This window comes from Lampetra fluviatilis, chromosome 42 (assembly GCF_964198595.1).
Source record: "Lampetra fluviatilis chromosome 42, kcLamFluv1.1, whole genome shotgun sequence".
NCBI classification, from domain to species: Eukaryota; Metazoa; Chordata; class Hyperoartia; order Petromyzontiformes; family Petromyzontidae; genus Lampetra; species Lampetra fluviatilis.
This window is the reverse complement of record NC_136316.1, coordinates 2925346-3213703: the sequence shown is the minus strand read 5'-3', so window position 1 is coordinate 3213703 and position 288358 is coordinate 2925346. Positions and strand designations below refer to the sequence as shown.

The 288358-nt window shown below is 49.7% G+C and overlaps 9 protein-coding genes across 16 annotated transcripts; 4 read left to right on the top strand and 5 right to left on the bottom strand.

The window, feature by feature from the left end:
- Positions 1–7070: 7070 nt before the first annotated feature.
- LOC144946650 (putative solute carrier family 22 member 31) lies at positions 7071–25043 on the bottom strand. Its single transcript, XM_078875711.1, has 9 exons — positions 24131–25043; positions 20824–20927; positions 18002–18156; positions 13136–13304; positions 12439–12575; positions 11801–11909; positions 11100–11314; positions 9978–10089; positions 7071–8445 (listed from the first exon to the last, which is right to left on the bottom strand). The coding sequence occupies exons 1-9, from the start codon at positions 24731–24733 to the stop codon at positions 7965–7967; spliced, it is 2085 nt and encodes a 694-aa protein (XP_078731837.1). The 5' UTR covers positions 24734–25043; the 3' UTR covers positions 7071–7964.
- A 10227-nt stretch (positions 25044–35270) lies between these two features.
- LOC144946648 (uncharacterized) lies at positions 35271–45171 on the bottom strand. 2 transcript variants are annotated; one of them, XM_078875706.1, is made up of 6 exons: positions 44993–45171; positions 41447–43202; positions 40578–40824; positions 39305–39438; positions 38762–38885; positions 35271–36698 (listed from the first exon to the last, which is right to left on the bottom strand). In XM_078875706.1, exons 2-6 carry the CDS (start codon positions 43182–43184, stop codon positions 36395–36397), a joined length of 2547 nt encoding a protein of 848 aa, XP_078731832.1. In that variant the 5' UTR covers positions 43185–43202; positions 44993–45171; the 3' UTR covers positions 35271–36394. The 2 variants fall into 2 exon arrangements, with proteins under 2 accessions (XP_078731832.1, XP_078731833.1); XM_078875707.1 differs by having other exon boundaries at positions 44997–45171.
- A 120-nt stretch (positions 45172–45291) lies between these two features.
- RPP40 (ribonuclease P/MRP subunit p40) lies at positions 45292–56876 on the top strand. 2 transcript variants are annotated; one of them, XM_078875710.1, is made up of 9 exons: positions 45292–45484; positions 46185–46318; positions 48120–48264; positions 48858–48926; positions 49710–49805; positions 51761–51886; positions 52609–52807; positions 53541–53666; positions 56521–56876. In XM_078875710.1, the coding sequence occupies exons 2-9, from the start codon at positions 46202–46204 to the stop codon at positions 56717–56719; spliced, it is 1077 nt and encodes a 358-aa protein (XP_078731836.1). In that variant the 5' UTR covers positions 45292–45484; positions 46185–46201; the 3' UTR covers positions 56720–56876. The 2 variants fall into 2 exon arrangements, with proteins under 2 accessions (XP_078731836.1, XP_078731835.1); XM_078875709.1 differs by having other exon boundaries at positions 52606–52807.
- Positions 56877–70109: 13233 nt separating this feature from the next.
- On the bottom strand, positions 70110–79828 carry LOC144946647 (uncharacterized). Of its 3 annotated transcripts, XR_013639925.1 has the most exons (3): positions 79252–79828; positions 76038–76132; positions 70110–72227 (listed from the first exon to the last, which is right to left on the bottom strand). XR_013639925.1 is itself a non-coding variant. In XM_078875704.1 (2 exons), exon 1 carries the CDS (start codon positions 79688–79690, stop codon positions 79280–79282), a length of 411 nt encoding a protein of 136 aa, XP_078731830.1. In that variant the 5' UTR covers positions 79691–79828; the 3' UTR covers positions 70110–72227; positions 79252–79279. The 3 variants fall into 3 exon arrangements, 2 of the variants coding, with proteins under 2 accessions (XP_078731830.1, XP_078731831.1); XM_078875704.1 differs by lacking the exon at positions 76038–76132; XM_078875705.1 differs by lacking the exon at positions 76038–76132 and having other exon boundaries at positions 79271–79828.
- A 7283-nt stretch (positions 79829–87111) lies between these two features.
- On the top strand, positions 87112–114986 carry LOC144946646 (cytosolic non-specific dipeptidase-like). 2 transcript variants are annotated; one of them, XM_078875702.1, is made up of 12 exons: positions 87112–87320; positions 90757–90885; positions 93574–93717; positions 94759–94921; positions 98724–98812; positions 100682–100882; positions 102701–102785; positions 103963–104123; positions 105019–105183; positions 106942–107083; positions 108318–108465; positions 114713–114986. In XM_078875702.1, the coding sequence occupies exons 1-12, from the start codon at positions 87246–87248 to the stop codon at positions 114948–114950; spliced, it is 1740 nt and encodes a 579-aa protein (XP_078731828.1). In that variant the 5' UTR covers positions 87112–87245; the 3' UTR covers positions 114951–114986. The 2 variants fall into 2 exon arrangements, with proteins under 2 accessions (XP_078731828.1, XP_078731829.1); XM_078875703.1 differs by lacking the exon at positions 114713–114986 and adding an exon at positions 110276–112909 and having other exon boundaries at positions 87114–87320.
- Positions 114987–131903: 16917 nt separating this feature from the next.
- On the bottom strand, positions 131904–186842 carry LOC144946652 (junctophilin-2-like). Of its 2 annotated transcripts, XM_078875713.1 has the most exons (7): positions 185431–186842; positions 178456–178809; positions 174091–174628; positions 158339–158457; positions 148975–149711; positions 146303–146419; positions 131904–138794 (listed from the first exon to the last, which is right to left on the bottom strand). In XM_078875713.1, exons 1-7 carry the CDS (start codon positions 185807–185809, stop codon positions 138711–138713), a joined length of 2328 nt encoding a protein of 775 aa, XP_078731839.1. In that variant the 5' UTR covers positions 185810–186842; the 3' UTR covers positions 131904–138710. The 2 variants fall into 2 exon arrangements, with proteins under 2 accessions (XP_078731839.1, XP_078731840.1); XM_078875714.1 differs by lacking the exon at positions 146303–146419.
- A 12844-nt stretch (positions 186843–199686) lies between these two features.
- PEX2 (peroxisomal biogenesis factor 2) lies at positions 199687–208749 on the bottom strand. Of its 2 annotated transcripts, none has more exons than XM_078875701.1 (5): positions 208681–208749; positions 204634–204810; positions 203923–204053; positions 202829–203222; positions 199687–202422 (listed from the first exon to the last, which is right to left on the bottom strand). In XM_078875701.1, the coding sequence occupies exons 2-5, from the start codon at positions 204796–204798 to the stop codon at positions 202048–202050; spliced, it is 1065 nt and encodes a 354-aa protein (XP_078731827.1). In that variant the 5' UTR covers positions 204799–204810; positions 208681–208749; the 3' UTR covers positions 199687–202047. The 2 variants fall into 2 exon arrangements, with proteins under 2 accessions (XP_078731827.1, XP_078731826.1); XM_078875700.1 differs by lacking the exon at positions 208681–208749 and adding an exon at positions 206584–206663.
- LOC144946719 (uncharacterized) lies at positions 206772–222032 on the top strand. The gene is made up of 15 exons (XM_078875849.1): positions 206772–207339; positions 208716–208865; positions 210306–210389; positions 211227–211354; positions 212613–212730; positions 213615–213755; positions 214156–214239; positions 215485–215631; positions 216142–216288; positions 216600–216779; positions 217147–217230; positions 219414–219581; positions 219780–219863; positions 221139–221306; positions 221721–222032. The coding sequence occupies exons 1-15, from the start codon at positions 207088–207090 to the stop codon at positions 222030–222032; spliced, it is 2247 nt and encodes a 748-aa protein (XP_078731975.1). The 5' UTR covers positions 206772–207087.
- Positions 222033–222521: 489 nt separating this feature from the next.
- On the top strand, positions 222522–247265 carry LOC144946752 (uncharacterized). The gene is made up of 19 exons (XM_078875881.1): positions 222522–222736; positions 223419–223628; positions 224335–224457; positions 225219–225449; positions 225722–225947; positions 226815–227004; positions 227919–228060; positions 228845–229012; positions 230826–230951; positions 232599–232733; positions 235322–235489; positions 236429–236500; positions 237461–237547; positions 238346–238434; positions 240305–240379; positions 241968–242061; positions 243233–243294; positions 245407–245509; positions 247089–247265. The coding sequence occupies exons 2-19, from the start codon at positions 223437–223439 to the stop codon at positions 247263–247265; spliced, it is 2460 nt and encodes an 819-aa protein (XP_078732007.1). The 5' UTR covers positions 222522–222736; positions 223419–223436.
- The last annotated feature ends 41093 nt before the right edge of the window (positions 247266–288358 follow it).

Genomic DNA, 288358 nt, shown 5'->3' with positions numbered 1-288358 from the left:
GATTCTCACACGCGCGATTACATAAGTGCCTTGCGATGCCATTCATGGACATTGACTCTTCAGCTCACGAAAAACGTGCGTCGGATGGCATGTGCGGGAATCGATATTTTTGAGCTTGCACACACACCGTATGTATGCATGTAATGCACTCACGTGATCCCTGCAGCCACGAGTGGCCGGTTCAACAGGAATGTAAAAACTTAACTAAATAAATTATTCGGTTAAATCGTTACCCCTCTGACGGTGAGCGTACGAACAGGACCTAAATTAACGAATGAAATCATTGTTGCGTCTCCAACATTGACAAAAGATTTTGAAATCACACGGCATAATAACCCTAACCAACCGACACAATCACTATGGTCCCACCTCAAACCCCCCCCTCCTTCTCCGCACCTCCACCCCCATCTAAAACCACGGCTCACACGAACCATATTCTGCGGCCATTTGAAACGCTCCTCCTTCCGATATCAGGAAGCCATTGGAGCTAGGCCACTTTAAAATCATCGAGATTGACAAACCCATTTCCTTAGAACTGCTGTTTGTGTTTAGTTCGTTCTCCGTTCCCCCGCGCCTCCGATTAGCGTGGTTGGCTACGTACGGTGTGAAAGAAGTTCAAACAAACAAACAAACAAACCCTCCCCTCTTGTGGCTCCCTGACAAAATCAAGAACCTACGAGCGACACGTCGTGTATCTCCCGGTGCGAGATGAACGGGGCCATACCCTTTGGTTCTTTCGGTAAAGTCACGTGGGTATAAAATAAAATGAATTAAATCACGACGTTTCGGTCGCAACACAAGCGTCCGTCATCAGGTGGGAGACAACCACAGCAAGAAACAATTGCTAAAGTGGGCAAAAGGGGCTGCTGCAACAAGAGGCCATATAGGTAAGAGAGGGGGGAAGAGCCAGGGAGGAGAGATAGAGAGGGGGGTGTGGTGTAGGGGGAGTGGAGCGCTGCTAGAAGGGAAATCTGTCCGGTGAAAGCGTGTGTCGGCATAATTGTGATTTAAGTTATTTTATACCTACGTGACTTTACCGAAAGAACCAAAGAGTATGGATCGCTGCAGTCACGAAAACTTCAAATCGAGAATGAGACGGGGCTGTTGTGACTTTGAGATGCTTGGACTCGATGAGCACGTGGTCCCACTACCGGTGACGCTCACGTCTCCGTTGTTACAACGAACATGCGTGCAGCCGCTAACACTTGAGCCTCACAACAAGAAGCGCCTTGGGGGCCCGTCCATAAATGACGTCACGCGATTTTGGACGATTTTTGACCGCCCCCCCCCCCCTGTCGTCACACGGCATCACAAAAAGTCAGACCCCCCCCCCCCCTCAAATATGACGTCACAAAGCTCTGCCCCCCCCCCCCCAAAAATAAAACATGCTTCAAATCGCTTTAAACTATTGTCATTGTAGTGCGTATTTAATGTGGCGCTGCACTCTGATGTTGTAGGAGAAAACATTTATTACAAAGTCTATTTAATTAAGTAGAACGTGTTGTCTATATTCATTTAAAGTTGCGCATTTTGATGTGACGTCACATTTCTCAAACCCCCCCCCCCACCTCGTCACATCGTCACAAACGTCTGACCCCCCCCCCCCCCAGGTGCGTGACGTCATTTATGAACGGCCCCTTAGCGTCCCGACGAAGGTGTGCTCTTACAAAACGTAGTAATAACCCAACACGTGGTAGTGGCACGTGACCACCTGCTACACGAACACGTGGTAGTGGCACGTCTACAAATTATTGATCAGAAAAAATTCTGATGAATAATTGATCAGAACATATTCTGATAAATAATTTGTTGCATTGTAACGTTCTCCATTCTGGAGAGAGGCTGTCGAAAATCTAATTTTGTATATTTAGGGCACTGTGCGCATTTACATAAATGAACACACGTGTGTGCACGTGTGCGTAGACACATTCGCACGTCTTGAGTGTGCGTGTCAAAGACAAAGAACCCCCGTAGAGCCTTAACAGACTATTGGGGCAAGTGCTGTTAGCAAGCACCTATGAAGGATGGCACACCACACGAGGGGGTGGGTGGCCAACACCACGCCTCGCCGCCTTTGTCTCTTCAGTGGCGATTTTTTTTTTCACACACCGCAACAGGTACTCATTTGAGGTTGAGTCGACCTAGAGGAGGCCCAGGACCAATTTAAATAATCCTCACCGGTATTGTCCGTGAGCGGAAATCGAACTCGGGTTGCCCGGGTTCGTAGCGCAGCGCGCTAACCGCTGCGCCACCGCTCCCCGCACGTGTTCGCTGCGCACACTCGACTCGCACGTGCGGTGCGAAGGTGCGATGTTTTCCATTTTAAGGCTGTGAAATACGTTTCACACAATCGTCGCGACGGCGTGTCAGCCCCCGCCGGGCCGCTGTCGCTCTGCATCAACAAGGCATCACGACGTCGTCCCCGCGGGGAAATGCGGCTTGCTTCTCTTGCGAAGAAAATGTACGAGGAGGGCATTTGAACCCCCCCACCCCCCTCTTCCTCCTGGACAGCCTGGGCGATGTGTAGTGCTCAGCAAAGGCCAGTGACCCCCATCTCATGCTCGAGTTCGTGATCTGGATGTTACTGCACGTTCTCCGTGAAGCGTTTCAAGAACACGCTGGGTTTCCATTCACCCTTTCCCGTTCGCCGCCGAATCGTGGAATGCGCAAGCGGTTCAGGCGTTAATTTTGTTCAGAGAGGCGTAGAAGCGCCGTTGTTTCTAAAGACGTTGCTCACCGCAGAGAAGCACAGCGGCACGAGAGCCGGCGCCAAAAACCGTGCTGCACGAGCTCCTCGCACGGCCTTGTGGGAGCCTCGGCATACCGATGAAGTTGCTTTACATCGTCGAAACGGGAATGGGTTAAGAAGCAGGGAAAATAGGGAGGGGTGTCCACGCGGCTCAAGAGGTCAGAGCGCCGCTCCAGCCGTTACTAAGGAGATCCGGGAGTTCGAATCTCGCTCGCCACAACATCCCGTGGCCAGAGAGAAGGCTCGCAATGAGCGTGGCGAGTTTGACGGTCTCGGCACGGTCACCGTTGACTGCACGCCAAAACGAAAAGCCGCTAGCAGCCATGATTCGTTTGCTGCTGTGATGAAGCCCTCCTCTCCGCCGCCACCCCACCTCCAAAGCCACCTCCGTCTCTCGCGATCGTACAATAAGAATAAGAATAGTAAATCCTCCCAGCACCTAAACAAACAAACCAAAAATCCCATCGCGTTAATTTGATTCTGATATTATTTTTGGCTAAATTCCAGCTCTGACAAAGAAGTCAGGTTGACGTTTGCGCGATGATTGTTAGTTAGTGTCGGTGGCCGAGCGGGTGGGAAAATGCTGCCCCCCCTACCTCCTCCACATTTCAAATCAACATCGCGTGTTCAGAGAGTTTGGCTGCTGTAAATTTCCACTCCGTTGAGCTGTCATTTAGGTTTTTTTTTATACAACGCGGACTAAAGGTTTGAGTTATTGTGCCCCCCACCGTTACGGACGGACGGAGCTCAGGCATCAACGTTCTCAAGCTTACAAAGCGTTTAAAAGTCAGGTGGAAACCCAGTGTGTCTGTCCTTATTTGAGCACCACATTACCATGTTTGACCCCAGGGAGCAACCCGATTTTTTTGCTGGAATAGCCCGGCCAGACAAACCAAAACTGGCCCTGGAAACGAGGCTTCGTTCCACCCCATGTGTGTGCCCACTACGGGTTTTACAGTGCGCCAGCTCACGCGCTCAATTCCATAACGACTCGTCACAATTAACAACCGCAGCTTAATTAGGCACATGGAAATGAAACTAGCACTGCGACAATTAGCGTATCAGCATGACAAATAATTATCGTTACGCCCCTCGACGCAAAGAGCCGATATAAAAACATGCCCGTCACTTTCGCGACCCGCTAATTTACACTGATATGTAATGTATTGTTAAAGCAAGTCAGTACAGTTAAAATCAGTGATCGTGTAAATTGCAACTTAGACAACACTGAGCAGCATATGGTTAAGTAATCTGTTGCCTATCCTTCCAGTTAATAAGTTAAATGCGCTAACAAAGTGCTACGCAAAGCCACCGCAATAACACTGAAATTCATCGATAAAACATTTAAGGCTTCGCGACTTAAGCGTTAGGCTACGTCATCTCTGTTATGCACTCGCAAAAACACAGGCAACCCACGCGCGCGCAATGAGAGACTTGGCACGGGCAATAAACAAAAACGAAACGCGCGAACGATTCCAATCCGAGACGATATAACCGTGTGCTTCCCTTGCCCAGACGGGGAGGTTGGAGTGGCTAAGGTTTGAGTGGACGGGTCTGGCCACTTCGTGTGCAGTCCTCTGGGTGAGGGCCTCCCCCACGCCACGCCGCCTACCATGTGGCATTGCTTTAGACCATACTTCACCACAGCTGGTGAACGAGCATTGAAGGCGAGGGAGCATAGACGTGGGCGCACGCGAGTGCGGCACGACGGATTGTGCCACACCGCCCCCCTCTGTTGTCATCATTGATTTTTGGTTTTGGCCAACGTAACGGCCTGGCCAAATTTCTATCGTACGAACCTCCACCACCTGACGAAGCCCAGACAAATGAAACTGGCACACGCACAGGCGCCAAACAATGCGCCAATTATTATCAGCTTTCTCACCGGTGAGCTGAAGGGACAATTTTCACAGTCACCCAAAAAATATATATATTACGAATAATAATATTATTATCTACGTGTTGAGTCAATAGGAATGTGTGTTTATCAGAGAGGAATGAACGGTCCTAGCGTTACAATATTTAAACGCATCACTTGAGCATCACGGCTGTGTCTAGTCTGCAAAGTAAAACCCGGACCGTTCAGGCAAACGAGAGCACGTGTAATAATCTTAGGTTTTTTCGGTAAAGTCACGTAGGTAAAAAATAATAGAAATAAAATAATAAATGAAAATAAATCTATGAAATCACTTTTATTATTATTTTATTTCTATTATTTTTTACCTACGTGACTTTACCGAAAAAAACCTAAGATTATGAATCTTTGCAGTCACGAAAGCTTCAAATCTAGAAACACGTGTAACGACTTCACTGTGGCGTCGCACGCCTGTCAACCCCGCCACTTTCGGGGCAAGGTTTGGTGCATGACGCAGACATTTGTGAAAGTGTCTCTCTCAATCCTAGTATTGGTTAGTACTCGATTGAGGCTGCCTGGGAATAACACGTGTTGCCGGCTCGGGCCACAAGGTGGCCAGGATATAGATGAGCAGTGAGTGGCTTTGTGCCAGAGGTCGCAAACGGGTTTTGATTCCTTACCCGTACCCGTACCCGGCCGCACCAGGGTCGCAAACTGGTACCCGTACCCGGCCGTACCCGTACCCTACCCGTACCCGGCCGGGTACGGGTAGGGTACGGGTATCGGGTACCTGATTGCGACCTCTGGCATGAAGCCATGTTGCAGGCGCGGGTGGGTTGATTCTAGAAACTTGAATTGTGAGAAGAGACAAGACGTTGGGAAATGAGTGGCAAACAGTTACTCACCAGTGACTCACGGTCTACCCGTACCCGTACCCGGCCGCACCAGGGTCGCAAACGGGTACCCGTATCCATACCCGGCCGGGTACGGGTAGCCGGGTATCGGGTAGGGTACGGGTATCGGGTACCTGGTTGCGACCTCTGCTTTGTGCGCCCGTTTGTATCGGGACCTTTCGAGTGGTGTCCCCTCATATCTGTCGGGTTTTCTCCGAGCACTCTCGTTTCCTCACAAAAAAGGAATTGGCCAAACATCCAAATGCAGCACCCTCCTGAGAAATGATCTTGAGACTCGGTGAGGCTTCCCCCCGCCAAATTGCAATGTTTGACCAATAACATTGAAAAGTGGCTTCGCGTGGGATAACTTCAGAGTGCCCGGAGAAAACAAATACGCATGAGGGGAGTAACACATGACCAGTACCGTGTCCAATCTCCTAGCCAGTACACAGCTGCCCCATGCCGACATCAAGTCATGGTGGGTCACCCATTTAAGTAATAACCAGGCCACAAATGAACCGGGATGCCTTGCTGATCTCGTCAAGGGGCATAAACCATCATCACGCAAACTCTGGTCATCCTCGCAGCAGCGGCTTTTGGCTGGCCATCGAACAAAAACGGTCACCGCATCGCGCGCTTTCAGATGCGCTTCGGAGGCCGTCTGGAATGCTCTTCGTTCACGTATTAAATCTAGATTGAAAACTAATATCTTTAGAAATTATTTTAGTGTTTTAGTTTGTTGTTCTTCCCCCTGCACCTCCCATTATCACGGTTGGCTAAGTACGGTGGGAAAGAAGTTAAACATACGTTAACCTTCGATTTAAAGCTTTCGTGACTGCAGGGATTCATCTTCTTGGTTCTTTCGGTAAAGTCACCTAGAATGGAAATAATAAAATAATTAAAATTTAACATAATAAAATAATTCTCACGACGTTTCGGCCACAACGCAAGCAGCCGTCCTCAGGTGGAGAGCAGGTCTGTCTGAGGACGGCTGCTTGCGTTGTGGCCGAAACGTCGTGAGAATTATTTTATTATGTTTTATTTTTATTACTTTATTCTTTCCATTCTACGTGACTTTACCGAAAGAACCAAGAAGATACGTTAACCTCACTTAGCTTCCGGAAGGCCACACAGCATCCGGCGCATTCAGGGCGATTCGGCCGTGCACAAGCAGGCCACTCGGTGGCGGCAGCGAATGTGATGAGGCACCCGTTTGGAACTGGCTTGCGAGCAAATGACTTCGAGATAAGAGGGTGACGGCATGGAACAACCCGAGCCCTAAAGGAACTCCAAACAATGACATCGCCGGTGTTGCGTGCCCAGACACCACACGTCCGGGCACGCCGACATTCGTTCGAGCGGCGCGCGTCAAAACATTGCGAGCGCTAAAGTGCACCGGGCCCACCGCAGAGCGTCGTCCGAGATGCACCGCACAGCTACGAGCGATACACAGATCCACGTGGCGTACGCAAAGCAATTGGAACACCACGTTTGAATATATTTGAATCGGACATTTTTTTCCGTCATAATGTCTGACTTGACAAAATCAATGTATGTTCATTATTTATTTTCATATATATATAATCATTACGGTCTTAGCATGTTGTTATTATTACCCTTACATTGCCCCAAATATACATAGACGTGAGCAATGAGCAGTGAACAGTTGAAAGAGCGACGTTTTGAATTGATCGATAACGGCTGACATTTCTTCTATCCAACGAGCCCCGATAGATGTCCTTCTCTGGCTGGTCTCACACTCCCTCGCACTCCGGCCGTGTCTCTAACCAGCCAGCCTTCTCCCTCCACCCAACTCCACGTCACCCACACAGCCAGCGTCATACGTCACTCAGCTAGCTTCAAACAAATAATGGCTTGAACTCTGTATATAGGTTACGTACATGCGGTAGATATTGTTTAACCCGGAAAAACAATATTGGAAGAATAAAGTTTCATAGCGAATCCCGTGACAATTAGTATTATTTCATACTGTAACAAAGCGCTCATAATTTGTCTCTGGTAAAAAGGAAGTTACCAAGCTAGCAGAGCAGTTACCAGGCTGCCACGCTCGCAGACTTCCTGGCGAAACAGAACTTATTTTGTGTCGACTTGCAACCACTTTCATTTATTCCAACTCGAAACCACCATCGACTTGCAGTCCAATGTGAACAAACGCAGGACCACGCTTGAACGGTTCAAACTCGCCCACGCGTTACTACCTTGTAACAATGGCCAAGCGAGTTCACCATTAATAATCAAAAACAGCATTAGCCTTGCAGTTACGAGAAGAAGTCAACCTCTCGGCAAGAGACTGGCATCGCACATCACCCTCGCGACGCAATCAGTTTAACTCGACCGAACTCCCGCCGGCGCCATCGCCGGTTCTTTTCCTCCCATCGCAAATCCCACGCACGCCGCTTCGCCCCGCCGGTCGCACGATGACGACGACCCCGTTTTACCGTCGCGCTCAGAAGTCAATTCCCGCGGTGATGTCGCGCAGCTCGGACGAGTCGGACCGCGCCGACGCGTAGCTCCCGGCCTCCGACGCCTGGCTCAGCAGCGGCACCTTGTCCCGCTTGCGCCGCGACGCCGTGCGCAGGGACGGCACGGCGGGCGAGCAGCCGTCTCCGATGATGCCGCCGCCGCCGCCTCCGTTGGGAGCGGCTCGATCGACGCCGGTGCCGCCGCCAACGCCAACGCCGCCGCACGCGCCGGGCGCGGAGGAGAGCTGCAGGTGCTGGCGGTAAGTCTCGCCGTCGTCCAGGCTCTCGGGCAGCGGGTGCCCGCGGCTCTCGGGCAGGAACATGACGCTGAGCAGGGCGACGACGTCGAGCGCGGCGAGCACCACGTGGTGCAGGAAGGAGCCGCGCTCCGTCAGCAGCTCCTCCAGCGGCGCCGACACGCGGCCCAGCGACGCGCAGCCCGCCGCCAGGCCCAGGCCCGCGCCGCTGGAGCGTGCGCCCATCGGCAGACACACCACGCACACGCACAAACACGCACACACACACCCGCGCACACACGCAGGCACAGACACGCACACACACACGCACACACGCACAAACACGCACACACCCACGCACACACGCACGCACACACGCACGCACACGCACACACGCACGCGCACACACGCACACACGCACACACCCAGGCACACACGCACACACGCACGCACCCACGCACACACGCACACACCCACGCACACACGCACACGTACATACAAATGAACACATGAACAAATTCACGCACATACGCACGCACGCGAATTTGAAAACTGTACTGCAAATTACTTAATTGTAATAGACATAACAATCATGCTACTATGAAACTTGGCGAGATACTCCTAAAAAGAGTGTCATGAGTTTCACTGAGGTTTAAACAAGTGTAATAATTTACACCATTGGAACCTCGTTTGCATAGACCACAATATCTGGTCCAACACCATGTGAGACTAGGCTCTAAGGAAAGCTGTCTCGGGTGTGGACCAATCAACTTCAAGGACAGTGCATACATTATCAGAGTTATGTTTTTTTGTTTGCATTATGACTGCAGGTATTGTGGTCTATGCAAACATGACTCCTCGTAAAAAAAGGTGTCAGTTTTGTTGCCAGATAGAAGGGTAAAAAAACCAATTATCAAGTGTAGTAATAATAATACTTCACACACACATACATATATATTGACATGCACAGATACACAGACACACACACGGATAAATGTACACAAACATACCGACACACAAGCAAGGACATTTAATTAAATGTATTTACCTAGGAGAGTAAAGCGGAGTCTCATGATGGCTCCTTCATAGGAGGGTGCCGCTGCTTTTGGATGCATGGCCATGTTCACAAACGGGTCTGAATTGAGCTGAACTAGAATTTGGATGGGAAAACCAGGTGTCGTCGGCTGGGTCTGCGAGGTGGCAGTGTAGCAACAGACTCTTGAATCCGTTACCTCCTTGTGTGCAAGGGTTTCTTCCAACATACCAAACGCTCGTGAATGGAATTGGCTCAACATCCGAGGAGCCGCACAATTCAGGCCACGCTTTGCAAGCACGTTTACAATGTAAAGATTTTGGTTGTAAGCAAACTCTAAATTCCCGGTCGCTCTGAGGAGGTCAGTGCGCTTGCCTCCTGGCTTCAGAGACCTGATGAGTTCGGCCACATTCGGGGTGACATCGTCAAAATGTAGATCTGGTGGAGAACCACGTATGCCTGGTGAAGCATTTTATCTCAGTGATGCCAATTGCAAAAGTCACAGACTGAGTGGCCCCCAACCCTACTTGCTTGGCTTAAATGCCCTTCTTCCAAATTCCAAATTTCACCGTTCATATTATCAGCAAGGAGTCGCAGTGGAAGAACTTGGCGAGAGTGGCGAAACGGCGTTTAATTTTTTCCGCCACTATTCTCCCCCTCGGCTCCGCGCTCCCCAGCGTGACGGCTACGCCCGGCGGTGGCGGTGGCGGCGAGAGGCGCTCACGTACCGGACCACCGTGGGCGTCACCTCGGCCGCCACGAACACGCCGAGCCCGCCGGCAGCGTGTGACACCACCAGGCCCAGCAGCGTGAGCGCCAGCACCAGCTCCGGCACCAAGTCTGCGGGGAGCAACAGGGCCGGCGGTGGCGGCCGAGAACACGCGCGTCACACACGTGTGCACACACACACACAGAGACAAAGATTCCCCAGGTAGCCTTAACAGACTGTTGGAGGCAAGTGCTGTTTGCGAGCACCGATGAAGGCCCGGTAGGTGGCCAGCACAAATTCACGGCCGCCTTTGTCTCCCCAGTGGCGATGTTTACACATCACACTTGGTCCTCATTTGAGGCCGAGTCGACCTAGGGGAGGCCCTGGACCGGTTCAGATAATCGTCGCTGGTGTTGGCCATGAGCGGGAATCGAACCAGGGTCGCCAGGTTCATAGCGCAGCGAGTTAACTACTGCACCACCGTTCCCCACATATACACACAATACACACAAACATACAGGCATATACACAGACATAAATACATAAACATAAGTATATATACATACGTAAAATTGGGGAAAATTACAACAAATATATCACTTGTTAATGATGTTAACCATGGCCGGGAATCAAACATTTGCTATTTGCTATCGTAGTTCGGTGTGTGCGAACTGCACGGCACGTACACAGATACACACACGAGTAACATCAACAGGATTGGAGCAACTCAAGAGGGCATTCTGGGTCAACTGCACGTTTGTCACAAACACGTTCATCGTGGCAGCGCTTGCTTGAGCCAGGCTCTTTGTCAACACGCGAGTTTACACACGTACGTACGTGTGTGTGTTTACACACGTACGTACACGCGTTTACACACGTGCGCAAAAGCACACCCGTGAGTAAGCAGGTGACGGAGAGCGTGTGTTTGAACAGCAAATAGGTTCGCGACCCACATGTGCTGCCACGCATATGTGGGCTTTATCCGGCTAGAAATATACACGTACAGCCCCCTTTTTTTTTTACAAATCCACCGTTGGTCGAGGGCCTCACCCGCCCCCCGCGCCTGTGCCGCTCACTGGCGGGGGGGGACCAAAATTCACCCCGGCGGTGAGCGTGTGGATCGTAGCAGGCGCACACTCACACTGCGTGAGCGCCAGCAGCAGCAGGCTGGCCAGTCCCATGAGGATGACGCAGGCGAGCAGAGTGCCGCGCCGGCCCATGCGCTCGGCCGCCACGCACGTGAGGAGGCAGCCGACCGCGGCGGCGCCCGCCATCATGTAGTAGCGCGCGTAGAAGCTGTGGCCCGAGTCGCGCAGGTACTGCATGAAGCACAGGTGCAGCCCGCTGCCGATGAAGCTGCCGGGTCACGTGCAGAGTCGTGTTGGAGGGGGGAGAGGGGACAATCGGTGATTCGGCAGCCGGGTTTCTGAGCTTTTGTTAATTTATTGAAACGGTTTGCAGTGTTATAAATATAGGAGGTTGTAACAACACGCGTGCGTTGCATGTACAGACCACCAGCTCAAAAGAACTGAACGGGTGGCAATTTTGTCATTTAAATCTGTGCTTCTCAAGCTCTTTGATTTCACGGCACACTCGCGAGCTTGCTCGACCTTACGCTGCGCACCGAACCAAAGAATCACCGTGGGCCTGGGTGAGCGAGTGGGGACAAATTATAGCGACTGTTTGCCAAACTGCGCAAAGGGGCGGCCGGGTGTGGTGCTGGCCAACCACCCCCCGCGTGGTACGTGCCGCTAACAGCACTTGCCCCAACAGTCTGTTAAAGTTATACGGGGTATATTTGCCGTTGTTTACGTGGGTGAGCGTCTCGGTCACATGTCTCACGTGATAAAGCAGAGGATGAGCAGGTTCTTCCATATGTTGCGTGTGCTGAACAGCTCCAAGACGTTGTGCTTACGCGGTTTAGAAGCAAACTCCAGGGCGCACTCAATTTCTGTAAGACAGACAAAACACATCACACTTTTGTTCTTACGCTTGTTTGCCCAGGAGTGCCGCACTGAGTCTCAAGACTTTTTGAGGCTCCCGCCAAAGTTTTCGCAGCATGGGGCAATGTCTAACACTTAATTCTAGATTTGAAGCTTTCGTGACTGCAAGGATTCATACTCTTTAGTTTTTTCGGTAAAGTCACGTAGGTAAAAAATACGATAGTAAGAATTCGATACGTTCCATTCATTGGCTACCACATTCTGATAAGCTCCCCCCCTCTCCTCCCCCTTAACTTGTATTTAAGAACTTGCATCTTGGAATCCCTGCCTCACTTGATACAGCAAATCTGGCTGTGACGGTCCCACCTGATGACGGAGACTTGTGTTGCCTCCAAAACGTCGTGATTTTTTATTATTTTATTTTTATTAATTTTAATTTAATTTTTTACCTACGGGACTTTACCGAAAAAACTAGGAGTATAATGTCTAACGCCATGCCATGTGTTTTTCCTTAACGCCCCGCCCCCTCTGACTCACCCTGGAAAGCATCATTGCGCCGGGCCACATCCTCGTCCTCGGTAGCGCCGTTACGCTCGGCAATTGTCTCCATGGCAGCGCGAGCCTCCGCCACCTGGCGCGTGGCGAGGAGCCAGCGCGCGGACTCACCGAGCACGCTGCAGACACGCGCCACGCACGCACACACACATGGCAGCCTCCATATAAACACACGCACGTACACACGGCAGCCTCCATCTAAACCCCGGCAGCCTCCATCGAAACACACACGCACACGGGAGCTTCTGTCTAAACCCACACACGCATAGGCAGCCTCCACTTAAACCCTGGCAAGCCTTCATATAAACGCACTCCAACAGCCTGAGTTATTAGAGCATATTTTTCATTTAGATGTACGCAAGCATGTTGAACTTATTTTGCACTGTACGTAAGCAACCGTGCTAATCAGAGATGCGAGGTAAGGACAGCGTTAAAGAGCCTTTGGCCCATAGTTTTTGTCATGGCTCTGGCTAAGCCGAGCCACCACTCATGCATCTTTGGAAGCAATTGAGAGGCTCAAGCCGAAGTTAAGCATTGTTAGATGCCACGCCAGTGCCAAACCACACGGCAGAATACGGCATTTCATGTTAGGTGCGCAACTCTATCGGAATTCGCCTTGAATCCTAAACTCCAGCGTTCATCCACGCACGTGCAACATGCACGCACAACATGCACGCACCACGCCAGGCTGACGGAGAGCACGAGTGGTGTGGCCAGCACGGGTTGCAGCACGGCCCAGTCACGGCACAGCAGCGCCAGCCCCGGCAGCACCATCTCTCCGCCCACCAGGAACACCATGGCCATCATGCAGCGCATGAGCCGGCGCGGGGGGTCGCACATCTCGATCACTGCGGCACACACACGCGGCACGATCTGTTAAGAGCAAGCGGCACAAGAGGTACAATATCTGCCACCCTAGGGCCTAGATGGGACACATCGGGGTGTTTGGTTTTAATGAGAGCTCGCAACTAAACTTTGCAAACTGCACAAATAAAAAATACATGTTTTTTTAAACCTCACCATCTTTCTCACAGATGCTAAAATATAAATATATAAATGATCAGTTTTCGCCTTCTTGGTTCTTTCGGTAAAGTCACGTAGAAGGGAAATAATAAAATAATAGAAATAAAACATAATAAAATACAATTCTCACGACGTTTCGGCCACAACGCAAGCAGCCGTCCTCAGGTGAAGAACAGGTCTGTCGGAAAGACAGCGTCCGAATGACGGAAAGACAGCTTCCAAGATCTGACGAGGTCGGGTGCATTCCCGATTGATTTCGTCACGAGTTAACACGTACCGTATTGCTTATATCCTTACTATGGGCCCCAACACGAATTCTTACCATGTCGTCACAGGGCACGACACTACCTAGACATGATTGCTCTCTTAGGTTTAATCAAATCCTCATTCGCGCCGGTACCGCATTGCCCACGGTGAGCTATCTCTCAACCAGGCTTGGGAAATCAAGCCTGTCCCTTTCCAGCGGATCAAGTGACACACGTACACACGTGACTCGACACCGCACCTTATCCCAAAGGCTCCAATTACGCCGGGAAATTATCGCCTTTTCGCTGTTCATTATTACCATAAAGTGCTTTCCTTCAGCTGCTTCAAACAGGGCTTACAATCTGTGATTTCAAGACAGATCTTGTTAAATGCTGCCTGCAGGCAATGTGTGCATTTTTAAGTTATCCAATCATTCCCTTCAAAGCCCCCGAACACCCATGCAGCATTGCGCTATCAATTTTTTAGCACCATTTCAGGCTATCATCTTTATTTGATGCAATGATATACTGTATACCAGGGGTGGAACAATGCATCGATTGAGCACCTGATGGCGATTATCAAGCTCATCTTACGTGCATGAATAAGGTGCACAGGAATCAAACGGTCTTGCTATTTGCATATGCATGCCTGTCAACCCATACAGTTCACCCGTATTCTTGTACAGGGAAATTGAGTTTTCAGGTCCATACGGCGTTCAGCCGTTTCAATCAAGGCAAAACTAATTTCTTTGTCTATTTGTTTGTGTTTCTCCCTTGTGATTGGACTTTGTAGGATGGATGTTGAGATTTTCCAGGGAACGGGGTGACCAATAAGATCTGAATTGGTCTGTAATAAGGGAGGCACTGATAAGGGGTTCACAGCTATGTATATGTTATTATGCACCAGTGTAGCGGTGGCGCAGTCGTTAGCTTTGCTTTGAACTCGGCGACCCGGATTCGATACCTGGGAAATATCTGAAATGCTCCTGGGCAGCACCCCCCCCCCACTGCCACTTCACCAACGTAGTGAAGTATGGTCAAAATATCCCCATGACTAACACGGCATTGGGCGGCTTTCGACCGCCACTTAACGAACAAAGGGTAGTAAATTACTGTAATTATGTCGAATGTAATGACTGCAAATAACCACTGCAGCTACAGCAGGCACAACAATTCACTGCATTCTGACAAAAAAAAACCATTATTGATTCTGAAATCGAATCATGACCTTGATTGAGACAATTAATCCATTCGCTGGGAGTTAGGGGAGATGGGGAGGGAATAATGAATCGTTATACGCCCACTGTATGGACGTGATAATGAATGTGTAACAATTAATTTGGCAACACACTTATCGCTTTTACGCATTTCATCGCTCCATTATTGCGTCGTGGTTTTTGAAGCCGTGGTCTGTGCCCACGAAACATCAAATACAACGATCAGATTTTACACTCGGAGTTTAACTATTTCCCTTGCGGACTAGCGTACCCGCTGCAGCAAAAACATGGCGTATAAATGCAACCACTCCACCACAAAGAAAGACCGGTCCTGTCACACCACCAAACAATGGAACAACCCAACCTGGCAATGTCTCATTCTGTCTCATCGCGGAATCGTCAATTTCCATTCCATTACATTGGTCAACACACTTTTTCTGGCATAAGGTATTCCAACGGTTTTAAGGTAATTTTTGGGTGCTGATTCCAAATCTGGCATCAGTTTTTGTCTATCACATCAGGTTTTTTGAGATATCAAATATTGCATTTTCAATAAAAATTGCAGAACAAAAATATTAAATAAATGTGGATATCTACATAAAATGACATTATAAACACACTATCCTAAAAATACAGCACCATATTTTAACACTAAAGCAGTCACTGACTCGCAACAACTTGCAATCATAAGTGACAGAGTTAATTTCGGGTAAAATCAATGAAAATGGGGTATGCCGATAGCATAAAATGAGATGTGATAGAGCAAATCTGAGATCAGATTTAGAATCAGCACCCTGAAATTAGTCTAAAACGGCTGCAAAAGTCCAGGCCAGAATTTTTTTTTTTGTTGACCAGTGTCATTAATCACGCTGTCATCCGAATCGCAAAAAGAGCGCTATCAAAGCGTGCCGAGTATTTTTTTTCGTCTGTGGCAAAAAAAGCACTAATTATCAATTTGAATGCAAAAGAAAAACACGCACGAAAAAAATATCGCAACGGTAAGCCGTCGGCTACGGAGACAAAGGGAAATTGTGCATAATTTCCAACGCGGTGAAGCCAATTATGCGAACTAAAGAGTTTCTATTGCCTATCAAGGAAATGTTAAATGCCCGTGGGGAGCGTTGCGACGCTCAACGCGTTAGGCTGTACTCGTGAACAAGTCGGGACTGCGAGGAAGTACTAGCACGGTTATAATGAGCACCTGCGTTTCTTCCACATGGCCACTTGTGACGCCCTGCAGTGAGCGGTGGCTGTGTTAACCGGGCTGATGTTAACTGCCGTTAACTCTCGATAATCCGGGGTGACGGGAGGGTGTGGGGGAGGGAGGTAAGAATGGTAATGGAGACAAAACAAAACCAAGAATAATGAAAATTATAGTACCATTTGAACCTCCTTTGACAGTAGCAAAATCTGATAATTGTTTTTTTACCCTTTTATCTGGCAACAAAACTGACACTTTTTTTTACAAGGAGTCATGTTTGCATTGACCACAATACCTGCAGTCGGAATTCAAACAAAAAACACAACTCTGATAATGTATGCACTGTCCTTGAAATTGATTGGTCCACACCCGAGACAGCTTTCCTTAGAGCCTAAAAAAAAAGGTGGCAGTTTTGTTGCCAGATAAAAGGGTAAAAAAACAATTATCAAAATTATAGTAATTATGGTGTAAAAATGTATCACTCGTCTATGCAAAAACAGGGGATGATGCCGCAGAATGCGTCAGCTGTTTTCATAGCGTCTTCATCGGTTTACTTTCCGATTTGTCTGCCTTCACGCGGGCACTTAAGTCACTGACCGCAACGAGTCAGGAACAGCTATTAATAGAACTAGAGTTCGTGTAAAACGAATATGAGCACAGTAAATCTCCAACCCGGATAATCCACCCACGGATATTCAAGAGTTAACCGTTTGCCTCTGAAATTAAATACTCCCCCGGCAGCCTGCTATCCCCCAAAACCCCCCTCATGCTTACAAAAAAACAACAACTCCTTTCTATTTCATCCACAATATAATCGTGTGCACGTCTTGAACTTTCTGTGTATTGAGGTGCGATTGCATTTCGGCGCTGTAGACATTCTTCATTTCCTTTTTCTGCAATGTTATCCCAATCGTCCTATCATTTGTGGCCGGGTTGCTTCTGAAAAATAAGTGAATACCTCAGTGGGCTTTGCTTGGTAGGATGGGGATGGTTTCGTTCGAATTTGTACGCGTTTAGAAGATTTGTTTACCTTTCTTGTACTTTGCACTGCCGTCGTGTTTTTGTGCTGTTTGTTGTTGTCATGTTCTTACCCGCCCCGACTGGACATCTGTAAAAGAGCTTTATAGCTTATCGGATTCCTCCAGTATAAATACATATTCTGTTTCTATTTCGATTTAAAGGGATTCATCTTCTTGGTTCTTTCGGTAAAGTCACGTAGAAGGGAAATAATCAAATAATAAAAATAAAACATAATAAAATAATTCTCACGACGTTTCTACCACAACGCAAGCAGCCGTCCTCAGGTGACGAACAGGTCTGTCGGAAAGACAGCGTCTGAATGCATTCAGACGCTGTCTTTCCGAAACGTCGTGAGAATTATTTTATTATGTTTTATTTTTATTATTTCCCTTCTACGTGACTTTACCGAAAGAACCAAGAAGATATTCTGTTTCTGTTCCGCTGCCTTTGTTAAATGACGTTGCCGATCGTTTGTCAGCGCACGGACGCGATCGAGCGGGCGGGTTTGATGAGATCGTTGGACGAAGACGAGGAAAGTGAAAATTGCCCACGGCAGGTGGGTGATTGATTAGTCTTCGCTAGGTGTGTGGGAAAGTGCTGCCCCCTACTGTGTGGAACAAGGGTCGCTTGAAAGGCTCTCAATAATTAGCTCTGCGATATCCGCTTCTGTGGCATGTTCTATAACACGAAGGGTCGGTCGCACGACAGCGAGACAGCACACTTGGGATATAAACCGGGGGGAGGCAGTGGGGGGCAAAAGATCAAAAGAAACACTGCGATGCACAGCCTCAGTTCCCATTCTCCAAACCAACTGCCCGTTTGCACGCGACGGCGCTCACGGATGAGGTAGAGGGAGAGGAAGACGCCAGGGAGGAAGAGGCCTTGCCCCAGCCGCAGCACGGTGAACATGACGGGTCCGCTGGAGAGGCCCATCGCGAATCCCACCAGCGACGTCAGCACCAGCGAGATGAGCAGCACGCAGCGGCGGCCCAGCCTGAAGCCCACGCGACGAGCGTCAGTCAAGGGTGTGCTTGGGCAGGGATACATTTCTCACCGAACATTATCCACATTCCTGGCATGCACGTAGATATGTTGAACTTCTTTCGCGCCGTACGTAGTCAACCGTGCTAATCCCAGGGGGAGGGAATCGGAGGTGCCGGGGAAGGAGACTGGAGCGTGGGGCGCGAGACTAGTGCTAGCCACAGCCATCGCAGAATGTATACTGGTTGTGGTGTGCCGGTTAAGTAAATGTTTTGCACATCACCCGACCAGGACCTCAGGTTAGCACGTTTGGCTACGTACGATGCGAAAGAAGTTCACCATATATACATATACTAAAGTAAATGGTACAAACTGTACAAAAGCAGTGGGAAAAGAGAAACCAATACAAACCAGATGGTAAATATTGAGATAAAATGTTTTATTTAGTCTTGAAAGGAATCATGATTCCAAATGGTGACAATGAATCAAATCACTGTGTGCGTGGAAACGGCGGTCAGCAGTGAATCTTTACATTCCCATTGCCAAACGGTGTCCAACCAAGTTTATTTCATTAAACCTAGGAGCAGAGAAAGGATGAGAAATTCTTGCAATGTTAAGTCAATTCACCTCACCCCAGATTCCAGAGGGCTCCTTCTCAATGAGTCCCCCCCATTGTGCCCCCGTTGCTTGGCTGTTTTCGAAGTGCGTTAATTTATTTTGCCCCGTTAAAGCAGGCAAAGGGAGTTATGGCTCTTTAAGTCCGCTACAGCGTTACGTCACTCTAATCCCTCGGCCGAACGCACACGCGTGAATTGCACAGTCACACCCTAATCCCAGTTAGCTCGTTATGGTCCACTTCTTGAAGGGGTGGAATTTTACACGGGAAGCTATAAAAACACTCAACCGCTTCAACGGGACAACGGCCTGCTTGGTGTGTTTGCCAGGATGTACATGTGTACTCGTACAGCACTTCTTGTCAATCCACTCGTGAGATGAGGGCCTCTCAAAACCACGTGGGGTCGCGAGGGTTATATTACCATACTTCACCATGCTGGTCAGTTCAGGCTGGTAACGGCAGGGAGCATAGAAAGTAGAGTACAAAATAGACTTGTATGTTTCGATTTAAAGCTTTCGTGACTGCAGGGATTCATCTTCTTGGTTCTTTTGGTAAAGTCACGTAGAAGGGAAATAATAAAATAATAAAAATAAAACATTAAATAATTCTCACGACGTTTCGGCCACAACGCAAGCAGCCTTCCTCAGGTGAAGAACAGGTCTGTCGGAAAGAGACAGACCTGTTCTTTACCTGAGGACGGCTGCTTGCGTTGTGGCCGAAACGTCGTGAGAATTATTTTATTATGTTTTATTTTTATTATTTTATTATTTCCCTTCTACGTGACTTTACCGAAAGAACCAAGAAGACTTGTATGTATTGGCCTCCGCTGGCCGCCACGTAGCCCGACAAGATCACGACAACCTGGCGTGTATGGTGGTCACCCAATCCTCCACCATCAGCAAAAGTAAATCCACTACTGAATGAAGGCCTCTACAATCTGCCGCCATTTTCTTAGGAAGCCACTGGAGCTATACATTTTTAAATCTCGATTGAAAACTAATTTCTTTAGAACTGCTTTTTGTGTTTAGTTGGTTGTCCTCCCCCCCGCACCTCTGATTAACACGGTTGGCTCCGTACAGTGCAAAAGAAGAAGCTCAACATACATACATATACACAATCCATTGGTTGAACTGCTTCAGTGCAATGGTATACGCCAAAACATTCAATGAAAACTAACCCTACGGAAGTACATTTTAAATTGCAACATTGAGAAAATAACCCACTTCAACCGAGTATTATACAATTGATTGCTTCAGTCAATTCGGCTCCACTAAACCATAGCGTTTTCTTTGATGTAAGAAGAGGTCTTCCGAGCAGATGGGATGGTGGGATCACAGCCTCCTTTGAGGATTGCCTGCTCTTTGACGGGAGAGCCATCAAAACGGTAGCCGGGGGCTAACACACATGTCGCCCGTGACCAAATCAGCCGGAAAAGCACCCGACTTCGTCCGATGAGCCTGGCTACTGCTTGTATGGCCAGCCACCAACAATAGGTTGCTTCTATACACGATGGGAATATGTATGTGGTGGGCAAGCCGACGGCAGTGTCCATTATTTGGATACCAGAGCCAAGTCAAGACTGTTTTGCAAATTTGCAAATTGCATTTTGCTCCGATGGATTGACTGTTGGAAATATGCTAAATGCCCAGTCACCCCTCAGCCCTCATATTGACAATTAAATACTTCTCTAGACAAACGCATGTTCGAATGCATCATATAACCCATCTTGTACGGATGATTAGACCGAATTTGTTTTTAACTTAAAAATGTAGTTTTTTTCGTAGCCAATGCCATGGACCCATATATTTGTGTAGGGTTGGGCTCCGTAGTCGTTTTATGTCCAAATTCTTCAACCCTCTACCATTAACGCTCCACCACCTGTCAAGATTGTCATGTTAACAAAGACATTATTTATACGTGCCAAAGTATTGATCGACTTCTGACCAATAAATTCCCTCGACTGAATTTAACATCAACGTACGACGTTTCGCTGCAACTGCTTTGAGCTTCATCAGGTGCTTCGACCAGAAACTTGTTGTTGTTCACATCACCACCACCACTCGCCTGTCAGACAGCGCTCCCATGGCCACACAGCCGACGACATAGCCGACCATAAACGCGAGGCGTTCAGCCGGCACGAGCCACCACTTCTTGCACACCAGGTCCCACTGCAACGAGAATAACAAGACGGGGGGGAAGAGGAGGGTTGACAGCGGGAAGAGAGCAATATTTACGGCCGTAAATGCTGCACAGCAAAGGATAATTTAATCCTCGCACTACAAGACATCATCCCGGCATAATCCGTTGATGCCACCAAACCTCGCCGACGCTTTCTCACCTCCGCCAGATCCCGTAGCAGCTGCACATTAGGCGAGTGACCCTTCAAGACTTGCCCTAACAATACCACACCATTTGGTCTTAGCTCTTCCCTTTCGCCACTGGATATAAAGTGATCACTCCAATACTGTACCTGTCTCCGTAATGAGTCCTCCCTGCAAACACTGCACACGTCCTCACCCAACACAACCATTTTTCCCCCAAAAAATGCATGCATGCATACAGCGCACCTAAACCGCTTAGCCATATGGAATTCTATGCCCTAAGCCAGCTATAGCTTAGGCAAGCCTAAGGCACACTTAACAACTGATACTGTATTGCAGCTTTTGCGCCCAATCCCATCAGACTTTGGCAGCTAAGCAGAGTTGAGCCTCCATAGCGCATGCATGTGTGATCACCATGCACAACAGGTTGTTATAGGCTGTGAGGATACGTTGAGCTGAGGGCAATGCAGCCAAATAGATTGTTGTATTGTACTTCTACATTGCACTCCCTGCCTTTACCAACCCACTCACCGGTGCGATGAGGTCAAAAAAACCCCGGTGACCTGCATGGCATGGGAGGCCCTCATCCATCGGTAGATTGTCAAAAAAAAGCTTTATAAGTAGAGAAAGCCAAGCAGCCTGGGAGGTAAACAATATATTTTTACGAAGACCTGATTATTTATTACATTGCCACGTAACAGCGCACGATGAGATTGCTATACAATATATCTTTACGCGCACAACAGGACCCTGTCTTGAAGGTGGGGTGCTCTTATCAACTACGTCTGGTGACCAGGCAGGATTTGTTGAATGAGCCCGACTATGCTGATGAGACACATGAGATCAAAACTAAACCAACATTTGATTACAAATGCTGCTGGATAACCCAAGGCCAGAAGGCGACTGTGACTCAGCTGTTGAAACAATATTTATTTATGTTTAAGTGTTACATTTATTTGACTCATAATCCTCCACAACGTTTCATGAGTTTTGATACAATCTTGGGCTTATGTTCCGTCGAAATGCAACCTCATCTCTAGACAATGTACAGAGTAGGGAGGTAAACACTCGGGGCAGATGTGACGAAAAGTAATGATGATGATGCAGCCTGTGAAGAGATAATGCAATGACGCCTTGCCACATCGTAGCTGGATGAAAATTAATTTCGATGGCGACGATAGTGACAAAGTGAGCAGTGAAAATGTTTTCACTTGAGATAATTGAAGGTCAGTAGCCTAATTAGGTCAGTGCTGGCGTGTTAACTTAAAATAAATTTCAGCTCAATGTTACAGTAATAAGGTTATTTGTCAAGTGGCAGTTTCACTGCATTTTGTCAATCCTCTTATCAATTGGATGAAGATCTCACCACTCTGTGCCGGTCGTTGAGGCTGGTCGACCGTACATATTCCAACTGCTGGGTCAATTTGGGCTGGCGATGGGGCCACGGTGGCGAGATGTTAACTACATCGCCTGGTATACAGCAGGTAGTGAGACCTTCATCCAATTATCAATTGGATGAAGATCTCACTACTCTGTGTCGGTCGTTGAGGCTGGTCGACCGTACATATTCCAACTGCTGGGTCAATTTGGGCTGGCGATGGGGCCACGGTGGCGAGATGTTAACTACATCGCCTGGTATACAGCAGGTAGTGAGACCTTCATCCAATTATCAATTGGATGAAGATCTCACCACTCTGTGTCGGTCGTTAAGGGCTGGTCGACCGTACATATTCCAACTGCTGGGTCAATTTGGGCTGGCGATGGCGCCACGGTGGCGAGATGTTAACTACATCGCCTGGTATACAGCAGGTCGTGGGTTCAATCCGAAACCTGACATCTGTACGTCTGGAGTTTGCATGTTCTCCCTGTACTCGTGTGGATATTTCTCCGGGCCCTCCAATTTTTTTTTCTCTCCACATTTAGAATCAACATCATGCGTTTATGAGTATTTGGCTGCTATAAATGTCAGCATGATGACAAGCCACTTCGTTCAGCAATCAGTTTTGATGGCCAGGTCACTTTTGCTCCATATACAGCTTAGTGGGTCTGAGCTAGTCAAATTAAAATATAAATATAAACTCAGGTCACCGGTTTCACGGAGCAGTGAGCTTAACCACCAATCTACACTAACAGCGAACCTCCCTTTACCCCACTCACCATGCCAATTGTCCCCCGCACCCCGCACTCATCGTAACACACAAAACCCGCAGGGGTCACAAACTCATGGTGACCAAGCGGGGAGAGGGGGGCAGAGGAGTTGCGTGAAGGTGAAACCACACACATGCTCACGACAATGTAGATCGTGAAAAATGCATCACCCCCCCCCCGCCCCAGTCGAGTTACGATCAATGACAATTGACACCCCACTCGAGTCTCTTCACATCGTTAGCCGCACTGCAGAGAGATTGTTCCACGCACAAGTTCACTCCCTTCACTTCGGCCCCGAATTGGCCTGCAGATTTGCTGGTAGGGGGGTTATTAAATGGGAACAAGTGCTCCAGTGAGCCAGAATCAAGTCCGGACAATCATCCCAATGTGTGGGGGGGGGGGGTGTTCTTCCTCCAGGAGCTTCAATCATTGATTCCTCCCTCCACCCATAGATGGAATGGATGAGACAGTTTTATGTAATTATATCCATACCGCTATTGTGTTCAAGCACGACACAGCAGGTCAAAACTACCGGACACATTTCCTTTTGCAAAGTCTACATTTTGGCGTTGGCAAGTTTTCGCCCACCTTTTGATACACACATATTTTCCTTCCGCTTTTCTACAGCGTACGTCGATAACAGTAACAAAACATTTTAAAAAAATCCATTCATAATTGGACCATCTGCCACAGACAAGACTGAGCGAATGCATGTGAACACTTCCAACCTTAGTTGGAAAGCGTGCCCAGCCGCACAGACAAATGGCACCACCACCACCACCACCCATCCTCGCCCACCAACGGTGCCAACCTCAGCCGGCCCTCACCCCCATGGGCATCGGTCCGTGAGCAACAATCACGATCTCAGCACCAGTTGACCCCCCCCCCCCCCATGCACTTGCCTGGGTCACGATGGTTGTCCGTAGCCCCGGCTGGCTGGGGCTCACCCTGTACACCCACGCCGTGCACTCTTCCCCCGTGCCCACCTCGGTCCTGTTGACCCCAGCAGCCCCACCGACCGCACCGTAGCGAACACGCGCGCAGTGCGGACCACCACCACCGCCACCACCACCACCGTTCATCTGCTGCTGCTGCTGCTGCAGGTACTGCTGCTGCTGCTGCTGCAGGTACTGCTGACCACTACGGGCTTCCCGACGCATGAGCCAGAGCCACACTTGCGCGTCCGAAGCGTTCGCCGGCAAGGCCGTGGGGTCCGGCCGGCATCGGTAGCTGTCCAGCGGCGCGCTGTTGAAGGCGTCTGCGCAAAGCACGCAGCCCACGAAGATGTACGGCAACCAGGTGAGCACAGAGTGCAGCTTTTGGTGGCGTCCGAAGCCCCCGGCGGCTGGCATCAGGGCGCAGTCGAAGGACGAGGAGGAGGCCCCCCCCTCCGACACGGCCGCTAAGCCGGCGGCGTTGTCGGAGCTGTGCGTGGCCGGAAAGCGGCCGAGCGATGTGGTCTCGCGTCTCGGGCTGAGGCTCGGGGTGTCCGGCGTGCTGGCCATTGTGTGTCAGCTGATGGCGGGGATGATGATGATGGGGGTGGTGGTGATGATGGTGGTGGTGGTGGTTGTGTTGGTACCGATGCTGCTGACGGCTGACAGCGGCGGTAGTGGTGGTGGTGCTTGACAATTCCCTGCAGATGGCTGTGCACGTGGGGGGGGGGGGTGCTGAGGTTGCAGACTCCTCCTGCTGTTTGACAAACCCCCTCGGCCGCTGCTCAGTGGGTTCCGTTGGAAGTGATGACGGCGATGCTGCGAATCGTCAAACCCTTTGCTGCTCCTGCTGCTGCTCCTGCTGCTGCTCCTACTGCTCCTACTGTTGCTCCTACTGTTGCTCCTCCTGCTGCTCCTGCTGCTGCTACTACTGCTACTGCTCCTGCTGCTGCTGCTACTGCTCCTGTTGCTGCTCCTGCTGCTGCTGCTCCTGCTGCTGCTGCTCCTACTGCTGCTGCTCCTGTTGCTCCTGCTGCTGCTCCTGCTGCTGCTCCTACTGCTGCTGCTCCTGTTGCTCCTGCTGCTGCTCCTGCTGCTGCTGCTGCTCCTACTGCTGCTGCTACTGCTGCTCCTACTGCTGCTGCTACTGCTGCTCCTGCTGCTGCTCCTGCTACTGCTGCTCCTGCTGCTACTGCTGCTGCTGTAAGCACCGCATGTGACTTAATCGATACTTATGGTTCAGATATTTCTGGGATGGGGGGGGGTGTTCCTTCCCTGTCGCCCTCAATGATGCCACTTGCTGCTGCTGCTGCTGCCGCTGTTAGCGATGACGATCCTCTCTCTCTCTCGCCTCTGCTGCTGCTACTGCTGCTCTCGCTCTATCCCCCCCTCCTGTTGCAGTTCTAAATGCCGCCGTCTGGCGCCACGACTGCTGCTGCTGCTTCTACAACTACTTTAATGACGCCACCATCGCCTGTTCTAGCCGATGCTGCCACACTGCTGCATCTCGTGCTGTAAGCGTATCCCTGCCGGTGTAGTTGCCGACACTAATATCGCCAATATTGTTATCGATTGTGTAGCAATCGCCGATTCTGAAGTCGGCGATACTGCGGTTTCTGCTGCCGCAGCTCCTCCTGCTGCTACAGCTGCTGTCACTGCTGCATCCCTGCTGCAGCTCCCACTCACGGTGTCACCGACGTGACAAATCCTCTTCCTCCTGCTACTTCGACTGTTGCTGCTACTGTTGCACCGTACAGTTGCTATAGCTTCTACTGCTGCTGTACCACCCCCTACTGCTGCTGTACCACCCCCTACTGCTGCTGTACCACCCCCTACTGCTGCTGTACCACCCCCTACTGCTGCTGTACCACCCCCTACTGCTGCTGTACCACCCCCTACTGCTGCTGTACCACCCCCTACTGCTGCTGTACCACCCCCTACTGCTGCTGTACCACCCCCTACTGCTGCTGTACCACCCCCTACTGCTGCTGTACCACCCCCTACTGCTGCTGTACCACCCCCTACTGCTGCTGTACCACCCCCTACTGCTGCTGTACCACCCCCTACTGCTGCTGTACCACCCCCTACTGCTGCTGTACCACCCCCTACTGCTGCTGTACCACCCCCTACTGCTGCTGTACCACCCCCTACTGCTGCTGTACCATCCCCTACTGCTGCTGTACCACCCCCTACTGCTGCTGTACCACCCCCTACTGCTGCTGTACCACCCCCTACTGCTGCTGTACCACCCCCTACTGCTGCTGTACCACCCCCTACTGCTGCTGTACCACCCCCTACTGCTGCTGTACCACCCCCTACTGCTGCTGTACCACCCCCTACTGCTGCTGTACCACCCCCTACTGCTGCTGTACCACCCCCTACTGCTGCTGTACCACCCCCTACTGCTGCTGTACCACCCCCTACTGCTGCTGTACCACCCCCTACTGCTGCTGTACCACCCCCTACTGCTGCTGTACCACCCCCTACTGCTGCTGTACCACCCCCTACTGCTGCTGTACCACCCCCTACTGCTGCTGTACCACCCCCTACTGCTGCTGTACCACCCCCTACTACTGCTGTACCACCCCCTACTGCTGCATGCTATAACTCTCGCTGCTGTTTGCCGCCACTGCTTGCCAACCTCTAACCCTGCTGCGTGACAACCTCCACTCCTGCTGCTTGACAACCTCTACCCCTGCTGCTTCCTGCTGCTTGACAACCTCTACACCTGCTGCAGTGGAAGCCGGCGAAGACAGCGGCGCTTTGGTGGGGCGGCACAGCGTGCGCACACCACGGCCGCCCGTAATGTTTAACCCCCCCCCACCTCCTCCTCCACCACCACACTTCGTCTTCTTATCGCTTGCTGTGGTTATATAATTACTGCTGGGGTTATATAATTATTGCTGGGGTTTTTTTGTTAACCGCGATGCCGACGCTGTTTACACGCCTGCGGCGTCCTCCAACAACTCCCCCACCACCCGCGCCCCGCCAGTATGCGTGTGTCACTGTGTGTGTGTGCCACAGTGTGTGTGTGTTACAATGTGTGTGTGCCACAGTGTGTGTGTGCGCACACACGCACTGTCACAATGTGTGTGTGTCACAATGTGTGTGTGTTACAATGTGTGTGTGTCACAATGTGTGTGTGTGTGTCACAGTGTGTGTGTGTTACAATGTGTGTGTGTGCCAAACAACAGGGTGTGGCTCTTCTTCTGAACAAAAGAATGAAGGGGGCGTGGGAGCGTGGCGGTGAGGTGTGGGAAGCTGTAAGCCCCAGGATACTTTGGGCTCGCCTTCCCATCAACCAGAGGCGAGGAGTGGTGGTCGTGGTTACTTACGCCCCCACCGAAGACGAACATCCGTGGAGGGATGCAGGCAAAGCCGATGAGTCAGACGCTTTCTATGACCTACTGTCACAGGTGCTGGCTAAAGTGGCCACTCGGGACAGAGTCATCTTGTTGGGTGACTTCAATGCCCGAGTTGGTCATGATGCTGGCACCTGGTCTGGAGTGATTGGAAGGCATGGGCCAGATCAGCTCAATAACAACGGTAGGAGGCTGCTAGATTTCTGTGCAGCCCATGGGCTTGTAATTACCAACACGCTCTTCCGGCATCGGCGCATCCACACAACATCATGGATGCATGCCGGGTCCAAGCAAGAACATCTGCTGGACTACGTAGTGACGGACCAGCGGATGCGAGCCCATGTCCTTGACACCAGGACCTACCGTGGAGCTGATCTGCCCTCTGACCATCGACTAGTCATCTGTAAGATGCGCCTGCCATTCTTCCACTCCGGTGGTGGGTGTACACCCAGGATCCCATTCCAACCAAAAGTGGCCTGGTCTAAGTTAGCTGATGAAAGTTGCAAGCGAGAATTTCATCATCGCTTGCAGCTGGGGTTGGCATCGTCCCCCACTCCACCTGATGTCGAGGGTAAATGGGCGAGGTTTAAGACTGTGACTCATGCAGCTGCAATGGCTGCTTTGGGTACGCGGTCCAGACCTCCCCGGGAACCCTGGCTGACGGAGGAGGTGTTCAGGTTAATTGAGAAAAAGCGACAGGCCCACTCTCATCGCCTACAGCATCCCACGTCAGAGAATGAGGAGGTTTACCGCAGCCTTCGCTCGGAGGTTCGGAGAGCCGTAAGGCGCTGTAAGGATGGGTGGTGGTCGCGGGTTGCTGAGGAGATGGAGTCTGCCTCAGTGGCCCGCGATCACAAATCACTATTTAACTCCATCAAAAAAGTAACCTGCAGCGCCACACCTATTACCATCATTAGAGGAAAAAACGGTGATCCAATCTCCGACCCCCAGGAACAGGTTTGCAGATTTGCTGAGCATTTCTGTGAGGTCCTGGGGGAGGGAAAATCTCTCAGCCAGGAAAACATCATGGCACAAAGTGGGGATAACCCTGCTGAGGCTGCGGTGCCTCAAATATTGGAAGAGGTCACCCCCTGTGAGTGGCTGGCTGAGGTACCGGCTGTTGAGGAAGTACTGAGGGCGATCCGGAGTCTGAGACCAGGGAAGGCACCGGGCAGAGATGATCTCCCAGGCGAAATGCTGAGGGAGGGTGGCGTTTGTGCACAGACTGCCCTATATGACATCATAACAACAGTCTGGACCACTGGACGGGTTCCGCAGGACTGGAAGGATGCCCTGGTGGTCCCCCTCTTTAAGAAGGGGGACCGCACAGACTGTAACAACTACAGGGGCATCTCACTCCTCAGTGTGCCGGGTAAGGTCCTGGCAAGGATTATTCAACATCGCCTTGCTAGGCATGCTGAGGAGAGGCTTGCGGAGCCCCAATGTGGTTTCAGGAAAGGGCGGTCCTGCACAGATGCCATATTTTCTGTCCGTCTGCTACAGCAGAGGTGTAGGGAATTCCAAAAAGACCTACATCTCTGCTTTATTGACCTGGTCAAGGCCTATGATACCATCAGTAGGACTGGGCTCTGGGTTGTTCTTCGTGCTTTCGGAGTCCCTGACCCTCTGCTCACGATCATTAAGGACCTTCATGATGGTGAGCGGGCCCGGGTAAAACTACGTGGCCGGGAGTCGGAGCCTTTCCCTGTACACCTTGGGGTGCGACAGGGATGTCCTCTGGCTCCCACATTATTTAACATCTATTTCGACTGCGTAGTTCGTGAAGCCTTCAATAGCTGTACCGGGGGAATTACCATTTGGTACAGATATAATGGGAGGCTGATCGACGCCCGGGTGCGATCAAGGGATGGCTCCCTATTGGTCAACCACGTTATGTATGCCGATGATTTGGTAATAGCTGCTCATTCAGAAGAGGAGTTGGAGACGCTGCTGCTGAGGCTGGAGTGTGCCACTAAGAGGTGGGGCCTTACCATCAGCCCCACCAAAACTAAGCACCTGCCTGGGTATTTTGTACCATCGGGCACTCCGCCCCCACAACTCCCAATCGGTGATGGGGCAGTTGTGGAGAGAGTAGAGAGTTTCCCATACCTGGGCAGTGTGCTCATGACCAGCTCCAGTTTATCAGCAGAGGTCTCACTCCGAATCAGTCGAGCGGCAATATCTTTTCATCGGTTGCGTAACGCTGTGTGGAAGCTACCTGGTCTGTCGCTCCGCACGAAGCTTCAGGTCTTCTCGGCCACGGTCATTCCCTCCCTTCTCTACGCTTGCGAAACGTGGACCCCCCTAGTGGAGCATCTTCGCCGGTTGGAAACATTTAGGCTGGCCTGCCTACGATCCATCCTGGGTTTGACCAGGCTGGATTGTGTGAGGAGCTCACAAGTCCTTGAAAGATCTGGGCAAAGTCCCATCAGTGAGCTCCTCCGGCAGGCAAGGCTGCGTTGGCTGGGTCATGTAGCCCGCATGCCCAGCCACCGCATGCCTAAACAGCTTTTGTTCGGCCGGATCGAGGGGGCTAAACGGGCGCGGCACGGGCTAGAGAAGAGATGGAGTGATGTGGTACAGGAGGACGTGGAGCTGAGTGGACTTGCCGATGACTGGTACCAGCGGTGTCAAGATCGGCCTCAGTGGAGGAGGCTCGTGAAGGACGCTACTGGGCAGTTGGAGGCAGTCGCCCTCCAACAACAACGGAGGGCGGAGGAGCGACGCTCACAACAACGAGCGGAGCGCCGGGTGGCTAAAGCACAGCAAGTTGGCACAGTAGGGGGCACAGGTGGTGCATCAGCCAGTCATCTCGGTCATCTCGGTCAGTCGACCCGTGGCACCTGGGTCTGCCCCGTGACCTCCTGCCAGCGGGCGTTCGACACTTCACGTGGCCTCAAGGTGCACATGGCCTGGCACAAGCGTCGTGGTGACGTCACCGCCACTTAGTGGCGAATGGCGGTTGTTGTTGTTGTGTGTGCCAGTCTCGACAACGACTCGCTCGTCCCGGGTTTTAGAGACGCGCGAGGTCGTCGCGCCGCCATCTTAGGTGAGGGAAGGGGAGCGCCCACTACCACCACCACCCCCAATACCCCATCCCCCCACCACCCCCCCCATTACCCCCCACCACCCCTCATATCCCCCCCACCACATCCCCCCCCCCTCATATCCCCCCCACCACATCCCCCCCCCCCATATCCTCCCCACCACATCCCCCCCCCATATCCCCCCCCCCCATATCCCCCCCCCAATATCCACCACCGGCTTTGCGCGTTGTCGGATCTTCCCCTGGCTAAGATGGCCGCCGCTAATGCTGACGCGGCCCAGGCGACGCGCCCGAACCCGGTTATTCGGGAGCGCGCGCGATTGGCTGACGCGCGAGCACGTGGCGCGCTGCGGGCCGATGGTGGGAGCGATTAGATGTGGGGGGGGGAGGGGGGTCCTCCGATGCGGTCTGCGAAATGTCTTTGTGACGTCACGGCAAACCCACACACGTGCGGATTGACTCCGCGTGGCGTCAGCGAGACGGGTAAAGCGTCAAGTTCGTTCCGGTTCAAGCGGCTGAGAACTTAAGGAGGCCACGATACAAGAGTCTCGTCCGCGAGAGTGACGTGGTTTGTCACCAAAGTGGAAAAACAAGCAAATACAAAAGCACAGCATTGAAGCAAATAGAGTGAAAATAACTGCGTCGCATCGCGCTATTTTTGTTTTCGTTTTGCTGGCTGGTGCGTTAGCGATCAATTGCGTGGCGTTGACGTCATCCACGGATTTGTGCACGCATCACCCACCACTCCCCCGGCTGTATCTCGTGCAAATGCGTGCCCAGTGCAAGCGAAAAGTCCAAAAAAGTTCACGTCAATAATGTTAAATCGTCAATTACCAGTAGCGTAGGAAGTCGGCTCGGGCAGATTGTTTTTACACCAATCGTAGTACATGTACAAATTAAAGTTTAACGAAAACATTAAAATGTGCAAATTTGTACAGAGAAGAGCAGAGTGGATGTCAAACGCCCAGACGATGGCAGTGGCTCTGGAGACGAAATGCTAAAAGGTGCAGTCCATACATTTCTCTAACCACGGCTGATGGAAAGACCTCGACTGCAGGATACAGTGGTACCCCGGAGATCGAACTTAATTCGTTCCAGAAGGCCATTCGAACATCGATTTGTTCGAACACCGAATTCATTTTCCCCATAAGAATTAATGTATATGACATTAATTGATTCCAGACACAAGAAATCTCTCATTATAAAGCATTTTACACGAAGTTCACAGTAATTACAGGCATAAAATCATACAAAAAAAACAAGAAACAATAAATAAATGGAATAAATGAACATTGAACTTCACTTTACCTGAAGTAAGGAGAGTTGTTGGCTTGAGTGGAAGGTGATGAGGAGGATGAGGTGGTTGCTGGTGTTATTGTTTAGAAGGGGAGTCCCATTTGTCTGGGCAAGCGTCATGCACGCTGTCCATATGCGTCTCAGCCGTACAGGTTCTTTCAAGTCGCGATTGCCCCGTTCGACCTCCGAATTTTGTTCGGTTTCTGGGGCAAAAGATGTTCGGAAATATCGTTCGAACACCGATTTGTTCAAGTTCTGGTGCGTTCGATCTCCGAGGTTCTACTGTACTTTTGCCTTCTCTTCTACAATGGCCATACATCCGCTTTGGTTTTTTCGGTAAGTTCACGTAGGTAAAAAATAAAATAAATGAAAACTAAATTAAATCACGACGTTTCGGGCACAACACAAGCGTCCGTCGTGATTTTATTTAGTTTTCATTTATTTTATTTTTTACCTACGTGACTTTACCGAAAAAACCAGAGTATGAATCCTTGCAGTCACGAAAGCTTCAAATCTAGAATTAATGGCCACACATCTTTAAGCAAGTATTGCAAACGGAATGATCTTTCAGTCATATCCTGGAGGTTAAAAGCCATCCTCTGGTCAATTCCAGTACGTGATCATACTGTACCAGTATATGATATGCAACACTAACATGCAAACTGGATGCAAAGCAGAGATGGCAAAAAGGAATGGAAGGTCATTTGTTAAATCATTTATATTAAGTTCGCTTGCTTGCTTGCGTGCTTGCTTGCTTGCTTACTTACGACCGTGCAAATCTTTCGGTCGTTTTTTAACCCACATCCAGTGATCCAATCGAGCTGACATGTGCGTGACAATTAATTTTCGTGAAAAAAAAATTCCAAAATTTTACACTGTTTAGGGAAATTTTTGTAAATATTGAATTACCAATTGCTTAATGGTGGCAGACAATCATCTGACCCATAGGTGGCAGCCATCTCAAGCCAGAGGACGAGAGGACTCTAGCCGCCCCGATGCCACGCATATAAAAGATTTATAGTGAAAAACTTTGTTTTTACGGGTTAATTTTTATATCCCTATCTTGGTATCTGTTCACGTGCAGCCCTCTTTCGATTTAAAGCTTTCGTGACTGCAGGGATTCATCTTCTTGCATGCAGCCCTCTTGTTCATCCACTGTTGAATGGCGGCTTCCCTGTGCAGTGCGGGTTATTTACTTTCCGCTGGTTGCTGCGGTTTGGTGAAAGAAGGCAGCATAAGACGTTATGTATATCGTTTATTGTTACATTTTAAATCACAGTTCCTATGATTACTGTTGTTACATTGTTTTTATAGCTTTATCTTGGCGATTCGAAAACATGGTTAGTCTAAATTGTCTCGTGGTTGTTGTTGTTGTTGGCTTGCACCACTTTGTGATTTTTGTGCACACAGCGTTTTAATACTTTTTTTTATATTTGCTGGTTTATTCCAGGATGTTTCTGTTGCGCGTCGTCGCTTTGGGATGTTCTCTGTTCATATTTTGTTTGTTGCGGTTGCACCCGACTCAAGAGCCGCATGGCTCACATACCAAATACATGAAACTTTAAAACTTGAAGACGTGAGATCATAGAAGTGCAGTACGACAATGGATTTTGCACTGCCTTCTGTTGGCCACGGAGCCCCATGAAGCATTTTGACTTAAATTCAGAAAACAGCCACCCGCCTTCCTGCGTTGTATGTCCGTCATACAAGTCACCATCAGCCACGCGATGGCATCATGAATTCACGACACGAGCTGATTTCATCGCTCAATCTCTTTGGCTTGGGATGCTCTTGGACGTGTTCCGTTCTTTGGCTGCCACTCATTATTTATTGGCCATGAGACATTGCTGATTTTTTCCCGGATTTTTCTGTTGCGCGAAGTCATTTTAAGATGTTTCTTGTTCGTGTTTTTGTTTGTTGCGGTTGCGCCCGAGTCAAGAGCCGAATGGCTCACAGGGTTATACCTAATGAATGAACTGAACAAGCCACCTTTTACTGGTAGGAACCTCCTGGTTACACCAGCCCACAGGGGATTATTGTGTCCGTCCGTCCTGCAGGAAGGGGCTGGGTGGGGAGGGTGGAGCTGGGTGGGGAGGGGCTGGGTGGGGAGATACTGGGTGGAGAGGGGCTGGGTGGGGAGGGGCTGATCACCCCGTGGTGCCCTTATAAAACTCAACGTTTAACCTACTCATGCCGGCTTGTGCCCGCCCTCACAGTCGGCCATATTTGCGGAATACACCACGCCGCCGTTGACCCTGGCCATTGACCGAGCAACCCAACGTTCCTACCAGCTCCCTCCGCAGGAATGTGTTTAAACAAAAATCAAATGACGTCATTAACCTGCACATGTTCTATCCATGTTGTTCCTCTTTGCATTGCTCAGTGGAACGTCGAGCATGGAGCTCTCTATGCTTTTTTTGTACACATTTTATGTAAAATACTGTTTTCTTAATGACCATGTTTTCCGAAGCACAGGGTTTAATTGCTTGTTTTTGGATCAACCAAGTATACTTGCTCCGCTACGTCACATGGAATTTGACATCCATTCACAAAACAGTCACCCCCTCCGATGTGTTGCATGCACATCATACGAGCGTAATGCAATTAAGTTACAAAGAACTTTGCCACCATTTCTCTCTCCAAGCTAACAAAGGCCGAGTCATGCAAAGGCATTGCACAACAGTTGGAAGGCCGCCAAGTTGGCGTTAGTGTACAACATTTTAGAATTTACAAAATAATCACATGTGGGATGGTGTTTTTTAAAATAATAAAAATGCTAATTGAATGTACGGTGTATAGTACCGTTGGAGTTGTGTTAAAATGCTTACGGGCACATATGCATATTTAATAAAACATTTATATTCTTCTTGGTTCTTTCGGTAAAGTCACGTAGAAGGGAATTAATAAAATAATAAAAATAAAACATAATAAAATACAATTCTCACGTTTTGGCCACAACGCAAGCAGCCGTCCTCAGGTGAAGAACAGGTCCGTCGGAAAGACAGCGTCTGAACATTTATACTCGTCTTTTTTGGACGTAACCTGTTTGCGACTGCTTCAACATACAATGACAGAAACAGGATCCCCAACACTGAAGTCCTTGAGAGATCTCTGCCACTGAGAGCACGCTCATTCGGGCACACCTTCACTGGGTCGGACATTCGGTCCATATGGAAGATTCCCGTACACCGAAAGTGGTGCTCTGCATATTCTTAGGTTTTTTCGGTAAAGTCACGTAGGTAAAAAAAACATTTTTATTAATAAAATACTTTTTATTTTATTTTTATTAATTTTTTTTTTACCTACGTGACTTTACCGAAAAAACCTAAGAATATGAATCCTTGCAGTCACGAAAGCTTCAAATCTGGTGCTCTGCAACCAACCGAGCAAAGGGACCCTTTAAACTTCAAAGCACGCGAGATATTCAAACTTGGGAACTCGTCGCACTGAACAGACGCAGATGTACAGACCTGTACTGTAATGTTCTATCCACTGCTGAGTGTCGTGTCAGGTCTCTGCATCCTAAAACTAGTGCTTCAAAGCCTCCCCCCCAACACACTTGCAAGATATGTAACGGCACTTGTAAGCCTAAGATCGGAATTGTCTCCCACTTGACTAGCCATGAAAATAAACACCAGGATGAAAGCCAACAATAGCTGAACATGCATCCTTTCAAGTGACAGGAGAACTCAGAATACTGTACTACAGGCTTTGTACACTTTATTAGAGCATGTACATTATTTAGATGCTATGTATACCGCATTACAGACTATGTACTTTATTCCAGACAATGTGTACTGCATTACCGGCAGTGGATAAAGGAAAGTCCAGAGCTGTTTCACTTGCACTTTCGCTTGGCAGAGACGATGCAGATCCATGAGGGGTCACCATGTGGTGTGCTCCGTGTCTGTACCCACGAACCAATTGCTCAGTAACAATAGTTCATGAACACGACGTCACCTGTGAAGACTAATGTCAAACCACGCAAAAGGAGAGCGTGGAAAGATTTTGCCTCTTCATCCAAGAGCTTGCATTTCCTGATAAGTGTGAACGACAGACCTCTGTTGCATCGATGCCTTGGAATTCAAATAATAAACATCTAAAATGTCTACAAATGTCAAACATCAGTGACTAGAGAACTGAAGAGAGTTTAAAAACTCGCAGCGTTTCATTTACAGCGGAGCGCAGTGTCCAAACCATCCTCATTAAGCCCTTATTAACTCCACCGCCTCAGATCACCAAGATATAACACCTTCTTGGTTCTTTCGGTAAAGTCACGTAGAAGGGAAATAATAAAATAATAAAAATAAAATAATTTCACGACGTTTCGGCCACAACGCAAGCAGCCGTCCTCAGGTGAAGAACAGGTCTGTCGGAAAGACAGCGTCAGACGAGAATTATTTTATTATATTTAATTTTTATTATTTTATTATTTCCCTTCTATGTGACTTTACCGAAAGAACCAAGAAGATGAATCCCTGCAGTCACGAAAGCTTTAAATCGAAAGATAAAACACGTTCGCCGGCTTTAAATCGTTCCCGTCAGCCACTCGGCGACCACCTGCACTTCCACCTTCTCAAAGTCCTGGGGTTGGTCGTGGCCGGTGTGGCCCCCGCGTGTCCGCGCTCGGCCACCGCGCCCGACGCGCCGCGTGCTCTGCACGTGCGGTGCAAGTTCCGAGCGGGGCAGTTGCTTGGCCGACGAGCGGTGGCGAGCGAGGTGGCGGACAAGGCTTTGGCGGTTGTACGTGGAGAAGGGGCAACGCGGGCAGCTTAGAGACTCCCCAGTGTGCGTCCGCCGCATGTGAGTGTCCATGCATTTCTTTTGGATGCTGCGAGGCGGTAGAGGGGAGATAAACACAGTGTAAACATCAGCAGTGAACTCCACTAGGTACAGTAATAGGTTTTTACCCTTTCAACTGGTACAAAAAACTGACACCTTTATACAAGGCATCATGTTTGCAATAACCACAACACAAGCAGTCAAAATTCAAACAAAAAGAAACAACTCTGATGATGATAATGATATGCACTGTCCTTGAAGTTGATTGGTCCACACCCGAGACAGCTTTTCTTAGAGCCTAGTCTCCATTGGTGTTGGACCAGATGACGCCAAAAGGCGTACAACTCAAAAACAGCGCACTATCAGAGTATTGAGAGCTCGGGGTAAGCATTACACTATGAGACTTCCTTTACCAGTGGCAAAATATAGTAATAGGTTTTTACCCTTTCAACTGGTAGAAAAACTGACACCTTTATACAAGGCATCATATCCACTAGGTACAATTTGTAGAGGCACTTCCTACCTATGCGAGTGTGATTATAGTGCCAACTGATCTCAGGCCAAAGTGTCAATTTTATTGGGGGGGACCTATTGGAACACGTGCCATCATAATGAACAGAACAGACCTCCTATTATCTGCGACCCTTGAAACATGCATCATTGCTCGAAGGAAAGATGGATGATTCAATAATAGTAACGGATTGACAGCCAAAGAATGGAACACATCCAAGGGTACGTCTACCAAAGAGATGGACTGATGGAATTACTTGACATGCAGTTGGTGGATACATTGTTGCATCTAGATGTGGCGGGACAGGTGGTGTAAGCTTGGAGAGGCCTTCATGCAGCAGTGGATTGGTCATGGTTCATAGTGCACTGCGTTACAAAACCGGAGGCCCAGTTTGAATCCCAATAATGGCAAATATATCAGTGGTGATTATCTTTATTTAACAGTTTTTGAGCCAGGCCACAAGGTCCAAAACATGGAGTGGCCAGCAACAATCAGCACTATCAAAGTTGTAATTGATAAGATTTCACAAGTGTGTCTTGGATTGAGCAAGGTTATGGAGGCTTGGGAAAAGACACAATGGGAAGAACCAGAAAGAGAAGTGCTGTGACCTGCATTGTGGTGAGTGTGCAAATGAATGGGTTGAGTGAATGCGTGAATGAATGGGTGAGCGACTAGTCACCCACCCAAAGTTTTCCGCAACGCACCAACTCATTGACAAACTCATTCACACACTGATAAAATTAGCAGATAACCCCTCAAAAATGGAATATGGGTTCCTTATTTTAAAAAAAATGAAGGAGTTATTTTGTGGTGTTCTCTCCTTCCTTGGTGTATCCTGCATTCGGAGGCAACTATTCATGTTTGCTGAGGAATACATGCACAGTACCCGCATTGTCAATCTCCTGCTGGATAAGGGCCTCGCCTTGCAAGTCATGGGGGTTATTTGAACATAATTTACCACACTGATGAAGGAAGTGTAAGTGATGGTCTACCAATGCTGTCACGCAAGTCTGAACTTACATATTGTGCACATTTGTATTTTAACTCAATCGTTACATCAGAAAGGGAGATGTAGCTGCTGCTGCTGCTGCTACTACGTATGTGTGGAGATCAATAGAGCAACGTTTATTTAAGTCAAGTCAACAGAAAAACGGTCCTAGTCAATAAAACAAACTTGCAGTCACTATGGGGAATTCAATAGGATGCCAACACTTGACAGACTACGTGAATGTCACAGATGTTTACACAGTATTGTTGTCAGCCAGAACTACATAGGGTGAGCAATGATTTTTTTTTCCCACAAGACAACTCGTACATTATTGGAGCTTATTTATGTGGTGTAACAAAAAGAACATGAAGCAGCTTCATAATGCCTTTTTACATCTCAGGCAAGAACCAGGACACGAAAAAATAGAACAGTTATTTCAAGAAGGGCTCCTGCTGGAAGGCGAGTGGCTCCTACTCATTGCTTGACCTGCTACCACAACCACCAACCAGGAAGCAAATGGTGAGGTGTGCTGACATCAACAGCATCAGCGAGTAGGAGGAGGAGCGGGAGAAGAGTACACGAGGAACCCACAGGGCCTCACCGGAGCACCCACCATGTGTAGGAGCAGAGCGTGCACTTGTGGGGCTTCTCGGAGGCGTGCGTGCGCTTGTGTCGTCGCAGACAGCTGGCGTCCGAGCTGCTGTATGGGCAAAGTTCACACTGGAAGGGCTTTTCACCTGCAACGCACAATGTCAGGAATCTTATAAAAAATAAAATTACTTTGAAAGCTATTTTCTTTAGGTTGTTTTACTCCTTTGGGTTTTGACCATCCGTCCCTCCCTCCCTTCAACCAGAAAACATATTTTTAATGACAGTATCACTGTATTTAGCAGAATTTGCGCACAGCCAGGGTGGAGGGCGAGTGGGGGGGGGGGGCGTCAGCACGACGCATGAACCCGGCTCAACGCTGTGGGATGTGGGTGACATCACTGCGCAGATGTGCGCTGTGACGTCACCACGCATGCGCACTTGGGCGCCATTCATCCAGGAACCCAGGCAGGAAGCCAGCCAGCAAACCTTTAGTCTCGTATAGTGTATATATATATGATGACAAGGGCAGCCGCGTGTGGTGTGCCGTCACTCTCGAGCACATCACCTGTGTGCGTGCGCACGTGCATGTCGAGTGAGGCCTTCAGCCGCGTCTGGTGGCCGCACTGCGAGCAGATGTACGGCTTCTCGTTGGTGTGCGTCTTCACGTGCCGATAAAGCGCCTGCCTGGTTGAGCACTCCCTAGAGCAGGGGGCAATAGAAGAGCGTGACGAGTCGTGTGTGTTTATACGCTACTAAGCCACGTGAATCCTTTACTTCTCCGGTTTATCAGTTGCATAGGAAAAATGTACACGCGTTAAAAGAGGCCTACCCGAGGTTGCGAATAATCTGTGTACGTAGTCGAAACAAGTGCGGCAAAATCATGCGTACGCATGGATGATGCACTACTCTCAAACATTCGTTCGTTGATCAGCATAGAAGCAGGTGTCCGGGTAAAATGTATTTGCATTCTTCCATAGGGTAGCTGTAGGAAAAAAAAATCACTTGCATATTTGCAAAGTCCTTTTTTTCAGGATTGTCTCCAAGTTTTAGACATTGTCAATCTGCTCCTCACCACATATCCCTATAACAGCCTGTTGCGTGCAGTTGCCACCCATCCACGGACTATTCAGGCTTTAATTCAACATTGAGCAACCCTTTGATGAATTTGTCCAGTTTTAAATCGAGTTAGTCCCACAGTAGGTGAGCACAGTCAAACACTCATTTGAGCGGTAACTAATTTAATTTATTTGCATGTACGACCCTATTTTTCAATTCACTGCTTGATAATGGCCTCCCCATGCCATGCTTGTTCTGGGGGTTATATGAGCATATTCTACCACGACGGTCAGGGTGGGTTTGTGATGGCAGAGAACATAGACATATGGTATAATTGATTTTGCTGTACTGCTCTCTGCTGCTCACCCTGTAGCCTAGCGGTCACCTGTAATAAACTGCTGTGCATGGTGCTCGTGCGTCGAAGCGCTGTGCAGGTATTTTTTTCCTGCTTAGCTTCCAAGATTGTACGAGATCGGGCAAATTGTACGAGATCGTGGGTTCGAACCCGACTCTTGACGCCTGTATATTTGGAGTTTAAATGTTCTCTCCGTGGTTGTGTGAATTTTTCACCGGGTCCTCTGGTTTCTCCCTCCAAATTTAGAATCAACATCATGCATTTAGAGTATTTGGCTGCTAGAAATTTCCACATAGGCCACTTTCGTTGAGCTATCATTTATGGCCAGGTCCTTTCTGAAAAAAAGGCTATATTGCTCAGTGAGCCTTACCTGGTAAAATAAAAAAACTAGTTTAGTTGAATTACACTTGACGGCGCAAACGCTCACCTGCCACAGGCGGTGCACCTGAACGTGCGGTCAGAGTGTGGCTTCGTAGAGACACGCGAATCTTCACCGCTCTCAGGAGGGCGGCTCTGAACGCGAGCGCGAGCCGATGGCGCACCAAGGGATGCCCCTCCGTGAGGCGGATGCCCTCTCGTGGCCAGGCGCGGCACACGGGGCGAGTCCGAGCTCCAGACCAGTGAAACGAGGTCATGGGTCACCAGGTGCTTACGCATTCTCTTCCATTTGCGACCTGCGACCGTATCCAACGTGGTCTCTCGTTAAAACGGAGCACGATCAGAAACGCGCTTCATAAAATGTGAAAAAAAGATAATTTTGTTTGCTTCATTTGCTTAAACGTAACATATTTCATATCGTATGTAAATACATTTAATTAATCAATTATCACATGCCATTTTATCCATGATTTGTGTATGTTTAACTTGTTTTGCACTGTACTTAGCCAACCGTGTTAATCGGAAGTGCAGGGGAAAGATTTTAATCCATTAATGCTTTCATCTTCTTGGTTCTTTCGGTAAAGCCACGTAGAAGCGAAATAATAAAAATAAAACATAATAAAATACAATTCTCACGACGTTTCGGCCACAACGCAAGCAGCCGTCCTCAGGTGAAGAACAGGTCTGTCGGAAAGGCAGCGTCTGCGTGACTTTACCGAAAGAACCAAGAAGATGAATCCCTGCAGTCACGAAAGCTTTAAATCATTAATGCTTTGTTAGATGCCTACTACTTGATCATGGTTAAAAGGAGGGAAATAATGGAATAGGGATACGATTCACATACACGTGGACAATGCAATAAGCCACATGACAGGGCGAGTGAATGTCAACAATGCGTTAACAGTGGATGCAATTTACCGGTGAAGTCACAATAGCAGCACTGGAATCCTTGAGGACAGTGACACACCAAATGAACGTCTCTCAGAGGCTCGCTCACAAACATGCGTGGGCACTCCGAGCACCGGAAACGTTTCCCCGATTTCGCTCCACCACATCGCCTGTTGTGCTGTTGCTGCTGCCTCCTTGGGATGCAGACAGTTGCACAGTTGATAGTTTTCTCGGGCAGTTTCCTGTCAAACTGCTGGTGTACGTTACGCACAACCCAATCCGTGTGATCCTTGAGAAAACACGGGTCCATGAAGGTGGCAGCCTCAGAGCAGCTGCTAACGGCGGGCTGTGAAGTATGAGCACGCCTCTGTGATACGCGCGTAAGCCCCAACTTAACGGGTTTTCTCTCCAGTTTTTTCTTCTTATTAGCAGCTGACTTAGCACAAGACTTTTTGACACTGCGCCGAGGGTGGCTTGCAGGTGGGCAATCTTTCGGGGACGAAGTTCTGCGTGTGGCCCTCTTCCTTTTTGCACTCGCGCTGGCTGATAAATCAACAACCAAGGAAGAGTAGCACGCCTCCTCTCCGTCTTCTGCTTCTTCGTGTTCAGCCGCTGTTGTATTTCCACCCACGGCATCCAACGCAAAGAATACATTCTTCTTTTCCACTTCAGGGATAGGCCCCTGGCCGCCCGGCTCCACACAGACGTCAGATGTCTTTACAGTCAATCCTGCGCCTTCACACGCCACATTTGGCGGAGCGCACCGCACCTTCACGCCGGGCTCGCCACCAAGGGGCCGCCGAGCCATCGCCGAAGTTCGGCAGAGGCCAAGCGAGAACAGGTGCTCCGACTGTGCCTCGTCCGCCTCGTCCGTCTCCTCCGCTTCGTCCCTCGACCTCGGGAGCGGGCGAGCGGCCTCCATCATCGCCTCGAAGAATCCGGCGTCGTCGGCGTCGTCGTGGCAGCCGCCCACCAGGCCGATCATCTCGCACGATGCGGGGCTCAGGCAGCGCAGCATCCGGTCGACCTCGCGGGAAATGCGATCCAGGTTTTCAGGGCCGCACACTGCCGACTCCATCCCACTGCCGGCCTGCTCGTTTTCCAGAGCAGCGCCTGTTTGGTGTTTGCCCCTGCACTCGGCCTGCAGATTACTACTGCCGGCGCTTTCGCCCTTCGTCAAGGTCAGCCTGCACTCCTCGCGATCGAGGTCGTCTCCCAGCTCCGAATGGCTCCCGCACGGCGGCGCCTCCCTGGCCACACTCAAACCAGACGACGCCTTGAGTGAAGCGTCCTCTTCTCCGTGTTCAATGGCCGCGTGCCGCTGCGGAGATTGCGGCGCGTCTTCCCTGACGGGACACGAGCCGATCGCCAACGTGCCATCGGTAGCCGTGTCTGCGGAAGATCCTCCGCATTCATCCATTCCGGAAGAAAACCTTTCGGCAGCCGATGCCGCGTCGGTATCACCGCACGGCTCGGGATCGGCCGATGACAATACCCTGGAAGTGGGAGAGGAGGGAGATTGGCTCGGTGCTGCTGCTGGTGATGCTGGTGCCGGTTGTGGTGTCGTGGCCAAGCCATCGCTGTGGTTTTGGTGGAGGTGGTCCAGCATGGTGGCGGTAACGCAGCTAGTGAAGAAGCAGCGCCGGCAGCGGTACAGCTCCACCAGGAATGCGTCCACGGCCTTGTGGTCCAGGGTGGGCTCCGTGTCTACTCTCCGGCAGACCCAAACCATCTCGCCGGCCGGCAGAGCCACCCGCACCGCCGCCATCTCCCCCGTCACTTCTCCCTGCGCGGTTAATGCAAAATCACACGCAATGTAAATGTCACGCAATTGGTTTGTAATCAAAATCACTCACCGATGCCTTTTCAGGTCGTAACTGCGGTGTGTTCAAGTTCATTTATTAGGTATAGCCCTGTGAGCCATTCGGCTCTTGAATCGGGTGCAACCGCAACAAACAAAAAACAAAAACAAGAACAAAAAACATCTTAAAGTGACTATGTAACTGAGTGCAAACAGAAAATCCAAGAAAAGACAGTAAAATATTGCAGAAAAAGCAATCTTGATTTCAAACTTTCGTGACTGTAGGAATCCGTACTCTTTGGTTCTTTCGGTAAAGTCATGTAGGTAGAAAAATAATAGATCACGACGTTTCGATCGCAACACAAGCAATCGTCATCAGGTGGGACAACCACAGCAAGAAAAAACTGCATTTTTTTTTCGAAACGTCATGATCTATTATTTTTCTACCAAAGAGTATGCGGTGTGTTGTTCGGCGTGATTTCCGACTATTTCGGTCCATGCGCTGGGAGCTTATGGGAAATAAAAAAGTATTTAAGGTGTTTTGTGCAAAGGCCACAGAAGGGTAATCCGGGTGATATAGCAACCAACAGCAACGCCTAAACACACATGTACAGATACAGCCAGTTTATCAAACCACTGCCAGATGAGGGGCCTTATAGCGTCGCGCGGGCCCTTACCCCCCCCCCTTCTCCAACCATTATATAAACGGAGTGGTAGCTCCTGCAATCTCTCATTTACTTGATACAGCTGTCGTGGCTGTGACGGTTCCACCTGAAGACGGACGTTTGTTTTGCCTCCGAATGTCGTGATTTTTATTTTATTTTACTTTTATTAATTTTAATGTTTTACCTACGTGACTTTACCGAAAAAAACCTAAGAATATGAATCCTTGCAGTCACGAAAGCTTCAAATCTAGAATCCTTGACGGCTATTTGACCATGCTGGTCAAGTCGGATGCGGAAGCATAGAAGTACAGTACAGTGCACAGGACAACAATTGATTTTGTTCAACTGTCCTCTACTTCCACACAAAGCTTAGTTTTTGAGATGTAACGAGATCCCAGATCTGTCGAACCCTTATCAGTGCCCTACCTTATTACAGACCAATACCGTATTGGTCACCTCGAGCCCCCGTTATAAATCTCAACGTTCATCCTACAAAAAGTCCCATCACAAGCGAGATAAACACAAATTGACCATTTCTGTTATTTTGTCCACATTGAAACGGCTGTACGCCGTATAGACCTCAAAACTCAATTTCCCCGTACAAGAATACGGGGTAAAACCGCATGGATTGACACGGTTATGTGTTATTAAAGAGTTGAAAATAAGAGGAAAAGGAATGTAATGGTTAGTATTGAATGGTTAGAATCGAATGGTTAGGATTGTAATGGTTAATAATGTAATGTTTACGAACGAAATGTTTAAGATTGTAATGTTTACGAATGTAATGTTTAATATGGTAATGCTTATTAATGTAATGTTTAATAATGTAATGTTTAATAATGTAATGCTTAACAATGTAATGGTTAAGATTGTAATGTTTAATAATGTAATGTTTAACAATGTAATGTTTAACAATGTAATGTTTAACAATGTAATGTTTAAGATTGTAATGTTTAACAATGTAATGTTTAAGATTGTAATGTTTAACAATGTAATGTTTAATAATGTAACGTTTAACAATGTAATGTTTAACAATGTAATGTTTAATAATGTAACGTTTAACAATGTAATGTGTAACAATGTAAAGTTTAAGATTGTAATGTTTAGTACCGACAGTGATGTTCCCTCAGCAACGCGGCCACCGACTTTGCGAGTCGCGGAGTGATGACATCACGTCCGGTTCACCCTCAAATACCCAACCTCCCCTCCCCTCACCGTCAACGTTAACTTTTTTATTATTATCATACAAATTTATTTTTTTGCTTTAACTCGAGTGATTAAACCGATATTTATAACCGTGTCTGTATATGTGTGTTTAATTAAAAAAAACCGCTGAATTACCTTATTAATAATGACGCGTCATCAAGTCGAGACGCAATGCACAGGACGCGCACGTGCGTGTGTGTGTGTCTGTCGGTACGGAGACTTCGAGAATTTTAAATATTATTAAGTTAACGTACATTTTCACTTAGTGTATTTTGTTGTTATAACAGTGACCATTGTCATCACGCTTATTCGATTTAGTGCGCCAATGTCCCGTGGCCCATGTGTACAACTCGTAACAAGCATACACCAGTTACTGTATTATCACCAGTTTTTGAGGTAAATGACCCATAATGCTGCATTAGAATAGTATTAATATTATAATTAACTTCTCTTAATTTGTAACGGATGTATTTATACAATGTTGTAACCCATAGCGTGACCGAGTCAGCCGGAATTCGCTGGATCTCGGATGCTCCGAAGCAGAAATCTAACCCGGGATGTAGTTGATTGCATGGGTGTCCACCATGCATACCGGGTGCTATAGGCTGCTGTGGGGCTGTGTGGTGGGACAAGCAGAGGGCAGCAAAGCCCATTGTTGTGGTGTACTTCTGTGCTACAAACGTGTTTACCCCCCCTCCCCCGCCTTGGAATCCACCCCCTCCCCCCTTCAACCCACACTGCACAATGTGGTGAAGTATGGTCAAATAACCCCGTACGACACACACGAGGCCCTCATCCAGCAGTGGATATGTACGTGTGTTGTATGCAAGGGGTGTAACTTAGCAATGTTATACAATAATCCAACTGTTGATAGGTACTGGTCACTGACTGTATTTAGATTAGTCATACATAGGCTGACCTATTGCTGTCCTGGTGTCTTTAATGTAACTTCAAAAAGTACTTTTAAAAACTCACAAATGTTTTCTCATAAACGAAGGCATCAATGTTTGTAACTGCCCATTAAAACTGTTTGTTCGAAAAGCTTTGGGATCGAAAGGTCTAAATGTTTCCACCCTGTCGTGTCGTGTGTGTAAAGTACATGAACAAGCTGCCATGCTGCAAGCCATCTCCAAGCACCCGGGCTTCAAGCTCGTCTGCGAGAAGTCCCACTTTAGCAACGAGAAGTCAAAGCATGACCGACATCTCAAAGACCATCACTTCGTCTACAAGGTGTTGTTTTCATTGTGCGGTCATCGTTGACCAAGCTGGGACCATTGTCACACTACCGCTGAGAACCCAGTTTATTGGGTTGCCTCGGTTGGCGAGATGTGAACTACCTCGCCAGGTATACAGGAGGTCGTGGGTTCGACCCTGACGCCTGTGTATTTGGAGTTTGCATGTTATCCCCATGGTCGTGTGGATTTTCCTCCACATTTGGAAACATGTGTTTGTAGTATTTGGCTGCTATAAATTTCCACACGATAAGCCACTTCATTGGGCTATCGTTTCTAGCCAGGTCGCTTCTGAAAATAAGCTATATAGCTCAGTGGGCCTTACCTGGTAAAAAAAAATACGTAGTTTAATCGCATGCGGCTTTACCAACATTTAGACGAAGAATCTCAGCGATGCTGGCTCAGACCTCTGAGCCATCCGACCGTCTTATAATAATAATGCAATTTATAACGCGCGCAAATTTGCGGACGTAACGGCCGCAACTCAGAGGCGCGGAGCCAAGCTCAGAGTCGCTCGAAAGCACGTGGTTATAGAGGTGAGTTTTTAAGTGTCTCTTGAAGGGGAGGCGATTGAGGTGATGCTGCGAATGTGCAGAGGGATAGCGTTCCAGATTGTTGGGGCTGCCACCCAGAAGCGGCGCATAGACATGACCATCCTGGATCTTGGTATCAAGAGGAGGTCGTGAGTTGCGCTGCGCAGGCATCTGCCGTGTGCTGAGCTGCAAGTCGTCAATAATGAAGGAAGGTACGGCGGGCAGGCAGATGTGAAGGCATGGTGGCAGAGGCAGGCGATCTTGTATGCAAGTTTAAATACTCATTTGAAAGCCATACCGTACTTTACATCGGTTCTCATCGCATTGTCAGTTGTCATTTGCATGTTAGGCAAAACACTCACGCCCGGCGCTAGTTACGACAGAACAGGATTGGCAACACTTTGCCTTTTGAAATACTCCACAATACGTGTGGTTTTGCAGAGCTTTTTTGCATTGATGTAGTTGTATTCAAATACACATATCAAATGTCTAAACTTGCTAAACATCAGCTGCGGATGTACGGCTGAGAATAAGGATTTCCATTTATAAGGCACTTCAATGCCTAAGAAAATGTAAATATCTTCCATCACATTTCAACCATTCCAATAGTCTGCTGCAGTCGAGCCAAGGGGACCCAAGTGGCAGCTGTCGGGTGTGGCATAAGTGTACACATCACCAGTCAGCAAATGAGCATAATTCTGCCTTAAGGGTGACGATCTTCCAATGGGGGTTTGTCCTAATTAAATAATTTACGAGTATACTGTTAAATCTTCTTGGTTCTTTCGGTAAAGTCATGGCCACAACGCAAGCAGCCGTCCTCAGGTGAAGAACAGGTCTGCCAACAGACGTGAGAATAATTTTATAATGTTTTATTTTTATTATTTTATTATTTCCCTTCTACGTGACTTTACCGAAAGAACCAAGAAGATGAATCCCTGCAGTCACGAAAGCTTTAAATCGAAATATACTGTTAAATTTGGACCATGATGCATGGCCTACACTTTTCAAACGTTAAATAATCTTTGACGACAAATTAAACGGTGAGGCCCAAATGAGAAGGCAGCTTGAGAATCAAGATGTGGAGTCCGCAGCCTCGGCGTGTGCCAGAGGTCGCAAACGGGTTTTGATTCCTTACCCGTACCTGGCCGCACCAGGGTCGCAAACGGGTACCCGTACCCGGCCGTACCCGTACCCGGCCGGGTATCGGGTAGGGTACGAGTATCGGGTACCCGGTTGCGACCTCTGGCGTGTACCCCGTTTTCCCAGGTGGAGGTATTCATACCAGAGTGCCAACTGCTACCCGAACCCATAGCCGCCCTGTGCAAGGAGGTCAACCCTTACCTCCGGGTTCGGGGCGTCCCAGCGGCTGCCTTCCTGCGACAAGACTTCATTCAGCAATTCGTCTCCCAAGGTCAGCAATGGTGTGTGATTTACATAAAAGACAAAATTCATGGGACCTCCTTTGCCGGTACCAAAATATGAGAATACGTTTTTCCCTCTTTTCAGGCACCGTTTGAGACTTGGCTCGAAAGAAAGCTGTCTCTGGTGTGGACCAATTAGTTTCAAAGACAATGCCAATATATTTTCAGAGTATGTTTTTTGTTTGCATTCTGCCCACAAGTATTGTGGTTAATGCAGACATTATTCCTTGTAAAAGGTTTCAGTTTGGTATTTTAACATCTTAATACCTGTTTTGTTGCCAGAAAAAAGGGGAAAACCGATTCTCAAGACAAAATTCCTTGACTGGTTGTACTGTATAGATCTACAATGTGTTTTTGGGTTGTACCGCATATTCAGCATTACGTCAGAAGTTTTTTTGCTGAAAGCTTCTTCACAAACTGAATCTAGTACCTGAGGAAGTGCCACCACGTGGAGCGAAACGTCAGACATCATGCCGAACAACACGCGGTACAGCTGAACAACACATCAGAAAAAAACTATGATCTGCCATTGTCCAAATGTCCATAATGAAAAGTCTTAAGAGTTTTGCGTTTTTCTTTACAGGGGCGATTTATGCATTGTCTTACAACACTCGGATAGACCAGGACAACACACTGGCCCTGCTGCCAACAGGTAAGCCAGCTGCACACAACTCTACAGATATAAGTAAAACTAAACAACATTTACGTATTCAGGACTCGCTGAGTCACCAGGTCTTCAAACTTTTAAATTTCCATTTGAGGCCTACATCAGGATGTTTGGCCAATTTCTTTTTTTTTTTAAGTATGTTGCATAGAGAAGGAAACCAGAGTACAGTAAAACCTTGGATTGCGAGCATAATTCGTTCCGGACAACGTGTTTGAAATCCAAAGCACTCGTATATCAAAGCACTCGTATATCAGTTGTGATCACGTGACGCTCGGCAGACAAAGCGTATACACGTACTACTCGTATTGCAAGACCTCGCTCGTTTATCAAATTAATATTTATTTTTTAAAAAATTGCTCGTCTTGCAAAACACTCACAGACCAAGTTACTCGCAATCCAAGGTTTTACTGTACTCGGAGAAAAGTCACACCTATAGGAGGGAAAGCACACCAACATCCACACAGACAGGTCATCACGAACCCACTTGTTACACTGACATCTGCTTCCCAACTTGCAGCTCAGCAGGTTTAGGAGTCTCGCAGTGCATTAAGAAACCTGCATGATCCACCACCCCCCAAGAATCAGAATCTTTATTTATCCGGGAGTAATTCGAAGATCTACCAATGCATTCACAACAACGATTCTATTAACTCCGACTATCAACTCCCCAGCCTAATGGACGTTATGAAAGCAACACCTGGAGTTTAGGAACAGCTGATCAGGGACTATGTGCTCAGTGATGTGACATTTGTGTGTTTGCGCTCGCAGGAACGTTGATACTGAGTGTGACCAAAGATACGTACGAGGAGCTTGGGCTGCAGGGTCAGCCGTCGCAGTACACCGGCCGGAAGCCCCTCCGATATGGTAACCATTCACCTTGCTTCTCTATGCCTTCCCAGTACCTCGGAGATTAAACTAAACTTGCTGTCAATGAGTTAAACTCCAGGATTGTACGATGTTATACTGGTAGGAACCTCCTGGTTACACTAGCCCACAGGGGATTATTGTGTCCGTCCGTCATGCAGGGAGGGGCTGGGTGGGGAGCGAGGGGCTGGGTTGGGGGGGGCTGGGTGGGGAGGGAGGGTGGGGCTGGGTGGGGAGGGGAAGGTGGGGAGGGGCTGGGTGGGGAGGGGCTGGGTGGGGAGGGTGGGTGGGGCTGGGGAGTGGGAGAGGTGGGGCTGGGTGGGGAGGGGCTGGTCACCCCGTGGTGCCCTTATAAAACTCAACGTTTCACCTACTCACGCCGGCTTGTGCCCGCCCTCACAGTCGGGCATATTTGCGGAATACACCACGCCGCCATTGACCCTGGCCATTGACCGAGCAACCCAACGTTCCTACCAGCTCCCTCCGCAGGACAATGTGTTTTCCCTCACAGGAGCTCGTGGAAGTGATCCCGACCCTGACGCCTGTATCTTGGACTTGCCATGTTCTCCCCGTGGTTGTGTGGATTTTTCTCCGGGTCCTCCGATTTTTCCCTCCACATTTAGAAACATGAGTTGACAGTTTTTGGCTGCTATAAATTTCCACATGATGAACCACTTCATTGGGCTATCATTTGTGATAGCCCGGTCACTTCTGAAAAAAAATCTATATAGCTCAGTGGGCCTTACCTGGTCAAATAAAGTTTAGTTTTTTTATAAATGTTTTCAGTCTGTACCAATTGGATTAAACAATTCAGGCGATTGATGGAAACATGTTTTCTTTGCACTTTACATATAACCCTGCAGGTCACAGAGTGAGCACTTGAAAAGCTATGATTACATTTTGACGGGGGTCCATTTCATCTTTGTTTTCCTGAACAACTTCCCATTGTTTGTTAACATTGTCATTGGTCCCTTAACCATGGGGATAAGGGGCCGTCCATAAATGATGTCACGCACCTAGGGGGGGGGGGTGGGGGGTCAGACATTTGTGACGATGTGTGACGAGGGAGGGGAGGTGAGAAATGTGACGTCACATCAAAATGCGCAACTTTAAATAAATATAGACAACACGTTCTACTTAATTAAATAGACTTTTTAATAAATGTTTTCTCCTACAACATCAGAGTGCAGCGCCACAATAAAAACGCACTACAATGACAATAGTTTAAAGCGATTTGAAGCATGTTTTATTTTCAAAATGGAAATATGGTTTTGAGGGGGGGGGGGGGGGGCAGAGCTTTGTGACGTCATATTTGAGGGGGGGGTCTGACTTTTTGTGACGCCGTGTGACGAGGGGGGGGGGTGGTCAAAAATCGTCCAAAATCGCGTGACGTCATTTATGGACGGCCCCTAATGAAGTTGCCATTGGTGCTTTGGAAATCACATTTCACAACCTCTTTCATTCTTTTGTGATCTGTACAACGTTCTGCTGCTGATCTCCCTCCCCTAAGTCGCTCCGTTCATCACCCAGCTGCTCCTTGGCCAACATGCTCTTTCCTCTTCCCTCCGACTTTGCTCAACAGGATGATGTAAAGTTGTTGAACTTCTTTCGCACCGTACGTAGCCAACCATGCTAATCGAGTTACACAGTCGAACCGTTGCAGCTTTCCCCTCCCAAGTATTGCCAGTAGTGGTTTGTGTAACCAAATCATTTTAGTCACCTCCTTCGCATTATAGCTATCCACTGTTTTCCCCGAATGCACCTGTGACATCCACACTCCGTTCCCATTCCCTCCACTCTGCCCCACACTGATTCCACTTTGTCTCTCCCGTTCATTGCTTCCGTTTCTAAAACTTGCTTTGCCCTGGGTTTTGCATCGCCGGTAAGCCATGGAGAGCGTCAGCACGATCTGAGGTTCCTCGCCAATTCATCGGTCTCCCTGCCCTGCTCCACAGTGATCAAGCTGCAGCTCACTGAACCCGCGATGGCCCCGGGAAGGAAATGCTACGAGCGAGCTGTGTGGGCCCTCTCCGAAAAGGTGCCCTTGCGCTTCGATGTCCTCGTCAGCTGGCAGCCGCCTGGTGGGTCCCTCAATTCGTGCCGTCCTCTTTAGGGAGCCGCAGTGGCGAGATGTTAACTACCTCGCCAGGTATACAGGAGGTCGTGGGTTCGACCCTGACGCCTGTGTATTTGGAGTTTGCATGTTATCCCCCTTGTCGCGTTGATTTTATTCGGGTCCTCCTGTTTTCCCCTCCACGTTCAGAATCAACATGCGTATTTAGTATTTGGCTGCTATACATTTCCGTATGATAATGCGCTTCGTTGAGCTATTGTTTGTGGCCAGGTCGTTTTGAAAAAAATCTATATAGCTCAGTGGGCCTTACCTGGTAAACAAAAATTTGTTTTAGTTTAGTTTACAAAAATGTACACAGCCCTTTGTCAGGCAACTGATTTTGAGGGCCCTTCCCTCATTTGACCACGCTGGTCAGCGTAGTTTGGTGTAGAAGTACAGAAATGGGTTTTTCTGCACTACCCTCTTCTGCCCACGATGTAGCTCCTCAGCCTATATAGACAACCTGTTGTTCATGGGGGTCGACAATCAAAGCACACTCAAGACTCAAATTCCTGCTTAGCTTCGCAAGTCCGGCAAAATTGGGCACATTTCAGGTGATTAAGCGCACTATCAATAAAACAAAAAAATTCCCCTAAGCCTTTGTCTTTCTCTTACCCTCTACTAATCCTTGCACTGCCTGTTCTCTCAATGTGACGGTGATGCCGCCTACACGATCGCACCGTCAAGAAGGGAAGGCGGCAAAGGCACCCGCAAAGTTCTTTGCCGAATGGGACTGCAGGGAGGTGCGTGCGGACGTGACGGTGAGGCCGGTGGCCGCGCGGGCCTGCCCCGCGCTCGACAGCCTCAGCCTCCAGCCAGAAGACGGGGTGGCCTGTGGGGCCCAAGACTTCTTTGATTGGCTGGGAGCTGTGTCATGTGACGTAGACTGGTGAGCGTGCGATTGGCAGGGAGGTGAATGTGTGTCAGAACCACGGAAGAAATGTGTGCACGTGCAATGTGGGCAGCCGAGGGCAGTGAGGTCAAATGAATTGTTGTACTGTACTTATTTGCTCCTGTGTTTATGCCCTCTACCGACCAACATGGTGAAGTACTCGTACAGCCCTTTGTCAATTCACTGCTAGATGAAGGCCTACTCATGCCGCGTGGGTCGCGAAGTTATTTAACTATAATTCACCACACTGATAAGTGAAATTTAAATACTGTGAAAGCTATAGCTCCGTTGTTCACGGAAGAACATTGGTGGGATACATGTCGATGCTTTTAAATAAAATCTTATTTGATTAACTTGGGGAGGCCTTCAACCAGCAGTGGATTCACCATGGCTCCTGCTGATGATTTTGATGAACGTGAATGGATCACCTTGTATATGCAACTTGTATGTTGTTAAACTCCTTTCCTGTTGGTGTCGAGGTTCCATACCCTGGCTTTGGTAGAAGGCGGTACAGCAAATGAAGACTACACCTGTTGAGTCTGTGTTGCCCCCTCGCATGCGTGGTGTTTCCTCTGGGTGGTGCGGTCACATGTAAACACACATTGCCTGCTAACATACAGGAACGCAGGAGATTGAGAGGGAATTTTGTGCCAGCTCCAAGTTAAAATCATTATTATTATAACGGAATAATACATTTTAAAAACATGGTTCGCTTTGATCTCTCGCGCAGCTCCAGTGACAGCTCTGCGTCGATGAGGTGCCCGGAGCCAAGCCTGCCCATGGGCCCCAGCCTGCTCTGCTCCATCACGGGTCTGATTCGGCCCGACACCGTCATCCGCCTCCTGTCCGCTCTCAGGTGCTTGCGAGTTCCCCGCCGTTCCCGGAAGCACTGCTTACCCAGTAAACACGTGACGTTGGGGCAGTGTTGTTCCAAAGGTTCCGACTGCATGGCGACATTGGCCAAACGTTGCATTTTAACTGGGTAGTATCCGATATCTGATGAGATGAGAATGCCAACAGATTTGGTCATTAGTCAATCAATTGGTAGCCTTAACTTCTGAATACAAACTCATACGTTGCAGAGAATCATGGGTAAAACAAGGGCTCCACAGTGGCGTTATGTTAACTACCCCGCCTGGTATACAGAAATGCGTGGTTTCGATCCCCGACCCTGACAGCTGCTGTATATTTGGAGTTTGCATGACTCTCTCCCCCTAGTCTTGTGCATTTTTTCCTTCGGGTTCTCCGTTTTTTCGCTGCACATTTAGGAGCATGCATTTAGAGTACTCACTACACTTGAGACCTCTGTTTAATCAAAGGCGGCTTACCTGGATTAGAACCCAGCGTCTCATCCCATCAGTGCCAGCTCAGTGCTTTGCCCTCTGAGCCACCCGGCCACCGTCACTCCAGTTATAATTTCAGTACCTCGTGCATGCACATCATTATTTTCGCATTAAAGATCGTACAGTGTTTTTCAAAAAGTACAGTGATACCTCGGTTCACAAACGCTTCTGTTCACGAACAACTCGGTTCACGAACAGAAAAGTTCATAAAAATCCGCTTCGGTTCACGAACCGGAGCCGCGGCCATTGTAATGCTATTTCCAGGCTGTCACATGGTCGTGACTTCCTGTAGGAAGATCGTGGAGAGAAGAAGAGACACAGAATGAAGTACTGTGAGTACTGTGAAGACACTTTCAGTGACTTTTTGCTTTTTGGTGTGCTTTTTAGCACATACAGTACTGTACTGTACTACTGTACTGTACAATACTGTACTTACTGTATTGTACAGTTCACCCGTTTGAATGCTTACTGAAGTCATCTCAAGCAAGGTTCTCTCTTTATACATTACTATACTGTACAGTACTAATGTGTATTGTAATTTGTTTAATATTTTTGTGCTTCAAAAACCAAAAAAAAAGGTCAGAACGGATTAACCGGATTTACATTGAACCCTATGGGAAAATGTGCCTCGGTTCACGACCAATTCGGTTCGCGACCAGAGTCAGTTCACGAATTAAGTTCGTGAACCGAGGTATCACTGTACTCATGATTTCAAGGTAGTGTTTTATATTTCCGCCCCTGAAAAGAACGTGTTATTCATCGAGCGTCAAAATTGCAGGGTACAGTAAAACCTTGGATTGCGAGTAACTTGGTCTGCGAGTGTTTTGCAAGACGAGCAAAATTTTTTAATAAATATTAATTTGATAAATGAGCGAGGTCTTGCAATACGAGTAGTACGCGTATACGCTTTGTCTGCCGAACGTCACGTGATCACAATTGATATACGAGTGCTTTGATATACGAGTGCTTTGGATTACAAACACGTTTCCGGAACGAATTATGCTCGCAATCCAAGGTTTTACTGTATAAGATTACTCGGAGCTGAAAACGTTATCTGAAGCAGCGTTCAAACCTTTAGCGGCCAGTAGGAGGCGTCAGACTGCCGCGTGTGTGACGCTAACGGTTAACCCCATCGGGGTCGTGGAGGAACAGCACAGAGGTCACAAAAGGGCCAGAGGAGTGGAAAAATGTGTGCCTCCAGCGAGTGAGAGCCACGAGGAGATACACAATTTATAAACAAGCCTGTAAATTAGTTTCAGTGGCAAGACTGCAAACAGTAAGGGGTAAATAATGCATCAACATGCATTTTCTATATTGTTTATTCATTTGTACGCTTGCATGGTGAGTAATTTTAAACGCGAAATGTTCAAATATAATATTACATCTTTACAGATGTATGACTACATCATGTTCAGGGTGGAGGCATAGCAAGGTTAGTGAACTGTGTTCTGAACCTAGCACCCCGAGTTCCGTTCCCAGCCTCGGCTGACATCATTGGTGAATGATATCTGAACTGGAATTAAGCTTTTTATTTATTTAAAGCTTTCGTGACTGCAGGGATTCATATTCTTGGTTCTTTCGGTAAAGTCACGTAGAAGGGAAATAATAAAATAATAAAAATATAAAACAATAAAAATGCTCACGACGTTTCGACTGCAACACAAGCAATCATCATGAGGTGTGAAATCCACAGAAAGAAAATTTGAATTTTTTTTTAATTGTTTTATATTTATATTATTTTATTACTTCCCTTCTACGTGTCTTTACCGAAAGAACCAAGAATATGGAATTAAGCTGCTTATTAAATCAGTAGATATTTTCTGTGGCCATATGATATACCGGCACTTCTCATAACACCAACTATGTACAAGTGCACTTCTTAGAACGGCTCCTAAAACTAAACTATACTATATTTCATTTGACCAGGTAAGGTCCACTGAGTTATATAACTCGTTTCAGACGCGACCTGGCCACAAACAATAGCCCAATTATAAGTGGCTCATCACGTGGTTACATATTGGCGCTTCTACATTTACACTATGACCGCTCTCTTCTTGGTTCTTTCGGTAAAGTCACGTAGAAGGGCAATAATAAAATAATAAAAATAAAACATAATAAAGTAATAAAATAATTCTCACGACGTTTCGGCCACAACGCAAGCAGCCGTCCTCAGGTGAAGAACAGGTCTGTCGGGAAGACAGCGTCTGAATTATTTTATAATGTTTTATTTGTATTAATGTATTATTTCCCTTCTACGTGACTTTACCGAAAGAACCAAGAAGATGAATCCCTGCAGTCACGAAAGCTTCAAATCGAAATATGACCGATCTGTGTGATTGTATGATGACACCCCCCCCCCTCCGGCAGGCGTTACTTTGAGGAGCCAAAGCTGGCGTGCTGGGCGACGTTGACTGCGCACGGCTTCGCCGACTCGCCCGTGTCATGGGCGAGCTTGGAGCACGGCTTCCACAAGGGCGGAGAGAACCTGCAGACCCTGCTCGCCTTCGCCAACGGAAACTACTGGCTGCTCCGCGCAGTCGGCACCAACGATGGATGCCCGTCCTGACGGCGACGCGGGCCCCGTGGACGATGACATCCGGCAGCTGGGCAGCAGCCACCGCCGATGACGGACACGCGTGCCCTCCGGAGGCCGCACGGACTGAGTTAGGAATGTAAAGTCTGCCATTGCGCAGAATGTTTTGTATGTAGCAATAAAGCATAAATGTACGACACTAAGTGCGAGCTGTTTAAGCTTTTTACGCAACCGTAGTCGCGTGCGTTTTTGTGGACCCCGCCGCGTGTCGTGTCCGTAACTTTTTCTGGGTCGCTTGTGTTGTACTGGGATGTAGATGGGTCTGGCTTGTAGCACATGGATGAGAGCATATAATAGAGGTATGCAATGAATTACGAAGAGGTTTATGGCTGGTGGCCAAGACTCGCATCAAGAGTGGCAGCCAAAGAAGGGAACAAGCCCAAGATGGCATCCACTTGCAAGACGAAGCAATTGGCTCGTCTTGTTGTGCAAGTTGCGAGATGGATTGTTACATGGCAGGGACATAAGAGGTGGCGATTGCTTTGGGAGGTATTCATCTGGCAGTGGATTGATCATGACGGATGGTGAGGACAACTGCGTCCAATGCGCTCTCCCCCCCCCCCCCCCTTTGCCGCTGGTGAGCCATATGGCCGGCCACCAAACTAATTTCTAGAACGCACGCTTCACTGCCTCTCCGCGTTTCAGTGTCGTCATTTCACAGCCACTCGACTCCCCACAAACGTCCGTCGCAATGCAACAGCGTTAACCGAGTAATTATTAACCCGCCGCAGTCAACCGAAGCCGAGGATGATCTAAAAAAAAAATGTTGCCTGTCCCTTAATGATTACAAAGTAAGTTAGCCCTCCCGCTACTGCGTGAAAGTACAAAGTCAAATGCAGCCGGCACCTTGGCCACCAGTTGGTTAGGTTTAGGTCGCTGCCTGAGAAATGAGCTCTGGGCCAGGTTGTCGGAACGAAAGTGACATCAAATTTGGGGTGTCTGGCACATCATGGCCACCGGCTCCTCTCGGGGCAGAGTGTGGGGTTTTGTCTGGGAGCCCACGGCCCAAACGACACAGGAGGAGGAGGAGGACAAAGAGACAGGACGGCAACACGAGCGAGGGGAAAGCGGCGGCGAAGGGACGGAAGCTCCCTGGCGTCGCGCTTTTGTTGACTGAAGGTTCTGGAGATTCGTTCCAGATCTGCAGTCTGAAGGTAAGAGGGCCTCCAGTGCACGTCTGTGTATCTGTTCGGTAAGGGAGCGGCAGTGTAGCGCTTAGAGCGCTGCGCTACGAACCCGGCAACCCGAGTTCGATTCCCGCTTACCAGTGACGAGTATCTGAACGGGTTCTGGGCCTCCCCTAGGTCGACTCAGCCTCAAATGAGTACCTGGTGCAGTGTGTAAACATCGCCACTGGGGGAGACGGTCGGCCAGGTGTGGTGCTGGCCACCCAACCCCTCGTGTGCTGTTCCGGCCTTCATAGGTGTCAATTCTAGATTTGAAGCTTTCGTGACTGCAAGGATTCATACTCTTAGGTTTTTTCGGTAAAGTCACGTATTAATAAATAGTTTAAAGCGATTTGAAGAATGTTTTATTTTCAAAATGGGAATATGGTTTTGGGGGGGGGCAGAGCTTTAGCTTTGTGACGTCATATTTGAGGGGGGGGTCTGACTTTTTGTGACACCGTGTGACGAGGGGGGGGGGGGTAAAAAATCGTCCAAAATCGCGTGACGTCATTTATGGAAGGCCCCCAAGGAGGCCGCTACAAAGAGTAGTGCTCTTTTAGATTTGAAGCTTTCGTGAAAACTGCAAGGATTCATCATCTTTGTTTTTTTCGGTAAAGTCACGTAGGTAAAAAATAAAATAAATGAAAACAACTAAATTAAATCACGACGTTTCTGGCGCAACACAAGCGTCCTTCTTGGTTCTTTGGGTAAAGTCACGTAGAATGGAAATAATACAAATAAAACATCATAAAACACAAGCGTCCTTCTTCAGGTGGGGGACAACGTAGCGAAAGCGCAACCGCTTAATTATTTCATTTTTTACCTACGTGACTATACCGAAAAAAACAAAGAGTAGTGCTCTTCCCTGTACGTTATGCACGACGACGACGACGCTAACTAACCAGCCTTTCGTGCTGCCGGACACCACGGGCAGGCGGGAGGAGGCTGCGGCGGCGGTGGCGACGCAGAGGACTCGTCGCCCGTGCGTCGTCAGCACGGAGGAGCCGGGAGCACCCGTGCGCCTGCCTGGGGCAGCCCGTGCGGGCACGTGGCGCAATGGCCGCCGTCCACGTGGGGCGGCCATGCCTCGTCGCTCCTGCGCTGCACCGGCACCGCGCTCTCTGTTGCCACGGCGACGGAGCACAGGGGGGTCCACGGGTGCGCGCGCGCGCACTCACTCAGCCGTTGATGCCCCCCCCACCGACCGACCAACCCCGACCTCCTGCCATCACCTTTACCACCCCTGCGATTTATTTATTACTTATTTTCTCAAACTCTTAGGTTTTTTCGGTAAAGTCACGTAGGTAAAAAATAAAATTAATAAAAGTAAAAATTTAAAAATATAATATGATATCTTATCATGATAAAAAACTCCTAGCCAGGGGCCTACCCTGGCTCCTCCCCCCTCAACCAGTATATATATACAAGGTCGGGTCTCTTGGAATTTCTCTTTACTTGATACAGCAATCGTGCTGTGACGGTTCCACCTGAAGATGGAAGCTTGTGTTGTCTCCGAAACGTCGTGATTTTTTTTTTTACTTTTATTAATTTTATTCTTATTTTTTACCTACGTGATTTTACCGAAAAAATCTAAGAGTATGAATCCTTGCAGTCACGAAAGCTTCAAATCTAGAATTATTTTCTCAAGTCACTCATTTCAAAATGTCACCGATGGCCTCGAGCTGATGAAGGCTAAGGAATACTGGATGATGTTGTGTGCCCCTAGTTATATCAGACACTGGGCTCGTTCATAGGCATGCAGCCAGGGATGAATTTCAGCTTGGTCCCGTTCAGTAATCGAACCGATAACCAGTCCAGTAATCGGTTAATTAAATAACCGGATATCCCGTCTCTACACCGCCTGCTGAGATGCTTCTGAATCACCTCCGTGGCAGCTAGCCACGGCAACAAGAGTCTGCAATCTTGTCCTCTCGTTGCGCAGGAGGTCACCGGCTCCATGGCCGAGGGAAACGTCGTCTCCCACCGGCGACCCCCGTCGCGGCCGAAGACCCCACGCTCACACGGCCGTCCCAACCCTCCCGACCGCCGAGTCGCCCGCTACGCCCTGGAAGGAGAACGAAAGGCCAAACCACGCCAACAAAATGCGCCGCGCCACCGAGATGCACCTGGCAACGCCGCGGATATATTTTTCTCCGGACGGCGCGACGGCCGAGCGACGGCGGGGAAGGTGCGGTGGTGGCGCTGGTGGTGGCGGTGGTGGCGTTGGTGGTGGTGGCGGCGGTGGTGGTGGCGGCTGCGTTCTGGCCGTGCGGTTGTTCTCGCCTCCCAGCGGAGTCTGGAGGGAGAGGGGAGGAAGGTCGCGGGGTCGAGCGACGGAGGGCGAAGCTCACGCGGCGTCGGCCCGGTGTCCCGCAGGGCTCGGAGTGGAGGACCGCGCGAGCCGGCTGGAAGTTTGCGGATCGTCTCTGCTCGGGTGCGTCAACGATGCCGCTGGTGGACCCGGTGGGGGCCAAGGTGGAGGAGATGTTGGTGGGCCACCGGGTGAACAAGATGGCCAGGAGCTTAAGGACGAGCGCCTGATCGAGGTATCACAAACTAAACTAAAACTCAAGTTTTTTTTTTTTTACCAGATAAGGCCCACTGAGCTATATAGCTCTTTTTTTAAAGAAGCGACCTGGCTATCAGCAATGATAGATCAACGAAGTGGTTTATGTATGTATGTTGAACTTCTTTTGCACCATACGTAGCCAACCCGGCTCATCATGTAGAAATGTATAGCAGCCAAATGCTCTGAACGCATGTTGATTCTAATTGTGGAGGGGAAAACTGAAGGACCCGGAGAAAAATCTACGTGACCACGGAGAGAACGTGCAAACTCCAAATGTACAGGCGTCAGGGTGGGGATCGTATCTACGGCCTCCCGTATAGCAGGAGAGGTAGTTAATATCTTACTCCGAAGCGTTGCTTCCCAACAGCGCAGCCTCTAGGCACGCAATAATGAATCCATCCTTGCGCTCCCGATACACGCTTCGAATTATACTCGAATTGAAGAATAGAAAAAAAACACCGATTTTGTAGAGTTCATGGTGACACATTCGGTTGAGCGTGGGGGTCACATAGAACACAAGGGATCACGCACACAGAAATAAAGCGGAGGGCTGCTGGCAAGAAAGGTGAGAAAATGGGCATTGGGGATAGGGAATTGGGGGGAAACCCCAGTGGCGAAAAGAGAGGCTATATAATAGAGAGGGGGACAAAGGAGGAGATTCGAGAGGTCTCGCCATCAGGATCCGTGCTCGTGCGCGACGGGTGTTCGCGTCGGTGTGAAGTTCTCCACCGGCAGGACAACACGTTGTCGTCGCCCTCTCACCGGCGCAATTGCCAGTTTCAACCGACTAAAGTTGCCCGCTCGCTCGCAGGCGCATCAAGGCGACGAGGAGACGGAGATCTTTCCTTACCCAGACGTCCTCCCAGCACCGGCGGGCGCCTGCAGCCTGCGAGACCTCGCCGCGGCCGCCGACAAGATCGCTGGCGGCGACCTCGGCGACCCCGACACGCCGGACTCCGGCGACGGCAAACGGGACGAGCGCCGGGCGGCGATCCACGGGGCTCTGGGAGGGACGCCGTTCCTCTGGCGGCTGCTCCAGCTGCAGCAGCTGGAGGATTTGACGGTGACGAGCGAGAAAGGCGGCCTCCTCGGCCCCCGTCGCCTCCGCCGGTCAGCGTCGCCGCTGTCGCCTCGTCCCGCGACGGCCCTCGGCCGCGCAGAGGAATGCGGTGAAGGTCATGGGTCACGGAGAGGCAGCGTCGTGTCGGGCGTCGTGTGCCCCGCGCGTCTGGTGTTCGCCGGGAACTTGAAGTAGCACGGTTTTCGCCAGGCCACGAGAATCGTTGTCCCGTCATCGCCGTCGTTAGCCGTTGGAGATCCACCGCTCGATGATGAAGGCTGTCGTATGTCTGAAAAGTCAATTATTTAGTGCGTTGTCCTTCCCCCGCACCTCCGATGAGCACGGTTGGCTACGTACGGTGCGAAAGAAGTTGAACCCACGTACGTGCACCTTTCACGGTCCTGCGTAGCAACGATCCGTCGAGCTCCTGCGCACGGGCTGATTTCATCGCTTCGTCTCCAAGGTGGATGTCCTCTCGGGCGTGCTCCCTTCCTTGGGCTGCCACTCCCCCGGTGGTCCCGTCCCTTCGCCATCGTCCCCTTCCAGCGACAGGTCCAGCGACGTGTCCCGGACATGTCCTGCACGGAGGCACTTTTACTTGAGCCAATACGATTTGCGTAGCATGTTCTCAAATCGACGTGTTCGTGTTGATATCGCTCGGGGTAATTGCGAGCGTGCGCCTCTCCGCAGTTCCAGGACAGATGGTGGAAATGAGCTTCGCAGTCAGTCGACGTGAAGAGATTTTGTTTTCTTCCATCCATAATACGGGGGGGGTTTGGGTTAGATCGCATAAATATTGGTCGCGAAAGCCTATGTGTTAAACGGACTATTTTAGAATGTTGTACAAGAAAAACTACGTATTATGTCCTGTAGAACTTATTTCTCACCGTACGCAGTCAACCGTGCTAATCGGAGGTGCAGTGTTGAGCCTATGGGCGGTGTTGAGTCTGTGGGTAGTGTCAGTTTATGGGTAGTGCTAGTCTATGGGTAGTGTTAGTCTAAGGGCAGTGTTAGTCTATGGGTAGTGCTAGTCTATGGGTAGTGTTAGACTAAGTGCAGTGCTAGTCTATGGGCGGTGTTGAGTCTGTGGGTAGTGTTAGTCTATGGGCAGTGCTGAGTCTAAGGGCAGTGCTAGTCTATGGGCAGTGTTGAGTCTGTGGGTAGTGTTAGTCTATGGGCAGTGTTAGTCTATGGGCAGTGTTAGTCTATGGGCAGTGTAAGTCTATGGGCAGTGTTAGTCTATGGGCAGTGTTAGTCTATGGGCAGTGTAAGTCTATGGGCAGTGTTAGTCTATGGGCAGTGTTAGTCTATGGGCAGTGTTAGTCTATGGGCAGTGTTAGTCTATGGGCAGTGTTAGTCTATGGGCAGTGTTAGTCTATGGGCAGTATGCATGTACGTCTGTTCAACTTCTTTCGCACCCTCCGTAGCCAATCGTGCTAATCGGAGGCGAGTTCCAGGCTTTTAATGTAGAATGCAAGGGAACCTGCACAAAAATGTGTCATGATTAGCACACGATGTAACATTGCGATCCCGGCAGGGAAGTTGAAACAACTGTGGAGGCCGCGCGCGCGTGGTGGGGTAAAGTGTGGGTACTCGCACCGTTGCAAGATGTCTGGCGCAAAGGTGGAAGAGTAGGGCCCACTGTCTTCTGGTGGCGATATTTCTGCGAGACAGCAATGGCAGGGCTGAATCTTAATCTTTTAAAATTTACCTTCACCAAATTAAAAGGGTCTTGCTTTAGTGTCAGACCAGTTCTTTTTTGTGCTTAAGGAGGGTCCTTGCTTGGGATGGTCAGCAACCGAATTCCTCTTTGTTTGAGCGTTGAGCACGCGCGGGAGGAAATCACAATGACGCGTAACAACAACAACAACAACAAAAACTCTCATCGCGGGGCAGGGGGGGGAGTTCGCGATCGCAACCCGAAACGAGAGAGAGAGTCGAGCGACCGCGACCGCCCCCACAATTTATCGCCCCGCGCCATTCGAGACCCCTCGCTGAATGCCTCCAGGATTAGCGGGAACATCGTGCTCATATTTAATCGCGTAGGTACCAGAACGGAAAGTGTACCTCCGGCGAAGAGCAGACGTTGCCTCACTCGTCCGCTCCGGTTTCGTCTGTGAGAGGAGCTGCGCACAGCTGATGACTGAAACGCCAAATGCTGACCGTGCACGGCCCTGCGCCCGCAAATGGCTCGTACGCATGTGCCGTGCGTTGAACTTCTTTCGCGCCGTACGTAGCCAACCCGTGCTAATCGGAGGTGCGGGGGAAGGACAGGAAACCAAACACCGAAAGCAGTTCTAAAGAAATTAGTTTTCAATTTGGACGATGATTTAAAAGCGCATTGTTCCCAGTGGCTTCCCAATATCGGAAGGGAGAGCGTTCCAGACGGCCGCAGAAGCGCATCCGAAAGCGCCGCGCGATGCGGTGACCACTTTTGCTCGGACGGCCATTGATCCGACTAAGTTGGAACGATGGATGCAGAATGACGATCGCGCAGGTGTGCTGCGTGCCCCGGGGCACCGTGCCGAACTATTCTGGAGCGTACTTCATTGACCTCCCGAGCTGAAAAGAGGTAGAGGGGAGGGTCAGGGGGGGTCAGGGAGTGGCCAAGTACGAATCCTAAAATGCACCGAGCCACCTGAGACCCGGCACCCGGCGCACTTACAGAATCAGCTGTTCCAGGCGCAGGGCACGCACCACCCTCCCCCCACAAGCCCCCCCCCCAACCCCCCCCCCCCACGCCCCCCCCCTCCATGCCCCCCGTGAGTCGATGCACAAGGCTGCCCGCCTGGCCTCGCCGCGAGTGGCACGGCAGCAGCCGCACCGAGACGGAAAAAAAACGCACGAGAACGAGGGACCCGTTCGTCGGTTTGCAGAATCATAATCAGAAATATTTATTTATCCTGGAGGAATCCGACGAGCTGTAAAGCTCTTTTTCACAGACGTCCAGTCGCGGCGGGTGAGAAGAACGTTACAGCAACAAACAGCACAAAGTACACAGAGGGTAAACAAATCACCCAAACAAATACAACTAAACCATCCACATCCTACCAGGCAAACCCCACGGAGGTATTGCATTCATTTCTCAAAAGCGACCTTGCAAAAAAAATCACAGCGCAACAACGCGGCTTATCATTTGGACATTTTCGGCAGCAAAATAATCGCGGGCGGCCACGCGGCCCAGCTGGTGGCGCCATCGCCGCTCGTTGCAGAGTTTCGCGGTTTCGTGGAACCCAGCGGCCACCCCGGTTAATACTGTGGGTGTGTTAACCGCGAATGCGCCGTCTGCTGCTCAATGTACGTAAAAAATAAGATAAAGTGACGGTATTTTAAAGAGTAGGCTGTGCGTGTAAAATATGGCGCCTTTGTGATAGCCTTGTTACTACACGCATGAATCTACGATCAATTAAGTTCATTCCGGATTGATCTTGAAAGTTCCAACATTGGGGCTAAATATGACATTATGGATTATCCTAAATGTTTCGGGTTGATCTCAAATTGTGACGTCAATCTTCCACGTTATCCTTTCCGCGCCTTTCCAGGCAAAAGTTCGTCACGTGACATCATGATGACGTTGCTTCGCCTTAAACTATAAAAATGCGCAAATTAAAATAAATGTTTGACTGATGGAACTCTAGAAAAAAAATTCTAAGATTAACTGTTAACATTCATAAAAAAACGAATTAATGTGGCGCATATAAAATGTAAGTTATTCAAGGCGAACAAATATGAATCCGAAAATATGAAATCACCAACTTTATGACGCTTTAACCCCCCAATATCTGAAACTATTGAATGCAAAACTCAACACCAACAGGAGAATCCACCTTCAGGGCCCCCCCACCAGTTCAATACGGTCACTCGTGACCATTATCAACGTAGCGACGCATCGATGAACCCATCCTCACCGCTCGCGATGAGTCGCATTCTTTAAAGGGCGTGAGTCGATTGTTTTTTAAAAGTCGCGTGCGGTATGGTCCGGTCGGTGGGGCTCAGTGGCAGTCACCGGTGGTGTGGGGCCGTCCATAAATGACGTCACGCACCTGGGGGGGGGGGTCAGACATTTGTGACAAGGGGAGGGGGGGGGGTTTATAAATGTGACGTCACATCAAAATGCTAACTTTAAATACATATAGACAACACGTTCTACTTAATTAAATAGACTTTTTTAATAAATGTTTTCTCCTACAACATCAGAGTGCAGCGGCACATTAAGTAAGCACGTTTAATTTATTTTTGGGGGGAGGGGCAGAGCTTTGTGACGTCATATTTGATGGGGGGGGGTCTGACTTTTTGTGACACCGCGTGACGAGAGGGGGGGGGGGTCAAAAATCGTCCAAAATCGCGTGACGTCATTTATGGACGGCCCCTTATCACGTGGGAATGTAGAGCAGCCAAATACGCAGAGCGCGTGTCGATTCTACATGTGGAGGGGGGGGGGGGAATAACGGGAAGACCCGTGGAATAATCCACGTTGCCACGGGAAGAACGTGAAAAGATCCAGGCGACGGGGTCGGGGTCGAACTCACGCGTTCCTGCACGGAAGGCGTTCACATTTCGCCACTGTGGCACCTGGGCGCTTCCACCTCGAGAGTTTTCAAACCGTGCTGAATGTGAATGTGCTCTTCTCCATCGCTGCCCCCTTCAGAAAAAACGGTCAGCATCAAAAATATGGACAGCGTGAATTATTTCGATTTAAAGCTTTCGTGACTGCAGGGATTCATCTTCTTGGTTCTTTCGGTAAAGTCACGTAGAAGGGAAGTAATAAAATAATAAAAATGAAACATAATAAAATAATTCTCACGACGTTTCGGCCACAACGCAAGCAGCCGTCCTCAGGTGAAGACCAGGTCTGTCATTCAGACGCTGTCGCCTCGACAGACCTGGTCTTCACCTGAGGACGGCTGCTTGCATTGTGGCCGAAACGTCGTGAGAATTATTTTATTATGTTTTATTTTTATTATTTTATTACTTCCCTTCTACGTGACTTTACCGAAAGAACCAAGAAGAACATGAATAATTTTGAAATGCTCAGATTATTACTTTTTTACGTAACGATGCCGCACTCAGTAGCTACGGTCCGTTGAGATGTACGCCTCGCCTTGGCATTAAGAGATGCGGGTTAGGACAGCGGTCCCCAACATTTTCGGCACCCCCAATTTAAATTATAATTACGGCTTTGAGTCCAAGAACCCGGATCTATAGCACACAACTGACAAAGTACTCAGAGGAGGACTGCATTGGATCAGATTAACTCAAAATTCGAATTCGTCTGCAGGTCACCAGCTCATCCTTCGACGCCCTCCAGTTGACCGCGAGAGCAAAACCTCGTTGTGTTGTTCGTGTTTTTCGATTGCCGTCATTCCATTCGTGAATAAACAACCCAACGCGGACACTAAATATATCGAGCGCACGAGTTATTTTAAAACGGCACGCGCACGGACGATGGAGAGTGCCGTGAATATCAAACTCGAGGATAAGAATCGTGGTTTAATACTGGAGGAATCCGATGAGGTTTCAAGCTGGTTTTTTTCTCAGATGTCCAAATAGGGGGGCCGGGTCAGACCCCCCCAAGTTAACCCCTGACCGCAGCCGTTCCTCACATCCGAGCATGACAAGGGCGGTGACTTTAAGGGTAGCTCTACACGGCCCTGGTGAAACGGCATCACCTGGTCATCGCTTGACGACGCTGGTTTGTATTGACTGGCGAAACGTCGGTCTCGAATTGTAAATGTCGTGGGTGTTTACTCTCCAACACACACCGGTGTGCCGTGCCAGTAACGAATTGCCACCTTTTGTTTACGTGGCAAACCTTACTGGCCGTGTCGGGTGGCGGCGGGTTAAACGACACATTTATATTTACGCGATCGAACCCCCAACAACAACAAAAACCCCTCTACTGTGCATTCCCTCGTTGTTAGGCTGCCGTGATTATGGCCATCGTTCAGCAACCGCGGCCGTGCCCTTACAAGACTTCTACTTACACCAGCGGTGCGCTTGCCTGCATCTGACCCTCCCCACATATCCCCAGATCGCGTTACTAGAAAACCAAAAATGTCACCCCTCCCACCGGCCACCCAATGGAAGTTATGCCATGGCAACAGATGGCAACTGTGCCGGTCACGCACACCACACACAATACTCCACCTTTCTGGGGGGAGGAAAATAGCTTCATAGCTCATCGGATTTCTCCAGGTTAAAGACATATTCTTCGAGTGCTGGGGTCGGCAAACTTGCGGCTCTTCAAAGACTGCTTCGTGGCGTTGCTTATTAAGGGACCACCACCGTCTCGTATCCACGTGCATTGCGAGATGTTAACTACCTCGCTTGGCATACAGGAGGTCGTGGGCTCGATCCCAACCCTGACGCCTGCTGCTGTATATTTGGAGTTTGAAAGTTCTCCCCGTGGTCACGTGATTTTTTCTCCAGGTCCTTTGGGGTTTCCCTCCACATAAAACAAGTTTTTTAGTATTTGGCTACTATAATTGTCCACATAAGCCACTTGGTTGAGCTATCATTTGTGGGCAGTCGCTTCTGAACAAGCGGCTAATATAGTTTGGTGGGCTTCACCTGGTAAAATTAAAGAGTTATTATTTTCTACTGATTTACTCACCTTTTCTCTACTCGGCATACCTATCGTGTTTGTATTTTGCTTGTTTTGTTACTTTCTGACCCTGCCCCACTGGACATCTGCAAAAAAGATATTTATAGCTCATCGGATTCCTCCAGTATAAATATTCTGATAACGATAGTTGCTCGACAGCCCCGCCGATATGTTGAATTACCAAGAGCTGGAATGTAGCCAGATTTAAGTACAAAACCACGTAATAAAGTGCACGGTTATTTTTCGTTGTCCAGCCATTGGTGAGCCAACGGAGACCATTAATTCACTACACTTGAGGACTTGGTTAAATCCTGGACAGCTGTCTGGGTTCAAACCCCAGCATTTCAGCAGTGCCAGCCCAAGGGTTCAAACCCACGATACTTTTAACATTTTTATGCTACAAGGGCAGTGTTAGAGGTTGTGGCTTTTTCATAAATGTGCCTTTACACCAGATCCAGCTGATTTGCCTGGCGATGGCTTTATCAGCCGTTACTCTTGCTGTGTGCGTGCGTGCGTGCAAAGGCGTCCGGGCGTGGTGCTAGCCACCCACCCCCCTGTGTTTGCTGTGCCGGCTTTCCATGGTGCTCACGAACAACAACACTTTGCTCCAACAGTCTTTTAAGGCTATGGGGGGAAGAGTCTTCGTGCACCAGTTGCGGGGAGCGGTAATGTAGCCGGTTCGCGCGCTGCGCTACGAACGCGCGTAACACTCACGGCCAACACCAGTGACGATTATCGGAACCGGTCCTGGGCCTGCCCTAGGTCGACTCCGCCTCAAGTAAGTACCTGGTGCGGTGTGTAAACATCGCCACTAGAGAGACAAAGGCGGTCGGGCGTGGTGCTGGCCACCCACCTGCTCACCCACCTGCTCATCCACCGCGCCGGCCTTCACAGATGCCCGCTAACAGCACTTGCCCCGAAAGCCCGTGCAGGCTATAACACGGGCGGACTCTTTGTCGTCATCATTTGCACGAGGTACCAGGTGACGATCTTGTTGCTAGCCATGGCGCGAGGCATTAAAAGTGGCCAACGAAAACCCTCTGCGCTCTCCCGACGCGTTCTCGAGGTGTTGTGCCGCGTGCTGCTTGTGTACCACGTTGTCGTCCGGCACGGCGTCCGAAGCCTTTCGCGCCACGCAACGGAAGATCTTCTTCATTCGGGGAGAACTGAACCGAGAAGCTCCCAGCGCACGAATCAGAACCTTGTCCCGGGCATGGTGCCGAACAGCGCGCGTCGCAACAGGAAAACACATCGGGAGAGCTGTTGCAGTGCGACCTGTCATAAATGTGGTGCAGTGGGAAGAAAAACTTCCTTATCTGGGTGGCGGTTGCTGCTGCTGCTGCTGTTGAGGCAAGCGTCAGCACGCATCGACTGCCGCAGTTGTTTAAAAACTCGGAAAGATTAGTTTCGAAATCCATCGTTCACTTTACTTTAAATAAACACTTATTATTGATAGTAACAATAAAACACAATAACAGTACGCACCGTGTCGTAATGGCGATTTGCATGTAGTGCAAATCCTGTACTGGAAAAAAAGTACAGCAACGTTCAGTTAAATTACACGAGTAAAAAAAGAAAATTCGATACAAAACATCTTAAAACGTAGCTTTTTGTTTCCCTGCAGAGTTCGGAATGGTTTTTTTCGTTGTCGTTGTTCTTGTAAAGTCTCAGCGACGACGCAGGCGCTTCGGTTACAACCCAGATGCATCCCTCTCCCATGCGGCCTTGCACCTTCAAGCTGAACAGATCCGAGGAGGAGGAGCCCTGGGCTACGTTACGTTTCAAATTGCGCGCAGCCGGCAACGCCAAAAATTCCTTCCCAGAGGCAGCAGAAACCAAAACGTTTTGGAGAGAGGGGCGGGGGTCAACGAGACGACGAATGAGAGAGTTGGGAGAGATGGGGAAAGTTCTGGTGACGGTGTTTTTCCTTACTGCTGACCGCTTGGTGTCTCTTAGGCATGTGGATCATTTCACCGAAATTCTACAGAACTGTACTGCATAACAACAGAGCATTTACGACGTGTGCAAATTCTGTGGGTAACAAAAAAAAATGATATGCTATTGTACAAAGAAGACCGAGGCAGTAATTAAGTATAACCCGTAAAAACAAAGTTTTTCACTATAAATCCTTTATATGCGTGGCGGCTAGAGTCCTCTCGTCCTCTGGCTTGAGATGGCTGCCACCTATGGGTCAGATGATTGCATTGCACCATTAAGCAATTGGTAATTAAATATAATATTTTTGTCCTAAAAAGTGTAACATTTTGGAAATATTTTTTCACGAACATTAATTGTCATGCACAACGAGTCTGTGTGGAAAATGTCAGCTCGATTGGATCACGGGAAGTGGGTTAAAAAACGACCGAAAGATTTGCACGGTCCTAAGCAAGCAAGCAAACTTAATATAAAGGATTTATAAACACCCAACACCGAAGAGAATCAATCCTCGGCTCGAATCACTCACCCGGAATCACATTATCAGACCGCTGAGGTTGTGAGCGTTCAAAGTTCAGTGCTGCTGTGGTCTTACAAGCAGGCATGACGCTACAGGCCTTGAAACCCTGCGCTTCACAACAACGGTATGACATCACAAGACCAAGTTACACCGTTAAATATCCCGCTGGCACGGCGCGACAATGCACATCACTGGCGACAAAGACGACATGGCCCCGTTGGTCGGTCGGTAACAGTAAAAGACTCCTCAATATTCACACGTTAATTACTGCCATTCTAGCGAGGTCAAAACCCCAAATAAAGACTAATAGATAATTCGCGTGTGTACCTGCGGGTGCTAAAAGTATTAGCTCCTTCGCCTCTAGAAAGCCCACAACATAGGTCCCATTTCTTAAGGCTAAAAACGGCAAACAGCTGATACTATATTTTTTTACTATTTTTATTTTACCAGGTAAGGCCCACTTGAGCTATATAGGTCTTGTTCAGATGCTACCTGGCTACCGCAAACGATAGCTCAACGAAGTGGCTCTCCACGTGGACAATTTATAGCAACTGCCGACGTACGTTTCGGAGAAAAATCCACGCAACCAGGGGGAGAACACGCAAACTCCAAATATACAGCAGGCGTCAGGGTCGGGATCGAACCCACGACCTCCTTGCATACCAGGCGAGGGGGGTTAACATCTCACGAAATAACGTGCGTACAACTTCCCATACACTTGCCCCGCCGCAGGATGTCGTCCCTTCGTGGCGTGCGCTCGGCTAAGCCAAGTGCCGTGAGCGTACGCGACACGACAAGGCGGGAGAGGGGCGTGAATGTGGGAGCGTAGTAGTAGGTCACAACAGAGGATTTTACTGTACTGCTTCTCACGGCCTACAACGTAACCAACCCCTCGTTGTCGGGACATTTAAGAATAGATACCGGCTCACATAACGCCTTTCATACAATCTCAAGGCGTGTTATTTATCGATGACAGTGGGGGGAAGGGGGTTGTGCAATAAATGGTTAAGTGAACATAGGTAATTCCCTTCTCATTAGAAATGTTTTTAGGTGATGTGACTTTGAAGACCCCAAACGAACCAAAGTGACAACCTTTGGGCAGAAAGTTCCACACTCCGGGTGCCACAGACGCGACCGATCGCCCAAAGAGTGCTTTTAAAATACAGTTAAGATATCACACTGCTACATCACAAAACATTGAGATGGTCACGGCTTGGGGAGGCGTTCATTCGGCAGTGGATTGATCGTGGTGATATTTATGATGGTAAAAAAATACTGATCATGACGACGGAAAAATATCGGTGCCTTCTGGACCATTTGTGTTTGCAGTTCTGAGACTTCAGCGTGCACTTGCACTGTGCGGAATGTGCTGCGTATTCGGTCCGCTCGATGTCTAGGGCGCATTTTGGGCCACGGGTGTCTTGGCAGTGCTGTTGACAAGAGGGCTTGCAAGTTCTTCTTAAAAATTGCATTTAAAAACAAATCACACAGTTGTGCACTTGGTCCAATCACTTTGCAGGAGCCTCTCGTGGCTGAGAGCCAACGTGTCCGACGACACGGTGATCCTTCTTCGGACGGTTGTTTACAAAATAAATATTGCATGTCGCAGGCGTTCCGTATCTGCCACCTGCGGATGACAAAATTAGAGAGGAGAGCTACGTTAGAAATGTGACTGGCAAGAACGAGTACAGTTAAAACCAAACCGGTCTCCGAAAGTTGACAAAACATTTGAGCCCACATGTTGGTGTCTCGTTACTGTGGAATCTATAAATATTCCTTTTTGTCTGACTTGGCAACAAAAAAGTCAGAGGTCAGGAACAGATACTTTGGCAGAGGTTTCAACGGAACTTGTTTTTTGTTCTGGGTTGACAACAGCGGCGTGATAAGAGAGATGGTCAAAACACGAACATGCTCTGGAGATGGCCAGGCGGCTCACAGATCAGTGGTGGAGCTTGCACAACTGAGATGGTGGTGGGCGGGGGGGAGAGGTTCAAACCCAAGCAGCCGCCTCCTGATAAACGGGGGCTTTCAAGTTCCAGTGGGTTAATGGTATCGTGGGGGCATGAGGTGAACAATCAATTCAGAAATCTCAGGGAGCAATGCATGACCCCCGTGTTGGAAAACGGTAGTAAAGCAGAACTACCTCTGTGATCCCATCAAGGGTCCTGACAAACTAGTGGGGGGGGGGGGGGGCGGGCTCTGCAATTTGCCGCATGCCCTGCTACAGAGAATTATTTTTGTTGTTGTTGCAGAAAACTAATGTTTTTAATTCTGACAGCTGGAAGTGTATTCAAAATTAAGTGCAAAACCAAATGTAATGTTGTTTGTTTATGTGCAGTCATTGGTGGCCAGGCAATTTAATCAGGGCAGCTGAAACCCAGATTCAAACCCAGGATCTTAGTGATGCTGGGCTCACTGCTCTGACCTCTGACCCCCTCGGTCCCCTGCCTTGGGAAACACTTAATGAGGCGTTCCACCTGATGAGATTGAATTTCTAAAGTTTGCAACGATGGGAATCCACTAGAACTTTATATTCGTCAATCCGTAATATTTACAATTCAGTGTGTGTATACGGTCAACTCTCCATAATTGATTATAATCCGTGGAAGGATTATTCGGGATGTGGATGAACGGTACTTGAAAAATAAAACAAGAATATAAATGTGCATGCGCCGGTTTAATTACGAACTGCTTCCTCTGACTCGTTGAGGGTCAGTGACTCTGTGCTTCCGTAACCGCAAGTGTGTTGGGAAGCAAACCGATTACTGTGAGAATCAATTAAAAAACACACTTTTGATGCCTGCGCCCTCCATTCCACGTAGGCGAACGACACACGAGTCAACAATACGTTTCTATATCCTGATTAAAACAAAATGCATTGTCAGTGCTTTTGTTTTATCAGGGCCGCCCCTGCCCTCCATTACATCTCAGATAACTGAGCAGACGAACAAACACGCACCTTCGATGAGCACGGTTGGCTGCGAACAGTATGAAAGAAGGTCAACATACGTACGTACACACAAACACGTTCAATGGAACAATGCCGACAGGTGCAAGGCTGCTCGTACGCAAGTGTGAAAGCCAACACAAACCAGCGAAACAACACAAGCAAGGGAGTGGAGAAACTTTAAATAACTCGGCACCATTGGTTGAAAGTATTTAAATATTTTTTTTCTTTTACCAGGTTAGACCCACTGAACTATATAGATCTTTTTCAGAAGCGACCTGGCCACAAATGATGGCTTAACAAAGTGGCTCATCACGTGGAAATATATAGCAGCCAAATACTCTTTAAAACCCACGTTTCTAAATGTGGAGGGAAAAACCGGAGGACACGGAGAAAAGTCCACACGACCACAGGGAGAGAGAAACGTAAACTCCAAATATACAGCAGGCATCGTCAGGGTCGGGATCGTCAGGGTCGGGATCGTTAGGGTCGTGATCGAACCCTCGACCTCCTGTATACCAGGCGAGGTAGTTAACATCTCACCACGGCGAGAAAGAGAGACACGCAAGCTCCAAATATACAGCAGGCATCGTCAGGGTCGGGATCGTTAGGGTCGGGATCGTTAGGGTCGGGATCGAACCCTAGACCTCCTGTATACCAGGCGAGGTCGTTAACATCTCACTACGGCGAGAAACAGAGACACGCAAGCTCCAAATATACAGCAGGCATTGTTAGGGTCGGGATCGAACTACGTTCATTCACGGTTGTCCCCTAACGGTGTTTGCAATGTTCCGCACCACTGAGCCGGGGCGCGGTGGTGGTGGTGGTGGCGGCGGGAACGTTCGCACGTCACATGGTCTGCGGTGTTGAGTCAGCCGCCCATTCCTAGAAGTAATCCAACCTCACAGTTCTCAGAGGCCGGACTGGTCAGCTAATTACGAGAAGTCGACAGGAAGAGATGGTGTTGCTTTGAGGTCAAAGCTACGCCACACGCGACCTCTTAGGTTTTGCAACTAAAGCGTCAAGTTTTTTTTGTTATTTAATTTCCTTCTGCACCTCGGTTATTTTTTTCATCGTTATCTCCGATTGCAAGTAGTTGCGTATTTTTGCAGCGTCTGCATTTTTGTTCTTTGATTGAATATTTATAGCCGCTGGGGAATTCTCGTGTTCAATACTCCAGCGGATGGCAATGCAACGACAGGGATGGAATAGCGAATGCAGCAAACCTACAGCTTGTTGCACAAAGCGACATTATTTTTTTTTATTTGGAGTTCTATTCTCCATAATAGAGGGTTTTGGGTGAGATTGCGTAAATATATATGTGTCGTTAAAATCCGTCACCACCCGACACAGCCAACTAGTAAGGGTTGTCACGTTCTATTCTTTTTATTTTAAATATACTGTGACGTTTGCGCCACAATGTAATAACAGCATATTGTTAATTTCCATTGATGCTTTAAAAAAAACTGCATTAAAACAAATTAAATTAACCCCTTAGAGTCGATGCACATTCGGTTGTGTTTTTTTAAGTAATACCCGTTTCGTTTTGTTGTTCAATCAAAGTTGTCACGATAATAATTATTGTTGACTGCATTCGCAGCAACATGCACAAATTTGCTAAATTTAGTTTGAAAAAAAGGGGTTTTTTTTACACTCAATTTCTTCATGTTAATTCAAAGTGTTCACATGTTAACTCTTAAAAGTCTCCAGTTTTATCAGGCATCAGGACCCCAGAGTGTAAAATGTGCAATATCCAACTACAATCATTCAATTGCTCAACTCTCAGCTTGGAAGCATTTCTATTCGCCTGAAACGCCTGCCTCCTAATAATTGCTATCAGGCAATTTTTGGTGACAAACTCTGCCGAGGGGACGTTTTCCTTCCAAAATTCATCGCCGTAAAAAAAAACAGAAAACTCCCGCGGAGTCACAGCTCATCGTGTACACGGCACAGGCCCATGCGTCCATTCACTGCTGGATGGAGGGACTCCCCGCACAATTTGCGGGTCATTGCGAAGGGGTTATATTTGACCACACTTCACCACGTTTGGTCAGCGTGGGTCAACGAAGGATTGGGAGGAGAGAGGCTAGAGAGCAGACAAATGCACAACAACAACAACAATGCATTTCACCCACCACGCAGCCCCGTAGCCTACACAGTCGGCGGCACTTGTCGTGCGTGGTGGCCCTCCACTCAAGGACCAACCCATCCCGGCCATGCTCAGCTTCTGGGGTATGACGATGATGGCTTAAACGACGTTGCAAGCGATTTGATCGGATACAAACTCAGCATAGAGGGGGCTATAAAGCAAGATTTGTTATGCAATCCGTGTTTCATCATTGCACACATACGCACTAGAATCGGGAAGTTGTCACACGTCCCCTGAGGCCAAGGTTACAGCAAGAGCTTATCGACGCCATTATTACAACCCATTACGCTTGCTCATGTGCTTTCGAGGCGATCTCCGTTTTCATCCGTGTTCTTTCTCACCAGCCGCGATATATCCACTGCTGGATGAAGCCCAACCGCGAGCTGAACAGTGATCTTTCGCAGCTCTGAGCGATGCAAAAAAATGGGTCCAGCGCCTATACACACACAAACACACGAGCCGGCTTCATTGCTCCATCTCCGCAGAGGATGTCCTGTCGGACGCATTCACTCCCCCGGCTGGCACTCCCCGTCATTAGTCTCTTGACCGCGCGTGGATGAAACTAAAATAAATAAATAAAAATCACTTCCGAGCAAAGAATCCCTGTCCATAACCACTTTCTTTTCTCATCTGTTTGGTTCCTGCACTGAGCAATGTGGTATAAAGTATGGTCAAACAACTCCCCCATAACCGACATGACGTGGAGACACGTGCAGCCAGCATTGGGTTGGCAAAACACAACAATGGGTTCTTAAAAGTATCGATCTACCCAGAGCCCTTTGCTGTAAATTGGGGCAATTCCCGCTTTATTCTTATCCGATTACAAGAGTTGTAATTTTTAGAGCAAGTGGACATGCTGCTGCTAATAATGACACAAGAGACAAAGGTGAAGCCCTACACAATCGCTTGCTCTCGCCCACTGCTGATGGAGTGGAGTTCACTATAGGGAGCTACAAGGACGTAATTACAATAGATATTGGGGGGGGGGGGGACACATCCCCCCCCCCAATAATCAAATATGCTCAAAATGTCCCCCCCCCAATATATTGCTATAAAAAATATTTGTAAACATAATAATTGTGATGCTATGTAAATAAAAACAACAATTTGCTAAAACCTTGGCCACAATATCTGGACTTGTCTTCATAAAACAATGCATAGATTTCTGTTAAATATGATTGTGGTAATGGTTGTACTTTATGAATCCCTAATCTCTGCCATTACATACAATGAAACAAGGTAAAAAAACAAGAAAAAACAGCAATGTAATAAAATACACTATTAGAGACATTATTGTTAAAAATAAATAAAAAGTCCATGCCCTGTTAGTGAATTTTTTTATATTTTAGGCAGGAAATTAGTTTTCAAATTTAGATTTCTTTTCTGGGGGTGGACCCCAGACCCCCTGTAAGATTTGGTCCCCCCCCCAATGTTGACTCCATGGCTACGGCCTTGGGGAGCTACGAAGGGGCCCACCACCTGGATGTGAGAGGGGGCATTTGGGTCCAGCCTTCATCACTCGGCAGATAAACTCAGAGGAGGTGTGGGCAAGCACCCCACCCGCGTTTACAACCAACACCAAGCGCGGCGTGTCGAGATCGAATCTAACCTCTGGATTGCAAATACTAATGCGTTGTAGCTACAGCACAAAGCCACCGGATGAAGCCGGACAGTGGCCATCATCAGAGATCTATGAAGCTACGCAAACTTGAACATGGATATAATAGTTCCCCTTGTCAGGGCAACCCATCGCAACGGTGCCACGTTTTGGCAGCAGAAGCCCTCTATAATCACGGTACTTGCTGTCCCGTTACTGAGGGGGCCTCCCGTGTCTCTGCACACCGCGCCTTCAACACTACGCGTGGACCGGTGTGGTGAAGTATGGTCAAAATATCACCCCCCCCCACCCACGATCCTTAACGCAGTGGGGGAGATGGCCTCGTGATGTAGCGGTGGACAAAAGGGAGGCAAGGGGAGAGGGGGGCAGGCACATCTTGATAGTTGCGATGATTGTGAAAGACGCTGCAGAGGAAATGCATGGGCGAGAGAGGAAGCGAAGAAGATTACGCAACATTTATTTTGTTTCTTATCGGCGATTCCCACCCCAAAGGTGATGGGAAGGCCACCAGGGGACTTTTCCATCTTGGGAGGGAGATTTAAGGAATGCCTGAATGACTCAAATCGCGTCGTGACCGTCAACATTTTTGGGCCACGATTTATCCACGTGTTGGATGAAAGGCCAATATTTCAGGGAGAATACCTTACATTTAAAATAAAAACCTAATGAACAATTTAACATGCGAAGGAACTGACCAACCAAAACTAAATGAACGATTGAATAGGCGGATAAAAGAATAAATGAACATGTGAATGGCCAACGGAATGGCAAAATGAACTAACAAATCAACAAACGATCACATTGGTCTATTAAGCAAAGCATAGGGAAATTAAGGAATTGACGAGTGTGTGAACAAGGCGACGAAGGAATGAGTGAACGAATGAACAAGACAACTAATCGACTGAACTTACAAGGTCAACCGATGAATGAACAAATAAACAAGGCAATGAATGAGTTAATACAAATGTGACGAATCAATGAGTGAATTAACAATGCATCCATTGAATGTGAATGAAGAAAAAACAATCGACAACTGAACGACCGTAAATCAATGACAAGAACGGTTGAATGGTCAAAACAAGAATGAGTGAATGAAGAATGCAATGAACAGATAAATGAACGAAAAACTAAATTTCGACGTAAAGCTTTCCTGACTGCAGGGATTAATATTCTTGGTTATTTCAGTAAAGTCACGTAGAAGGGGAAATAAAAAAATAATAAAAAATAAAACAATAAAATTCTCACGACGTTTCGATTGCAACACAAGCCATCATTATCAGGTGTGAAAACCACAGCAATATTTTCTTCCACAGCAAGCGAAAAACAAGACAATTTGCTTGCTGTGGGTTTCACACCTAATGATGATTGCTTGTGTTGCAATCGAAACGTCGTGAGAATTTTATCGTTTTATTTTTATTATTATATAATGTTTTATTTTATTATTTTATTATTTCTCTTCTACGTGACTTTACCGAAAGAACCAAGAATACGATTGTTTTTCTGTTTGAATGTTTCGTTACATTTGTTGTTCATCGTACACTGAAACATGTTTTTGGCTTGCATCCCAGATCCCTCTTCCAATAGACCTTTGTCTGAATAGGGCTCTTAAGATTATTTGAATAAGAATCTTAATTTTCGATTTAAAGCTTTCCTGACTGCAGGGATTCATATTCTTGGTTCTTTCGGTAAAGTCACGTAGAAGGGGAAACAAAACATTTATAAAAAAAATAAAACAATAAAATTCTCACGACGTTTCGATTACAACACAAGCAATCATCATCAGGTGACTTTACCGAAAAAACCAAGCATACGAAAAACAACATTTCACAAATCACCATCTTATAATTCTAACAAGCTCTCGTGAAACGAATGAACAAAGACGACAGAATGATGGAGAACGAACGAACGAACCAACGAACGAAACACGACTCCTTCACCTCCACAACTCCGGCTCGCCTGCATCCTTCACGCGCGACACGTGGCACGGAGTCGGTTCACGGCTTCTTTGATCAAATTGCCGCTCATCAGCAGCTCGTGGAGGACATCGCGGGGTTCGGACAGCGTCTCCGGCTCAGGCTCCGGCTCCTCGGGGCGCCCAGGGGACGCCGACCCCGGAGGGAGACCTCCGAGGGAGGCTCCCCCCCCCGCCGGCGGCACACCGAGGGCACCCCCGGCGAGGGAGGGTGGAGGAGGAGGCTCGCGGCGAGCCGGGTAAGGGGCGGCGCGGGCTCGCTGAGCCGCCGCGGCCCTTCGTGGCATCTTCAGCCGCAGCGACTCTGCCATGCGGATCGCCAGCTCGTCCACGCTGCCGCCGCTGCTGCTGCTGCTGTCGCTGCTGCTGCCGCCGCTGCTGCTGTCCTCGTCGTCGCACGGCATTGCGCTTGCTTACTGGTGTTGTTGTTGTTGCTGCTGCTGCTTGCGCGCCGAGACAAAGAGACGGCGCTCGGAGGGATGCAACGGCCTCCTCCTACTCCGCCTACTCCGCGAGCACGTGGGACACCCACAACAACAACAAAGCCCGCCTCGCCGTGACGTCGCGCGGACAACCCCTGACGTCACGTCGCGCTGCGGGGTGCGGCCAACGTAATGACGTCACGACGTAATGTTGGACGGCTGCGGTGACGTCATCGCGCGCGTGAACGGCGACGTCATCGCGCGGTTTAAATAGGGCGTGGTGACGTCACGCGGTCAGGATTTTTGCGGAACTATTTTTTCGTTTGTTTGTTGTTGTTGTTTACAAATTGGTCAATAACACTGCCTCAAAAGGAGAAATATAATAAAAAGAGAATATGTAAAAGTATTTGTCTAGATTATGAAATGATGTGCTGTAAAATACTGCAAAGGGTTATTGGCCAAAACCGTAATTTGTTATACTGAGTGCTTCAAAAAAACGTTAACACTGACATGGGACTATCGTTTTAAATGGAAGCATAACAGATAATATACACTGTAACATGATAACAAATGTAAGTTAATAGCTTCAAAAAGCCAAAGAGTCTATAACTTATATTCTTGGTTCTTTCTGTAAAGTCACGTAGAAGGGAAATAATATATATATTTTTATTTTTTTATTTCCCTTCTAGGTGACTTTACCGGGGAATCATGATTTGGCAAGAAAATTTCTGCTACGTTGGTCTCCAAAAGTTATTTTTTTACATTGTTAGTTAAATATTAGGTTTCATGTTTACACAGTAGTGATGACATTCATCGTTTGCCACTCCCATAAGCGAGAACTCCCTTGAACTCGTAATCCGTGCTTTCAAATCCATACCCCTATTCAAGTCGAGACTTGTACCTTCCTTGTATTCTCCGCATGCGTGTGAGATTGTCTACTCTACATGTGTTCACGTCCAGGTACAATGACTGACTGCATCTATAAAATCAATATGTCATTCTAGATTTGAAGTTTTCGTGATTGCAAGGATCCATGAACCAAATAATATAAAATAAATATGCCCACTGCTTCTGTCCGCTATCTTGAGGTGTAGTTGCTAAATAAATCCACAGTATATTGTATTGACTGACGGAGGCCCCTATACACTCACACACAGCAACTCGTACGACCGGCTCTGTATTGACATTAAATAAATGTCTCTATTTCTGCGCGTTCGCATTCTTGATATGCGGCGGCGGCGTCTTAAGACGCTACGTGACACCACACTTCATTCGCTTTCGTGAAATCAGCAAAACCACCCCCTTATTGTGAAAATTCCGTCACAGTTCCTATGATCATTGTTTCATTGGTTTCGTGGCTTTATTTTGGTGATTTCGAAAAGTGTATTGGTTTAGCCATGTTTGTTTGTTGTAGTACAGAGTTAGACTGATGGCCTTAATCTAAGTTGTCTTGTGGTTGTTGTTGGTTGTTTGACTTGCATCCCAGCGTTGGTGTACGGTGTTTTTTTCTGCAATATTTAACTTCTTTTTCTTGGATTTTCTGTTTGCACTCAGTCACATATTAACTTTAAGATGTTTTTTTGTTCATGTTTTAGTTTTTTGTTTGTTGCGGTTGCACCCGATTCAAGAGCCGAATGGCTCACAGGGCTATACCTAATAAATGAACTTCAACTTGAACTCACCTGCAGCGGATCGACGCTCACCTGGAGGGAGGGGGAGAGAGGCGTGGGTCTGAACCCCGCCCGTTTAATTTTCCGTCTCCCGGTGACGTGGAGGAGACGAAAAAAAAACCCACCCAGAGCCACAAGTCGTTGACGGCACGAAGCAGCAACAGAGGCGCTCGCGAGACATTGCGAAGAGATCAGAGGGCGAGGTGGGCAAGATCACCTGCAGCTTCGCAGGTAGAGGGATCGTACACGCGCGCACACGCAGCAGGGCAGCATGATGTCACGCGCGTTCATTTTTTGTTTCGAGCTGATGTTTTGTAACGAGTGAAGCACAATGCAAGAAGCATCTCGAAGTGTCCGGACAAAGGGGTCTTTGAGATTATTACTCGGTAAAGGAAGCGATTGCAGAGCAAGTATGATGTACAGTGTGGTCCAGATGTCTTGTGACCCACCCCCCCAATGAATTGGTCCCCAACATTTTCTTCCCTTTTATATTTATTTCTGCTTAAAATAAACCTTGCTTGAACACATTACGTTTTGGAGACATGCATGGGGTCACAAGACATCTGGACCACCCTATACACAATAGAACATACATGATACACAACGGAGAATACACAGAATTAGAAAGATAACCTGTAACAGTCATTTGAGGTTATTCTTATATGTTTTCTGAAAATAATGTATTTCATTGTAGTTATTTTTTTTGGTGCATTCATATTTCTGGGTAAGGTGTGCCCCAACTTTCGTGGCAAATTCAGACCGTAGCTATACGGCAGAAAATTAAATGCCCTCCAAAATTGTGCAGTTGTTGCTGATGGATTTGCTCGTGTCTGCTGTGGCGAAACATTTGCAAATGCAGACGTCAGCAAATGTTTTGCCCCCAAAAAATAAGGATGAATAACTTTTAAAGTCCCATGGTCTCCACATGGCAAAACCAACCCTTGGTGCGGTGGTTATCTCCGTTCGCAGCACATTTCTCCAGGAACGCCTGCTCCTTGTATTGCCACAAAATTAAAATGAAAGCTGGAACAGCTCGAGTGGAATAGCCCACAAAGTGGTTGCTGCCTCAAAAGTTGTTTTTATCTTTCCGATGGCTTTCTGGTGGTTGTGCAAAAAAAACAACGATTATCGGATTCCGCAGTGCCCATTGGATCGTCAGACATTCCTCGTGACCCACCCCAACTTGTTTCCTCCCTCGCATCCAACCTGGGCAACCGTGGTGTGTTGTTCTTCTTGGTTTTTTCGGTAAAGTCACGTAGAAGGAAAATAATAAAATAATGTAAATAAAACATAATAAAATCATTCTCACGACGTTTCAGCCACAACGCAAGCAGCCGTCTTCAGGTGGAGAACAGGTCTGTCGGGAAGGCAGAGTCTGAAATTTCAGAATTATTTTATCATGTTTTATTTTTATTATTTTATTATTTTCCTTCTACGTGACTTTACCGAAAGAACCAAGAAGATGAATCCCTGCAGTCACGAAAGCTTTAAATCGAAATCGTGGTGTTGTTGTTTATTTTACTGTCTTTATCTGTTTCTACATAGTGTCTTGAAGATGTGGTCGCGTTTATACCGCGTGGAATGCACAATGTAAACAAACTATTAATTGAACTAAACTTTTTTTTATTTTACCAGGTAAGGCTCACTGAGCTATATAAGTTTTTTTTAGTAGCGACCTGGTCACAAATGACAGCTCAACGAAGCGGCTTAACCATGTGGACATTTCTAACAAATACTAGAAAGGCCTGTTTCAAAATTCGGAGGGAAATTCACGTGACCACGTGGAGAGACATGCAAAACTCCAAATATGCAGGCGTCAGGGTCAGGGATCGAACCCACAACCTCCTACAATACCAGGGGTTTCCGGTGATCACCGGTTGCCTGGAGATTCAACTGTGAAGCATCTCCCCCAAAGAACACACTTGCATACCTCTCACTGTAATGTGGCACGCAGCAATGGCAGAACATAATTAGCCTGGGGCATGGTGAGAGGAACGAAATGCCTCCCTGCCTCCCCCCATCCAATGTTCTCCTCTCTGCATAGCCAAGTGCCTTGGGTCCCACCGGTCCATGAATCCCGGTGAGGCTGCAGTAAAAACAAATATATAATCAGTTTAACACGTAGGCTTTCGCGGCCAATATTATTCATAATCAACGTTTTCGTGTTTAGATCGCGTTATTTATAAATGTGTCGTAACCCTCCACCACCCGACACGGCCAATCAGTAAAAAAAGTGTCACGTTGACAAAAAACATAGTGTGAAACCACAACATTTACAAATTGTAAATGTTATGGTTTCACGCTTCAACACACCGGTGGGCTAAAGCAGTGAACTATTTGTCTTTTGTCAACGTGACACTTTTTTACTGATTGGCCGTGTCGGGTGGTGGAGGGTTACGACACATTTATAAATAACGCGATCTAAACCCAAAAACGTTGATTATGGACAAATATATAATGTTAATTAATACATGGGTTTGATGAAACAAAGGACAGTAGTTTTACATCTCGCACAACCAGGGGTTCGTGCACCCCAGGTTAAGAACCACTGCTCTATAGCAATACCACTGTCGCACACCCAAGCCAACATTAGCATTATTGGCAAGTGCTACCTTTAGGTTAGACGTCCCTAGGCTTGACGCGGTCACGCTTGGTTGTTTTTGAATACTAAAAACATGCGATAGGGCATAACAGCTTCGGCAGGCTCTTCTAAACTGTCATGCTCACATGAGTACGGTTGACTGCGTGCAGTGCGAAATAAGTTCAACATACATATACTGTATACGACAACAATTGTTATGTTGCATTTTTGCACCCCTTTGTCAGAATCTGACTTTGTATTTATACTGGAGGAATATGATGAGCTATAAAGCTATTTTTCACTGATGTCTATTAGGGTTGGGTAAGAACGTTACAACAACAAACAATACAAAGGCATAATAGTAGTGCAAAATAAAAGAAAGGTAAACATCACTCAAACACAAACAAATCCAACTAATCTTCTTGGTTCTTTCGGTAAAGTCACGTAGAAGGGAAATAATAAAATAATAAAAGTAAAACATAATAAAATACAATTCTCAAAATGTGAGAATTGCAAATGTATTATGTTTTATTTTTATTATTTTATTATTTCCCTTCTACGTGACTTTACCGAAAAAACCAAGAAGATGAATCCCTGCAGTCACGAAAGGTTTAAATCGAAATGCAACTAAACCATCCCCATCCTACCAGGCAAAACCCACTGAGGTATGAACTCATTGTTCAGAAGCGACCTGGCCACAAATGATAGCTCAACAAAAGGTGGCCCATCATTTGGACATTTGAAGCAAACAAAATAATGTAAATAATCTCAATGCACGTTTCTAAATGTGGAGGGGAAAACCGGAGGATCCGGAGATGGGGATTGTTTGACTTGGTTTCACAAAGTTGGTCACCGTAGGGGTACAACACCGTTCAGAGATATTACTCACCACTGATGTTAACCAAGGCTCAGATTGCGAATACGTACCGTATGTTGAACTTCTTTCGCACCATACATAGCCAACCGTGCTGAGCGAAGGTTCGGGGTAAGTACAACAAACTAAAACACACAAAAACTGCTTTAAAGAAATGAGTTTTCAATCTAGATTTAAAAGTGCATAGCTCCAGTGGCTTCCTAATATCGGAAGTAAGAGCGTTCCAGACGGCCGCAGAAGGGCATCTGCAAGGTAGCCGAGTTCCCAGTGCAGTGTGCAAACCACTGTGCCACCGTTCCCCGGCGGTTGTACGTAGCGGGGAGGTAGCGAGAGTAGAGTTGGGTAGTGGTGACGGCAACAGCCCAATAGCTCCACATTTTGCACACGGAACCTGTTGTACACGAAATCTCGCCCAAGTCTCAGCAAACCCAGCCATACCCCTGCTTTTAGATTGAAACACATTCCTGCGGAGGGAGCTGATAGGAACGTTGGGTTGCTCGGTCAATGGCCAGGGTCAACGGCGGCGTGGTGTATTCCGCAAATATGCCCGACTGTGAGGGTGGGCACAAGCCGGCGTGAGTAGGTTAAACGTTGAGTTTTATAAGGGCACCACGGGGTGACCAGCCCCTTCCCACCCAGCCCCTCCCCACCCAGCCCCTCCCCACCCTCCCCTCCTCACCCACCCAGCCCCTCCCTCCCCACCCAGCCCCTCCCTCCACGACGGACGGACGGACACAATAATCCCCTGTGGGCTGGTGTAACCAGGAGGTTTCTACCAGTAAAAAGTCCCTACTGGAGCTTCATGCAGAACTGTACGGTATATATACAATTGCACAAGTTGCCAAAGCATTTGGAATAAAAAAAAATAGCAACTGGTGGCTTCATTTTAAGACGTAGTTTGTTTTTATTCAAAGGCAAAAGTATTCTTTTATTTGTTGTTGAGCACGGGCCCAAATGCCCCCAAAGCACCAAGTGTCAATTTACAAACAACACCATGGAAGGTGTATTAATAGATATACGGGCTCATGCAACTCTTGAAGAATCTGGGAAAGAGACGATTGGATGGAATTCTTAAAGTGGAGTAAGTTCCAGTGAAGAAGTAGAAAAACAAATTTTGGCCTGCAGTGTGGTGGTTGAACACAGAACGGCAATCTGTAACCAGAGCCTCCACAATCATGAACTAATTATAGATTTGAAGCTTTCGTGACTGCAAGGATTCATACTCTTAGGTTTTTTTGGTAAAGTCACGTAGATAAAATAAAAATAAATAATAAAATAATAGAAATAATAATAGAAATAAAAATCACACCGTTTCGGTGGCAACACAAGCAATCCTCATCAGGTGGGACGACCACAGCAAGAAAAAATATCTCAAAATGACAATGAATTTGATTTTAATGTTTTAGCTGGTTGCAGTACAGTGTTTATATTTTAAATGCAAAGTTTGCTTACATCTCGGTCATGATTTCCATGACTGTAGTATTTTACTCTAGTTGACACTCTTTAGTTTATTCTACATTTAGTCATAAAACGGCATCTTTGCTACTTTTTTTTTAACTACTCAAGTTTTATTTGACCAGGTAAGGCCCACTGTGCTATGTAGCTCTTGAGAAGCAACCTGGCCAGAATGATATCTCAATGAAGTGGCTTATAATGTGGACATGTATAGTAGGCAAATAATTCCAGATTTGAAGCTTTCATGACTGCAAGGATTCATATTCTTAGGTTTTTTTCGGTAAAGTCACGTAGGTAAAAAAGAAAAATTAATAAAAGTAAAATAAAAATAAAATAAAAATCACGACGTTTCGGAGGCAACACAAGCTTCCGTCTTCAGGTGGAACAGTCACATCACGATAGCTGTATCAAGATACAGCTATCGTGCTGTGACTGTGTTTTATTTTAATTTTACTTTTATTAATTTCTATTTTTTACCTATGTGACTTTACCGAAAAAACCTAAGAATATAGTAGCCAAATGCTCAAATATTTCTAAATGTGAATGAATCATTAACTACCCATCTCCTCCCTATTCTTCAATACTCTAAACCCTGGGAACAAATGTGTTTTATGCTCCGTAAATAATTAAATACAATTAGCGTGTTAATTTGTATATTATATAACTCGTGTTGGCACTGGCTCAGCCCCGCGACGAGGACGTGATCCGTGTTTTACACTTTACACTCGACACCATGGAATTCCAGTGGGTGGGATACAAGGGATAGGGAAGGCGAGGGGGTGGAGAAACGGGGTTCTATTTGGCGCTTAGGGGTGGGTGGTGCACAAGCCGAAGGCAAGTAGTGGAGGAAAGAGTGGGCGGATCAAGGACACATCTGGCAATGACCACAGAGCCCAGCGAATATCTGTTTACGCGCCCGGACGGGGGCCGGCAGATTCACAGTAGCGCCCGGAGCCAATGCGCCCGCTGAACCCACGCACAAGAGAAGCCGGATCGTCTGCCGCGATGGACGGAGAACCGGCCACGCAGAAGGTACCTTTTAGGAAGCCGAGGTTTTAAAATGTCAACAATTTTCCAGTGGTCGTTTTGTAAAAAAAAAAATGTCATCACAGCGAGGCGCGCGGGATGCCGGTCCGATTCATTAATTTGTTTTTTGGCGATAGAGGCACAAAATTCACCGACTGACGCGCAAGCTCGCCTTGCCCGTCTTTCACTTTTGAGGCTGTGTCGCTTAAAGGGCTTTTGGCTTCTTCATCAACCCCTCCCCCGCAAGACGGTCACGCCGTGACCCCAGAATGAGGTCGTGTCGAGCGATGGGTTCCTCTTGGGTTGGAAGGGTGTTCACCCTCGTCGGTTCGTGCGCTAAATATTTATTTCGGTGACCGCCTTCAAGGAGGGTATCTGGGCAACAAGAGGCCAAGCGGGTTACGGAGCCACAACTCGCCAAGCTTACTTAGTCACTTTAAGATGTTTTCTTGTTCATGTTTTTGTCTTTTGTTTGTTGCGGTTGCACCCGATTCAAGAGCCGAATGGCTCACAGGGCTATACCAAAGAAATTAAACTGAAAACTTAAACTGAGTCTGCACCTACATTGTCACCAGCAGTGATTAATGATCACGAATGATCACATACGGTCAATGACGAAGCCAGGATTTTCAGGTAGGAGGGGCAACCCCTCCAGCAATGAAAAATGATAGTTGTTAGTAAGTACGGACTTGTCCCTTGATTTTTATTCGACGCGTGTGCGGCGATGGCGCAGCCATCGATCGAGGGTCGAATTCGAACCGCGTTGTGTGATCGGCATCGCGCTTGCTGAAGGTGTTAATGCCTTCAGGGAAGTAGTGTACTCTATACTCAACTGCGCACAATTCTGTGAGTCACTTATAACCGCTTTGCCGTCACTTATTGCCAATTATGGACTCAGACTATTGTCCTATCATCTCATAGAGTCTCTGGCACGTAATAATATGCTACACAGTGGCAGTGGGGGTCGCAAAATGCCGATGTATTACTAATTATTACTAATAAACCCCAATGATCCGATCGAAATTAGAGATTTCGATCGGATCATTGGGGGGGGGGGGGGGGCACGTGCCATCCCACTCCACTCGCTCCGCCAGTGCATACGGTATTTTACGAAGAGCTCGGATGGGAGACAGTCTTGGTAGTGAGTACTGGAGGCGGTTCTAAAAATACTTTAAAATGTACATCCTTAGGGTTCAGAAATGTGCAATGTATCCTGCGTGTGAATGCGAGTTCACACAACCAGCCACGCACACTATAGCGGGCTGTTCTTATTTTTAAAGCCATGCGGTTGATGGACGTGCGCAGTGATAAAAAACCAATTTACTTTGAAATGGAGATCATTCTTAATGAGGACAATTAACCACATCCACTGGCCAGGGCCTAACAGTTACAGAAACCCTGGTACAGGGTCCATGCACTGTGACTGAGCATTTAGATGCCGTTCTGGCAGCGTTACTTACATTTCTTGGTAAACGAAATATGATCTGTTTACAACTAAATGTTTATCCATGAAGGAGGGGGAATCTGAGAAGGTCTCTTTGCTGTTTTTTTTCTAAACACTCAGGGGGCTCCACACCTTTTCCGTGACCCCATGTTCGGTGCTGCTTAAGAGCACAGAGATTGAATATTACAGCATATTGCCCGCCCGATGTACCCACTGTCAGCCGCTAGCCAGCACATTGTCCAATTAGTCATGGATACATTCGTAAAATCTGCGCGTCTTACAGTAACCGAAATACATTTACATTAATGCAAGCCGCATTAAGCTACAGGTGGTCGTTTGCAGAGGTGGGACAAAGTCATTGTTATGCAAGTCCAAGTCGAGTCGCAAGTCATCAAATTCATGACTCGAGTCTGACTCGAGTCCAAGTCACATGACTCGAGTCCACATCTCATAGGTGGGACAAAGTCATTGTTATGCAAGTCCAAGTCGAGTCGCAAGTCATCAAATTCATGACTCGAGTCTGACTCGAGTCCAAGTCACATGACTCGAGTCCACACCTCTGGTCGTTTGTGAACTTTAAAATTGTTCGAGAAATCAAAATCGGTCAGGCAATTGCCTTTTTATGCCGATTTGTTACCAACAAATCCACCGCAGTGACCCATAATAAAACGTTGTACAATGTTGTTCGACTGTGCTGAATGGGCCCCACCATGTCCATGTAGAGCTATTGCCTAAACATCAGGAAAGCCAGCAGCAATTCATTCAGCAGGCTACATACTGCTGATGAGTATTGGGGTAGTGGAAACCGGTCCAGTGCTTCTTTGATGGAACAAGTGCCGTTGGAAATCATTGTCTGTAATGCTTATAGGCTGATGGGCTACAATAAGGGATCTTACAATCTCCCTCCCCCCAACCCTCACTGTTGGCAAGCTATGGTTTCAATCAGATTAAGAAATAACTATTGTATATTTAGCGGTGAATCTAGCGGCATCTAGTGGCTGGTGGGAAATGCACGAAACCCATGACATACCATCGTCGATGTCGGCAGTTCCTCGGGTTTCGAGGATGACGTCCATCAGATTTCATGGTGGCTCGTGAGTTGGCTGAAGGAGTCCAGGAGATTCTTACAAAACATGAACCCGTGCACGTATTGGGAGCTCGGGCAGCAAAGGCCATCGATGAATCGATGCATCCATCGATTACATCAATAGTTCACACAGCCAGCCAGTCAGACAAGGCGAGGCAATCTCAACCTGACCTGCCATGTTAACGATCCCGTCTGCATTTGTAAATGCTTTCCAACTTAGTTTGAAACTGTTCGTGCTTTATCTGTTTCTGTCCATTCATCCGAAACGGGGAGAGGAGGGGGGTAGCGGGGTTGGGTGTCTGTGCACATTAATGCTCGGAAATATGATCCAATATGAACCAAACTTGAGCATAAATAGGTGTTGCTGTTAGGCACTTACCCGAAAAAAAATTGGCTAAATTGGCCAAAAAATTGCTCAAAATTTGGAGACACAAACCAGGCTAAAATGACTTTTCACTAATATAAAAAAAACACATGTTGCTCTGAAAGCTACCGGTCAGCTTTTTTGGTTCTTTCGGTAAAGTCACGTGGGTATAAAATAAAATAAATGAAATCACGACGTTTCGGGCGCAACACAAGCGTCCGTCATCAGGTGGGACAACCACAGCAAGAAACAATTGCAGCGCTATGAACACGGCGACACGGGTTCGATTCCCACTCCAGAAATTGTTTCTTGCTGTGGTTGTCCCACCTGATGACGGACGCTTGTGTCGCGCCCGAAACGTCGTCATTTAATTTATTTTATACCTACGTGACTCTACCGAAAGAACCAAAGAGTATGGATCCCTGCAGTCACGAAAACTTCACATCTAGTTTCGGTCAGCTTCTGTTACTGCTAATGAATTGCTTGAGAGGAGGACAACGCTGATGCGTGACGATTTTCTCCTGACCCCGTTTGTTCCGCTCCCCAGTGGCAGACACGCCTCGGCATCTGTCTGCTGATCGCCGTGATGGCCCTGCCGCTCCGAGCCACCTCCTCCGAGTCGTACATGGCTAAGCTCTTCAAGCACGTCGATGCCACGCAAGAGCAGTACGTGCAGGTGAGAGGCGCGCAGTGGCAACGGCTGCGTGAAGAGGAGACCACCAGGACAAAAGTCTGCTGTTGGCTCTCGCTCCAGCCGACAGGACGTTGGGTCATCCGTGTAGAATTTTGAATGGAGTGTAAAGCCCACGGACACTTTGTAAGTTCCGTGTGCTGTGTTGGTCTCCTGGAGGTTATTCAAGTCTATGGACCCTTTGTAAGTCCGATGTCTATGGGTGCTGCTATATTCGTCTATGGATCCTATTTTAATTGAGAGGTGCTATGTTAGGATTGAGCCATGATAGTGTACGGGTCCAATGGACCATATTAGTCTATGGATGCTGTGTGGGTCGATAGGCACCAAGTAGGTCTCTATGTCCTATGTTGGTCTATTGGATGCTATACAGGTTTATGGGCCCTGTGTAAATCGATGGTCTATGGGTCCTAGATAAGTCTATGTTTTCTATTTTAAATTTTACGTATGCATGTTGAACTTCTTCTGCACCGTACGTAGCCAACCTTGTTAACTGGAGGTGCGGGTGCTATTTTCATCTAAAGTCATATGTTAGTCTATGGGTCATGTGTATCCTGTTCATCTATGGGACCTGTGTTTGCGTATGAGCTGTGATCGTCTATAAGCCTTAGGTTTGTCTGTGTCTGTGTTGTTTAGATTTCGTCGTTATTTCGTAATCTCACGTTAATATTTCATGATCTGCAAAGGTACTTATCATAATAAACCACGTTTGTTTGCTGCAAAGTCAAGGTTAAAATACATGCTTTCTCCCACTCAGCATTTATAAATCATATCGGCTACGTTTAGCTACTCTATGCCAAGCAGTAAAACAATGAGTAACCTGAACTTTGAGTTGCGCAGTTCAGGAGTGGTTAAAATATCAATGAGGGGTAAAATGTATCCGTTCGTTTCCCAGTCCGCTGGTCCTGGTGAGGGTCGCGGCTGAAGCGTGTTGAGTAGTGGCAGTCCAGACCTTCCTTTCCCTGGCGACAGACTCCAGCACTACACTACTATACACTACACTATACACTACACTACTATACACTACACTACTATACACTACACTATACTATTATACACTACTACACACGGCACTATTATACACTACACTACTATACACTACACTATACACTACACTACACAATACACTATTATACACTACACTACTATACACTACACTATACACTACACAATACACTACACACTTGCACTATACACTACACTACAATACACTACACTATACACTACACACTACACTACTATACACTACTACACACTACACTATTATACACTACACTACTATACACTACACTACACACTACACTACTATACACTACACTACACACTACTATACACAGACTCTAGCTCTTCCTGGGGAATTCCCAGGCATTCCCAGGCCAGCCGAGCGACACAGTCCCACCAGCAGCAGCAGCAGCGTGTCCTGGGCCGGCCCCGGGGACTCCGCCCAGTGGGACGTTGCTGCTGTTGCTGCTGCTCGGTAGAGTTTCAGGGGGAGTCTATCGGGGGGCATCCTTTACCAGGTGCCCGAACTACCTCCAACTGGCTGCTCTCGATCCGGAGGAGCAGCGGTAAAATTTGTCTCCTCTAATACCATAAAGCATGACTGGGGAAGGCTTACGGCTCACAGACGGTGGTATGGCCCACGGCTTAATTTCACAAGAGCCGTGGTCACACGAGGCCCATCACTTCCAAACGATATTTATCCGTCGTCGCTGCAAGCATCTTGGCCACACTAATCGGACACCAGAGGGGAATCGTTTGGACTTGTTAGCGCTGTACTTCTCATTTTTTGCGAGCTCAATCAAATCTGTCGCTCGCTGCAAGGGTCTCTTTGCAGTGACGAAGGTGACTGATGTGTGTGCGTGCGTGTGTGTGTCACCCCTGACCTCTTCCTCTACCCTGACCCCTGACCCCTGTTGGCCTTCAGTGCAGCCCCCCGACAATACACAAATAGGGAAAACACCCCCCCCCCCCCGTCATCGTCGTGCTGCGGTCAAACCTTAATGGTTTCAAATGCGCGGCGGCCCTCGAACTGACGATGGCTTGTGATAGGTTGTTACCCTTTCAACTGGTACAAAAACTGACACCTTTATACAAGGCATCATGTTTGCAATAACCACAACACAAGCAGTCAAAATGCAAACAAAAAGAAACAACTCTGATAATGATATGCACTGTCCTTGAAGTTGATTGGTCCACACCCGAGACAGCTTTTCTTAGAGCCTAGTCTCCATTGGTGTTGGACCAGATGACGCCAAAAGGCGTACAACTCAAAAACAGCGCACTATCAGAGTATTGAGAGCTCGGGGTAAGCATTTAATGGAGACTAGGCTCTAAGAAAAGCTGTCTCGGGTGTGGACCAATCAACTTCAAGGACAGTGCATATCATTATCATCATCAGAGTTGTTTCTTTTTGTTAGCATTTTGACTGCTTGTGTTGTGGTTATTGCAAACATGATGCCTTGTATAAAGGTGTCAGTTTTTTGTACCAGTTGAAAGGGTAAAAACCCATCACTATATTTTGCCACTGGTAAAGGAGTTCTCATAGTGACGATGTCTTCTCGGTGAAAGTGAAAACTAGCGAAGGACACCGTAGTAAATGGTGGCAGCCCTGGTCACGTGTCAGCTGCTCACACAGTGCGCCCCCCCCCGTCGTGCCTGATGCCCGTGCAGGAGCTGCGCGAGTGGGTGGCGGTGCAGAGCGTGTCGGCCTTCGCCGAGCGCCGGCCCGACATGATCCGCATGGCGGAGATGGCGGCCGAGCGAGTGCGGTCCCTCGGAGGGGTCGCTGAGCTGGCGGGCGTCGGCAACCACACGGTAACCACACGGTAACCACACGGCAACCACACGGTAACCACACGGCAACCACACGGCAACCACACGGTAACCAGCGCCAGCTCTCGCTTGCGGACGAGCTTGGCCGGTCTGAATGTTGTACTGTACTTCAGCGGTGATACGAAAACGTACCTACAGTAATAGCCCGATTTACGTCTTCTGCCTTTTGACGTCGTTTCGCAAGTACGTCGTCGCTTTATGAATTCCGCGACCCGATTTCCGTCCTGTCAAGCCACACTTACGTATGTACGTTAAACTGCTTTCGCACCGTACAAAGACAACCATGCCAATCGTCGCTGACAGCATCATCCGTCCTGTCTCATATCCGTCGTCCCAGCTTTCGCCTCCACCACCTACCATGTAAACCGCTTTGATCGACGTCGTTTAGATATTCGTTGTCGCACCTTTCAGGAACGCATCCCCAATGTAAACCGGGTTATCACTGTATAAAGAAAACAGGTGATTAGTCTCTTGGCCTGTAGGCTATTCAAACGAATATTATCCATCTGTATTTATTTAAGTAAATCAAACTCTGACACCCGTTTCAAACTTCTGCTGGGCCTCACCAGCAAAGTGAGGCTTGATCAAACAATTGCTGCTGGGTTGCAAGACGTTATTGGCAAAGCACATTCCATATAAACGATGGGGGCCCCGCAATTCAACACAAAAAAATATAGTGTACAAACTTATCCATTGTTGTGGAGCATTATGGGTAAAAACATGTTTATAATTTTTCTTTACCAGATAAGGCCTTTTTCATAAGCGACCTGGCCACAAATGATAGCTCAACGAAGTGGTTTATAACGTAGAAATGTATAGCAGCCAAATACTCCCAACACATGTTTATAAATGTGGGAAGGGAAAACGTGGCAAACAAATCCACGCGACCACGTGAAGAACATGCAAACTGCAAAATATACAGAGCGGCAGGGTCAGGACCGAACCCACACGCCAGGCGCCACCACCGCCGCCGTGTATCGCGATCCACCCCACGCCAACTCATGCTCCTCCTTCTGGTCCCAGACACCGGACGGGGAGGTGGTGCAGCTGCCACCCGTTGTGCTCGGCACCTTCGGAGACGACCCCACCAAGCCGACGGTCATGGCGTACGGGCACCTCGACGTGCAGCCGGCCCGCATGGACGACGGCTGGGACAGCGACCCCTACGTGCTCACCGAGAAGGACGGTGCGTCTCGCTAACCCTTTCCTGTTCCGACGACGTACACACGCGTACCAATGACGTACGTACGCACAGCGTGCGCGTCGCCAGATTTTTCTTTCCGTTTCCGACGGCGTACGCGCACGTCTTCGGGAACGGGCGGACCAGCATTCTGTTTTATTGTAAGGGGGTCTAAATTATAGAATGTCATTCACTCTCAAATATGTGCACATGCAGAGCCGTTTTGCTAATCTATTGTTGGGTGAGGGCCCCCCAAGCCATGCGGGTTATTTGTCCAACCTTCACCACGCTGCCCAGTGCAGGTCGGTGAAGGCCAGGGAGCATACACGTGGGAGCATGGAAGTACAGTACAACACTGCAATTTTCTGAACTGCCCCCCCGATGACAAAGTAGCTCCACAGAAGCCTGCAGTAGCGATTGCTTGCACGGTGGACGCCCGTCCAAGCACTATCCAGGCTCAAGCCTTCTTAGCTTCTGACATCTGATGGGATTGGGCACCTTCCAGATGATTTAGTCATAGGCTTAATCATTGTCCCAGAAACTGGTTTCTCGCAGTTTTCAGTCTTGTCAATAATTGCAATTCAGTCCGGGTTACATAACACGCTGGCACTTTCGTTGCATATTGTACCGTTGACTTTGACGCCAAGGTTAAGGCCAGCGTTGCTGAATTAGAAGACCTAAGAATAGAAATATGATAAGCGGTTGGTACAATATCATTGCAGAAAGAAAAAAGAATGCTATCGAGGGCATTAAAATACTTTAAGGGGCGCCACTGTGGCGAAATGTTAAGTATCACGCCTGGCATACAGGAGGTCGTGGGTTCGATCCCGACCGTAACTCCTGTTTATTTGGAGTTTGAATGTTCTCCCTGCGGTCGTGTGGATTTTTCTCCGGTTTGCCCTTCACATTTAGAATCAACATCACGTGTTTATAGTATCGACTGCTTTACATTTCCACATGGTAAACCACTTCGTTGAGCTATCATTTGTGATAGCCAGGTGGCTTTTGAAAAATTTGAGCTATGAAGCTCAAGTGGGCCTTTACCCGGCAAAATACCAAAACATTGTTTTAGTTTTTAGTTTGAACAGATTCTCCACCTTGAGAGAAACGCGCTCAACTTCTCCCGCTAAGGCAGGCGCATCTGATGCCTGTAGGATGTGATGGTTAGCACACCGGACGTTGCAATCGAGAGGTTCCGCCGGTCTGATTGTCGCCTCCGGCGTGGCAGTTGAAACGATGGTGTGAGTTTCTCCAATTACCTCCCCTCCCTCTCTGCCTGTGTCCATCGGGCGGTATGAATGGGTACGCTGCCAATTAATATTGTGGGTGCCTCCACCCAACCTCTTTCAAAGTCGCCTGGTCATCGTGGAATAGTGGGCTCTCGTTTCCTCATGAGGGGAACTCCCCAGAGCTCCTGTTTTAATGGGAGTCATCCGTGAAAAACAAAGGGCTTCATAGCTCATCAGATTTCTCCAGGATATATGTTAAACACAATGGAACGTGGGAGCACATCTGTGCAGAACAGCCTCATGTAATGTATACACAAGTCCTTACTGAGAAGCCCTACATAATGTCTCTCTGCGGTCAATCCACTGCTAGATGAAGGCCTTGCCATGCTGTGCGGGCCATGTGGGGTAATTTAACTACACTTCAGCTCGCTGGTTAGTGCGGCTTCGTGAAGACAGGGGACAAGGAAGGACAACAAACTAAACACACAAATAACTGCTTTTTGCGTGTCAAGTTTGTTGTCCTTCCCCGCACCTACAGATTTGTACGGGTGGCTACGTCCGGTGCAAACAAAATGTAAAATGGAACACACGTGCAAATGGAGCGTTGTACTGCGCAACGCCACATCAGAATATTGATTTGTACTGCAGGAATTCCGATGAGCTACGAAGCTTTTGTTCTTTTACCCCCCAGTGGGTGGAGCGAGCGAGCGAGCGATGGCATTGCCGCACCTTTTGCCCACCTACGGAGGTGGTGGTGGGGGGCGAACACGCGAACGAATCCCACCCCCCCCCACCCCCCCCTTACAAGGAAGCTGCACTCAGCAGTTTGGCACCAGTCCACGTGCGGTCCGGGTTGGCCCCGAGCTCGAAGAGAGGAATGTGGGCACCGTGGGGCGTGGGCAGCCAGAACCTTGCCAAACCCTCAGCCTGGCCCTTCGTCACGTCTGCTCGCTCTATATTTATTGAGGGCGGTTATAAATACATTACCACGAAGTGCAAACTGCGTTGAGGCGTGGGGGTGGCGGGGGGGGACGTCTCGCTTTACCAGCGGAGCGGAGGAGCATGTGGTGGACATGCACCGGCACACACGTGCCAGACTTGGTGCCGCTGATTCCTATTGGACGACGCGGTTGGGGGGGCGGGAGGGGGGGTCACCAGAGTCCTCGCGCGGAATCAGACATTTGGTATTGACCCCGAAGATGGCAAAAAGACATCAATCGGTAAACTACCCGCCGTGACGTATTCATCAGAAAAGTTGACTTTTTTTTAATTTTACACCCGGCAAAGCCTCGCTGAGTCTCAAGACTCTTATTATTTTTCAGCAGGGGTCCTGCCAGGCTACAACGCCAGATGCCGGTGCAGCAATTTCTGGACAGCCGCGGCCTTTTACGGGAAACATAACCCCAAGTGCTGTCGACGAGGGATCGCTGTACGTGTGATCCCACTTGGGGACGATTCACATCGAGAGAGAGAGAGTTAAAGAGGAGCAGGTGGATGAGAGAACATACGCAGGGTTTCGATGTAAAGCTTTCGTGACTGCAGGGATTCATCTTCTTGGTTCTTTCGGTAAAGTCAATAAAATAATACAATAATCTAAGTATGTTTTATTTATTATTATTTTATTATTTCCATTCTACGTGACTTTACCGAAAGAACCAAGAAGATACGCAGGGTTGAAGAAGGGACAGCACACGGAGCCGGGAAGGGTTGAAGGACACTGGTCGAGACTAACGACAGAATGGCAGCCAAAGGAGAGGGAACAGAAATGACCCACCGTGGAGACGGAGCGATGAAATCAGGCTCGCGTGCAGCTCCTCGCTATTGCATTGCAGGAATGTGAGAAAGAGTGATGGCTCAGAGAAGCCCTCATCTAAGATTAGATTGAGGATGATGGTGGCGGCGGTGATGAGACGGCACCGATTTTCTATTTTATTTCACGATCAGGGTGGAGTAGCGGCACAGTGAGTCGGCGTGCCGGCGCTGCGGACCCGGTGACTTAAGTGGATCCGTCGTAACTTCATTACTGACACCACCACCCGATCTGCGTCGCCACAACCCGCACACTCGCGTCGCCTGACAGCATGGTCCGGTCCCTTCTCGTTATCCGTGGCCTCTCACACGGGAAAATGATTTGACCAAAGGCGTTTCTGTTACTCGTATTGCAATATTTTTATGGAATCTCATTCCTCACTCTGGATGCACTATTTTGCAATGTGTTTCTCGAATCTTAATGTTAAGTTTAGTTAAATATTTAATTTATAATTAAGTAATATATTTTACTTTTATTTGTTGACTGTTTTCATTGCTGTATTTATTGTATTTATATTTTTTATGCGACCTGTTGCAAAAGTTGTGTTTTTAATTTGACAGTTTTTCTGTTTTGTTGATGAAACCCGATTCACGAACACTTAGCTCACAGGGCAATTCTAAAGAAACTGTTCAAAACTGTTCCAACTCCACCACCTACCCTGTAAAATTGCTTCAATTTACATCGTTTCAGGAAGGCATCCCCGATGTAAACCGGGTTACTGCACTGTATTTGGTCTGCAGCTAAGGTGCGCCGTGCCGCCTTTTCGCAGGTAAACTCTATGGACGTGGGGTGTCTGACAACAAGACGCCGGTCCTCGCTTGGCTCAACAGCATCGAGGCGTTCCGTAGCATCGGGCAGGTGAGATGGCTCCCATTGGCCATGCTGATGTCTCCCCATCACGAGTTCTAAACGGCCCTAAAGCTGCAACACGGGATGCAAGCTGAGGGACTTGGCCAGGGTTCGAACCTGGATCACCGGAGTCAATGGCGTAGAGCAGCACCGACCGTATATGCGCAAACATACGTACACGCAGATGCACACACAACCTCGTCATCATTCGGACGCTGTCTTTTCGACAGCCCTGTGCTTCACCTGAGGACGGCTGCTTGCGTTGTGGCCGAAACCTCGTGAGAATTTTATTATGTTTTATTTTATTATTTGATTATTTCCCTTCTACGTGACTTTACCGAAAGAACCAAGAAGACTCGTCATCATCATCATCATCAGACAGCCACGTGACCGAGTGCTGGTGTGCGTTGGAAGATTTGGACCGTGATGCCAGCACGCACACACACGGACTTAATATTCTCCGAATGACGTCACTGAGATCTTTATAACTTTTCACTGTGAAGCAGACGACACGTTACCTTTACGCTCAGTACACCCATCGCGGCAATCACATCGGAGGCGGCCGCCGGGCTGACACTGCGAACCCTCCGCAACGAGCGGCGAATGTGCCACCGCTCGGCTGGTGTCACCGCACCATACAGCGTCGCGGTGGTGAGATGTTGACTACCTCGCCTGGTGTGCAGGAGGCCGTGGGTTCGATCCCGACCCTGACACCTGCTGTACATTTGGGAGTTTGCATGTTTTCCCCGTGGTTGCGTAGATTTTTCTCCGGGTCTTCCGGTTTTTCCCTACATACTTAGAATTGTACGGATGTACGTTGAACTTCTTTCGCACCGTACGCAGCCGACCGTGATAATCGCAGGTGCGTTTCAGAGTATTTGGCTGCTATAAATGTACACGCGATAACCCACCGTGGGGCCTGCAGGTCGCTCCTGAACAAAAGAGCTACACAGCTCAGTTTGTCTCTACTGCTCCCGGTAAAATAAACAATGGTTAAATTTCGATTTAAAGCTTTCGTGACTGCAGGGATTCATCTTCTTGGTTCTTTCGGTAAAGTCACGTAGAATGGAAATAATAAAATAATAAAAATAAAACATAATAAAATAATTCTCACGACGTTTCGGCCACAACGCAAGTAGCCGTCCTCAGGTGGAGAACAGGTCTGTCGAGGTCTGTCGAGGAGACAGAGTCATTCAGGAGACAGAGTTATTCAGACTCTGTCTCCTCGACAGACCTGTTCTCCAACTGAGGACGGATACTTGCGTTGTGGCCGAAACGTCGTGAGAATTATTTTATTGTGTTATTTTATTATTTCCATTCTACGTGACTTTACCGAAAGAATCAAGAAGATAAACAATGGTTTTCAAAAACACTCGCAGTCTCACCCGAGCTCGCGCCATCGTGCTCCTGTGCCTCCCCGCTCCCTTTCTTGTTGCTTCTCCTCCTCCTGACCACCACCACCACGACCACCACGACCACCACGACCACGACCACCACCACCACCACCACCACGACCACGACCACCACCACCACGACCACGACCACTACGACCACCACGACCACCACCACCACCACCACCACCACCACGACCACCACGACCACCACGACCACCACCACCACCACCACCACCACCACGACCACCACGACCACCACGACCACGACCACCACGACCACCACGACCACCACCACCACCACCACGACCACCACGACCACCACGACCACGACCACCACGACCACCACGACCACGACCACCACGACCACGACCACCACCACCACCACGACCACGACCACCACCACCACGACCACCACGACCACGACCACCACGACCACGACTACCACCACTACCACGACCACGACCACCACGACCACCACGACCAGCCGCTGCCCGTGAACCTGCGCCTGGTGTTTGAGAGCCTGGAGGAGGTGGGCTCCACAGGGCTGGCGGAGCTGCTGGCGCGGCGCCGTCACACCTTCCTGCGCGACGTGGAGCACATGTGCGTGTCCGACAGCGAGTGGCTGAGCGTCGGGGTGCCCGCACTCTCCTACGGCCTCCGCGGGAACTGCTACTTCTTCGCGGAGGTGAGAGCGCCCGGGCGAACGGTCACGTGGCCAGCCTGACACTCGGCATGTTGTGTACCTGTGTGTATATATTTTAAATTTTGTTGTTTATAAGAGCCCGGTACAAAGCACGAGCGACGGGGGGAAGGGGTGCAGATGTTGCGCGGACGATTAGCCCCCGAGGACACGTGCCCACGGGATAGGGGAAAGGTATTCTAGATTTGAAGTTTTCGTGACTGCAAGGATCCATACTCTTTGGTTCTTTCGGTAAAGTCACGTAGGTGAAAATAAAAAATAATAAAAATAAAAGATAACAATAAAAAAATGGATGAGCGATTGGGCTCACTGCCCTACTAACGTAGGGGCGACGTTCGGGAACTTGGCATATATTTGGGAGGGGGGGGGAGCAGAGGGATAGGGGTGGAGGGGTGGCAGGAAAGAATGTCCCCAAACAAAACCGCAGGTGTGAAATCCACAACAAGAAAATTTTCTTGCAAGAAAATGTTCTTGCTGTGGAGAAAATTTTATTGCTGTGGATTTCACACCTGATGATGATTGCTTGTGTTGCTGTCGAAACGTCGTGAGAATTAGATTTTTTATATTTTTATTATTTTATTATTTCCCTTCTACGTGACTTTACCGAAAGAACCAAGAATATGAATCCCTGCAGTCACGAAAGCTTCAAATCAAAAACACAAAAAGCAGTTATTGTTGTGTTTAGTTTGTTCACCTTCCTTGTCGATGTACCCTGTCTTCACCAAGCCGCACTAACCAGCGTACTGAAGTAAAGTTAAATGGCCCGTACGGCATGAGGAGGCCCATATCTCCCATTAGATTGACCACATAGCGATATTATATAAGGGTTCTCAGTAAGGACGTTGCATACATTACTTCAGGCTGTGCGCATAGATGTGCTCCTCCTGTGTCTGATTGCGTATAACAACATTAGCACGCAATCAGAATCTTCGTTTATCCTGGGAGAAATCCAACGAGCTACAAAGCTATTTTTCGCAGACGTCCTGTCGGATGCGCCTTTTGGCGTCATCTGGTCCAACACCATGTGAGACTAGGCTCTAAGGAAAGCTGTCTCGGGTGTTGACCAATCAACTTTAAGGACAGTGCATACATTATCAGAGTTATATTTTTTGTTTGCATTATGACTGCAGGTAATGTGGTCTATGCAAACATGACTCCTCGTAAAAAAGGTGTCAGTTTTGTTGCCAGATAGAAGGGTAAAAACCAATCATCATATTTTTACTGGCAAATGAGGTTCCCATAGTGTAGATGCTTGCCCCGAGCTCTCATACTCTGATGGTGCATTGTCTTTGAGTTGTGCGCCTTTTGGCGTCATCTGGTCCAACCCATGTGAGAATATTCTCTAAGGAAAGCTGTCTTGGGTGTGGACCAATCAACTTCAAGGACAGTGCATACATTATCATTGTTTTTTTCTTTTTTTGTTTTATTGACTACTTGTGTTGTGGTCATTGCAAACATGATGCCTTGAATAAAGGTGTCAGTTTTGTACCAGTTAAAAGGGTAAAAACCTACCATTACATTATCAGAGTTATGTATTTTGTTTGCATTATGACTGCAGGTATTGTGGTCTATGTAAACATGACTCCTTGTAAAAAAAGGTGTCAGTTTTGTTGCCAGATAGAAGGGTAAAAAACCAATTATCATATTTTTACTGGCAAATGAGGTTCCAATGGTCCTGTCGGAGGTCGAGGCGTCGAAACGTCGGGCTTCAGTCGCCCGTGAGAAGTCAGCCTCCTCCTTCTCACGGCTCCCTTTTCTCACGGCACACCTCCTCGTGGTTTCTTCACTGCGGCCCTCGCACAGGTGACGGGGACGAACAAGGACTTGCACTCGGGGACGTACGGAGGCTCTGTCCACGAGGCCCTGGGGGATCTCATCGCTTTAATGAGTAGCCGCCTCCCCCGCCCCGCCACCCCCAGCGCAATCACTCATCCCACCACTCGATCGTGCAATCATTCACTCGCAAACCGCTCGCGAATCAAACCCGCCCGCAACTCGCTCAACAGCTCAAAAGGCCTCACTCCTGATCTCACTCAGTCACACTCTCACTCATCAAAGCCACTCACGCATGCAACCACTCACTCAATCATTCACAACTCACTCATACGTCAACCCACCCACATTCATCTTCTTGGTTCTTTCGGTAAAGTCACGTAGAAGGGAAATAATAAAATAAGCTAAAAATGTTTTTTATTATTATTTTATTGTTTCCCTTCTACGTGACTTTACCGAAAGAACCAAGAAGATGAATCCCTGCAGTCACGAAAGCTTTCAATCGACACCCACATTCACTCAATAATTACAACTCTCATTCTTGCCCTCACTCACTCACATTCTCACTCACCTATCCACTCACTCTCACCTAACCACTCATGTAATCACTCACACACCTATTTACCCACCCACAACACCCAGTCACTCACTCAGATTCAAACCATCACTCTCACTCATACTCCCACTCACTTAACCAGCCATCCTTCAATCACTCACTACTCAAAGACAAATATCCCCCATATAGCCTTAACAGACAGTTGGGGCAAGTACTTAACACGTAGGCTTCCGCGACCAATTGCCCGATGATGCTGGATGTAATTACCAGCGAAACGTCGTTCTCAAAAAATGTAAATGTTGTGGATTCACTCTTCAACAAAACGGATGGGCTAAAACAGTGAACTATTTGTCTTTTGTCAACGTGACACTTTTTTTTCTGATTGGCCATGTCGGGTGGTGGAAGGTTACGACACATTTATAAATAACGCGATCTAACCCAAAAACCTTTATTATGGGGCAAGTGCTGTTCGCGAGCACCTGTGAAGGCCACGCACACAAACTCACTGACCTAACCACTCACTCACCCACTGACCAGTGATGTAGCTATCAAGTGTGCAGGCAGTGCAACTGCACCGGGGGGGGGGGTGCGGGGGCGGGGGGGGGGCTCACGCACCAGAGGGCCCATGCTAACCACTCTATGCCACTGCCACTGACCCAGTCACCCACCCAGCCACTCATTGATCGACAGGTTTTGTCAGGGTTCTCCTCCCTTCTGATTGATCTTCCGGCTGCAGGCAGCCTCGAGAGCAGCGCCGGGAACATTGCGGTGCCGGGGCTCTATGACTCGGTGGCGCCGCTCACGAAGGAAGAGGAGGAGATCTACAAGAACATCCACTTTGACCCCGAGGAATTTCGCAAGGAGATTGAGGCACCGGCCTTGCTCTACCCCACCAAGGCAAGGCCCGCCGGGACCCGACGCCCTAATTATCTTACCGTGCCGATTATTGTCGTCGTCATCGTCATCATAATCTACTTCATCTTTGGTCTATCCCACTACTTGGATGAAGGCCTCGCCAACGTTGATGCCATCCCATTATTTTACTGTTATCCGATTGCTTGAATAATTATCAGTCTGATGATCGTCGGTCGGGTAGCTGCCAATTCTCTTCCTCCCAGCAACGACCTGGAGGTAAATGTATTTGTCTGGGACCGAAGCTGCAGGGGTGGGAGGGAGGTGGGAGGGTAAGAGGGAAGTGGGAGTAGGAGAAGGGAGGGGGAGCATGTTAGTATTATGTGATCTTTATAGTTAGCAGTTAACTATATAAAAAGATCTTCTTGGTTCTTTCGGTAAAGTCACGTAGAAGGGAAGACGCTGTCTTCCCGACAGACCTGTTCTTCACCTGAGGACGGCTGCTTGCGTTGTGGCCGAAACGTCGTGAGAATTATTTTATTATGTTACATTTTTATTATTTTATTATTTCCCTTCTACGTGACTTTACCGAAAGAACCAAGAAGATGAATCCCTGCAGTCGAGAAAGTTTTAAATCGAAATATATAAAAATAATTTTTCCTTTCTACTGGTTCACTCATCGGGCCTGCCAATAACGAGCTACCACTGCTTATGTTGTTGCCCTGCACGTGCCGCAAGAGGAGGCTGTCACATGGCTCTGTGGCTACGGGGGCTAACGTCCACTCACAATATAAAACACCGACAAACATGTACAGACATTTCATCATTTTATTGCATATCTGGTGCTCTAACCGTATGACAGTCGCGTGCAAAAAAAAAAGATGTGTTCGCTAAATAAATAAATAAACCTGCTGATCCTCCATTAAATTTCATCGGGCAGGACAAAATCCTGATGCACCGCTGGCGCTACCCGGCTCTCTCGCTGCACGGGATCGAGGGGGCATTCGCCGACCCGGGCCTGAAGACCGTCATTCCCCGCCGCGTGCTCGGCAAGTTCTCCATCCGCATCGTGCCCAACATGGACCCAGACGTCGTGGAGGACCAGGCGAGTCATCGGCGTTGTGGCTGCGGGGATGGGGGGGGGAGCGGTGGGACAGCCTTGCGCCGTCTCTTTTTAAATCCTTTATATTAAGTTCGCTTGCTTGCTTAGGACCGTGCAAATCTTTCGGTCGTTTTTTAACCCACTTCCCGTGATCCAATCGAGCTGACATTTTGCACACAGACTCGTTGTGCGTGACAATTAATGTTCGTGAAAAAATATTTCCAAAATTTTACACTTTTTAGGACAAAAATATTATATTTAATTACCAATTGCTTAATGGTGCAATGCAATCATCTGACCCATAGGTGGCAGCCATCTCAAGCCAGAGGACGAGAGGACTCTAGCCGCCACGTATATAAAGGATTTATAGTGAAAAACTTTGTTTTTACGGGTTATACTTAATTACTGCCTCGGTATTCTTTGTACAATAGCATATCATTTTTTTTGTTACCCACAGAATTTGCACACGTAGTAAATGCTCTATTGTTACAATTTATTTTCGTGAAAAAAAATTTCCTAAATTTTACACTGTTTAGGGAATTTTTTTAAATATTTAATTACCAATTGTTTAATGCTGCCAGAAAATCATCTGACCCATAGGGGGCAGCCATCTCAAGCCAGAGGACGAGAGGACTCTAGCCGCCCCGATGCCACGCATATAAAGGATTTATAGTGAAAAACTTTGTTTGTACGGGTTAATTTTTTATCCTCGAGCTACAACGTTTCACTTGATACAGCAGATCTGGCTGTGACGGTCCTACCTGATGACGGAGACTTGTGTTGCCTCCGAAACGTCGTGATTTTATTATTTTATTTTTATTAGTTTTTATTTCATTTTTTACCTACGTGACTTATTTGGAGTTTGCACGTCTCTCTCTCCCCATGGTCACGTGGATTTTTCTCCGGGTCCTCCGGTTTTTCCGTCCACATTTACAAACGTGCATTTAGAGTATTTGGATGCTATATTTTTCCACATGATGAGCTACTTCGTTGGGTATCATTTGTGGCCAGGTCGCATCTGAAAAAGAGCTAAATAGCTCAATGGACTTTAACCTGGTAAAATAAAAATTAAATATATCAGCCCTGTCCACTTTAAATATACACGGCCTCACTCCGCTACTATCCCTGCTCACACAAAGTGAACAGGCTCCTCCTCCTCGCTCCTTCCGTCGTTGGCGTCGCTTGCTGCTCGTAAGCATTGTGGGTTGAGAACGAGGTGAAAGCTAGGTTGAACCGGGACAAAATTTCAACCAACGCCCACCGGCGTGGTGAAGCCTACCAAATATTGTTGTTGAAGTGGTAAACTTAGCAATGACGGCACTGTGGTGAGCAGGCACGGACTGGGCCATAGGGCAGCAATCTGGGCAAATGCCCGGTGGGCCGGTCCATTCCGAGGGCTGATGGGCCGGCCTGTGTGTGTGTCAATGGAAAATGTGATCAGAGTAACATTTTATTGTATTATAATTTATTACCTCTAATGTGTACACTTCATTGTTTATTTACGCTCTCAGTCAGCATTAAGCCCCCATATATTCGGCAGCTCCAAAGATTCTTCCCCACGGGGCCCATTTGTGGTTTTCGAACCCAGCCCAAATGGGCCAATGAGACCTGTACGGCAATTTGGCGCCACGTGTGTTTACAAATGCCTGGGCCGATTTATTTTGTCCCAGTCTGTCACTGGTGGCGTGTCACGAGGAATGGAGGTTCTGGAAACTCTGCTCACCCTTGCGCTCCCCGCTGCTTTTCCGCATCTCTGGACAGGTGCGGCGCCATCTGGAGGCCGTTTTCGCCCGCCGCAAAAGCCCCAACAAGCTGCGGGTGTGGACCGAGGTTAAGGCCAAGCCCTGGGTGGCCAACGTCACCGACCCACTCTACACGGCTGGCCGCAGGGCCTTTCAAGCAGGTGGGTGCCACAGAGTTGGCGGTACCGGCTGCCACAGTACAAACTGCCGCCCTTTTGTCAGTCCACTGCTGGGTGAGGACCTCCCCCACTATAAACTATTTTTAATTTCGATTTAAAGCTTTCGTGACTGCAGGGATTCATCTTCTTGGTTCTTTCGGTAACGTCACGTAGAAGGGAAATAATAAAATAATAAAAATTAACATAAAATATTTTCTTATTTTACATGGTAAGGCCCACTGAGCTAGATAACTCTTTTTCAGAAGCGACCTGGCCACAAATGATAGCTCAACAAAGTGGCTTATCACGTGGAAATGTATAGCAGGTAAATACTCTAAATGGATGTCGATTATAAATGTGGAGGGAAAGACCGGAGGAGGTCCCAGATAAAATTCCACACGACCACGGGGAAAAACATGCAAACTCCAAAAATACAGGTGTCAGGATTGGGGTCGAACCCACGACCTCCTGTATACAAGGCAAGGGAGTTAGCATCTCGCCACCGCGGCATTCACGCTGTCCGGTTCGTGGGTGTTAGTTGACCGTACATCACCGCGCCGGTAAGTGTGGGTGGGTGAAGGCAGGAGGCATAGGCGTTGGGACATAATACAGTAAAACCTTGGATTGCGAGTAACTTGGTCTGCGAGTGTTTTGCAAGACGAGCAAAAATGTTAAATAAATATTAATTTGATAAACGAGCGAGGTCTTGCAATACGAGTAGTACGTGTATACGCTTTGTCTGCCGAGCGTCACGTGATCACAACTGATATACGAGTGCTTTGATATACGAGTGCTTTGATATACGAGTGCTTTGGATTACAAACAAGTTTCCGGAACGAATTATGCTCGCAATCCAAGGTTTTCCTGTACATTACAATTTGGACTGCACTGCACTGCCCTTTTCTGACAATTTCTCTGTGCAACAGTCTACAGCACCTGTTTTACGCGTAGTCATTGCCCATCCAAGCACCGTCCAAACTCAATCATGCTGAACTTAGCTTCCAAGATCTGGCGAGATCAGGCACATTCTTGTGACTCGTCCATGAGAAGTAATACAGTACGAGTGGTCACTGCCCACATTTTGACTACATCTCAAAACGATAACGGACGACCGATAGAAATCGAACGGCCACTTCAGTGAGAACTTGCTTGTGCGGTTTAGTGCACAAGACTCCTTGTTGATTAATAAAAAAAATTGTGTTGAATATTTTTTTTATTTGCTGTTCCGGAACGCAAGTGTACGGGCGTGAACCCGACCTTATCCGCGAGGGCGCCACCATCCCGATCGTGGCAGACCTGGAGAGGGTGGTCGGCAAGGGAGTCGTGCTGCTGCCCATTGGCGGCGCAGACGACGCCCCGCACTCGCAGAACGAGAAGGTCGACAGGTGAGCAGCGTGCGGCGCGACGCCGTCGATTTACTGACTCGCTTTCGGACCGCCCGGCTCAAGTTTAAAGGGACCAGATTTCTGGGAGGTTCAATCGGGACACGTGGTGACCTAGCTAGCACCCACTCCCTCTTTCAGCCCCGCCTGCTTATACGTAGCCACGCCCGCTCGGCCACTAGCCCCGCCCACACAGTGAACGGCCTCTCTGATATTGGCCCCTGCCACTGCTCATAGGCCCTGCCCACTCTTCTACCAACCCCGCCTACTACTTAGTGGGAGAAGCGACACCGCCCACTGTTCAGGAAGTGGGAGGAGCTACCCCGCCTACTGTTCAGGTATCTCCGCCCACCACTCATAGTCAAAGGTGACAGAGACTTTTCCGTTGAAGCACCAACGTTTTTGGAACAACGTTGTTTGCACCCTTAATGTCCTAAATCTTACTTTAAAATATGTATATATATATGTTGAACTAGAAGACTAGTGTTGGATACAACTGCGTTTGCAAATGTGATTTGTAACTTTCATCCTTACCCATGGATTCATAGTTAATTTTTATGTGCAATTTTATGGAGGGACTGCGTGTTGCCTTGGTGTGGTCTGGGACTGCTCTTGCTGTTGTTTTTCTGCCTTGCCCAGCCTTGGGGATTGGTATACTTATGCAATTTGAACTTATATACTTCATCTATTTTCCGTATTTATTTTGGAGTGATTTGGTGACCATCCCTGTTCGTTGCACTCCTGTCATTGTTTGCTGTTGTAAACTTCCTACCTGCCCCTACTGGACATAGCTTATCGGATTTCTCCAGGATAAATACATATTCTGATTCTGACTCAGATAGTCCCTCCCATTTCTCAGGTAGCTCCACCCTCCTTTGCCCATATTATGAGTTGGGCATAAGGCCGTCGGAAAAATACAGGGACTCCTCTACTTACGAACATTCGACTTACGAATTTTCAGAGATACGAACAAACCCGTCCATGTGTTCAGTTGCCTGTTCGAATCGAGAGTCGTAAGTTCAACCGCCGCACAGTAGATGGCGGTGGTGGCATCTACATATGTAGCACCTGAAGAACCAGTGGCATCTACATATGCAGAACCCGAAGAACCAGGAGCATCTACATCTAAAGGAGATTATACAACTTTTAAAGCCATTCCCCGTGTTTAGTGTACACGCCGTACAACACGTTTTAAATAGACAGGAGTAAAGTTGGACTTGCGAACAAATCGACTTACGAACAGACCTCTGGAACTTATTCATAATAAACGTTTTTTGGTTAGATCGCGTTATTTATAAATGTGTTGTAACCCTCCACCACCCGACATGGCCAATCAGCACGTTGACAAAAGACAAATAGTTCACTACTTTAGCCCACCGGTGTGTTGAAGAGTGAAACCACAACATTTACAATTTTTGAGTATGACGTTTCGCTGGTTATTGCATCCAGCATCATCGGGCGAATTGCCCTGATTGGCCGTGTCGGGTGGTGGAGGGTTACGACACATTAATAAATAATGCGATCTAACCCAAAAACATTTATTATGAATAATATTGGTCGCGAAAGCCTACGTGTTAAACTCTGGAACCTACCTCATGCGTCAGTAGAGGACTCCCTGTATTCCACTTTTCGCAAATGTTTACAGGATACACTCGGACAACTTTTTCTGAAACCACCAGGGGACTGTTCCGACCAAATCAGGACGCCTTTAAGCCAAGTGACTGACTGGGCAGAGTGATTGAGTGAGTGCTCGCGGCATGCATGGCTAGCCAGCTTGATGTAGTGCACCGCTTTGTTGTTTGTCTCAATGCAGGATAAACTTCATCAATGGGATCAAAGTGTTTGCCGCTTTCCTGCATGAGGTGGAACAGCTTCCGCGGGAGCCAGCTGCAAAGGATGTTGGGAATTCGGATGTGCCGCCCACTCAGTAATTGCACAGGGCAATTAACTACGAAATCTAAAGACGAGATCACACGAGCGTTCTCAAGGATAGGGAGGATAATTTGCAATTTTTAGCAGGTGATTTTTGCTGTCGTATCTATTTGACAAGAACAATTCGGTAACGCTTCCAAATGCCGTGTGGAAGCTGGAAATGAAACCACTTGATTTTGGTAAGAATGATCAGTATGTATGTATGTTAAACTTCTTTCACACCGTACGTGGGCGGTAAAGTAGCTTTGGCGTTAATTCCAAAATATATTGGCACATTTTTATTAAAATAAATACTACCAATTAAGTCAGCTCTCGATTATCCTGGGTAATGGTCGAGTCGGTTGACCCAGATAAAACAAAAGGATACAAGATAAAAAATAAATAAAAGTGTATTCGGCTTTTTATGCGTGTGCATCAATACCCCACGTGGAATGGGAGCGAAGACTTAGGACGAGGATGTTATTTTGCACGGTGTTGCAGAGAGCACTGTTCTTGAATTGTTAAAATCACACTTATGTTTCCTCGCGGAATTCCTGAGGCAGGGCCGGGTTTAGGCCTTAGCTAAGTAAGCCACGGCTTAGGGCCTCATGTTACGTGGGGCCTCCAAATACGGAAAACACCAAAAACTAAAAATAATTCAAAGTTTCAAGTTTTATATAATTGGTTGAAAAATAAAGGAGTTATATTTATTCCAATATGAAAAAAATTTAGAGCCATTCCTTGATGAGATTCTCTTAAGCTTGCGGTGGTTTAGAGCCCCAGCAATGCGACGATCCGGCCCTGGTCTGAGGTCACGTGGGCCCCGAGCCACTGACCCTCATCGAGTTATGAGCAGCTCATGATTGCACCGGCACCTGCATGAATACATTTTATTAGTTTTTTTAATAAGCGCGGTTAATCAGAAACCCGGGTAGCATGCCCACGGACAATCGAGAGATGACTATGTTTTATTGCCAACGTGATTTCGGCCCGTTACGTTATGACCATGGTGTGAAGACTTTATTGCTGACGTCGGTAAAGTGATGGGCCGTCGGTGAGAAAACGAGTGCCCCCCGTTTTTAGTTCACAACCATGCCATTCATTTCGACGAAATTCTGTACAATTACACAACTAATTGCACGCTGCGTGTGCTGCGATGAACCTACCAAAGCTTGGATTACCTTCAAATGAGAAACGTGCGAGAGTACAGCCTCCTGTGTCAATCCACTGCTGGATGAGGGCCTCTCTACTACATCCTGGGGGGCCATAGGTGTTGTTTGACTCTACTTGACCCCTAACACCGGTCAATGTGGGTTAGTGAAGTGAGGAAAGCCCAGCACTTGTTCAGATACTACTCACCGCTGATATTAGCCATGGCCGGGAATGTAATTTGGGTCATCGGGCTTGTAGTTCAGTGCGCGATTCACTTTACCACCACTCCCTTCGAGATAATATAATCTATTGCACTATTTAAAATAGAAAATTCAGATGCATAGAGGTTGGGAATCTCATAGAAGGTTGCGATTAAAAGATCTGTCTCGTGCAGCAACGCGGGTTCCCACCAAGCACACTGCCGTTCGCACGCTGGGTATATTCCTGTCAACCCATACGGTTTACTCCGTATTCTTGTACAGGGACATTGAGTTGTCAGGTCCATATGGCGTACAGCCGTTTCAATATGGGCAAAACTTTTTTTGCCTATTTGTTCGTTTCTCGCTTGCGATGGGACTTTTGAGGATGAACGTTGAGATTATAAGGGGCACGGGGTGACCCAACAAGGTTTGAATTGGTCTGTAATAAGGAGGGCGCTGATAAGGGGTTGACAGGTTTGTGAGCAGCGCTCGTGTGAGTCAGCAGGCGGCAGTGGTAATTCTTTGAGCGAAATGAGGCTTGCATTTGATCTCAAGAGGGCGCGTGCTTCTGTGCAATCGAATCATTTTCTCCGCCTGTACGTCATGCAGAGAGGGAATGGCTTTTGCGACGACATGAGAGATTGGTGCGAGAAATATGTGCCCACTACTTGAGCATATTGGCACAAGAGAGAGGAAAGTGGAAACAAATTGTACGGTAGACACCTACACGCCAGTTTAACACGTAGGAGGCTTTCGCGACCATCCATGATAGAGGTTTTTGGGTTAGATCGCGTAAAAATTTAAATGTGTGGTTAGTTGTAATTACTGGCGAAACGTCGGAATCAGTTTGTAAATGTTGTGGCTTGGCTCTCCAACACACCGGTGTGCTGTACTAGTGACGAATTGGCCACGTTCTGTTTACGTGACAACCCTTACTAGTTGGCTGTGTCGGGTGGTGGCGGGTTTTAACGACACATTTATATAACCCCAAAACTTCTATTATGGACCTACAGGCTATCTGCCCATGGATCGTGACGATGATGATGATGATGATGTGCGTCATACCGTATATGCCGTGACGGTGCTGTTTGGTTGGGACTCGCTGAAGCAAGCCATGGATCGAGTCGAGTCATGTTAATTTGTATGTGCTGTGGACATTAAAGCCATTAGAAAATAAACTACGAGCAAATGCATACGGCTGTATTTCTCTATCTTTATTGCTGCGTAAAGCATTATAACTTCCATGAGCAATTGCAGATCATATTGCCTGAAACCGCAACAAATTCAGCTCGATTAATTTAAGTGAAATATGAAAAGACTGAATCTTGATTTGAAGCTTTCGTGGCTGAAGAAATCCATACAATTTGGTTCTTTCGGCAAAGTCACGTAGATAGAAAAAAGAACAAAAGAACACGACGTTTCGGTCGCAAAACAAGCGTCACCTGATGACGGACACTTGTGTTGCGACCGAAGTGTCGTGTTCTTTTATTATGTTTTCTATCCACGTGACTTTACTGAAAGAACCAGAGAGGATGAAAAGACTGCATCGGTTGTCCCTTGGTGCCATAACATCACATGCTTCGGGAGTCAATTATGCATCACGTCCCGGCTATGACGTTAACCTGCATCTGGTGGTGGTGTCACCTACAAACAACGCCATTGAGGGAGTCAAGGGGAAGCCAGCTTGCCCATTTCTTCACTCCCCGTGGCTCACAAAGGCTCAAGTGCGGTGCGTGTCGCAGCGAGGTGATGGTGAGGGACTGGGCTGAGCTGGGATGGAAGGAGCTTCAACCATGGAGCCTGTCCATGGGTAGAGAACTCAAGAGACAGGGAGAGAGGCTGATTATATTTCAATAACATTTGATTACTCCATTCGCACAATGTCAAATTGATCGATTTGGCCGTTCGTGGTTTCAATGGTGATAACCAGTGAAGATTTGCCCCATGCATAGAGATCCATAGACTAACACAGAGACCCATGGTGCGAGGCTAGCTAGATTCATTAAGACTCACATAGAGACCCCGTAGACTCGCACAAAGACCTACGCAGACTGACATAGACACCCATATAGAATCTCACACAGACCCACAGGATCGCATAGACACCCATAGACTAACACAGAGACCCATGGTGTGAGGTTAGCTCGATTCTCTAAAGCTCACATAGAGAACCCCATAGACTCGCACAAAGACCCACAGACTCACATGGAGACCCATAGTCTCACATAGAGACCCGTATAGGCTCATACTCGTCTAACCCACACGGTAACCCATGGGTGCGATGATTCCGGGAGAAAGCCTCTTCTGCGGATATCACAGCTCACTGCGGGATCGTGTTTTGCAAGGATTCGTGTGATGCCACTCCCTCCAGATTGGGTGTCTCTCCAAGCTCATCCCATTGATTTGCCCCATTCACTGTGTTAAGTCGTTGCACGGCAATGAGCTCAGAGCCATTCCCACGAGTCATAGGACTGCGGTCACCAGCCAGCAGAGGGCCCCAGTGCTTAAGCTTAGCTGTGATCATGTGGAGGATATTTTAATATATTCTTGAAGTCTAAAGAGAAATTTGCATTTGTCCCCACCTATCCCGCCACCCCTTCCATTGACCCCCCCCCACCGATCTATCCTCCCCACTCCCCATCGTGTACCCCCCCCCCGTCTACCCCCACTCCCACCCACTCCCACCCCTCTACCCCACCCCACTACCCCCCGTCTACTCCCCCCAACTCCCCCTCAGTCTACCCCACCCGACTCCCCCCCCACATCCCCCCGTGTATCCCCCCCACTCCCCCCCGTCTACCCCCCACTCCCCCCCGTGTACCCCACCCCACTCCCCCCGTCTACCCCCCCACCCCCCTCGTCTACCCACCCACCCCCTCCCATCCACCCCACCCCCCGTGCCCCCACACCGACCCACAAAAAACCCAAATCGTGACGCTTTAACAGCCGAGCGCCGCTGTGCCCCCCCCCGCCCCAACACAACGCAGGGCGAACTACATCAACGGCATCAAGCTGTTCGCCGCCTTCCTGCACGAGGTGTCCCAGCTCCCCGCTGCCGCCGCCGCCGTTGCCGGAGCCGGCGCCGCGGGCTCCAACTCGCTGGGGGGCGCCCGGAGCTCGGAGCCCAACGGGGGCACCGCCAGGTCCACGACCTCCGCCGAAGCGGCCGTGCTGTGCTGCGTGCTGCTGCTGGGGCTGCAGGTGGCGCGGAGGGCTGGAGAGTGAAGCCCCCACCCACCCACCATCGCCACCCACCCACCATCACCACCCACCCACCACCACCACCACCCACCCACCATCACCACCCCCCCCACCACCACCCCCCCCCACCATCACCACCCCCCACCCCCCACCATCACCCCCCCATCACCACCCACCCACCATCACCACCCACCCACCATCACCACCCACCCACCATCACCACCCACCATCACCACCCACCATCACCACCCACCCACCATCATCACTCCCCCACCACCCTGCGAATCCTCCACCGTCGGTTTTTTTGTACCTCTCCGTGCCGTCGCTTTTGATTTTTTTCAACACCGAGGACTTTTTTGGAGTTTTTTTTTGCCTTCGCCGATGGACGCCAGCCGATTCGCGCCCAGCGTGAGAAGTTGGATGATGCTCGCCATCGCCGTCGTTTTATTATTATTGTTGATGTTGTTCCGCTTATTTTTTTATGCTTTGTACATTGGAAGATGCCACTGTGTAACTATTAGTACGTTGAACTTGCAATTTAGAGGTCACCGGTGTCTCAAGTCTCTCTCCACCCCCCCCACCCACCTCTGTCTCCACCCAGCAGCATCAATTGGTTCACCACATTCACTAAAGCCATCAGCAGCTCGCGCGCGGTGAAGTAAAGTGTGCGTACCCCCCCACCCCACCTCTTCGAAAACATGTGGCGAGTGTGTACGAGTCAAAATCCCCTCTCGAATGCCTCTCTTTGAGGAGTCCCTTCCACCGGCAGTGAGCGAGAGCAAGAAATTGCAGGGCTGCGCCTTAACCGTACACCGCACTGGACGCTTCTGTCCTTGGTTGTGCGCTAGTTGTGGGAAAGTTGCCATCGGTCCACAGCCTTTTTAAATCCTTTATATTAAGTTCACTTGCGCGCTTGCTTGCTTACGACCGTGAAAATCTTGCGGTCGTTTTTTAACCCACTTCCCGTGATCAAATCGAGCTGACATTTTCCACACAGACTCGTTGTGCGTGACAATTAATGTTCGTGTAAAATTTTTTTCCAAAATTTTACACTTTTTAGGACAAAAATATAATATTTAATTACCAATTGCTTAATGCTGCCATGCAATCATCTGACCCATAGGTGGCAGCCATCTCAAGCCAGAGGACGAGAGGACGCTAGCCGCCACGCATATAAAGGATATATAGTGAAAAACTTTGTTTTTACGGGTTATACTTGTTACACTTTTTTTTTTATTCCGTTGCGTCAGATGTTGAAGGCAACTTCGGTTAGTTGAGTCTCAGAAGCCTCACTCGTGTTCTCAGCATCACCAGCAGCCATCCAGAGTTGACAACAAATATTACCACCGCTTCGGCAGGAGGTCAACAGCGGTTGTCCTATGCGGAGAATGGATCCCTGCCACAGGAACGTGGAATTTCAACCAATGGGTCAGGAACCTCGTCATCGGATCAGCATCCACTCAACGCTCATTTGAGTAGGTGGCATTTCTCTTTTGGCGATGGTCGTGGGGGTGATGCATCGATTCAGTTTGTTGTCCTTCCCTCGCAACTCCGATTAGCACGGTTGGCTACGTTCGGTGCGAAAGAAGTTCAAGATGAATGCACACTGCCCATAGACTAACACTAACTATAGACTCAACACTGCCCATAGACTAACACTAACTATAGACTCAACACTGCCCATAGACTAACACTAACTATAGACTCAACACTGCCCATAGACTAACACTAGCCATAGACTAACACTAACTATAGACTCAACACTGCCCATAGACTAACACTACCCATAGACTCAACACTGCCCATAGACTAACACTACCCATAGACTCAACACTTCCCTTAGACTAACATTCACTATAGACTCAACACTGCCCATAGACTAACACTAACTATAGACTCAACACTGCCCATAGACTCAACACTACCCATAGACTCAACACTTCCCTTAGACTAACATTAACTATAGACTCAACACTGCCCATAGACTAACACTAACCATAGACTCAACACTGCCCATAGACTCAACACTACCCATAGACTCAACACTTCCCTTAGACTAACATTAACTATAGACTCAACACTACCCATAGACTCAACACTTCCCTTAGACTAACATTAACTATAGACTCAACACTGCCCATAGACTAACACTAACCATAGACTCAACACTGCCCATAGACTCAACACTACCCATAGACTCAACACTGCACCTCTGATTATCACGGTTGGCTACGTACGATGCGAAAGAAGTTCAACACACCGTACATACATACTATCGATCCTCCAAGCTTCAGATGCGTGCATCGATTCGCATGCATCTGCTTGTAATAGGTTCATATGGACCGCCTGCAGGCTCCTTTAGACGCCTAAAACTCGCCACGGGTTTTCATCGATTTTCCGAATCAAACCGTGACCTCAAATTGTGACCATTCACCGATTTTGCTGCGACGCTGGTTTGGTTGGTGGTGGTGGTGGCGGTGATGAGGCGTTGTGGGCCGAGTCGGTGAGATTCTGCTGTATTTATTGCACGTTGCCGGAAGGCATCATCCATTCTATCTCTAAAGTAGTCGTGTTTTCGTTCGTTGTTCTTCCCCCCCGCACCTCCGATTAGCACGGTTGGATACGTACGGTGCTAAAGGAGTTCAGCATATATACATTATATTTTGCATATACATATGTACACCAGTGTTATTAATATGAATGATATGCTTAAGTGAAAGCATAATAAAAGCATCTTGTTTGCATTGGTACTTTTAAGTGTATTTATTTTAATAGGATGAGCGGCATTGCTTTTCCTTCACGAAATCCCCATCAGCCATGGTCACTCCACTGCTGGATGAAGGCATCCCCCAAGAACGGCACCCCCCCCCCCCCATGATTAAACCACACCAAGGATCTGTACGTGACCCGATTCCTCGTTCCGTCTCCACGATAGACTCCACTCAGATGCGTTGCATTCTTTGGCTGCCACTCAGTTATTATTATTATTATCCCATGACCATTGGTCATCATCCCTTCCAGCGCCGTCCCCCGCTTCACCCATAGCTCTCAGGAAGAAAAAAAGCCAATCCTATGCTATTGAGGGGGCGTCGTGGAAAAATACCATTGTCCAGAAAGTAGGCTTTTCAGCTGAGAGTGGGCAGATTAAATGGTTTAAAAGGCCGAGTTATTAAGTTCATTGTGCAGCCATCCTTGGGGACATGATACGAAAACAACTCTTCACGATCAAAAGTGAATTGTGGAGAGTTTGTTCCAGTGAAGCTGTTATGTATTAGTTTGAGAAATATAATGCAGGTATTCTTAGGTTTTTTCGGTAAAGTCACGTAGGTAAAACATAAAAAAAGTAAAATAAAATAAAAATCACGACGTTTCGGAGGCAACACAAGCTTCCGTCTTCAGGTGGAACCGTCACAGCCACGACAGCTGTATCAAGTAAACGTCGTGATTTTTATTTTATTTTACTTTTTTAACGTTTTACCTACGTGACTTTACCGAAAAAACCTAAGAATATGAATCCTTGCAGTCACGAAAGCTTCAAATCTAGAAATATAATGCAGGTAGCTGCCACGGCTCAGAAGTCAGAGCGCTGAGCTGACACTGCTGAGCTCCTGGGTTCGAACCTAGGGTTCTCTAAGCGTCGTGAGTTGGTGGTACCAGCCTGGTAAACAATTAATGCACACGCACAAAACCCCTATCACATGATAATTTGATTCGGCAGGAAATATGGCGAAATGACACACACTGCGAATAAAAAAACTAAAAATTACTTTATTGAGACGTGCTGCTTCTTACTGCGAGTACGGAGATTATAAATGCGAGGTCATCACCCAGCAAACCAATGTAGTCGGGACCAGTTACGATCATTTGCGGGCACGGGGCTCTCGCACAGTCTCAGATGCAGCTCCGTTATATCCACTTCCGCGGACCGTTCTCTAACGCCGAGATATTTGCACTCCACTCGTTTGCGAGATACCCCAATGGAGTATTCCGCCTCGCGACGCGACAACGATTTATCGACAGCACGGTAGGAACGCAATCGGTGGGAACGGTAACGTAATTAAATATCAATGCGGCGTTGTTTTTTGTTCTTGTTTTTTTGGATGCCCTCAATTTCATTTGCGTTGTCACCAAAGATCGTCGTCGAGGAGGGCGTCCGTCAGGTTTGGTGGTGGCTCGTGAGGTGGTCCCAATTCTGGATCTGCAGATCTGTGGGCACTGGGTTGCACGCTTGTCCCAGATGGAAGCGGAATCCGCGGTGCCGGGTTGGCTTCCCGCACCACAAGGACGGCACGCATAAATAACGTCCGTCAATTTATAGTAGCAGGTTTTTACCCTTTCAACTGGTACAAAACTGACACCTTTATAACAAGGGATCATGTTTGCAATAACCACAACACAAGCAGTCAAAATGCAAACAAAAATTAAACAACTCTGATAATGATAATGACATGTACGCCTTTGGGCGTCATCTGGTCAAACACCAATGGAGACTAGGCTCTAAGAAAAGCTGTCTCGGGTGTGGACCAATCAACTTCAAGGACAGTGCATATCATCATCATCAGAGTTGTTTTCTTTTTGTTTGCATTTTGACTGCTTGTGTTGTGGTTATTGCAAACATGATCCCTTGTATAAAGGTGTCAGTTTTGTACCAGTTGAAAGGGTAAAAACCTACTACTATATTTTGCCACTGGTAAAGGAGGTCTCATAGCGTCCGTCAATTTGTCGCAGACGACGGCGTCACTCTTCATGGCCTGACCCGAGCAGTAGCAGCAGAATGCAGAAAGCAGCGTTCTCCCTCCGCTCCCCCTCCCTACCTCCCTCCCGCTCACTCTCTCTCGCCATCCCTCGTTTAGATAATGTTTTTTTTTGGTGTCACGACGCAGTTGGGGTGCTCGGCGTGCCACGCGCCGGGACGCGTCGGGCGTGGGCTGGGGACAGGCGGCGGTCGCGTCGAGGGGAACGCGCGGAACGAAGGGGGGTTCCGACCTCCTCTTACTGCCCAGAGAGAGAGAGAGAGGGAAAGAGGAGAGAGAGAGGATTGAGAGGGGGGGGGGGGGGTACATCAAGCAAAGCATAAAAAAAACGAAATGATAAACGAAGCAAAGTGCCGACTACACCGAGCATCTTCTTGTTTCCTCTGATCCTAAAAAAAAGAGAGAGACGAGAGGAGAGGGAGAGATGACATGCAAATTCGTGAAGCGTTCCATATTTTTGGAGCTCTACACGCAGATATGAGCTACCCGTCGGAGGCCGTCGGACTGCGAGAAGGGCTGCGTGCAGAACGAGAGAGAGCGAGAGAGAGAGTGAGCGAGCGAGAGAGTGACCGAGAGAGTGAGCGAGAGAGTGACCGAGAGAGTGACCGAGAGGTGGGGGTTTACATAAAACAAAGTTATTATTTAAAAAAAAAAATATTACAAAATGATGAACGAAGCAAAGTGCCGATTACACCGAGCATCTTCTTGTTTCTTCTGATCCTGAAAAAAAAAAGAGGGAGAGAGGAGAGGAGAATGCTGAATAAATGTTGTTGCCGTATTAGTTTGATTAAGGGATGCTTCCGCCTCTGTCCGCCCAGCAGTATGAATAACACCACAATTCATTGGCAGGTCTAACGTGTTACTCTTCCAAGACGTTTGGGCAGCGTGGAAGAGAATTTACCCACTAGAGGACGGGCCCTCGCAAGAGCTCCTTCTCGACTGGTGGCTCTTGCGCTCAGCAGTGGCGTGAGCAGGCAATTTCAGCGCTGCACCTTTGCATACCTTTAAAACAGACCGATTATACCAGTTTTAGTCAATTTTTGGAAAACTAAATTTACAACTCGATAATAACATATTGCTCTCAGAATTATGACAATGATTTTAAAATACTTTCTATAAATCTCACAGTAAGGGCTTAGTGTGTTTATTTTTGGTTTATAAACCAGCTGTTATAAAGTGTAGCAACATCTATAGCTTCAATTGCAAAAATTGGTCTGTTTATCGCTCATGGTGCATGCATTTAAAGTTATGAGAAACTTGAGTGTAATATATTTTTTACGTTTGTGGTTAATGAGAATTGTTTTCAAAGTGTTTTTTTTATACCATGACCATTGTATTGTACTCTACGTGTCCCCTGCCTGGCTCCGCCCTCGGCAACGCCCCCTTCGGGAACTCACTAGAAGGTTCTGGGCCCTACATCACGGTGTCCCCTCTGCCACCTTTGGCCTACATCCCGTCACGTGCCCCTGCCGGCCAATCGGGCTACTACGTCCTCAATGGCCCCCTACGCTGCCAGCCCCAGAGACCTCTTCCATGACATCATATACTCTGCTGGCAGAGAGAGCGACTATACCCACCATTTATCTGTCGGTAGATGGCGCTAGGAGCGGTAGTGACCCATTATATGTCACTACACTTTTAATGGGTTCATATGTGCCGCTTGCTGGCTCCTTTAGAGGCCGCTAACACTCGGCAGTTTTAAGGTAATTGATTGATTCTCTGAATCAAACCGTGACCCTGAATTACGGCGGCGACAACATACATAAAACACACATACAACATACATACGGTACATTAACAGGCAGACGTGCGCATCTCATATTCCGTAAATTGAAAATTCCAAGTCACAGGAATGCGATTGTGACCGTGAAACACAAACTATGGGCCCTATAGGAAACGTATCGAGACACAGAGATATATAGAGCCTCGTTCAGACACATAAAGAGATTCATAGATGTATAAAGAGACTCAGATATATAGTGACCCATAGAGATACATTTAAGACAAGAAACAGTGCGATTATGGCCATGCAAATCAATATTCAAATAAATGACATGCCCCCCCCGCCCCAATATAGAAGTCAAACTCCCCCTATGGGTAAAACCACACAGCGGCAGTAGCAGCATCACCCCCCTACTGTGAAATCAACCGCAGACGACACGGCACTCGCCGTCGCGGCTGGTCTTGCGCTACGCGAACGCTCCGACGAGGATTGCGAGTGGTTGGAATGCGTAGAACGTCGCAGACTTCTCGTGGCAATCTCTGAGACGATCCGTTTATACCGCCCAGAGGGCCGTCGCCTTCAAACTATCACAACCCACGCCTTCAAACTATTACATCTGATACCGTGACGTTGAAGCGTGGTGGTCCACCGCCACCCCCCCCCCCCCCCCAAAGCGTGGGGCCCGGGGCGGTCGCCCATATTCGTCGTACCCTAGAGGGCAGCTCTGTCCATCTCAGTCAGTCGAAGCCAGGGGTGTCGACAACCAAAAATAACAAGACGAGACATTTGTTTTTTATTGCTCGAATTCGGTAAAACAACCCCCCCCCCACCTCAACATATCAAGTGCCGCAATGCACTGCGTGGTAAATATCAGACGGTGCTGGTCCTTAATAAATAACGGCACAGAGTGGCGCTTAAAGAGACGCAGGCTGCCGACCAGAGGTCGCTAACGGGTTTTGATTCCTTACCCGTACCCGGCCGCACCAGGGTACGGGTACCCGTACCTTACCCGAAACGAGTGACAAACGGTTACTCACCAGTGACTCACGGCCTACCCGTACCCGTACCCGGCCGCACCAGGGTCGCAAACGGGTACCCGTTCCCTACCCGTACCCTACCCGAAATGAGTGACAAACGGTTACTCACCAGTGACTCACGGCCTACCCGTACCCGTACCCGGCCGCACCAGGGTTGCAAACGGGTACCCGTACCCATACCTGGCCGGGTACGGGTAGGGTACGGGTATCGGGTACCCGGTTGCGACCTCTGCTGCCGACCCCCCCCCCTCCCCGGGGTCTCAGCGCAATCACGGCCCACCGAGACTAAATCCCACCACAGCCGCAGGCACCGACGACTCCGCTGCCCGAGTCCACGTCGGCATTGTTGCTCTGGCCCCGGCTCCCACGGGAGGAGTGCGGTTGCGTGGCTGCGAGAGAAGAGTTTGCGTGTATGCGCATGTGTGTGTGTGCGTGTGTGTGCGTGCGTGTGTGCGTGCGTGTGTGTGTATGTGTGCGTGTGTGCGTGCGTGTGCGTGTGTGTGCGCGTGTGTGTGTGCGTGTGTGCGTGCGTGTGTGTGTATGTGTGCGTGTGTGCGTGCGTGTGCGTGTGTGTGCGCGTGTGTGTGCGTGCGTGTGTGCGCGCGCGTGTGTGCGCGTGTGTGCGTGCGTGCGTGTGTGTGCGTGCGTGCGTGTGCGTGCGTGTGTGTGTGTGCGTGCGTGTGTGTGTTTGCGCATGTGTGCGTGCGTGCGTGTGTGTGCGTGCGTGCGTGTGCGTGCGTGTGTGTGTGCGTGTGTGTGTGTGCGTGCGCGTGTGTGTATGCGTGCGTGTGTGTGCGTGCGTGGTGGAAGCGGTGGCACAGCGGTGAGCGTGTTCCGCTACGAACCCGGTGACCCAAGTTCGATTCCCGCTCACAGCCACGGAACACCGGTGACGATTATCTGAACCGGTCCTGGGCCTCCTCCCCTAGGTCGACTCGGCCTCAAATGAGTAACTGGTGCGGTGTGTAAGTAAACATCGCCACTGGGGGAACAAACGCGGCCGTGCGTGGCAGAGGTGGGACAAAGTCATTGTTATGCAAGTCCAAGTCGAGTCGCAAGTCATCAAATTCATGACTCGAGTCTGACTCGAGTCCAAGTCACATGACTCGAGTCCACATCTCATAGGTGGGACAAAGTCATTGTTATGCAAGTCCAAGTCGAGTCGCAAGTCATCAAATTCATGACTCGAGTCTGACTCGAGTCCAAGTCACATGACTCGAGTCCACACCTCTGGTGCGTGGTACTGGTCCACCCAACACCCATCGTGTGCCGGTTCCAGCCTTCATCGGCAATGCTCGCTAACAGCACTTGTCCCAAAAGTCTGTTAAGGCTACACCGGGGGATCTTCATCTTTGTCTTGTGTGTGTGTGGGGGTCACTCGGGACGAGTGAGGGGGGCTGAGGGGGGCACCGCTTGCAGCTGGCAGCTGGCGTGTTGCGCACGAGGGCTGCTCGTACGAAAATACTCGCACGCTCCGTGTGCCCTCTCTCACTCACTCACTCTCTCGGACGCTCTCCTCCTCACGACGCTCAGCACTTTCTATTTAATCACACGTACCAGGGGAATGTGTGTGTCTTGGGGGAAAAGTGCTGAGACGTTGACACCGGATTAATATTTGCATTTAATGCCTTTGTTGTTTTTGTTGTTGAACCCATAACCATACCGATCCATATTCGTTTTTTTTGGGGGGGTTGGGACACGAGGTGGTATTTTTATGTCAAAATCATTGTCGTGAACCCCTCCACCACCCGAGGAGAGTGTCACGTTTACAAAGAAGCGATTCGTTCTACGTGGCCAATGTAATCGTTGAACTTTCCGACCGGTCGCGTAGACGAAATATCGGCAACCGAGTGTCGCGGCATCACGACCTGACGATGTCACCACCTGCGTCTGTCACTCGCGACGTCTCTCCGTCACTCTCTCTCTTCCACTCCAGCCTGCAAATATTCAGCGTCACCCCACGCATTTGCGCCCCGTGACCAGATCACCCCGAATGCGCCCTGACCTCGTCGAGGAGCGTGAACCACCATGACGCAAACTGCGGTCATCCTCGCAGCTTTTGGCTGGACATCGAACAAAGGTGGCCATCGGATCGCGCGCTTTCAGATGCGCTTCTGCGGCCATCTGGAACGCTCTTCCATCCGATACTAGGAAGCCACTGGAGCTGTACGCTTCTAAATCATCTAGATTGAAAATGAATTTCTTAACAACTGCATTTTGCGTTTAGTTTGTTCGTCTTTCCCCCGTACCTCCGATTAGCACGGTTGGCTACGTACGGTGAGAAAGAAGTTCAACGTACGCACATCAGATCTCAGAAGCTATGCAATGGATTGAGCCTGCTGAAAATGGTCCTGTGTTTGGATGGGCGATTGCCATGCACAAACAGCTTGTCCCAGGGCTTACTCAGTGGGCAGCTTAACACGTAGGCTTTCGCGACCAATATAATTCATAATATAGGTTTTTGGGTCAGATCGCGTTATTTATAAATGTGTCGTAACCCTCCACCACCCGACACGGCCAAACAGTAAAAAATGTGTCACGTTTTCAAAGGACAAATTAATTGACTTCTTTAGCCCACCGTTGTGCTGAAGAGAGAATCAACAGCATTTTAAAATTTGAGTAGTCCGACGTTTCGCTGATAATTACAATCAGCTTCATCGGGCAGCCCACCAGCACACCGGTGGGCTAAAGAAGTCAATTAATTTGTCCTTTGAAAACGTGACACATTTTTTACTGTTTGGCCGTGTCGGGTGATGGAGGGTTATGACACATTTATAAATAACGCGATCTGACCCAAAAACCTGTATTATGAGCAGTGGGCAGCGTTGGCCAGCAGAGGGCAGTGTAACAAAATACTGCCAGGACTGTATTCCACTCTGCCGTGTTCATGCTTCCCTGACCACCGCGGTGAAGTATGGTTCAAATAACGAATCGCAGGGTGTGGGAAAAGGCCATTAGCGGTGGATATAAAAACACGTTCCTTCAAAGTGGGCAGGTAGGAACTTGGTTGGACAGCGCATTCGTGCACGACAGAAAGCTCGCGGTCACGTGATGCACTTTAACCAATCCGGGAGTGTACTACATGTTTGGGAGAGGCTATGCACGACAGACAAATAATCCCTGGTGGGCAGTGTTGTTCCTACCTGTAAAACAATTATGTCATTGTTCAATGTCTTCCGTGCCTGGCACCTGGTATAGTAGTGTGGACTTGTTAATCACGGGCTTGGGATTGCCATTGGAGATGGGCATTGCCTCATTGCTAGTATTTAATTGACACTCAACATCCACTCGTAGAAAATGACTTATTCGCTAGTTGAAACCTCTAGAGAAAAAAACAAATCAAAGGGTCGCTCTGTATCGCCACGTGAAAAAAATATGCCTCTCAGTCTATCGGCCTCGTGGCAATTTCAGGCTGATGATAATTGAGTCCATTTGCCATTGTGGCGCTGTCATTGTTAACAACGCAGGGTTATCGCGAAGGGAATGGCGTTGCGTTTCTCCGAACACAACCTGCAGCCGTTTCACATTCGTGGACGATGCCGCTGTGTGTGAATCCCACTTGAGAAATGTTCAGTACAGTTTAATGTTTTGCAAATGTTGCACGCTCGAACCACATTAACGAGGGACTTTAGTTTAAGCAGAACTCTAGACACGTTTCACCCTTTCAGGGCTCATCAGCAGAGCCAACTAGCGAGATGTTAACTACCTCGCCTGGTTTACAGGAGGTCGTGGGCTCCATCCCGACCCTGCCGCTTGTGTATTTGTCGTGTGAATGTTCTCCCCGTGGTGGCGTGGTTTTTTCCTCCGGTCTTTTCCATTCAGTAACACGCATTAAGACTATTTGGCTGCTATAATTTTCCACGTGATAAGCCACTTCGTTGAGCTGTCATTTGTAGACCGGTGGACCTTACCTGGTAAAATAAAAAAAAAAAGTAGTGTGTAATTGTTTAAAATTGTTTAAAACAAATGTTGCGGCTTTACCAGTCGCCCCATGCACACGTGAGCGGGAAACCAATTCTTCCCGTTCGCGACGATAACGTTGGCACACGGTGCGGGGAATCGAGGAGGACGCGTTTTACGCGCGACGCGTCGCTGCACTCGTCGGGTTGGCATTCAGACGCGGCTGCGCGCATGTGATCACGATCCTCGCCACGACCGCTGCGCGAGCGAGCGAGCGAGCGAGCGATAGCTCCATCGCAGCGGTCAGCCCGTGGCCGCTCTTTTTTCTTGACGGAGCGAAATTCGCCGGGGCGACCCCCTCTGCGACGCTTCTCAGCGACCTCCTCCTCGTGCTCCTCCTCCTCGCCGGTGCTCCCGACTATTTTTGGGAGAAGCTGTGGGGGGGGGTGGGGGGGGTTCGGTTACATGACCTGGGCTTTGGCGTCGATCGCCGCGGGGAGGGGGGGGTCACGTGACACTTCCACTGATCGGCAGCGCCAGGTGCCGTGCGCGCCGCATGGACGAGCGCAGCCAGGTGTGATCGCCAAGGGGGCGCGGAATTCTCTTTTGTTTTTGTGTGTAGGGGCAATTAAATAAATAAACAAACGACGACATGGGAACCCGTCGGTCCCCGGTCGCCACTTTGAGTTGCGAACGTCTCCGTCGGTCGGATCAGAACCCCCCCCCCCCCCCCCCGAGGTCCCGACAGGTGACCGTCGCTTCCAGGAGGTTCTGCCGTGAGGTTGGCGACTCCGAGCTCTTCGTGGCTGCTGGAGGTGATGACCCCCAGCGTCGCCCTCCGCTCCTTTCCGCCGAGCCCCACAGGATCGAAGGAGGACACTTTTGAGAGCTTCACGCGCTCCATCTCCCGAAGTGGGTTAGCGATCGCAGGACCGCCGTGTTACCGTTGCGGGTTTCGAGTTTATCAGGGGGTCAGGATGTGTCTCACTTGCAAGGGTGATCTGGGCCATTAAATCTGCCAGTATAGGGAGAGTGGATTTTCCACGCACAAAAATTATATTCATAAATCAAGTCACGTGGTTTGCAGGACTGTTGTGTCAACCAGGGAGCTTCGGCTATATTTCCCGGCAGGCCACGATGACACCGTGGCATAGGGTCCTAAGATCGTAACGTCTGTAACTTGAGACCACTAATATTTACCTCTCGTCTATACAGTTGTCTAATCTATCTCCTTCACCTCGCTTTCATCTCACGAATCTGCATCTTTGATGTCTTGGTGAGACATATCTCGCAGTGGGCCATAACTCAGGGGCCACGCAATGGCCATCAATCGAAGGACTCTTGTCGAGACTTGGCATCGGTATTCGCGTGTTGTGACATCTTCAGTGGGAAGTTTCAGTGGAAAGCTGTCACAGCGATGAAATGGTCAGCACACTGGACTTGCATTCCAGGGGCCGAGGGTTCGATTCTAAATGACGGTGCAAGTTTCTTAAATCCGTCCCACCACCACCGCATCTGTCCACCCAGCTGCGTGTGTTCATCACACTTGTGATTGGCAGGTGACGTGTTGTGGGGGTGAAGTGTGGGTACTTCCACGTCTTCCAATACGTCTGACCAGTGTGGAAGAGTAGTCCAAAATCACCGTGTAGAGGCTCTCTCGAGTTCCCTCCAAGGGAGGCCCATTCGCTGGCAGGGGCGTGAGAAAAAGCAAAACTGCAGGCGGCACCACCAGCACCAACCGCTCCATCGCAGCACTTCTGTAAACCCAAATAAAAACCCGGCCCTCTGGCTGCGCGCAGCCACAACGGGCGAGAGACCTGCGGCCGGGACAGAGCCACGCTGGCAAACACAACACCGCCACCACTGGGGTTGCCACTTCTCAGGTACAAAACAAAAACTAAACTCAGACGTGCCGTGGGTAGAAGACAAAAAAACAACAAAAAAACTAAGCTATTTTTGCTTTTACTAGGTAAGGCCCACTGAGCCATATAGGTATTTTTCAGAAGCGACCTGGCCACAAATGGCGGGTCAACGAAGTGGCTTACCGTGTGGAAAAATGTATAGCAGCCAAATACTCTAAACGTGTCATGTTGATTCTAAATGTGGAGGCAAAAACCATGGCAGCCAAAAAAAATTAATCGCGACCACACGCAGAGAGAACATGCAAACTCCAAATATACAGGCATCGGGGGTATACCAGGCGAGGTAGTTACCATCTCGCCACCGTGCGTAGATGCATGTCTTGAGTGGTGTATTGTTATTATTACTACTGCTACTACGACAACTCAATTGACAAAATATGAGTCAAATTTCGATTTAAAGCTTTCGTGACTGCAGGGATTCATCTTCTTGGTTCTTTCGGTAAAGTCACGTAGAAGGTAAATAATAAAATAATAAAAATAAAACATAATAAAATAATTCTCATGACGTTTCGGCTACAACGTAAGCAGCCGTCCTCAGGTGAAGAACAGGTCTTTGATGCTGCTAATCCTGCACAATGCACGGGCATATTATGACTTTGAAACCCCCCGCCCACCTCCTACGCATTCCACAAGTAATGACTAATCCCATATTTGCATTTCCCATAAATATGCTAAATTCCTCTTGATATTTTGTCAAGGCGCTCTTCCCCCTCCAACCCAGCTTAAATATACGCTTCAAGCCTGGTGGTGTTTCATTCAGACGTTGTCTTTCCGACAGACCTGTTCTTCACCTGAGCACGGCTGCTTGCGTTGTAGCCGAAACGTCGTGAGAATTATTTTATTACGTTTCATTTTTATTATTTAATTATTTCCCTTCTACATGACTTTACCGAAAGAACCAAGAAAAAAAATATGAGTCTTTTCATGTCCTGCGGGAACATACAGATTTCTAAGCGATGGCGACCTCGCACAGAGCCCGGGGAAACCAGAACAGGTGGCCAAACCACAGCAAGCGCTCGCGATATCCGCTCTGGCTGCGCGCAAACGCTAGCCAGGTGCCGGGAGCAGTCGACGTGGTGCAGAATCCTCGCACTCGGCACCAAAACCGTCTGGTGACAGCCAGAAGACGAGCCGCCCGCTTCACGCCGCACAACCACAGAGACAATTCATGGCAGATATGATACAGAGGAAGAAGAAGAAAAAAGGTTACTCGGTTAAAACAATAATTGTTTTGTTTTGTATTTTTAAAATGTCGTTTACATTGGTATACAGCAACAAAAAAAAGGGGGGGGGGAGGGGGGTGGGGTTTCCGGGCAATAACTCTTCCGTGTACACTTGCATTGATAAAGAAATGTCGCATGGTTTTAATTTTTCTGGCAGTACAGTACAACCCTGATCCTCTGAGTCACAGTCATTAGAACCGCAAGCCCTTGGCGTAGTCGAAAAGCATTTACGCGTACGGAGGTTTCGTAAAAAGTTTAATGATCCACATGAAGGGGCATTTTTTCTCTCTCTCTCTCTCTTTTAATAATTTCCGCTTGTAAAAAAAAAAGTTATCAAAAGGTAAACAAGTTGGCATTTTAACCGTGCGGCCGATGGGGTTGCGTTACAAAAACAACCACCGTTACTGTTTACGCGCAGAGAGACAACTGTGAGAAGAGGAGGCGTTGTTTATTTCGCCCCGTCGGCATTCCCCACGATTCAGCTGTCGCGTTCATCTTCCAACGAGAGAGTGGCCTGCCGCGGCCGCTGGCGACAAGGACCGGCTCGAGATGGGCGGGGGGGGGGGGGCCTTTGGGTCAAGGGTCACGACGCTCACCCAGGGGGCCACGCGTCGACAGGGCCTAGCGTCGTGCGGTGTGGGGGATACGGGGCGTGCAGGGGGTTAAGGGGGCGAGCAGATAGAATGCGCAGGGTTGGTTCTACTATATTTGACAGGAGCGAACTGAACTCTGGAATTGAAACGGTGAGATTCGATCCCTCTCCCCGCTCACCCCGTGTGACGAGGGTGAAACCAAACCTCGCCCACGTTGCCCACGCGTCGCCCACAAGGACCTTGCTCACCGACGCGTTTGGCATTTGCCCGCCGCAGCGTCCTTTGCCGTCGAGCGTCGTTGTTGTTGTTTTTTTGCAAGATTTTTTTTGTCGCCCCGCTCGCAGTTGCGTTCTTTTACATTCACGCAAAAAAAACAAAAAAACGATTGTGATTTTTCTGCCTGGTCTCTTCACCATGACGAACCATTTCCCCCCCCCCCCTCCACACCCAAAACATTTCCGTAAATGGCACTGGTTTCAATCACCTCCGGAGACATTTTTTAAAGTACTATTTTATCCCCCCCCACGCTTATACAATGTATATCGGCGGGTGGACATTTTTTAAAATAACTTTTCCCCAAACAATCTATTCGCTTTCCGATCATCAGGCAACCTACCTCAACTTCCCCATCACAACCCAAGATAACAACGCGTACAACAACAATCCAAACGTCGCCGAGAAACTGAAAGCTGACCCACGCTGTGCCGGCCTTCAAGGAGCAGTGGGCGATGGAGGAGGCCGTGTGCTCGGTGGCAGATGACTGGGGAGCTCTGCATGCTGATATGAGCTACCCGTCGGAGGCCGTCGGACTGCGAGAAGGGCTGCGTGCAGAGCGAGAGAGAGCGAGAGAGTGAGCGAGAGGTGGGGGTTTACATAAAGCAAAGTTATTATAAAAAAAAATTACGAAATGATGAACGAAGCAAAGTGCCGACTACACCGAGCATCTTCTTGTTTCCACTGATCGTAAAAAAAAAAGAAAGCTTCTCCCTCCGACCCACTCCGCACAGCTTAGCGATATGCATGTTACGGTTTCTTCAAGACCCAACTTAGAAAAAAAGCCCTTTCGTTTGTACATTGTGTTTCAATGTCATCACTCGTTTTTACTGACGCGGCTATAAAACGCATCACACACAACGCCTCCTCATCCTTCTCAATGAGAGTTTCGTCACGGAGTTGCAGAAATCACATTTCAACGTTTCATATGTTCAATAAATAATTTAACCCTGAAACAGGCATTTTATGGTATGCCTTGTGGGCCAAATCTTGCATGCAAAAGGGGCGGGGGTGGGGTTATGTTTTTCAAGTTTGAAGAGAGTCACTTACAAGTTTCATGAAACCTAACAGTACTTTTAGCCATTGGACTGACAGTGACTTCTTTGAAATATTTTTTTTAAATGTTGGGTGAAATTATCGTGGAAATTATCTTGGAAAGATAAAAAAACATTAAGGTAAATTTCAAATTTCAGGTCGTTTTCTTGCCCCCCCCCCCCGCTCCTCAAAAGTGTAAAAATTGATGTTACTTATTTACGCTGTCAAAGGTAAAAAAAAAACACAAGTTCACTTAAATCACATGTTTCCAAAAGACGTGTCCCTGATAGTGATGGACGCCTCGATAATTATTGACGTGGCACAGCAGCGGCGGCGGCGGTGGCGGCGCGGTGAGTTACGCTTTTCGCGCGACGTGACCCGGCCACCTGAGTTCCATTCGTGGGCCACGGCTAACTCACGTGGGTGGCTACCGTCATACGAACCGGTCCTCGGCACCCCCCACTCCACCCCGCCCCCACCACCCCAACCCCCACACCGCCCCCCCCCCCTCCCCGACCCCGACTTCACCAACCCGCACTGACCAGCATGGTGAAGTATGGTCAAACAACTCCCGACGAACAACGTGTCGTGGAAGGGCCTTAATTCAGCGATGGATCGACAAAGGGCTGCGAAACATTATTTAATCAAGATATTAGTAAAACCGTCAGGGGGAACGAAAACCCCACATTGGCTTGCATCATAAACCATGCACATAATCAACGTTTTTGGGTTTAGATCGCGTTATTTATAAATGTGTCGTAACCCTCCACCACCCGACACAGCCAATCAGTAAAAAAAAAGTGTCACGTTGATAGTTCACTGATTTAGCCCACTGGTGTGTTGAAGCGTGAAACCATAACATTTACAAATTTTTTTTTTGAGTACGACGTTTCGCTGGTAATTGCATCCAGCATCATCGGGCAATTCGCCAGATTGGTTTCACGCTTCAACACACCGGTGGGCTAAAGCAGTGAACTATTTTGTCTTTTGTCAACGTGACACTTTTTTTTTTTACTGATTGGCCGTGTCGGGTGGTGGAGGGTTACGACACATTTATAAATAACGCGATCTAAACCCAAAAACGTTGATTATGAATAATATTGGTCGCGAAAGCCCTACGTGTTAAACAAACCATGCACAACTGCACTAAATATGAATGTTTATAAACCGGTGATTGTAATCATAATATTAGAAAATTCGTCCGTGTCACTGATTATTATCTGGGTCAAATTGACATGCACAAACGGGCGTATAAAAGCGACAATACAGCACAGGGCGGCGCGTAAGTTTTGACGAGAGGGAAATGTTACCGTTGGCGTGGCCTTTTGGCCGTGTCTCGTGAAGTCTCAAAGTGCTGATACAGCAGAACGGTGCGACGCTGAAAATGTCCACGGCTAGTGATGTCCGATATTGCCCGCGACGTGCTTGTCGTTCCGTTATCGTGGAATGGACAAAATGTTAACGGAGAGAGAGAGAAAGACAGAGGTCGCAACCGGGTACCCGATACCTGTACCCTACCCGATACCCGGCTACCCGTACCCGGCCGGGTACGGGTACGGGTAGACCGTGAGTCACTGGTGAGTAACTGTTTGTCACTCATTTCCCAACGTCTTGTTTCTTCTCACAATTCAAGTTCCTAGAATCAACCCACCCGCGCCTGCAACATGGCTTCATCCCAGAGGTCGCAATCAGGTACTACCCGATACCCGTACCCTACCCGTACCCGGCCGGGTACAGGTAGGGTACGGGTACGGCCGGGTACGGGTACGGGTACCCGTTTGCGACCCTGGTGCGGCCGGGTACGGGTAAGGAATCAAAACCCGTTTGCGACCTCTGGAGAGAGATGACGACGACAACGATGATGATGACGATGTAGACCAACTGGATCGTAAGCAGAAGCTGTACTGCTGGCACCGATCTCAGAGGTGTGTGCGTAAGCATTGCGATTCGGGGAAAATTATTTAAGGCATGTCACGATGGAGACAATGTAAGTGACAGTCGAGAGATATTGTAATCGTAAAATACGCACGAAACCCAGGTGTGCATTACACCTCGGGTACGATCATGTCAAGAATAGCGCGGGCTTTCCTTAAAAAAAAGATTAAAAGAAAAGCAAATAACTTTTGGATTTTTTTCAAATATATTTCCTTCATTTAACAACATTTGTTCTAAAAGTAGAATATACGCTACTGCCAAACTAAGTTTTGATTTAACAAAAAGTAGCATTACTAAAATAATCTTGGTCACCGGCTTTCGACCACATTCGAATTTCTACTACGGGGAAAATTCCATGCGAGTTGGGACGCTCACTTCTCTAATATAATATCGTGCGGTGCAGATGAGCGTTTACAAAAAACGAATTCAGCTGAACTATTTTTTGTTAGTCGCAGGGTTTCAATGACTTAAGCACAAAATGCAACGATATTTCCAACACCATCAAATCACAATCCAATTGGGTTAGTGGGGGTGCAAATATAGTTATTATTTATAATGCATGCATTAAATAATTTTGTCCGTACATATTTAAATTACATAAATTATTAAATAGATTGACAGGAGGCCATGCGTTTTTTTACTTCATTAGTTCTGTGAACCGTACATGTAAAATGTATGTTTCCTCTTGTTTAAACACATTTCATGCTGTTTCCAACTCCATAAATTCAAGACGAAAAAAAAATCGTTCATTTTATCCAGCGTTTACATGACCGTCTGGAAATACCACGTGAAAAACACGTGGAAAATAAAAATGTTACAACAGTTTAGCGAATTGCAAGGAGCGTGATGTAAAATTACGCGTTCAGGCAGAGGCGTCGTCAGAAACCGCTCACTTATTTAGCGAAAATGTAACTTACACGAACAATGCTCGGAAAATAGGTCAAATACTCGGCTCACGTAGTGCCCTCCCTTAATTACTCGCAATTAAGAGGAAGTCAGTCAAAATATGACCAATATACAGTATTTAAAAGAATAATCTGGAGCATACACTAAATAATAAAACTTGCTTAAGCTAACATGAACTCGTTAACGGTGCAAAGGTTTCTATATCAAATTTAACGCGTGAGCATCTGTGCGATATTAACCGAAGCAGAAGCAACACGGATGCAAGCATTCGATAAAATTCGACTTGCAGTGAAAAATATAAACCGGTACAGACCTGAACGGACGTCACGGCGCGGGTGACATTTTTTTTTGGCGGGATGTGCGGCAACGCTTCGTTTTAAAAAGGGAGGGGGGGGAACGCCTACGGAACGTTGCGTCTGTACCACCGGTGACAATTACCAAAATAGTCTTGGCACAGGTTCATTCGCACTTCGCACGGTTCAAACGCAAGACATCGCCACCCCCCCCGCCCCACCGCAACTTCCAGTGCGCAGCGACACGTTTAGAGGGCAGCGTGCGGCACGTGGGGTTAGTACCGCGACGTCCTCGTCTTCTCACGGGCCCGCAGAGCGGCGTGCCGACGGGCGCCGCCGGTTTAAAAGCCACCACCCGCCGCGTCCTCTTGGCCGCGCGGCGCGGCACTAAGCATGCAATTTGTCGTGCGACTAAACGTCCGACGCGAAACGCCGGAAATTCGACCGTCCGTAAAGCTACCTTGGTGTTAAACAGCTTGCAGCACACCGGTAATTTGGCACTATTCTCTCCGCGCCGACGTGCCACGCAGCCGAAAAGGTGATGGCTCGCGCAACGGGCGAAACACCGCGCTTCCCGGCGTCTCGTTAACCCAAACGTGCTCTTCACGTGCAGCCGGTGAGGATGGCACAGCCGCGCCGACAAAACCGCGTGATTGTTGCGGTTCAGACATAGCGGGCGAAAGTCTCGACGCGCGGGCGGCGCCAACAAAACACACGCCTCGCTCGTACCCACACGCGTACGTACGTACGTACGAGCGATCCGTCAGCAATACCGAATACCGAGGGATGAAAGCAAATTTGCCAACGGGCCGACGAGGGCCAGAAGAGTCCGTACCTTGCGGCTTGACCGCCGCTTTCTTACGGGTGTTTCGGGACCAGTGGCCGTGCCTCGGGATGACAGAGCCAGACCGAGGTCGGCGATCGTGAAGGGCAGGGGTCGCGATTGCACAAGGCAGGAGAATCCTACTGGCGCAAGTTGCACGAGAGCTCCCGGCGCAACAAACTGCAGTGCCATCGAAACACCCGGCGAGGCCGTAGGCATCGCAAAGCCAAACGCTCACCCAAGTGCGAGCCTTCTGGGTTAGGCCACGCGTCGAGCCTAAATCTCCTCTCGGGCTAACACCACCTGCCCGCTGCTGGCGACTTCAGCACACGATTCGTTGAAGATGCCCGCAAGACGGTAGCCCGATCCAGAAAACCAACACTTGCACCACGCGTGGCTGCGGAAATGTCCGCGCTGGATATCGTTTTACAGTCCCGGACAAAGAGATTTTGTTGTTGTTTTGTTTCAAATACGGTACTGACACACGCACCGCTGCCAGATTAGTGTTGCGAACCGCGACGTACGTCTCTCATTGGCACCTTTCGATCGAAACAAAAAATAACAAATACAAATAAATGACCAAACAGACCCTGAAAAAGAGTCCTGAGACCCGGTGGGGCTCTCGTTTTGCGATCAAGAACCACGCAACGTTGTTTTTCCAGGCCCTGAGAGATCGCGCGACCTCATGGAACAACGCTGCCTAGAGAGAGAGAGAGGATGGTGGCTCCCGTGACTCCATCTCCCTGGCTGTGCCAACTACACTGCCGACGATTCCCACCGCATCTTCAAGTCCAGACTGAAGACCTTCCTCCTCCCCACTGCCAATGGCCACTTTCTTAAGAACAATCTCGTCGATCTGCCTCACCTCTCTGCCCAATCACCTCATATCATCGTCTGCCCCCCCCCCGCGACCACACTCCTCTTCGCAGCTGCTGGCTGCCTCCAACTCTGGACACACATTGCGGTACGTTCATCACTAGCGTGGAGGCCGTGGCATTTGACACGGCAGGACGCGGGCGGTGTCTCGTGTTCCCCTGGTGCCCTGTCGCAGAACAGCGGCTGTGCCTCGTGACGGCCTGGGCCCGGGAGGATCAGTACGAAGCCTCCGGCGGCTCCGGATTAGGGGTATGGGGTCAACTTGTTTTTGATCAGGTAAGGCCAGACTGATGCTGTGTAGCTCTTCTTCTGAAGCGACCTGGCCACAAACGATGTCATGTGGAAATTTATAGCAGCCAAATACTCTAAACGTGTGATACTGATTATAAATGTGGAGAGATTCACCGGAGGACCTGGGAGTAATGTCCACGCGACCACGGGAAGAACATGCAAGTTCCAAATATACAGGCGTCAGGGTCAGGATCGAGTCCATCACCTCCTGTATACCAGGCGAGGTATTTAACATCTCGCCACCGTGGCGCCTACATCCACGAAGGCACTTTGGATTTTAATTGTGAAGTCCAATTGGCAACACCTGGTCTCAGGATTCAGTGTGAAAGGGCCCCTTCAAATATAAAACTCAGACATTGGAATCGAGCAAGGGACACGGATAGACATGCACCGTTAAAATAATACACGTTGACACGAATGTAAAGTTACAAGTTCAGATGCTGTGTCATTACAATGCGTATTGTTTTGTTTATTGCTCTATTTGGGTACCTGGCACTCTGCGCCACAACCACTTAGAAGCCCTAAGAATCCCAATAATTCTGCTCTCGAATGTTCTCCCGTTGTTTTTTTGAGCGTGGATTAGAAAAACAACCCAACAAAACAACACGGAAAGGATTCAAAACTGAGCCGACCACTCTGTGGGCGTTTGTTGCCAGGGCCAATGCAGGCATGCAGAGGAGGTGAATTGACACTGGCACGTAACGACGCATCGATCAGTCGATTGCCAACGTCGATCCTCACACTCGTGGTACATGCGTCAACAAATCGACCGCGTGAAATTTATGCAAGTAGCACGCGTAGTGTATTTAGCCTATCGCGGCAAAAATAAAAGTACGCCGGTGAAATCACGAAACGTTGGGACGATACGAACGGGGAGAATGATTAATTGATTTGTTCAATCAATTCGCCTACCCTGCATCGTGACAATTGATCGGATTAGTGGAGGAGCAGAATTAGTGGTAGGTGTTGGTGTAAGGGGGTCGGGGGGAGGGGGGCTGGTGAATTGTTACATGCCCTGATAGCTCGGAAACTTTCCTCCTCGGGAGGATTAAGAGGTTCGCGCGAGGCACGAACGCATCTCTGTTTGTCGTGACGTGTGTCGCCTGGCCCAAAACGTTTTCCGTCCGGCGCTACCTCTCGGCCACCCCTCTGCTCCCCCACCTCACCCCGCACGGCTCCATCGAGGCAACCCCGAGCACAAGGAGCGCGCCGCCGGTTCTGCGGCGGCGCCACCACCGAGGGAGGTGGCACTCGTGAAGCAGTGACTGCACGTGGGTGCACACAACTGGCACTTCATGTAAATCGACGCGTGAACTTTGCTGGTTGCTTCGGGAGGGCACTTGCATCATGCATAATACGTGAATAACACCGAGCACGCTCCGACAACAACATCGGCTAAGAGTCCCTTCGCCACGGACACTGTATAAATACTAAATGCACATGCCGAAATGCCACGCGGTGTAGATACGAAATCAATTTGCAATCGTTTATATATTTAAACTTCTTCGTTCCAAAAAAATAGACTTTAGCAGAAAGTTGTAAGAAAATGGAAGAAAACGTCTCTGTTGGGAAACTGTACCTATGTGTGAAATGGCCGATGCTGTTTTGAGACATCAGATTTGCTCGCGACTTTTCATTTTTCTTCAAATTTTCTTTCAACCAACCAACATTTATTTTTTCAATTTTTTTCTTTTTTTTCATCTTTATCCATCCTGCAAAAATATTACCACGATTTTTAAACGGGAAAGACCGTTTCGTTTTTGTTGTTAAGATGTGTGCTTTCCCACCACCCCCAAGCACCCACGCCATGCCCAATTAACTTTTTTCCCCAACCACACGCAGAAAAGAAATTAAACGAGAGAGCAAACAACGTGATAAGACAAAAGCACTTTTTTGTTCGCTGTCTCGACAAAGTCCACGCTTGTTACTCCACTCCGTTGCACCGGTGATCGCAGAGGTCAAAGTTCACACCTCGTTACCCTAGCGCCGCCAACCACGGCAAGTCGGCTCGTGGGATATGAGGGCATTGTGGGAAGGCGGCGGGGGGGAACTTGGTGATGGTGATGGTGGTGGCGAGGCGGCGAAATTCGAGGTGGCGACCCTCCTCAGCAGGTGCCATCGCCCACGGAGTGTCGAGCTCGGGAGTAGGCGCCGCCCTCCTCACCGCCGCTTCCCTCACCTCGTCGGCAAAGAGGGGAGCTCACGTGAGGAGGTGAACGAAGAGGATGGCGAGGCCCAGAACCAGCAGCCCCACCAGCGCGACGAGCACCGCGTCCGGTGCCTGCTGAGGACAGAACCGCACCGTGCCGCACACGTGCCAGGGGTCAGCACCACAGCCTGCAACGTTGGTTTTACTTGCAGCGTCACGGTTTATTGTGATACTCTCACATTGCCCACTGGCACTGCTCCGTTTCAATGAGCCCGAGGTGTTAGGTGTGGCGTACGTGGAGCGGTGACGGAGCGGATTGCGCAATGTGCCGCGTAGCCAACCCAAGCCGAGTTCGATTCCCGGAAATGACTAACATCAGCGGCGGTCGATATCTGGCCTGGTCCTGGGCAACCCCCCTTGACCGACCTGCACTAGCCTGTGCTTCACAGGTGGGTATAATCCGCGAGTAAGGGGCGATATTGCCACGTGCTTTTAACCGATTTTTTTTCAGTAATCAAGGTAATTCGTGGCTATATCGTAAAATGTGGATAAATGTAGTTGGCAAACATGACCTACACCATTTCAGGATTGCACACCGAGACCTTCAATACCCGCTGTTTTAACAATTAATGCGCCAAACCCACAGTATTTACCAGGGTGGCCAGCCGCATTCGATCCGTGAACATCTGACGACAAGCGGTGAAAGGCGCGACCACTCAGCCGTGTCAACTCGGGCTCTGCGGCATTTGGGGGCTCTCGACGAGACAAGGGCCACATTCTGCGAGCCACAAATTTAGCTCGAGGTGGGGGGGGGGGCGGTCGGTGCCGCTGGGGTTTGCAATCGTCAGGCATTCGCTGAGCTTTAAGCACAAGTTGCTGAATTCGACTTCGTGGCTCCAAGATCAAAGGTGGAGGAATCCCCCCCCCCGCCTGTAGGAGTACAGAGACGTTTTAAGTCGGGCAGTGCCGTTCCGGTCAGCGACGTTTGCACAAAGGATGAATCAACATAGCAGGCCCCATCAGCTGCCTATGCACTGTACGTATGTTGAACGTAGCCAACCGTAATAATCGGTGGCGCATGGTGGTCTCCCGTTTAACATTATCCAAGCTAGAATATGCTTAGATTCCAAGATATGATGAGGTTGGGTGCATTCGAGGTGACATGGGCCGGCATTCATGAGCGTCACATGATTCACTTGGGTCTTTGTTTTCGTCTGCCTGCTCTGCCCCCCCCCACCCGCTGCCTTCTGCCAAAGTGACTGAGCTCACATTTTCTGTTGCATAATTTATTTGTTTTATAATCACGAACACCGGTGTAGACACAGCGGCTCACAACAGACACTGTGAGAACAGCCTCTTCCAACAGCCTCGTGGAATCAAAGAGAGTGGCGAAGATCAGCGACTAAAATGTGACCCCTTACAGCAGGGTCAAGGAATTTTTTTGGAGGCCTGGGGCAAAATGCCAGATAAGGTCCCCGCTGAGGGCCCCATCAGATCTGAGGCCCGGGGAGAACGCGGCCCAGCTGATCTTCTCATGGGGTGGCCGGGTCAATTGATCAAGTATTCGGTTTCTCAATTCCAATCGATTTCTTACGCTCGTGACACCGTGGCTGCAGCCAGTATTTCCACATGAGAGAATACACTCTCGTGTACCGAGGATATGGGCATACCATTTCCATGGTGAATGTACACGCACAGTGCATCTCTCTGCACCTCTGAGTAGCACGGTTGTCTATGTACGGTGGCAAAAGCAGTTAAAAAGACAAAGATTCCCCGTATAGGCTTTACAGACTGTTGGGGAAAGTGCTGTTAGCGAGCATCTATGAAGGCCAGCATGGCACACGAGGGGGTGGCCAGCCAGCAACACGCCCGGTCGCCTTTGTCTCCCTAGTGGTGAAGTATTTACACGTGACACTAGGTACGCATTTGAGGCTGAGTCGTCCCAGGACCGGTTCAGATAACCGTCATCGGCGTTGGCCGTGAATGGGAATCGAACTCGGGTCGCTGGGTTCATAGCGCAGCGAGCTTACCATTACACTACCACTCCCAAAACAGTTCAACATACATATATACATCGAATTGTGCGTGCGAAACTTAATAATTTTCGTATTTATATGAATTGGGTTGGGTGAAGCGGTGGCGCATTGGTGAAGCGCACTCCTCCAAGGCCATGGCGACCTTAGTTTAATTCCTGTCACGTGGTTAACGTCAGTGGTGAGTGGCATCTGAACAGGTCCTGTCCTGGCCACCGTCTCCCACCACCGCTCCTCACGTCACCAACCCACACTGGTGAAGTATGGTCAAATAACTCTCGTGACCGACGCGGCATTCAGTCGCGTCTGGCCAAGGCAGGAAGCTAGTGTTGTCACGTGCAAGTTTAATTGACGAATCTATTCGTTTATGACAGAATTCTCTCCAAGAAAGCCACCGGCGGCTTTCAGGAGATTCACTTAAGGAGGGGTTTTGCCGATTGCTCTTTTGAAGCATTTATTGTGCGATTACTGATCAATCGACCACTTAACGACCGATCAATTATAACCCCTCGCTATTAGTTAACCCATCTACTTGGTAAAAAAAACATCACGGCACACATCTCATTAGAATAATTTAATTGCCGCAAGGGATCTCTGATCGCCCGCGGCCCCCCTTCCCGCCCCTCCTCCCGTGGGGGTCCCGGAGGCCGGTTCTGTGCCACTGTGAGAGAGGGAACATTCTGCTGCCGGTCGGGGGGGGGGGGGGACGGGGGGGGGCGGGACACAACGTCCAGTTATTTTCAGCGGCAACCCGAGCCGCCGCTGACGCCATGGGTCCCGGACTCGCGCGCCGTCCCTGCCCCTAAATAAGGCCGGCGTGGCCACGGTGACTTTGGGTCGGTTTGGGGGTGGCGGTGTCGCGGAGCCGGAGCCGAATGACAACGCACCAGCGGGCTGCCACCTGCTTATCGTCGACCACACCGTGATTGGCATCTCTCTTGACCGCTGAACCCTCGCGTGTTTAAACAAATTGAATTGCATTTTATTTTCTGACGGTTCTGAGTCCGTGCCCGGCGGATATTGAGTTTGATCTGGCCAAGGTGGGCAGCCCCCTTTTTTTCATTACTGGGGGAGGGGGGCGAGTCACACTTTCGCACGCCTTTGGCGGGCGACCACGCATTAGTTGACATTAAAATTTGATCCGGCTAGGACTCGTGAGCGTCCACTGAGCGGGGCTCAGAACTGCTCGTGAAAGACAACAGGTGACCGAGCGTGCTAAAAACAGAAACAGTGGTGGTGTTGCCAGGTCGACCATAGTCCGCCCCCCGGTACCTGATTAGTGCGGCTAGGACGCGAGTGCTGATGGATAAATATAGTTTGCTTGCGGGCCCTTTCCTGAGCGGTAGGCCTCGCCCGCACGGCCACGGGCCGTGCAAAGTTAATTGTCAGGTTGGTTTGTCGCACGCGAACCTTCGCTTCACCACCCCCGGGCGAGAGGGGCACGGCGTGCGGTGGCCAGGGCTGGCAGGCGGAGGATTCAACAACGTGGGCACTGGAGAGAGAGTGCAGAGGAGAGAGGGAAAAGTGCTGGAGAGAAAGAGAGAGAGAGAGGGAGGGAAAGTGCTGGTGGGAGAAAGGGTGGGGGGGGCGTCTTGAAAGAGAGGGAGAGTAGTGGAGAGACCGAGAGGGAGCAGTGGGCGCTGGAGGAGGCCGTGTGCTTAGTGGCAGATGATGGAGAGCTCTGAATGCAGATATGAGCTACCTGTCGGAGGTCGTTGGACTGCGAGAAGGGCTGCGTGCAGATGCAACACTTGTTGTAGCGACAGGGAGAACGAGAGAGAGCGAGAGAGCGAGAGAGTGAGCGAGAGAGTGAGCGAGAGAGCGAGCGAGAGAGCGAGAGAGCGAGCGAGAGAGCGAGCGAGAGAGCGAGAGAGCGAGCGAGAGAGCGAGCGAGAGAGCGAGCGAGAGTGTGAGTGAGAGAGCGAGCGAGAGAGTGAGAAGGGGGGGAGAACATAAATGAAAGCATTAAAAAATAACGAAATGATGAACGAATCAAAGTGCCGACTACACCGAGCATCTTCTTGTTTCCTCTGATCGTAAAAACAAGAGGGTGCTGGAGGGAGAGGGAGTAGTGGAGAGAGAGACAGGGAGAGTGCTGGAGAGAGAGAGAGTAGTGGAGAGACAGGGAGAGTGCTGGAGAGAGAGAGTACTGGAGAGAGAGACAGGGAGAGTGCTGGAGAGAGAGAGAGGGAGTAGTGGAGAGAGAGGGAGAGTGCTGGAGAGAGAGGGAATACTGGAGAGAGAGACAGGGAGAGTGCTGGAGAGAGAGAGAGTGGGCGCTAGAGGGGAGAGGGCGCTGGAGGGGAGGGGGTGGGTGCTAAGGAGCAGTGCTGGAGGGAGCGGTTGCTGCACGTGGTTCTGAGCATTGCTCCCCGGCTCGTCGCTTCCCATTAGCCGCCGCCGCCGCCACGAGTTATCACTGCTCTCGCGTATCCACAGCAACCGAGAGCGGTCGTCATGGCAACCCCGCATCCGCCACTTGGGGCAGAGGGCGGATGCTCGCCGGCGAGCGAGCCAATGGCCGGCTTGGGTTTAACAAAAAAAAATAGATTTCATTCTTTCGTTCGTTCATTCCCCCTTGTCGTGAAACGGCGATGGCGAGAAAGCGATCCCATCAGTGGCGTTAATCGCTCACGGAGCTTACGTGACCCCTTCCAAGTGAGCCGTCCCCATGCATTGCAAAACCCATTATTATAATCGTGGGTGATCCCATTAGAGGGTTCGTCAGATTCAGAGTTCGTATGCATGTGGCTACGAGTGGAAATAAAGAGACGCACGCATACACATTCTCACTCACACGTGCATACGTACAAACACACACATATGCAGACCTACACATAAATATGCAAACACAGATATATATGTGGGTAGATAAACAAATACATGAATACACACGCAAACACAGACTCGTGTATACAATTACACATACACACTTGCAGACAAAAGCAAAGATCCCCCGTATAGCCTGAACGGCCTGTTGGGGCAAGTGCTGTCAGTGAGGCTGGCACGTTACACGAGGGGGGGGGGTGGGTGGCCAGCACCGCGCCCGACCGCCTTTGTCTCCCCAGTGGCGATGATTTTTACACATCGCACCAGGTACTAATTTTAGGCCGAGTCGACCTAGGGGAGGTCCAAGACACTTGCGCACACACATATACAGAGAGATGCTTTTATCTCAGATTTGGGAGGTGAGCAAATGCTGTTTGACGCAACCACAATATCCTCAAAATGAACCACCCCCCCCCCACCTCCCACACATACAAATGCAACGGAGCAGACGAATTCTAACTGAAATATTACAGGTCAACCATCACCTGTTACGTAACCACGTATCAGGTCATCAATTAACGTCGCGCGGAAAAACCGAAGCGACGGATTGACGCGTCAGCAGAACGGCTGAAACGCACCGGCTCGGCAATTTGGTACCGCTGTTGATGTGTCGCGGCGATCGGCACGTTTCGGCCAAAATTGGACCAGAAAAACAAACGACGAGCACTTGGCAACGGGCCACGCGAATCGCGACCAGAGAAAACGTCGTCGCGTTCCTTTCGAACCGCACGCGAATCACACGCGCGCCCACGCACAGCTTCACACTGCAAGCGCGCGCGCGTGCGTGCGTGCGTACCAGCGCGCAAGCGAACCACACACACACGGTGGCGATGGTGGTAGTAGCGGGCGGTGTCAGCCGGCATGCAAAATGTTTAGCACGAGCGGCAATGGGCGAGACGCAGTGCCGTGCGGGTTAGAGCACCAGAGAGAGAGACAGAGAGTGGGTGAGCGCGTGGTGTGAACGTGTACGCACGTACGCACGCTCAGGCATCGTCGTCGCCACAGAGTCTGTGGCCCTGGGTAGCGCCATGCTTAGGGATGAGTTTCGGATGTAAAATGCCAGTTTTTTTAATTTAGATATTTTTTTCAGGAACATTTTTGGGATATTTTTTGCGGGGAGGGATTTTTGGGAGGATTTTGGAAATTTCGTACGTAGGCGCGATTTTAAGAATGTTTACCTTCAGTAATAATGATTTAACGTGTCTTTGTGCTAACAATAGTGACGTCACGCGACATCCACGCGACGCTTCCATCAGCAGGGAAAAGCGCAGAAGCGGTATCGTACAAATTGTGTAATTTCCTGTGACCTCGTGCTGAAATCGGAAACAAGAAACGAACAAAAAAATATAAAATAATTCGAAATGTCATGCCTAGGCCCCGATTTTTGAGAATTAATTTGTTTTGGATTCGTCCAAAAATCGGGGCGCAATCCCTAAGCCGCAGCGGTAACCAACGCTCGCCTGAGCCAAAGCACGGCCGTGACACGCAAGGACTGGCGTCTCGTCGAGGGGCATTAATTACGCCGGCTATTTCGTTCGGTCGTTGCTCGCCGCCCCATCCCTGCGAATCTCATCACCAGGCAGTCAATTAATTGGCCAATGTGGAATTTAACCACGGCGGAGAGCGTTTGAATCGTCGTCCCAAAATCTGAAGTGCCAACTCCGTGAGGGAATGATTCAATGTCTGCATTCATTAAATAAACGGTGGATATTATGTTTTCTCAAATCAATTGCAGATGTTACGCGACAAGATTCGGAATTTTCTTTCTCAGTTTATGCTGCGTACGTAAAAAAATAAAACAGGAAGTCCCCACCCTCTAGCATTGCACTTAAGATGGGCCCAGGAGAACGATCAATTTCGGAATAATTACCATTACCAATGAGTTTTGCAATAGAGGGATAATTAAAATGTAACGCCAATGATGCGGAAGAAAGGGAATGTGCATATCTACACAAGCAGCTATTTCAACAGCCAATGTTTCTTTTTGATTATATATATAGTTTTTAATTCAAACTAACTCATTGTATTCACGAGCAATGCCTGCCGCCGTTGTTTCGACGCAGCAATTGCTCACCGAAACATACTCGGCCGGCAAAAGTAAAGTCAAATAATTTACTTCTAGATTTGAAGCTTTCGTGACTGCAAGGATTCATATTCTTTGGTTTTTTTGGTAAAGTCACGTAGGTAAAAAATTAAAATTAAAATTAATAAAGTAAAATAAAAATAAAATAAAAATCACGACGTTTCGGAGGCAACACAAGCTTCCGTCTTCAGGTGGAACCGTCACAGCACGACAGCTGTATCAAGTAACCTACTTGATACAGATATCGTGCTATCGTGCTGTGACAGTTCCACCTGAAGACGGAAGCTTGTGTTGCCTCCGAAACGTCGTGATTTTTATTTTATTTTTATTTAACTTTTATTAATTTAAATTTTTTACCTACGTGACTTTACCGAAAAAACCTAAGAATATTAAATAACTTACGTTTGCCAACTCTGGCCGGTGTAACCGTGACATGGGTGGCTTGTGCATTGACTTAATGGCACCGGACGGATGAGGTGGAGGCATCAGCTAAAGCAATGGGATGTCTCGAATAAATATCAAAATTAAATTACGTTCAATGGAAGTGGCGGTGGTGGGGGGGGGGGGGAGTGGTGGCGGTGGGGATAGAAAATTAAAATGAGACATTCGCGAAATAAATAAATTTCACAGTGGGGGGGAAGGGGTGGGGAGTTCCTTTGGTGCAAGGTGTCCCCCCCCCTCCAGACCCACGACGTTACCTCTGAGGCCACCCCTCTGTGCAGGCGCCTTGCCATCCTGCCCAGGCCACCTAGGGGTCCTGAGCTGAGCCCAGATGCTACACTCATAAGCCAGGGCGGTACAAGCGGCGCGGGACCCTGCGAGCGGACACACCCGGTGAACGAGACACAGCCGTAAACCGGTTAACGAAATTTTTAGTTTTTTTTACTTTTTCCGGGCAATGAAAGATGGTGGGAGGTTTTTCGATTTTTTTTTTTCTTCTGTTTCTGATATCTTCTTCGCTTTCGAGCGACTCGGAGCTTGACTCCGCGCCTCTGAGTTGCGGCCGCAAATTTGCGCGCATTACAAATTGAACTATTATTATTATTAATCATCTGGCGGCGAGAGATCGCCGGAGCGAGTTCAGCTCTGTCGCCCCCCTCTCGACGAAGACCACTCGCAGACCTCGCATCGTCTATCACTGAAATCCGGACTCGCTGGGGCACTTGGGCACCGGGGCAGTGGTGGTTCACCTACAGAAGATGCAGCTGGAGCAAGTAGTTTGCTAGGCACTAGAAAAGGAGAGAGGCTCACATGCGCCTATTCATTTATTTAGTATCGTAGCAGTGTTATCACTATAATTATGCGTGTTTGCCCAGGGTAAGACTCACCGAGTCTCATGACTTTTGCCTGAGGATCTTGCCAGGTTTTCCCAGGGAAATGTAAAATTGCCATGTACAGTATATTCAAAATGAGTATTCATATATTAAATTGCTCACTGTTTTACAAAGAGATGAATGAGAAAAATTTCGGCCCGTTTTAGTAAAGCCCATCAAATAATCTACACTGATATATTCACTCCATGAAGAGAAGTAATCTTTTTGAAGCGGTGCAGGTTAGAATTATTTTAAGGTCTCCGCCAGTGAGCAAAAAAGGATGCTTACCCAACCATACTGGACATCTGTGGACAAAAGATCTTCATAGCTCAACGAATTCCTCCAGTCTAAATACACATTTTGATTTCCAGATGCGTAGACTGCAATAAAAACCGGGGCGACAAATTTCCCGTCGCTGAATTAAAAATTCGGTCCGAAAAAAAAAGAATTGTTCTTGTATCGTCCGTTGCCCGCTTCCCTTGCCATCCAACCAATGATGGAAAGATTGATGACAATTTATTTTGAAAGTTTAAGGCTGGACAATGAAACCGGCAAGACTGAACCATCCAATCGTGCGAGGTGGCCAAACGGCTTTGGGGAGGCCTTCATTCAGCAGTGGATAGATCACGACAATTCGGATCTGTTCAAAGACGTAAGCTAGCCATGGTGCCACGTGCGAGCAGGTTGAGGCGGGGTCGCTTTTGTTTCCTTCGACGTCTGCCAGTCCTGCTGTGAGTTTTACAGACTTCCCGATTAGTAGGGGCTTTCACTTTGCGTGTGAGCCCAAAGCCACGGCAGAGAAGCAGCGAGGGCACCACAGAACAAAATTAACGCGACAGAGAGACAGATGCTGCCGTCGGTTACCATGGTTAGCACATTGGACTTGCGATCCGGAGGTTTTCGCTTGTTCGATTTACCGGCGCGGAAGTGAAAACAATTGTGCAACTTAATTTTAATCACCCCCCACCTCCGCCCGCCCTACCGCATGTGTCCACCCAGCAGGTATACCAGAGTTGGCCAATCAGCAGATCGCATGCGGTGGGCAAAAGTGTGGGTCGCTCCAATCTCTTCCAAGACGTCCGGACAGTGTGGAAGAATAGGCCAAATACACCACAGAGACTCTGCAGAGCTCCCTCCAGGAGTGGAGGTCTTACTGGCAGCAGTGGCGTGAGCAGGCAATTGCAGGATTGCACCTTTATCTTGTTTATATTAAGAAAGAGAGGGGGGTCATGATAATTCATAGGAATGTGGAATTTCCACCACCAGTGTCAACGCTGTCTGTTGTGATGAACACCGCCCAGTGCTCGTTTGAGCATTGGCGACTTCATACAATTACACAAGTGCGGGATTTATGTAACGTCTAAACGTGACTGCATCTCAAGCAGCTGTCAAACATTTTCAATAACCGTCTCTTATGAGCTAACTGACTGGGTGGCACAGTGGCCTTCTCGAACCTCATTCATCTTCCCGACTTCACCAATTTGCCCCCATTCAAATACAAAGTCATTACATGCCACACGTGCCTGATGATTGTTAAACACATCCCACATCACACGGGCCTCACACACACGTGTGCACACGGACGCATGCACGCGTACGCAACATCCTCTATCTTAATTTCAATCGGCACTCTCTACATCACTTGGGATGTGTTTAGCAATCAGCAGGCGCGTGCAGCGTGCAACGACCTAATGAGCACGTGATAGGAGGTGAGCGAGTAAACTCGCTGGGACGCACCGCGGTAGGTTGAGAGGAACCGAGTAAGAGAAACTCGAGGTCAGGCAGAAAATGTGGCCTTCAATTGGAAGGATGCAAGTTCAATTCCCGCTCGGGATTTGAACTTGCATCAACGAGTACCGTTCTGTTGAAGGTCAACCGTGGTTCTATGGATAAACTGACCCCTCGCCATAGGAACGTGCAATTTCCACGACTGACTCTGGGCGACGATTGGAAGGAGGTAAGCACCACTGCCATGCACGTGAGAATTGAAACAGAAAAACAGCTCCCGACTCGGGCACACGCTCGCTCCCCCCCCGCCCGCTCGCTCGCTCGCTCACCTGGTCCGACTGCACGTACTCAACCACCTCCTCCACCACCACCTCCGGCTCCACAGACCCATCCGGGGTCACCACCTCGGCCTGCTGCTGCTGCTGCTGCCGCCGCTGCAGCTGGCGCTGCGCTCCGTTCGCCGTCGCCGCTCCCTGCTCCGCGGGCGATCCTCCGTCCTCCCGCGCTCCCTCCTCGTCCGGCGCGCCCACCCCGACCTCGTTGGCTCCCTCCTCCTCGTCCTCGTCGTCCTGCTTCGGGGTGCTGGCGGCGATGGGCGGCGGGACGGGCGACGGGGTCCGCCGCATCGCGAACGGCGACACCGGCGACGGCGTCTCCTCCTCCTGCTCGAAGTCGTCGGGCAGCGGTCCGGTCACCGTGGCGACGGGGTAGCTGTGGAAGTCGGCGAACATTTCGGCGCCGCCGGCGCGCCGCTGGAGGCCCTGCGTGGCCGACTCGTACGCCGTCAGGTGGTGGCTGCGGCCCTCCTTCCAGCCGGAGCCGAGCCGCCGCTTGCCGGCGCCGCCGCCGACGGCGCGAGCGGCCGACCTGGGACTGGGCGGGGGCGTGTGGACCGGCGTGCCGTCGGCCGTCACGTCTTGGCGGCAGAAGCGAGGGCTGGACTGCTCGTCGTGGTGACTGCCGCCGCCGCCGCCGTGATGCTCGTCGGCGTGCTCGGGCAGCGCCGGAAGGTGGTCGTCGCTGTCCGCGGCGTCGCGCATGATCCGCTGCTTGTGGTACTCCAGTCCTGGCGTGCAGGCAGAGAGAGCCGCGGGAGTGAGGACGGGTTTTAATTTTAAAGCCCCAGTCACCGTGGTGGCAGCGCCGAGACAGAGATGCAAATTGCGCATTTCCATCGCTGCAGCGAGTCTGTCCGCACGAGAGAATAAAGTCTCATTTACCGAGGAGAGGAGTAAACCATTTCCACGGTGGATGTACACGCGCAGCCCATTTCCACCGCAACCTCCCATTTGCACGGTTGGCCAAGTACGGTGCAAAAGAAGTTCAACATACAAACATACACTGCTGGATATTGTATCATGTGTGCCAGGCCGAATCAGAATATTTATTTATGCCGGAGGAATCTGATGAGCTGTAAAGATCTTTTTCACATGTCCAGAAGTCAGCACACTGCTGGCCGAGGGCCTCTCCATACCACGCGGTAATGAGGGTTTTTTGACCGTACTTTACCACGCTGGCAGGTGTGCGTTGACGAATGGGATGGATGAACGACGAGAGAACACAGAAGTGCAGTACAGCAATATATTTAGCTGCACTGCCCTCTGTTGCCCACGACGTAGCCATGCGAATGCCTATGATACCTCAAGTGCATGGCGGTGGTGGTGGTGGTGGTGGCGGTGGTCACGCATCCAAGTACTATCCAGGCCATATATGAAGAGCTGAAGTGACACTGCCTGCATGCTCGAATTAAATCTTGGGGCAGCGGAGCGACACTGTTGGGGGCTCTGAGCCAGACGCGGGAATTCGACGTCCTGGTGGGGACTCGTTCTCACACTTGTTGACTCTCCACAATGTGGTGCCAATGTTGAGACGTGTTTTGGCAATTTCCGAGGTGATGTTAATGATGATGATGGACTCGGGAGGAGGTGGGATGCTGATGGTGGCGATGACGACCGTGAATGTTTTGCCGTTTAACTGTGGATCTGAAAGGTCATGGGTCACTGCTAAGCCACGTGGCAGTGCCCGTGCCCTTCTACTCACATTGGGCTCTCAGTGTCCTGTCAGGAGACCAAGTGTCCCTTCGGGTCTCGAGCAGTGCCGGCGTCATCACACTGGGTTTAGAGAATGGAACCGTTGGAAGCAGATTTCACGAAACTGCTTCTGAGATACCATCAAGTCACCCTTTATTTTCCATCCACATGCTCGGGCATGCTTCCCCCACAAGCCCTGCGTGCTACGAGACAAATGTTCGCCACGTGACAGTCGAGCCGATTTTTGTTTTTTTAATCCTTGGCACTTGAAATTAACCCGATTGAAATTCCTAATTGAATGTTTCGGCGCTTTTCTTAGGTGCAGTCACACCGACGACCGAGCTGAGACCATCGACTCGCTGCACCTTGAGAGCCCCGGCTTTACAACGGGAGGTGGCTGGAACCTGGGAATCTGGAATCTCAGCGTTTGCCGGATCAGAACTCTGACCTCCAAAGCCACCTGCGCACCTCACTGCCAGCTCTGTAGTGCGGCGACCTTGTTAAAAGTGCGGGGGGGGGGGGCGGCTTACAAAAACTCTGTGGCGAGCGGCGGCGGCGGTGGGCACAACAGTCTACGTTAAACAAACTTTAAACAAATGTCAGACGATGCAGCCCGCTTTCGTGATTTTAACGAGAGCAGAGGGCGGCCTGGCGCTGCGCCCGCCGGGACGGGCGCAGCTCCGGCAGTCGCGAAGTGCGTCAAATTAGCCCCTCTGAGTCGGTCCAATCTGCCGCAGGGCTCTTAATTAGGCGGGAGGATCGTCCGCAGAGAGAGACAGAGAGAGAGAAGTCTCAAGTTGCGACCGCTCGGCAGATTCCTCAGTCTGGGCTCTGGCACTGAGCCCCCCCCCTCCCCACACTCACCGCCTCTCACCCCCCTCCCCACACTCACCGCCTGCCACCCACCTCCCCACACTCACCGCCTCCCACCCACCTCCCCACACTCACCACCTCTCACCCACCTCCCCACACTCACCGCCTGCCACCCACCTCCCCACACTCACCACCTCTCACCCACCTCCCCACACTCACCGCCTCTCACCCCCCTCCCCACACTCACCGCCTGCCACCCACCTCCCCACACTCACCGCCTCTCACCCACCTCCCCACACTCACCGCCTCTCACCCACCTCCCCACACTCACCGCCTCTCACCCACCTCCCCACACTCACCGCCTGCCACCCACCTCCCCACACTCACCGCCTCTCACCCACCTCCCCACACTCACCGCCTCTCACCCACCTCCCCACACTCACCGCCTCTCACCCACCTCCCCACACTCACCACCTCTCACCCACCTCCCCACACTCACCGCCTCTCACCCACCTCCCCCCACTCACCGCCTGCCACCCACCTCCCCACACTCACCGCCTGCCACCCACCTCCCCACACTCACCACCTCTCACCCACCTCCCCACACTCACCGCCTCCCACCCACCTCCCCACACTCACCGCCTCCCACCCACCTCCCCACACTCACCGCCTCCCACCCACCTCCCCACACTCACCGCCTCTCACCCACCTCCCCACACTCACTGCCTCCCACCCATCTCCCAGCTCCCTACCCCATCTCCTACTCGGCCCGCTTTTGATCAGTGCTCAGTTTTAGCCGCGCAACTTTTTACAGTCGAACATGAAACGGAATCTGGGAAGGGGCACTTTGTCAGTTACACCGCCAGCCTTTTCATCTTTTTATTGTTCCCTTCACCCTTTCCGTCATTAGTTTTTGTTTTTGTTGACCGACGTCAAAAAGAAAAACACAGCACCCCCAATAACCAGTTGTGTTCACCCGTGGCATACGCTGAGCCCCGCTCGGATCGTTCCCCCCTCAAGCGTGTTCGGGCAGTGCAGTGCGCATTGTGGATAGGGGGTTGTCCGACGTTTTGCTCCGCGTCCTGAGAGCTTCGGGCGAATTATTTTCGGCGAAACCCAAAAACACGTCGGAGACCAACACGACGCCACCGCGAGCATCTGGCGCAGTAGATTGTTCGGCTATTAAAAAGGCGAATTAATTGAAATGTTTGTACGCGTCTATTTAGTTGAATTCCACTCTCACTGTTTACGCCTGTTTTTATACAATGCACAATTTGTTTTGTTGTTGTCCTTGCAGGCTTTACATTGATGTTGCGTTTGAATAAGTTCAAAGCACTGATGTTTTATAATGGGTTGTGTTCGGGAGTTTGATATCTGCATTATGTTGCACAGACATTGTTTATGCCAACTCATCAAAATTTAATCCATGAACACACTTGGTTCATAAGTAAAAAAAAAACCACATCAATCATCTCGGTCTGTCGTGAATCCATCAACCCACTTGCGACAACCATTTCATTTGACACTGTCATGCGATGAGCATCTGCGTTATTAGTGCTGGTCTAAGAAGGGATCAAAGCAGCGCCTCCGGTTAGCACGGGTGGCTATGTGCGGTGCGAAAGAAGTTCAACATACAAACATACAGGCTTGGTTTTAATTGTCGAGCCAAAGTCTCTAGTCACCACGGTCGCAGCCCCCAAAAATTGCGCATTGCCATGGGTGCAGGGAGTCTTTCCGCAAGAGAAAATAAATTCTCATCTACCGAGGAGAGAGTTAAACCATTTCCACGGTGAATGTATACGCGCAGCCCATTTCCCCGCAACCTCCAATTTGCACAGTACGGTGCAAAAGAAGTTCAACAACAACCACCGCCATTCGCCACTAAGTGGCAGTGGCATCACCACGGCGCTTGTGCCAGGCTATGTGCACGTTGAGGCCACGTGAAGTGTCGAACGCCCGCTGCCAGTAGGTCACGGGTCAGACCCAGGTGCCACGGGTCGACTGACTGAGATGAAAGAAGTTCAACATCCATACATACACACACTGCTGGATATTGTATCATCTGTGCCAGTGTTGTGTGTGTGTGTGTGTTTTTTATTTCTCGCGGGAGTTTAGAGTGCGAGCGATTGCTTTCCTTGACACCTGCAATATCTGCCACGTGTCCTCAAAACCACTCGCGTCCCTGTAGCGCGGAGTATACGACAAAGCCACGTGACCGCAAAACCACTCGCGTCCCTGCAGCGTGGAGTATACGACAAAGCCACGTGACCGCAAAACCACTCGCGTCCCTGCAGCGTGGAGTATACGACAACACACAGCAGCAGCAGCAGAATTCTCTGCAGGGACCCGGCGAGACGTCGCGCCGGGAATGAGCGGCACGTGGCAGAAAGGGGTCACGCGAAACGCCGGGGAGAGGAGCAGACTCGTCACGGTCGGCATGCGCGGTGCCCGGTGGCAGGTGCCTACGTCGCGAAGGAAAGGTCACCGGGAGACGAGCCCGGGGGCGAGGCGCGGGGGCATCTCTCTCCCGGCCGCGGTGCCCGGCCACCGCCCGCACGAGCACGTGGGCGAAAACGTGGGCACAGTGATGACGATGATGATCGTGATGACGGTGGTGATGATGATTTAGAACGTCAGAGTGTCTTCATTAGGCGATACTCTTCTCCTGTTTGCAGCCCAGAGCCGGCGGTGGTTGGTAGGAATTCCACGTTCCTACCATATGACGATGATGATGACCACAGCGACTGTCCACTGCCCACAAAGTGGTAACAATTCGAGCTGGCTTGAGGTGTCAGTACTCGTACCCCACCACACGCAGCCTGGAGATCAATCACGGTGCAATCATCTACACCGCTGGGTGGACAGGGGCGATGGGGGATTTGAGAAATTCGCACCACCGTTTGAACTGCCCCATCCAAAGATCTAATCGAACCGGTGAACCTCTGGATTGCAAGTCCATTGTGCTCAATGGACTGCAAGTCCAATACCGTATTCTCAGCAATATAAGACCCACTGTTGGGGGTGCGTATTGTGATGCAGTAAATGCTTCATGTGTGTGCGTGTGAGGCCAGATTTGTACAACTGCGTTGACACCAGGAAGAGGTTCGGGGTGAGTCTTACTTTCTGGAGCATCGAAACATCCAGAGAACACAGTAACACAGCGGTCGGGAACCTATGGCTCGCGAGCCATATATGGCTCTTCCGGTGACAGCATATGGCTCCCAGACAATTTTGAGTTGAAAAAAAATCAGTTTGGAACTAATTTTAAAATACGTGTGATATTGCTTAATAATACTGTGTCATCTTCTTGGTTCTTTCGGTAAAGTCACGTAGAAGGGAAGTAATAAAATAATAAAAATAAAACATAATATTACGTTTTATTTTTACGTGACTTTACCGAAAGAACCAAGAAGATGAATCCCTGCAGTCACGAAAGCTTTAAATCGAAAAATACTGTGTCATTTTAAAGTAAACAGAAATTCGTTTTGAAGATAAATTTCACGGGTCACGGGGCCTCAACGCCTGCATGAAGCTCAACCTCACCACGTACGAACCAGACTACAAGGCCATCAGCAAAACCATGCAGCACCAGAAGTCGCATTAAAAGTAAGACATTTAATTTATTATACATTAAAAATACTATATGGCTCTCAATGCAATATATTTAGAAATATTTGGCTTTTATGGCTCTCCCAGTCAAAAAGGTTCCCGACCCCTGCAGTAACACCATGGCAGCTTCTCCTCCACACAATACTCTCTTGTATTAGTTTATGAGCCCCACACCAGACACTTCACTCGTTGGTACCACCTGAGATGACATGACTCTCGCGGTTTCAATTTTTTTACGTGACCGATAACAGTGAATTACGCGATAACCACTTGAAGTGAGTGGGTTATTCGTTGATTCGCTGGTTCTCTAATGCAGCCTCATTAGCCGTATAAATAAACAGGCGCTACTAAAGCTGGTGACCAATGTATCCTCTGGCCCACGGACTAAATCTGGGACAGACACGTGGCACACGCTGCTGGGAGCTCGGTCACCGGGCCTGCTTACAGCCACGTGCAGCAGCGGCAACAGCACCAGCGGTGGCAGCAGAAGCAGCAGCAGGAACAGCCGCAGTAACTCACTTTACAAGCATTTTGCCACGCAGCCTCCGTGTTTTTGGTTACCGTTTATAACATATATCACGGGGGCTAGCACAACGAAACTAAAATAGTCGAGCTCACGGAGCATTCTAGTACCATCCCCCCACCACCTCCCCTGCTCCCACCTCCTACCCCCCCCACGTTCCCCCTCCCGGCTCTTTTCAATTCCGGCCCAGTTTTAAAGCGTTTTCTGGCAGGCTCGAGTGTAAACATCACGGCTGCCACGCGCGGTGAAAATCGTAAGAGGTTTTTAAAAAATATATAAGACAATTACATGAGAATGATCTTTTTAAAATCATTGACACAGTTGCGCGTGCCTCTCCGTTGGTTCATTAAATGTCTGCCTGGCACGTGCGCCACACAGGCCACCCTTCCCGGAGCTGTGCCTCGCTCAATTTGGCAACGAGCACCCTATTCTTCTTCTTCCCGCGAATGGCAAGTACGTGGACTTTACACATCCCGGTTTTTAGTTTGTGAGCCGCGCGATAACAGCTTCGGGAGTTGCGCGACCAATCCGGTCTGCCGGAGAGCGGGGCCGGGCCAATGATGCAGGTGGTTGAACGATACGGCGCGCTGTCTGGTTCGACGTGGCCGCGACTCACGGCACAGTTGGGCGGCGTGCTGAAGCGGTTGATGGAACAGGAGCGTGAGATACTCAGGGCGCCCCGCTGAGGTGTTATTAGATGCACGCCTGTCCGTCTCGGCCCCACACATTTCGGCATCAGAACGCCAGGCAAACTCAGGGATTGTCGGCAGTGGGCTCGGTCGGTCAGTGTCACTGATGCGGCGATTGTGAGCCAGGTCAAAGATAGACCCACACGCCCTATTGTTAGATTCAAGTAAGGCCGTAGCCATGGAGTCAACATTGGGGGGGGACCCAAAGTTCCAGGGGGTCTGGGGGTCCCCCCCCCAGAAAAAAATATCAAATTTCAAACGAATTTCCTGCCATTTCCTGCCTAAAATATTTTAAAAAATCACTAACACACAGGATGGACTTTTTATTTATATCTAATAGTGTATTGTATTACATTGCTCTGTTAATTTTTTTACCTTTTCTTGTTTCATTGTATGTAATGGCAGAGATTATGGATAAATAAAGTACAACCATAACCACAAGCATAAAAACAGAAATCTATTTTATAGCAATATGTTGGCGGGGGACATTTTGAGCATATTTGAATATTGGGGGGGGGGGGGGATGTGTCCCCCCCCCCCAATATATATTATAATTACGGCCTTGGATTCAAGCGCACCATCTCAGTGGTGCTGGCCTCGCTCAGTGTCTGAACACAACGATTAGGAACCTCCTGAGTTATTTGGAGAAAGAGAAAGCCAAATCAAGTGTTTGCTGGATACATACATACAGTGAGGCCTTCCTGGATAAATGAATGGCATCATTATTACATTCCAAAAGGGTCTCCTGCCCACCAGGACAGGATGCGACGTTTGTGAGAACGAAGCTGCCCTTTGATGTCTTGTCGCGCGAGCAAGGCTGGGGGAGGGGGGGGGGGCGCACGAGGGCAGGTGCGTCGCCTGGCGCCGTAATCAATACCGACACCGTGACCGTGGAACGGATTTGGGGGCCCCTTGCGATGACGTGGCACGACCTCTGCTCGAAATTCCCGTCGCCAATTCTCCGTCCAAAATTACGCGCAACGTGCGAAGGGGTAGAAAACACGCGGGCCACCGCCGGCACTTGCCGGGCGAGTGCTAAACGCTCCAATTAAGGACGAGTTTTAACGAGCCGGGTCAACGCGCTGCTCGTTTATTAAACAGCCTCAGGCTCCCGGATCAAAATTCCGCTCAGCGCGAGGACCTTTGATCCGCACCCAGCCGCGAGGCCATTCGCTCGCGTTCTGCCGCTCGGTAAACGCGGACGCACCGTGGGTTGTTTGTGTTTTTGTTTTTACTTCCTTCCCGTTCGAGGTCCTCTCATCTCGCCCTTGCCCAAGCGAGATGGCTGGGTGTCAAGCGCGCGTTTCGATAGGAAGAGAATATCCCCCGGGGTAGTTTTGCTTTATAAATAAATTCGTGAGACATCGGTCGAGAACAATGTGGTGCCGCATTGTTAAAACGCGGTCGATACGTTAAACGTGCATCACCCGTGACGGCTTAGGGCACCAATTAGAGCCTGCGCCGTCAATCACTGATTATTTGCCATGACAACGCCGCTTTTGCTGCACCGTCGGAGGATGCGCAATTGCACATGGCACCACGTCGATGTTGTCGTGCAGATCTGTGTGTGTGTGTGGTGTCAAGTGCTACCCGGGTTTGATTCCCGCTCACGGCCAACACTGGTGATGATTATCAGAACCGGTCCTGGGCCTCCCCTATGTTGACTCAGCCTCAAATGAGTACCTGGTGCGGTGTGTAAACATCGCCACTCGGGAGATTAAGGCGGCCGGGCGTGGTGCTGGACACCCACCTCCTCGTGTGCCGTGCCGGCCTTCACATGTGCTTCTTAACAGCACCTTTCCAAAAAGTCTATTAAGGCTATACGGGGGAATCTTCGTTGTTATTGTTGTGCGTGATGTATGTGAAGCTGTCAGCGTGCGTGTCATGATCTGTGCGCATTGCTGTGTGAGACGCTCTATCCGTCACGCCGCGTGTATGTTGCAGCATTGTACTCTGCACGTGATGGTACTGTGTGTGCGAGCGACAATCCGTACACGATGCGTCGTTGTTGTTGTTGTTGTTGCTGTACCTGGCTGGTGGAACGTGGGCGCGAGCTCCTTGGAGATCATCCGCGCCAGTTTCGACGCCTCCTGGGCTGCGTGTGCTGCTGCGTCTGCCGCCTCCATCTTCCCGCGCGCGTGCTGGGTCCTGGGTTCAGACAACGACGACAACAACAACAGCAAAGTGCCCATTAGCAAACTCTCACTTCTCTCGGTTGGGTGTTGCCACCTGTCCTGGTTTTCCTCGGACCTCTTGTTATTGAAGTAGTTGCTGTCCAGGGAAGTCTATACATCTTCTCACAACACTAAAAGCCACGGTTTTTGACAGTTGCGTAGTAATAACACGCCACTCAAGATGATTTGCTTATAGGTGGTTGTCACCTCTTCCGGTATTCTGAAATGTTCTTCCCATGATATGTCCCGTTTCTTTTTTTTATTTCAGAGGTGGCAAACCCTACATAGCTGCGAGTGAGCACCTGTTAAGGCCAACCTCGGGGCACAACGATAGCAACGCGATAACAACCGGCGGTCATTCATGCTGACTCGATCTAATGGAGACTCAGACAAGGTCATATTCTAGTTGGCACCGATGTTGTGTATCATAACTAGCAAATGAACCCAGAGTTTCTGGGATTGTGGCCCAGTGCGCTAACTCCTGAATAACTCCACCTCTGCTCCACATAAAGAAAATGACACAGTGCCTCGCTTTTTGTCGATCTGCCTTGACCAGCGTGGTGAAGTGAGGCCAAACAACTCCGAAGACTGACAAGAGATTTGGGAGGACTTCATCCAACAGTCAATTGACAAAGAGATGAAATAAAAAAATGATGTTCCATTGTTATTAGGTTTATAGGCAGGTAGCAACAAATCAATGTATTCATTTAAAGTGTTTAAACCGTAATACTCCTGATACTTGCTTTGAACCGTGCGTGTAAGGATGGATTATCTACAGTTCATGCCAATGCTACATTTAGTCATGCGAGACAAAACAAATGGAAAATAACATAATCGAAATGGGGGGAAATGAGACAAACAAGAATCCATTCTTGAATCGAATCATGACCCCTAATCACAACAATTCATTGGATTATCGTGGATGGGGTGTGAATTATTATTATCATATATTCAACTTATAAAGATATCCCATTTAAATGTCTCCGTGAATTCTAACCAATATATTTATTTCTGTCGGACGTGTATCATATTCTCACGATTATAAGATGAACTTTTATTCCCAGACTCCACTAGATTGGTTTAATAAATTTATATTTATTTTAAAAAAATTCCCACTTTCCCCCTATATCGTATAATCAAGGTTTTAAAAATAAAAATTCCTCAAAACGATGCCAAAGGTGTCGTGAGCGTAAAAAAACACGTTTTGGAGCGTCTTATAATCCAGGGGATATTACAGCGGCGTAATAATTTGGGCAGCACGTTTACTCCACTAGTCAACGAACGGCCGATAACTTACAAGAAAATGGGGTCAAGGAATTCGAACGATAAAGTCCAGTGTCTGTCTGCGTGTGGTGGTCTCGGAAAGAGTAGACACGGGAGGATCGAGTGGGCTCTGGAGACGATAAGGCCGGGATGATGGTGACACTCAAAGCGCTGCGATGAATTATTCACAGTGTGTCTTTTACGGATAGATTTTTTTTTTTTTGCCGGTGGTTTGTGTCACTTTCCCTTGAAAGGCTGATCTTCTTCCTGGGCGAGGGTTTGGAAGCGGGCAGCCACGTTAATGAGCTTGGTTTGGTTTGTCATAGGAACCTCGATTTTACTCTTCGGCCACAATGATGAATTTTGGTAGATTAAAACTCGTGCAGTGTGGTTTGTTTTGGTCATGTGATGTGCAAGGGAGCACTGAGAGGAGACCAAGCTTCACGTGATTGACAATTGCACATTTTTTCTGTCTCATAACTGTCAACCCACACGTTTTACCCAGTATTTTTGTACAGGGAAATTTAGTTTTCAGGTCCATACGGCGCACAGCCGTTCCAATACGGGCAAAATATAAATGTTTTGCCGATTTGTTTGTGTTTCTCCCTTGTGATGGGACTTTGTAGGATGAACGTTAAGATTTATAAGCACACGGGGCGAACAATAAGGCCTGAATTTGTCTGTAATAAGGTAGGCACCGATATGGGGTTGACAGGTATGCCGTCTACAAATCACCTCGTGTGTAGTAATGCTGCCGAATGTTACCGTGCAGAGCTCCGGGCGTTACTCCCTTATGAGTTTGGGTTTTCTCGGGGCACTGTAAGTTTAGTCCCATCAGCCAAACAATCGTTCATACAGAACCGACCAAAACCCATCGTGTTAAGACTTATTACTGAGAAGAAAAAGAAAAAACGAGCCTTGCGACTCGTTGAGGCTTTTCTTGGCTTAAGGGCTCATTATTGTATTCATACAATGTGACCTCCGCGAGCTAAAGGCCTCTTTTTCTCTCGGCTACATCAGCAGCAGCTGCTCCTCCGGGTGCCGTTACCTAGCAACGATAAGGCCTGTGGCCTGGTAGGGCCAATGGTCAACATTCCCCACTGTTAGTTTCACAGTAGGCTTTCGCCACCGATATTATTCATCACAGACGAGGGGTTATTTTTTTAGATTAGATCGCGTAAATATAAACGCGTCGCTAAACCCGCCACCACCCGACACAGCCAATTGGCAAGGTTTGTCACGTTACCAGAACGTGCCAAATGCGTCACCGGTACAGCACACCGGTGTGTGTTGGAGAGTAAATCCACAACATTTACAATTTGAGGACGACGTTACCCCCACCGTCGCCGGAGCCGCCACCCATCCTGGATATATCCCAGCATCGTTCCGTCTACCGAGGCGACCGACAGCATCGTGTAATCATGCGCAACTCGTGTAGACGTTCTCCAATCTTCAAATTGTGACGTGAGTCTTCCTCCCGTGACATTGTGATGTCCCGATTTTATTTGCACCTCAGAGGTGGCAACTGTGACCGTTGCTGCGAAACGGCACTCGCAAGAGAAACCAAAGTTGCGGGCAACTGCGTCCCGCTGAGGAAAACATAAAAAGGAGCCAATTGTCTAATTTGATTGTTTGCTCCTCACCTTCCCCTCCATCCTCCTCCACCGTTACAGGTGAACAGTTTAACACGCAGGAGGCTTTCGCGACCAATATGATCCATAATAGAGGTTTTTCTGGGGTTAGAGCGCGTAAATAAATGTGTCGTTAAACCTGCCACCACCCGACACAGCCAACTAGTAAGATGAAGCTGGTTGTAATTTCTGGCGAAACGTCGTACTCAGATTGTAAATGTTGTGGCTTGGCTCTCCAACACACCGGTTAGTGCTGTACTAGTGACGAATTGGCCACGTTCTGTTCACGTGACAACCCTTACTAGTTGGCTGTGTCGGGTGGTGGCGGGTTTTAACGACACATTTAGATATTTACGCGATCTAACCCAAAAAAACCTCTCTTATGGAGGTGTACATTTATCTACTTAATGTAGCCACTGCCACGTGGACAATGACGCCGGATTTGACGAAGCCTCCAAGCTCGCCGGGCCGAGGCTCAAGGCTGCCTCTCTGTCCTCATTAGCGGCGGGCGCAACAGCGACACAAGCACCGGCCGGCGTTATGAGAAGGAGTACCGGAGAGCTCGTTAATAAGATAGGAGAGCAAAGCAAGAACAACAACAAATTAATTCCGCAAACAAAAAATACACTTCATTTGCTTGTGCAAACGCGCTGCTGCTACTGCTGCTGCTGCACTCATTACTCAATTTCATTGGTTGCCAACCAACGGTGTCACATTAGTGGCACCTCTTGTGTCATTTTGTCTCCGGTACCTGAGGCCGGGCCTCCCTTGCAGGACAGTCACTGTCCCTCTCATGGCTGGAAATAAAGGCTTCAATTATTCTCGCCTTTTTAAATATTAATGGCATTTTTTGTTCCACCCCTCCCTCCCCCCCATTAGCCTGCAAGGTAAGCATTCATATGAATGCTTTTCTTCATAATTTAACCCCCCCCCCCAGAAAGCCTGGCTGCTCATAGCATTCGTTTCCATAATGTGCCCGAGTATAAGGGGCAAGAATTGACAGAAAGCTTCGTAATTTATGCCGCCACCGATCGCACTGGCGACGGCGAAGTCTAATTACACAACTCCGTGTGGTTGCATTTGATCATCATCGTCATCGTCATCATAACGAGCAGATTGTGCTCTTTCGTGCCATTCTCAAAGTGCGAGGATAAATCCGTGGGCAGTGTGCTTCACCGGCAGGTAAGTCTGGCTCTTAAGGGTCAACGCTGCTTTGTGGTTTTACCAAAGTCAGTAAACTTGCGAGTCATTTTACAAATTTGAACCGTTGACGCTGACACGTCACTTCCTCTTTTGCGAATGATGTCACTGTGAAGCAGACAGCGAATACTTATGGTTCACTAAAACTAACCAATTTTTTTTATTTTATCACTTAGCTAAATAGCTCTTTTTCTGAAGCGATCTGGCTATCACAAATGATAGCTCAACGAATTGGGCTTAACACGTGTAAGTTTATTGCGGCCGAATACTCTAAACGCATGTTCATTATAAATGTGGAGGGAAAAAAGGGAGGACACGGAGAAAAATCCAAATATGTAGGCGGCAGGATCGGAATTGAACCCACGACCTTCTGTATACCAGGCGAGGTAGTTAACATCTCGCCAGCGAGGTTAACCTCACGCTAACCGGGGCAGCCGCAGGGTGCGAACCGTGAAAGCCTCTGCAACAAGTAACGGACGTCGGAATCAGAATCTTTATTTATCCTGGAGAAATCCGATGAGCTATGAAGTTCTTTTTCACAGATGCCCAGAAGGGGTGGGTCAGAAAGTTACAACGACAAACAATAAAAACAAAAACTTCGGAGTGCAATGCATAGAAAAGGTAAGTAAATTACTAAATTATAATTGCGTAAATAAGGTACGTAAGTTCAAATTGCATAAGTACACCAATTTCCCAGCTTGGGTAAGACAAAAAGAACGGCAAAAAAGTCGCAGACTTACACCAAGACAATACAGTCCCTCAATGAAACGTGCTAACCACTCGGCCAGGTCAATTTTCTTGCTGTGGATTTCACACCTGATGATGATTGCTTGTGTTGCAGTCGAAACGTCGTGAGAATTGTTATTGTTTAATATTAATATTATTTTATTATTTCCCTTCTACGTGACTTTACCGAAAGAACCAAGAATATGAATCCCTGCAGTCACGAAAGCTTTAAATCGAAAATTTCAGGTCACCGACGTTTGCAATCAGGTACCTCCCATTGCCTGGCAACGGGTCGGTCCGTGCCCAAGAACTTTGTCAGCAGAATATCCTCCGTCCGTCCCGTGTACCGAAAAATAAAACCAAACGCCGTTAAACACAACAACGGATTTTGACGAGGAGAGATTGCGGGCGTGCACCTGCTAGGAAAGTCTCGCTCGAAATGAGCGCGTGGCAACACCACCACAGCAGCGGAACCAAACTCCCGGCTAGAATTACCACAAATAAGCCCTGGCAAGAGGCGGGTCGTGGCAGCAAGATTAGTACGGTAATTAATTTTTCCAATAGCCTGTGCAAGATTCATTTACAGCCGGTATACGTTCTGTTTACACCAGCAGAAATCAATTACGACGTCTGCAAAGTCTGCGAGCTGGGGGGGTAGGGGGGGGGGTGCTGCGGCTCAAGTCTGCCCACCAGTGCCCCCCATTCGAGGCCCGTTTTGCTCGTGGGGGCTTCTCTCGTGAAGCGATGTCGCGTCAGAATGTCCACGTGGGTCGCACGGGCTGGGTTTGTTCCGCTCCAGGGTGCTGCGGGCTTCTTCGAGAAACTGAACCGTGACACGGGCGCCCGAAAATGCATCGGAGAGCCGAGGCTGTGGCGCGGGCTTCCAGAAAATAATTATTTGAAATGAAATTAGTTTTTTTTTACGTTTAGACGCCGTCCAAATGGCTCGACGCCAACAAGAGGCGGAAAGTCGTTCGTCGTGTCAAAGGGCAGTCTTATCGATGTCGTGCCAATCGCACACTGTGTGTCAGTGGAAATTCTTACAGACGTCGTGCCAGTCACACTGTGCCACTCTGCAGCCTTGTTGACACGCTGGCCATTGCTTAATGCCAATGCCTAGCCTTATTTGAAAAGAGTGCCAAATGCACGTGTTGTTCGGTAGAACCACACAGAGATGAGGAATGCTCTTCTTGGTTCTTTCGGTAAAGTAAAGTAGAATGGAAATAATAAAATAATAAAAATAAAACATAATAAAATAATTCTCACGACGTGTGCTGTACTAGTGACGAATTGGCACGTTCTGTTTACGTGACACACCTTACTAGTTGGCTGTGTCGGGTGGTGGCGGGTTTAACGACACATTTATATATTTACGCGATCTAACCGAAAAAAACCTGTGGTATGCCACGAAAAGCCTCCTACGCGTTAAACTGTCAATGATGGCTGTTGAATCCGTGGCAGTGGCTAATAAGAGAGTCATTCCAACGCTTATTCTTGGAGTCGTCAAATCTTTCTGGTCCCCGAGTGCAAAGCGTATGCTGCCTGGCAAAGTGTATTATTATTATTTTTTATCAACTATGCAAGTAATGTAAGGGACGGGTGTAAATAGATTCCTCCTTATATGGTAGGATTTCGTATGCCCGGTCACATGGTACGTTTCAGTTCCGTCCTTTTAGTGACCCAGGGCAGTCTTGCAAATCGGATTAATCCTGGTGAATTCTCACATGGTTAAACAAATAAATAGAATCTTGATTTTAAGCTTTCGTGACTGCAGGAATCCATACTCTTTCCCACCTGATGATGGACGCTTGTGTTGCGCCCGAAACGTCGTGATTTATTTTATTTCATACCTACGTGACTTTACCGAAATAAATAGAACTTGTGTTTTTTTTTTACGATTTTAACCAATATTTTACTCTCTTAAATTCCTGTCATCTTGTGATGTGTGCTCGGTGGTTGTGGAAAGTTTCCACGTTCTTTGACGTTTCCTCCAAGATCATTCAATGTAAACAATTATTCCCTGTACGGTGTCCAGAGAGACGCTCGCCGTACAAAGATGCAATTATAAATCTCAACGATCGTTATGAAGCGCCACCCACCGCTGCCGCTCCATCACCATTTAGCGAACGTTTACAACAACGACTTCCGAAGATTCGCGTGTGGGGCGGCGAGGAACATCTGAGTCAGTGGGGCCAAGCGCGTTTGCCTCGCCTTGTCTCTTCCCGGGGGGATGAGAAATGTACCGCTCGGCACGATGTCGCAGGATTTTTTATGCGTTTCGACGCACGGTGCGGGGACCTTCTCGTGAAACGTCGGACGTCGCGCCTAACGACGTCACGTGGCGCGACCCCCGAACACGCATCGGATGCGTACGCGGCCGCGCAGCTGCAAATACCCACGAAGTGGTGATGCACATGTTTGCTGCCTTCAACTGCGGAGGGCACAGGGCCGCCCCGGTGTTTGTTTGTGTTGGGCAGTGGCACAGGAAAGTTGTAGCGAATTATGTAGAGATCAACATAAAGGCCAAGAATCCCAGAGGAAAGAATTTGCTCTCGGTGGTTAGGATAACATGGGCAGGACTTGGACACAGCCTCTGTGTCAGTGTATTGAGTCAGGCCTTGACTACACAACGCAGGGAAAACGTTGCTCATTGCTTGATCACTATGAACGCAAGATGTGGAGAATAACGGCAAAAGTGCAGCTCTGCAATTTCTTGCTCTTCACTGTTGGTGGAAGGGCCTCCGCTAGAATCTAATCTAATTCGCATTTCAAATGCAGCGCCTTCACTCAAAGTGCTCGGCATAGCTTACAAAACAGTGACAGAATACAATAATTTTGATAGCAGGGGCGTACAGGTATTGAGGAATGAGCAAACGGTGATAGAGGGTACTGAGGGATCATGAAAGGGGAGGGAAAGGAAGGAGTGGAGAGGCGAGGGGAGGGAAGAGAATGGGCAATGGATAAGAGGTGAGGCTTTAAGAGAGGAACAGAAGGAGGTTGAGGAGGGAGACTGCTCAATGGACATGGGAATGTTAGTCCCCTGGAGGGGTGCGACGAGGGTGATGGACCGAAAACGGGATTGGGCACAGAGAAAAGGAAGGACAGAGAGAGATAGAGAAGATTGGGAACTCTAAAATGCATATTATTTATTTTACTTTGTCTTACACGAACACAAAAAAAGACAAGATCCTCCATAAAGCCTGTAACAGACTGTTGGGGTAAGTGCTGTTAGCGAGCACCTATGAAGTCCGGCACGGAACACGAGGGGGTGGGTAGCCAGGACCAGGCCCGGCAGCTTTTGCTTCCCCAGTGGCAATTTTTTCACACCGTACCAGGTATGCATTTGAGGCTGAGTCGACCTAGAGAAGGCCCAGAGCTGATTAAAATATTCGTCACTGTTATTGCTCATGAGCAGGGTTCGTTACGCAGTGCACTAACCACTGCGCCACTGCTCCACGCATGTACACACACGAACACACACATGAGCACACGCACGTACGTGGGTTATTGCCTGAAATTAAAACGAGGTCTCGCAGGACTTCAGCTTACAGGAAATGCCACGCCCATCGGCAAATGAGACCTTCGTATAAAAATCCACAAACAAACGCACGAAACACCGACAAACATCACGCACGCACGGACGCAGTCGGCCAGGAGAGCGAGCGGACACGGGCAGATTGTCACGTTCTTGCACGTGACACACAGAGGACCCACGAAAACAAGAATCACCGGAGACGGGGAAACGAATCCCCCCACCGAGATGGAAGCAGATTGCGTGGAGAACGAGTGCGTGGATTATGCACCTAATCAGACCGAGAATTCACCGGGGAGAGCCTAAAGGGCAATTTGAGTACAATTTCTGAACCTCGGCCTTAGATTTTAGAATACAAGAAAGCGCGGACAGACGTCCAAGCTTCATGTTATGCACCAGGGGGTAAATGAAAGGCGGAAATCAATGCTTGCTTGGGGCTCAGGACCTTGAGAGAAACGGGGAGAGACAGGCATCAGGAATTGAAAGGAGAACATTCAAAATCCTCGCGTCGTGTGTTATTCTGCCGCTGATCCGTACAGCAAGTCCAAGCGAGCTTGTGTTAAACCGCAAAGTTCACCGGCATCACGACCATCATCGTGATCGCAACAGACGTCAGTTTATTTATTGTATTCCCAACATTGCTCAGCAATAGTGCATAAGGAGGGTAGGATGTATTTATTTAGTATGCGGACAGGACTCAGTTGTTTAGAGGGAGTGATTTTGTAACATCTGAAAAACCAGCAGTACTTTTTGTTATTTCAGCCTAATTCTGACCCAAAAGTTCCAAAAGGGGCCAGAGTTGGCTTTTCTTTTTCCAAAAACATCGCACTGGTTACTATTAAACCTAGGAGGCCAATGGGCTGATAGATTAACGAAAAAAATATACATCCTTTTTTACATGTAATATCGGACAGATTTTGTATTTATTTTATTACTTAGAACCTTCAACATCAGCGTAAGACGGGATTTGATATCAACTCGAGCGCTGATTTAAGTGCAACGATTTGGGGTGGCCAGGTGGCTCAGAGGTCAGAGTGCCGAGCTGGCACCACAGAGATCCTGGGTTCAAATCCATGATTCAGTCGCCCGTGACGAAACATTAAAAAAACCTCACGCAATTTGGGTCTGCACTGGGAATGAAACAATTCCCTATTCGTTTTTAATTGAAATGTGGTACGTGGAAAAAATCTCATTAACAAGGGTGTCCAGGGTATCTCAGCTTTGACTCATGTGCCGAAGATTGCCATCATACGGCAGGCAGGTGGGCAAGTGCTAGATATCACATGAAGGGATCTCGAAGGAAACTCTGTAACGTCCACTTCTGCGGGCTATTCCCACAGACAAAACATTGCCCCGTTCTGCAAGAGAGACCCCAATTCCGATTGGTCGTCGATAGCGCGCTCGCGATAAAACTGCGACAATTTTACAAAGAAAACATGCGCCAGCTCTAAACTCTTGTTCGGCGGCAGTTAGACGCAACGGTGTCCACAGACCGGTGAATCAGTGTTTGCTCTCTAGCCCGCACACACTACTGTATCCAGTGTAAACACAGCGAGGGTCTGCGACCCGCCCGAGCGAGCGCCGTTCGTTTGGGCGCTGCCTTTTTGGCCAGCGCCGAGGCTACTCGCTGCCGAGGCTCCTTTTAAGGTGCCGAGGAAACCTTCTGAAACCGCTTTGGGATGTGGGGTGGAGAAGAGGCCGCGAAAGGAGAGGGAGCAGGGGGAAGGGGGAGGGGGGTGGTCCCATCCTCTCCGTGCCGCTAACCCGGGGTCGGCGACCTGCAGCTCCGTCACGTTATTTATTGAGGACTGTCACCGTCTCGGATTCACCCCTTGCATTGCGGCTCTTGAAATTATTGAGTTTTTATTATATATATTTTTTTACCGAATTGGAAAAAAATTGGCTCTTCTTGTTATTTTGGGTTGCCGCCACCTTGCGCGAACCGCACACGCGATGTCCCCCGTTCGAGTTTGGATAGCGGCGACGAGACTTGACGTTCAGTCACTTAGCCATCCTCACCGTCTTCCCTCGCTGCCAAAACGGCCCCAGGTGTGGCAGCTCCTGCGCTGGATGAGTTATCATCCTCCGCAGGGGGCAGAGTAAAGGCGAGCGCGTAACCCGGCCTGACCCCAGCACGCGTGGGCTCTGGGCAGAGGTCGCAACCGGGTACCCGATACCCGTACCCTACACGATACCCGGCTACCCGTACCCGGCCGGGTACGGGTACCCGTTTGCGACCCTGGTGCGGCCGGGTACGGGTACGGGTAGGCCGTGAGTCACTGGTGAGTAACTGCTTGTCACTCATTCCCAACGTCTTGTCTCTTCTCACAATTCAAGTTCCTAGAATCAACCCACCCGCGCCTGCAACATGGCTTGATCCCAGAGGTCGCAATCAGGTACCCGATTCCCGTAGCCAGCCGGGTACGGGTAGGGTACGGGTACGGCCGGGTACGGGTACGGGTACCCGTTTGCGACCCTGGTGCGGCCGGGTACGGGCATGGGTAAGGAATCAAAACCCGTTTGCGACCTCTGGCTCTGGGTCAATTTCACAGCGTGGGCCAAACATTTACGTCAACATCTGAAGAGGTCAAGCGAAGGCCGAGGTCAGCGCAACCCACGGTCCAATGGCCAATGGTGGGGGGGGGGGGGAGGGGGGAGCGTGAATTCTGAATTGATTCAGATAAGGGTCACGGCTCACAAATGCCTGCCTCTCACAACAACGACGCAGTTTCATTAAAAACTGCGAACAAAAACAACTAAAAGCGAATAAGTAAAAACCAATTCAATTACAACCCTAATCACCTTTCAATTTTGGCAACTGCCGAGGCATGCAGAATCAAATTACAACTCGCAGTGCAAAACGATACTCGACTCCTGAGCATTGCAAAAACAAAATGGAACTTTCGTACGATGTAAATTAAAATGACCCGGGGCGTGACCTCCGTACGCCAGTGGACACCCTTCATCTGCGCATGCAGCTGCGCCACGCACCTGAGCCTGCACACACAGAGACAATACGGCAACGCCACTAACGATCGGCAACGTGAAAAATGTGCCAGTGGCATTAGCTTGGCAAAGGCGTTCCCTGGCGGATTAGTATCATGGGTCCTATTACATCGAGGTATAAACAGGGAAGGTATTATTGCTCAGAGTGTGAAGTTGTGTATTTGTGTACACACACATACGCAGTACAAATGCAAAGCTCCCCTGTATAGCCTTTAGGGACTTTTGGGGAAAGTGCTGTTGGCGAGCAACTATGAAGGTCGGCAAGGTACACGAGGGGGGGAGGGTGCCCAGAACCACGCTCAGGGTGCCTTTGTCTCCGTGTGGCCACGTTTACACACCACACCAGGTACTCATTTGAGGCTGGGTCAATCTAGGGGAGGCCCAGGACCCGTTCAGATAATCGTCACCGGTGTTGGCCGTGAGCAAGAATTAAACTCGGGTAGCTGAGTTCATAGCTCAGCGCGCTAACCGCTGCACTACCGAGGCCCCAAGAGTACAGACTCGTTCTCACACACAGAATCTCACATACACAGAGAAAACAGAATTATCTCGTACACACACACACACGTGGAACAGACTATCTCACACATGCACGTGATAGAATACAATGTTAATTTGTTATTGCATAACATATGATCACATTTCAAGAAGTTATACGGAGGCAGTGGGCTTGTTTCTTTCATGGAGGAGGCAGTCAGTCATTGAACATGGACTTGAATGCACGCAGTACAATATCTCACACACACATAGAGTACGTAATATCCCAAACACGCATTCCTTACGTTACGATATATCACACAACCAAACGGACACCCACAAATTCTCCATATTTGGCCTTTCGAATGCTGGAGCAAGTGCAGTTGGCGAGCAACTCTTTAAGTGGTGATATTTACACACCACATTAGGTATGTACTAATTTGAGGCTGAGTCGACCTAGGAGAGGCCCAGGACCGGTTCAGATAATCATCACCAGTGTTCATGGCTGTGAGCGGGAATCGAACTCGGCACACCGGGTTCGTAGCGCAGCGTGCTAATCGCTCCACCACCGCTCCCCACACACAGATGACAGATATACATACACACACGGATGCCACGCACATCACAAAATCAGGGACACACGCACACAGTTGAAACGCGCACAAACCACACAGTCAGAGACACACAGACACCACACGAACATGACACTGCCGTTAGCTCTGGACTCAGCTTAAACACACGAAGCCACTCAATGGAGAAATATGAAGCCACCACATGTCCATCGGGCGGAATGTTTGCCGTACAGTGATGCCACATGGCTTGCCAAAATTTAGCCTCAGCTGACGGCATTGTAATTTAATCCATCGCCATCACTGCTGTTACCACAACCGCCGCTGCCGCCACCGCCGCCACCGCCATCGTCGCCACCGCCACTAATGTCACGCGAAACATTTCTAAAACCCATCACCGCAACCACCTTCATCACCAGGTTACCACCGAAACCAACATCGCCATTATCAACGGCCCCTCCACCAACGTGCACGGTCAAATATCCGCCATGACCCGCAAGACGTGGAGTCTCACATCCAGCAGCGGAGGTGGCTTCGCACTCCTGTGCTGCAGCAATGGGGAGCCAGGTGGCATGCCCTGGCAATACCCTGGCGCGCTGGCAGAAAGCAGTACAGCAAAAGTGTGGACTGATATCGTCTGTCACTTCTGTATGGAATAGAGGGTTGCCCCCTCGCATGCATGGGGCTTCTCCGGGTGTTCCGCTTTCCTTGCACGTGTATAATAAACGCTCATTAATTGGTTGAAAACATCTCAATATGTGGAGAACTGCAGAGCGATTGTTGGACCGGCTCGCCGCCTGGCAGCCTTCCAGCTTTCTGGCTCCCGTTCAGCGATTGGGAGATGCAATTTGCCTGAACGCCGCGGTATAAGAATTAATGATGAGATTTTAAGCGTGTAATTTAAAGTAGGATTGACACAAGCGCTCCACATGGAAACTGTGAGCGCTCCGCATAGACCCCGATTATAATGCGGTGGTTGTTTCCATGAAACACTCTTAAAAAATGAATCAATTTTTTACTGACCCACCCCGACTGGACGTCTGGGAAAAAAGAGCTTCACAGCTCATCGGATTCCTCCGGCCCAAATACAAATTTCAGATTTTTACTTGAGGTGACACACTCGGGCAAAAGTTGCACACTCATGATGATGGCCATCATTACCATCGCTACAAACACTATTAGCAACATTATCGAAGCGGTCTTTACGTCAGCTTCTCACTACCCATTCTCACAGAGAGAGAGAGAAAATAATTCCTCTGACACTGAGTTGGATGATGAGATCGGGGGGGTGGTGGGGGGGGGGGTGGTGGGAGAGTGAGAAGGACGTCAACGCGAGCTGTTTGGGCTGCACAAATGTTCTGCGTCTCCAGGGAAGAAGGCTCCAGCAGACGAGCTGTGCCTCTGGCTTCAAGTGGAGACCACCCACGGGTGCTACCATGTCCCCAGCTGGCGGCGGGCTGGCGGGGGGGGTCATATTCTAGATTTGAAGCTTTCGTGACTGCAAGGATTCATATTCTTAGATGTTTCCCAGTAAAGTCACGTAGGTAAAAAAATAAAATTAAAATTAATAAAAGTAAAATAAAAATAAAAATCACGACGTTTCGGAGGAAACACAAGCTTCCGTCTTCAGGTGGAACCGTCACAGCACGATAGCTGTATCAAGTGATATCAAGTTCAGTTAGAAAAACAGTTTATATATAAAATCACTTACGCCCACCGTTTCTGCAAGGTGTCTTGAGACGGGGTCGCATTTGGCCGCAAATAGGAACGCGCGTTGTATCGCATTGCATAAGACATGCAAGCGTGTTGAAACCTTCTCCGCGTCGTCATCAGCAGTTAACTTAGCCTGGCCGGCACGACCAAGGGAAAGCGAAGAGGCTTGGCAGCCAGGACGGCCACGCGTAGGATCATCGAAGCTGCCAGGTAGGGGCCCCCCTGTGCAGTGCTGCCTGTAATGTAGCTGAGCGGCGGTGGTGGCGGTTAATGCCGCACGGGGAGCCTGTAATCAGGCACTGCCTGAGGCAGCGAGGGTTGGCGGATCGCACACATGTTGTGAAACTCCCCCGTGGTGAGTCGAGGAGGAGCCTGGCTCGCGTGGGGAACGCGGTACCCCGTCAAATGTGGACACCACAAGTTCCGGAGGTATGGGATAGGGCAGCGGTTCCTTGACTGCAGCCTTGCACCCCTTTGCATCTCAATCGTCAAAAAATGCACAATGTTGATAACTACACAGGGTGTGATGAAACAAAGTAAGTTGTACTTACGTGCCCTTGCTTCATTTGCGTTTCGATGATTTACCTCCTAAAAAAAATCTGGCCGTGTCTCGCACCCCCCCGCCCCCCCCAAAAAGGGCATCTCGCACCCACAGGTGGTGCAACCGTGCACCCCAGGTTAAGAAGAAGAACGACTGGGATCGAGCGTGTCACCCTTGCACACGCGTAGGTTTTCTCCGAGCGCTCCGGTTTCCTCCCACCTGTGTACACTCGATAATTATTGGCCGGCAACACCTTAATAAATAGAGGACCGCAGAGATTGGGCAATTGTCGGCGCTGGAACACCACGTGATTGCCTCTCCCGCTTTTCACTTGCATATGCGTTGCGTAGAACAATCACCGTGTGTATGTTGAACTTCTTTCGCACCACACGTAGACAACCGTGCTAATCGGAGGTGCGGATATATCGGTGCTCGCTTAATTTGCCTACGACCAAACCGCCCGGAATGTGTCCGAACTCGCAGAATCTCGGAAGCTAAGCAAGGCTGACCATGTTTAGCACTAATACTGGAGGCTACCAGGGCTTGCCAGCTGCGAGGTGGAGAGGATATGGCACTGTTAAAATGGATTCCGTCCGCAAATAGTTCCGTGCGCCTGACCGAATCTGTCCGCGCGGAGCTCTAAGTGCTATCCTCTCCTGAGCATGCGTGTTGGGGATTTCTCCGGACACTCCGGTTTCCTCCCAAACGTCAAACACGTAAATATCACGTTGGTCAAACATCCCGGTGCACGATCCACCTCGGGGCAAGTTTGAGATCCTTGGGATCGGCCCCGCGGCACGGGCGCAGGATTGATGGACGCATCGCATGACCGTGAGATTTGACGACGGATTGTTGAGGCCAACATCCGGCATCGGATTGCTCGTGGCCGACGACGATGACGGCCATGATGGCGATGATGGCGACAATACAAATCCGAGGTGGGCCTCACCTGGACAGGGCGATGTCGGCCTTCTGCTTGGCGATGGCGGCCGCCCTCTGGGCGCCCTCCACGGCGCGCTCCACCTTCTCGCGCATCTTCCTCGCGCGCAGCGGGATGAGCGTGCGCTTGCGAGCCGGCCGCGCCAGGGCGTTGCGCCGAAACTTGCCCTCCTGCTTGCGCCCGTCGGGGAGCGTGGTTCGCCCGTAGCCGTGGCGACGGTTGTCAAGCCACTCGCCCTCGTACTTGAGGCCGTCGGACCGCTCGGCCACGCCGAAGCCGCTGCGCCGGTCGCCCTTCCACTCGCCGGCGAAGGCCTCGGTGGCGGTGGCGTCAACCGCCTCCTCCTCGGGGCCCTCGTCGGCGCCGCCGCCCGCTGCGTCCGAGCGCCGGTCGGCCGCCTCGGAGGCCGTATCGCTGGCGGCCGAACTGCCCACGCTCACGGGGGTGGCGCTGCGGAACGAGCTGCGCTTGCTCTGCTGCGACGCGAGGCTGGAGCGTGACGACGAGCGGCGGAGGCCCAGCACGCCCAGGAAGGAGCCGCCCCGAGCTGAGGGATGAGAGAGGAGAGGTGGATGGGGAGTTGGGGATGAATGGATGGAGGAGAAAGAGAGGTCGCTTGAGAGAACATGGAGGTAGGGGAGGGATGGGAGGCAAGGAAGGCCGGAGTGCAAGTAGGTAGGGATACATTCAGGCAGCGAAAGAGGACGTGACTACACGTGGATGAGCCATTGAGAGAGGAACGAAGGGCAGGTTAGGGACACGTGGCCACATTCAGGAAGTAGGAAGGTGACATGGAGGGAGATATGGAGACAGTCACATGGGAGGGGTGGCATCGGGGTGAGAGGTGACGGGGCGTTGGGCGAAACAGCACAGACACGTACGCACACACGCTCCACCCGGCACGCACACACGCTCCACCCGGCACGCACACACGCTCCACACGGCTGCCAAGTGGGACGCGTGCGGGCATCGCAGGCCACCTCAGTGGTGAGCGCACCGCCACCGCACAAAGCGCGGGGGCGCGTCGCGAGAGTGACTCAAGCTGCCTCCCCCCCTCCCGCGGCTCCTAGGAAAAGTCTCGGTTGCAGCGCCGAGTCGGGTATCGGGTTGCCCGCGCCGGTTCCCCTTCCCTCCGCGCGCATCAGGCTCACTCAGCGCGTTGCCAAACCCGTGCGAGCGAGCCATTTGAACGGCGTCCGTCAGCGAGGGGCCCCCTCGCGCATCGGGAGAACGCAGCTCCCGGGATGTGGTTATCGGAAGAACGGGAATGCTGTTCGGGAAAGGGGCGTTGGCCGCATTCGGATGCTGTCTGCGCCCGGCAGTGGGCCTTGGTGCAAGGAACGCAATGGGCCCCCCCCCCCCCTGTCCAATTGTACACCCCCCACACCCCCCACGGCCGTGGCTGTGCCCCTCAGGGTTCGTGGGGCCTGAAGCAGTCGCCACCCCCCTGAGCACTCGGGATCAGAATCTTTATTTATCCTGGAGGAATCCGATGAGCTTCAAAGCTCTTTTCGACAGATGTCCAGTAAGTTACAACAACAAACAATACAAACACACGATGGGAGTGCAAAGTATAGTAAAGGTAAGTAAATCACTAAAAAAACTAATTAAACTCTGTATATTTTACCGGGTAAAGCCCACTGAGTTAATAGCTTCTTTTTCAGAAGCGACCTGGCCACTCGTGGCAGGCAGCCATTGGTCAATTTCACCGGTCACCATGACCCATCTCTCACTTTCCACCCCTGACCCGACACAGCAGCAGCAGCAGCAGCAACAGACACTCAAGATCCACTCTTGGTCATCGGTGGTCGATGACGGTGGGGCGGTGCAAACGACTGAACCTCAAACTTCTTGACCGACAAAGGTCAAGGGAGGTCATCAGAGAGGCCGATACATTTGATACCACCACATCCCACCATCGCCTCGGTCCGCTACGTCCCCCCGTAGCCGACCTTCAAGGACTTGCTCTTACAGTCTCACCACGACCACCACCAAGCGGGGCTTTAGAGGTCTTCCTTTTGGTCACCGATCTCTGGGTACCACCGCAATGTCTCCCCGTGACCAGCCCTCCACCACCCTGCACGTGTGTCCCACCCGTCACAGCCTCTCCTCCTCCTGATCACATCTCCAGGGTTTTCCTTCCACATTCCATCGCCCTGCTTGCCCTCTCCTGCCCGTGACACCTGTGCTCAGAGCCAATCATATTATTTGTTTCTAGTTGCTCCGGTAAAGGCAATCTCTTGTGGGCTTGTGCAGCGAAACAATCCATCGGTGAAATGCGCTTCCATAATTTCACATCCACGCTCCCCGCCTTCGCCAGCCTGCGCTGACGGGCGTGGTGAAGTATGGTCAAACGACCGGCAAGGTGTTCGGAGGATCTCGTCCAGCGGTGGACTGACAAAAGGCTCTGCGCGTACTTTATGTAGTCCTGCCAAAGTCCAACTTGGCGAACTGCACGGCAGAAGCAAATGCTGTGCCAGTTCTATTAATATCCGCTACATTTGCTCCCATGGCTGCTCGTCCTTTCAGCATTAAAATATTTCCCACACGCGCACGCGAGCGTATGTTTGTGCGCCTGTAAGTGCGTGTGGGGAGCGGTGGTGCAGCGGTGAGCGCGCTGCGCTACGAACCCGGCGGCCCGAGTTCGATTCCCGATCACGGCCAACACCGGTGACGATTATCTGGACCGGTCCTGGGCCTCCTCTCCTAGGTCGATTCAGCATCAAATGAATACCTGGTGCTGTGTGTGAATATTGCCACTATGGAGACAAAGGCGGCCGGGCGTGGTGCTATCCAGACACCCCCTCGTGTGATGTGCCCACCGTCATAGGTGCTTGCTAACAGCACTTGCCCCAACAGTCTGTTAAGGCTATATGGGGCACCTTTGTCTTTGTGGGTGCGCGTCGGCACCACCGCTCCACCGGTGCGGGTGCCTGCCACGTCCAGTCCACTTCTTCGTCTAGGAGTCCGAGCCTTGCTGCCGCTGTTGCCGATGACGAAACTATTTATTTTTGCTTTTAAGTATTTCGTTTTTCCAGTTGTGTTCGTGGGCTCTGAGAACGGCCCGCGTGCGAAGGGAAGATGCCAGGAGGATGTTTACACAGCAGTACCAAGAGACATGGCGACGGACAGCTTGGTGGAGGCCTTCTTATTTAATTATTAAACGAAACTATTTTTTATTTTACCAGGACAGGCCCACTGAGCTATATAGCTCTTTTTCAGAAGCTACCAATGAAAGCTCAACGAAGTGGCTTATGGCGTGGAAATTTGTGGTAGCTAAATTCTCAAAATGCACGTTAATTCTAAATGTGGAGGGAAAAACAAGACGACTCGGAGAAAAATCCACGTGACCACGGGGAGAGAGACACGCAAACTCCAAATATACAACAGGCGTCAGGGTCGGGATCGAACCCACGACCTCCTGCATACGAGGCGAGGGATTTAACATATTGCCACCGCGGCGCAGTGGATTGATCGTGGCTGACGATGTTGATGATGCTGTTGATGACGTTGATGAACTTGACGATGAAGCATCAAAACGCGGCTGCCGTACGAAAGTGCAGAATGCGCGCATCAAGGGGGAGCCACCGCCGAGAGCATGGGAGGTGCATCGTGGTTCTAATATTTGAGACATTCCATCGAAGTCAAAGGCAAAAATGAGGATTGCACGGAGATGGGGGGCGGACACTCGTGGAGGTGGACGGGGCTTCAGCCGGCGACAGACGGAGCTGGCAGTCAGCCACGAGTGGGCTGGCAGCGTGCGCCAATCTGCCGGCGTTGCCAAGTCGACGTGGAGGCTGCAAAGAGGACGATGTCCTCTGGTGCTGATCCGCTCCGGCGATAGTCTCACCACTTTTAGCCACGTGGAAACACTCACGACTTGGCCGATTACCAGAGGTGTGGACTCGAGTCATGTGACTTGGACTCGAGTCAGACTCGAGTCATGAATTTGATGACTTGCGACTCGACTTGGACTTGCATAACAATGACTTTGTCCCACCTCTGCCGATTACACCTGAATATATAGAGGATCACGGAAGCTCGGGCAATTGCGTGCATCTCTTTTCTGCTTGCCTGTGGTTCCTCCTTGCGCCTCTACGTGAGCGAGTGAATAACCGTACGGTGTGTTGCAAGATAAAATAATTATTTGTTCTTTTTTGTTACGTTTTTATTGCGCTAAAAAACGCCGGGGGCCCAGTGCAACGCGTCGGCGTCCAATAGGAGAGGGACGTGAATTTTTGTTCTATCATTATTATTATAAGTCCTGCCAGAAGCCCCCCCCCCCCCTCGGCCCCCCATTACGTATTTCTCTCCGCGCCGTATTCGAGTGCGGTTTTACCCCGCCACGTCGTGACGCGGCCAATGGGCGCTCACCTTTCTTGTGGTCCGTGTCCGGGTCGGGCCTGAGGCTGAGCGCGAAGCCCATGCGGGTGGCGAGTCCGGGCCCCAGGGTGAGGCCGCCGACGCCGCCGAGCGAGATGGGCGACATGGGCGAGGTGGGCGAGGGCAGAGGGGAGCCCTTGTCTCCGCCGAAGGCGGGCGGAGAGCCGGGCAGCGGGGTGCCGTCGCTGTTGAGGAGCAACGCGGCGCCGTTGGCGTGCTCGCTGCGCAGCGACGTGAGCGACGTGCCCAGCGGGGAGCACACGGGCGCCGCCATGCCGAACGGCACGCTTTGCCGCACGCCGTAGCCTTGCCGTATGCCGTTGATCCACTGGCCCAGGAAGGTGCCTGCCGGAGGGGAGGGGCGGGGGGGGTTGGGATCGGATCGGATCGCGATTGTGGCACGGAACACGCCGAAGCCGCTGCCGAAGCGTCGTCGTCATTCGCTGCAGTCGTCGTGATCGGCCGGCGTTCTCGTCGGGTCGGTTGTCGTCGTCGCGCACCTCCGATGAGCACGGTCGGCTACGTACGGTGCGCAAGAAGTTCAACGTATATATATATATACCATCGCCGTTATCATCACCGCCACTCTCATTGTCAACGTTGTCACTGTGGCCATAGTTGTATCACAGTTGCCAGTGGTGTCATCACTGCCACTATTGGCACCGTTATCATCATCATCATCAACGTGGCATTAGTTTGTCAAAGCTGTCACCACTCTTATCATTGCCACCATAATTAATTTTCATCATCACCACCACCACATTCGGTGTTGTGTCTATGTCGTCACAGTCACGATCATCATCAAACATCATCATCGTCAGCGCTGCCATCATGTGTTGGTGACACTGTCATCATTATCATCGTCGTCATGATCATTGCCATCATGGGGTCATCGTTGTCGCTGTTATCATCATTACTGCTACCACTACCATTGTTATTACGGTCATTATTACAATCATGTTTTATCATGGTTAGTGCTGCCATCATTGTCAATACCATTACCACCGCCATAATTATTAACCTCATTATAATCATGTATGTATGTTGAACTTCCTTCACACCGTACGTAGCCAACCATGCCAATCGGAGGTGCGGGGGAAGGACAGCTAACCAAACACAAAAAAAACTGTTCTAATGAGAATTAAAATTAGATGATTTACAAGTGCATAGCTCCAGTGGCTTCCTAACATTGGAAGGAAGAGTGTTCCAGACGGCCGCAGAAGCTCATCTGAAAGCGCGCGATGTGGTGACCGTATTTTTTCGATGGTCAGCGGAAAGCCGCAACTGCGAGGATGAAAAGCCAGTGCGAGGATGATGATCATCATCATCATCATTATTGCCTAAAAACGCCATTGCCTTGTCTCATAAGCCAAGCAGGTTTTGAGCCTGGTTAATACTTGCTGGTGACTGACAGGGCCTGTCAGGTTGTTGTAGGATGCTAGGTGGCCAGACGATGGCAGTAGAGTAATGGATGGAATCCACCTGGACAGAGCTCCGAGTTGGGCTTTCCCCGAGTTCTCTGTGATTCCTCCCGCATGAAGCCAAAGTCTCACGAAGGTAATTGGTGGAATATTCCAGTGCAGGATCCTCCTGAACACGAGCCCTGAGACTCGGTGAGGCTCTCACTCCCATTATCATCGCCACCACCACCACCACCACTGTCATCAAGTATGTAACAACGCATCGATTCACTGATTACAATTGATTTGTTTTTGCATTGATTCGTGCACGTGTGCATTAATCCTTTGCGAATAATGCAAATAAAATGTGAGTGTTATGTTTAGGTCAACGGGGTAGTGAACAAAACCCACTAAAAATAAAATAAGAAACGTGAAATAATGCCGATGAGATGGAAAATACTAGTTTAACATGATTTATTTTATCGTTGAAAATAAGCGTGACCTCGAATTGAATCGTGATCGTTTACCGAGTAATTAGATGCCTAAACGATCGTCGTCGTCATTGTCGCCAAAGCGTCGTTCTCATAACTGCAATCGGCTGATCAATCATCACCACGATCATTGTCGACGGCGTTGGCGTTTCCGTGCCCGCATTCACCACTTTCCACCATCACCGCGATCGCATTCCTCGTCGTCAGCAGAGTTATTGCCCTAACCAGTCATCACCACCGCCACCGTTATGGCCATCATCACTGTGATAACAATTAGAATGGCTGCCACCATCATCATCATCACCAGCATAATTATCCGTGTGATTCCACCATTCTCAAAACGACGATCGTATTGATTAATCATCATCATGATCTCTAACGTCATTGTTATAATAACCCGAAGCATTGACACTCATCATCGACACCATCATCAATATTTCCACAGTGTTCATCACCCCCCCCCCCAATTATTACTATTCTCATCAGCATCACCACAAAACAACTCCGTGATTCGGATACCAATTACTGCCGGGCGGAAGCCTGACACGGGGAGCTGTCAAGATTCACGAGACGAGCAGCGGCTCTCGACGTGAAAGATTAAAACGCGTGCGTTCATAGACGGCGCGCCGTTACTGAGCAGGCAGCCATCGGTGAGCACAGCAAACGAGACATGAGGAGGATTGACGGCAAAGCCGGCGATGGAGTGCTGGGAGACGTGAAGAGAAACTTGCCACCACCACCACCGCCGCCGCCGCATTACAAGTGTAAATACTGTACAGGACACTGAATAAATAACGTAGACCGGGGAAAATAACGCAACACCAGAAGACGGAGTCGCCGACATAATCTGAGGACCGCGCGTTATATAAGTGCGGCGATCTCGATTTATTATTTTTAAATATTTTATATTAAGTTCACTTGCTTGCTTGCTTGCGTGATTGCGTGCTTGCTTGCTTGCTTACAACCGTGCAAATATTTCGGTCGTTTTTTAACCCACTTCCCGTGATCCAATCGAGCTGACATTTTGCACACAGACTCGTTGTGCGTGACAATTAATTTTCGTGAAAAAAATTCCCAAATTTTACACTGTTTATGGAATTTTTTTAAATATTTAATTACCAATTGCTTAATGGTGGCAGACAATCATCTGACCCATAGGTGGCAGCCATCTCAAGCCAGAGGACGAGAGGACTCTAGCCGCCCCGATGCCACGCATATAAAGGATTTATAGTGAAAAACTTTGTTTTTACGGGTTAATTTTTTTAAATCCTTTATATTAAGTTCACTTGCTTGCGCGCTTACGACCGTGCAAATCTTACGGTCGTTTTTTAACCCACTTCCCGTGATCCAATCGAGCTGACATTTTGCACACAGACTCGTTGTGCGTGACAATTTATTTTCGTGAAAAAAATATTCCCAAATTTTCCACTTTTTAGGAAAAAAGAAATTTCATATTTAATTTAAAATACCAATGTGATAAAAATGAAACTCTTACTCAAGAAAAACAGAAATGAATAATAAAATAAAACCGATGCCACGCATATAAAGGATTTATAGTGAAAAACTTTGTTTTTACGGGTTAATTTATTCCCTGTTAAAATGCAGCGTTACACTCCAAGGAAGGCGCATTACTCGATTCACCGATGGTGGTGATCTTCCACGAGGGACTTCACGTGGTGTCGAGGTGTAGGCCCTACGAATGAAACCAAGCAAGCTGATGGCCTCAATGTCTGGGAGGACGAAATCGTTGCAATGACTGATTTTAAGATATTCAAACCCATTGCGCACAATGTCAGCTCTCTAGCTCCTCTGGAACATCATTAGAGTTGACACTAATCAACGGGGCAGTCAGGATTATCAACTTGAATCGGATACATTATTTACATTGCATTGTCAATTCACTTCTGGATCAAGACCTCCGTCTGCCATACTTCACCGTGGTGGTCAGTGAGGGTTAGTGAAAGGGTGGTAGGATGGAGCTGGTGGGGGGGGGGCAGGACTGGTTCAGATTTCACTAGCCGCTGATGCTAGCCCTGGCCAGGAATGAAGCACAGGTCACGGGGTTCTTAATCTGCAGTGCGCTAACCACCGTGCCACCGCTCCGCCATGCAATAGAGTTACCCTGGGAAATACGTCACGGAAAAAGGCGATCCTCATGGTTATCATCATCATCATCCAAAACTGTAGATGTCCCAAATCGTTGTCCTCGTACTGTATACTTTCCTCTTATAAGGAAGTGTTATGATAAAAGTTTATCCAGTGTTTGTATTGTACACGAATGCTAAGATAATGGATTGTTTATCATCATCAGCTAGGGCCAAGGCAGCAACAGTTAGCTAATATTACAATACAATATAGTATATATTCACCTAGGAAAGCCTCCGTGAGCCTCAAAACTGTTTTTTCTTTCTCTCGAGGGCCTCGCGTGCGAATTGTTTGACCAATCGCACGAATATAAGCGGCACGTGCGACGAAAAATCCGGAACACCCGGAGAAAACCCCATGGAATAACACCAGGGGCTGTGAGACACTCGCGGTATCTCTGTGCACGCATTCAGTCAACAAACTGAATCCAAATGTGGACTGAATCTCTCCGTCGACCAAAAGCCAATGCTGTACTGCCATCTCCTGCTCAGCAAACCGACCCACAGCTGGCAAGCGCTGATGGTCACCCACTTCAGTACTGATCAATGATGGCAATGGCAGCGATGTATGTACGGTATTCATCTTCTTGGTTCTTTCGGTAAAGTCACGTAGAAGGGAAATAATAAAATAATAAAATTAAACATAATAAAATAATTCTCACGACGTTTCCGCCACAACGCAAGCAGCCGTCCTCAGGTGAAGAACAGGTCTGTCGGAAAGACAGCTGCTTGCGTTGTGGCCGAAACGTCGTGAGAATTATTTATAAATCGAAATTTATGTACGGTATGTTGAACTTCTGTCACGTCGTACGTAGCCGACCTTGCTAATCGGAGGTCGTGCGGGGAAAGGACAACAACAACAACAGCAGCAAAACGAAAACGATGACAAAATGATGGCGACAATGAATGAGCGTGTTGACGAAGATTATGAAATTTAACACGGGAGAGGTGACGACGTTCAACAGTTCCACATCCCGGGTTATGGCCACGAAACACGTCACATCCCCGCACCTGGACAACACCTGGAAAAACCCCTGGTGGGTCACCCTGTCCAAGTACCCGGCAATAACAATTCCGTTTTGTGTAACGAGCAAAGAAAAAAACAAAAGGGGGCCTTAAAATAGTCCTTGCTACAATGTGAAGTCTGACCAATGCCATTGAATGAGCGATTTGAGACTTCCTTGAGTGGTAGGAAACGGAAAGTAGCCCGGAGAAAACGCTCCCCACGTGTGCAGGGGGGGGGGGTCACACCCTGGGATAGGCCGATCTCCTTGCTGGCCACACCTCGAGCCCCCACCCCACCCCCCGATTCTACACAACTACGACTACCTGGCGAAACCCGGACGGTCAACCGTTCGAGGACTAACCATCTTCATCCGAGATCCGACGAGTTCCCGTGTCTTCTTGGTTCTTTCGGTAAAGTCACGTAGAATGAAAATAATAAAATAATAAAAATAAAACATAATAAAATTATTCTCACGACGTTTCGGCCGCAACGCAAGCAGCCTCTGTCTTCTCGACAGACCTGTTCTCCACCTGAGGACGGCTGCTTGCGTTGTGGCCGAAACGTCGTGAGAATTATCTTATTATTTTATTATTTTTATTATTTCCATTCTACGTGACTTTACCGAAAGAACCAAGAAGATGAATCCCTGCAGTCACGAAAGCTTTAAATCGAAGAGTTCCCGTGTATTCAGGGTAGAGGGGTCATTGCCCAGGTAATGACTATGATGCAAGGATGTTGGCAGTGATGACAACAATGATGATGATGATTTAACACGAAGGCTTTCGCGACCAATATTGTCCATAATAGAGGTTTTTGGGTAAATATAAATGCGTCGTTAAACCCGCCACCACCCGACACAGCCAATTAGTAAGGTTTGTCACGTGACCAAAACGTGCCCATTCGTCACGAGTACAGCAAACCGGTGTGTTGTCGAGTAAACCCACAACATTTACAATTCGAGAATGCGATCTACCCAAAATCTCGATGATGAATGATGATGATGATGGTGAGAATGACGTCTGTGACAACACGATGGCGGCGACATTATTAATTAAACGCGCACGCACGAGACGTGGTGACAACGGTTCGATCAAGTGGCCCACACCTCGCATCTTCATGCGTGTTAACATGCGTGTCACTCGGGAAATAAACTTATTCTGATTCTGAACATCTGCCAAGCCCTGGTGGTCACCCATTTCACGCACTGAGCAGGCTACAGCTAGCCTGCTTCGTGTTCGAGATCTGATCAAAGGAAGAAAAAAACACACATGCAAAGACAAATATCCCCCGTATAGCCTTTGGCAGACTTGGGGCAAGTGCTGTTAACGAGCGCCTATGAAGAGGCTGGCACGGCACACGAGGGGGTGGGTGGCCAGCACCACGCCCGACCGCATTTGCCTCCCCAAGCAGCGATGTCTTACACGCCGCAGCTGGTACTCATTTGAGGCTGAGTCGACCTAGGGGCGGTCCAGCACCGGTTCAGAAAATCATCACCGCTGTTGGTGGTGACCGCGAGCGAGAAATCGACCTCGGGTGCATCGCGGGATTCGTAGCGCAGCGCTCTCACTCGCGAGATGTTAACTACCTCGCCCGGTATGCAGAAGGCCGTGGGTAAGATCCCCACCCTATTTGGATGTTCTCCCCGTGGTCGCCTGAATTTTTCTCCGGGTCCTTCGGTTTCTTTTCCCTCCCTCCATATTCAGAAACGTGTCTTTAGAGTGTCTAGCTGCTATAAATGTCCACGTGACAAGCGACTTTGCCGAGCTATCATTTGTGATACCCAGGTCGATCCTGACAAAGAGCCTATACTTGGCAAAACGAAAACTGTCAAATCGCTAACAGTTGTCAACACGATGAATCACGGCGCACGATCAATGCCAAGTTACACACACACTCACGCACACACACACAAACGACGAACCCACCTCCATCTGAGTAGGTCTCCGTGCCGTACCCGTCCTGCAGCCCATTGCTCCACGTGCCCTCGTACCTCGCCCCGCTGCTCATGCTGTGCCTGCCCCCGTAGCGTCCCTTGAATCCGTGCGTCCACTCGCCCGCGTACACCCATCGCCCCTTGTTCTCCACGCCCAGACCATGCCTCTTGCCCTGCGCCCAGTGACCTTCGTACGCGTTGCCGCTCGGCCACGTGTAGACACCGACCACCTCGAAGCCATGGCTCCAGTTGCCCGAGAACTCGCCCTGGCCTCGCGGCCCCGTGCACACTCCGTGCCCGTGAGCTTTGCCGTCCTCCCAGCCACCGCAATAAGTGCCGCCGTCATCAAAATCAAAGCGTCCCCCACTCATGCATGAAGCGTTCCTCTGCGCCCGAGCGAGCGCAGCCTCACGCCCGCGAAGGAGATGAAGGTGGTGGTGGAGGAGGAGGTGGTGGTGATGGTTGCGGTTGTCGTGATATTGGTGGTGGAAGGAGTGTCACTCGCGATGAAGAGATATGCCCCCACCCCCTCCCACAGCTCTCTCAAGAGTGGTGATGGTGCTGCTGATGATGATGATTGTGATGGTGGAAAGGGAAGTCTTCTCAATGCGGTGACGAAAAAGGAATGTTCACCTCTCCCAACAATGGTCGACGGAGATCGTTTCCACCTGAATCCGCCTTTTGGTGTCACCACCACCACCAACCACCGCAGCAACGTCCAGCCGGTGTTCAGGGGAGAAAAAAATGTCCCTAGCAGCGCAGCCTTAAAAAAAATAATTATTATAATACAATCATTGTGAGATAGTCACCGGGAACGTCTTTATCCTTTTCATTCTTGGCGCGTATGATGGTGATCTGCACCCGTGCAGAGCTGGAGATAGCACACGAGAAGGAGACGTTCTGTTGCTGCTGCTGCTGCTGCGGTGATGCTGTTGCTGTGGTGCAGACAATGTCGATGCTAATTCGGACGCGATTCCAAGGCTTGCCTCGCTGGCGTGTCTGGTTCGTCGTGTGTTGTTGTTCTTGATTATCGCCGCTGCTGGTTTTCCAAATAATATTTTCTCTTGTTATATCGTCTACATAAATCCAGCGGTCGTGGTTGCGTCGCTTCAGGTTGCCTCGCGGTGTCTCAACAACCCACACGCACCCGATGCTCCGTTCTCTTGCGAAGGCTCCGCTTAGCAGCAGCAGCGGCAGCAGCAGCAGCGTTCACCTGAACGGCTGAGCGGATGAAGCAGGAACAGAGAGAGAGAGGGAGGGGAGTGGGAGAGAGGAAGAGAGAGAGAGGGGGTGGGTAACACGCATGGAGATGCGCACAGCTCCGAGCCCCGCCTGCCTGCCTCCGTTTGGATGCACGGTCAGTTTGGCTTCCCAGACGCTCAGTTGGGTTGCGCTGTGTGCCGAGCCGAGCCTAACAAGGCTATGTGAGCACCCGGGCAATGCCACCAAAAATAACCTAAGCCGCGTCTCTCTCTCTCTGCCTCTCTGCCCCTGCTCATCCTCCTCTCTCCACCCCCCCCCTCTCGCTCTCTCTCCTCCAGTCCCCTCCTCTCTGCTGTTGCTTGTTCCCCCCAATGTTCCACAAAGCAACAATTTCGTTACGCTTTTCTCTCGCTCTCCACAAACATTTGTGAGTCAGTGGCGGAAAGTCCACATTCCTGTGGCGAGTCTATCCATAGAATAACAACTGTTAACGGCTTCACAACGTGCTGATTATTTTTCTTATCGACCCCGAGTTCACGATGAGCTGAGTCAAAACCCGAACGAGGATCTGAACTCGCCACCAATCGCTTTACCAAAAACACCTGGCCCAGGGATTTTCCATCATCTTTTTTAGGATAGGGCCCCCAATCAAGACCACTGGTCCCTCCCCCCCCGCCCGCTTCCCACCACCAGCCCCAACAACACACCTCAGGCTACTGGAGGCCACAACACAGACACATCACACCCGCGGAATTGGACGTTTGTCTCACGGTCGAGGATCAGCGTACCTTGTCGTCACGACGTGGCACTGACCTTCTCCCCCCCCACCCAGCACAATTCAAAAGCTATCCTGCACGGCATCCACGACGAAGCCTGTGCTTCGATACCACCGCACAAATAGGGCTTTGACCCCACGGCTTGAGAGCCCGTTGGTGTAACTCAGCCTCAACAACCCCCCCACCGCACCGGCTCCCACTCCCCTACTCCCCATTCAGCCCCACGCCCCCCCCCCCCCCCAGCTGAGAGGGCAAAATACAACCCTGCTGCTTGTTAAAACTTTACAGCTCCCGCTTAGAATGCAATTAAATGTTCATTACTGAGGCTATATATAAGTGGGGGGGGAGGATTGAACGCGATGAGTTGGGATGTGCGTCGCAAGCGAAGCAGAGCCTGGTTTGGTCACCTGGATGGGTGAACCGAGTGCCGGATTATCCCAGGAGCGAAAGTAGCTACGTGTGTAGTAGCTACGGGCCCCGCACTTTCAAGGGCCCCGCACCAATTCCGGTTCAGTGATTCTGCACTTGCTCTATTACTGTAGTACTATACCGCCTTCAGCTTTTACGAACGACTGGGTGTTTAAGGTTATCGATTTGTCTTATTATCTGGCTGTATAGCAAATGAAAAAATACAATTACTTTACTATGCAAGTAAAAAAATGCGTGTTTTAATATGTACGTGTTTTTATTTAGGGCCCTTTTATATTTATTTTAAAAACTGGAAATATGGTTTTGGGGGGGGGGGGCAGAGCTTTGTGACGTCATATTTGAGGGGGGGGGGGGTCTGACTTTTTGTGACGCCGTGTGACGAGGGGGGGGGGTCAAAACTCGTCCAAAATCACGTGACGTCATTTATGGACGGCCCCTTACGGCAAATACAAATCTCCCCTCATCTCGCCTTTCACAGGCGGTTGGGGCAAGTGCTGTTGGCGAGTAGCGCCTACGAAGGCCGGCACGGCACACGGTCGGGCTGGGTGGCCAGCACCACGTACGGCCGCCTTCGTATTACGAGTGGCGACGTTTACACACCGCACCAGCTAGCTACTCATTTATTAAGGCTGAGTCGACCTCGCGGAGGCCCAGACCCGGTTCAGGTAATCGTCACCGGAGTTGGGTGGCCGTGAGCGGGAATCGAACTCGGGTCGCCGGGTTCGTAACGCAGTGTGCTAACACCTTCCTGTGCCGTGCTGACCTTCATAGGTGCTCGCTCACAGCACTTGCCCCTACAGTCTGATCACGACTATACGGTGGAACTTTGCCTTTGTACAGATAGGTAGAATACGTCTCCTTCACAGATCTATCTCTCCACGTGAAAATCAAAGTAATTGTTTACGGAACCCATCGGACGCACAGTTCTCTGCAAGCGTAGAATATCAACGGCATCGATTCGGAACAAGCAAAACTGAGTTTGCTTCGCACTTTGACACAGTTTGTTCTGAGCCGTGGTGCCCACATGGGCTGTGTAAACAAATACGCTGATATGTGTAATGACCGACAAATAACCCCAAGCCAACATGCAGCCTAACGACTATCATCCCACCTGATGATGGACGCTTGTATTGCGCCCGAAACGTCTCTCGAAGCAGCTTTGTAAATACACTGGTAAATAGAGGACATGATACTGGTACGAACCTCCTGGATACACCAGCCCACAGGGGATTATTGTGTCCGTCGTGCAGGGAGGGGCTGGATGGGGAGGGAGGGGCTGGGTGGGGAGGGGAGGGTGTGGAGGGGCTGGGTGGGGAGGGTGGGGCTGGGTGGGGAGGGGCTGGTCACCCCGTGGTGCCCTTATAAAACTCAACGTTTAACCTACTCACGCCGGCTTGTGCCCGCCCTCACAGTCGGCCATATTTGCGGAATACACCACGCCGCCGTTGACCCTGGCCATTGACCGAGCAACCCAACGTTCCTACCAGCTCCCTCCGCAGGAATGTGTTTATTTCGCGTCGTTATCCACATAATATAATAATAAAAAAATATGTTTAAATATTTTATTTTTATTATTTTATTATTTCCCTTCTACGCGACTTTACCGAAAGAACCAATAATATGATGGGGGCTTGTTTTTGTAATAAAAAAAAATCAGGGTCTTGAACCCCCCACCCCCCCCCCCCGGTTGAATCACAGGTGACCACAATCCGGATTTGAAATCCACATCGACACAGGGTGGTGCTGGCCCACATCTCTCGAACACGGCCATTACGAGCAACCCACGAGCCATGGGGCCACCTTCGGCGATGCAACGATGCCGCGTCTGTTGTGACCCAGCAGTATGATTACGAAAAGCCCTCTTTAACATTTCAAGAGGGGGAGAGGAGGGGGAGGGCTGCAATTTTGCCCGCGGATTGTTACACCGCGGCGGAAGCGATAAACAAACCCGCCGTCGCCTAGGTTATTGCACTTCGGAAGAGGATGACTCCGCGTGCCAATTAGTTGACGAGCTCCGCTAATTGGCAACGCAGCGAGCTTGGCCGAGCAGCCGCGTGTGGAAGTGGCGACAACAGAGAACTGGGGGAGGGAGGGGGGGGGGGGCCGGGCCCCCCGTCATTATTTGCCAGACTCCAGTGTCTGTGCGAGCCACCGCTCAGCCGTCACGCTTTTCCTCCGTTCAAATGTAAAATGACTCAAACAAATAAGCAGGCAGTGGGGCTAGTCTCTCCAAATGTCGTGTTCATGGCGATACGCAGCGTGAGCGTGTGCGTGGTGGGGAGCGGTGGTGCTGCGGTTAGCGCGCTGCGCTACGAACCTGGCCACCCGGGTTCGATCCTCGCTCACGGCCAACACCAGTGACGAATATTTGAACCGGTCCTGGGCCTCCCCTAGGTCGACTCAGCCTCAAATGAGTACCTGGTGTGATGTGTGAGCATCGACACTAGAGAGACAAAGGCGGCCGGGCGTAGTGTTGGCCACCCACCCCCTCGTGTGCCGTGCCGGCCTTCGTAGGTGCTCGCTAACAGCACTTGCCCCTGCAGTCTGTTAGGGCTACACGGGGGAAACTTTGTCTTTGTATACGTCTGGGTCTGGGCCTCACCTAGGTCGACTCGACCTCAAACGAGTATCTGGTGCGGTGTGTAAACATCGCCACTAGAGAGACAAAGGCGACCGTGTGCGGTGCTGGCCACCCACCCCTTCGTGTGCGTGCCAGTTTTCATAGGTGCTCGCTAACAGCACTTGCCCCAACAGTATTCTAAGGCTATTACAGGGGATCTTTGTCGTTTTGTGTTCGCAACAACTATTCACAAGAGCAGTACAGTACTTGACTGAGCTGGTAAAAACAAACAAACAAACAGGGGCAGAGACCCCCAGCCTGGAAAATGTGATGATGGTGATGATGATGCCACCGTTTTTCTCAAGTGTAAACCATAATGATTGGCAATTAGGCACCACCAGATCTCGAATGTTGGCCAACAGCCAAATCACGATGAATGACGTTCCAATTGGAAGTTTGGAAACATTACTCTCTGCTTGTTTGTGTGCTTCCCGCGGAAGTTGTCGAGGCAAGGCGAGCCAGCAACTACACATTGCTTCCAGAAAGACCCATATAAAGGCTGAATGACGAAAATGTAAACGTTTATTTTCACATGGCGACGAAGTCTGTGTGCGGAATGTGCGATGGAATGAAGTCATCTTGACAAGCGAAGCATGCTGGGAATCTTGCTATGTTTAGTAAGACACATTTTATCGGTGATATCTACTTGCAATTTAGTTAGACACAATATTAAAAAAGCACACGATAATGTAATAGTTGTTCCCAGAATGCAATGGAATCCATGCGTTTCACTCTACAACTAACAGTGCCTTACCAGTGGAACTCCAACGCGTTCCTTGTGACACATTTCAGCCTTTGTTCCGTTTTCTTTGTAAATGCCCAGTTTGAGACGTTATACTGGTAGGAACCTCCTGGTTACACCAGCCCATAGGGGATTATTGTGTCTGTCCGTCGTGTAGGGAGGGGCTGGGTGGGGAGGGGAGAGAGGGGCTGGGTGGGGAGGGTGGGGAGGGGCTGGGTGGGGAGGGTGGGGCTGGGTGGGGGGTGGGAGGGGTGGGGTTGGGTGGGGAGGGGCTGGTCACCCTTTGGTGCCCTTATAAAACTCAACGTTTAACCTACTCACGCCGGCTTGTGCGCGCAGGACCCGGAGAACAACCCACACGACCACGTTGAGTGAGACACGCAAACTCCAAATATACAGCATGCGTCAGGATCAGTATCGCACCCACGAACTCCTGCATACCAGGCGAGGAAGTTAACATTTCACCACCGTGGCGCTCCAAGTTATATAGGTTGGCATGTGCCCTCGTGTAAGGAACGAAATGGGACCAATCCCCGTTCAATTTCGCCGCCCACACCCCTCATTTCTTAAAAGCCCGTCAGCCTGGGACCTTTGTGGCCCGTGGGTGATTGTGACGCAGTTGCACCGCCTGCACACGCGGCCGCTTTTGTGCGCGCCAACAGCGGACCTAATTTACACCAAAAAAACCTCAACACATCTGTTGAGGTTTTGCCTTGAAATGATACATGTATAATAATAGGCGACGTTAAGGGCAATGGTGCATTATAGCACGCGAAACAATATTTTGTCATGAAGTAGGGTCATTGCCCGAAACGTCGCCTACTATAATTTTAGAGACATGTGTGTCTGGGCTTCATGCGCGCGCGTGTGTGTTTTGTTTTGTCCATGGGTAGTAAGTGTTATTTCCTAATTGCTTATGCCTCAAAGGTACAGAAAATGGCTCTTATTCCCCACAAACTTTGTGACACGGACAGTGATATTTTGAGATTTACCTATTTTCAATGAGAAAACCTGTGCATTTGTGCAATTCCTTCACATAAAGTCCTGGTCACAAAAGCAAAGTTTGTGGGGAATAATATCCATTTCTCTACTTTTTAGACATAGGCAATTAAAAAGAACACTTACTACCCAGGGACAAAAATCATCTTGCAGTGTTATATTTGTGGATGACTGTCAATAGCAGCAGCAGCACCAACAAATTTGTTTAATTTCTACTCATCAAGTTTTCAAGGCAGCCGCAGCTGTGGCTGTTGGCTGCTGCGTGTAACGTCGGCGACAAACCCCACCACGCGACTACAAGGCCCCCCCACGGTTCTCGCAGAGGCCGTGTTGGGAAGAGCCATGGCCACGTGCGTGAATTATTAACGAGAGAGCTCCCCCCCCCGCTCCGCCTTGCGATGTGCCGAGGGGGGCCAGGCTCTTTCTCTCTCACTCTTTTCTGTTTGCTCAGCTCATGCTTTTTTTGGTACCTGCCCCGCTACATAAAACAGAACCAACGCACGGACACACTTTGCCGCAACATGCGGGCATACAAATCGGTGCGTGTGTTGTGTGTGCCACGTGTGTTCGATTCCCGCTCATGGCCAACACCGGTGGACGATTATATCTGAACCGGTCCTGGGCATCCGCTAGGTCGACTCGGCCTCAAATTCATATCTCGGCCGGACGTGGAGTTGGCCACCCATCCATCCCCTCGTGTGCCGTGCCGGCCTTCAAAGGCGCTCGCTAACAGCACTTGCCCCAAAAGTCTGTTCAGGCTATACGGGTGATCTTTGTCTTTGTAATGTGAGATGGCACGGTCGCGTGCATTGCATCACCTTGCATATAAATGCACGTAAGTGTACAGGGCGGGCGGGAAGTCGCTATACCCCCACCCCTGTATTAAGTTATTAACGTAGAGAGGTTAACAAGTATAACCCGTAAAAACAAAGTTTTTCACTATAAATCCTTTATATGCGTGGCGGCTAGAGTCCTCTCGTCCTCTGGCTTGAGATGGCTGCCACCTATGGGTCAGATGATTGTCTGGCAGCATTAAACAATTGGTAATTAAATATTTAAAACAATTTCCCTAAACAGTGTAAAATTTTGGAAAAAATCTTTTCACGAAAATGCGTTGTCACGAACAACGAGTCTGTGTGCAAAATGTCAGCTCGATTGGATCACGGGAAGTGGGTTAAAAAACGACCGAAAAATTTGCACGGTCCTAAGCAAGCAAGCGAACTTAATATAAAGGATTTAAAAAGCGGCGTGTATAAGACTTCTCGCCCACCCTGTACGCTGTCGTATCAATTGCAGATGTTTGATTACGTTTCCTGCAGTGCCACGTGTGGCGAGAAGTAGCCGATCTGAAAACACACGAGGTGGAATGGTCGAGCGAGCGGTGATGGTTTCGTTGATGAGGCAGCGAATCTCAATTTGAGATTTGTCGCTGTAGGCGACGCGCATGAACGAGCACGCACGTGAGCAGCCGACGTCCATCGTGAAACGGCGTTGCACTTCACCAAGCATCGGGCCCGTGCAGCGTGTGACGCAGTGGACCGGTACCGCACATGAACGGAGATTTTGGGTAAACTTGCAAAAGCTGGATTCATGGTGGGTCGCGAGGGACTGACCCTTTTGGGAAACCCGGTCGAATCCACGTAAACCAAACGTAATATTTTGTTGATTTAAAAAAAAATGAATATGCAAAGGAACAACAACAACTTATTGGTTCTTTCGGTAAAGTCACGTAGAAGGGAAATAATAAAATAATAAAAATAAAACATAATAACATAGAGAATTATTAAAAATTAAACATAATAAAATAGAGAAATATTTTAGTATGTTTATTTTTATTATTTTATTATTTCCCTTTTACGTGACATTACCGAAAGAACCAAGAAGATGAATCCCTGCAGTCACGAAAGCTTTACATCGAAAAGAACAAAAACAATTTTAGGGGTCAATTAATTGAAGGTCGCAAGACATCTGGATCACATGAGGAGAAAGATTTAACCCAAGGTTCTTCAACTACATTCTCCTGCGGGACACATCGGTCAATCAGCGTCACATAAGCGACCGCTAATCTCGACTTCTCGTTTGTCTTCCATCTCGCCGATGTGTAAATATCTTGCCTACGACTCTCTCTCTCTCGTCTCTCTCTCTGTAGCGCACTAAATGGCATCTCTTTGTGACACTCATTGCTGGCTGCATGAGTGACTCATGCAGCCAACTATGGCTGCAGAGTTTGGTAGTACATGTTGTTTACGTCGTTTATTGTGAAAATTCGGTCACAGTTCCTATGATCACTGTTTCATCGCTTTTATGGCTTTATTTTGGTGATTTTCGATAAGTTTTTTGGTTTGGCCATGTTTGTTTGTTGTAGTACAGAGTTAGACTGATGGCCTTAATCTAAGTTGTCTTGTGGTTGTTGTTTGACTTGCATCCCACTGGGATATTTGCACAGGGTTGGTGTACGGTGCTTTTTCTGCAATATTTTTCTTGGATTTTCTGTTTGCACTTAGTCACTTTAAGATGTTTTCTTGTTCATGTTTTAGTTTTTTGCTTGTTGCGGTTGCGCCCGATTCAAGAGCCGAATGGCTCACAGGGCTATACCTAATAAATGAACTTTGACCCCCCCCCTCCGATGAGCCGTATCTCTTAGCCTGGCCCGGCCACTGCAATGACTTTCGTTTGCCAGATGCGGCCCCGTTGAAGAGTCACGCTTTAAGCGACGCTTCGCACGTTAAGCCACCTGGGCCACGTGCCCGTCCATTATAGTCTATTCAACTAATTCAAGCCACGGGTTAGTGGCGCGAGCATTACTTCCCCACCCATAAATCAGCTTATAAACAATAAAAAAAACTTGTACTTACAAGCTTAACATTGATTAAAAAAACACGAATTATAACCAAGAGTCAAGGTCCTGGCTTCATTGGATTCAAATTAATATTTTACGATGATAGATTGTAGCCTCTGTAACACACGGGCGCACAAGATCCCCCGTGTAGCCTTTGCCAGGCTGACGGGGCAAGTGCTGTTAGCGAGCACCTATGGAGGAGTCTCATGAGCCACGAAACTCGTTTTCACAGATGTCCAATGTATGCATGAATGTTGAACTTCTTTCGCACTGCACGTAGCCAACCGTACGTATCGTAGGTGCGGGAACGCAATACCTGCTTCGCCTTTTGTCTCCCCAGTGCCGATGTTCACACATTGCTGCCGAGCTCACCTCGGGGAAGCCCACGAACTTTTGAAATATTCGTCACTGATGTTGGCTGTGGACGGACATCGAACTCGGGGAAGTCGGGTCCGTAGTGCAGTGCGCTAACCACTTCACTCCCGCTCCCTACACGCACACACAACCATGCATCTGTACAATGTTACATTCACACATCGTGCGTACAGTCCGCCCATTTATTATTCATGCACGGGAGTGAATAAAAGCGCTGATAGCGACAGCTCAGCCATCCCATCAAAGTGTTTACATCATCATTAGGTCTCATGATCGGTCACATGTGGAGTTCTATGCGTTTTCGGGTCGAATGTCCGATGTTTAGCTCCACGCGCCGGAAGCTTCTCCCGAGTTATGATTTGTCTCTGAGCCAATATCGTGAGTTTGTAAATGCAGTAGCACGTTTGTGTGTGTTTTAATTGAAGCTCTCAGCAAGTGGAGGGAAATGTGGGTTGGTAGGCTCACGAGTTCGTAGAATGCACAAACCGACTGCTTCATCATCAACAACAACATCATCATCACAGTTCAACCCCTGAACACCACCCTGGTAAATAAAAACCTACTCAACACATTCGTCAATAGCAGGAAAAATATATGACAGGCGGTGGTTAGCTTTCTGATGTGCTTTCAGGTTGTAGCACTTCTAAAGAAAACCAATTTCTTTAGAACTGTTTTTGTGTGTGTTTAGTTTGTAGTCCATCCCCTGCACCTCCGATTAGCACAGTTGGCTACGTACGTGGTGCGAAATAAGTTGAACATACATTGTGCGTATTGTCCTGACTGTTTCATTTTCGGAAGAAGCTCCCAGGGCAGAGGGGAAAATACGGGACACGATGCCGAACGATACTCGTTGTACAAATTCCGAAATCCCATCGGAGAGCTAAATGCCTGCAACTTAAACATGGCAATTAACCGATGACGTTCCCGTGTAACCATCATCACATCGGAGACTATGAATCTCGATTGGCTCTCACGTTGGTGTCACGGAGAGGGGGCGTGTATTCTGGAAGTGGAGCGATAATCGCGACAGGGGCTTAACAAGAGCTGCATCCCATCCTCAAAGCGTCGCTCCCACCCCACCCACCCACCTAGAAATGGGTCACGGCGAGAGAACCCATTAACGCGCGGCCCAGGCGTGTTCCCGACGCTAATTGCGAGTCTCCGATTGTATTATTATTATATATGTGTATTAAAATCAAATTACACCGGTTCCCATCGAATCCCGTCACGGCACCTGGACGAGCCACTTTGCCCAACTCCGTGTCATTTTCAAAAGAGAACACCGATAGTTCCCATTCGCTGGACATCACCCGTGAGAGTGGGTACTAAACACATTGTCCTGCGGAGGAGGGAGCTGGTAGGAACGTTGGGTTGCTCGGTCAATGGCCAGGGTCAACGGCGGCGTGGTGTATTCCGCAAATACGCCCGACTGTGAGGGCGGGCACAAGCCGGCGTGAGTAGGTTAAACGTTGAGTTTTATAAGGGCACCACGGGGTGACTAGCCCCTCCCCACCCAGCCCCACCCCTCCCACCCCTTCCCCACCCAGCCCCTCCCCACCCAGCCCCACCCCACCCTCCCCACCCAGCCCCTCCCCACCCAGTCCGATGACGTACACGAACCGAATAAAAAAAACTAGAATTAAATAACTGTATCAGTCCCGAAGCTCCCACAAGGCTATGCGGGAGGGCATGTGGCCCAATTTGACACCAGCTATCACAGAGTGCGGTCGTGTCGCTTCAGTTCTCTGCGGTGAGGACAATTTATTTTAAAACGGCGCTACGCCTCTCTAAATAAAATTAAGTACGAACCAGGTTAAAATCCCGCTCAGCTGAGACCTCCCCGATGCCTCACAGCCCAAACCGATGACATCTGGCATCCCAGGCACGCCACGAGCATGACAGTTGCAATGCGGATAGAGACAATGCCATCGGTGTGTTTGTTTAAAAGAACCGACGTTATAATTAAAGTGCCGCCGATGTTTTGGCGAGCGGGGAGGCCTCTCCAACTCGCAAACCCAGGGGTGTGATCTGTCACAAGTGCTCCGTGTCGCCGGCCGACAGATGCACGTTAAGCCACGTTACACTTACACGCGGTTGGCTTTGTCTTGTTTTTTTATGCCAATGTGTGAGCGTACTGGGGGGTTTGTTTACGACAGATGGCAACAGCGCGTCACGCAGATTGTTGTTTTTTGTTCTCTCTTCTGCATAGCGGCGTACGAGTCATCGCAGCGCGGGCTCTCGCATCGCTTGGCAACAACTCCGAAGTTTCGTTCAGCGTGCCGGGAGCTTCTTCAGGAGCTGAATCAGAATATTTATTTACACTGGAAGAATCCGATGAGCATACATCCATGTGGAAACATTGTTGAGTGGCCGTCCTACGGTAAGGCATTTCCAAACCTCATCAAAGTCATTGTTGAGTGGTCGTCCTATGGTGCAGGCATTTCCAAACCTCATCAAAGTCATTGTTGAGTGGTCGTCCTATGGTGCAGGCATTTCCAAACCTCATCAAAGTCATTGTTGAGTGGTCGTCCTATGGTGCAGGCATTTCCAAACCTCATCAAAGTCATTGTTGAGTGGTCGTCCTATGGTGCAGGCATTTCCAAACCTCATCAAAGTCTTCATGACCCACCACAGCGAGGATTGTGATTTGATTCTAGAATATTCGCAATCAGAATATGTATTTATGCTGGTGGGGTCCGATGAGCTATGAAGTTATTTTTCACAGATGTCCAGTAGGGGCAGGTTAGAATGGTACAACACTACGCAAATATGATGAGAGTGCAAAATATAGAAAAGGTAAACAAATCAATAAAACTAAAATGTTTTTATCTTACAAGGTCAAGCCCACTGAGCTATTAAGCTTCTTTTTCAGAAGCGACCTGGCCACAAATGAGAGCTCAACGAAGTGGCTTATCATGTGGAATTTATAGCAGCAAAAGTAATCTAAACGCATTCCGATTCTAAATCTGGAGGGAAAAACCGGAGAGCCTTCTGAACCGAGCCAGATACTCTCCCAGCACATGAAACCGAAACTTCAGGCGAAGTAAATTTGTTTTCGTTCTCACACATCAAAATAGCCCTGCACAAACCCAAATACTCAAAACGTCACAAGGCCAGCAACAACCGGTGGTATATTGAGATGCCATAAACCGCGCGGCACGGTGACAACCTGAGAAGACGCGTTGGGAGGGCTTTACAGCTATACGGCGCAACCGTGAATACCCCCGCGGTAGAATTGGGGAGCACGGTTTTTCGCGTCGATTTGGTTTTAGTCGCCATATCCATTCGAGCGGGCGGGCGCGCAAACGCGGCACGCACGCAGATCGCGGCGCTTACTCCGTTGCACGCTTCGCGGAGGACTTCAGCAACAATAAACAAACAAAAACACACACGCAGCTCTTAAGAAATGTACGTTGAGGATTTGTAGAAGCATGAAACGGTCGTTACAAATAAAAAAAATCGCAGCACAACCGCGAAAAAAACCTATTGTGTGGAAACGATGGCGTGGACGGATTGATGGCCTGCCGTTCGCTTGGAAGCCACGGTTCTTGGTCTCGTAACGGCCTCATAACCAGGCACGTGGAAGACACAAGTGGCGTCAATGTGAAAAATAGGGCGCTATTCGTGGCAGTGCAGCAGTATACATCGGCACAATGAAAGCGGCCATTAAGGATCGCGCTGATGGATTTGTCTCGTCTCCGCAACAACGCCCTCTTGGCAAAGGGACTTACAAAGTGGTCGGTAAAATTGGCCAGCGGAGGGCGAAGACGTGAGGACAATGGAGCAATGTGTCATTGCTTCCCGTTGCATAAAGAGTTTTAGCAGCGCAACACGGAGCGGCGTGGGCCGTAGAGACCTGCAGGTCTGTTCAGATTTCAGCCTATTCACGTGTCACAATATAATTCGTCGATAAGTTAAAAACAATTTGTGCACTAAATTTGATCAATTAGGAATACTGTTCTTTGGAGCGGAGCGGTGGTGCAGCGGTTAGCGCACTACCCTATGAATCTGGTGACTTGAATTCAATTGCCGGCGATGGATAACACCAGTTACGAGTAATATCTGAACCAGAATCTGAATATTTATTTATACTGAAGGAATCTGATGAGCTATAAAGCTCTTTTCACAGATGTCCAGTATAACGGGTCCTGGATCCTACCTTCTTCGCTCACTCGAAATGACCAGTGTGGTGAAGTATAGTCAAACAGCTCCCGTGACCGTTGGGCATGGTGAGGCATTCATCCAGCAGTCGACTGACAATGAGCTGCAAATTATTTTTTTATTTTAAAGTAATTTTCGATTTAAGTTTATGCCCTTTAAACATCACATGTTAATCAATCCCCTCCGTGCAAACTTCCCCTGAAACGAAAAATAAGAATTACCAAAAAAGTGCATTGAGAAAAACAATTATTTCAAGCTTTTAAAAAAGATATATCATGATCCAGTAACGCAGCCGTGAAACTAACACGGTGCAATATTCTGTTGATATTTAAATTATTTAACTAAATTAACACCTCCTAAGTAGGTCTTAATTCGGACGAAATTGTACTCATTTTCTGCTAATTACATTTTTAACAGCTTCTCCAAATATAGATTTAATGAAGTTCATTGTGAGACTTCATCTTGCATTTTCACCAGACCAGGTGGCACAGCAATACTGCACAATAAAGGCACCTGCACCGGCACATACACCCACAGCACCCTCTGCTGGTGGGTGGTAGCAAGGCAGTAATGTTCACAACAATAATACATTCTTAATCATTTCCACAGCCTACGACCAATCACTTCGATAAGTGATAACCATGCACAAATAATTGGTCAAAGGCAGCTATGGAGCTACTTGGTTGTCAGCGGAGGGCAGTGCAGACAATTGTTGTTGGACTGTACTTGTATGCTCCCACGTTCACGTTCGCCACCTTCACCGACCCGAACTAGGTGAAATAACCGCCATGGCATACGTGGCGAGGCCCTCATCTGGCAGTGGAGATGCACATGCACCAGGGAAAACCTCGACCCGAGCCTCGGTAACTCTCTTTCAGAAGGGTCCTGCAATTGAGATGTACATCCACAAAGCAGATCCAACACACCGAATCTCATGTGGACTAAACAATTGCTGTACCGCCACCTCCTGCCCACCTCACAGCCCCTGACATCTTGGCAATCGATGGGGACTAAAAACGTGCGTTCATAAACACACACACACAGTTTGGCCAAACCCCATGCCTGCGTTTGTACAAACACGAGCTGTGTGTGCGGTGTGTCTAGGAGACTATCCGAGCATTCGCGAGCAGAGAAAATAAAAGGGGATTAACGTGAATTCCATGCCGATGGTCCACAATGTCACAAGAACGCAAGCGCTCTGCGCGTCGCCTCGGTCGACTGATGAGTGGTCAGAAGCGCTCCGTACTCGGCATGTGGCCGTTCGGGATTACAATACGATGCAGGATTAAATAGGTTTTCTCTGCCCTTGTTTGCACAGTTTTGTTCGCTCCATTAACCGAATAGTAACCTTCAGCAGGGGAGTAGTGGCTCCTAAGTAGGCAGGCAGTACAATACTCCGGGGGTCCACGGCAGAGGTCGCAATCGGGTACCCGATACCCGTACCCGGCTACCCGTACCCGGCCGGTAACGGGTACCCGTTTGCGACCCTGGTGCGGCCGGGTACGGGTAGGCCGTGAGTCACTGGTGAGTAACTGTTTGTCACTCATTTCCCAACGTCTTGTCTCTTCTCACAATTCAATTTCCTAGAATCAACCCACCCGCGCCTGCAACATGGCTTCATCCCAGAGGTCGCAATCGGGTACTGGATACCCGTACCCTACCCAATACCCGGCTACCCGTACCCAGCCGGGTATCGGGTACGGGTACCCGTACCCTACCCGGCCGGGTACGGGTACCCGTTTGCGACCCTGGTGCGGCCGGGTACGGGTAAGGAATCAAAACCCGTTTGAGACCTCTGGTCCACGGGTGCCCCGGAGCGACCCAGGTGCCGGGCTACGGAATGGGACGAGATTGGAGTGGGGAAGGGGGGGTGTCCATTTCATTTCTGGCACCAGAGCCAATGCCCCCCCCCACTGCATGCTACCCATTTAACTATCCACACCGCACTGGCGATTATACAAATCACGATTGAGGATTGCGATGCAACTCAAAAATCTATGAATTTTGTCTCGTTTTATTGTATCTTGTTTTTTTCTGTAGCGAGTTTTGTTCGGATCATTGGCCGAAATGTAACCGTAGCAAATATATATTTTTATAAATTGTGAATAATCAAATCTTCAAGCACAATTCACTGTATATATTGATATTATTGATAATCAATGCAATGTTAGATGCCCATTCTGCAACATTTTCCGATAAACACACGGGGCGCACCTTAACCCCTCTCACATGTGGGCGATCCGTTTAGTTTCTTCCCATCGTTGAGTTGCCTCTGTCAAGATGTTATGACAGGAGGGACCCCAAGGAAGGGCGCTTAATAGGCGGTATTTCGTCAGCTGCGACCTCTCGGTTTTGATGACGGAGCGTGGCGATGCTGCTTCGCGCTGTCACAGCGCACGCTACCGCACTTGACGAACGAACTTGAAGACGAACTTTGTTCCTTTTAATCGTTACTTAATCATTCATTATCCGAAGCTCTCGCCCGTCTCGCCCTCCACTCTGCCCCGCTCCAGCGCCGCGACTCTGAGCGGCAGCATGCGGCGGGCCGGCGAGCCGCACCGCGGGCACGCGAGATCGGCGCTGGCCGCCTGCCGGCTGGCCAGGCAGTAGTAGCAGAAGACGTGGGCGCAGCCGCCGGCCGTGTGCGGGAGGCAGGGCCACTCGCCGCACGCCACGCACGCTGTGCCGGTCTCCGCCGGGTCCTTGGCGCCACCGGCGGCGCGACCGTGCGCCGTCGGCGAGAAGCGCAGGCGCGCGGCGTTGACCAATGGCAGCACGAAGAGCAGGAACTCGGCGAAGCCGTGCCACAGCAGCTCGCGGTTCATGTACTCGAAGCCGACCTGGCAGAGCCGCACACGAGTTCGGGGGGGATGAGGAGGGACGTTCGGCCACCACGGAGACAATTTAATATTAACGAGCGCGTACAGATCTGGGACAGGTGAAGGATTTGCACTTGCGTAGGTTTGCGCGTTTGCGTTGAATCGTTCTCCGATGTTGTTCTCTGGTTGTACCGCGTGCTGTTGGTCAACATGATGTGTAATGTTTCACTCCCTCTGCTGGTAGCTTCTTAGGCAAATCTCCAGGAACTATCGAGTTCCTGAAGAAGCTCCCGGCACGTTGATGAAAAAGTCAAGACATCACGTCGAACAGCACGCGATTCAACCTGACACAACGCATCGGGGAGCTATTCAGGACGCCCCAGAGCAAGCGGCTGAATGGTCACGCGGCCGACGCGTCGTCCCTTACCTGCCGCAGACCCTGCGGCCGGGCCTGCACGGCATTCAGGCCGAGCAGGCGCTCGGTGAGCGAGAGCCCGGTGCCCGTGCGGAGAAACACCACGTAGGCGAGCAGCTGCGCGGCTCCCAGCAGCCCCAGCGCCGTCCCCGCCGCCTTCTTCAGCCGGGGGAAGAGCGCGGCGGTACTGCCGCCGGTCACGAATCTGTAGCCGAGCCCGCCGGCGGCACCCATCGCGCCGCTGCCACCGCCGTCGACGTGGTGCGCGGAGGAGCCGTCGCTGCCCGCCCCGCGCGGGTAGATGTCTCGCCAGCGCTCGCTGGCCCAGCCGCCGCCCACGGTGAGAGCCGCGAACCACAGCTTCTGCCGGCGGCTCAGGGACACGTGGCGGCCCCCGTGGTTGTAGCTGCTCGCACGCACACGTGTACGCGCGTGTGTGTACGCGTGTGTGGGGAATGGTGGCGCAGCGGTTAGCGCGCTGCGCTATGAACCCGGCGACCCAAGTTCGATTCCCGCTCACACCAGTGACGATTATCTGAACCGATCCTGGAACTTCTCTAGGTCGACTCAGCCTCAAATGGATACCTGGTGCTCCGCCCCTTTTGTGTTCCACCCCTTATGTAAGGTAAAGGTGTAGCCCTCCAATTGCTCGCATAGACCACTGCTGGTAGAAGGGCATCCACTGTAGGTCGGCAAATCGTTGGGACCATGGGAAGGAAGCTGTAGTGCAGTAAGTACGAGAAAATGAACCATTAAACCCGTGCTGTGTTGTTGGCCACTGCAGCCTCACTGGCTTTCCTTCGCAGACCTCGTGCCGCCAGTTTGCTTGAAGGAACCGTGCTTGCTATAACAAAACACAAAATCCTGGCTTGGACCCCCCCCCCCCCCCGTTGTGTTGAATTGACTGCAAAACATTTGTGGTCACGTTGTCAATCCTGCAGGAAAAGAACCGGCTAACTAACCGATCAGCTAGCCGGAGCCACCAATCAGCCTAAACCCACACCGTCGATTAGCATGGTTGGCCACGTACGGTGCGAAAGAAGTTCAACATACGTAGAGCAGTGGTTGGAATCCCCCTCGCTCAACACAGCGCCGCCCACGCCCACCTGTAGCGGATGTTGAGCAGGGCCTGGCCGACGGTGGCCTCACTCGAGTACAGCGTGAAACGCCACAGCAGCAGGCGCAGAAGGGCTCGCAGCTCGGGCTCCCAGCCCACCAGCAGGCCCGGGCGGAACGCCTGCAACGTCAAGTGCGGCCGTCGCAATAACGCTCGTCACGTGACGTTCGACCCATTATGATTTTTAAATCTCAGCATTGGAATTAACCCAAATTCAGTGCAGACCGAAATTTTGCGTGGTTTTATTTTTTTTGTCTGCTCATTGGTGACTGGGCTTGCGACCATCAACTTTCCACACTTGAGAAGCTGGTTTAATCACAGGTGGCTGATGGGATTCAAGCCCAGGATGTCAGCGGTGCCAGCTCAGCATTTTGATCTCTGGGCAACCCGACCACCTAATTTATTACTATTAAGATTCGTTATGCCTGTAACAGAGCTAAGCAACAAACATAAGCACAATTCTGTCGAAGTAAAAAAAAAAATTCTAACGCCAATACACGAACATACTTAAAAATATGTTCGTGGTCATTACCTTCACTGGATTGTTAATTGTACGAGAACCCCATGGAGTTACGGAACGAAGACACAATAAACAAGCTGGCAGTCAAGAGGGCACCAGCTAATGTGGCCATGGCGAGGGTGACTGTACGCTACCCCCTCCATGTGGATATTGGACACGGGTGCTCGCACGCCTTCTCACCTGGAAGCAGCGACCCAGTTGCTCCCACAGCAGCTGCTCCAGCATGCGATCCAGCTCCAGTGCGTCCAGCTGACTCACTCGCAGCACCCGCCTCGGGGGGGCAGGCGGCTTGGAGGCCATGCCCTCCCCGACCCTGGCAGTGGATATGCTCGGGGCAGGGCACATGGTCACGAAAAGCTGTGGACGGAGAACACAAAGGTCATTCGTCCTCTAAAACTCACACTCCTCTCTCAACTAATACCCCATTTTCAATTGGCACGTTTGTGCTGTACCAGCATGCTAGCATGTGGCTATCACGGATTGATTTTTTGTTTATTTCCACTGGCTATTTTCTGTGCCGAGCCATGACAAAATCGTGATAAGCTGACAGGGCCAAGCAGGACCAGGTGAAAACGATTCACCGAAACGCATCGTCTAGATATGACTCGACTCGTTCATTGCGTGCGATGTCAGTGGTACAGCTTTGTTTCTATAGTGAAAAAACAACCTGGTGCCTGCAGAGTGCAACAGAGGTATAAGAGTCAAGTGTGGTAGTAGCTGTAACCCATACGCCTGTGACCCAGAACTTTGGAACCAAGGGTTTGTGAATAATAACCGCAATCAAAGTCCCAGGTGTGCCGCGCTATTTTCGGAATTGCCGTATAGGAAAGAACGTCGCAGTTTGCAAGCTCGGGCCAGATCTACCCTCCGTGCCGTTCAATAGCCGATCCCGGCAAACCACTCCCATCTCCATTGTTCAGTGATTGTTTGTTTTGGGTTCGGTGTGCCGCAAAAAGGTTGCGCAAGTTCTAAAGTGAGTGCCGTGGAGTGGAAAAGGCGAAAGAAAGCACTGCCCTGACCCCGTTAAGCCTACACGAAAATGAAGCGATGCCCTTTGACATGGCATCAACGGAAAAGAAAAAGCCGAGTCAAAGTCCGCGATTGAGTGAACATCTCCGCGAGCAATAGCGACAGAGACTCGGGTTCTTTGCCCACATTTTTAAAAAATTCCTATCACCTCGTCACCTCACAAAAGGGTGGACGGATCTTCCGAGTTTCACATTCAAGCGATCGCGTGGGGCTGCGCTCACATCCATTGGCGCACCCCAAGCAAGTGATGGAAATTCCACATTCCTATGACGCGGGCAACAACTTCCCGCCGATTTCTCCCACACTGAGCTTCTGGATATCCGGGGCCTAAACGTACACCAATCACGATCTCCCATATAGCCTTAACAGACTGTAGGGGCAAGTGCTGTTAGCGAGCGCCTATGAAGGCCGGCACGGCACACGAGGGGGTGGGTGGCCAGCACCACGCCCGACCGCCTTTGTCTCCCTAATGGCGATGTTGACACACCGCACCAGGTACTCATTTGAGGCTTAGTCGACCTAGGGGGAGACCCAGGACCCGGTTCAGATAATCGTCACTGGTGTTGGCCGTGATCTGGAATCGAACTCGGGACGCCGGGTTCGTAGCGCACCGCGCTTACCGCTACACCACCGCTCCCCACACGCACATACAGGCGCACAAACATACGCTCGCTTGCGCGTGTGGGAAAGATTAAAATGTTGAAAGGACGAGCAGCCAAGCAGCCATGAAGGCAAATGTAAAAGATATTAATAGAATCGGCACAGCATTGGCGTCTGCCGTGCAGTTCACCAAGTTGGACTTTGGCAGGACTACATAAAGTACGCGCAGAGCCTTGTCAGTCCACCGCACAGCGCACTAACCACTCCGCCACACACAGAAACCCACGTACACCACACGTACACACACAGAAACACGTACACCCCACACCCCTGCTATCGCTACTGGACACGGAACTTGTGAGCCGCGCACTGCTCGCTCTCTCGCACGGTGCGCATTCCACATTTAAACAAATAAATAAGTAAATACAAATTGTTGTTTTTTTTGTAAAAAAAAACCAAGACGCGACAATATAATGAATAAATTTAAATCGTCAAACTGACCTCTCCGCGTTGCCCGGCAACACGCGCAACCCACGCCTCTTCAGGGCGCAGCCATGACACCCACCGCGAGTGACGCGCAGGCTTCCCCGCCCCCCAACCCACGTGACGCACCAAAACGGACCAATAGCATCGCGGGAAAGTCGCCCTCCCGCCCCATACAAGCCACGAACGGTGGCCGAGAGGGTGGGGGTGTGGCCAGCAAACAAAACAAAGGGGGCATTTACGAAACGCGAAGCGGGAATCCAAACGGTCCGCTTCGGAAAGGCTGCTGGCAAAGCGGTGACAAACGTCATCATCACCACCACCACAGCAGTGGCCGCTAAAGTTAATCAATAACACAGCGGCGTTACAGCTTAGCTGATGTACTTCTAGCAGTGCAGCGCCCGTACCCGTGGCATGCGTTACGAATGGACATCGCGCCACATTCAAAATCGTTCGTAAAAGTTTAAGCGAGCACAGGTGTTGGTTGCGTTGGGGCTGCTCGCTTGGACGACGACGCCGACGATGATTCCTGGGCGCGCAAATGGGCTCCGCGCGGCGGGAGAGTTGCCAGCCGGCGTCGGGACACGGCTCGCCACGAGGCTTGGCGGGCCGAGTCTGGCGGTCGAATGCACGGGGGGGGAGGCCGGGCGAGGAGGAGGAGGAGTGGCGCGTAGAGACGAGACCAGAGCTCTGCTCGCCGAGGTACGGCAGCTGTACGAGGCGAAGCTGCGGAGGCTCGAAGAGGCGGAGCTGGCGGGGCAGGACACGCTCAGGGTGAGCTGGGGCTCGGATTGATGTCGTCGGTGATTGAGTGAGTTGGGTGGGCGAGGGATTTGGTGAATGAATGGATGAGGCAGTGGGGAAGTCGAGGACGGTTTGTTTGATGGGTTGACAGTGGGCGTGCGAGTGGGTCTATGAATGAATGATGGGGCATTGAATGAATTAATGAGCGGGGGAAGTGAGCCGGAGAGACATTTGAATTAACCGGTTGACTGAATAGGCGAGCGAGTGGGTCAATGAATGAATTAATGATGGGCCATTGAGTGAATAAATGAGGCAGTTGGCGAGCCAAAGAGCCATTTGAATTAACCGGTTGACTGAATAGGCGAACGAGTGGGTCAATGAATGAATTAATGTGCCATTGAGTGAATGAGGCAGTGGGTGAGCCAAAGAGCCATTTGAATTAACCGGTTGACTGAGTAGGCGTGCGAGTGGGTCAATAAATGAATGATGTGGCATTGAGTGAATGAATGAGCGGAGGAGTGAGCCAAAGAGCCATTTGAATTAACCGGTTACTGAATAGGCGTGCGAGTGGGTCAATGAATGAATTATTGTGCCATTCAGTGAATGAATAACCCAGTGGGTGAGCCGGAAAGCCATTTTAATTAACCGCTTAACTGAATAGGCGAGAGAGTGGGTCAATGAATGAATGAATGATGGGCCACTGAGTGATTGAATGAGCCAGTGAGTGAGCCGAAGAGCCATTTGAATGAACAGGTTACTAAATAGGTGTGGGATTGGGTCAATTAATGAATTGCCATTTTAGTGAATGAATGAGCGGCGGAGTGAGCAGACGAGCCAATAAATTAACAGGTTAATGAAGAAGTTTAACGATTGAGTGACTGAGCGAGCGAGCCGTCAAGATGGTGAATTAATAAGCCACCTGCCTATCCAGATGCGTGAGCGAGTGTTACTCACCTCAATTAATTAATGACCCAGCGAGTGAATACATACATGGGCCAGTGAATTAATGAATGAGGCATTGAATGAATGAAGTAATGAGGCAGTTAATAAAGGAATGATTTCATATTGTGAATGAATGAGCCTGTGAGTGAATGAATGAGGTGATTAAAGGCGTGAGCGCATGGGCTGGTGAGTGAGTGAATGAGCCAGTGAGTGAATAAATGCAAGTGAATGAATAAGCTGGTGAGCATGCAGCAATGAATGAATGAGCCGGTGTATTAATGAGCCAGGGAGCCAGGTGACCTGCCCCTACTGGACATCTGCGAAAAAAAAGAGCTTCATGGCTCATCGGATTTCTCCAATATAAACAAATATTTTTTATTCTGAATAAAGTTATTAGCCGAGTGAGCGAGTAAATCAATGACGTCCTACCTTGCGTGGTTGGTTGGTGGGGGGGTCACCCCAAGATGCGGGAGCGGCTGCTGCGCTCGTACGTGGGTGACCTGGAGGAGCAGAACGAGCTGCTGCTGGAGGCGGCGGAGGACGCGGAGAGGGAGGCGAGCGCCAGGGTGGAGCGCCTGTCCGAGCGCCACCAGCGGGGCCACCACAACCTCCAGGTGACGCGCGGGCGCACTGTGGTGCAGAGGGTGGAGTGGTTGGAGAGGGTGGAGTGGGTGGAGATGGTGGAGTGGTTGGAGAGGGTGGAGTGGTTGGAGAGGGAGAGGGTGGAGTGATTGGAGAGGGTGGAGAGGGTGGAGAGGGTGGAGTGGGTGGAGAGGGTGGAGTGATTGGAGTGGGTGGAGAAGGTGGAGAGGGTGGAGAGGGTGGAGTGGGTGGAGTGATTGGAGAGGGTGGAGAAGGTGGAGAGGGTGGAGAGGGTGGAGTGGGTGGAGTGATTGGAGAGGGTGGAGAGGGTGGAGAGGGTGGAGTGATTGGAGAGGGTGGAGAAGGTGGAGAGGGTGGAGTGATTGGAGAGGGTGGAGTGATTGGAGAGGGTGGGGAGGGTGGAGAAGGTGGAGTGGGTGGAGAGGGTGGAGAAGGTGGAGAGAGTGGAGAGGGTGGAGTGGGTGGAGTGGGTGGAGAGGGTGGGGAGGGTGGAGTGGGTGGAGAGGATGGAGTGGGTGGAGTGGGTGGAGTGGTTGGAGAAGGTGGAGATGGTGGAGATGGTGGAGAGGGTGGAGTGGTTGGAGAGGGTGGAGTGGGTGGAGAGGGTGGAGTGGTTGGAGAGGGTGGAGTGGGTGGAGAGGGTGGAGAGGGTGGAGTGGGTGGAGAGGGTGGAGTGGGTGGAGAGGGTGGAGTGGTTGGAGAGGGTGGAGTGGGTGGAGAGGGTGGAGAGGGTGGAGTGGGTGGAGTGGTTGGAGTGGGTGGAGTGGGTGGGAGGGTGGAGTGGTTGGAGAGGGTGGAGAGGGTGGAGTGGCTCGAGATGGTGGAGAGGGTGGAGTGGCTTGAAAACAGGGGAAGAATAATACAAGTTCTACACAGAAAGGTACCCGAGTTGTAAATCGAACCCAAGCCTTCTTGCTGTGAGGTGCAAGTGTGGTACCACTGCGTCACCCTACCACCAAATAAAATCAGTAAATCGCCTAGTTGGCCAGGTGGCTCTGGTCAGAGTGCTGAGCTGGCACCGCAGAGGTCCTGTGTTTGTACCCAGCAGCTGACTGGGATTTAGTGAGGTTCTCCAGTGGTTTGAGTGAACCTTAGCCCGGCAATCAAAAACTGCACTCAAGAAACCTCCCATAGCATTAGATATGGTTCTGACCTGAGAATGAATAATATGGACTTGACTATCATGCGACTAATATTACTCTCAATGGACCAGGGATTGCTTGAGAGAAGGTCAGAAGTAGCTCTCTTTGATATCCACTTCCATGTGCATGCGATATTGCCGAACGGATTCTTGGTCTCGTGACGTGGCGCCGACAGCACAACCGGAACGAAGTTGGGGGGAAAAGGCAAAACGATGGATGAGCGGTGATTGTCGCACCCAACGCGCGTGTGAAGATGGCGCATTGCGCGGGTGCACTTAGGGTTGACGGCAGGCTTTCGTCGTCACACAGGAGGCGATCGAGAGGGCCACGGAGAACCAGCAGGAAGCGGAGAGGCTCGCCACCGATAACAGGAACCTGGAGGTCATGGTAAATGTACGTCCGCATACTAGATGCACGTCCACACCAATCGCAAGATACGGCCGGCCAAGATTGTGCAGTGCACTTTCACGTGAAGTCGGAGAGTTCACGCGGCTCGTTGGAAGCTAAATCCGTTCGTCTAAGTTGGTCGGCGAAAATCTCTTTGAAACGACCACCGCTGCAGTTTGCTGATGACAGTAGCACGTCCTGTTCAGAACTCATCTTCTTGGTTCTTTCGGTAAAGTCACGTAGAATGGTAATAATAAAATAATAAAAATAAAACATCATAAAATAATTCTCACGACGTTTCAGATTCTGTCTTCTCGACAGACCTGTTCTTCACCTGCAGACGGCTGCTTGCGTTGTGGCCGAAACGTCGTGAGAATTGTATTTTATTATGTTTTATTTTTATTATTTTATTATTTCCATTCTACGTGACTTTACCGAAAGAACCAAGAAGATGGATCCCTGCAGTCACGAAAGCTTTAAATCGAAAAATACTGTTCAGAACTGTCTGTAATTGGATAGAATCTTTCACCACGTGTATCGAAGTGCTCATTACGAATGATCATTCACTTGGTCCCAAACTCATGTCATTGACCGAACATAGGAGGAGATAAGCATTTTCAGTCCATCCCATCGACTTTCCAAACAGTTATTAGCGTCCGTCATGATCGCTGACGTCATCATCTGGGCGCATTCCGTCAAGTCTTGTGAGGGCGATGATTCCCGAGCCCACGGTGCCATTTGTGCCAGGCTAGGTGTCCCAGGCAGCGCAGCCCGGAGCGAGTGTTTCCGTGTTGTTTTCTTTCTCCGTTATACGTCTCGGTGTGTCCCGTCACCTCCTGGCAGGACCTGCGCTCGCAGTTGGCGTGGCGACACCAGCGGCTGGAGGAGGAGGAGAGGGAGGGGCCCCTGCTCGGCAAGCTGGGGGTGTCTGATCTGTGGCCTTCATCGACTCGAAACACTCAGCGATGGGGGTGAGTCCATGCAACTCGTCTGAAATCCCGCAGCCCCTACGAGGTAGTTAACATCTCGCCGCGGTGGCGAGATGTTAACTGCCTCGTCTGGTATACAGGAGGTCGTGGGTTCGATCCCGACCCTGACGCCTGTAATAATATAATTGGAGTTTTGCACGTTCTTCGCCTGGTCGTGTGGATTTTTCTCCGGGTCTCTAAAATCGTTGTGTGTTTTAGAAAGCCATTTCGTTGAGCTATCATTTGTGGCCAGGTCACTTCTGAAAGAGAGCTGTATAGCTCAGTGGGCCTTACCTGGTATGAAAATAGTATAAAAAAAAATCACTCCAAGCCTTACAAACCGATGACAGCTCTAATTCTGGATGGCGTAACTCCTCGTTGAACGCAAATGTCACCCAAAAACCTGGTAACTGACCCCGAGTGGTGAAGTCCCAGGGTTCGACCTTCCACGGAAAACTTGGACAACCCTCGACCGCTTGAGGACACGGCCAGGGTAGACGATGCGGCCACTTGCTCCACAAGTGGAGCGTGAGGAGCAGTACAAATGGTGACTGTGGCCACCGCACAACTCAGACGATCGCCCCACCTTCCGAACTCGTGGCCCTGGGAGATCCATGCACGGTGGCATCGCGACCACTCACTCTGCCTCATCTGAAGCCATTGAATGGATTGCTAACCTCGACATTAAACTACGACTGCTTCCCCAGCCATACGGAGAAGAAGGGTGTATATAATTTCAACCCCGCGGTACAATTTCTATTATGGCAATATCACCCCTCCTCCCCATCCATGGTAAAGTAAATCCCCTCTGGGTCAGAATAGCATGCATTATATTAGAGTTGGGTTTAGGGTGTCTGCCCAAGGGTTCTTACAACACCGTTTCAATTGGATTGTGTATGTCGTAAGGTACAAGGATAATAGGCTCACACACAACATCATTGCAGGTGCGACAGAATATGTATTTATACTGGCGGAATCCGATGAGCTATACGGCTCTTTTTCGCAGATGTTCAGGAGGAAGAAAAATTGCCCAAACTCGCTGGGGGCATTACATTATCGTGGGGGGCAGGAGTAAGGCGGGGGGGGCAAGGGGGTGGGGGGGGCAAGGGGGGGGGGGGGACGGAGGGCCAATGTTTGGGGGGGGTTTAAATGATCGTATACAGACCCCGGGGTCAGAATTCTACCACGAAGTACTTCGCACCGGCCGAAGGATGATGACGATGGGATCCTGATGGCGGCCGCCCCCTCTCCGCGTGCGCAGGCGTGACTCGGAGCTGGAGGAGATGAGGACCCGCCTGGCGTCCAGGGAGGAGACGATCGTGTGCCTGCGCAAAGAGGTGGCGCGCCTGTCCGGTCAGCCGAGCTTGCCGGCGCGGCAGGTAGGCCGCCACTTGCCGCCGTGCCGTACTCGAACGCTCGGGAAGACGCTCCAGTACGATTTAGTCTTTGGTGTAAAGTTGTGTTACCATTCGGGATTTACCCTATTAAGGGTGGGTACACCGGGGTGCCACGGTGGCGAGATGTTAACTCGCTCGCCTGGTATGCAGGAGGTTGTGGGTTTGAACCTAATCCCTGACGCCTGCCTGCTGTGTATTTGAACTTTGCGTGTTGTCCCGTTGGTCATGTGTTTTTTTTCTCCAGGTCCTCCGGTTTTTGTCTCCACATTTATAAACATGTATTTATGGCAGGTCATGGTATTTCATGCCATCTCTGCTTGATATTGAGTTCATTATATATTTCTGGGATAATTGTCATTTCATCTCTGTGTTTATGCATTAATGTTCATGCGACGTGTTCATTTTTTTGTCGGATTTGTGCTACTCAGCCTATAAATTATAATAAAGTGGGTTTGGGTAGGACAAAGTCATGGCCAGAGGGGATGACGGCCGATGGTCAGGAATAGTAACGGAGTGGCCGTCACGGAATGAAACACGTCCGAGTGGATGTCCACCGAGGAGATGAAGCAATGAATTCAGCCGGTGTATGCACTGTATGTATGTTGAACTTTCGCACCGTACGTAGCCAACCGTGCTTATCGGAGTTGCGGGTGAGGACAACAAACCAAACACAAAAATCAGTTTCAAAGAAATTAGTTTTCAATCTTAGATTTAAAATCTAGATTGTGTGTCGGTGCTGGGGTGGATTGTTACATCGCTGTTGTTACACCGTGAAAGATGATGACGGCTTGCAAGAAGCCTTCACCCAGCAGTGGATTAATCAACGTTTGATGATGTTAATGATGATTGTAATTCCTGCGGTGCAGGCGCTGTCGAGGCCAGAGGCGGAGGTGGCCCGTGTGAGTGAGCTCCACCGTGGGGCTCTGGAGGAGACGGTCCGCCTGCAGGCCAGGCTGGAGGCACAGCGGGTCACGTGGGATAGCGAGCGGGAGGTCCTGACCACGGAGGTGAGTGGATGGAACCCAGTGCAGCTCTCCGACGCGGTTCCGGGTTGTACCGTGTATTGTCCGACGTTCCGCTGCACGTCCTGGGAGCTTCTTCATTCCATTGCCGAATAAGATGCCACCACTGTGGAAGTCGGCGGTTGGCCGTCAGGTTTTCATCAGTTATGGGCAAACGTTTTGATAAATTTGGATGAATTATCAACAGTTCAAGTCCCGAATAACAACGCAACTTTAAACTAAATTCAAATTGAGATTGTCTCAACTTTACGCGCGTTATCATAGCCGCACATCACAGACGGATGGACAGAGCTGATGCATTCACGTCTTCTGACTTTTTGCTGGGAAACGTTCATAAGGAACGTCAGGCTCGTGCCGATTCGTGCCTTGGCTCTCGCCCTCACAGATCGCGAGGCTGGAGGGCGATGTGCGCCAGCTGAAGTCGCGGCACAGGGAACTCGTGGACGAGCTCTCGGAGGCACGGAGTCAGGCGAGTCCCGCGAGTCTCCTCCGCAGTCACGACGACGATTTTTGTACGGCCAGTGATGAGCAAACTATGATGAGAGATTCAGTTTGTGATTTTGTGGCCGTTCAGTTTCTTTTTGAGAGGTGGTGAATTGCAGATACACCAACACCTGCACACTTATATTTTGGGGCGGTGTGAAATTATACGGTCCACGGTTTGGTGTTCGCAGCCGCGTACAAGGGGTAACGTCTTTGATTCGGCATCAGGTATCCGCCCGCATCTTCCGTGGTTTGTGCGGTTCCGGTTAAGCACTGCTCTTTTTGTCCCAGTGGAAGATCGCAGCCAGGACAGTGCAGCAGCGGATGGGGGGTAAGCCGATCCGGTGTTTTCTGGGAACGTTGCTCAAATCCCACGAGTTGTTTCCGCGTCGTTTCAAAGCTCAAATCGCCGCGCTCGGAGTTCGTGCCGCGTGTTTCCAAGATGGCTTCGTGGTCCTCTCGACCGTGCGCGTGCGGCGAGATTGTTCACCACTTTTGTGGTGATAAGCCACTTTGTTGAGCTATCATTTGTGGCCTAGCCGCTTTTGAAAATGTGGCTAATAACTCAGTGGGCATTACCTGGTAAGATAAAAATGTTTTTGTAATTTCCTTACCTTTCTTAATTACTCCAGGTATACTTAATTACTCCAGACTATGTCTGTGAAACATATCCCCTTCCTGATAGCCTTGCACTATAACAATTGCGTGAATAACACAATGTGCTTGCGATTTGATAAGATGCTTTTTTTTTTGATGCAGAGAACATATTTTCCTTCCAGAAGGCTCTTTAAAAATGTAGTCGCTGAGAATCATCTTCAGGAAGACTGTTCTCCATAGCAATACATGACCACCCAGCGAACAGAAAACATTAGTAGCCATTCACAATAATCTTCCAGAAGACATCTCTTGCCACTTTTAAGCAGTCTGTTCATTTATAATCATCGTCTGGAAGACAGCCCCTTCACAGCAATGCCGTATTCTCCTGATTCCCAAACACTCTTTTTCCAAAATGACTCTAACGCTTGAGGTACGGCGTACTTTCAGAATGCGGTATATGTTAATATTACATTCATATGTTATTGTGTTATTTATCATGTAACTGTTGTAAAAGTACACAATTGCAACTGTCGCTACTTATGATGATGATGATGACGACGACGACGATGATGATCATGGGACTAAATTTCATTCTCGGTTTTGCTTTGGCTTCGGGCTCCCGTCGACTGCTCAGGTCACCGAGTCCAACCAGGTGTTGATGGACACGCGGCAGGAGCTGAGTACCGCGCGGATGGGTTTACGCGATGCTCAGGACCAAGCGGGTGACCTGGCGGGGCAGCTGGGAGGCTCCGAAGCCCAAAGCAGGGCGTTGGCCCAGGAGGTACGGCGCGGTGCCTCGGATCGCCGGGCCAATCGCGGGGGTGACGCGGTTAAGAGTCGACGGTGGGCCTGGGCAGGACACGCCCGCACGAGGAGGGATAATAGCCGGTAGTCAAGACTAACGAGACGGGAGTGGCAGCCAAGAGGTGGGAACCACGCCGGAGATGCGAGCGATGAAATCGGCCCGTCTAGCAGGTGTGCTCTGTGTTACTTCGCAGGACCATGAGAAACGGCAGAGGCTTTTGGAGGCCTTCATCCAGCAGTGGATTGATCGTGCCTGACTTTGGTGGTGTTGGTGGCCCAGTAGCTTTGGTGGTCGGAGCACTAAGCTGGCACTGCCGAAATGTCGGCTTCACATTTGACTTTTCGGCCGTGTGCGAGGTAGAAGTGTGATGGGGGACGGGCCTGTGACTGGGACAGGCCAGGCAATAGGGCGCGGGCCGCGGTCGAGGGAGCTTTGGTGGTGTCGCGATGGCTGAGCAGCGCTGTCGACGGCTGTCTGGCCACGTAGACGAGCCGCCTGGAGGGGGAGGTTTCCGCGCTGCGCTCGGCGCTCGACGGCGCGGAGGGCACGGTGCGGGAGCGCGAGGGCGAACTTCGGCGCCTGAGGGGCGAGCGGGACGAGGCTCGCGCTCACTTCGAGGAGGAGCACGGCCAGGTGAGAGACGCACCCCATGGCCAGGTGAGAGCGACACACCTGGGGAGCGCATCCGTTTCAAGTAGCTGTGCGCGCAGCAGAGGTCGCAAACGGGTTTTGATTCCTTACCCGTACCCGGCCGCACCAGGGTCGCAAACGGCTACCCGTACCCGGCCGGGTACGGGTAGCCGGGTATCGGGTAGGGTACAGGTATCGGGTACCCGGTTGCGACCTCTGGCGCGCAGAAGGAGGACGACCAGTTGGCGGCTCCCGTGAGCGGGACGCCTCCGCCGGGTCGTGACGTTGAGGCCTTTCTCCCCGTGCGGCCCCAGCGGGCGAAGGCCGAGGAGAAGGCGCATCGGGTGGCGGCCGAGGCCTCCGGGGAGGTTTCTCGGCTGCAGGCGGCCGTGGCCGGGAGCCGTCAGCTGGAGCAGGAGGTGTCGCGCCTGCAGCAGGCACTGGAGAGAACCATCTCGGCCCTGGAGGAAGCGCACAAGACCTCCGGCGGAGAGGTGCGCCACACACCCCATGCTGCAGATGCAGGTTCCATCCGTTGATTTATTCGTTTTTCAGTTAATTAATTCATCCATCCACCCATTCATCAATCCATTTCTGCATCAAGCCATTCATTTTGTCTTTTAATTTATCCATCCATGAATTCATCATCTGTCCGTTCAATCGTCTATTCATTTATCTATTAATGTATTCATCCATCCATTTCGTCCTTCATCCATCTAATCATTCATGTATTCATATATTTTTCCACCCTGCTCTTCATTCATCTGTTTCTTCATCCGTCCATCCATCCGGATATTCCGCTCACGGATAACGATTGTGAACCATGTGTTTATGCTCCACCACCGGCTGTGACGTCCTCAGATCCAGCAGAAGGACAAGAGGATCTTTCAGCTACAGGAGGCCCTGGGAGAGGCTCAGAAGCGACACGAGGTCTGCTACAGGGAGGTAGGGCAGCAACATTCTGTCGTGCAATCGTTAAATAAGAATTGCATGAAAGGTAAAAGCGCAGCCCTGCAGTTACTTGCCAATGCCACTGCTGGCAGAAGGGCCTCCACTAGAGGGAGCTTTAGAGAGCACCTCCACAAGGCATTTAGTCCTCCTCTCCCACGCTGGCCAAAGCTTTTGAAAGAGGTGGGAGTGCCCACACCTTACCCCACCACATGCCACCTGCCCATCGACTGCGGTGTGCCCGTTTACGCTGCTGGGAGGACGGAGGCAGTGACGGGGTATTTTAAAATCTCGCCAAATTTATTTTTGACTGCCTCTCCGCCAGGAGATGGAGTCGAACAGGCGACCTCTGGGTTGCAAGGTCGGCATGCTAAGCGTTACAGCGGCTAACAGCGTCTTATCTGTTATAAAAAAAAATTAAAGCGCCCTATTTCAAGGTGCTTTACAGCAGTTGTAAATTTGCACGTAAGATGATAGTGGTTGAGATAAAGAGTGGGGCTGTTGTTATTACGAGTGATGGTGGAGTGACGGTGACAGGAGAACAGGCGGGAGAGGTTAAAGAGGGGTTGGGGTAGTGATAGGGGTAGGGGTAGTGATAGGGGTAGTGATAGGGATTGGGGTAGGGGTAGTGATAGGGGTTGGGGTAGTGATAGGGGTTGGGGTAGTGATAGGGGTTGGGGTAGTGATAGGGGTAGTGATAGGGGTTGTGATAGAGGTAGTGATAGGGGTTGTGATAGGGGTAGTGATAGTGGTAGGGGTAGTGATAGGGGTAGTGATAGGGGTAGTGATAGGGGTTGTGATAAGGGTGTAGTGATAGGGGTTGGGGTAGTGATAGGGATTGGGGTAGGGGTAGTGATAGGGGTTGTGATAGGGGTAGTGATAGGGGTTGGGGTAGTGATAGGAATTGGGGTAGGGGTTGTGATAGGGGTTGTGATAGGGGTAGGGGTAGTGATAGGGGTAGGGATAGTGATAGGGGTAGTGATAGTGGTTGTGATAGGGGTAGTGATAGTGGTAGGGGTAGTGAAAGGGGTAATGATAGGGGTAGGGGTAGTGATAGGGGTTGTGATAAGGGTGTAGTGATAGGGGTTGGGGTAGTGATAGGGATTGGGGTAGTGATAGGGGTTGTGATAGGGGTAGTGATAGGGGTTGGGGTAGTGATAGGAATTGGGGTAGGGGTAGTGATAGGGGTTGTGATAGGGGTAGGGGTAGTGATAGGGGTAGTGATAGTGGTAGGGGTAGTGAAAGGGGTAGTGATAGGGATTGGGGTAGGGGTAGTGATAGGGGTAGTGATAGGGGTTGTGGTAGGGGTAGTGATAGGGGTTGTGATAGGGGTAGGGGTAGTGATAGTGGTAGGGGTAGTGATATGGGTTGTGATAGGGGTAGTGATAGTGGTAGGGGTAGTGAAAGGGGTAGTGATAAGGATTGGGGTAGGGGTAGTGATAGGGGTAGTGATAGGGGTTGTGATAGGGGTAGTGGTAAGGGTAGTGATAGGGGTAGTGAAAGGAGTAGGGGTAGTAATAGTGGTAGGCCTGGTTGTAGCCGGGGGGCGGGGGCAGGGAGTAGCAGTAGCAGGATGGGCTAGGCAGACTTGTTTACCTTTCCTATACCTTGAACTCCTATTGTGTGTTTGTATTGTTTGTTGTTGTAACATTCTGACCCGCCCCTCCTGGGCATCTGTGAAAAAGAGCTTTATTGCTCATCGGATTCCTCCAGCACGAATAAAGATTCCGATCTTCTTGGTTCTTTCGGTAAAGTCACGTAGAAGGGAAATAATAAAATAAGAAAAATAAAACATAATAAAATAATTCTCACGACGTTTTGGCTACAACGCAAGCAGCCGTCCTCTTCACCTGAGGACGGCTGCTTGCGTTGTAGCCGAAACGTCGTGAGAATAATTTTATTATGTTTTATTTTTCTTATTTTATTATTTCCCTTCTACGTGACTTTACCGAAAGAACCAAGAAGATGAATCCCTGCAGTCACGAAAGCTTTAAATCGAAAAAAAGATTCCGATTGTGAGATTGACATGCAGGCAGACGCTGCTTAGCGCGACCGCCCCGTAAGGACGCCGTTTCGACGTGTCCACGAGCGCCAATGGGCGAGGTCGTGCCATGCGATCGCACGCGCGCACACCGCGCCGCGCGGCGTGAAACCCCCTCGATCGCTGTGCCCCGCGACAGCTGCAGGGCCGCGAGGGCGTCCTGGGCCAGGTGCAGGACCAGGCGAGTCGCCTGGGCGAGGAGATGGCGCGCCACGCGCGCGAGGTGGCGCGCTTGGGCGGCGAGCGCGACCGCATGGGGATGGAGCTCACGCTGCTGGGAGAGAAGCACCGCACCGCCCAGCAGGAGGTGAGCGGCAACGCTCCCGCCGGCGCGCGGAGGCCTCGCGAGCGCAAAGGCAACGTTCGCCCGTCTGGCGCGTTTCGGAGCGTCGGGTGCAAGCGCCTTCGCCGGCACTCACCGACCACACTACGGCGCCGCCTTTTGTAACACGCGCACGCGCGGTGCCGTACGGCGTGACCGTGAGCCGCTCGCACCCTATCGCAGGTTTCCCACCGGGACCAACTCATCCTGAGCCTCAAGACGGAGCTGAACATCGCGGAGGAGAAGCACCGCGGAGCGCAGCAGGAGGTGCCGGCACGCTCGCTCGCCCGCTCGCCCGCCCCGTGGGGTGCCCCGTGTTTCGTAATGTGTCGAACTAAAGCACAGTGTTTCATCTTCTTGGTTCTTTCGGTAAAGTCACGTAGAATGGAAATAATAAAATAATAGAAATAAAACCTAATAAAATAATTCTCACGACGTTTCGGCCACAACGCAAGCAGCCGTCCTCAGGTGGAGAACAGGTCTGTCGAGACTCTGTCTTCTCGTCGTGAGAATTATTTTATTATGTTTTATTTTTATTATTTTATTATTTCCATTCTACGTGACTTTACCGAAAGAACCAAGAAGATGAATCCCTGCAGTCACGAAAGCTTTAAATCGAAATTTAAAGCACAGTGCTCGATATGAAACTAAATTACATTTCCCCCCCCCCCCACCACCCCAAAAGAAATGTAATCAACGTTAAGTGAGTGTTATTTATCAGTTTTTGTTTCTAATTGTTTTTACTATTTTATAAATGTGTATTGTTCCAGGTTAGGGCCACTGAGCTGATCAGCTCTATTTAAGAAGCGACCTAGCTATCACAAATGATAGCTTATCACATGGACATTTCTAGCAGCCAAATACTCTAAACGCACGCCTGATACTAAATGTGGAGGGGAAATACCGGAGGACCCGGAGAAAAATCCACGCGACCACGGGGAGAGAGAGCATACAAACTCCAAACATACAGCAGGCGTCAGGGTCGGGATCGAACCCGCGACCTCCTGCATACCAGGCGAGGTAGTTAACATGTCACCACCATTACCACTGCTTGCTGTGGCGAGTCAGTCCGCTTGGAGGATCTTCGGCCTGTTAAATAAAACCCCGCCAGTGAAAACCTCCCTTGATTGACAGGGAACGTTTTGTACTTTATCTGACCCCTGGCCTATACCTTGTCGTCAGCTGGGCTATGTGGCTCCTGGTCTCGGATCAAATACTGCAACCTGCGTGTGTGTGCTTGGTAGTGTAGCGGTCAGCGCGCTGCGCTATGAACCCGGCGGTCCGAGTTTGATTCCCTCCCACGGCCAACAGCAGTGATGATTATCTGAATTGGTCATGGACCTTCCCTAGGTCGACTCGGCCTCAAATGAGTACCTGGTGCGGTAAATAAACATCGATACTTGGGAGACAAAGGCGGTCGGGCGTGGTGCTGGCCACCCACCCCCTCGTGTACCGTTCCGGCCTTCATAGGTGCTTGCTAACAGCATTTGCTCCTACAGTCTGTTAAGGCTACACGGGGGATCTCTGTGTTTGTGCGTGCAGCTCGTGGGCCGCGAGCGGGAGCTGCTGGCGCTGCAGGAGGAGGTGCCGCGTCTCCGTGGCGATGCGAAGGACGCGCGATTGCGCTGCTCCGAGCTCGACGAGCTGCTGAGCCAGGAGCGGCGAGCGGTGGCACAGCTTCAGCAGCGACTGACGGAGAGCGAGGACAAGGTTGGACGCTCTCTCTCTCTCTCACTGCTTTCTCACCTCTCACCACTCTCTACCCACCCTCTTACCATTCCTTCTCACTGCTCTGCTGCGGTTGCTGATCGTAGTGTGCATCGCGCACCGTGGCTGGAGACTCACAGAGCCTTGTGCAGGGATTCGAGCTGGGATGATCGGTCGTTTAGGTGCATCTTGAAATTAATCTGGGATTAGATTGGTAACCTGTGGAGGGATTGACGGTGACTGAGACGATGATGATATTGACCGTGATAGCGACGCAGTTGAATTTGGAACCTGACACGTGTGAATTTCGACGCACGCCAATTGTCAACTTGACGAATCGTCGCACTCCTGCCTTCCCCGCTTGCTTCCCCACCCCGACCCCCCCGCCCCCTACCACTGATCCCCCCCTCCCTCCAGCTGCGCGATGCAGAGGAGGCCTCGCGGCGTTCGCGGGAGGCGCTGGACGAGGTGGGGCGCCAGCGCGCGACCGAGACGGAGCAGAGTGAGCGGCGCGTGGCCGAGCTGCGTTCCGAGGTGTCGGCGACTCGCGGCAGCCTGGATGAGGCCTCGGAGCAGCTCGCCGACGCGAGGGCTCTGGCCGCGGCCGCGGCTCGTGAGCTGGAGGCCACCGGGGAGCGGCTGCGGAGAGCCGAGGAGCAGGCAAGAGAGGCGGAGAGCATGCGGGAACGCGCGCGCGCGAGTCGAGCCGCCCAGCAAGCGATGCGATGAATTGTCATCGTTTATTGTCTTGATTTGATTCAATATTTTTTTTGTATTGGTCTGTTTCTCACTAAAATTTCGATTTAAAGCTTTCGTGAGTGCAGGGATTCATCTTCTTGGTTCTTTCGGTAAAGTCACGTAGAATGGAAATAATAAAATAATAAAAATAAAACCAATAATAAAAATAAAACATAATAAAATAATTCTCACGATGTTTCGGCCACAACGCAAGCAGCCGTCCTCAGGTAGAGAACAGGTCTGTCGAGGAGACCTGTTCTCCACCTGAGGACGGCTACTTGCGTTGTGGCCGAAACGTCGTGAGAATTATTTTATTATGTTTTATTATTTATTATTTTATTATTTCCATTCTACGTGACTTTACCGAAAGAACCAAGAAGATGTTTCTTACTTGTTCTATCATGATTGTACGATGACGACGGTGACGATTGTGACGATTTTGATGACGGTGACAATGATGACGTCGCCGTCCTCCCGATCGGCAGGCGTCGTGCAAAGCGTCCGAGCTCTCCGCGCTCGACGCCGAGTCGTCGCAGCTGCGCCGGCGACTCGAGGCGGCGGAGGAGGACGGGCGGGCGGCCCGCGCCGACGCCGACGAGCTTCTGCGCGAGCAGCGCACCGTCGTTCAGCGAGCGGCGCTGCTGGAGGCGCGGCTCGCCCAGCTCGAGGAGGAGAGGGAGCGACTCGGGACTGAGGTGCGACCAACTCGCCCCCCCCTCCCACCCCCCTCAACCGTCGTCATCAGTGTGGGTTGGTGAACGTGACCCCGCGCCCGCCTACTGCTAGGCGCTGTCCAGCCTCGACGCCTGCTTTGCTTCCGATATCTCTCGAGATTGCATGCGTTCCGGGTGATGCATATTTACAAGCTGACACGAAAACGAGGAAGATGAATCGTGTATATCTGTGGATTCCTGAACGCTTTCGAAATTGCATTCGTCCTTGAAAGTACTTAATTAGCAGTATGAACGGTACGCTTGAAGCTGTGGAACCAGATGGTGGCACACACAATGACGTTATCGCCTTGGCATGTTTTGCGATACCCTTTGATAAATGTTTCCGTTTTTTTCTTTTGTAAACAAAAAGTCACGGAACTTTCTATTGATATTTGTTCCGCACCTCTGATTAGTACTGTGCAATAGAAGTTCAACGTTTAAACGGCTGCCGTTAAACTTAAACAGGGCTGCTCTAGTCCCTGACCCGCTGAACGGTAACGTTAATGGTTCAGGCACGGAGTTAGCGACGGCGTAAAAGCATACAACCGCGTACGATTATCTTAAGCAGACACGGACGGACAGAGTCGTCGCACCGACGCTTTCTTCAACCTCGCTTTGAAAGCGTCGCAACGCTTTGCCCCGTGCCCCCGCGTTGATTCCGCAGCTTGCCAGGGGCAGGGACATGGAGCGGCGACTGGGCGCGGAGCTGGAGCGAGCGCGGGCGGAGCTGGACGGAGCCGAGCGGCGATCGCAGGCGCTGCGAGAGCGAGCCGAGGTGCTCGGCGCCGAGCTAGCGGAGAGCCGGGACGTGGGGCGCGCGCGCGACGCGGCTTCCATCGCGCTCTCCAAGAGCCTCGCGCAGAGCCAGCAGCAGGTACGGGGGCGGGGGGGGGGGGGCGGGGGTGTGGCGCCCACCGGCTCTGCCCGCTGTTGCGCGGCTTTCACGCGTCGAAAAGAAATCGCGAGTGAAGGAAGAATTTCAACTCGTGTGGCCGCGCGGTGTTCGCTCGCCCTCGTCGAGAGAGAGAACGGCTCAGAGGTGCGTGGAACAGCAGACGAGCGGGACGGCAGCCAGGCAGTGAGCCGGCGCTATCAACAGTTGCCCAAGCTCTGAGGTCCTCTATGTATTAAGTTGTTATTGAGTACATGTGGGAGGAAAGCGGAGCACCCGGAGAAAATCCACGTGTGCGAGTAGATCAATTTATCTATCTAGTTATTTATTTATTTAGGGGTAACAGAGGATGAAAAATAATGCTTTCTTATCAGTTATGTAACACTTTCCAACTTACGTTTGCACTAGGTATTTAATCAGCGGTATGGCATTCGATAGATGACTATTAAGCAAAAAAACTATTTGCATATTCGCAAATAGTCCTTTATGTCCAAGTTTCAGGCAGCAGCTCAAGTTGGCCGGTTTCCAATCGGACGAGTCCTACGTTCACACTCGGATTCCCTCCATATCGAGTGTGTCGTGAAGAGAGTCCTAGCGGCCCGCCGTTACGTACGGACGGAACTAACAAACGTCTCTCTCTCTCTCCCCCCTCCGTTGTCGCCGGGGACGGCACCGGCGGCGGCCCCAGCTGGCGGAGTGCGAGGAGGACCTGCTGCGGGTGCGGACGGCGGCGGAGGCGTTCCGCGCGACGCACGCGCACTCCGACTCGGAGCACGAAGCCCTGCAGGGGCGTGCGCGCCAGCTGCTCACGGTGACCAACGCAACCGGAAAAACCCCCGCGGCCGCGCAGATGAGAACCCAAAAGTCCGAAGCCGGCGCGGAGTTTGCCGACCGAGTCGAATGCTGCTGTGAAGGCAGATCTGCTGAAAGTTTTTTTTTTTTTACGTGGAGAGACATGTGCGGTGTTGAGAGGGTGTCGAGAGGGATTATGTAGGCACAGGTGACGTCAAATAATGAAGCTGAAATGGGGCAACAGGTGTGATGATCGTGGGATCGTTTACGAATGGGTACAGCTGTTGCAATGAGACAAACATGCCTTGGCTTCGTATCGGAAGATGGCCGGTAAGGCGCCATAAACGGCAGTACTAGTCGCACTACGGTCTTCAATTACCATTTTTTTCAGTCAATAGGACAGCAGCTATTCGATGTACGCGATGCTCACTTATCGTCAGCGATGACACCTTCGTTTTTCATATAACGCTGAACAACATTTTTCGCGTCATACTGCATTGGCAGAGGTGCACAAGCACGCCTAATAAGAACTCAACACATTCGTCAACAACACTATGGCCTCAAGAGGAACAAAAATATATAAAAATAGGGGACGTTTTGGGAAATGGCACTTCGTCATAGCAGAGAGATCCATTGTCCCTGCTATGAAGACCAAATGTCATGTAACCATGTCTTCGTTTCACAAATGTGTAAGCGCTTTGAGTGTCAGATTTGTGCCAACATTTATTTGACTTGCCAAACACTGTCTTTGCTTCACAAATGGATGTCTCCGATGGGCAGGAATTGGAATTGGTGAAGGCTGAACTGCAGGCCCGAACAAAGGCCTTGGAGGAGCAAGGGGCCAAACTGGCACAGGCGACCGATGAGAGAGACTCCCTGGCTGGGGAGGCGGACAGGCGAGAGGCCAGGCTTCACGGCTTGGAGATGGAGGCGTCCGAGGCGGTGGCCAGAATCCTCGTGCTGGAAGAGGACGTCGTGAACACTCGCAACCTCTGCCTTCACAAGGAGAAGGTGAGGAGGCCCAGCACAGTCGCTAACCATTAAAAACTGTAACATAGCAAGAATGAGACTTTACTTCTTCAGGAAGCGGAACATTGGGCATCGTGCCAAACAACAAAAGACAAACGTGGTCGGGTGAGCGTTGGTAAGGCCACACCTCACTCCCTTCTGCACTGTGCCAGCCTTAATAGGTGCTCGCTAACAGCACTTGCTCAAACGGGCGACAGCCGCGACTAAACAACGGTACCTTCGTCTCTCCGCGTGCCGCCGCTTCCCTTTGCCAGGCTACGGAGGAGGCCCTGTGTCGCGCGGACCGCGCCGAGCGCGAGTCGGCGGGGTGGCGCGCCGAGGCCGAGGGCCTGCACGCCGACGCGCTCGCCCGCCAGGCCGAGTCGCAGGACCTGCGGGCGACGGCGGCCCGGCTCCGTGCCGACAGCGAGGCCGCCAAGGCAGCCGGCGACCGCTCACGCTCCGAGCTGCAGGCGGCGCAGCGCCTCAACCGCGAGATGGGTGAGTAGCTCGCTTGCGACGCGAATGCTGCACACGCTGCTTGGGTCCAGGCCTTGTTTTTACCCGAAGCGGACAAGAGGCTTGCCACGAACAGCGGGGGACCGTTGGAAACCATTTGTGTACGTACCTTGAACTTCTTTAGCACCGTACGTAGCCAGCCGTGCTAATCGGAGGTTGCGGGATAATCGGAGGTGCGGGTAATGATCGGGACGCCACCACGCACTGACTTGTCAGCGTCGTCAAGGCATTAAACCAAGCAAAGTTGAGTCAAGTTAAATAGCTGCTCATCCCGAGTTATTAATGATTTGATATTTGCATCGCCTTTGTGCTGTTTGCATTTTGCCTTTCTCTGGTCTAACACTGGTGGAGAGCCAAGGCCAGAAAGGAGAGGGGGGGTCTGATGTTGGCCAATCAGTTTAAAGGTCAATGTTACACCACAAGCAGCTGTCATTAATGCAGACTTGATGCCTTGCACTTTGTGCCTATTTGGTGTCCGAACATCTCAACACCTTAATAATATAGGTTTTTTTTTTGGTTAGATCGCTTGAATATAAATGTGTCGTTAAACCCGCCACCACCCGACACAGCCAATTAGTAAGGTTTGTCACGTAAACAAAACATGCTAATTCGTCACATGCAGGCATTCATAACGTAACTCAAAAATGCTCATTCATGAAGTCCGAATAAAAGATGTAACAAAATCAACTCTTGATTACCCGTGGTGATACAATGTCTAACCCAATATTAGTCGCGAAAGGCCCTAACACCTACTGTATTATCGCCGGAAAGGGTAAAAAGGCCTTTTCTTTTTTCACCATCTTGAATCAAGTTTTTATCGTTGTCGTCGTCGTTGTCTGACCCTCCCAGCTCAGGAGATGGCTCGCGAGCAGGAGCGCGGGGCGCTCATGGAGGCGGGCCTGCAGGCGGCGCAGGACAAGCTGGGCGAGCGCGTCGCCGAGGCCGTGCGCCACGAGAAGGCTCAGCGCCGCCTGCAGGCTGAGCTGCGCTCCGCCCTCGAGAGCCTCGCCACCGGCCAGAAGGAGGCCCAGGCCCTGAGGTGACCACCGCGTCCGTCTAGCGCCTCGCCATTTCTCACAAAGATTCCCCCGCCCCCGCCCGGTAGCCTGAACAGACTGTTGGGGCAAGTGCCGTCAGCGTGTACTTACGAAGGCCGGCACGGCACCACGCCCGGTCATATTTGTCACCCCTAAGTGGCGATGTTGACTCACCGCACCGGGTGCTCATTTGAGTCTCTTACACATACGCACGCACACACGGGGCCTTGTTTCAATGACCACTGGGAACTGGCTGCCACAGCCTAGGAATGGCCCAGGAATGGCACCGTGGCCTGGGTCCGTGTCCCCACACTCCACGAGCCTTGAGGCTTTTGCTGGGCTACGTTCTGCCCACTCTGCCCCAATCCCCACCCTTTCCTTACCTTTTGCGGCTGGGGATCCGAATCAGGAAGCGATCGCAACAAGAAATCAGTGAGGCTGTTGATGACTCGAATCTGTAAATGATGAGAAAACCCATCGCAACAGAAAAATGAATGGCGGATGGAAATAAATATATTTAACAGCGCAAAAAAGTGTGCAGTATGGTGTGTACAACAGCCTTAACGAGAACACCAACTCAAAATACATAAATTTGTTACTATTTTGTCATGTGGACAAGGCATACGGCAACAGTCAACATTGGTGACTGCATTGTATTGATGAGCCCCAATGATGATGAAACTGGTCTACAGTCATGTCCGTTTCACTGCTGCTGGCTCGGGATGGCCACGGCTTTCTCAACTGTTTCGAGTCGGTGGTCTAACTGACAAGATGGCCACACAATTCAGTTCTTTTGAGCTGGTGTTCGGGATAAGTCTGAGCTTCCGTTCCACCTGCACACACCTTTGTGTGTTGTTAAATCTACGGCGACGGCGACGGCGGCGAGAGCGTTGACGCCGTCACGGCTCGCCCGCAGGCTGCGAGCGCAGGCCCTCGAGGGGGATCTGTCCGCGTGCCGCACCGCGCTGGCCGAGTCGGAGCGACTGCAGGACGAGCTGGCGCGACGCGGGGCGGCGCTGGAGGAGACGCGTGAGCAGCTCTCCGCCCTGCACCAGCAGGTCCGCGCGCTACCTTACGCACGCACGCACCTCACCTCACGTACGCACTCACCTCACGTACGCACTCACCTCACGCACGTACTCACCTCAGACATATCTCACGCACGCACTCACCTCGCACATCTCGCGCACTCGCACATCTCGCACATGTGTTAGAGAACGGTACGCAGAAGCGGATACCACAGAGCTACCTCCGAGATTCCTCCAGGTGACCTCTGGTTAACACAGTAGGAAGCCACACTTTGTTATGCACCCTGCAACTGAGAAAACGTTGGTCGCATGGCATCCAAACCAACATATATTTATTTATTTTTAGAGTGGGAATTTAGCCAAATTAGGCGGAATATATTAAAAAAATTGGTGCATTCATTGGTGAGACCATCAACTTACTCCACTTGAGGACCCAGTTTAAACACAGGCAGCTACCTGGATTCAAACCCAGAATCTCAGCGTCGCCAAGATCAGCGCTCTGTCCTCCAATGTGAGCGCCAACCGCACTTAGCACGAGCGTCTATAACATCGTTCATTCATCTAGGGAAGTTTCAGTCCTGCCCAAGCACACTAACTTTTCACAACAATTAATATGTCTCTAGTTTGGGTCCTCTTATTCATGTGCTCTTCCCACTATCGCCACCATCACCACACTCGGCAGCGACGGTCGTGGCTGGCTACGTACGGTGCTAAATAATTTAAACATACGTACGTGCATAGCACATCCGGCCTCCTCGGCAAAACGTGACCCTTCACGGCCACCGTCCGTGCGCTTTCGTTCCTCCACCTTCAGCTGGCGGCGGAGGCGGAGGCGATCGCGTCCCTTCGGGAGGAGCTGGAGCGGCAGCGCGAGCGGAGCTCCGGCCTCCAGGCGGAGCTGGGGGTCGCGCGGGAGACGGCGTCGCGGCACGAAGGTGACGCGCAGGCGCTCGCGGCCCGCCTGCAGGACGCCGGCAAGCAGGTGCCACCGTCATCGCCATCGCCCCACCGCCGAAACAAAGACAAAGATCCCCCCGTGTAGTCTTAAAAGGACTTTTTTGGGGCAAGTGCCGTCAGGCCGGCACGGCACGTGAAGGGGTTGGTGGCCAGCACCGGGCCCGGCCGCCTTTGACTCCCGAGTGGCGATGTTTTTTTACGCACCGCACCAGGTACTCATTTGAGACTGAGTCGATCTAGGGAAGGCCCAGCACCGGTTCAGATAATCGTCACTGGTGTTGGCTGTGAGCGGGAATCGAACCCAGGGGACAGGATTCGTAGCGCAGCAACACCACCACCACACCTGGCACCTCCACTACCACCACCACACCTACCGCCACCACTTAGTCCACACCCACCGCTACCACCACACCTACCGCCACCACCACACCCATTACTGCCACCACTTCCATATCTGCCACTACCACACCAATTACTGCCACGACCACGGTATCTGCCATCACCACCACTACTGCCACCAGCAAAAGAGCCAATGCCACCTTCCCTGCACCACTGCCACCACCGCCACCACCACCATGCCTTTCCCCATCATCACCACCATAACCACCATCACCACTGCCGCCACCACCATCACCACCATCACAGCCAACACCATCACCAGGCCCGCTGCGACCACTACCACCACTGCTGAGAGTAGTGATGGTGGGGATAGTGAGAGGAGAACATGGATCGGAGGATCCCCAAACTAGAGACACATAGACTGTTGGTAAAAGTTAGCGTGCTTGGGCAAGACTGAAACTTCCCTGGATAAATAAATGATATGACAGACGCTCGTACTCGGTGCCGTTGTCGCTCACGAGCGCACCGACATGTCTGGCCAGACCTGCCCGAAGGTCCTTGCCGAGGCCCTCTGACAAATAACAACTCCTGACCCCTTGCGCGCCGTGAAATTTCAGGTCATGTTTCCACCAACTAACAGCCCCCACGAAACCATTTTCCCACGAACAACTTTACCGATTTCCCAGGTCACTTCGAGTGCTGTAGAGTGTCGCGGGATTGGGACTCGCTTCAAAAATATGCCAGCGTTTCCAATTTACAAGCAACATTATCGCGTCGTCTGCGAATGCCTCCCTGGGGAAATCACAAAGTGGTACCCCCAGTGGAATTAAGCGCCCCAGGAAGTTCTGAAGAAGTCGGGAGGAGAGAGACCATGGCTGCCGAAATGCTGGAATATTTTAAACACGTAGGTTGTGAAGATTAATTGTCCATCATTTCACTGGGATTGATAAAATAAGTACCGCTTTGTTGGAAGTCCACAGTGGTTGTGCACAGACTCTTGTTGTTTGGTGAAATTGTGTTCAGTAATGATCGTGATATTTAATTTGTCCAAATTGGCTTTTGGTTTCGGTCACGTAGTGGTAGATTTATGGAAAAATCATGAAACATATTTGCATGTGCACATGTATTGATCACATTCTGACCGAGAAAGCTCATCACGAGTGGCTTAAGACTTTTCGTGATTGAACGTAACATCAACGTGTATGTTGATGTGAACATGCTGTTACGTTGATAAGTTATAAGTTACGATTGTGCCCATCAGTAATGATCGTGCTGCTTAGTGATAACTGCTCTGATAAGCAACGATCCCGCTGATCAGTAGCGACCGTTACGATTGTTTGAAACACGGTGCCGTGTAATGATAACTGTATAGATCAGCAACGATCGCGTTGATCCGCAACGATCGCGCTGATCAGTAACGACCGTTACGATAGTTTGAAACACGGTGCCGTGTAATGACGGCCGCGTTCTCGTCCCCTGCCCGTCCCGCGCCGCCCCAGCTGGAGAGGGCCCAAGGCGAGGGGCGAGACGCGCGGCGGGCGCTGGACGGCTCCCAGACGGAGCTGCGACGAGCTCGGTCCCGCGTCGACGAGGCGCAGGCGCTGGCCGAGCGGCGGCTGCACGAGGTCAGCGCCGTGACGAACCTCTCCCCTCTCTCTTTCCGCACAAACCCTCGTCCCGGTTCGCGCGCCACCGGTGTCGTAAGAGCGGGGCGCCACTTCGTGTTTAAGAGGACGGCACGCAGAAGCGGGCGGGGTATGACAGAGCTACCTCTGAGATCACTACACGTGACGCTGTTTCGCACGGTAGGGGGCAGCACTGTCCCACCTGTTCTGCCACTGTTGTTAAAGTAGGGTCCACAGAAGTGGATGTCACAGAGCTGTTTCTTAAAAGTTGGAAAGAAGTTTTTTTTTTCGATTTTTTTTTCCACAAATTGCTCATCCTTGCACTACGTTTTGTTGTTGAGGTGTAAGCATAGTGACGGAGTGACACAAATCTTGTAATACATTTAGAATGGTGAGGATGTCCACTGCAGAGATGGAACGATGAAATCAGCTTGGAAGCAGGTGGTAGAGAGATTGTCAAGTCGCATGACCGCGAGAGATGATGATGGCTTATGGAACAATCATGGCTGATGCTGATGATGACGATGACAAGATAATGAATTTGTATGATGATTGTCATGATGCTCTGTTAAATGTAAGTATATTACTTTATAAATAACACAATCCGTACACAACTGGTGGTGACATTCAAATAGCATTTTGCGGTGTTAACCCATTGGGGCTCCGAAGCAGAAGTTATTTTTGGGGCCCCCTCCTTCAGTTGATAAAATCCTAGCGAGATGATGGAATAGGTAAGAGACATGTTAACAAAACAAAGATGTGGTGAGAACAAGAGACGTTGAATGCAGACAACGTACAGAAGAGAGAAGTTAATTGTCTTTTTTTTTTAACGATTCTGTTCCGTTCATTAGGATTTCAATTTGAGCTGACATTTGAAAGAATCCAATTTTTGATAATGAATCCTGAGGGGCCCTCGTGTTTCTTTGGGGGCCCTAAGCTCTTTGCTCCGTTTGTTTATTTCCCGCGCCACCGCTGCCCGGCCGCCAGCCAAGTGGCTCGGCGATAGAGCGAGCGGCTCGCAATCGGAAGGTCTGCGGTGGGGGGGGGGTGTCGACTCAGCCTGCCGACCCTCCCTTCAGGCATGGGCACAGCACCCACCGCTTCGTGGGGGAACTCAACAGCATTTGTCCTGATAATTGTTTTTTTACCCTTCTATCTGGCAACAAAACTGACACCTTTTTTACAAGGAGTCATGTTTACATAGACCACAATACCTGCAGTCATAATGCAAACAAAAAACATAACTCTGATAATGTGCACTGTCCTTGAAGTTGATTGGTCCACACCCGAGACAGCTTTCCTTAGAGCCTAGTCTCACATGGGTTGGACCAGATGACGCCAAAAGGCGCAAAAGGCGTAAAAAAGGTGTCAGTTTTGTTGCCAGATAGAAGGGTAAAAAAACAATTATCATATTTTTACTGGCAAATGAGGTTCCAATGGAGCATTTGTCCTGTCGAGGGCCCCGTCCCTGCCATGGGAATGTGGAATTTTCCCAGCACTGGCTGACGGCTGCAAGACAGGAGATGAGCAACCCTCCTCAACGGCCGGCGGAGGAAGAAATCGCTTTTGACGTTTTGACCTTTTTGACCCATGGGGGGGCCGGGACAGCGTAGAAACCCCGCGAGCGTCGTCGCTGTCCACTCGCAGGTCACGCGGCTGGAGCTGGAGCTAGCGGCCGAGCGGGACAGGAGCCGGGAGCTCCACGCGGGCGAGGGGCAGCTCCAGCGGCTGCTGAGCGAGCTCTCCGGCGTGCGCGGCGTGCAGCGCGACACGCAGCAGCAGGTGGGCGGTGGGTGGGGGGGGAGAGATGAGATCTAATAATTTGTTATTATTAATTTGCTTATTTACGGGTGGTGCCAAGTTTTCCCAGTCGGGAGCGATGATCGATTTCGGCAAAAACATTTCGGAGCTCGGGGTTTTTCGATCCTTGCCCCTGAGATTTGGACCGCTCTATGCCTGAAGAACTCTGCCCGATCGCTGAGATTCTCCCATTTCAGAAATAAACTAATAAGCTACTTGGATATGTTAGCTAGACTAAGATATGCTTTTTTTTATTCCAGCACCGTGCTCTGTAGCCCTTTGTTGGATCTGCGAGCCTAAATTCCAATTGAGTAATTTGCGGAAGAATATTTCAAATTTGGACAACAATGCCAGCACACCAAGAGGTGACTCTTGCGTGAACAGCGTCGCGTGATCTTCAACGTCCACCGTGAAGACGGCCACTGTAAGGCAGGTGGCGTGTCGTATTATAACGGCTGGTGCACCCGCGGTATTAACCAGGACGGCCGCTGGAATTGAACTTCGAACCTCTGCAACGAGCGGTCAACGCGCTGCCGCCAGGCCGCGTCACCTCCACGCGTACGGTGGCTAGGAGATGTTAACCACCTCACCTGGTATGCAGGAGGTCGTGGATTCGATCCTGACCCTGAGTTTGCGTGTCTCTCCCCGTGGCCGCGTGGAATTTTCTCCGGGTCCTCCGGTTTTTCCCTCCACATTTAGAATCAATATTGCCATTTGTCTATCCAGACGAGTCTCACCGAGCCTCAAGACTTTTTTTCAGGAGAGTCCTAAGTTTGGATATTTTGCCATTTCCATTATAAAAAGTATCTTTGCATGTGGGAGGAAATCCGAGTACATCATGCATACCAAGGGGGTATAACACAGGTCTGCACAGAGGGGTACATTAACTCGCTTGCACTCCTCGGTCACCTCGCATCCACGCTGGTTTTTGAGAGGGCCCGCAAATCTTGACGCGATCCGCCAAACGTCATCTCTCTAAAAGCGCCGAGTTTGCCCGCATCCCCCGATTAGCACGGTCGGCTGCGTACGGCGCGAAAGAAGTTCAACGCACCGTACAGGCGCGGGCGTACTCCACCCCGCCCGGACTTTTTCATTTCACGGGGGCCTCTGTTCAATAACGCACGCGCTTTGATCCTTGTTGATATAATTTCTGCGGATTGATTTGTCTTCATGAACACAGCTTAAAGTCTTAATCTATACGCCCTTCCTTTCTGTGCCTCTTAATTTGTTTTCCCACCTCGTGTTGACCTTGCTGCACCCGTCCTGCCCTTACTCCACCCCGCCCCCCCCGTCCAGTTGGGCTCTCTCCCTTCTTCCTCCCGTCTTTCCCCCCCCCCCACCACCGCCCACTTCTGTCCACCTCCCCTCTCCACGCCTCCCCGTGTCCCCTCCGCTCTTCCTTGTGCTCCTTCACGGAGCGGCGTGCCCTGGCGTCACGTGTCTCTCCCAGGTCACCAGGTACCACGTGAAGCACGCACGCATGCCGACTTAGCGGCACCGGTTCTTGATGTTGCCCTTCTGTTTGTCTCCAAATTAAGGGTGCGTTTGTGCTCGCTGGGATAAATTCAAGCTCTGAGACTGAAAGATATCGGATTGACTGTCATTACTGTCTTTAGCTGAGCACTGCTTCAGTCAATGCGATGTCTCTCACCTGGGTAGCGCCTCCCATCCACGTGCTCCTCTTTCTGCATCCGTGCATTTGCAAGTACAGCTCGGCTCTCCCATTATTCCAGAATCAGAGTATTTAATTGTACTGGAGGAATCCGATGAGCGATCAAGCGCCTTTTCACAGATGCCCAGTGTGGTAGGGGGCGTTGTTGGAAAGTGGCGGAAGTGATGTCCGCCTCATCAGTGGGGAACAGACGTCACGTCAAGGCATCTCAGAGGGCGCTCTGTGATGTAACAAGCGGACGTTTCTGGGAAAACCAAGGCAGGCATGCTGCCCAGCGCGCAGATGACTTCGCTGTCAATCGCCACCGACTCCAGTATGATGCTCGATTAGGGTCACAAAAACTAGGACAGGTGGCAAGCCTACTCTCGGTGACCTCTTTCTCTGGTTTTTATCTAATTATTGAAGGGGCACCACGCCGGCGTGATGTCATCTTCCTCGCCTGGTATGCAGGATGTCGTGGGTTTGATCCCGAGCCTGATGCCTGCTGTACAATTGGAGTTTGCATGTTCTCCCTGTGGTTGCGTGGATTTTTTTCTCCCGGTCCTCCGTTTTCCTTTCCGCCACATTTATGAACATGCATTTCGAATATTTATATTATTTGGCCGCGATAAATTTACGTGCGATAAGCCACTTCGTTGAGCTATCGTTTGTAGCCAGGCCCGTGGGCTTTACGTGGTAAAATAAAACATTTTTTTACCTTTATTTGTATTTTTTTTGTGATTTGCTTACGTATACTTTGCAATTCCTATTGGCTTTTTATACCGTTTGCCGTTGTAACGTTCTGACCCCGTGCCCCTACTCGACACCTGTGAAGAAAGAGCTTTACGGCTCATCGGATTCCTCTCCGGTATAAAGATTTCTATTGCGGTGCCCCCCTCCCCTTCTCGCTCTCCCGCAGCTCGAGCGCAAGGAGGCGGAGGCGGAGTCGACTCGCGCCGAGCTGTGTCAGGCCGTCGAGAGGCTCGTGCAGCTGGAGACGGAGGTGGCGGCGCACGACAAGAAGGTGAAGCGCTACAAGGTGGAGCTCAAGAAGTGCCGCTCGCAGGCGCAGCAGCAGCAGGAGGAGGTGCGCGACCACACACTCGCAAGTCAAAGATCCCCCCCCCCCCACCCCGTGTAGCCTTGAAATGATTCTTGTTGGGACAAGTGCCGTTGGCGAGCGCCAGTTGTGACCGGTACGGCGCGCCGCGAGGTGGTGTGTGACCAGCGCCACGCCTGGCCGCCTCAGTCTCCCACAATGCCGGTGTTTACATATCGCTCGTTTGAGGTTGAGCCGAATTTGGGGAGGGCCCGGGACCGGCTCATACATTCGGCACCGATGTTGGTCGTGAGCGGGAGTCGAACTCGCGATCGCAAGGTTTGCAGTGCAGTGCGCTAGCCACTATACTATCAATCCCCACACATGCATACACACACCGACATGCAAGTTGTATCAGATTGCTGGCGCGTTGAATCATCATGCGGTTTGCTATCCACTGCTGGATTTAGGCCTTCCCACGATGTCACCATCGTTCCCGGTCGTGTGACGCCACAATCCACCTAGTCCCTGGGCACGAACTACGGGAGAGCTTCACGGAGGCGCTTCACGTTGACGAATGCAGCGATTTTAATTAGCCGTTTTTTAAATCCTTTATATTAAGTTCGCTTGCTTGCTTGCGTGCTTGCTTGCTTACGACCGTGCAAATCTTTCGGTCGTTTTTGAACCCACTTTCCGTGATCCAATCGAGCTGACATTTTCCACACAGACTCGTTGTGCGAGACAATTAATGTTCGTGAAAAATAATTCCCAAAATGTTACACTGTTTAGGGAAAACAAATTAAATATTTAATTACCAATTGCTTAATACTGGCAGACAATCATCTGACCCATAGGTGGTAGCCATCTCAAGCCAGAGGACGAGAAGACTCTAGCCGCCACGCATATAAAGGATTTATAGTGAAAAACTTTGTTTTTACGGGTTTACTTGTTTTCCCTTATGTTTTCCCTTCTCGCGACCCCACGCAGGTTTCCAGCTGTAAAGAGCAAATATCAGCGCTGGAAAGTCAACTGGAAAAGGCAAAGCAGGGAAGCTTGCAGGTGAGGGGTCTCCAAACAGCAATCGCCTTCTCGCCCTCACCCACACAGGCGTACCGTTCGTAGTTCAACCTGCTCCCTTTGCCGAACCGATATCGAACGAGCTGCGGTTAACCCCGATTATCCGTGGCCCGGTTATCTGGATTGAGGGTTTTACCGTCCTTGGTCAATATTGGCGAGTGTTTTTTCTCGCACACCGCTTTCATTTTTATTCGTTGCTCCTCGCTCACCGCCGCACAGCGGTCGGCAGGCAGATTACTTTAAGAAGCAATGAAAACAGACGACACATTCCACGTTTGCGCCCCGATTATTCATCGGTAAACAGTAAATACGTTTTTAAAGCCTAATTTTTGTTTTGCATCACCCGTGTTTCCTTTTTATCTGAGCCCCCCCATCCGTTACCACGGGTTATCAAGAGTTGATTTTGTTACATCTTTTATTCGGACTTAATGAATAAGCATTTTTGAGTTTCGTTGTGAATGCCTGCCTGTGACGAATTGCATGTTCTGTTTAGGTGACAACCCTTACTAGTTGGCTGTGTCGGGTGGTGACGGGTTTTAACGACACATTTATATATTTACGCGATCTAACCCAAAACAAAACTCGATTATGAATTTCTGCCTCTTAGGATTTTTCATCCCTGAATCGATTATTTCGTCTTAAGCCAGGTTCACACCTGAGCGACCAGTCGCGCAACAGAGTTGCGTGCGACCAGATCACTTGCAACGTCTCCTCAACCGTTTGATAGCAGCCGAGACGTCCGCCACTTTCAAGCGTCGACCCGCCCAGCGATTTGTAGCGACGCGTTTCGTCGCGCGTCGCGCACTTGCGAGCTGCGTCGTCACGATCCTGACCACGCGTCATTTCCCCGTCGCGCTACGGCTCGCTCGGACGCCAAACGACCGCTCGGCCCGCGGTGAAACCCGGCCTTAGGCCACTCTCGCTCTCGCTTGAGTCGCGCAGGAGCTGGCGAGCAGGGAAGGCCGCCTGGAGGCGTCGAGGGCCGAACTGGAGGGGGCCCGGGAGCAGCTCCGCGTGCAGGAGGCGGAGGTGACCACCCCACGCTCCCCCCCCCCCCCCCTTGCTGCTCCCCCCCATCCCCCACGCTCCCCCCCCCCCCCATGCTGCTCCCCCCCATCCCCCACGCTCCCCCCCCCCCCCCCCATGCTGCTCCCCCCCATCCCCCACGCTCTTCCCCTCTCACGCCCCCCCCCCCCCCGATGGGAGACAGCTTTTTGCAGTCAGGCTCCACGATTGTGGAATTTCCTTCCTCGGTGCGTTAGGGAAATCTCCGAGTCTGTTACACTTTTTAAACCACGTCCTAAAACTCACCTGTCTTCACAACAGGCTTTCTCCGTCACTTAAGCTTTGCGTAAAATGCTTTGGGGCTTTGTGCGAATTGCACTATGGTGGAAAACCGAGTTTATTATCATTGTTTTTATTTGGCGCAACCCAATTTCTCCGCGCCCTCTACGTTTAGACAAACGTGTCAAGCCGATGCTGGCGAGGGCAAAAATTTTGTTTTGACAAATATCCGACGGTCGTCTTCTGGGTGTCACCGCCGTCACCGAAAAAAAAAATTAACGCTGACGAATTAACTCAAGGGTGGGCGACAGTGAAAATAACGGCCGGCGGTCGATGATGATTGATGCTCGTTGCGAAGGCGATGGATGCGCGCTGAAGGATGATGGGGATAATGACGTTCGATTGACGGCACCGCATTGGCTCGTGCTGATTGATTGATTGATTGACGGTGGGGGGGGTGAAAGTGAAGGTGGGTGGCGGTAATTGACCGGTGCCCGTGAAGGTTGACCGCCGGGTGCCTGCGATGCGTGCGGACTCTTGCAGCTGTTGGCGGCACGGAGCGACGGGTCTCGGCTCCACCAGGAGAGCGAGCAGGTCATCTCGAGCGTGCAGGGCTGGCTGTCGCAGCAGAGGTGAGCGCGTCGCTCGGCGCTCTCTCGGCGTCGCATCACGTGCCCCCCCCCAACCTCCCCCCCCCCCCCACCAAACTTCCCTGTGCGCACACACGCAAAGTACGCGCGCACTGACGCGGACACCCGACGGCAAGACGCCGTGTCCGCCGCGCCCGAGCCGTCGGTCGTGCAAAGCGAGTGTCTGTTGAATGTCGCACGACGCGGCCGCCTCCAAACTCTGTGCCCGTGTCCGGACGAGTGGCGCGTTCGGGGTCGCAACGGCGCTGCAGATCGCCGAGCAGGATCGACGCTCGGAAGTCGCCTCCATCTCTTGCCGTGGGCAAACGGTCGCGCGCCTGCTCGCGACTGGATGTCAGATACGCGTCCGCGTTGTGGGCCCATCTGTTGCGAGCATCCAGCACCGGCTAAATGCCGTGTCTGCTCACTTGTGCTTTCCACTGCTGGGTGAAGGCCTCCCCACACTGTCGCCGGCCTTCATGGTATCGAGAACGGCTGACGGGGCGGTGAATAGATGCACGCCTATTAAACGCCACCCTCAGTTCAGCGTATTCATATGTACGGAGTGTTGTGCACTCGAACTGCCAGGCGCTCGCAGTGTGGAGCAAAGCCAGCAGAGGTCAGCACTAACTCGCCACGCTTAGCGCATCACTCGGTCAGCACTAACTCGCCATACGTGGCGAACATTCAAACTGGTCCGGGTCTCCCCTAGGCCGACTCAGCCTCAAGTGAGTACCTGGTGCGATTTGTTAGCATCGCTACCGATGAGACAAAGGCGGCCGGACGTATTGCTGGCCAGCCGCCACCTTCATAGGTGCTCGCTAACATCACTTGCCCCACCAATCTGTTAAGGCTATACGGGGGATATTTGTCTTTGTGTGCATGTGTCCAAGATGCGCAGGAGACTATTAATCACTTGGTGATTCGCTTTGGCCACGCCGGACGCTGGCATGCCTCGCAAATCCGATTTGGCCATTTTCCCCAGTGTGTGTGTGTGTGTGCATAAGCGCGCCTTTGTGAGCCAGTCTTACGGACACACGTGAGCGACCTGCCACGTGACTCGTCCTATTGGGGGGACATTGAGAATCGTGATCTCGCCTTCGTACACTCCCACCCAGGTTCAAAGCTTCCGATAGATGGGTGTGCGGCGTTATTGCGTAACAATCCTCGGGAGATGGAGAGATTACCAGGTGGCTGCATGTGAACCTTATGGCGGGACCCTGGGGTCCCGAATGTACCTCGCCTGCTGCTTCAACACCATGTGCCACGTTTCTTCCCACGTGCTGGGAGCTTTGGTTGGTTATTGGGCAACTAAGCTGGTTCCTTAAGAGGCTCCCAGCACGAGGAGCGAAACGTCGGACATGCCGAACAACGCGCGGTATGACCCGAACACACATCCGACAGCTATAGAGCACGATCTTGAACATCGACGCAGCAGTAGTATTGTGTGCATGCTTGCATGGTTAGGTTGGGGTATAGATACAGTGCGATTGTACGTGTCATTGCCGATATGTCAATGTCACCCTCGATCCACCCGATCTTCTCAGATCACATAAGCAGGGTTGTGCCTGGACGGTGCTTGGACGGGCGATCGCCGTGCACACCAGATGTTGCCAGGCGCTACCGAACAGAGGCCAGTCACAGCCAAATCAATCGCCCTAACCGACCAGCGTGGCGAAACGTGCTCAAGTTAATCCACGCGGCTCTGTGGCGAGCCTCATCCAGCAGTGGTTTGACCGACGGGCTATGCGAATACACATCGGTGCATTGTGATGATGCCTAGGCCAGGCACGTGGGTGGCACCGGATGCTTTGCGAGAAGGGGTTGCCCATCCTGGTGTGGCCTGCGCCGGGCTTCGCGCGTGTCTCCCTAGGAGCGCTCACGAGCAACTGTGCGGCCAAGTCAAGCAGCAGGGCCGCGAGATCTCCGCGCTGACGGCACAGAGGGAGTAAGAAGCCCAATCCCCCCCCCCCCGTCGCTCGGCGCCACACGGTCACCCCGCGGTTATCTCTCACCGCAGCGCGGGGTCCGTGGCAGCCATGCATCCACCGCCGCCACCGCCACCACCACCACCGTACCGTACCGCTCGGTGACCTTCGCCAATGTCAACGGCATCAATCAGGAGCGGTGTCCCCTGCACCTCCCCCGCCGCTCCCCCCCCCGCCTCTGTGCCATCGGATGTCATAGTCGGCCACCCTAATCGTGCTCAATCAGTGTCATCGTTAATGGGCATCATCGTTATTATTGCCGCCCGCCGTTATTAACCGTTATCGTCGCAGGCCTGGGCGGCCGTTGGGTTGCAATTGAAGCTCGTGGGCCACCTCAAATCGACACGTGTTCTCTCTGCTCTATCTTTAAAAAAAAAAGGGCCAAGACTACTGCACTGACAGATTGCAGACAGGAAAAGCCTAACACTCTACCTAACCCCGAACACCTTAACCCTGCAGGAAAAGTAAAGTAGCAAAGCTCCTTAGAATTTCATCAACTGAAACTTAAAGAAGCTCTGTGATTGAACAGCAATCTGGTCCACGATTGGATAGATAGATAGATAATAAATAGGTCAAAATAAACTCTTATTTTCCCATACATATGTGGGGACTGTAGAACTGACAAATAGTATTTTTCACTCACGCCTGCTCACAACGGGATGGAACAAAATACACAACAGGCTCACGTTTATGGGCAAAAGCTCTTCTTGCTAACAATTAATTAATTGAGCCTTATCAGCCTATTGCATAATATTCACTGTAAGGTAGAGTTAACGAAAAAACATGGCGAGTTTAATTTTCAGTTATGCTTGCACACCATCGCTAACTCCGTCGCTGAACAATTAACGCTACTGTTCCACGGGTGGGGCGACTAGAGCGGGCCTGTTTAAATTTCACGGCAAACTTTTAAATGTTGATGTTATGCATGTATGTTGAACTTTTTTCGCACCATACGTAGCCAACCATGCTACTTGGAGGTGCGGGGGGGGAAGGACAACAAACGAAACATCAAAATTGTTCTAAAGAAATGAGTTTTCGATCTAGATTTAAAAGTGCATAGCTGCAGTGGCTTCCTAATATCAGAAGGAAGAGCGTTCCAGACGGCCGCAGACACATGTGAAAGCGCGCGATGCTCTGACCGTCTTTGTTCGATGGCTAGCCATGGTTGTATGTTCAACTTTTTTCGCATCGTACGTTCGCCAACCATGCTAACCGGAGCTGCGGGGGAAGGACAACAAACTAAACCAAAAACCAAAAAGCAGTTCCAAAGAAATTAGTTTTCATTCTAGATGATTTAAAAGTGCACAGCTCCAGTGGCAATATCGGAAGGAAGAGCATTCCAGACGGCCACAGAAGCGTATCTGTTAAGCGATTTCCTTATCGCAGCGCCCACAACTTTACAAAAACCCGCCCAAGTGTGCTTCGCCAACTCCGCGCATGCGTTCCTGTATGCTCACAACACCTGCTTGCACATTCTCACCTCTGCCTCCTGTCCTCCCCTCACCCCCCACCCCCTTGCGACCTTTCCCCTCCCCGTCCCGACCACAGCCACCTACAGGACACCGTGCAGTTGCTGGCGCAGAAGAACGCCGCTCTGAGTGGCGAGCTGGAGAGCTGTAGGGCCGACCTGGAGCGAGCAAAGGTGGTGGTGGTGGTGACGCATCGCTAATGGGCGCTACCGTTTTGACACAGAGGCACAGAGGTCATTGTGATTATGACAATCACGAATTTGAATAAAGTTACTGGATAAAACCAGATCGGATATGGCCGTAGAAATGCACTACATTAGGTGCTTGCTTTATTTTTATCTTTAAAATTTCAAATGTACATAACATTACTTCATTAGCTCCTGCTTTAAATTATTTGTCTTTAACTCTTAAAGGGTTATTTGAACGGTTTTAAAAATATATTTACGTAGTTTATGTATATTTAAGGTAGTTTTTTGGTGGTGGCACCAACCGCGCCTTATTCCACGATCTTTCCGTTGAAATATATTTTCTTCCCTTGCTCAAAACGTTACCGTGCCACAACCGTAGCCTTGCATGTTTACCCACAATCCACCGCCACGGCCCGTCTCACCGCGGCCCGGTTCCCAAGGCAAAAAACGCGTCCCTCTCTGGCGCCCGTCCGCTCGCCAGACAATAAATCACATCGGTGGGTTTGCAAAACGTAACGATTCACGACGTTGACACATCGCGGGCCGTTTGAACAACGCGCTGGCGGGTGACCGGGAAATTAATTGAGTTTGATTAAATTGGGAGAAATAGCAACCCGAGTTGCGAAAGAACAGTCGATGGGTTTGTTGACCGCAGAGGTACAACAACAACGACAACAAAAAGTTTCTTTGTGTCCTTTAATCGCTGCACGAGTGCTGTGCAATTGATTGCAATTGGCCCCGGGTTCTTATTGACCTTCATTATTAGGGAACACTTTGTTCTTAGCGAGCCATATCCAGACTGGCCGATGCTTTCATATTTGCTGCGTTTGTGAGTGCGGCACTTTGTTTTTTTTTGTATGCGAGATTGCCCATGAAGAGGCTCTCTATAAATAAATGTTTTTTTTTATTGATCGATCGATTGCCAATGATGCCGCCCGGCTGAAAGATTTGTCGATACCGGCTGCCCCTCCACCGCCGGGGAGAGCGGCGAGCCCGACGCAATCCGTGCATTTCAAATCGCTGGAACGCTTCACCCTCAGATCCTGATAAACGGCCGATTTCGCCAAAGCAAGAGGGCACGCAATCGTCAGGTGACTACTTCCGAGTCTGACGTGCGTGCGCACGTGCGTCCGTCCGTGTGTGCGTGCGTCCGCAGGCCGAGGTGGAGCGGCAGGAGACCGTGGTGACGCAGCTTCGCTCGCGACTTCACAAACAAGAGTGGGTCCCTTCCGCAGCGCCCTGGTGCCGTCTCTCATCGAGCCCGGCCCATCAAAGCCAAATCTTATTAAGTGTGGCCGCAGGCCACGTTTGTCTATGCAACCCTTTGCCGATCCACTGCTGGATAAGGGCCTCCCCTACCGCCATGCGGGTCGTGGGGGTTGTTTGATCATTACGGCGCACCTTCGATTAGCAGGGTTGGCTATGTACGCTGCGAAAGAGTTCAACATACATACGTACGCCACGGGCACTGCAGGTTGGTGAAGGCGGAGAGCGTAGACGTACAGGACAGCGATAGATTTTTGCCACACTATCCGCTGCTGCCCGCAACATGGCCCAGCAGGTGACAGGCTGTTGCCTACTGTGCATGGAGGTCACCCATCCAAGCACTAACCGGACTCAAATCCTGCTTAGCTTCCAAGATCTCACGAGGTCACACATAGGCTGCCGCACATATAAGCAGAACTCCATTGTGTGTCTGCTTGTAAAGATATGTTTTAGTCCATCAGTCTATTTCGCTTTCCGAAACAGTATCATCACGCGGCATTTGTTTACGAGATCACACTCTGGATGGGTTTCAACCTCCCGTGTCTCGTCAGCAGAGTCAGGCTTGTTAAACAAAGGTTGCTGGATTACCAGATGTTATTGGCAAGAGCACTCCGTGCAAATTCCGGGGGTGCGTTCAATGCAAAAGAAACACGCAGATCGGCCAAATGCGAAAGACGAAAGCACAGAGTCTGACAGGTCCAACGGCACGCCCAGTGTGCCACATGGGGACGCGCAAAAAAAAAACCGAAAGACATAAGGCCATCACATAGCAGCACAGCTCTGCAAGTCAGCCCTTGAAGGCACAAATTACCCTAAGTGTGCAAACTGAAGATTTGCCCTGAAACAATTGCCGCTCTAAAGTGCCCAGTCGTCTAGCAAATGAGCCTATTAGCTGTTGAACGCTGCGTTCTTTTTGACAGGCGTTGTAAAAATAATGATGATGAATTTGATGATACGCGGTGAGCATAAAATCTGAAATGCAATGAGTAGCCCGCTCGTTAAAATGCCCCCATTTTACAGGCAAACAATATCGCGTCAAATCCTACCATTGGAAACTTCGTTTTACCGCTGCGACACGCGCGCGTTTGCAAACGCGCGTTGACGTGGCGTGCAAGCGCCGCGTCCGTCCCAAGCAGCTGGCGGGCGGCTGCCGTACGGCGGCGCAGGCTGGCGGTGCGTCGCGTCGTCACTCCAGTCGACAGACGTCGCAGCTGGCGGTGATTTCGGAGAGTCCGTTCCAGTGTGCCGCACGAGTCGAGGGGTGCATTTTGTCCCCTCGACTCATGATGCAAAGCAAAGGTAGCGGAGCTCCCTGGGTAGTGGGCGGGGCTACCTGGGTAGTGGGTGTGGCTACCTGGGTTGTGGGTGTGGCTACCTGAGTAGTGGGCGGGGCTACATGAGTAGTGGGCGGGGCTACATGAGTAGTGGGTGGGGCTACCTGGGTAGTGGGTGTGGCTACCTTGGTAGTGGGCGGGGCTACCTGGGTAGTGGGTGTGGCTACATGAGTAGTGGGCGGGGTTACCTGAATAGTGGGCGGGGCTACATGAGTAGTGGGTGGGGCTACATGGGAAGTGGGTGTGGCTACCTGAGTGGTGGGCGGGGCTACCTGAATAGTGGGCGGAGCTACCCGAGTGGTGGGCAGAACTGCAGCAGTGGGCAGGGATACCTGAGCTGTGGGCGGAGCTACCTGAGCTGTGGGCGGAGCCTATGAGTATTGGGTGGAGTCACTGCCAGAGTTGGCACTCGCTGTGGCTTTGCAACAGCAGGTGCAGCTGACAGCTCACTCCGCCGTGTGCCGAGTTGAGCCTCATAAGTTTATTAAGCTTTGGTGTTGAGCCGTGCCGTGCCCTGGGCCAGCAATCCTATTGCGCTTTTGTATCGTTTGTTGTAACCCAAAAGAAACCAATTATAAATCGGGTTCGCGGTTGCGAGTTGTTCATCTGAGCCCCGCCGCCACCTGTGGAACTACTAGATGTCTGTTAAGAAGAGCTTTATAGCTCATCGGATTCCTTCAGCATGAAAACAATATTCTGAGCGGTGCGGTGCTACGGTGTGTCTGCTCAGGCACGAGCAGGAGCTGGAGTTGGCTGAGAAGGCAGCCGTAGCGACGGACATGCACGGGCGGCTGAGGTCTCACATCCAGGTCACCCAGCAGCTCAACGAGCAGGTGCGTGTGGGGGCAGCTGAGAGGCACGTGACGTTTGTGTCCTAACTATGTTGCTATCGACATTTTTAAAATAAATGCGCGGACCTTTGTCAACCCACTGCCGGGTAAAGGTCTCGCACCACACCGTGACAGTCATCAGACTTGTTTTGACTATACTTCACCACGGTGGTCGAGTGTGTGTTAGCAAGAGGAGGGACCCATAACCTCTCTTCATATATCGCTCCACCGATGTTAGCCCTGTCTTCGAATTTAACTCGGGTTCACCAGGCTCCTCGTGCGGTGCGCTATCCACTGCGCCACCCAGCCCTACGCCCGGTATTTACGTAATCATCATCAGCCATGGTCGATCCACTGCCGGATGGAAGCCACCCCCAGCCGTCGCCACCCCCTCCCCCCCCTCCGAGGGTCACGCGACATAACGGACCACATGGGGCGAGCCCATCGCTCCGTCTCCGCGTTGGATGCTTTAGGTCAGGGACACTTGATTCAGCTTGTTAAGTGCCTTTTGGGAGGTGAGTGGGAGAGATGGCTGGGCGTGAATTATGGGGGTGTTTCGGTGGATTGAGCCCACGATTCAGTGGGGTTCACAAGCGTCGCGAGTTGACGGTCTTGGCAGCCCGATCACCGATGACTGCTGGAGAAAAAAAAAACCTGTCTTATTTTGTCAATTCGTTCAGATCGTCCCGGTTATGGAATGAAAAGAAACCTGCGTTGAAATCGCACACTTACTAACACACACGCATATGTACGCTCGCAAAGACAGCCACAACAAAGGTCTCCCTTAGAGCTGTAGTTTAATAAAATGTTGAGATGAGGGCTGTTAGCGAGCACCTAATAAAGGAGGGGTGGGTGGGTGACCAACACCACGCCTGGCTGCCCTTGTCTCTCCAGTGCTAATGTTTACACACAGCAGCACCAGGTACTCATTCAAGGCTCCGTTCAACCGTGGGGAAGCCCAGGACCAGTTCATATGTTTACCACTGACATTGGTTGTGAGCGGTAATCGAACTCGACTTGCCGGGTACAAAGCACAGTGCGCTAACCACTGCGTCACCGCTCCCCAAACACGTACGAACATACTCGCGTAGACTCACAAAGACAGCAAAGACGCACATCCCCCTATCGCCTTCAGATGTGTTGGCTGCGAGTTGGTTTTGAACTCGGGTTATTGGGTTCGTAGCGCTATACATTTGGCACACACTCACATAAATATTGATGGCAAAAAAAATCAAATTGTGGCCAATGAAAACAGATACATCATTCCGTTGCTTTGATGAATTTTCACAATCAGGGTTGGACATTTGATTCAAGAATGCATTTATTGTTGTGCGATTTTACCTTCTCATTTGTATTTTCTCACACACACACGACACTCGCACGCACTCGCACACACATGAACACTCGCACAAAATCACACACCCTCGTACATATGTACGCACACACGCATACGCGAACACCCACGCAATCGTACTCGCGCACACACACACACTCTCTCACGCATATGCACTCGCGCTCGCACGATCTCACACACTTACACGTACCCACCTCCATGCAAACACACGCACGCTCCCACGTACAGCTGAGCACAATGAGCAAGGAGAACCTGGAACTGCGTCAGAGCCTGCGGAGGCAGGAGATGACGAGAGGAGACCTGGTTCTGGCCCATGCTCCACTGCCCTACAGTCGAACCACGATGCCCCTGCGGGGATCCCCCAGAAATCCCCACGCCGCCGAGACCATGCAGGCGAGTCTCTGAGCGCCCGCCGGGCCGAGGTGTAGATGGGCACGGTCATCGTCGTCGTCGTCATCAGCCATGATCTATCCACTGCTGGATGGAGGCCTCTCTGGGGCCGTCGCCATCTGTCGCGGCGTCGCGATGATCGGGCGGAGTCCGGCTCCGGCTCGTGCACGCACGCGGTCGATTCCCATCGCTTCCTTCATCGCTTCCTTCATCACTGCGGTGGACTCCCTCTCGTTAGGATTGCCACGTGTCCTTGGTGTCCCAGGATCATCCTCTTCATGAGGTGGCCATCCTGGGAGATCTGTAAAGTCTTCCCACGACGTTAAATGTCCTGGTTACAGCAGCACTTAAGTAAACCCGTTAACATTAAGTTATCCCCTTCCCTGCCAGTGTTGTGAGATATTCTTCTTATTCCCGTGGTAACGTTTGCTTTTGTACTTCAAAAGATTGCAACCCTACCTCTTGGTCAGGTTTCCCCCCCCTCACCTTTGGCTGCCACTCTAGAATCGCTCTCGACCGCCGGTCATCATTCCCCTCCGGCGGACACGTCCTGGTCACACTCGCTTAACGCTTAAGTGCGATGCGATGTCTCTAACCTGGCTTATCTTCTCTCATCCACGATGTGCTCCTCTTTCTGTCCCGGTCCATTTGCAGGTAGAGCTTGGCTCTCCCATTATTTCAGAATCGTCAGAATCTGTATTTGTAGACTGCAGGAGATGGAGGAATCCGATGATCTTATGAAGCTCTTGTTCACAGATGTCCAGTATGAGCACGGGGTCAGTTAGATACAATAGCAAATCGATTCCTCTACCAATTATTTGACCAAGCGGACACTACGAGATGGTTGGGGGGGAAAAAAAAGTCTCGTTCCCACATGTGCCGCTGGACGGGAGGTGATGGGTCGGGGCTTAGTGGTGAAGGCGATGTCGGCATTATCAGCCTTGGGGGGCGGGGGGGGGGACGTCTGGGTCACCGCCAATTTTAAAGCGGGGGAGGGGGCCCCCCAAAGTAATTGACCATTCTAATTTTAATCCATTCATGGACTCAATTGGCTCATCATCCCATCTCTAATTCCAAGCTTTCACAAGCTCCCGAGGTCATTGTTCCATAATGAGGGCGGTGGTGGTGTCTGGGCATTTGAGCCGCAGGCTTTGGGGGGCCTTGTCCCTTTATTGTTGGAAATTGCAGAACCTGACACCAATAAAGTTTCCACCCTCCCCCACTCCACCGCCGTGTGTCTCTGACAACTATATGTAGTGTGTATATTTTAACCAAGAGGCAGAGATGCATGCATTATTGACCATTAGGTTATTATAAAACGTGTGATTTGTGTGCTTATAAATGACCATAAATGTGTTTTACGTTGGTGTACGGGCACAATTTCTGTGTGTAATGATCGTAAATTCTTCTGGTATCCCAGTGGAAAGAAGGCGCCACGTAAAAACAAGACTTGATTTATCGCAGAAGTGTCTGTATCTAACGTGCATTCGTTTATCCGTGGTGGGTGTCTTTGTTTAATGCTTTACCGCAAGCCGTGAAATTCTGTAAATATAGCACGTGATTTTAAAATATACTTTGTCTACAAACTATTTTTCTGATTTTTTTTTTTAAAGTCATCACTCACGCGTTTTGAGTTGCACCTATCGCCCTCGCTCGGCTTGAAATGAGCGCACAGCGCCAGGTATATAACAGGTACACCGAAATCATCTATATCATCTTTTTGCCTATGATTACCAAGTCGAAGTAAATTAATCATCTGTCCGATCTCGGAATATCTCGAGCACGGTTGAGCCTGCTTACTAATTGGAACAGGAAGACTGCCTGGGAATAATTGGGTTTTGTTGCGATGGCCTGGAAGGTTGCAATGGAATAGTCAATCTATTTGTTACGGAGTTTTGAGCGTTACTGCCTCAAATGCACGGGTTTTATTCTGGACACTCCAGTTTCCTCCCACACGAAGCCAAAACGCTCCTTCATGGATTTCACCAAACATCCAAACGTGGAAGGACGCTCCTGACAAAAGTCAAAGAGACTCGGGATTTAGTTGAAAAAGAAATGGCAAATATTCTACATGTGCAGCCCTTTATCAATGTGCTGATGGATGACGACCTCCGCATATCATGGGATATTTTCTTGCCAGTATCAAAGAATGAAAAATCTGAATAGATTTGACCCTTTGTGGCAATGAAACAGGTGGTGTTAAGATGTTCAAACACCAAATAGAAACCTTTTGCAAGGAATCAAGTCTGCATGTTCACCACAATGTATGCATTGTCTTTGCAACTGATTGGCCCACACCAGAGACAGCTTTCTTTATGGCCTAGAGCACCTTGACACCTCGTGCTTTAATGCCAGAAAGGGTAAAACCGATTCTTAGTTGTCCTTCTTTGATACTGGCAAAAAAGGTCCCATTATATACCTGCTCACCCCGAGCTAGACATGCTCTGATACGTGCATTGGTATTGTGCTGTTGACCTTTTGGCGTTCTCTGGCTTCCACATGCTATGTGGTCCATTGGGGGTTATCAGACCACACTTCACCGCGCTGGCCACTGAGGTTTGGCAAAAGTTGAAGGGGCGAGAACTCGCACGTAATAAAGGGCATTATTTTGATTTAAAGCTTTCGTGACTGCAGGGATTCATATTCTTGGTTCTTTCGGTAAAGTCACGTAGAAGGGAAACAACAAAATAATAAAAATAATACATAATAAAATATAAAAAATAAAATTCTCACGACGTTTCGACTGCAACACAAGCAATCGCCATCAGGTGTGAAAAACACACCTGATGACGATTGCTTGTGTTGCAGTCGAAACGTCGTGAGAATTGTATTGTTTTATATTTTTATTATTTTATAGTTTCCCTTCTACGTGACTTTCCCGAAATAACCAAGCATATAAGGGCATTATTGTTCTGACTATATTTTTGGTGTGCAGGTGGTCCCATTTCACTCGACTGTGGAATTGACATATTTTATAGGGAGTATTAAGCGCCTTGTGTGAATCTCTCAGCACCAGCTCTCGCTCTCAGCAGGAGCCGCCTGCTTGATCTAAAGAGGTAACTGTTTAGCGATTCTCTGCCCTGATGCTTTCATTTGGTAAAGGTCATCCCTGAATGGAAATATAATGCAATGCTCGCTTCTCGTAATAATAATAGGATACGTGGCATCTTAAATCTTTATAATAAGGTTATGGGGTAAGTGGTAAAAAGGGTGGCCGTATTTATATTCATTCGCCGACTTTCCTCATTAGCCCGGTTTGACTTCAGAGATGGTGTCATCAGGCCGCCACGGTGGCGAGGAGATCTTAACTACCTCGCCGGGTATGCAGGAGGACGTGGGCTCGATCCCGATCCTGACGCCTGCTGTATATTTGGAGTTTGCGGTGTCATCATCGCAGTGACTAGGAGATGTTGACTACCTCGCCTGGTATGCAGGAGGTCGTGGGCTCGATCCAGACCCTGACGCCTGCTGTATATTTGGAGTTTGCCTTGTCATCATCATCGCAGTGGCTAGGAGATGTTAACTACCTCGCCTGGTATACAGGAGGTCGTGGGTTTGATCCAAACCCTGACGCCTGTCTGTATTTTGAGTTTGCACGTCTCCCCGTGGTCGTGTGGATTTTCTTCGGGCTCTCCCGGTTTTTCCCTCCAAGTTTAGAAACATTCGTTTGAGTATTTGGCTGCTGTACATTTCTACATGATAAGCCACTTCGTTGAGCTATCATTTGTGGCCAAGTCGCTTCTGAAAAAGAGCTACGTAGCTCAGTGGGCCTTACCTGGTAAAATAAAATAAAATTTTTATAGAGCTCTGTTGACTGGTGTGTAAATGAATACCGGTCCGCTCCAAGATTTGTTCACCCCGATAAATTTTCAGAAAATATTTGTCGCCAACAGTGACGTCTGTAACCTCGTGGTCAGGGTCAATGATTAGGACTAAGTTAAGATCAGCATTCATAATATAAGAAGACTCCCACATGTGATAAGAGTATATGTTATTGCATTAGCCCATTGGTATTCCAAACCAATATTGTTATCCAGCAGCATGTTTAAGCAAAAACTGTTGACGGGTTTCAACCTTCTGGGTTGAACAAATGCCGTTGGGTTTCCAGGTTATTGGCAAATGCCACACCATGACGGGAATCAAAAAATAAAATTTTACTGAACCTGGACTAAGCAACTATTTCCCAATAACTGCGGAAAGTGGTCGTAACACTCAGGTTTGAGTTGAACTTAACATGGGTTAGAGACTTTCTATTTTCTAAAAGAAAAATGAGAGTTATACATAAAAAATAAACAGGTACAAATGTTCAGAAGGGGAATCAACATACACACGCACCTCCGATTAGCACGGTTGGCTATGTACGGTGCGAAAGAAGTTCAACATACATACAGATATCGACGAATGTTGGCTTTTGGTGGGGGGAGGTGGGGGGAAGAATAATCATGCCTGGGGATCAATTTGGTCGTAGTTTGTAGTCTCTGACGCCGGCATGGCGAGGCACCGTGGTGAGGCCAGAACCATGGGGAGGCCGGCACCATGCTAGGGCCACTTCACCATCCCAGGTGCCGGTTAGTAAAATATACACCGGGAGTGGTGGTGTGTTGATAACCACCGACCCACGCCATGACTCGCGTATAAAGGTGCCCGATTTAAATGCCAATGTAATCCGATAATTTGGTTGTGGTGGTTGGTGATGACGATGGTGATGGTGGCAGTTGGTGGACAAGCCTGTGGAGGTGATGATGGTCGTGGTATTGCGTTGTGGGGAGCGGTGGTGTAGCGGTTAGCGCGCTGCGCTACGAACCCGGCGACCCGGGTTCGATTCCCGCTCACAGTCAACACCAGTGACAATTATCTGAACCGGTCCTGGACTTACCCTAGGTCGACTCGGCCTTAAATGAGTGCCGAGTACGTTGTCTAAAAACATTTCCACTCGGGAGACAAAGGCGGCCGGGCGTGGTGTTGGCCACCCACCCCCTCGTGTGCCGTGCCGGCCTTCATAGACGCTCGCTAACAGCACTTGTCCCAACAGTCTGTTAAGGCTACACGGGGGATCTCTGTTCTTTGTTCATTATTGGTGGAGGTCGTGGTGATGGCGGCGATGGTGGCAGAGGTGGTCACGCCCCAGAGGTCACCGAAATATCGCCCTTGGGTTCGAACGCACAAAAAAAAACCTCGAGCCTCTGTAAAGTCGTACTCTAGTAATAACGCCGCAATTCGTCATCGTTTGTTACCCACCACGTGACTCAATCACGTGTGAGCGCTTTATGATGCAAATCGGGTAACGTCTGTTTAACACGTGGTAGGCTTTCATAACCAATATTACTCATAATAAAGGTATTTGGGTTAGATCGCGTAAATATGAATGTGTCGTAACCCTCCACCACCCGACACAGCCAATTAGTAAGGGATTTGTCAAATCGCCCGATGATGCTGGATATAATTACCGGCGAAACGTCGTGCTACTCAAATTGTAAATGTTGTGGATTTGCTCTCCCAACACACCGGTGGGCTGAAGTTAGTATCTAACTTACTAATCGGCTGTGTCGGGTGGTGGAGGGTTACGACACATTCATACTCATGAACGGGTAACGTCTTTTCACCGCTCTCAACCCAACCGGCGCGCGGCAGAGGTCGCAAACGGGTTTTGATTCCTTACCCGTACCCGGCCGCACCAGGGTCGCAAATGGGTACCCGTTCCCAGCCGGGTACGGGTACTCGTTCCCTACCCGTACCTTACCCGAAATGAGTGACAAACGGTTACTCACCAGTGACTCACGGCCTACCCGTACCCGGCCGTTCCAGGGTCGCAAACGGGTACCCGTACCCGACCGGGTACGGGTATCGGGTAGGGTACGGGTATCGGGTACCCGGTTGCGGTGCTTCCCCGCGGCTTTGCATCCTGGCGGCGTCCCCCGTTTGCCCACCCCTACGGTGCCGCCGCCGCAGCCGCTGCTGCTGGTGGTACGTTCGGGGTTAAGCGAAGTCCAGGCGAGTAGGCGGCCGCGCCGCGTCTGGGCAGCACCACCGTCATAATTGATGGCGCTGCTCTGGCTCCCTGATCTCTGGGCTCCCAATCGGGCTCCCCCATCCTCCGGGGTAACGGAGCCAACAAAAATAGGGTCAGTCACCTCCACCCCCCGGGTCGCTGCCTGCACCGCTCCCCAGCGCTCTGTGCTTCTACCCCCCCCCCCCCCCACTAAGCCACCTCACACGACCACCTCTCTTCACCTCCCCCTGCCTTTGTCAACAGCTGTTTATCGGTTTCCTTGCCCCTCTGTGAACTCCACTACCTCCCCCTCTTTCATCGCCTCCTATCAGACGTTCACACGTCTGTTGGCCCGTATTCCTTACTTCAACCAATTTCCGCATCCGTCTTGTTTCCTCCGCTCTCCCCTTATCCTCTCTCGCTTTCCCCTTTCCCTCCCTCCCTCCCCCTCCTCCCGCTACTCATTCCTCCCTCGATCGTTCACATCGTCTCCCTCCCCCGACTGCCCCACCGCCATCCCCGTATCTCCACTCCACGTTTACCCCTTTGTCAAGATCCTCCCCCAGTGTTTTGCCAAACTGTCGTCGATGCCCCCATGATCGTCCCGTCCCCGCCGCCGTGGGTAGCTGTCCCGAGGACATCCGTGAGTCTCCGGCCGTGACGGTGACGCTCCCAAAATTGGTCGGGAGTGTAAAGCGATGCGGAGCGCCTCTCAAGACGATGCTTTTTGCACGTAGCTCTCCCCTCTTCCACCATCGCGAGATCGTTGTCTGTCTTGAGAGGTGGATATTTAGAAGACTTCCCGGGCAGGGGGTGGGGGAGGGGTGGTGGAAGTGTGGGGGGGGGGGGGGTCGTCCCCAAAGTTAATTTCAAGCTTTCAAACAGGGCCCTTGACAATAAAAATACGTTATAATGAATTTTCCGTGGTAAATATCAGCAACAACATTTTTTTTATGGGAAATCAACTCGATCTCTCCCCCCTTGTATCTGCCACTGTTATTCGTTCAATATCCAATATCTCCCGGTGCGTTTTGTAACTTCGAGGTGACAACCCGAATCCTTCCAGCACCTCCACCCCCCCCCCCCCCCACTGCCCCCCACCCCCCTACCACAAAACCCGACCACCCACCCCCCACCCCGTCACACAGCTTCCCATCGAAAGAGTAATTCCGCCGTCGTCTGCTCCGGGCTGTCAAAGTTAAGCTGTGCGCAGCGCCTGCTCGGGCCGGAGCGAACGGGATCACGTTCGCAGCGGCGCGGAACGCAGCGCCGGCAACGCAGAGAGCGGCCGTCTCCACCGGGGGGGGAGGCGTCACGTTGGCCAGGAGGCTCCAGGGGTCAGGCGACGCCGCCGAGTTCCTGGGATCGAATCCGAGCTGCAGCCGTGGCCTGGCATTTAACCGGCGTCATCGCACATGTCGCGAGTTGCCGGTCTCGGCACGGTCACCAACGGCTGCGCGCGAGGAGGAAAAAACAAACCTCATGACAGTAAATTTGCTTCTGCACTTAATTTGGATATATTCCGCCTTTAAGAATTCAAACAACTTTCGGTGTGTCATGAGACATTAACATTGTGCCCCTTGTATGGGTAAAACACCTTCCGAAGAGATTTTATTGCTCGCTTTGTGACATCTTCCATGGCCATTCTCTGACACAGGGTGCTGCACGTGGCCGCTGCGTGCATCCGCGGTTGCGTTTTAATTGCACGAAATCACAACGTCGGTACCACGATGATCATTGGTTTTGGAGGCACGTGACGATTACTGGGACGTGTTCGAGGTTCGAGTAACCCCCCCCCCCCCAATTCTTAGGGTCACCACCGTGTTGCGAGGTCGTGCGTTACGTGCCCCGTTTGCTTTATAATCGTTTAGGAAAATGCGCGCCGGTGTTTGTTCGGGATCTCTCGGACGGGCCGGTTGTCTACTCTTTGTCGCCCTCGACATTGTTTTTGATTTGTAGCGTGTTTGCATCTTAACCCCCTCTTGAATATTACCCCTTTTGGGAAGGTAACCGGTAACCGTAGTGGTCCCGGAGGGCTACCACTGTCGCGTCAAGTGACCGTGCCGTAACTGCCGAGGCCCGTGGTTCGAATCCATGCAGCCACCCCCATGGTGAAACCGGCTTCTCAATTTCATCGTAGGCTTTCACGACCTATGTTATGCTTCATAATCAGTGGCTTATTTTGGATTAGATCGCGTCCGTATGTTGTCAAAACAATTAAAACTATGACCCTCCGCCACCTGACGGAGCCAATGAAAACAATGCGTCACGTGAAAGCTTTGCTTCGCCCACACCCGATGACCCTCGTGGTTGTAAATGTCCAGCGAAACGTTGTACAAAATTGTCGAAACGTACCTTTGCTTTTCAATGTAACCGGTTTGTAAAAAAAAAAATCAGGTGGCACAATCGCCCAACTTGATTTGACTGGCTCTGTCGGGTGGTGGAGGGTTATCGTAGAACAAATACAGAAAGAAGCTCACGGCACGCGCAGTAAAACGTCACAGACATCGCGTGCCGAACAGCCACGCGGTACGACCCTATCAATAAACATTGGGGAGCTGCGAAACGAAGCAGCCGTATAGCTCATCGGACATGCCAAACATCGCCGAAAGGAGTTAATTTCTATATAATTGAGGCAAAACCGTGGTTATCTTGGGAATTTAACACCACCGCGGAGCTCTGAATAAGTCTTAGTACGGTCCGCTCGCATGTTAAAGTGGTCGCGCCATGCGCCTCTGGGATTAATATTGGATGTTTACCAAACCTACGGTTCGCTGCCCTTAAAATACATATCGGGTTTCGAGGGTGTTCAAATACGACCGCAACATTCTGTACAGAAACAGCGGGCATGTGTATTGTTTATATGATAGAAAAAAAAAATAGGCAGTCATATGCAGATGGGAAATGGAAGCTATTGGTTCTGGATCTAAACTGGGGCAGGGAACTGGAGGGGAGTAGAGTGAGATGAGAGGGGAGAGGCAGGAGAGTGCGTGGAGGAGAGTCGAGTGAGATGAGAGGGGAGAGGTAGGAGAGTGTGTGGAGGGGAGTAGAGTGAGATGAGAGGGGAGAGGTAGGAGAGTGTGTGGAGGGGAGTAGAGTGAGATGAGAGGGGAGAGGTAGGAGAGTGTGTGGAGGAGAGTCGAGTGAGATGAGAGGGGAGAGGTAGGAGAGTGTGTGGAGGGGAGTAGAGTGAGATAAGAGGGGAGAGGTAGGAGAGTGCGTGGAGGGGAGTAGAGTGAGATGAGAGGGGAGAGGTAGGAGAGTGTGTGGAGGGGAGTAGAGTGAGATGAGAGGGGAGAGGTAGGAGAGTGTGTGGAGGAGAGTCGAGTGAGATGAGAGGGGAGAGGTAGGAGAGTGTGTGGAGGGGAGTAGAGTGAGATGAGAGGGGAGAGGTAGGAGAGTGTGTGGAGGAGAGTCGAGTGAGATGAGAGGGGAGAGATGGAGAGTGTGTGGAGGGGAGTAGAGTGAGATAAGAGGGGAGAGGTAGGAGAGTGCGTGGAGGGGAGTAGAGTGAGATGAGAGGGGAGAGGTAGGAGAGTGTGTGGAGGGGAGTAGAGTGAGATGAGAGGGGAGAGGTAGGAGAGTGTGTGGAGGAGAGTCGAGTGAGATGAGAGGGGAGAGATGGAGAGTGTGTGGAGGGGAGTAGAGTGAGATAAGAGGGGAGAGGTAGGAGAGTGCGTGGAGGGGAGTAGAGTGAGATGAGAGGGGAGAGGTAGGAGAGTGTGTGGAGGGGAGTAGAGTGAGATGAGAGGGGAGAGGTAGGAGAGTGTGTGGAGGAGAGTCGAGTGAGATGAGAGGGGAGAGGTAGGAGAGTGTGTGGAGGGGAGTAGAGTGAGATGAGAGGGGAGAGGTAGGAGAGTGCGTGGAGGAGAGTCGAGTGAGATGAGAGGGGAGAGGTAGGAGAGTGCGTGGAGGGGAGTCGAGTGAGATGAGAGGGGAGAGGTAGGAGAGTGCGTGGAGGGGAGTCGAGTGAGATGAGAGGGGAGAGGCAGGAGAGTGCGTGGAGGGGACACGAGTGAGATGAGAGGGGAGAGGTAGGAGAGTGCGTGGAGGGGAGTCGAGTGAGATGAGAGGGGAGAGGCAGGAGAGTGCGTGGAGGAGAGTCGAGTGAGATGAGAGGGGAGAGGTAGGAGAGTGCGTGGAGGGGAGTCGAGTGAGATGAGAGGGGAGAGGTAGGAGAGTGCGTGGAGGAGAGTCGAGTGAGATGAGAGGGGAGAGGTAGGAGAGTGCGTGGAGGGGAGTAGAGCGAGATGAGAGGGGAGAGGCAGGAGAGTGCGTGGAGGGGAGTCGAGTGAGATGAGAGGGGAGAGGTAGGAGAGTGCGTGGAGGGGAGTCGAGTGAGATGAGAGGGGAGAGGCAGGAGAGTGCGTGGAGGAGAGTCGAGTGAGATGAGAGGGGAGAGGCAGGAGAGTGCGTGGAGGGGAGCAGAGTGAGATGAGAGGGGAGAGGCAGGCCGGTGCAAGACCGTGGATGATTTTGAAGACGGTGAGTAGTAGCCCGATCTTGAAATTGGAAAATATGGATCTAAGGAGTCACCCCCTTCGTGATCAATGAATCAATTCGCTTCTGAGTCTCTGCGGTGCGCGTAGAGTCTCCACGGATGTGTGAGAATGTAAAATATGCATTTACATACATGCAATGAATATATAATCCACATTGGTATAATCTGTATCGATGTATATGAGGCACAAATGATCTATTCTCACATGCACGCGTGTGACAGATACAGTGCCATATATCATGAGCCTAAGGGTCAAGTAAGCATACGAATTACAACATAACACGTGGGTTCAAGGACAAACATCAAGTTGGACACATCATATTGACCGCAAATGTGTGTGTTGTATGTTGAACTTCGTTCGCACCGTACGTAGCGAACCGTGCTGATCGGGTGTGCGGGGGGGGCAGATAGCAGTGGGATTGGGCAGGGCACGTCACTGGATGAGATTGCCCGTGGTGGAGAGTAGTGAAGGAGTGCAAGCCAAAGGAGGGAAGACGCCTGCCCCCCAACGTGGCGCGATTAAATCAGTGTACGCTGACGGATCGCTGCACCGCAAGACCCTAAGAGATGGCGACGGCTTGGGGAAGCCTCTATCCAGCAGTGGAATGATCATGGCTAACGATGTGAATGTTGGTGAACACCACGATCCAGCAACAGAATCAACGAAGGGTTACATCGCTCTTAGAAAGAGAGAGAGGTTTAAAAAAGTGAGCGTGGTATGAGAAGAAATCCTCGGAAGCCCCTCCCCCCAAAACCCACCAATTCCAATGTAGCTTCCTCGGCTTTCTACCCGGCTCTGAAGGTGACTCCCTCACTCGGTGGAGCGGCGTTCTCGTCGAGGGGAGAGCCTACACGCTGCAGATCGAGCGAGGCGGGGAAGGGGGGGAGCGCAGTAATGGAGCCATGATTGCGCTACCACTGAAAGCTGTCGCGTTGGTTTCAGAAGTGAAATGCGCTTTGAGTGCCCGCCCGCTCACCCGCCCGTTCGCTCGCTCGGGCAGCGAATCCGAGGGTCCCGGGTACCCTGACGAACACCGCACGACACTTGGGCTGACTGCAGAGCCGCGCCAAACGGCTCCGACGTGGCCAGGCGACTGACACACAGGCGGGCAAACAAATCCGGCAAATGCGTGTACGCGTTGAACAATGAACGCGAACAACTAAAATGGGCAGCCCCATCGTGAATCTACTGCTGGGGGTTTGTTTATGCCAGGGCTAAATTTCGCGTGCAATATTTTCCAAAGGCAATCTCGGTAACAATAAACAAATTCTGGCTGTGTAGTCCAGTGGTTCTTCTTCTTAACCTGGGGTGCGAGATGCCCTTTCTGGGGTGTGCGAGACGTGGCCACATTTTGTTAGAAGGTAAATCGTCGGAACACAAATTAACCGCGGGCACGTAAGTATAGCTTACTTTGTTTCATCAAACCCTGTGTATTTATTCACATTGGAATTATGTTTTACAATTGAGAACAAAAGGGGTGCAAGGCTGCAGTCAAGGTTAAGAACCACTGGTGTAGTCAATTGCTGACTAGGATGCTATTCTAGATTTGAAGCTTTCGTGACTGCAAGGATGCATACTCTTAGTTCTTTCGGTAAAGTCACGTAGGTAAAAAATGAAATAAAAATTAATAAAAATTAAACAATAAAATCAAGACGTTTCGGAGGCAACACAAGTCTCCGTCATCAGGTGGGACCGTCACAGCCAGATTTGCTGTATCAAGTGAGGCAGGGATTCAAGATGCAGCAAATCTGGCTGTGACGGTCCCACCTGATGACGGAGACTTGTGTTGCCTCGGAAACGTCGTGATTTGTATTATTTTATTTTTTATTAATTTTAATTTCATTTTTTTACCTACGTGACTTTACCGAAAAAACTAAGAGTATAGGATGATATGAACTCGCTACACTTTAGAACCCAGTCTAATGACAGGTTGCAGAAGCACACAGATTCGAACTCAACAGCATCTCAGTGGTCACCGTCTCTACTCTCTGATCCCTGAGCCACCAGGTGGCCACTTTTGAATTTTATTTTTTTTGTTTATTTTAAACATTATCTGCCCGCGAATAAACACAGCACTCGAATGATTAAACAACTCTTAAATAAACCACTCGTGTGCTATGGACGAGGACCATTGCCTGAAACGTCACCTAGTTTTGTTTTAAGGCGACAACTATTCATCTTCTTGGTTCTTTCGGTAAAGTCACGTAGAAGGGAAATAATAAAAATAAAACAGACCTGGTCTTCACCTGATGACGGCTGCTTGCGTTGTGGCCGAAACGTCGTGATAATTATTTTATTATGTTTTATTTTTATTATTTTATTACTTCCCTTCTACGTGACTTTATCGAAAGAACCAAGAAGATGAATCCCTGCAGTCACGAAAGCTTTACAGCGACAACTATTATTGACGAACGAGTCGAGGTTTGTGTGTTAATTGTGCTGGAGTAATATGCGACGGCCTTTACCTAGGCCACAGAACCCACCGGTGGCCAACACGAGCGGTCTGGATGGAGGTGCTACGGCTAAGGAAGCGTTTCCCCGTTTCAGCCGAAATAATGAAAACAAAAGTGGTCGGGCAGATCCATTGACGTCGGTGTAAATTGCTCCCAACAGCTCGCCCGACAGAGTAAAGAGAGGGATATTATTATTATTTTTACTCGCCGAACTTCATAATTACGTCTGCCACCCACAGCGCTAAGCAGAAAGTTGCTGCGACGGCTCGGAGACACCTCGTGGTGCCCACACACCGAATGCAACAACAACAACAACAAAAAATTGAACTGCAGCGTCCATTCGGCGTCACATCTCCGATGAAAACGGCGACTGAAAGCACCGCTGCCGGCTGTCTACACTGGCCTCGCAATACCCGTGCATCTTCTTATTCATATTCCATGGTTCTTTAGGTAAAGTCACGTATATAGAAGAAAAAATTATGACAATAAAAAAATACAAGTACAAAATTTAAATAAAGTGAATAACAAAATAATTAAAATATAATTAAAAAATATATATATTGTCCTGGCAGGGTCCATACTAAAATAAAACAAATAAAAACTATAGTATTTAACCGGTAAGGCCACGCATGGTAACTCGTCAAAGTGTCTTGTAACAAATGTGGGAATTCATAGCGGAAGCCTAATATTCAAGTCGCATTTTTCCTAAATGTGGAGGGCAAAAAACAGAAAAATCCACGGGATAACGGGGGAGAGAACATACAAACTCCAAATATACAGGCACAGTCAGGGTTCGGATCGAACCCATGGCCTCCTGCGTAATAGGCAATGGATATAGTAAAAGGATATCCATACATGTCCTTTGACACTTCTATGAGCACGTGACCTACGAGCAACTCACCCTACAAGCGCCCAATCTCATCAGCTCTTGGGAAGCTCATGCAAAGTGAACGCCGAACTGTGGTCGAGTGCCATGCACACAGTAGGTGCTTGTAGGCTGCTGCTGCTGGGCTAGATGGTTCGCAAAATAATCCGTTGTAATGTACTTCTACGCTCCCAGGTCTATGCTCTGCACCTTTCGCCAACCCGCACTGACCAGAGCAGCGTGGTGAAGTAACCCCCCACGACCCGCACGGCTTTGGGAGGGGGGGGGGGTCTTTTTCATCCAGCAGTGGGTCGATTAAACGAACTGGGCATATCGTGCCTAGCGCGTGCGTGTGTGCGTGCGTGCGTGTGTGCGTGCGTGCGTGCGTGCGTGTGTGCATGTGTGCGTGCGTGTGTGCGTGTGTGCGTGCGTGTGTGCGTGTGTGCATGTGTGCGTGCGTGTGTGCATGTGTGCGTGTGTGCGTGCGTGTGTGCGTGTGTGCGTGCGTGCGTGAGTGCGTGTGTGCGTGCGTGTGTGCGTGCGTGCGTGCGTGTGTGCGTGCGTGTGTGCGTGCGTGCGTGCGTGTGTGCGCGGGCATTAATTGGTCATTGGCGATGAAACCATGAAGTCACTGCACGTAAGAACGTCGATTAAATCACAGGCAGCTGCAGCCTGGATATGAACCCAGGTTTTTGTTGTTGTTGTTTTGTTTTAGCGTTGGCGACTCGCCGCTCTGAGCCTCCCGGCCACCCCTATGAACGAGGACGAAGCGTGATTTCGGTGTGCGCTCGTACGTGTTCCATGTGCCCTTCCAAAACTGTCCATTCCAAAATAAAAACATCGTCAAAGATAGTATGGTTTGTTCGTGGATCTTGCTAATGAATGTAATTAGCGGGCTTGGACTCGTCAAAGGTTAACCAGGAGTGTATACCTCCACTGGGCATACATTCACGCAGCCTGCATCGTTTCTAAGTCTCAGCCGTTCATAAAATATGAAATTCCTCGTACAGCTAATTAACTATTTATAAACATTAATGAGCATTGTTGTTCTGTGCGATGTGTTGAGATGTTTTAATAGGCGATGGGTTTAGATAGTACGATGATAATGGAATGAACATATCCACCGTGTGTGTGTGTGTACAATCGTGTAGTTGTCCTTGCACTCACCACAGCGCCACCCCAACTAAAAATATACCGCATCATATAAACAAATGACGTGCACGCGCACACACACACACGCTCGCGCACCAGCCATTACCGCTCACCTGAATCTATCTCGACCCACACTCGTTAGGCTGACAAGCCAAGGTCAAAATTTCCGCATTTCCATAATCGCACGGGTGAAGATGCATGACAAACGGCCCTCGCCCTTGTTGCAGTGGCTCAACCTGCCGGGCGAGATAGGCCGGGCCGCTCTTCTCGTGGTGGCCTCGCTTAACACATACACAGTCACACACAAAGATAAAGATCCCCCGTATAGGCTTAACAGACTGTAGGGGCAAGTGCTGTTAGCGAGCACCTATGAAGGCCAGCACGGCACACGAGGGGATGGGTGGCCAACACCATGCCCGGCTGCCTTTGTCTCCCCAGTGGCGATGTTTCCACATCGCACCAGGTACTCATTTGAGGCTGAGTCGACCTAGGGGAGGCCCGGGACCGGTTCAGATAATCGCCACTGATGTTGAGCGGGAATCGAACCCGGGTCGCCAGTTTCATAGCGCAGCACGCTTAACCGCTACACTACCGCTCCCCACACAGCCACACACACACACAGCCACACACACACAGCCACACACACACACAGCCACACATACACAGCCACACACACACAGCCACACACACACACAGCCACACACACACACAGCCACACACACACATAGCCACACACACACAGCCACACACACACACAACAACAACCGCCATTCGCCACTAAGTGGCGGTGACGTCACCACGACGCTTGTGCCAGGCCATGTGCACCTTGAGGCCACGTGAAGTGTCGAACACCCGCTGGCAGGAGGTCACGGGGCAGACCCAGGTGCCACGGGTCGACTGACCGAGATGACCGAGATGACTGACTGATGCACCACCTGTGCCCCCTACTGTGCCAACTTGCTGTGCTTTAGCCACCCGGCGCTCTGCTCGTTGTTGTGAGCGTCGCTCCTCCGCCCTCCGTTGTTGTTGGAGGGCGACTGCCTCCAACTGCCCAGTAGCGTCCTTCACGAGCCTCCTCCACTGAGGCCGATCTTGACACCACTGGTACCAGTCATCGGCAAGTCCACTCAGCTCCACGTCCTCCTGTACCACATCACTCCATCTCTTCTCTAGCCCGTGCCGCGCCCGTTTAGCCCCCTCGATCCGGCCGAACAAAAGCTGCTTAGGCATGCGGTGGCTGGGCATGCGGGCTACATGACCCAGCCAACACACACACACACAGTCACACACACACAGCCACACACACACAGCCACACACACACAGCCACACACACACACACAGCCACACACACACACAGCCACACACACACACAGCCACACACACACATAGCCACACACACACAGCCACACACACACACAGCCACACACACAGACACACAGCCACACACACAGCCACACACACAGCCACACACACACATACAGACACACACACACACAGCCACACACACATATCCACCAACGCCGCGCCACCCGCTTTGTTGATGTCCGTCCCTCTCTTAGCGGGCACGGTGTCATCAACGTGGCGTGTACCCCCCCTCCCCCTTGCGTTATGGGCACGATATATTTTAAAATATATTATATTTTTTTCGCGCGCGCGAGCGATAAGCACAATGTTCGCGAATTCACAAACACGGCGGCGACGATAAACGCTTGGCGAGCTGGCGTCCGAAACGGGCGACAGATATTCGTCCTAAATTTGTAGTATATGAGACAAGAGTCACATAAAAAAAAACAGATGATTTCGAGAGGGTGATTGTTTCTGGACAAAGGGAAAAACAAAAACTACGGAGAACTCTCTGTGGCACCGGCTCCGATTGTACCGCGTGAAAGGCAAACGCCAGACGCCGTGTCGAATAACTCCAATCCAAGATAACTTTTGAACGATATTGGGAAACAGTTGCACAGTTTGCTCTCAGTAGACGGCGTTTCACTTTTCATTTTCATCAGTTTGTTCGTTACGATGGACCAAGGGCAACGGGACATCGAACTCTAAAGCTCTAAACAAATGTGTGCCGGTGGGAACAAGCGTCAATTAATCGAGGGTACAACCAAGCCATCAGCAACGGCTCTTGTTTGTTGTTTACTAAGAACGGGCGTCTCGCATGCACATGCATTGCCGCTCTTGAAATATTGAGTTGTTATTTTGTTTTACCGAATAATAATAAAAAAAGAAAAGAAAATGAAGCATCGCCTTCCGGCATCGCCGCTCTTCCTCGCAAACGCCAAACGAACATCCTTGCCATGGTACGCGGGAGGTCAATGGGCAACAGACAGTGCTCGCTGTATGCTTGAAGTTCGCGTGACCTCTCACCGCGTGAGGTCCGTGCGGATTTGTTTTTATGCGGGGGGTAGGGGGCGGGTCCTCCACACTTAGAAACGTGCGTTTGGATAAGGGTCTCGGCAACCTGCAGATCTGTAACCGCATGCGGTGGCTCTGTAAGGACTTGCTTCCCGACTTTATGTTTTGAAGGACCCGCACCGTCTCGTGTATTCGCCACGTGACATTGCGGCTCTTGAAATATTGAGGTGTTTTTTTTGTTTTACCGAATTCGTAACAAAAATGGCTCTTCTTGTTATTTTAGTGGCCGAACTTCTGGGTTTAAACGATGTATTCCACCTGCGCGCGTTCCCTGATCCAGGCGCCTCTCTCTCTCTGTTTCTCGGCGTAATTCCACGCGTGCACTTTCGGGGAGGAAGAAACCCGCCTGCTTGTTCTATTCTCGTCTTGTTTATGCTGCTAATAAGTTCGGGGGTTAAATGCCATCGTCGAAGGCTGCCGGTCCACGAGAGGGCTTCAGGAGAGAGTTGGTGTAAGTTTTGCTACTCGTCCTCCTCCTGGGTTGCATCACCACAGTCGAGCTACCGTGCGTGGCTCGTGTTTAATTTGACATTCATGAAGGAGATGTGCGCATCGGCCCGGTGGTGTTCTCATGCGGTTACGCCGGTGGTTTTAGGGGAATGTGAAAGCGCAGGGGGTGTGCGATGTTTGGGTCTCGAAGATAAATATTTTATTTCCATGGCGGGCGCGGGAGGGTGTGCATTTGCGGTGAATATTATTATATATTATTTATGTTATGTTAATCATTATTAATATGATCAACATTAATTAAATATTTAATATTTCCCGGGGGAACAAAAACTATATTCGGTGAGAACCATTATTCAACGCAGGGCCCCCGAAATATCCACGGCTTCATCATGTTTTATGATGGTGGAAATGCAACGCTGTGGCACAGTAATAAGCCCTGTGAATAATTTGGGACCTAAATCCATAATGTCAATCCTTGCATTACTACCACTTACGTAGGTATCGGGTTGAGGGGCTCGCTCACTCCACTTCTGCTAGGAGGGCCGCCACGAGAGGGAGCCCCTCTAGAGGGTATTTGGCCTACTCTTCCACGATGACCAGACGTCTTGGAAGAGGCACCGGTTGTGTACCGAAATGTAAAAGTGTCGCCCGTATCAACTTTAAATGTAACTTCACAATTCGTTAGAACCTACATAAAAATAAACTAAAACCGAAATAATCAAAAGCCAGCGGAGTAACTTGGCACGGAGGTGCGTGTAAGGCAGTCGACTTCTTCTTCTGTGTCGTGTCTCCTGTCCACGGTCGTCGTTTTCCCAATATTCTGCCCAGGCCACCGCTTCTGGCGTTGGCACTGCCAAATCTTGAGTGAGTGCCACTGCGCTGCTGCTGCTGCAGGGCATCTCAGGAGGTGATTCATGTGGGTTGTTTCTCCTGACAAGCGCATTGTTGGGTTGTTGTGTAGAAGCTCTCCCGCCGCCCTCCCATGATTTCAGGAACGAGTTGCATCTGCCGAAACTCACTTTCTCCAGTCTCGATTTAAAGCTTCTTTCGTGACTGCAGGGATTCATCTTCTTGGTTCTTTCGGTAAAGTCACGTAGAATGGAAATGATAAAATAAAACATAATAAAATAATTCTCACGATGTTTCGGCCACAACGCAAGCAGCCGTCCTCAGGTGAAGACCAGGTCTGTCGGGGAGACAGCGTCTGAATGGTGCTGCTTCATTCAGACGCTGTCTCCCCGACAGACCTGGTCTTCACCTGAGGACGGCTGCTTGCGTTGTGGCCGAAACGTCGTGAGAATTATTTTATTTTGTTTTATTTTTATTATTTTATCATTTTCCTTCTACGTGACTTTACCGAAAGAACCAAGAAGATTTCTCCAGTCTGTTTAGACTCCGCCATGTTAGGCATTTGGAATAGGAGCCAGACGCGAGCTCCTCACTCGGGATGATTCCTCTCCAACTTCATTCCGCAGTCTTGTCGCTTGATTTTTTTCTACATTATTTTTGCCAGAGAGAAGTCCTGGCAGATCCATCATCCCACTTGCGAGCTGCCCCGCTGAGTTACCTTGGTCGGTTTAATAGTCCAACCACATTTAGTTGTTTCGACAGATCTCGTGTGTCAGGGTAAAGTGTGTGTACTCTCATCTCTTCCAAGACTCTTGGCCAACGTGGAAGAGGAGGCCAAATACCCCCCCCCCCCGAGCGGGTTTCAAAGAGCCAACTTTAACGGAGGCCTTTCCACCAGCAGTGCTGTGAGAAGATTGCTGCAGGGCTGCACCTGTACATTTCATCACCAGCCCTAGCGATGTGGAGTCATTACTTGACTCCTCAAAATGAATACAATTAATATCTTTGTTTATCATCTGGTTTACGTTGTTTCTTTGTTTTTTTTGCTAGCTTTGTACAATTTTGTCCACACCACTGGCACTTAATATAACATGTGCTAATAATTGTCTTAAAATCGCAACTATAATTAATTCACACACACACACGCACACGATTCGACGCATGTCACCATCAGCAGAACGAATGGCGTATTATCCAGGAATCGATGCATCACTTCATGCTTGCTTATCAGCAGCTCCAGGAATCAGATTTGGGCTCACCGTTGGGGGAGCAAACAGTAAAGGCCGCTTTAAAGGCCGAAGAGAACAGAGAATTGTGAAGAGTCCAACCGTGCGTTCTGCGTTATAAATAATGCATCAGTGGATTCATAATTAACGGGGCACAAGGCATGCAATTGATCCCTCCGACACGGTCTTTGTTTTTTTTGTTGGGGGTGGGGACAAATTAGTTGTAGGGTAATTATGCAGGCTGGTGGATTCACCGTTCCAATGCTGCACTCCATTTGTACAGACTGTACGATAAATGTGTCTTGAAGTGGAGCTTTCAATAAACGTGGGAATATGAGCACAAATTAATTTGAAACTTGAAAAAGAAATGTTTTTTTTTATTATTTTCCCGGTTTTTAAATCAGTGGAAAATGAGTCCAATTTGTCACGGCTCAAGTTCTAAAGCCCTCCAATCAGCGACAATATAAATCCGTGTCATCGTCGCCTTGCGATCACTAGGAGCAAGGAACATAAACCATCATTACGCGAACTCCTGTCATCCTTGCAGCAGCGGCTTGAGGCTGGCCATCGAACAAAGACGGTCACTGCATCACGCGCTTTCAGATGCGCTCCTGCGGCTGCTTGAAATCCTTTTCCTTCCGATATTAGGACACTGGACCTGTGCACTTTTTAAATCTGGATTGAAAATTCATCTCTTTAAAATTGCATTTTGTGTTTAGTTTGTTGTCCTTGCACCGCACCTCGGTTGTCTATGTATGGTGCGAAAGAAGTTCAACACACATATATAGTTCATAATACACGTTTTTGGGTTAGATCGCGTTATTTATAAATGTGTCGTAACCCTCCACCACCCGACACGGCCAATCAGCAAAAAAAAGTGTTACGTTGACAAAAGACAAATAGTTCACTACTTTAGCCCACCGGTGTGTTGAAGAGTGAATCCACAACATTAAAACAAATATTTGATTCATTCTTCAACACAACGGTGGGCTAAAGTAGTGAACTATTTGTCTTTTGTCAACGTGACACATTTTTTACTGATTGGCCGTGTCGGGTGGTGGAGGGTTACGACACATTTATAAATAACGCGATCTAACCCAAAAACGTTTATTATGAATAATATTGGTCGCGAAAGCCCTACGTGTTAAACACATATATAGATTGCAACACTACAGTCCCATTTTTGCCTTCGTTGAGATAGCTGACCATTATGATAAGTTGTATTATTATTTAGCCTTACATAATCACAATAATTAGACGCTCAAGTTGTTATTCTTAGGTTTTTTTCGGTAAAATCACGTAGGTAAAAAATTAAAATTACAATTAATAAAAGTAAAATAAAAATCACGACGTTTCGGAGGCAACACAAGCTTCCGTCTTCAGGTGGAACCGCCACAGCACGATTGCTGTATCAACTAGACTTGCTGTATCAAGTCTAGTTGTTATTCGGTCACACTACCCATGTTGGCCTGTCTAATACCTGAGCTTATTTCAACATTCTACAGGGGAGATATCGGTTGTCAGAGAATCGTGACGGAGTGGCAGCCAAGGAATGGAACGTGTCCCCGAGAGGGTACGTATGCCGTAGAGATGGAGCGATAAAATCAGCCCGCGCGCAGGCGTGATATGGATTATAACGTAGCAGAAATGTGACATTGTGCAACTTTGGTTGAATCCTTCATGCCGCGTGGAATAACCATGACACGTGATTGTTCTTCAGCACTCTATAATTTCCACAGCGCTGCAGAGGAGTCTCTGGAAAACCCCTATTAGTGTATTTTGGTACTGGCAAAGGAGGCCTCATGATGTAGATGCTTACCCCGAGCTCTCAATACACTGATAGTGCGTTGTCTTTGAACTGTGCGCCTTTTGGCGTCATCTGATCGAACGCCATATGAGACTAGGCTCTAAGAAAAGCTGTCTCTGGTGTGGACCAATCCGTTTCAAGGACAATGCATAAATTATCAGAGTATTGTTTTTTGTTTGCATTTGACTGCAAGTATTGTGGTTAATGTTAACAAGATTCCTTGCAAAAAGGTGTCAGTTTTGTTGCCAGAAAAAAGGGGAAAACCCCTATTAATATAATTTGGTACTGGCAAAGGAGGCCTTATGATCTCTGGAGGAGCTCAACAGATTTGGCGAACCAACCCACGGTCTCTGTTGTGCTGCGGAGAACATAATCCCAACCATATGAATGCTGAATTTCCACCATAACGGAGATGAGCATCGTGTACTTACGTCCGTTAAATCCAAGTGAATCATTGCAGCTCAAGCGTGGTGAGCGCCTCCGACCACCACGTGGCCCCCACTTGAGCCCTCTGGTGTGAAGAAACGCGGCCGGGCGTGCGTGGCTGCCAAACGGTTAAATACCACGATCAGTCCCCGTGAAACAAGCTCGTAACAAAAAAGAAATCCTCTTCCCCTCCTGCTGAGGCAGCAGCCTCCCTTGGTATTTTGGAACCGTCCCCCCCCGCCGCCCCCCTGTCGCTAATACATTGTCACATTGCAATTAAGAAGGGCAACTGATAATACTAGCACTGTCAAGAATGTGCCATTATATCTCTCGCCTTCCTCTATAATTAAAAAAAGAGTCATTAGGTTTTTTTTTCTTCCAAAATTGGCTTTTTTTGTACTTGTCACCGTAAATGGGATGGAGGATCACGTGGTGGATTTCTGACCTGGCACCACCGTCGAGACGGCAGATTGCGAACCGGGATGAGAGATTTCGATGAAAAGCGGTTGGTGGATCTTGCCAGGGACGCGCGCCGTCGTTCCGCTCTCTCCTCTCTCGCCCATGCCTCGTCTCGTCGCCCTCTCCCCTCCTTCCTCTCCCCCCCCCCTCCCGTGCCACATCTGCCACAAATAACAGGGCCTCATAGACACGATTGACCTATACCTCCGAGCCTTTATGTGGGCCCGAAAGACGTGTTCATTTAATCGGCGCGCAGTGGACCCGGGGCAACTCCGTAGCTTTCGAAGGTGCAATGGCAGTGCCCACTGTCACCTGGGCACATGGACCGCAAGGACCAAGGCAGAGAGGGGTGGGAATTGGAAAAGGGTGTCCCCGTTCCCTGCACCGGGGATGGTGTTGACAGCGTAATGGTTAGCGCACTGCACTTGCAGCGCAGAGGTCGACAGTTCGAATCGATCGTCCTGGCGCAGCGGAAAACGACGGCGCTCCTGTCCACCAAAGATGTATAAATAGGTGACACCACAATTGGTCGATCAGCAGATCACACACCGTGGAGAAAAGTGCGGATTATTCACCCCCTCTTCCAAGACGTCTGTCTAAGAGTGGAAGAGGAGGCCAAACTACCTTTCCAGAGCGGATTCTCTCTAGAGCACCCCCTTCTGCCAGCAGTGCTACGAGCAACACATTGCAAGGGCTGCACCTTCACCGGGGCCTATACCAACCACGATACGCCACTGAAGGGACACGCGGTGTAACATTTCGCCAGCAAATGCACAAACGTTGCCATTGCCTGACCGCGGATGCCACATCAGCAGCAGCAGGACCCTGTCCTCTTTTGCACGCACGACTGGGACAACGGGTTGGTGTCGTTGACAAACGTCCCTCATTGTCCTCGTCGGCGATGGGCGCCAGTGTCGCTGTCACCAACATTGGGGGTGCTAACCCGCCAACCCTCGTGCATTTCGGTCGTTTCCCCAACGCGTAAATTTGGCCCAATATGTCCATGCCACCTTTGTCTCTCCCTCGCAGCGGGCATTCACGGCAGCTTTTATTCAACGCAAAACGTTTGTCAGCGCTTTTTCACGTTCGGGGTTACATTTTTTATTTTTATTTTTACTGCGGTGCAGGCGAGCGAGCGATAGAGCGAGAGAACGAGCGAGCGAGCGAGCGAGCGGGACAGCGGTGCGGGTCACGTGGCCCGTTCCGGCACAGGCTCCACCACCACCGCCGCCGCTGCCGCAACCGCCACCACTACCACCTTGTGACGAGCGCGCTAATTTGGTCGGAGGGCAAATGAAGCGTGCGGCTCCTGGCATCGCCGCTCTTCCCCGCTAACGCCGAACATCTTGCCGTGGTACGCGGGAGGTCAATGGGCAACAGACGTTGCCTGCTGCACGTTTGAAGTTCGCGTGATCTGTCCCCCGCGTGGTGGCCGTGTGGATTTTTTCCTCCGGGTCCTCTGATTTTGCCCTCCACATTTAGAAGCGTGTGTCTAGATCAGGGCAACCCGCGGCTCTGGAGCCGCATGCGGCTCTTTAAGGACTGATTCGTGATCGTTATTTATTGATGACCCACTCTCTCGTATGCACGTGCATTGCGGCTCTTGGATATTGAAAAAAATGTCTCTTCTTGATATTTTGGTTGCCCACTCCTGGTTAAGATGATTTGACTGCTCTACATTCGCAGATATTATATAAGTCACTTTTATGAGCTGACTTGTGTGGCCTCTGAAAAAGAACTAATACGCTCAGTGGGCTTTAACTGGTAAATGAAACAGTTTAGTTTAAAACTGAATACACCAGCAGCACCAACACTTTTTGTAAAAATAAAAATGTATACGCCCGAGAGGCCATCCTCTGGGGAGATGGAGCGATGAAATCGGATCGCGTTGCAGGTGGATATCAGCGAATACGAATGCAAGTGAACAATATTTTTTGTTCATACGTATATGTTTCGTGTTCTCACCCATTGTATTCCCAGTGCGATATTGGCGTCTTGCGCAAAATAATCCACGAGGAAATCTCGTGGACAACTGTTTGTGTTTGGCTGCGCAAGATTTTCTTTCTTTCTCACAAATTAATCAGCAAAATCCTTCAAGTGACCTTATCATCTTCACGGGAACGAGCACACACGTTTCCACACACAATCCCCGATGAGTTCATCCGAAACGTCAGTTCTCAACGCTGGGATTTAGCAAAGTCTAAGTGAAAACCAATTTAAAATACGACGTGTTGCTTTTTTGTGCAGTCATTGGTGACCGGCTTGAGACCATCAGCCCGCTACACTTGGGAGCCCGGTTCAATCACGGGGCCGATTTCCCGATTCAAACCCAGGGTCAGGCAGTGCCAGCCGAGCAGCGCTCTGCTCTCCAACTCATCCGGTCACTTTGTTTTTTTAATGTAAAAAAACACAAACAAACCTCAATACACTCAAACTTGATTTGAAGCTTTCGTGAATGCAGGAATTACTCTTTGGTTAAATTTCGATTTAAAGCTTTCGTGACTGCAGGGATTCATCTTCTTGGTTCTTTCGGTAAAGTCACGTAGAATGGAAATAATAAAATAATGAAAAAATAAAACATAATAAAATAATTCTCACGACGTTTGGGCCGTGCCGCGATGCCAGCTCTCTCCTCTCTCGCGTTTCTCTTTTCTGTCCACATCCAACTACCGTAATGTGGATTAATTTTTCATTTGACAAAAGCATGATGGGATGCGACTGACTTGAGGTGCTATATGAATCGAAATGGTTGTTGTTGCTGCTGCAATTTTTTTCCTTAAAGCCAACACGCGTCCCATACATTTTCCATGAGAGTGCAGAGTGAATAATTCAAAGAATTATAGTCACAGCATACGCAGAACTCACTTCAAACCTACAAAACGACTGCATTCCCTGTCAAAGACAACGACACATGTCAACAACAAAAATGTCAAAAGTTGCGCAAACATGTGAGATGGTTCTTCTGGGTAAACAAAGTGGCGCTGCTGCTGTTACTGCTGCGTTGGCAGTGGTCAACAAGCTCAAACAACAACAACAACAACTTCGACACGTTCATCAACAACACTGCGTGGCCTTCAAAGGGAGGCACGTACAATAGGTGGCATTTCAGTTAATGGCCCATCTTCTTCATAGCGCATAGTTGATGTGCTACATTTGGTAATGGATTGGAGGGGGAGGGGGGGGGCAAACTGCTACGAAGCGCCACAAACTATTCAACCAGAGCAAAGCATCTCCTCCAGCAAGATAGCTACCAGCGTCAAGGCTTTTTGGGTGAAGATCGCGTACATATAAATGTATCTTGACTTAAAGCTTTTGTGACTGCAGGAATTCATATTCTTTGGGTCTTTCGGTAAAGTCACGTAGAAAAAAAAAATAACAAAAAACTAGTAGTTATTCTAGTAAAAAATATTAACAAAAAACTAGTAATTATTTTTGTTCTATGTGACTTTACCGAATAACCCCAAAAATATAAACGTATCATTACATTTATATTAAACGCGATTGAACCCAAACAGATATATTTTATTAAGGATATTGGTCGCGAAAGCCTGCGTGTTAGACTAGCCACCAGACTCGACCACTGACCCTCCTAACCTCATTCCCATCACACGTGTTTTTTTTTCAGTGCTGAATAACGAATTTCATAATCAACAAAGCAAAATATCTTAATAATCGATTGATCAGCAGCGATTTAAAATACTAAGGAGGCTGGGCAACCAACCTACATCATAATCGTTGTCCATCATCAAACCACTGCTGGATGAAGGCTTCATTCCCGAATCCCAAAACGCAGGGAACTCACCACAATGCCGTGACGCGTTGACCTGAAAATGACGACATCGATGACGTCATAAACAACGTTAACTCCCGTGTTTAAACGACGTCACTTAACCTGTTGTGCCAAATGCGTTTATTTATGCAAATGATACGTGAATATTGAACGCAATGTTTTCGGTTTATTTAATTAACCCAATAATCTGTGGATTTTTTTCTCTTATTTCAATAACCGTTATTGACATCGCTACTCGCCAAGAAACCATTGGACACTTGGGCCAAGGTTGCAAATTAAGTTCGAGTTTACGATAAAGTGTTTGATGCAACCCGGCCCTGGGCAAAACCACATCCGTGAAAGCCGCCGATTAACTCGAAGGACGTGAAGAGGCGGGCACTTCGAATGAGGCACGTGGCGTCGAGCAGCTCCTCTCGTGCCAATCGCGCCCTGCGGTGAGCACGGTTGTCTACGTAGGGTGGCGAAAGACGTCCGACATGCATACATGGCGGGAGCAATAGATCTGTGCTTGTGTGTGTGGGTAGGGGGGGGGGCACCGTAGCAATGCTATCACGCGAACCAGCGTAGATTTACATCATGGGACCTCCTTTGCCAGTACCAGAATATGAGAATAGGTTTTCCCCTTTTTTCTGGCAACAAAACAGGTGTTACGATGTTAAAACACCAAACTGAAACGTTTAACAAAGAATAATGTCTGCATTAACCACGATACTTGTGGTCAGAATGCAAACAATAAACATCCTCTGATAATATTTGCAGTCCACTCCCAGAACCGGCAGCCTCGAGTCCCCCGCTCTCGGCTCCTTTTATCCCCCCAGCGTGGCCTGGCTCCGCCCTGACCACGCCTCCCTTCTCGAACCCGCCAGCAGGTTCCAGGGGCTTCCAGATGGGGTCCTCCGTGACCCTTGCCCCAGTTCCTCTGCTCTGCCAACACACCCTCACCGGCGTGTGTGCTGTCTGTCCACCACAGTTGCCGCTGCTGTCCACCAGCCGGCGCTATTACACTACACTATATACTACACTATACACTACACTATACACTACACTATACACTACACTATACACTACACTATACACTACACACTATACACTACTATACACTACTCTACACTACACTATACACTACTATACACTACACTATACACTACACTATACACTACACTATACACTACTATACACTGCACTATACACTATACACTACACTATACACTACACTATACACGACAGGTCTACTATCACACGCCGTTGTTTGGGAGGGGAAGCGGTGGGGCGTGCCGTGCTGAACACGCAAAACTCGACGACCTGAGTTCGACTCCCGGCCACGACTAACGTCAAGCGGCAAGCGGTATCCGAACCTTCCTTGCGCGTCCTGCTGAATAGACTCAAGCCGAGCGCCTGATGCCAGGGTGTCCCATTAAAAAAATCCCCTCTTTTGTGCGTGGCGACCCACCGAGGAATTACGCGCTAACCACGAAACCAATCGGAGTCTCTCCTCGATTTCATCGCCCCCCCCCCCCTCTCGTCCTTTGTCTACTTCATTAACTTTCGATTTAAAGCTTTCGTGACTGCAGGGATTCATCGTCTTGGTTCTTTCGGTAAAGTCACGTAGAAGGGAAATAATAAAATAATAAAAATAAAACATAATAAAATAATTCAATTTCGATTTAAAGCTTTCGTGACTGCAGGGATTCATCTTCTTGGTTCTTTTGGTAAAGTCACGTAGAAGGGAAATAATAATACAATAATAAATAATACAATAATAACAATTAAACATATTAAAAATAAAACATACGCGACTTTACCGAAAGAACCAAGAAGATAGTGTTAGGTTTTTACCCTTTAAACTGGTACAAAACTGACACCTTTATACAAGGCATCATGTTTGCAATAACTGCAACACAAGCAGTCAAAATGCAAACAAAAAGAAACAACTCTGATAATGGTCAGTTTTGTACCAGTTTAAAGGGTAAAAACCTACTACTATATTTTGCCACTGGTAAAGGAGGTCTCATAAACCAAGAAGATACTTCATTAACGTTTCATTTTTTATTTTAAACGCCTTCCAACTAAAGGTTGAACGCGTTTACCTCCATTAGCAGCAACATCTGTCCGTCTGCAACTGAAGGCGGGCGCGGTAACTCTCAGCGAATGATCGTTTCGCTGTGAGCGAAGCCTTCGCATCAACGCGCGCGTTTGCTTATTCTGGGAGGAGGGGCCACACTCATCGCCGAATGCCAAGCGGTCGACCCCTGAATTTGGAAGGCTCGCGCCAAAAGGGCTGAGCGCAAATGCGCAGGACGCGTTTACTCTCTTCTTATTCTGCTTTGTTTTGCGTTGCCCCGACTTCCCAAACCCCCGTCGACATCCGTGCCGCCGCGAATTAAATACCCCCCGAAAAGAAACGCGTGATGGGAAAGTGGCACAGAATTCACACTTTTTAAAATCCACCCCCTACCCACCTGCCCCCCATCCTATTTTGTCTCCTTCTAGCTCTGCCGCTCCTCGCGCTAATGCGATCCCTTTCTCCCTTCTGTCTCCTGGTTTTTGGCCTTGTTCCTTCTCTCTCATGTTGCCCGTCTTCCCACCCTGCCTGTCTTTACTCTCATACATTAAACATCCTCCGCTCTCGAATGCCTGCCGGGTCCTCTCTACATCACACGCACCCTTCTTTTATGCACCTCTCTTGTTTTATCTCCTCTCCACTCTCTTTTTCTTTCCGCAGACAGTTTTTTTTTATCCATTGCTTTCATCACTTTCATCTCAGCGTGATTTTATCCCATTTTCTGTATCCACTTCCTTCTCATTTGTGTGTGTCTGTGTACCCCATGTGTGTGTGTGTTTATCCATGTGTGTGTATCTAGGTCAACTCGGCCTCAAACGAGTACCTGGTGCCACTGGGTAGATAAAGGTGGCCAGGCATGGTGCTGGCCACCCACTCCCTCGTGTTCCGTGTTGGCCTTCATAGGTGCTCGCTAACAGCACTTGCCCCAACATTCTGATAAGCCTATAGGGGTATCTTTGTCTTTGTATCTGTGTACCCGCTGCAGTCGCTGGTATCACCACTTACCACACGCGACAACCACTGTTGACTTGCCCACAAAATGGTACTCACTTTATCGACCCCAGAGAAACAAACAGCACAGAGAGATGACGAGCCACACCCCGAACCAGGATTTGTAACGGACAACCTTCACATTGCGAGCCGCTCGCTTTGCGGCCGCGTCATCTGCTCGGATGCATGTGTCCGTGGTGGCAGAATTATCTCAGGAACAAAGTTGAGTGTGCGCGTGTGCGTGCGTGTGCGTGCGTGTGCGCGCGTGGCGGTCAGTGATCACGCGGGGACACAGCTGCGTGGACTCGCTCCACCACTCTGCCACCCCCCCTCCAACTCCCCGCTCGCTCCCTTCCCTCCCCTCCCTCCCCTCCCTCCCTCCCTCTCTCTCTCCCACCTTCCCCTCGTGCCCCTATCGCAGGAAAACTGATACGCGGCAGCGCTGCTAATTACACGGACTGCTAATTACCCAGCCTACTTATTAGCTAGGATAATAATTGCTTTCTTTGGCACGCGATTGGGCTGATAATTAAAGGGGGGCACCGCTCACCTGCCGTTTCAGACGATACGGGGTGATCGAGAAAAACCATCACCAGCTTGTAAGGGAAATGCGCCATCGTGGCCAATGAGGTTAGGAATCTGCAATGCACCTCAACAATATAGAGGTGTATTCTTGGTTCTTTCGGTAACGTCACGTAGAAGGGAAACAATATTTTTTAAATATTTTTATTATTTTTATTATTTTATTGTTTCCCTTCTACGTGACTTTACCGAAAGAACTAAGAATATGAATCCCTGCAGTCACGAAAGCTTTAAATCACAATTTAGAGGTGGTCAATTCGATTTCCCGTTGCGGCAGTTGAACCAATTCTCACCCCTTCCCCCACGCCTCTGTCTACCCAGCAGTATTGATGGATATGTAGTACCGTCGAATACAGGTCGACACCCGGGGTTGAGGCACACTGAGGTTTATTACAACAAACGTTGTGACATACACACTTGAGGGGGTATCGGCCCCCTCACCCGTCTATCTGAGGACACACCTCCTAGCTAACCCTAGCCTGCCTCAGAGTCCTCCTCTCGTGGACTATGGGAGGCTATCTTGGCCCGACACTGGTCAGTCGGGCCCGGTACTCAGAGTCCAGACCAACACTGGCTCTGGCTCTGGCACCACGCCACTGGCTCGAGCCTGCGCGGTCCTGACAAGGACGGCGTAGCAGGGGGAGACCAGGGCTCTATCTCGGACGTCTTCCGTCTTCTCTTCTTAGCTAACCCAACTTTCTCCAGCCCCCCGATACATTCCCCTTTTATACATCCCCCTCCCTGAGGGGTGGGGCCCCGGGGGATCGTAACGTCCGAAGCGCGGACGTCGTAGAGGGCACCTGCCCGTGCACTGACGTAGCCCCGCCCACTGTGCTAGTTTCCCGTAGGATCCCATACATATCAGCTCGACACATATTTCCTCCGTAAGACCCCTACAGATACACCACAGTCGATTGATAAAAGTGTGGTTACTGCCCGCTGGCCACACACCCAGGCTGGAAGAGTAGGTCAAATACCCTTTAGAAAGCTCCTTCTAAGCAGAGGCCCTTCAGCGAGCAGGTGGCGTGAACCAGACATTTGCAGGACCGCACCTTTTACTTTAACCTATTTGTTGGTAGAAACGGCCAGCATCATTTCGCCCTCACTCGGTAAAATTTCAAGAGTCTGTGGAGTGACTCATGCAGCCAGCTATGGTACATGTTGTTGACGCGTTTATTGTGAATATTCGGTCACAGTTCCTATGATCACTGTTACATTGCTTTTATGGCTTTATTTTGGTGATTTCGAAAACGTTGTTTGGTTTGCCCCTGTTTGTTTGTTGTAGTACGGAGTTAGGCTGATGGCCTTAATCTAAGTTGTCTTGTGGTTGTTGTTGTTCTTTGACTTGCATCCCACTGGGATTTTTGCACACAGCGTTGGTGTGTAACGGTGCTTTTTCTGCAATATTTGCTGTCTTTTCTTGAATTTTCTGTTTGCACTTAGTCACATAGTCACTTTAAGATGTTTTCTTGTTCATGTTTTAGTTTTTTGTTTGTTGCGGTTGTACCCGATTCAGGAGCCGAATGGCTCACAGGGCTATACCTAATAAATACAACTGAAAACTGAAACTGAAGAGTCGCCGAGCTCACGTGCGGGTGATTGTTGAGCAGGCAAGGGGTTGTTTGTCGGGTGATTATTGGCCGGTTTAATTACACTGGTCAACACACTTTTTCTGGCATAAGATATTCCAACGGTTTATCGGTGATTTTGGGGTGCTGATTCCAAATCTGGCATCAGTTTTTGTCTATCACATCAGGTTTTTGAGATATCAAATATTGCATTTTCAATAAAAACTGCAGAAGAAACATAATAATAAATTTCGATTTAAAGCTTTCGTGACTGCAGGGATTCATCTTCTTGGTTCTTTCGGTAAAGTCACGTAGAAGGGAAGTAATAAAATAATACAAATAAAACATAATACATTATAACTTCCCTTCTACGTGACTTTACCGAAAGAACCAAGAAGATGATATTAATAAATGTGGATATCTACATAAAATTATATTATAAACACACTATCCTAAAAATACAGCACCCTATTTTAACACTAAAGCAGTCACTGACTCGCAACAACTTGCAATCATAAGTGACAGAGTTAATTTCGGGTAAAATCAATGAAAATGGGGTATGCCGATAGCATAAAAATGAGATGCGATAGAGCAAATCTGAGATCAGATTTGGAATCAGCACCCTGAAATTAGTCTAGAACAGCTGCAAAAGTCCAGGCCAGAATTTTTTTTTTTGTTGACCAGTGTTATCCAAGCGTGCGATATGCGACTCGGCGCAGGGCTGTTACGCGTGTGTGCCCTCATGTTTCCCCCTTTCGCAGCTAGATCGCGACTTCCACTCAATCGGGCAAGAGTCGTGGGCTTATCGTGTGGAAATGTATAGCAGAAGCCCAATTCTCTAAACGCGTGATGTTCATTCTAAGTGTGGAGGGGAAAACCGAAGGACCCCGAGAAAAATCCACGCGACCACGGGGAGAGAGACACGCAAACTCCAAATATACAGCAGGCGTCAGGATCGGCATTGAATCCACGACCTCCTGTATACCAGGCGAGGGAGTTAACATCTCGCCACTGCGGCGTCCCCTAATGGTTGAAATAAATATTTTATATATACAATATATATTTTTTATACAATATATATTTTTCAACCATTAACGTGGCGTATCATTTTCTGGCTCAATGGCTAAATTACCGGTGATACAGGGTGGGTACCCTGGCATTTCCGAGCAATGCATGGCAGCGCATGCCAGGAATTTACTACCCGGCACTCAACGGCGCGCCTCCAGCTTCCAGTTCCATAGGTCACGGAGTGGGAGTGGGAGGGGAGGGGGCTCGAGATTGAACACCCTCGTTTTCCCCCCCCTTCTTTTTGCTTCTTACAATTTCGTATTAAATCACCGGCAGGGTTTGTCATCGTTGGCAGGCTTTAGCGCATCAGTTAATAAAAAAAAAATGCGTGTACGTATTTCAAGTTGTCACCGACAGAACCCCCGCAGATAGCCATTGTCTGTGTCACTCCCACTCTGGCGTGCGTGGACGAGAGAGTTTTGCATGAAATGATCCTGATCGTAAAGACATTACGCGATGGCTTACACCGTAGCCATGGAGTCAACATTGGGGGGGACCAAATCTTACAGGGGGTCTGGGGGTCTCCCCCTCAGAAAAAAAAAAATCTAAATTTGAAAAGTAATTTCCTGCCATTTCCTGCCTAAAATATTTCCAAAAATGCACTAACACATGGGATGGACTTTTTCTTTGTTTTTTACAATAATGTCTAATAGTGTATTGTATTACATTTCGTTTTTTCACCTTTTCTTGTTTCATTGTATGTAATGGCAGAGATTCGGGATTAATAATGTACAACCATAACCACAATCATATGAACAGAAATCTATTTTATAGCAATAGATTGGGGGGGGGGGACATTTTGAGCATATTTGAATATTGGGGGGGGGGGGGGATGTGTCCCCCCAATATATATTATAATTACGGCTTTGGCTCACACCCTATATTAACATACACCACACACCTCGCTACGAATTCAAGTTTCGACGGGCTACTCAGTAAAGTGTCCCAGATTTATTTTTGCTCATTGGGTTCACTTTAATCGGCACCGTCATTGGTTTCCCTGCAGCTCAAAGACTCGGTCGTCCCTACAAGGCGCGTGGTGAACCTAGCAGACGTCCGTGTGTGAGCTCGGCATTTGAAGGTGATTTCGCTGACAATGTGTTCATCACGGGAGGTCGTTCCAGGCAACGCCGCCGTCTCGTCTCCCCGCTCATGCCCCCACCCCCCTCCCCGCCTTCTTCCGATGCCTCTCCTTCCCCCCTCTTGTTCGGCTCTTTTATTTAGTTGTTTTTGTTTTCATATCCGCATTTTTTTTCTTGATTAAAGAAAGACAATTGCACCATGAGAACGATTAAGGGCGCTTTATATATTAATATTATTATCATTAATATTATTATTATTAGGAGGACGGCTGCATGCGTTGTGGCCGAAACGTCGTGAGAATTATTTTATTATGTTTTATTTTTATTATTTTATTATTTCCCTTCTACGTGACTTTACCGAAAGAACCAAGAAGATGAATCCCTGCAGCCACGAAAGCTTTAAATCGAAAAAGAAAAATGTAATGTTTTATTTTTATTATTTCCCTTCTACGTGACTTGACCGAAAGAACCAAGAAGATGAATCCCTGCAGTCACGAAAGCTTTAAATCGAAAATTATTTTTATATCCGGACAGCAGAATGAGGAAGTGAGCTTCTGTCCAGGGAGCATGTCCTGGGGGGGGGGGGGGCGGAGGGGGGGTGGGTCAAGGGCTTGGCAGGGGTTGTGCATAATCGAGTGACACGGGTGTCTTTCACATCGGGGGTGCTAAGTACGGCCTGGAGGTCTGTGGGGCAGTGGTTGTACCGTGCACGTCCCTTTCACGTCCCTCTACACCAACCGCAAGGCACTCTTCACGTGGCCCCATTCCGCGCCGATCGACAGCTCGAGGTGTCAGCTCGAGTGCACGGTGCTCTGCCGGTTGTTTAACCGCGGCGTCATCAGAGACGGTGGTGGCTTTCGTCCGGCAGTGCACTGACCGTAAAACTCAACGTGTCAAAATGCTCTACATAGCAAAACAACAGTGCCGATGCATTCAATTGAAAGAGTAAACATTGTTGTTGTTGTTTTTATTCTTTGGTTCTTTCGGTAAAGTCACGTATAAAGATAAAATAATATACGTGACTTTACCGAAAGAACCAAAGAATAATTCCTACAGTCACGAAAGCTCCAAAATTAAGGTTGTTGTTTTTGTTGTTGACAGCAAGCAAACACGCTCTCCCCTCAATGTGCCGTGTCTTTCTCAAGCACCCCGGCGATCGTGGACTTCCTTCCATCTTTGCTCTCTTCATCATATTTACTCGGGAACTTTCCATTGGATTCCCCCAGTTGCATCCAATTATTTAAATTGCGCGTCCGCTTAATTCACCGCCATCCTCAGCTTCATGTACCTATGATTTTCCCCAGGCAGAACATTATATTAACGTTCTTGTCTTCGCATTACACGTCCAATCAATCTAACTTTCCTTTCTCATATAAATGGTTTTCTAATTTTATTTCTGGACCCGCTGTCCGCAATACGTTTACGTCGCTTGTCTTGTTTGGCCGTGACATTTTTAACATCCTTAAAAAAAACAACGCGCATCTTAGTAGTATGGTTTTACCCTTTCAACTGGTACAAAACTGACACCTTTATACAAGGGATCATGTTTGCAATAACCACAACACAAGCAGTCAAAATGCAAACAAAAAGAAACAACTCTGATAATGATAATGATTAGCACTATCCTTGAAGTTGATTGGTCCACACCTGAGACAGCTTTTCTTAGAGCCTAGTCTCCATTGGTGTTGGACCAGATAACGCCCAAAGGCGTACAACTCAAAGACAGCGCACTATCAGAGTATTGAAAGCTCGGGGTGAAGCATTTACGCTTAACGCGCATCTTGCTCCTAGTTTTCTTTGGAGGGTCGTTGTAATTATGCAGCTTTCACATCCATTTCGGAAAACAGACGGTGTGTAAAGCAGACATTCCCCTGTCATTTCAAGATAATTCATCCCGCAGCGGATGCATACCTGTCAAACCCTCATCAGCGCCCTACCTTGTTAAAGACAAATTCAGACATCATTGGCCACCCAGTGCCCCCTTTATAAATCTCAACGTTCATTCTACAAAGTCCCATCACAAGGGAGAAACACGAACAAAATAAACAATTTTTTTTAATTTTTTACTCAATTTCCCTGGGCAAGTATACGGGTAAACCGTATGGGTTCACAGGTATGTGGATGCCCCAATTGATACTGACAACGACGACGATGATACCACTCATAATGAGAACCACGATCTCTTGTCCCGTGTCTATTTTAACGATGGCGAGAAAGCACCACGGAGCTCAAAAAAAAATCCGCTGTCTCACGCATCGCCCTCTCGATACCAGCCCCTGGTGACACCACTTTTAAAAGTCACGAACCCCCCCCTCCGCCCACACACATACTTCGCTATCTTCTGCAGCTTCTGCTGCTTCTGCTGCTGCTCGCTCGGGAGCAGCCACGGGGCGATCTTGATCGCAGCCGAAATGTAAGTTCGTGGGCAGTCGCTTCCACCAATCTGCGATGCACAACTCCGATAGCCTCCCCCTGTCTGCCAAGCGCCGGGACATTTTCATCCTCCAGCGGGGGTCAATTCCGCGCTCACTCATCCCCACAAAGTGTCAACAGCAAAACACATAAACAATTTCTAACACACACGGTACACGCGGCATGGCAAACTGCTTCGCACAATCCATGATGCGGGTTTGTTTTTTTGGGTTAGATCGCGTACATATAAATGTGTCGTTAAACCCGCCACCACCCGACACAGCTGCTTCGCACAAGTTGATGAAACCAAAGGACACATAAATGTTAGAACAAGGGGTGGAGGGGGGGGGAAATAAATCCACAGGGGATGTGGGAGAATGTTATCAGAATTGGCGATGGCACACGCGTGGAATTCAATTCGTGCTTATCTGCATTCCTGCATACGAAGTAACTTCAATGTCAACGCCCAAAGGGAGGGCTATTTATTTTACTTCGTAATGAAAGAGTGACCTTTGTGAAAGGAAGGCGTGGAGAAGACAAAAATGCCGCGCGCTAATGCTTGCGGCGCCCGACGCTCCAAAGACTTTAAGCGCCTTATGACGGCGTCGTATCACAGCGGCGCATTCATTTTACATTTTAGGTTTTTTTTTATTCCCTCCACGCAAAGTAAAAAAAAAGCCGTTTGACAAAAAAAAGTGTCGGGGGGGGTGGGGGGGACACCGAAAAAGAGGCTCCCTTTTTTTTGCGAAAAGCCGCCACGATGCTTTAATTTCATCCCAAATGTAACGTCGAGGACGCAGTCCATGTCGCTCTGACCGTATTGTCTCTCACAAGGCTCTCCCACCCGGACCACCACCCCACCGTTGCTCGCAAGTCAAAAACATTTTGCTCTACGCTTCTCTCCGCACGCCGCTCGGCTCTGGAATTCCCTCTCGTTTTCTCTTTTTGACCCTCCCCAAGTTCGCCGTTACGTTGCTCAAGTCAACAGACGTTTCGGGTAAATGTCCACGTGACGATGAGCCACTTCGTTGAGCTGTCGTGTGTGGTCAGGTGGCTTCTGAAAAAAAAAAACGAATAGCTCAGTTGGTTTTTACTTGGACAAATAAAAAAAGGGTTCGTTTTATTTCATTTATTCATAGTGACTTGCTTATCTTCCCTATACTTTACACTACAATCGTTTTATACTCTTTGGTTCTTTCGGTAATGTCACGTAGCTAGAAAAAAAAATAGATCAGGATGTTTCGATCGCAACGCAATCTTCCGCCTGATGACCATTGCTTGCGTTGCGATCGAAACGTCGTGATCTATTATATTTTCTACCTACGTGACTTTACCGAAAGAAGCAAAGAGCATGGATTCCTGCAGTCACGAAAGCTTAAAATCAAGATACAATCGTTTTGTTGTCTATCGTTATTTGCTGTAACTTTCAGACCCGCGCCTACTGGAAATCGGTGGAAAAGCACTTCATAGCTCATCGGATTTCTCCAGAACAAATACAAATTCTGATTCTGACAACTGTTATTTTTATTGCACCTTCGATAGTACTGCTTGTTTGTGACGAGCCTTTTTTTTCTTTGGTTCTTTCGGTTAAGTCACGTCTAAAGATAAAATAATAAATTAAATTATAAAATAATTAAAAAGAAAAAAAGAAAAAAAAGGCTCGTCACAAACAAGCAGTACTATCGAAGGTGCAATAAAAAAACAGTTGTCAGAATCAGAAATAATTTAATTTATTATTTTATCTTTAGACGTGACTTAACCGAAAGAACCAAAGAATAATTCCTGCAGTCACGAAAGCTCCAAAATTAAGATTGAGCCTTTTTGTCTTTTGGGCCTGTAGTAGTGCTGCTTGTGGCTGGCGGTTTGGTGTTTGGGGCATTTGAGCCTCTGCTCGGCAACATGAACAACATTCAAAACGTGGCGGGGCATGACTCATCAGCCCTCTTCACACTGAACATCTGTGTCAAGTGCTCATAACCCTCAAAAATTCTCAGGCTCTATAACCCATAAACAATGGTCGCACCAGTGTTCTTTGTTTTGTGTTTTCTGAGTCACAAACACGATGAAAGGGCTGATCTTTGTATGCTCGATGCGAGCGTGTATTAGAGTGCCACTCTCAATATACACATGGAAAAAAAGTTGATTCTCCGTGTTTTGCATCACCCACCGCCCCGCACTAAGTGTGTTAACTTTGTTGTGAAATCCAACAGCTAAAAATCTCCTCCTTCTTTCCCCTGCGGCGTGTGTAAGTTCACTGCGGATGCACTCCTTGACTCCGCCGAGCAACCGGTAAATATCGAGGGATCGTCATCGAATTCACAGTGCTTCAGTTGTGACGGGCAAATGAATGAAAACAGACGGCGTGACCTTGAAATGAACACACTTCAATCTCAAGCGGCACCGTATAGCGTGTGCTCTCTTGTCCCGGTTACCGGGTTCGTAGTGCGGCGGGCTAACGGCTGCACCGTAGCGGGTTCGATTCCCGCTCACAGTCAACACCAGTGACAATTATTTGAACCGGTCCTGGGCCTCCCTTGGGTCGACCCAGCCTCAAATGAGTACCTGGTGCGACGTGTAAAAACATTGGCACTCGGGGTACAAAGGCGGCCTGTCGTAGTGCGGGCCACCAACCCCCTGGTGTGCCGTGCCGGCCTTAATAGGCGCTCGCTAACAGCACTTGCCCCCAGCAGTGTTTTAAGGCTGTACTGGGAATGGTTGTCTTTGCGCCGGTGTTAGTGAGTCTTGTTTTTATAGAGCAAAACATCAACAGGACTCCGCTGTCTCTCCACATTTCTATTAGCCCCATCAGCGCGTTGTCTTGCTGGAGCAATATTGTTTCAGCGGGCAAAAACAAAACACAGTGGCCCCATTTATGGACACCCCCGCTCAAAACAATACGGATAAATGATCGAGGAAAATTTACGCATTATCTCGCACCAATGGCGATACCCTTATCGCATTCTTCATCGCTCTCCTGATGCACTTTGTCCGACGCTGCCGGCGTGATTTGTTTTCTCTCACAGCATTCAACGAGGCTCCAATTGAGATCATGGGGTCGACCCACGTGCACGTTGTGTTTCTTGGAGATGACCGAGACGTTAACGGGCTTTGCGCCTCTTGCAGACGTGCGGCGTTACGTCTGATAGGACACGCGCACTTTCAATGCGAGATTGAATCTTTACACTCGTTGTAACATTTGGTTCAACTTCACACATTTCGGCAGACACAGATCGTAAAGATTTCATCGGTAACAAGCACGATTCAAATCTTAACTTCACAAAAAAAAAACCCTTTCAAGATGTAATTATAAAATATGAATAATACTGAAAAAACATAAAGTGTGCAAGTGACAATGTACGATTTAACAGCGAGCGTACTGTCAAACTGTACCATCGCTTAATGCACCATTCAAAAAGCTTTCAACCTCAAATTCCTTTCAATTTGTACGACATCACCGCTGTGCACTCATTTAATCTCGGCGATGAACATGTTTCTGCGGCAGGCCGATCGTGACCGAGGCTCCGGAATTCAACCATGAAATTGAGGTGCCATGTCCACGTGACTCCGCTTCTGCGAAGAGGATGCTTGACACCGCCAGTGCGCTGGTGACACGTACACGGCAGTAACGAACAAACAAACGATTGAAAACTATTTCAACTATTTTTGTTATTTTGTTTTACCAGGTAAAACCCACTGAGATCTTTCTCAGAAGCGACCAGGTCATCACAAGTGATAGCTCAACGAAGTTGGCTCATTATGTGTAAATTCATGGCAGCCAAATGATTTAAACGCACGTTGTTTCTAAATGTGGAGGGGAAAAAAGCCGGAGGGCCTGGAGAAAAATCCACGCGATCACGGGGAGAACGTGCAAACTCCAAATATACCGTCGTCAATTCGGGATCGAACCCACGACCTCCTGTACACCAGGCGAGGTAGTTAACATAACGCTACCGTATCGCGCAGCCCTGAAATTGCCTACTCAAGCCACTGTGGGCAAAATGGCCTCCAACAGGTGGGAGGAACCACACCTTATCCCACCGGAAGTGACCTTCCCATTGGCTACTCATTGCACACAAAGTAGCTTGCCGCAAACGAACCACGATACCTCGATCTTAATTTTAGAACTTTCGTGACTGCAGGAATTATTATTTGTTTCTTTCGGTTAAATCACGTCTAAAGATAAAATAATAAATTAAATTAAATAATAGAATACACGATACCTCGCTGATCTCGGCAAGGAGCATAAACCATCACGCGAACTCCGGCCCATCCGTACAGCAGCTATCTGCTTGCCATCGACCACAGACGATCGCTGCATTGCGCGCCTTCAAATGCGTTTCTGCGGCCGTCTGGAACGCTCTTCCTTCCGATATTAGGACGCCACTGGAGATAAACAATTTTACATCTATATTGAAAACTCATTTCTTTAGAACTGCTTTTTTTATGTTTAGTTTGTTGTCTTTTTCCCCGCACCTCCGATCAGCACGGTTTGCTACGTACCGTGTGAAAAAATTCAACGTGGTTCCTCACACTTCTTGAGTAGGCAATTTCAGGGCTACGCGACACGGTGGCGTTATGTTAACTACCTCGCCTGGTATACAGGAGGTCGTGGGTTCGATCCCGGACTGACAACGGTCTATTTGGAGTTTGCACGTTCTCCCCGTGATCGCGTGGATTTTTCTCCGGGCCCTCCAGTTTCTTTCCCTCCACATTTAGAAACATCGTGCGTTTAGATAATTTGGCTGCCATGAATTTGCATTCATGCGCTTGTACCCATTTATACTGCTGCTGGATAGACAGAGGCGGGGAGCGGAGGGGGGGGGGGCGTGATTTCATAAACCTGCACCATTGTTTCACCTGTTTCACCTGCCACAACGGAGTGGTGATGTTTGAATTACCAAGTCCAGCGTGCTGACCGCGTTATACCACGGCATCGTCTAACACCACGGCAAAACGT

Excerpts from the sequence above, each read along its gene's own strand:
- LOC144946719 (XM_078875849.1), top strand. The coding sequence starts at position 207,088 with ATGATTCCTGGGCGCGCAAATGGGCTCCGCGCGGCGGGAGAGTTGCCA. Across the intron at positions 213,756-214,155 it reads GGGAGGTCCTGACCACGGAG|ATCGCGAGGCTGGAGGGCGA; the intron begins GTGAGTGGATGG and ends TCGCCCTCACAG. Across the intron at positions 217,231-219,413 it reads ACGAGGTCTGCTACAGGGAG|CTGCAGGGCCGCGAGGGCGT; the intron begins GTAGGGCAGCAA and ends GCCCCGCGACAG.
- LOC144946652 (XM_078875713.1), bottom strand. The coding sequence starts at position 185,809 with ATGAGTGGGGGACGCTTTGATTTTGATGACGGCGGCACTTATTGCGGT. Across the intron at positions 178,810-185,430 it reads GGAGACCTACTCAGATGGAG|GCACCTTCCTGGGCCAGTGG; the intron begins GTGGGTTCGTCG and ends CCCCTCCGGCAG. Across the intron at positions 174,629-178,455 it reads GGACACGGACCACAAGAAAG|CTCGGGGCGGCTCCTTCCTG; the intron begins GTGAGCGCCCAT and ends CTCATCCCTCAG.
- LOC144946648 (XM_078875706.1), bottom strand. The coding sequence starts at position 43,184 with ATGGCGGCGGTGCGGGTGGCTCTGCCGGCCGGCGAGATGGTTTGGGTC. Across the intron at positions 40,825-41,446 it reads CTGCTATTGTGACTTCACCG|GTCGCAAATGGAAGAGAATG; the intron begins GTAAATTGCATC and ends ATACGGTCGCAG. Across the intron at positions 38,886-39,304 it reads GCACGTGCGCACGCACACAG|GTGAAAAGCCCTTCCAGTGT; the intron begins GTGATGTGCTCG and ends TGTGCGTTGCAG.
- LOC144946650 (XM_078875711.1), bottom strand. The coding sequence starts at position 24,733 with ATGGCCAGCACGCCGGACACCCCGAGCCTCAGCCCGAGACGCGAGACC. Across the intron at positions 10,090-11,099 it reads GCTGCTGGCGCTCACGCAGT|ACTTGGTGCCGGAGCTGGTG; the intron begins GTGAGTGTGCGC and ends TGCTCCCCGCAG. Across the intron at positions 8,446-9,977 it reads GTGACGCCCACGGTGGTCCG|CGGCGCGGGCCTGGGCCTGG; the intron begins GTACGTGAGCGC and ends CGCACGCTCCAG.
- LOC144946646 (XM_078875702.1), top strand. The coding sequence starts at position 87,246 with ATGCGCCCGCTGAACCCACGCACAAGAGAAGCCGGATCGTCTGCCGCG. Across the intron at positions 98,813-100,681 it reads CGTTCCGTAGCATCGGGCAG|CCGCTGCCCGTGAACCTGCG; the intron begins GTGAGATGGCTC and ends CACCACGACCAG. Across the intron at positions 104,124-105,018 it reads CCTTGCTCTACCCCACCAAG|GACAAAATCCTGATGCACCG; the intron begins GCAAGGCCCGCC and ends TTCATCGGGCAG.
- RPP40 (XM_078875709.1), top strand. The coding sequence starts at position 46,202 with ATGCTGCAAGCCATCTCCAAGCACCCGGGCTTCAAGCTCGTCTGCGAG. Across the intron at positions 48,265-48,857 it reads TCAGCAATTCGTCTCCCAAG|GGGCGATTTATGCATTGTCT; the intron begins GTCAGCAATGGT and ends TTTTCTTTACAG. Across the intron at positions 51,887-52,605 it reads CGTCAGCTGGCAGCCGCCTG|AAGGGAAGGCGGCAAAGGCA; the intron begins GTGGGTCCCTCA and ends CGCACCGTCAAG.
- LOC144946752 (XM_078875881.1), top strand. The coding sequence starts at position 223,437 with ATGGAGCGGCGACTGGGCGCGGAGCTGGAGCGAGCGCGGGCGGAGCTG. Across the intron at positions 236,501-237,460 it reads CAAAGCAGGGAAGCTTGCAG|GAGCTGGCGAGCAGGGAAGG; the intron begins GTGAGGGGTCTC and ends TGAGTCGCGCAG. Across the intron at positions 245,510-247,088 it reads CCCAGCAGCTCAACGAGCAG|CTGAGCACAATGAGCAAGGA; the intron begins GTGCGTGTGGGG and ends TCCCACGTACAG.
- LOC144946647 (XM_078875704.1), bottom strand. The coding sequence starts at position 79,690 with ATGCCGTGCGACGACGAGGACAGCAGCAGCGGCGGCAGCAGCAGCGAC.
- PEX2 (XM_078875701.1), bottom strand. The coding sequence starts at position 204,798 with ATGTGCCCTGCCCCGAGCATATCCACTGCCAGGGTCGGGGAGGGCATG. Across the intron at positions 204,054-204,633 it reads AACTGGGTCGCTGCTTCCAG|GCGTTCCGCCCGGGCCTGCT; the intron begins GTGAGAAGGCGT and ends TTGACGTTGCAG. Across the intron at positions 202,423-202,828 it reads GGCCGCAGGGTCTGCGGCAG|GTCGGCTTCGAGTACATGAA; the intron begins GTAAGGGACGAC and ends CGGCTCTGCCAG.